The sequence below is a fragment of the Brassica napus genome, chromosome A9 (genome assembly GCF_020379485.1).
Source record: "Brassica napus cultivar Da-Ae chromosome A9, Da-Ae, whole genome shotgun sequence".
NCBI classification, from domain to species: domain Eukaryota; kingdom Viridiplantae; phylum Streptophyta; class Magnoliopsida; order Brassicales; family Brassicaceae; genus Brassica; species Brassica napus.
The window spans coordinates 3,049,868-3,265,329 of record NC_063442.1 but is presented as its reverse complement, the minus strand read 5'-3'; the positions used below and the strand labels follow the sequence as shown (position 1 = coordinate 3,265,329).

General features: G+C 37.5%; 42 protein-coding genes, 3 long non-coding RNA genes, 5 other non-coding genes and 4 pseudogenes across 69 annotated transcripts; 19 read left to right on the top strand and 35 right to left on the bottom strand.

The window, feature by feature from the left end:
- The first annotated feature begins 603 nt into the window (after positions 1–603).
- On the top strand, positions 604–3,861 carry LOC106365862 (F-box/LRR-repeat protein 3-like). The gene is made up of 7 exons (XM_022692253.2): positions 604–1,522; positions 1,590–1,715; positions 1,786–1,890; positions 2,377–2,776; positions 2,852–2,981; positions 3,095–3,389; positions 3,480–3,861. The coding sequence occupies exons 1-7, from the start codon at positions 905–907 to the stop codon at positions 3,723–3,725; spliced, it is 1,920 nt and encodes a 639-aa protein (XP_022547974.2). The 5' UTR covers positions 604–904; the 3' UTR covers positions 3,726–3,861.
- Positions 3,862–4,172: 311 nt separating this feature from the next.
- LOC106393602 (zinc finger protein STAMENLESS 1-like) lies at positions 4,173–6,638 on the top strand. Its single transcript, XM_048739381.1, has one exon. The coding sequence runs from the start codon at positions 5,604–5,606 to the stop codon at positions 6,396–6,398; it is 795 nt and encodes a 264-aa protein (XP_048595338.1). The 5' UTR covers positions 4,173–5,603; the 3' UTR covers positions 6,399–6,638.
- Positions 6,639–25,570: 18,932 nt separating this feature from the next.
- LOC111200444 (zinc finger protein JAGGED-like) lies at positions 25,571–27,107 on the top strand. Its single transcript, XM_022691636.2, has one exon. The coding sequence runs from the start codon at positions 25,571–25,573 to the stop codon at positions 26,411–26,413; it is 843 nt and encodes a 280-aa protein (XP_022547357.2). The 3' UTR covers positions 26,414–27,107.
- Positions 27,108–27,982: 875 nt separating this feature from the next.
- On the bottom strand, positions 27,983–32,839 carry LOC111200445. Its single transcript, XM_048739380.1, has one exon. It carries the CDS (start codon positions 31,665–31,667, stop codon positions 30,462–30,464), a length of 1,206 nt encoding a protein of 401 aa, XP_048595337.1. The 5' UTR covers positions 31,668–32,839; the 3' UTR covers positions 27,983–30,461.
- A 1,799-nt stretch (positions 32,840–34,638) lies between these two features.
- LOC125577709 (putative pectinesterase/pectinesterase inhibitor 28) lies at positions 34,639–37,586 on the top strand. Its single transcript, XM_048739379.1, has 3 exons — positions 34,639–35,210; positions 35,329–35,878; positions 36,327–37,586. The coding sequence occupies exons 1-3, from the start codon at positions 34,764–34,766 to the stop codon at positions 37,445–37,447; spliced, it is 2,118 nt and encodes a 705-aa protein (XP_048595336.1). The 5' UTR covers positions 34,639–34,763; the 3' UTR covers positions 37,448–37,586.
- Positions 37,587–39,417: 1,831 nt separating this feature from the next.
- On the bottom strand, positions 39,418–40,693 carry LOC111200839 (annotated as a pseudogene).
- Positions 40,694–41,358: 665 nt separating this feature from the next.
- On the bottom strand, positions 41,359–43,231 carry LOC111200840. 2 transcript variants are annotated; one of them, XM_022692255.2, is made up of 4 exons: positions 43,013–43,231; positions 42,112–42,482; positions 41,709–42,031; positions 41,359–41,641 (listed from the first exon to the last, which is right to left on the bottom strand). In XM_022692255.2, exons 1-4 carry the CDS (start codon positions 43,092–43,094, stop codon positions 41,515–41,517), a joined length of 903 nt encoding a protein of 300 aa, XP_022547976.2. In that variant the 5' UTR covers positions 43,095–43,231; the 3' UTR covers positions 41,359–41,514. The 2 variants fall into 2 exon arrangements, with proteins under 2 accessions (XP_022547976.2, XP_022547978.2); XM_022692257.2 differs by having other exon boundaries at positions 42,112–42,508; positions 43,013–43,098.
- Positions 43,232–43,329: 98 nt separating this feature from the next.
- Positions 43,330–43,746, bottom strand: LOC125577979 (annotated as a pseudogene).
- Positions 43,747–49,528: 5,782 nt separating this feature from the next.
- On the bottom strand, positions 49,529–49,692 carry LOC125578821. The gene has a single exon (XR_007316903.1). It is a non-coding gene; the product is annotated as a U1 spliceosomal RNA (small nuclear RNA).
- A 692-nt stretch (positions 49,693–50,384) lies between these two features.
- Positions 50,385–50,535, bottom strand: LOC125578887. The gene has a single exon (XR_007316965.1). It is a non-coding gene; the product is annotated as a U4 spliceosomal RNA (small nuclear RNA).
- Positions 50,536–50,802: 267 nt separating this feature from the next.
- LOC125578843 lies at positions 50,803–50,966 on the bottom strand. The gene has a single exon (XR_007316924.1). It is a non-coding gene; the product is annotated as a U1 spliceosomal RNA (small nuclear RNA).
- Positions 50,967–58,604: 7,638 nt separating this feature from the next.
- LOC111200843 (sm-like protein LSM4) lies at positions 58,605–60,480 on the bottom strand. The gene is made up of 7 exons (XM_022692260.2): positions 60,301–60,480; positions 60,149–60,190; positions 59,801–59,899; positions 59,609–59,686; positions 59,165–59,201; positions 58,977–59,084; positions 58,605–58,876 (listed from the first exon to the last, which is right to left on the bottom strand). Exons 1-7 carry the CDS (start codon positions 60,301–60,303, stop codon positions 58,854–58,856), a joined length of 390 nt encoding a protein of 129 aa, XP_022547981.1. The 5' UTR covers positions 60,304–60,480; the 3' UTR covers positions 58,605–58,853.
- Positions 59,413–59,546, bottom strand: LOC125578850. Its single transcript, XR_007316931.1, has one exon. It is a non-coding gene; the product is annotated as a small nucleolar RNA snoR127 (small nucleolar RNA).
- Positions 60,481–60,525: 45 nt separating the features above from the next.
- On the top strand, positions 60,526–60,597 carry TRNAE-UUC. The gene has a single exon. It is a non-coding gene; the product is annotated as a tRNA-Glu (tRNA).
- A 90-nt stretch (positions 60,598–60,687) lies between these two features.
- Positions 60,688–62,860, bottom strand: LOC111200842. The gene is made up of 7 exons (XM_022692259.2): positions 62,364–62,860; positions 62,211–62,294; positions 61,977–62,119; positions 61,567–61,637; positions 61,347–61,442; positions 61,084–61,176; positions 60,688–60,995 (listed from the first exon to the last, which is right to left on the bottom strand). The coding sequence occupies exons 1-7, from the start codon at positions 62,793–62,795 to the stop codon at positions 60,910–60,912; spliced, it is 1,005 nt and encodes a 334-aa protein (XP_022547980.2). The 5' UTR covers positions 62,796–62,860; the 3' UTR covers positions 60,688–60,909.
- An 823-nt stretch (positions 62,861–63,683) lies between these two features.
- Positions 63,684–64,365, bottom strand: LOC111200464 (protein RALF-like 22). Its single transcript, XM_022691663.2, has one exon. It carries the CDS (start codon positions 64,242–64,244, stop codon positions 63,894–63,896), a length of 351 nt encoding a protein of 116 aa, XP_022547384.2. The 5' UTR covers positions 64,245–64,365; the 3' UTR covers positions 63,684–63,893.
- Positions 64,366–67,493: 3,128 nt separating this feature from the next.
- On the top strand, positions 67,494–68,571 carry LOC111200845 (40S ribosomal protein S21-2). Its single transcript, XM_022692263.2, has 4 exons — positions 67,494–67,667; positions 67,896–67,979; positions 68,065–68,197; positions 68,349–68,571. Exons 1-4 carry the CDS (start codon positions 67,528–67,530, stop codon positions 68,412–68,414), a joined length of 423 nt encoding a protein of 140 aa, XP_022547984.2. The 5' UTR covers positions 67,494–67,527; the 3' UTR covers positions 68,415–68,571.
- A 441-nt stretch (positions 68,572–69,012) lies between these two features.
- Positions 69,013–69,815, top strand: LOC111200844 (probable histone H2A.5). The gene is made up of 2 exons (XM_048739378.1): positions 69,013–69,310; positions 69,388–69,815. Exons 1-2 carry the CDS (start codon positions 69,089–69,091, stop codon positions 69,622–69,624), a joined length of 459 nt encoding a protein of 152 aa, XP_048595335.1. The 5' UTR covers positions 69,013–69,088; the 3' UTR covers positions 69,625–69,815.
- A 466-nt stretch (positions 69,816–70,281) lies between these two features.
- LOC111200846 (PWWP domain-containing protein 1-like) lies at positions 70,282–73,893 on the bottom strand. Its single transcript, XM_022692264.2, has 2 exons — positions 72,695–73,893; positions 70,282–72,439 (listed from the first exon to the last, which is right to left on the bottom strand). The coding sequence occupies exons 1-2, from the start codon at positions 73,767–73,769 to the stop codon at positions 70,443–70,445; spliced, it is 3,072 nt and encodes a 1,023-aa protein (XP_022547985.2). The 5' UTR covers positions 73,770–73,893; the 3' UTR covers positions 70,282–70,442.
- A 555-nt stretch (positions 73,894–74,448) lies between these two features.
- On the bottom strand, positions 74,449–77,410 carry LOC111200847 (cyclin-H1-1-like). The gene is made up of 13 exons (XM_022692265.2): positions 77,149–77,410; positions 76,723–76,773; positions 76,570–76,648; positions 76,318–76,430; positions 76,146–76,219; positions 75,931–76,051; positions 75,765–75,833; positions 75,638–75,679; positions 75,493–75,570; positions 75,221–75,279; positions 75,046–75,130; positions 74,881–74,972; positions 74,449–74,772 (listed from the first exon to the last, which is right to left on the bottom strand). Exons 1-13 carry the CDS (start codon positions 77,206–77,208, stop codon positions 74,691–74,693), a joined length of 1,005 nt encoding a protein of 334 aa, XP_022547986.2. The 5' UTR covers positions 77,209–77,410; the 3' UTR covers positions 74,449–74,690.
- Positions 77,411–78,127: 717 nt separating this feature from the next.
- LOC111200848 lies at positions 78,128–80,467 on the bottom strand. The gene is made up of 9 exons (XM_022692266.2): positions 80,154–80,467; positions 79,542–79,629; positions 79,345–79,458; positions 79,169–79,251; positions 78,985–79,099; positions 78,793–78,884; positions 78,655–78,720; positions 78,459–78,552; positions 78,128–78,370 (listed from the first exon to the last, which is right to left on the bottom strand). The coding sequence occupies exons 1-9, from the start codon at positions 80,405–80,407 to the stop codon at positions 78,266–78,268; spliced, it is 1,011 nt and encodes a 336-aa protein (XP_022547987.2). The 5' UTR covers positions 80,408–80,467; the 3' UTR covers positions 78,128–78,265.
- Positions 80,468–80,747: 280 nt separating this feature from the next.
- On the top strand, positions 80,748–84,543 carry LOC111211967 (kinesin-like protein KIN-14S). The gene is made up of 12 exons (XM_022713321.2): positions 80,748–80,931; positions 81,035–81,118; positions 81,302–81,411; positions 81,520–81,619; positions 81,704–81,967; positions 82,043–82,322; positions 82,424–82,585; positions 82,666–82,881; positions 82,988–83,025; positions 83,124–83,287; positions 83,379–83,492; positions 83,570–84,543. Exons 1-12 carry the CDS (start codon positions 80,925–80,927, stop codon positions 84,365–84,367), a joined length of 2,337 nt encoding a protein of 778 aa, XP_022569042.2. The 5' UTR covers positions 80,748–80,924; the 3' UTR covers positions 84,368–84,543.
- Positions 84,544–84,937: 394 nt separating this feature from the next.
- Positions 84,938–89,030, bottom strand: LOC106436595 (mitochondrial Rho GTPase 1). The gene is given in 16 exon segments (XM_013877548.3): positions 84,938–85,219; positions 85,221–85,269; positions 85,381–85,567; positions 85,655–85,805; positions 85,910–86,022; positions 86,260–86,329; positions 86,444–86,655; positions 86,772–86,853; positions 86,942–86,997; positions 87,078–87,146; positions 87,243–87,497; positions 87,585–87,761; positions 87,843–87,992; positions 88,108–88,240; positions 88,427–88,630; positions 88,870–89,030. Coding segments are annotated over 15 exon segments (1,965 nt in total). The 5' UTR covers positions 88,624–88,630; positions 88,870–89,030; the 3' UTR covers positions 84,938–85,155.
- Positions 89,031–89,991: 961 nt separating this feature from the next.
- LOC106436599 (peroxisomal adenine nucleotide carrier 2) lies at positions 89,992–92,333 on the top strand. Its single transcript, XM_048739376.1, has 5 exons — positions 89,992–90,245; positions 91,059–91,290; positions 91,354–91,500; positions 91,588–91,745; positions 91,816–92,333. The coding sequence occupies exons 1-5, from the start codon at positions 90,103–90,105 to the stop codon at positions 92,096–92,098; spliced, it is 963 nt and encodes a 320-aa protein (XP_048595333.1). The 5' UTR covers positions 89,992–90,102; the 3' UTR covers positions 92,099–92,333.
- Positions 92,334–92,385: 52 nt separating this feature from the next.
- On the bottom strand, positions 92,386–94,873 carry LOC125577978 (annotated as a pseudogene).
- Positions 94,874–95,187: 314 nt separating this feature from the next.
- LOC125577708 (uncharacterized protein At4g28440-like) lies at positions 95,188–96,693 on the bottom strand. The gene has a single exon (XM_048739377.1). The coding sequence runs from the start codon at positions 96,076–96,078 to the stop codon at positions 95,662–95,664; it is 417 nt and encodes a 138-aa protein (XP_048595334.1). The 5' UTR covers positions 96,079–96,693; the 3' UTR covers positions 95,188–95,661.
- A 211-nt stretch (positions 96,694–96,904) lies between these two features.
- Positions 96,905–98,043, bottom strand: LOC125577977 (serine--tRNA ligase, cytoplasmic-like). Its single transcript, XM_048740202.1, has 5 exons — positions 97,929–98,043; positions 97,781–97,851; positions 97,536–97,697; positions 97,071–97,149; positions 96,905–96,990 (listed from the first exon to the last, which is right to left on the bottom strand). The coding sequence occupies exons 1-5, from the start codon at positions 98,041–98,043 to the stop codon at positions 96,905–96,907; spliced, it is 513 nt and encodes a 170-aa protein (XP_048596159.1).
- A 307-nt stretch (positions 98,044–98,350) lies between these two features.
- Positions 98,351–106,766, bottom strand: LOC111200881 (mitochondrial Rho GTPase 1-like). 2 transcript variants are annotated; one of them, XM_048739367.1, is made up of 15 exons: positions 106,180–106,766; positions 105,767–105,987; positions 105,042–105,177; positions 104,785–104,928; positions 104,398–104,574; positions 104,033–104,287; positions 103,759–103,827; positions 103,622–103,677; positions 100,126–100,207; positions 99,799–100,010; positions 99,646–99,718; positions 99,236–99,348; positions 99,004–99,154; positions 98,726–98,912; positions 98,351–98,603 (listed from the first exon to the last, which is right to left on the bottom strand). In XM_048739367.1, exons 2-15 carry the CDS (start codon positions 105,979–105,981, stop codon positions 98,479–98,481), a joined length of 1,995 nt encoding a protein of 664 aa, XP_048595324.1. In that variant the 5' UTR covers positions 105,982–105,987; positions 106,180–106,766; the 3' UTR covers positions 98,351–98,478. The 2 variants fall into 2 exon arrangements, with proteins under 2 accessions (XP_048595324.1, XP_048595325.1); XM_048739368.1 differs by lacking the exon at positions 106,180–106,766 and having other exon boundaries at positions 105,767–106,040.
- A 206-nt stretch (positions 106,767–106,972) lies between these two features.
- Positions 106,973–108,651, top strand: LOC106436596 (pentatricopeptide repeat-containing protein At5g27460). The gene is made up of 2 exons (XM_013877549.3): positions 106,973–107,294; positions 107,365–108,651. The coding sequence occupies exons 1-2, from the start codon at positions 107,064–107,066 to the stop codon at positions 108,565–108,567; spliced, it is 1,434 nt and encodes a 477-aa protein (XP_013733003.3). The 5' UTR covers positions 106,973–107,063; the 3' UTR covers positions 108,568–108,651.
- LOC111198056 (mevalonate kinase) lies at positions 108,595–111,234 on the bottom strand. 7 transcript variants are annotated; one of them, XM_048739370.1, is made up of 6 exons: positions 111,135–111,234; positions 110,580–110,735; positions 109,858–110,101; positions 109,527–109,774; positions 109,042–109,449; positions 108,595–108,945 (listed from the first exon to the last, which is right to left on the bottom strand). In XM_048739370.1, exons 2-6 carry the CDS (start codon positions 110,710–110,712, stop codon positions 108,839–108,841), a joined length of 1,140 nt encoding a protein of 379 aa, XP_048595327.1. In that variant the 5' UTR covers positions 110,713–110,735; positions 111,135–111,234; the 3' UTR covers positions 108,595–108,838. The 7 variants fall into 7 exon arrangements, with proteins under 7 accessions (XP_048595327.1, XP_048595330.1, XP_048595328.1 ...); XM_048739373.1 differs by having other exon boundaries at positions 110,580–110,714; positions 111,135–111,196; XM_048739371.1 differs by having other exon boundaries at positions 110,580–110,717; positions 111,135–111,186.
- A 5,689-nt stretch (positions 111,235–116,923) lies between these two features.
- Positions 116,924–119,980, bottom strand: LOC125577707 (ATP-dependent RNA helicase DEAH13-like). Of its 6 annotated transcripts, XM_048739366.1 has the most exons (11): positions 119,770–119,980; positions 119,607–119,689; positions 119,433–119,506; positions 119,290–119,350; positions 118,974–119,206; positions 118,666–118,823; positions 118,359–118,470; positions 117,994–118,212; positions 117,765–117,846; positions 117,269–117,528; positions 116,924–117,176 (listed from the first exon to the last, which is right to left on the bottom strand). In XM_048739366.1, exons 2-7 carry the CDS (start codon positions 119,673–119,675, stop codon positions 118,376–118,378), a joined length of 690 nt encoding a protein of 229 aa, XP_048595323.1. In that variant the 5' UTR covers positions 119,676–119,689; positions 119,770–119,980; the 3' UTR covers positions 116,924–117,176; positions 117,269–117,528; positions 117,765–117,846; positions 117,994–118,212; positions 118,359–118,375. The 6 variants fall into 6 exon arrangements, 2 of the variants coding, with proteins under 2 accessions (XP_048595323.1, XP_048595322.1); XM_048739365.1 differs by lacking the exon at positions 117,765–117,846; XR_007316104.1 differs by lacking the exon at positions 117,765–117,846 and having other exon boundaries at positions 118,592–118,823; positions 119,433–119,689; positions 119,770–119,895.
- A 1,985-nt stretch (positions 119,981–121,965) lies between these two features.
- LOC111200880 lies at positions 121,966–123,354 on the bottom strand (annotated as a pseudogene).
- A 148-nt stretch (positions 123,355–123,502) lies between these two features.
- LOC111200474 (branched-chain-amino-acid aminotransferase-like protein 2) lies at positions 123,503–128,600 on the bottom strand. The gene is made up of 19 exons (XM_022691678.2): positions 128,520–128,600; positions 128,330–128,428; positions 127,928–127,999; positions 127,725–127,817; positions 127,374–127,511; positions 127,190–127,248; positions 126,497–126,599; positions 126,218–126,406; positions 126,032–126,132; positions 125,900–125,954; positions 125,720–125,806; positions 125,592–125,643; positions 125,413–125,498; positions 125,265–125,318; positions 125,096–125,179; positions 124,951–125,022; positions 124,779–124,859; positions 124,656–124,691; positions 123,503–124,338 (listed from the first exon to the last, which is right to left on the bottom strand). Exons 1-19 carry the CDS (start codon positions 128,586–128,588, stop codon positions 124,210–124,212), a joined length of 1,659 nt encoding a protein of 552 aa, XP_022547399.2. The 5' UTR covers positions 128,589–128,600; the 3' UTR covers positions 123,503–124,209.
- Positions 128,601–136,368: 7,768 nt separating this feature from the next.
- On the top strand, positions 136,369–138,467 carry LOC111200450. Its single transcript, XR_007316100.1, has 9 exons — positions 136,369–136,660; positions 136,815–137,073; positions 137,222–137,273; positions 137,354–137,443; positions 137,534–137,605; positions 137,698–137,803; positions 137,895–137,955; positions 138,038–138,094; positions 138,248–138,467. It is a non-coding gene; the product is annotated as an uncharacterized LOC111200450 (long non-coding RNA).
- Positions 138,468–139,378: 911 nt separating this feature from the next.
- LOC111200879 (glutathione synthetase, chloroplastic) lies at positions 139,379–141,915 on the top strand. The gene is made up of 9 exons (XM_022692318.2): positions 139,379–139,757; positions 139,872–140,041; positions 140,118–140,324; positions 140,399–140,521; positions 140,609–140,689; positions 140,785–140,865; positions 140,942–141,011; positions 141,085–141,539; positions 141,637–141,915. Exons 1-9 carry the CDS (start codon positions 139,476–139,478, stop codon positions 141,758–141,760), a joined length of 1,593 nt encoding a protein of 530 aa, XP_022548039.2. The 5' UTR covers positions 139,379–139,475; the 3' UTR covers positions 141,761–141,915.
- Positions 141,916–144,647: 2,732 nt separating this feature from the next.
- LOC111200878 lies at positions 144,648–146,400 on the top strand. Of its 2 annotated transcripts, XM_022692315.2 has the most exons (7): positions 144,648–145,070; positions 145,160–145,378; positions 145,456–145,542; positions 145,613–145,759; positions 145,851–145,877; positions 145,962–146,057; positions 146,133–146,400. In XM_022692315.2, exons 1-7 carry the CDS (start codon positions 144,822–144,824, stop codon positions 146,331–146,333), a joined length of 1,026 nt encoding a protein of 341 aa, XP_022548036.2. In that variant the 5' UTR covers positions 144,648–144,821; the 3' UTR covers positions 146,334–146,400. The 2 variants fall into 2 exon arrangements, with proteins under 2 accessions (XP_022548036.2, XP_022548037.2); XM_022692316.2 differs by lacking the exon at positions 145,851–145,877 and having other exon boundaries at positions 144,697–145,070.
- Positions 146,401–146,417: 17 nt separating this feature from the next.
- Positions 146,418–148,814, top strand: LOC111200877 (probable protein S-acyltransferase 17). Its single transcript, XM_022692314.2, has 10 exons — positions 146,418–146,746; positions 146,827–146,920; positions 147,150–147,244; positions 147,330–147,497; positions 147,577–147,649; positions 147,739–147,791; positions 147,880–147,971; positions 148,064–148,116; positions 148,200–148,325; positions 148,410–148,814. The coding sequence occupies exons 1-10, from the start codon at positions 146,598–146,600 to the stop codon at positions 148,683–148,685; spliced, it is 1,179 nt and encodes a 392-aa protein (XP_022548035.2). The 5' UTR covers positions 146,418–146,597; the 3' UTR covers positions 148,686–148,814.
- A 480-nt stretch (positions 148,815–149,294) lies between these two features.
- Positions 149,295–153,322, bottom strand: LOC125577706. The gene is made up of 3 exons (XM_048739364.1): positions 153,078–153,322; positions 152,715–152,774; positions 149,295–152,619 (listed from the first exon to the last, which is right to left on the bottom strand). Exon 3 carries the CDS (start codon positions 152,563–152,565, stop codon positions 149,434–149,436), a length of 3,132 nt encoding a protein of 1,043 aa, XP_048595321.1. The 5' UTR covers positions 152,566–152,619; positions 152,715–152,774; positions 153,078–153,322; the 3' UTR covers positions 149,295–149,433.
- A 4,239-nt stretch (positions 153,323–157,561) lies between these two features.
- On the top strand, positions 157,562–158,332 carry LOC125577705. Its single transcript, XR_007316099.1, has 2 exons — positions 157,562–157,956; positions 158,041–158,332. It is a non-coding gene; the product is annotated as an uncharacterized LOC125577705 (long non-coding RNA).
- Positions 158,333–158,779: 447 nt separating this feature from the next.
- LOC111200875 (FRIGIDA-like protein 5) lies at positions 158,780–163,600 on the bottom strand. 2 transcript variants are annotated; one of them, XM_048739363.1, is made up of 6 exons: positions 161,602–163,600; positions 161,350–161,531; positions 160,905–161,139; positions 160,273–160,827; positions 159,827–160,005; positions 158,780–159,755 (listed from the first exon to the last, which is right to left on the bottom strand). In XM_048739363.1, the coding sequence occupies exons 1-6, from the start codon at positions 162,497–162,499 to the stop codon at positions 159,261–159,263; spliced, it is 2,544 nt and encodes an 847-aa protein (XP_048595320.1). In that variant the 5' UTR covers positions 162,500–163,600; the 3' UTR covers positions 158,780–159,260. The 2 variants fall into 2 exon arrangements, with proteins under 2 accessions (XP_048595320.1, XP_022548033.2); XM_022692312.2 differs by having other exon boundaries at positions 158,780–159,746.
- Positions 163,220–165,040, bottom strand: LOC125577976 (FRIGIDA-like protein 5). The gene is made up of 4 exons (XM_048740201.1): positions 164,656–165,040; positions 163,974–164,504; positions 163,714–163,874; positions 163,220–163,627 (listed from the first exon to the last, which is right to left on the bottom strand). Exons 1-4 carry the CDS (start codon positions 165,038–165,040, stop codon positions 163,220–163,222), a joined length of 1,485 nt encoding a protein of 494 aa, XP_048596158.1.
- Positions 165,041–165,091: 51 nt separating this feature from the next.
- Positions 165,092–167,101, bottom strand: LOC125577975 (myosin-11-like). Its single transcript, XM_048740200.1, has one exon. It carries the CDS (start codon positions 167,099–167,101, stop codon positions 165,092–165,094), a length of 2,010 nt encoding a protein of 669 aa, XP_048596157.1.
- A 2,056-nt stretch (positions 167,102–169,157) lies between these two features.
- On the bottom strand, positions 169,158–174,270 carry LOC111200872 (restin homolog). Of its 2 annotated transcripts, XM_022692310.2 has the most exons (5): positions 173,458–174,270; positions 170,831–173,195; positions 170,104–170,682; positions 169,840–170,003; positions 169,158–169,752 (listed from the first exon to the last, which is right to left on the bottom strand). In XM_022692310.2, the coding sequence occupies exons 2-5, from the start codon at positions 173,157–173,159 to the stop codon at positions 169,378–169,380; spliced, it is 3,447 nt and encodes a 1,148-aa protein (XP_022548031.2). In that variant the 5' UTR covers positions 173,160–173,195; positions 173,458–174,270; the 3' UTR covers positions 169,158–169,377. The 2 variants fall into 2 exon arrangements, with proteins under 2 accessions (XP_022548031.2, XP_048595319.1); XM_048739362.1 differs by having other exon boundaries at positions 170,831–174,270.
- Positions 174,271–176,168: 1,898 nt separating this feature from the next.
- LOC111200869 (protein CANDIDATE G-PROTEIN COUPLED RECEPTOR 8-like) lies at positions 176,169–179,257 on the top strand. The gene is made up of 7 exons (XM_048739361.1): positions 176,169–176,503; positions 177,337–177,528; positions 177,644–177,717; positions 178,408–178,496; positions 178,606–178,708; positions 178,808–178,889; positions 178,963–179,257. Exons 1-7 carry the CDS (start codon positions 176,222–176,224, stop codon positions 179,038–179,040), a joined length of 900 nt encoding a protein of 299 aa, XP_048595318.1. The 5' UTR covers positions 176,169–176,221; the 3' UTR covers positions 179,041–179,257.
- LOC111200871 (acyl carrier protein 5, chloroplastic) lies at positions 179,166–180,237 on the bottom strand. Its single transcript, XM_022692309.2, has 4 exons — positions 180,101–180,237; positions 179,772–179,888; positions 179,557–179,679; positions 179,166–179,465 (listed from the first exon to the last, which is right to left on the bottom strand). Exons 1-4 carry the CDS (start codon positions 180,146–180,148, stop codon positions 179,337–179,339), a joined length of 417 nt encoding a protein of 138 aa, XP_022548030.1. The 5' UTR covers positions 180,149–180,237; the 3' UTR covers positions 179,166–179,336.
- On the top strand, positions 179,769–180,602 carry LOC125577704. The gene is made up of 2 exons (XR_007316098.1): positions 179,769–179,890; positions 180,093–180,602. It is a non-coding gene; the product is annotated as an uncharacterized LOC125577704 (long non-coding RNA).
- Positions 180,335–184,541, bottom strand: LOC111200868 (sodium/hydrogen exchanger 1). The gene is made up of 14 exons (XM_022692305.2): positions 184,484–184,541; positions 183,744–184,090; positions 183,541–183,659; positions 182,976–183,073; positions 182,790–182,849; positions 182,656–182,702; positions 182,372–182,566; positions 182,235–182,281; positions 182,074–182,140; positions 181,897–181,997; positions 181,575–181,815; positions 181,437–181,499; positions 181,021–181,104; positions 180,335–180,940 (listed from the first exon to the last, which is right to left on the bottom strand). Exons 2-14 carry the CDS (start codon positions 183,915–183,917, stop codon positions 180,608–180,610), a joined length of 1,629 nt encoding a protein of 542 aa, XP_022548026.2. The 5' UTR covers positions 183,918–184,090; positions 184,484–184,541; the 3' UTR covers positions 180,335–180,607.
- Positions 184,542–184,573: 32 nt separating this feature from the next.
- On the top strand, positions 184,574–188,956 carry LOC125575429 (meiosis-specific protein ASY2-like). Its single transcript, XM_048740199.1, has 4 exons — positions 184,574–186,573; positions 186,639–186,773; positions 186,853–187,724; positions 187,796–188,956. Exons 1-4 carry the CDS (start codon positions 185,613–185,615, stop codon positions 188,954–188,956), a joined length of 3,129 nt encoding a protein of 1,042 aa, XP_048596156.1. The 5' UTR covers positions 184,574–185,612.
- A 9,230-nt stretch (positions 188,957–198,186) lies between these two features.
- Positions 198,187–201,063, bottom strand: LOC125577699 (probable nucleolar protein 5-1). The gene is made up of 8 exons (XM_048739353.1): positions 200,912–201,063; positions 200,340–200,439; positions 200,217–200,258; positions 199,951–200,130; positions 199,505–199,870; positions 198,937–199,434; positions 198,728–198,862; positions 198,187–198,645 (listed from the first exon to the last, which is right to left on the bottom strand). Exons 2-8 carry the CDS (start codon positions 200,415–200,417, stop codon positions 198,337–198,339), a joined length of 1,608 nt encoding a protein of 535 aa, XP_048595310.1. The 5' UTR covers positions 200,418–200,439; positions 200,912–201,063; the 3' UTR covers positions 198,187–198,336.
- Positions 201,064–201,727: 664 nt separating this feature from the next.
- On the bottom strand, positions 201,728–202,880 carry LOC125577703 (late embryogenesis abundant protein 47-like). The gene is made up of 3 exons (XM_048739360.1): positions 202,624–202,880; positions 202,273–202,551; positions 201,728–202,003 (listed from the first exon to the last, which is right to left on the bottom strand). Exons 1-3 carry the CDS (start codon positions 202,759–202,761, stop codon positions 201,845–201,847), a joined length of 576 nt encoding a protein of 191 aa, XP_048595317.1. The 5' UTR covers positions 202,762–202,880; the 3' UTR covers positions 201,728–201,844.
- A 114-nt stretch (positions 202,881–202,994) lies between these two features.
- Positions 202,995–204,454, top strand: LOC125577702 (pre-rRNA-processing protein TSR2 homolog). Of its 2 annotated transcripts, none has more exons than XM_048739358.1 (5): positions 202,995–203,147; positions 203,270–203,482; positions 203,595–203,686; positions 203,773–203,880; positions 204,101–204,454. In XM_048739358.1, the coding sequence occupies exons 2-5, from the start codon at positions 203,287–203,289 to the stop codon at positions 204,329–204,331; spliced, it is 627 nt and encodes a 208-aa protein (XP_048595315.1). In that variant the 5' UTR covers positions 202,995–203,147; positions 203,270–203,286; the 3' UTR covers positions 204,332–204,454. The 2 variants fall into 2 exon arrangements, with proteins under 2 accessions (XP_048595315.1, XP_048595316.1); XM_048739359.1 differs by having other exon boundaries at positions 203,009–203,147; positions 203,276–203,482.
- A 133-nt stretch (positions 204,455–204,587) lies between these two features.
- LOC125577700 (bifunctional L-3-cyanoalanine synthase/cysteine synthase D2-like) lies at positions 204,588–206,795 on the bottom strand. The gene is made up of 10 exons (XM_048739354.1): positions 206,665–206,795; positions 206,457–206,517; positions 206,177–206,344; positions 205,795–206,058; positions 205,572–205,709; positions 205,433–205,484; positions 205,274–205,353; positions 205,126–205,185; positions 204,961–205,041; positions 204,588–204,874 (listed from the first exon to the last, which is right to left on the bottom strand). Exons 1-10 carry the CDS (start codon positions 206,778–206,780, stop codon positions 204,785–204,787), a joined length of 1,110 nt encoding a protein of 369 aa, XP_048595311.1. The 5' UTR covers positions 206,781–206,795; the 3' UTR covers positions 204,588–204,784.
- Positions 206,796–207,871: 1,076 nt separating this feature from the next.
- On the bottom strand, positions 207,872–210,500 carry LOC125577701 (bifunctional cystathionine gamma-lyase/cysteine synthase). Of its 3 annotated transcripts, none has more exons than XM_048739357.1 (10): positions 210,364–210,500; positions 209,959–210,018; positions 209,697–209,864; positions 209,263–209,526; positions 209,035–209,172; positions 208,904–208,955; positions 208,608–208,687; positions 208,476–208,535; positions 208,305–208,385; positions 207,872–208,185 (listed from the first exon to the last, which is right to left on the bottom strand). In XM_048739357.1, exons 2-10 carry the CDS (start codon positions 209,995–209,997, stop codon positions 208,096–208,098), a joined length of 972 nt encoding a protein of 323 aa, XP_048595314.1. In that variant the 5' UTR covers positions 209,998–210,018; positions 210,364–210,500; the 3' UTR covers positions 207,872–208,095. The 3 variants fall into 3 exon arrangements, with proteins under 3 accessions (XP_048595314.1, XP_048595313.1, XP_048595312.1); XM_048739356.1 differs by having other exon boundaries at positions 210,288–210,482; XM_048739355.1 differs by lacking the exon at positions 210,364–210,500 and adding an exon at positions 210,126–210,273.
- A 2,173-nt stretch (positions 210,501–212,673) lies between these two features.
- Positions 212,674–214,588, bottom strand: LOC106382224 (probable transcription factor At5g28040). Its single transcript, XM_013822208.3, has one exon. The coding sequence runs from the start codon at positions 214,069–214,071 to the stop codon at positions 212,902–212,904; it is 1,170 nt and encodes a 389-aa protein (XP_013677662.3). The 5' UTR covers positions 214,072–214,588; the 3' UTR covers positions 212,674–212,901.
- Positions 214,589–215,462: the final 874 nt, after the last annotated feature.

Sequence of the window (215,462 nt, the reverse complement as noted above, 5' to 3'; positions counted from 1 at the left end):
GCTGGAATAGTATTTAATTATTTTCTTAGCGCTTATCAATAAGATATACACGAAAAATAGTAAAAAAATGAAAAGCAGATAACTCTGATTATAACCAGCGAAGGTCCCAACGTAAACCGTCATGGGAAATGTGCTAATACATGACGTTGGAAACTTGCAGTAAACTCGGATTATATGTTTCAAAAGCTTATTGTTTAATGCGTAGTCACGTAATCGTTTTAAAATAGCAATCAACTTGTTGAAAATAGCAGTGCATGCGGGTCCCACTCTTATACGGTCCAGATCGTAACTACGATCCGCCACGATGATCCCGCGTATTTCCACGTCAGACAAGGAATAATTTTATATATTTTGTTTATGATATGGTTTAGGTCAAAACAGATAGGTACGGTCGATGCACGTTATCTGGGACCCGCAGAGGGTGCAGACCTAATTTAGGTACAGTTGAGCAGGAATCACCTGCTCCTGATCCTACAATAAAGCAATCAAAACCGCTAAGATGTCGCCACGTGTTTTATTAACAACCGTAAACAACTCTCTGACTCAAAACACCAACACTTGTGTCCGTACTAAACCAAAGTCAGGGGGCGTTTTCGTCATTTTACTTATCTTCTTCCTCGTTTTATATGACACTCTCGAAGGAAACAATTGAAGTAAAGAGAGGTTCGGTTTTGTGTTTCCCACCGGAAAAAAAAACCCGAAGGTTTGACGATGAACCCGAATCTGATAACCCGTAACCCAATTCGGATCCTGGATCAACCGGTTCACCACTCTCTCCTCTATCTCCGAGCTGTCTTTCTCTTCATCCCGACTTAAAAGATCCGTACTTTTTTTTTTTTGAAACTTTCCGACCAAACTAAAAGTAAACACATACTTGTCTTTTTTTTTCTTGTTCTGTCGCGAAATGCCGCTGTCTCCATCCATTCTATCCGTTCTGTCGGAAGATCTTCTAGTTCGTGTCTACGGGTTCCTAGACCCGCCCTGTCGGAAAAAATGGCGACTCGTCAGCAAAGAGTTTCACCGAGTCGACTCACTGAGCCGCACATCGATCCGAATCCTCCGAGTCGAGTTCCTCCCCGCGCTTCTCTCCAACTACCCTCACCTCTCCTCCCTCGACCTCTCCGTCTGCCCCAAACTCGACGACGACGCCGTTCTGCGCCTAGCGTCATACGGCGCCGTTTCGATAAAGTCGCTGAACCTGAGCCGCGCCACCGCGCTCCGAGCCAGGGGGCTGGAGACGCTGGCTCGCTTGTGCCGAGGCCTCGAGCGAGTCGACGTGTCTCACTGCTGGGGGTTCGGAGACAGGGAAGCGGCGGCGCTCTCCGTCGCGGCGGGGCTGAGGGAGGTGAGGATGGACAAGTGCTTGAGCCTAAGCGACGTCGGATTGGCGAGGATCGTCCTCGGGTGTAGTAATCTGAGCAAGATTAGTTTGAAGTGGTGTATGGAGATCTCTGATCTAGGGATCGATCTTCTCTGTAAGAAATGCAAAGACTTGAAGTCTCTCGACGTCTCTTATCTTAAGGTTCGGTCTCAAAGTTTCTATCTTTGTAAGAGATTTTGAAATAATCTGATTTTTGAATTGGGTTCAGATCACGAATGAGTCGATCCGGTCCATAGCTTTACTGCCAAAGCTCGAGGTTTTAGAGATGGTGAACTGTCCGTTGGTAGATGATGATGGGTTACAGTATCTTGAGAATGGTTGTCCTTCGTTACAGGTACTGTTTTGTCTTCACACAGAAAGCTTTTGTTTAAGATTCTTTATTAACTTGTAAAAAGTAAAAACAGGAGATTGATGTCACAAGGTGTGAGCGTGTGAGTTTGTCTGGCGTTGTCTCCATTGTCAGAGGCCATCCTGATCTTCAACACCTGAAAGCCAGTCACTGTGTATCAGTAAGTCTTATTGATCAAACATAGAGATAGATACGGGTTCCGGTACCGGTTGTTTGGTTTTTTTGGGTCGGTTAGTTTGAAATTCGGTTGGTTCGGTTCAGATGAGATAAATTGAACCTAAATCTCGTCGAATTGAACCGAAAATAAATTTAGTTCGGTTTTCCGTTAGTTTGGTTTTAAAAATTTCTACCAAAGATTTTGAATGCGGTTAATTTTCAGCTTAAATTGATTAAAAATTAAAAAACAAAGAGGGTTAAGCTCGGTTATTTTGGGTTATTTTGGTTCGGAATTTTGGTTAAAATTGGTATAATTTCTTAATATTTTTTTATAAAAAACCGAATTAACCGATTTTTTTTTTAATTACTGAATCGAACCGAACCTCCTAACCAAACTTTTGGTTCGGTTAATAACAGCAGGCGTAGATATATTGATGGATGAACTCTCTGTGGAATGTGTAGATACTCATTACTCTTATGTGATTCACAGGAAGTATCTCTGAGCTTCTTACATAACATCAAAGCTTTGAAGCATCTCAAGACTCTATGGATCGATGGAGCTCGTGTCTCTGACTCCTCTCTCTTAACCCTAAGCTCTAGCTGTAGATCCTTAACAGATATCGGAGTGAGCAAATGTGTGGGTGTGACGGATATTGGAGTGGTGGGACTAGCACGCAACTGCATAAACCTGAAAACCCTAAACCTAGCGTGCTGCGGGTTTGTGACTGATGCAGCCATCTCTGCGGTAGCTCAGTCTTGCCGCAATCTGGAGACTCTTAAGTTAGAGTCTTGTCATATGATAACCGAGAAAGGTCTTCAATCACTCGGATGTTACTCCAAGCATCTTCAAGAACTCGATCTTACCGACTGTTATGGCGTCAATGACAGAGGTAAAACAAAGATACATGTCAACTCAAACTCATATTTGTGTGCTTACATCTTATATTGTATCTTACTTACTGCAGGGCTAGAATATATCTCAAAGTGTTCGAATCTTCTAAGGTTGAAACTTGGCCTCTGCACAAATATCTCAGACAAAGGGATGTTTCATATCGGTTCCAAATGTTCCAAGCTTCTAGAACTTGATCTATACCGGTAAAGTTCCTGCTCTTAGACCAGTCTCTCCTTCCTTGTAGAACAAGCTTTGAAGCTAAAAGGAAAGTTGCAACTTCTTGATTTGTTTTCTAATTGATTCTTGTTGAGTGCAGCTGTGGTGGTTTTGGAGATGACGGTTTAGCAGCTATATCCCGAGGTTGCAAGAGCTTGAACCGGCTCATTATATCGTACTGTGGTGAGCTAACAGACACAGGGGTTGAACAAATCCGCCAGCTTGAACATCTAAGCCATCTTGAACTTCGAGGGCTAAAGAATATAACCGGTGCTGGTCTAGCTGCAGTTGCGTGCGGCTGCAAGAAATTGGATTACTTGGACCTCAAGAAGTGCGAGAATATAGATGACTCAGGCTTCTGGGCGCTTGCTTACTTTGCAAGAAACCTAAGACAGGTAAATTTAAAAAACATTGAGAGAATAAACCGACCGGTTTGGTAAATGGAAACATATGTGATGCTTTGTGTCGTGTGTTTGGTTTGGCAGATAAACTTGTGCTATTGCTCGGTTTCTGATACGGCTCTATGCATGTTAATGAGCAATCTAAGTCGGGTTCAAGACGTTGACTTAGTCAACCTGAACCGTGTGACAGTGGAAGGGTCTGAGTTTGCTCTAAGAGCCTGTTGCAATAGGCTCAAGAAGCTTAAACTTTTCGCTCCTCTCAGATTCTTGCTCTCATCTGAATTGCTTGAGATGCTTCATGCTCGTGGTTGCCGCATTAGATGGGACTGAAAGACGAAACTTTCTTCAATGGAACTTTACTAGTAACACTTTAACGTGTTCATATGTCTACTTGTTGTATCTATAAAAAATTCGACTATGTTTTTAAATTCGGTTTACCAATTATATGTCTACCGCTTTGGTATTATCTTCCAACATAAACAATAGTAGTTTTAGAAAACAAAAATATTATTTTGGTATTCTATGCAAAATGATCCCCGTAAATTACATTTTCAAGGTATCTGAAACGTTCTATTGTAAATGCTACATGTTCACTCTAATGTATGTATGTGTTTGTTAGAGTGTAAGAATCTATTCAACAAAACAATTATAAATGCTACATGTTCACTCTAATCGCACATCGTGGTTTGTACGATGTTGTTTTTATTCTTGTAATGGTTTGAATTTCTTAATGAAAACATTGTTGCACAAAAAAAAAAGTCAGTGTTGCTAATTAAAAAATTTAGACCAAGGGTAAGCTTTATTTTCACTAGCTAGCAACAAAGTACTAATAATTAGGGGTGGCACAATTGTTCGTTAATTGTCTCTACTTAACTCGTAAAATCGTGTACTTGGTTAGAGTCTGACCAAATATAGTATCAAGTAATCTATTTAAATTATTTACAAATACAAAACAAATGTAAGTATTAATTGGTGTAGTTTGACTTGTTATTCGCTTTGTTAATGATCAAAAACACATTTTCTAAATCATAATAAAATAATTCATTTATATTTTCAATATTTTCATAAGTGAATCAAACATAGGTGATATATTTATATAAGCATGTTGGAATTTTTTCTCTCTTATATATTCTATTATCCAAATTTACTATAACATAAAAACAATGAAATATTCTTTATCTATAATAAAGTTATTTATCTTTGAACTCTAACAAATTATCAAATAATTTACCAATAATTTTAAGTAACTCACAAGTAATTTATAAGTAACAAATAGTAAAACAAGTAACTTGAAAATCCGTCGTCTTTTAGCAAATAACTAAAATTGTAAATACTCGTTTTTAATAAATCAAATGCAAATCTAAAATTTTACTATTCGTATAAGCCAAACCGAATATTAAATATACCAAAAATAACAAGTACTCGATTTGTACCCACCTCTACTAATAAGATTATCAAATAATTTTAGAAAATCTCTTACAAGCAGACGCAATCTACTCATTAGGACTTTATTTCTCTTAGTTGTTCATAATTTTTACTCCCAAGTAGAAGTGTAGAACATAGAAAGTTAAAGTTGTCTACGACCAAAAAAGCTAATAATCTCACAAGTTTATTTTACCTAATTTTCTCTCATGGCAAAGAAGAAGCAAATCTAGTATGTAGTCAAACAGGTTAAGAATAGCATCATCCTCCTATAACACTGAAAGATGCTACTTTGACTAGCTAGCTTATTGGTTGTTATTTCATTTTAAAATATTTTTGGGCCAATAATTTTTAATACCATTACACAGAAAATACCAAGTTATATAATTATATTGGTACATATTAGTTAATGTTGACCAGTGACATTTAAGAAAATATGACTAGTAAAACAGAGATAACTTCTAAAATGGATTGAAATTTGAAAGTGGTATATATTACGTAAGAATGAGTGTAAATACAGATTGCAAAAATTATTTCCATACATCACAGGAAGACAAAATGAGTAAAATCAACACAAAGAAAGAAATAACCATATCTTCTTGGATATGGATTGAAAATGTAGCTCTGACTTTAATTAATTTTACACAATGGAGATTTTATACCGTAAGTGTTAACGAGAGATGAGGTTGTCTTCTCAATAAATAGCGTCCTCACGTCTCTGAATCTAGCACACAGAGATAAAATATCACTTGTCAGTCTAAACAAACAAAAGAAAAATATATTGATATGGAGAACCAAGTTATGTCTGCTGCAAGCTCTTCCGTGGCTCAACTCGAAAAATGCAATGACATTAACGTGGCTGTGGAGGAGTCCAAGGAGACGGCAACGGAGAACAACAATCCGGGACTAGGGTCTGATTCTCAGGAAGTTGTGTCTGAAAGGAGGAGTGAGAACCCTAGTCTCGGATCTGGTGCTGTCCCAACAGGAAACGGCTACATTTGTCGCTTTTGCAATAAGTGGTGGCCAACCTCTCAAAGCCTAGGTGGTCACATGAACTCGCACACGAGGGAGCTACAGTGGGAAAGGAAGCAGAAGGAGATGGAACAGTTCCATCGTCAGTGGACATTAAGTCAATATTCACAAGGTGCTTTATCAAATGATAATAATCTTGGGAACACTTCTGAACCTTTCAAACGCCTTTATCCATCTTTCAATAGCGGACTCATGGACATGAATATGACCGTAGTTCCTCGCATGGCTCCTACTGGCTTCTTCTCAGGGAACACTTTCACTAACGGTTCTTTTTCAGGGGGACTTGAGCCAATACCCTCCTACAACAACTATCCCCCGATGCTCCCTAGAAACGTTCCTCCTTTTCCTCCACATAGGACTACCAATCTTCCTAGCTATTGGTATCCGCACGAGAATGTATTGAACGAGGAGGATGTCATCTTAAAGCTAGGAAATGACAATATTGTGGAGATTGATGATGATGATGATGATGCTGATGCTGATGCTGATGCTGTTGATCAGCCAGAAGAAGGGACATCTAAGAGCTGGGGCGCTGATCTATCCCTTTAAGTATTGTTTAGTTTTCATTTTGAGGTATCATATCTATTAGAGACCTCTCTTTATCATATCTATCTATGAATGTTGTTTTTCTCATTTTTTTTTTAAATTTTATTGTATTCCCTTTTTCAATATTCCTTTCGAGTAGCATCTCTTCTTCTTTGTTGATTTGCTTTTTAATCAATTTATGATTCCTATTTTCTGCCATCTATATATCAGGAGTCTTTTTATCATTTCGGCAGTTGTCAAAATCCTTGGTTGAATATAGTTAGGGAAGTAATTTCTACCAATGTTATGTCCTTTGATTACAAACCTTTCGATCAGAACTATTGCTTACATATCTCATAATTTTTGAGACCTGATCACAATAATTTTCGAGACCTGATCACCAAAACTATTTATCCACATATTTCTTAGTTAAGTTAGCCGAGTTGATATTTTAATGTTGATTTAAAGAGTGCGTGAAGAAAATTGAGTTTCAGGATACATCTAATATATTAAAGAAATATTTACTCTGAGAGACACAAGTTGAGTTTACAATATCACTAAGAGACATATTGTATATTTAGCACACTTTCTCATGCTAGATTTACTAAGGTAACTCTCAACTAAGTGACATCTTGATCTAGAAATCTCATCCAACTAACCAAACTCTTTACCCAATCCAACTAACCAAAACCGATATCTTATTTTTATCTTTTTACAAAATCGTAAAACTTAAAATTTTTACAAAACAGATGATCTTATCTCTTCCCCTTACTTCAGAAATCTATCACCGGTGAGATGAACCCTAATTTATTTCTCCCCCAACTTCTTCTAGATCCAGAAAGCAAAATCTGAAATTGAACCCAAATCTCGACTTTCCAAACCCACGTCTCTTTCATTGTTCCAGAACTGGACAGCATGAAAATTCAGACAACCACATTTGAACTGACAGTCTCGGAATGGTAGCAGGAGAGAGCAACTGGGACATGACTAAAATCCGAACTCTGCTTCCAGCATATGAAACCACAATTCTGTGTCTGAAGCCAAGTCTAACCGGGGCTCCGGATAAGCTAGTCTGGTTAGGGACAAAAACTGGAGAATATACATCCAAATCAGGGTACTTCACTGCGATTGTGGATACCAATGGAGGAAACCCCACTGAACCAGGCTTTAACTGGAAGAAGAATGTCTGGAACCTTGAATGTGCCCCCAAGGTTAAGCATTGCTCCTGGAGGGTTCTGAAAGGAGCTATTCTGGTGGGAGCCCGCTTAGTGAAGAGACACATCGATGTTGATCCTAGATGCAAGCGGTGTGGAGACAACGAATCTATCACTCATCTTCTATTCCACTGTCAATTCGCACAAAAGGTCTGGCTCCTTTTGTGAATGATTGGGAAGGTAGAGGAATAGTAGATTTAAGGGATAGCTGGTCAGCTCTCGTTTCCGAAAAATGCTTACCACCAGCGGGAATGGCTAACGGCTCCCTCTTTCCATGGATTCTCTGGTCACTGTGGAAAGCAAGGAATAAATTTGTATTCGAAGGTTTTTCAGCCTCCCCGGAAGATACTCTTTCGGCTGCGATCTCGCTAGCTCGTGAATGGAGCAACAACTGCAAACCAGAACAGTCTGCGCACAACACAAGGAAAAGCTCAGCACCTGTAACACCGGATGGTGTCCTGACCGTTAGAACAGATGCGGCATGGGATGAGAACTCTAAGTTCGCCGGAGTTGGATGGACTATCTTCTCGCCACCACAGAATCAAGACTACCAGGAGACTATGGGCTTCGTAGCTTCTCCTCTCATGGCAGAGGGTTTAGCTTTGAGAGAAGTGGTGGTCTCTTGTTACCACCACGGTCTACGGACAGTACGATTTAAATCGGATTCGGCACAACTCATCAAGTGCATCAACTCAGAGCTTGGAATTGCAGAACTCCATAGCGTGACCTCGGACATTTTAGCTTTCGCTGCTAAGTTTGATTTCATCTCCTTTGTTTGGATCTCTAGAGAGAAGAATTTAATAGCTGATAGCTTGGCTAAACATGCTTTGTCTTTGTATGAACATTTGGTGGTTGAGGTAGCTTTTATTGCGCCTCACTAACCGTTTCTATCAAATTAATGTGTTTCAAAAAAAAAATATATCAGGAGTCTTTTTAGGCCTGGGACTTTTTAACCGGAACCGAATACCGAACCGGATCCGACCCGAAATGGACCGGTTCGGATCGGTTTCGGATAAGGCATATTTAACCGATGGGTAATGTTTATGAATATCCACGGGTATCGGGTCGGTTCGGGTTTTTATCCGGATCCGATCGGGTACCCGTTTAAACCGAAATAATGTTTAAAAAACATGGATTTGCGCCTCATGGGTTTCGAACCCGGGTGGGAAAGTTGAAAGTACATCAACTTTTACCACTGCACCACTTCTATTTCGTTGTAGTTACTTTCAAACTATACATATATATCCGATTTGGATTAAACTATTTTAAAAAAAAAATAAAAATAAAAATAGAAAATATAAAATACATAAAAATATTAGTTTTGGTTTAATAATTTAATATCCGGAACCGACCCGGAACCGACCGAAAACCGATCCGAAACCGAACCGAACTGTTCCAAGTACTCATTGGATACAATTTGTAAATAACCGAATATCCGGACCCGAACGGATCTTACCCGGAACCGATCCGAATACCCGAAATCCCAGGCCTAAGTCTTTTTATCATTTCGGCAGTTGTCAAAATCCTTGGTTGAATATAGTTAGGGAAGTAATTTCTACCAATGTTATGTCTTTTGATTACAAACCTTTCGATCAGAACTATTGCTTACATATCTCATAATTTTTGAGACCTGATCACCAAAACTATTTATCCACATATTTCTTAGTTAAGTTAGCCGAGTTGATATTTTAATGTTGATTTAAAGAGTGCGTGAAGAAAATTGAGTTTCAGGATACATCTAATATATTAAGAAATATTTACTTTGAGTGACACAAGTTGAGTTTACAATATCACTAAGAGGCACATTGTATATTTAGCACACTTTTTCATGCTAGATTTACTAAGATAACTCTCAACTAAGTGACATCTTGAATTAACTAGAAATCTCATCCAACTAACCAAACTCTTTACCCAATCCAACTAACCAAAACCGATATCTTATTTTTATCTTTTTACAAAATCGTAAAATTTTAACTTTTTACAAAACAGATGATCTTATCTCTTTCCATTACTTCACAAATCTATCACCGGTGAGATGAACCCTAATTTATTTTTCCCCCAACTTCTTCTAGATCCAGAAAGCAAAATCTGAAATTAAACCCAAATCTCGACTTTCCAAACCCACGTTTCTTTCATTGTTCCAGAACTGGACAGCATGAAAATTCAGACAACCACATTGACGCTACTACATAGAAGATAATGCAACTTGCTAGAAATAGAAGAATTATACAGTAGTGTACCAATTCCTTTGAGATAAATAGGGAGGCAAAGTCGAAAGAATTTGAGAACACATTCAGAAAACTCGAACTGTGCCTGAAGCTGTAGACAAAACAGAAGCAGCCGCCACTTCTTCAACAAAAGAAATCCAGTCCTCGAGACTTCTATAAGTTGAGATTTGGAGGAGAGCAGATCTGAAATCAGCTTTCTTTAGACCCACGACCAATGAATGGTCCGTAACCGCTCGAAAGGCTAACGCCAGTGCCATAAAGGCTGAGCTTAAAACAACTCGTTCCATAAAGGAGGAGCAGAAGACCGGCTTGAACACCAGAGATGATTCACCTCTCGTGAAGAGGGAAGATGCGGGAGTGTCTCTCTCAACCGCAAGATCATCACTAACACCAACAATATTCACCGAAGAGATTATATCAAACAACAGTGAATCGGACAATGAGGCGTAGGTATAGATTTAAACTTCAAAACTACTGCTACTGATGGCAGAAGGGGTAGGAGACCCCGTGAACTAAAAACACTCTTGATAGTGAAAATTGGGCTCATGCCCATAGTAGAGATAGAGTACCAATTAGGGTTTTGCAAGGGGGAGATGAGTCACACTCGACGGAATGCTTGCCAGAATGCTCGCCTGAAATCACTGAAAATGCCCACCAGATGTAGAGAGAGTCGGAGAGGGATGAAACAAGTTTGCCGGTGAGCTCGGCTCTAATCATAGAATATCTAAGATCATCAATATTCCTTATCGTAAATGTAGTTTTATGCAAACTGTAATTATTGCAAAACATTTTGCAAAATTTCTCACTAAATAATTAATACTCAAAAAGCTAAATATTTTACAGCATGTTTCATTTTGGAATAGAAACTAAACACACAACTAATGAATCGTGAAATATTAAAGTTCAACAATATCATCATCCTAAATATATTTTTTCAAAAATGTAAATACTTGCAGATTATTTCTCTTACAAATTTTTTATCTTAAAACTATATATAATATATATTTTATTACATATTTTTGGTGATTTTTAAAAAAAAAGAAGAGATACCTTAAAATTTTAAGATAAAGTATTGTGTACTAGTCCAGGGGCGGAACCAGAAATTAGTTTAACATGTGGCATAATTTTTATATATATATATATATATATATGTGTGTATTTATTAAAATATCAAATATAATTTATTTCATTAAATTATATTTTAAATACATTAATCACTAAAACATTACATTTATAAATTTCAGAAAATAGATCATATTAAAAGAAATAAATAATTTTATAATTTTAATATTCCATTTTAAGTAATATTATAAAATTATAAATAGAGCATAATATATTTATTACAAAAAAATTATTTATTGATTTTAGTTTATTTATTTATTTTATTCTAAGTACTGAAAATATTAGTAAAATAACTTTTAGACTAAAATTTAAATAAATTATATTTTTGTTTTGTAAAAAGTTACATTAGAGAAAGGAAAGAAAAGAAAACAATTGTGAAAGAAAGTAAAATAATTGTAGGTAGCAAAATGAAAGAAAAAGAGAAAGATTATTAAAAGTGTAGAAACAAATTTTGAAAAAATTCTTGGTAGGTTCGAACTGAGAGAGGGTTTGGCACCACTTAATCGTTAGAACCACAAGAAATACACGATAATGTGTTTTTTCACGTAACTAGAGACTTATATTATGTAGCATGTGGCATATGCCACACCCTCTCCACACCTGGATCCGCCCATGTGTACTACAATATACAATATGTAAATAGAGAAATCAAACTCCTTATAATATAAAGTACTAGTGGTTTTCCGGCGCTACGCGCCGGGTTTGTCTGTTTTATTCTTAAATGAATTTACAATTTAGTTTATGGTTTCAGTAAAGAAAATGTGTTTAAAAAATTTGAAGATGAATATATGTAGAAAGAGAATGATATTTTTTTTCTGATCCATTTGATAGTGTTTTGCGACAGTAGTGTATTATTTGGTTTTGAAATTTCTTAGGTCAGTGTAGAATAGCATAAGTGGTTGTGAGTTGTGACTGATTGATTCAATAAAAGTAGTATAAAAAGCTGATAGTCGTAACAAAGTAAATTCAGTTGAAATTTAAACATAAAGTAAAGTTGATGTCTGAAAAGGAAACATGTAAATGCTTGTGTTTGTTTTGTGATTATCTTGTTTGAAGGAAGATAATAAATTGTTTCATCATCTTAAACTATTAACAATATTCGCATACTTTATATATGTCAAAGATATGGCAATTTGTTGGAGGCTTCATTTCATACAATTTATTTTAAATTTTATCATTTTACATTATTTACATATTTTGTATATATTAAAGTTTATTATTAAAATATAAATCATTAGACAGGTTTTGAATTTTTTTAATTTTTTTTTAACTTTTTTGGTCTATTAGATTTGAATGTTTACTACTCAAAATTTGTTATGCTTATTATTGTAAATTATATATCACGTGATGAAAAACATATAAAAATGATTTAAGCTTAGCTTAATCTCAATATTTTTATCGTACTTATTTAAGTTTAGTTAAAATATTTTTAAAATGAAAAATCCGTTCAAAATTTATTTTGGCTTTTGAACCATTAAATTTATAGCTTTTAAAGGTATTAGAACATTTATCCCTTTTTTTCCTCGTCCTCCATCTATGTTGATTTATTTGATATATATATATATATTTAGTTTGAGTAATGTTCATAATCGTATTTGCATAATACTGTTATTTTCTGAGAATGAGTTGGTGATCAAAATAATTATTAATAAAGTATAACAAATTTTGTGTAGTTAAATATTTATATTATAGTTGTCTTTGGATATCACATGCTAATACATGATATGTAACTGAACGTCTTTCTCATATATATATATATATATATGTACACACACAAAATAGGCTTGCATTGTCATTGTATATATATCATCCATCGATTACAAAGCAATAATTTAAATTTGTGTTGCTCGTACTATGCAAATAGTATATTGATTAAATGCTTAGATGGGTGGATTTCTATTGATACAGCGCAGTGATTTCTATTGCTCCATATTTGACTTTTACTTCTTCTTTTATTTTAAGAGATTCGCCAAAGTTCATGCAGATAGATCACAAATGTGTTGTGATGTAAACAAGAAACGAAAACATCGTTTTTTAAAACAAAGATAGATTTGCGGACGAAGTCCCAAAAATCTATAAACATAAATCGGTGTGGAGGATGATAGAAGAGAGTATACCAAAGTTTTGAGTGCTATGTTGGAATATATTGCAATCTTTAAGCCATACATCTAAAATTTGTAACATTAAGATGTAAATGTGTTTAAACGTGCCGTAAATTAGTAGTGAAGGAGGTTTACTTTTTTTTAGCTTAATGAAAATGCACCAAGTATTTTCTACCACTGTGCACTTATGTCGACTTCTTCTCGCTGCACCATTTAGGTAGTTGTAACTAAAAATAATTTAAATCAGGTTGGTTGTTGAAATTTTTTTTTTAATCAGGGACATTTTAATTAATTTATCTTGCTTGAATATACCTTTCTACGATGATAGATCACTGCAGATTTATTAAACAAATTAATAAACTAAAGGTTTTTTAATTCAAAATAATCTTCTATATTATAGTGTATATCCTTAATTTTATTCTTACACCAGTTTACAATAGAAAATCTAATGAAAAGATAAGTGACTGTAATCAAAAACTTATATATAGATAAACCTGAGGGTTGATAAAAAAATATGGTGATAAACCTGAGTAGATCATATTATGGATGGACTGAAGAGGGCATGGAGATAAAAAAGAAAAGATGAATGTCAACAGTCACTTTACTGAAAACTGATAATTCTTCTTGGTGAGCATCCAAAGCTAAAGCACTTGATGTGCCATGCCAAAATCAGCTTTTGGATTATTCGTTGTGGAAACTGCAAGATCCCAAGTCTCTGACAAACTACAAATAGTGATGGACGCCACTGGTGTTGGATCAGCGTGTTGGCTACACCATCATTGTTCACACGTGCTTTGACTGTGGTCAATGGGTTAATAACTTTTCTGACTACTTTCAGCTTCTACTTGGTTAGACTTGAGTGAATTACAATCTTCTCTGTATATATTCATGGCATCAGTAATGCAGCCTTATGATCATTAAACCTTAAAACAGTAGGGTCTGAACTGAGAAAGCAAACCTAGACTGAGGTTGGTAGAATCTTCCATGTAGCCTTCTTAGATTAGCCTGATCTAAGAAAAGAGATAGGTTTGGCTCTTTAAGAAAAGATCGAAATGCTCTCGAAATTTCTTAGTAAGTATATGTAGAAGCTAGAGCTAGAAACTGTGCTCACCATTCCATACATGAAGCTTGCCATTACGTATTTATCATAAGTTTTCAGTGTCTTCAAGCTAGAGAAGGAAGTAACAAATTATAGAGCTAAAAAGAGAAAAGTAAAAAGAATTTTCAGATATGTTTCAGTCGTTTGCTAACCACGTAAGGGATGAAGATATATTTACATGAGACGGGTTTAAGTTTCCTCTGAGCCGCAAAATAACAATTGGAGGGAAACATCGCCACAATATTGTAAGTGAATCCAAAGAGAAAGAGATAAAACATTGTGACATAAACGAAGTCATTGTACGATGTTAGCATTACCTTAAGACTACTGAACAAACACCTTGGCCCAAGTTATATAGATGTTATTCAATAAAGAGAGACTACTGAACAAACATATAACAACTGGGAATTGAGAAACAGTTTGAGTCGATAGAACATGATGAATCTCATAGATTGAAACTAAGAGAGCACTACCAATTAATGAAATTGTTGAGATGAAACATCACTTTAGCTTCGAAGAAAGTATGAACCTGTTCTTGTTTTCAAATCAAACAAACCGGCTCCTAGGTTACGTTTAAGGCAACAATGTTATAAAGCTAAGTAATAGTAAGCAGATTTACTTTTTCAGGTAGCTACAGCTAAGCTTCTTGGAGGATTTTTACCATGAAATATAACACCATCCATTATCAGTTTGAATCCCGATCAGCTTGCTGGTACACAGAACAATCAAACTCAGTTGACTGTGATAAATGAAAGACAATGACAATCAGATGGATCAAGTTACAGTGTTTAGAATTGTACTTGCTTTTGGAACATGGTTTTCCAAAAGATTTAGCTACAGCCTTGGTATGAGCAACTTCACCACTATTATTTCATGCTCCATCCCGTTTTCAACTTCGTCCATGCATGTCACTCAGATAGCAGATGATATCCATGTAACCACAAATCAAAGAGTGATTTATAGAAAATGTACAGTAGAGACAGGAAATAGAAAAGAATTCAACTTTTTTTGAGGGTGCCATTCTCGACAGCTCATTGATCTTTTCCTTAGAATGAGGCTCAGCATCATCATGCATCACCTTTGGAGCCCCTTTTGGTATCCATGAAACTGCAGTTATCATTCTGAAAAATCAACTGAGCAGAGAAAATTTTTTTTGAAATTCACTTTTGCAGTTCAGTCATAAAAGAAAAACCCAACAACAGACTCGAGGAAAATTTCAGGCAAATGCTAACCTAAAAAACACAGTCTAAAACTTTACCATGATGTTTCACTCACAACTTGAGATCATAACACAAGTTTTAAAGAAAGCTTACCATCAGAAACAAAAACTACAACACTCACTGGTCCAAGACGAGAGCAGCGTTGATGAGCGTCCCCTGGGAAAGAATGAACCAGTTAACAAAAACCTAAAACACTCAATTAATAATTGAAATAAGGATCCGACAAACTTCGTATCAATAAGTACTATATCAATGTCCATCAGCTCCCCGCCTTTCTTCACATGACGGCCCTTTTTCCAAAATCAAATTAGTCTGATGTGAACTCCAAGAAATGTACTTGAAAAGTCGCCATGGTTGAACGTTTCACTGAGAATAAACAGAAGCTAGGAATTAGGGAAAGCAAAAGGATTATACTTTGTCTCTCATACGGTTTGTATTTATATGCAACGAAGGTGGTCATGAAGGCTGAATTAATAAAGCATTGAAGCACAGTCTAAAACTTTACCATGATGTTTCACTCACAACGTGAAAAGTGAAGCTAGGGCTCCGCCAAAGACAATATCAAGTGGGCCATAGCTAAACGGTACACTAATTTAGCGAAGCCCAAACAATAAGTGACAAAGCCCTGATCAAAAATGCTTTTGTCGCCCATTACTTTCCGAAAGAATAAAGCAACGGATGACTTGACGCAACACCAGAATGAACTTTATATGAGATGCCACGTGGCAGAAAAAGCCCTATGCTTCCTGATGATGTGGATAGCCTAAGGAGAGAGACAACTCTCCTTTATTGTATAAGATTGTCTGATAAAAATTTTAACATATAAAACTTTTTCAAACAACCATATTTTACTGAAAAAGTTTATATGATATAAGAAATAATTCTATATGTATATTTAAATTATTTTACACAATATGCCAAAAATAAACAGTTTAAAATAGCGCTGTTTGATAACTTATAAACATCTGTTAAATAGCATATATTTTACCAAAACTGTTTATGCATATACTTCAAGAAATCGATCTTACTGACTGTTATGGCGTCAATGACAGAGGTAAAACTAAGATACATGTCGTTTCAAACTCATATTTGCGTGTTTATATCTCATCAGTTATGGTATCTTACTTACTCCAGGTTTAGAACATACTAGTGTTTGGTGGGAAAAAATCTTAAGTTTTTGTATATTTAACATATAATTTGAACATATATTAACAATATACTTTGGGTTAAAATATACTAACACCACATATGCAAAGAAGGTATATGTTGTCTCTACGAAGAATGCTAATTTGTATTTGCGTAATAAAACCATAAAATATGATAATATTGAAAAAATCATAACAATTTACGGCGGTAATTGTTGAGTTAAGCTTAAAGAAAAAGGAAACTTAAGAAACAAGCTATTTGCCTAATCCTATCATGTTGAGGAATTGGAAAGTATAATGTATTTAGGAAGTCTTCTAGATATGTTAACTAATAGGATTAGGAAATAGAAGCTCTCTATATATTGATAAACGATGATAATAATGAATGTGTGCGTTGAGTGATTCTTAGAGAGCTTGATTGAATTGTTGCTTGATTGACTGAATAAGAGAAGGACTTCTTATTATTGCTTTGAGTTTCTATATTGCTTTGTGATTCTATATTTGGTATCAGAGCCAGGTTGAATCAATTCAAAGCTTGAAACAAACAATGGCGGAAGTAAAGGAAGAAACTGCGGCGAGCAAAGAGTCTGGCCGAACCTCCATTAAATTCCCAATGCTAACTACATCAAACTATACTGTCTGGTGTATGAGGATGAAGATAGCACTAAAAGTCAGCGAGGTTTGGGAGGCAATTGAACCTGGAATCAAAGATGAGAAGAAAAATAATATGGCAATAGCGTTTTTGTTCCAATCTATACCAGAGGCACTAATCCTCCAAGTTGGCGACTTGGACACAGCTAAAGGTGTATGGGACGCAATAAAAGCGCGAAATCTTGGAGCTGAGAGGGTCAGAGAAGCGAGACTACAAACTTTAATGGCAGAGTTTGATAGACTTAAGATGAAAGATGGAGATACGATCGATACCTTCGTGGGCAAGTTATCTGAGATTTCCTCAAAATCTACAGCGTTGGGTGAGGTGATAGAAGAATCAAAGATTGTTAAGAAGTTCCTAAAGAGTTTACCAAGAAAGAAATACATCCAGATAGTTGCTTCCATTGAACAACTTCTTGACCTTAACACGACGAGTTTTGAGGACATTGTTGGAAGGTTGAAAGCTTATGAAGAAAGAATCACTGAAGATGAAGAGGAGGAACAAGAGGAGCAAACGAAACTGATGTATGCAGACTCTGGACAAGATAACTCTGGAGGATATGGAAGAGGTCGAGGACGAGGCGGTAGATCATCCTGGAGAGGAAGAGGACGTGGACGTCAAGGAACGTTTCAAAGTCAGAAAGAGGCTTATAAGCGACGACTATCGGGAGATATCTCTCATATCACTTGCTTCTGTTGTGATAAACTTGGTCACTATGCTTCGGATTGTCCGGACAAACACCTCAAGCTCCAGGAAGTTGTAGAAAAGAAGGAGGAAGATACCCATGAAGCTGATGAACTGATGATGAACGAGGTGGTATACCTCAATGAAAGAAAAGTAAATCCAAACGTGTTTGAAGCCGATTCAGATACGATGAACGTATGGTATCTCGACAATGGTGCGAGTAACCACATGAGTGGAAATAGATTATTCTTCTATGAACTCGATGAAACCATCTTAGGAAAGGTAAGATTTGGAGATGACTCACGGATTGATATAAAAGGAAAGGGGTCAGTACGTTTCATCTTCAAAGATGGCGAAATAAAAGTATTGAACAATGTGTATTACATACCTGGCCTAAGAAGCAACATAATCAGCCTAGGACAAGCTACTGAGGTTGGATGCGAAGTGCGAATGAAGGATGAAACATTGACCCTCTATGACCGCAATGGAAAACTAATGGTGAGGACCACACGGTCGAGTAATAGATTATACAAGGTGGTTCTGCAAGCTGATCAAGATCACTGCTTACAAATAGCATCAGCGAGTGGAACGTCAATATGGCACGCCCGTTTAGGTCACATAAACTCCGAGAAGCTAAAGAGGATGATTAACAAAGAGCTTATTGTTGGCGTGCCTAAACTCTCATCTGGAGGAGAGGAAACTTGCGTACCATGTCTACTTGGAAAGCAAACAAGGAGATCGTTCCCTCAAGAGACCCAATATAGAGCATCGAAGCCTCTCGAGCTTGTTCACGGCGATCTCTGCGGACCAATTTCACCACAGACACCTGCACAAAAACGATATATATTTGTGCTCATTGATGACCACACAAGATATATGTGGACAATTTTGTTGAAAGAGAAAAGCGAGGCGTTTGAGAAGTTTATAAAGTTCAAAGCTCATGTGGAAAAGGAAACGCAAAGTAAGGTCGTAACTTTTCGAACTGATAGAGGTGGAGAATTCTTGTCCTTAGAATTTCAAGAGTACTGTGAAAAGCATGGCATTAAGCGACATCTGACAGCTCCTTACACTCCACAACAGAATGGAGTGGTAGAACGACGCAACCGGACCCTCTTGGAGATGACGAGGAGCATCTTAAAGGCCATGCACGTACCAAACATCCTTTGGGGAGAGGCAGTGAGGCACTCCACATACCTCATTAACCGTGTCTCGACTCGAGCACTAGATGAGAGAACACCGTATGAGGTTCTACGAGCAACCAAGCCAAACCTCACTCATCTACGGGTCTTCGGTTGTGTGTGTTACGCACGGACTAAGAGCGATGGAAGAAGGAAACTCGATGACAGATCAAAGGTGCTTGTACATTTAGGTGTGGAACCGGGGTCAAAGGCTTATCGCCTACTTGATCCATCGAGCAAGAGAATCATGGTTAGTCGAGATGTTGTTTTTGATGAAAATAAAGAATGGAACTGGAGTAAAACAGAGGAAACAGAGTTCAACGGCGAAGAAGAACTCATTGTCTCGATAAAACCAGTGAGAACTTATGACGATCGAGAGGTGATTACAGTCGAGGAAGGAGAAGATAATGAAGAGGGCACCGAAGAAGAACAGGTTGGTGAGAAAGATGACGGAGTGCAACCTCGACGATCACAACGAGTTACTACAAAACCCTCATACCTTGATGACTACATTATCTTAGCCGAAGTCGAATGCGAGCGTCTACTGATGATTATAAATGAGGAGCCGTGGGATTTCAAGGAGGCAAAAGATGTGAAAGTGTGGGTAGATGCGTGTAAGGATGAGATTTTCTCGATAGAAAAGAATGATACATGGAACCTTGTTGAACTTCCGGATGGAGTAAAACCAATAGGACTTAAATGGGTGTTTAAAATAAAACGAAACGCTGACGGGAGTATCAGTAAGTATAAAGCACGACTGGTGGCAAAGGGTTATGTTCAGAAACATGGAGTTGATTTTGACGAAGTGTTCGCACCAGTAGCTCGTGTTGAGACCATTCGGTTGATTATTGCACTAGCAGCCTCAAATGGGTGGGAAGTTCACCACCTAGACGTAAAAACAGCGTTTCTCCATGGAGAACTAAAGGAAGACGTGTTTGTAGTACAGCCAGAAGGGTTTATCGTTGAGGGACAAGAACACAAAGTGTATAAACTCAAGAAAGCTCTCTACGGTCTACGTCAAGCACCAAGGGCATGGAACATTAAGTTGAACCAGATCCTTCGACGATTAAAATTTGTAAGATGCTCGAAAGAGCCATCTCTGTACCGAAGGGAAGAGTATGGAGAGCTTCTTGTGGTGGTCGTATACGTAGATGATCTACTTGTCACTGGATCATCACTTGAGCTTATACTAAACTTCAAGCATGGAATGGCAAATCAATTCGAGATGAGTGACCTCGGGTTATTAACATACTATTTGGGCATTGAGGTTCATCAACGATCGGATGGGATTACTCTAGTGCAAGACAGATACGCGCGAAAGATCCTTGAAGAGACCGGTATGAATACATGTAATTTTACGCATGTACCGTTGGAAATAAATGCAAAGATGTCGAAAGCACCGAGTGAAAAACATATCGATGAAACTATGTATCGTCGAAGTGTTGGCTGTCTCCGCTACCTGTTGCATACCCGTCCCGACATGTCGTTCTCGGTTGGCTTGCTCAGTCGTTACATGCAAGAGCCCAAGGAGTCTCACGGAGCTGCATTAAAGCAGGTCTTACGGTATCTACGAGGAACATGCTCTCTTGGCTTATACTTCGCGCGTGGAAAAGGCTTAAAACTTGAAGGATATAGTGATGCTTCTCACAATGTAGACGATGACGATGGAAAGAGCACAACGGGTCATATATTTTATCTTGGTGAGAGTCCTATAACTTGGTGTTCAACTAAGCAAGAGATAGTTGCTTTGTCAAGCTGTGAGGCAGAGTTTATGGCCGCGACCGAGGCTGCGAAACAGGCTATTTGGCTCCAAGAACTACTAGGTGAAGTTCTTGGTGAGGTATGCAAACGTGTGATCATTCGTGTTGACAATAAATCTGCAATTGCTCTTACAAGAAATCCTGTGTTCCATGGCCGAAGTAAGCATATACATCGGAGGTTCCATTTTATTCGAGAATGTGTTGAAAACGAGCAAGTTGAAGTTGAGCATATCCCGGGGAATGAACAGAAGGCAGACATCCTTACAAAATCACTTGGAAGGATTAAATTCAAAGAAATGAGAAGTCTGATTGGAGTACAAGATATGTGTGAAGAGAAGTTTAAGCTTAAGGGGGAGAATGTTGAGTTAAGCTTAAAGAAAAAGGAAACTTAAGAAACAAGCTATTTGCCTAATCCTATCATGTTGAGGAATTGGAAAGTATAATGTATTTAGGAAGTCTTCTAGATATGTTAACTAATAGGATTAGGAAATAGAAGCTCTCTATATATTGATAAACGATGATAATAATGAATGTGTGCGTTGAGTGATTCTTAGAGAGTTTGATTGAATTGTTGCTTGATTGACTGAATAAGAGAAGGACTTCTTATTATTGCTTTGAGTTTCTATATTGCTTTGTGATTCTATAGTAATAAACTAAAATTCTTATACTTCAATCTCGTCCCAACAGCAACACCAATATGTCATCCTTCTCATGTTTCTTTGATGACAACATGAACTGTCTTTCTTTTGCCTTATATAAATCAATGATAAAAAAAAAAAAACTCAATAACAATGAAACAACTGAAAGAAAAGTGGTAAAAGATGGTAGAGTTCATTTTGGTTATAGAAAGTTAATTTATAAGTTTGAAATTTTGTGATTGGCTTAAGTTTTATGTTACGTGCTACTCATATATTAAGTTTTCTTCTTCCAAAATTTGATGATTTCTTAAGGATTTCATCTACTGTTAAACTACACAAACAACAAAAGAAAAATGCATAATATTTTTTTTATTTAAGTAGGATGATAGTAACGCACATACACTTCTTTTTTCTTCTTTTTTTCAAACAATTCAGAACAGATATATGTAGTATGTAATTTGCTGAAAAAAGAATTGGATATACTTTATACCTTAGTTACTGATGAATTTTTATTTTCCGTTCTCTTATAAAAGGCGTAAGCTCAGATTGAAGTGCTGTCTTCAATCCTAGATATACAGAACAAAACAGACTTATTTGTAGAATAAGAGAACACTAAATCAAATAAAGAGTAGTTTTAAATTTGCATAAGTTTTTTTTTCCCGTGACAGTTGAATATCTAAGAAAAACAAAAGAACAAAGGAGATTTTACAATGAAGATGATAGAGAAGGAGAACTGCGAAGTGGATAGAACTTTAAATATGAAAAAATAATAGTTTGAAGCTTTTGAACGTGGGATTGAATTTTTGAGAAAATCTAGGAATTTAGTTATAGGTTGATTGTTTGTGGTTTTTGGTTTAGTTTTTGGTTTTTGTTTTTGCAAAAACTATTTTTTATCCAGGTGATGATTGTTTTCCTAGTTTTTAGATTCTAGTTTTTGGTTTTTGGATTTTGGTTTTTGGATTTTAGATTTTAGTTTTTGACTTTTGGTTTTTGATTTTGCAGTAGATTTTGATTTTTTGAAAAACATGAATGGTTGTTTTAGATTTTGGTTTTTAGTTTTTAGTTTTAGTTTTTATTTTTTAAATTAATAAAATAAAAATATTATGGATAGTAAAATATTTATTCTGAAAATAATAAAATATAAAACACTGTCATTAAAATACACATAAATTATTTAAAAACTTATTTAAAAAATATATAAATACAAAATAAAACTATCGTAAATTCCATATAAACATATATATATATATATATATATATTTAATTTTATCTCAAATGCCTTTTATATTTGACCTCAAATGCTATTATACAAGTAATCGAGCATTATAAAAATATTAATATCATACATTTGATATTTTTCTAAAATAATTTTTGCACATATTTCTATGGTTATTTTTGTTTAATTAATTAAAATATTGACTTTTAAAATAAAATTTCCTTTTGAAATATTTTTGAAATTCTTTTAGTTTGCAAGTAACAGAACTTCTTCTAATCTACAAGTATGATCAAATATTTTTTGAGTGTTGAGAAGAAAAACTCGAAAGTTGTATGTATAATCACTTACCCATTTTATATTAATAAAGCACAAAAAATGTATTGTGATGTGATGGTGAAAAACGGATGATAGTGGGAATGGGGCAAATAGAAAAGAAAGACCAGTTACAAAATAATAAATAAACAAAGACCAATTAAAAGAAAATGATAAATAATAATGCATAATAAAAAAAATCTTCGTAGAAAACTGGCAAAAAACTAAAAAAACACAGATTTTGGTTTTTGGGTAGAATTAGGTAGTTATTTGAAAAACTAGTTTCCCTAGTTTTTAGGGAATCATTTTTAACAAAATCTTGATTGGCAAATAAAGTAGTTTTTCAGAAACAAAAACCAAAAACCATTTTAAAAATTACAAACAATCAACCTCCCAATCAAGTTTTAGTTTTTAGTTTTTGTTTTTGTAGAAACCATTTGATTTGCCAATCAAGATTTCTAATAAATAGATTCCCTAAAATTTAGGAAAACTAATTTTTGAAAAGTTTAACTAATTTGTGAAGAAAAACCAAAAACCAATTTTTGGGAGCTGTTAAAAGGAAAAACGAATTTTGATTTTTTTGGGTAGAAACTACAACATTTAATTAATTAATAATTAATAAATAATATTTTCATAAATATAATAATCATACAATTTTTGGTACATTAGCTATAATTTAAACAATAATGTATATAATTTATTTGTGTTTAATATCTGTAAAATAAATCTATATAGTTTATAAAAAATATTAATTAATTTTAAAGCTTAGTTATTAATTTCACTATATAAAATAATAGAATAATTTTAATAATTACTAGTCACACTAAAAATAACTAAAATTATAAAAACATAATATGTTTTAGTAATACAATATATTGTATTAGTCATGAAAAATAAAAATAGCCATTCAATTTTAAGAAAATATAAATAATTTATATGAGAAATTTTATAATTATTTTAAAAATTTTAAGTATTTTTATTTTTATATAATTTATAATATTTAAGAAAAACTATTGCTATTTAAGTTTATCAAATTAAAAATAATTTATATAAGAAAAATTTCTAAATAGTTTCAAAATTTCTAAATATTTTTAATTTTTTGCAATTTATATAAATTTTATGATAAATATTTTATTATAATATAATTTTTTATAAAACTATAATAATTAAAATATGTTATTTTATTTTATTTTAAAATAATTATCACAATATTTTGATAATTTTAATTGTAAATATAAATATTTATTTCTATTTTGTTGTATTATTTCAAAGTAACACATAATTAATTTTTGAAAAATAAAAAAATACTGCAAAACCAAAAACCAAAATCAAAATCTAAAAACCAAAAACCAAAAGCTAAAAACCAAAAACCAAAATCTAAAAACCAAAAACTAAAATCTAAAAACCAAAAACTAAAACTAAAAACCACTAAAACAATCATCACCTAATTAGTTGCAGTTGTAGAGAAAATTAGAAATCAAATGACATTTTTCCTTTTTAATTTTTTAATATAAATATTACATGTGGCATAATCTGATTGGTAAAGCGACTTGCGCTTTAGTATATAAAAGATCTCAAAGTGTCCGAATCTTCTAAGGTTGAAACTTGGCCTCTGCACAAATATCTCAGACAAAGGGATGTTTCATATCGGTTCCAAATGTTCCAAGCTTCTAGAACTTGATCTAAAAATACCAAGTACTCGGTTTGTACCCACCACTACTAATAAGATCTATCCAATAGTTTTAGAAAATCTCTTATAAGCAGATGCAATCTACTCCTTAGGACTTTTATTTCCCTTAGTTGTTCATAATTATTACTCCCAAGTAGAAGTGTAGAATATATAAAGTAAAAGTTGTCTGCTACCAAAAAAGCTAATAATCTCACAAGTTTAATTACCTATGTTTCTCTCATGGCAAAGAAGAAGCAAATCTGGTGTTGAATTTTCCATATGTAAAATGAAATTTCTTTGTATTTGCAATGACTGAATATCTCCTACAGTGAAAACCCTTTTACAAAAAAAAATATCTCTTATAAAATTAGTGAAGAATAGCATCATCCTCCTATAACACTGAAAGATGCTACTTTGACTAGATAGCTTATTGGTTGTTATTTCATTTTAAAATATTTTTGGGCCAATAATTTTTAATACCATGACACAGAAAATACCAAGTTATATAATTTTTTTTGGTAAAATATATATAATTATATTGGTATATGGAGTATTAGTTAATTTTGACCAATGCCATTTAAGAAAAAGAGGACTAGAGAAACAAAGATAACTTCTAAATGGACTGAAAGTGGTATAAAATATATATTACGTAAGCACACATGAAGTCACCTATTCCACAATGAATGTAAATACAGAGTTATAAAAAATAATTCCATGCATCACAGGAAGACAAAATGAGTAAAGTCAACACAATGAAAGAAATAATTAACCATATCTTCTTGGATATGAGTTGACAGTGTAGCTCTGGTTTTAATTAATTTTACACAATGGAGATTTTATAGCATAAGCGATAAGGTTATCTTCTCAATAAATAGCGTCCTCACTTCTCCGAATCTAGCAAACAGAGATAAAAGATCACTTCTCCGTCTAAAACAAACTAAAGAAAAATATTTTGTTATGGAGAACCAAGTTATGTCTTCTGGAAGCTCTTCCGTGGTCCAACCCGAAAAATGCAATGACATTAATGTGGCTGTGGAGGAGTCCAGGGAGAAGGCAACGGAGAACAACAATTCGGGACTAGGGTCTGATCCTCAGGAAGTTATGTCTGAAAGGAGGATTGAGAACCCTAGTCGCGGATATAGTGCTGTCCGAACAGAAAACGGCATCATGCAGCATTACACATCAGAAACTAATAAGATCTTCACTTGTCGCTTTTGCAATAAACGGTTCTCAGCCTCTCAAAGCCTAGGTGGTCACATGAACGCGCACAAGAGGGAGCTACAATGGGAAAGGAAGCGGAAGGAGATGGAACAGATGGAACAAGAGTTCCATTTTCAGTGGATGTTAAGTCAATATTCACAAGGTGATTTATCAAATGATAATAATCTTGGGAACATTTCTGAACCTTTCAAACGCATATGTACCGGCCTTTACCCATCTTTCAATAGCGGACTCATGGACATGAATATGACCGTGGTTCCTCGCATGGCTCCTACTGGCTTCTTCTCAGGGAACACTTTCACTAACGGTTTCTTTTCAGGGGGACTTGAGCCAATGCCCTCCTACAACAACTATCCCCCGATGCTCCCTAGAAACGTTCCTCCTTTTCCTCCACATAGGACTACCAATCTTCCTAGCTATTGGTATCCGCAAGAGAATGTATTGAACGAGGAGGATGTCATCTTAAAGCTAGGAAATGACAATATTGTGGAGATTGATGATGATGATGATGACGACGATGCTGTTGATCAGCCAGAAGAAGGGACTTCTAAGAGCTGGGGCGCTGATCTATCCCTTTAAGTATTGTTTAGTTTTCATTTTGAGGTATCATATCTATTAGAGACCTATCTATCATATGTATCTATGGATGTTGTTTTTCTCTTTTTAAATTTTATGGTATTCAATTTTATATATTCCTTTGGATGTAACATCTCTTCTTCTTTGTTGAATTGCTTTTTTAAATCAATTTATGATTCCTATTTTCTGCCATCTATATATCAGGAGTCTTTTTATCATTTCGGCTGTTGTCAAAATCCTTGGTTTAAATCAATTTATGATTCCCTTGATTACAAACCTTTCGATCAGAACTATTTATCCACATACTTAAATTTCTTAATTAAGTTAGTCGAGTTGATATTTTAATGTTGATTTAAAGAGAGTGCGTGAAGAAAATTGAGTTTCATGATACATCATCTATCATCTATCTTATAAAAGTAAAAGTATCTTTAGTATTTGTTTGGAAACATGGATAGTGGTAAATAAATAAATATAATGCTGTTTAGAAACATTGATAGCAGTAAATTAGAAAAATAAGTAATGGGCTTATGCTATTAAAAAAATTGAAAGTCCATTACATTATATTAAAAAGTAATGGACTTATATTATTTGATATACATATTCAAATCAAAACAATAATTTAAAATTAATTTATATCAAAAAATTATTCAAAATCTACATATATTCAAAAATTGATTTTTACTAACATATTTTCCAATAACCATTATAAAAATATTTTCAATATATATAAGAAATACAATACAAAGCTCAATTTCAAACACCAACTTAAATTATGGTTTTAAATTTCACATTGAAATTTAAAAATATAATATATGTGATTATTTATATGATTGTATATATAATATTATTAATTATAAGATTACTTATTCGACGGTACGTATAAAATACGATTAATTATATGATAACACATATTTTGTAATCTATGATTACACATATAGGATATTTAACAGTGATTAGGGGTGGGCGTTCGGGTTCATTTTTGGGTCTGTTTGGGATTTCGTGTTTGGTTCAGATCTTTGAGGATTCGGTTCGGATTTGGATAACCAATTTAAATTATTTAAAAAAAATTTAAATTTATTATATGCTTTAATTTTAAAAAAAACTACAAAAATATAATATATTACATATAAATTTGAATAACATATGTTAGAGTACCTAACTTAACATGTAAATTGGTTTGGTTTAAATATTTGGATATATAATTAATAATTATTTAAGTATTTTTGGAGTTTTGAGTATATTTTAACTATTTTAGATATTTATGTTTGATTATTTGTATATATTTTCAAGTATAAACGAACTTAAAAGTATCATATATATTCTGGATATATATATATATATATTAAATCTGAAAATAATTAATATACATAAGTATATAAATCTATTTTGGATACCCAAAATACTTCGGTTCGGATTGGATTAGGTTTAGTTATTCAAATACCAAAATTTTGAATAATTCAGATATTTAATCAATTTCGGCTCAAATTTTGTACTACTTACTCGGATTGGGATCGGTTCGGTGCGGTTCTTCGAATTCGAGTTTTTTGTCCAACCCTAAATAGTGACATAAACACAAATAGCATCACATTTTTTTTTAAATACACCCATATGGACGGACGGATCAAAATCTAGTTTATTCTATTTAAACAGAGTCCTCTTTTATCGACTGTTTTTTGGACTATCAAAAAAGTTATAACGTTTTAACTATTTAGGTTTAATTAAAATCTATTACTTACAATTTTTGATTTAAAATAAACACTAACGGATTATGGTTGATTATAACCATAATCCGTACAATCTATTACATTTCTGAAAAATGAGTATAACAATAAATATATGCAAAGATCGTGTGCATATAGATTTAACTATATGTATATACTATATCAAACCAAACCAATTAATTTCAGAAGACTGGAGTCTAAAACTAACACGGCTCTTTCATTTTCAAATAGTGGTTTTACATTTTAAATAACCTTATGGTATCCCAACACATGTTGATTTCATGTAATATATTTAAGTTATATGTATCATCCAAATTTATAGAACGCAGTTACCATAGGTTAGAACTTATAAAAATCAATGGCTTCTTCCATAACTTATTTTAGTGCACACCATGGCGTACATCATTCATCCAAATGCATTAACATAATCAACTTTGTCATATATCTATAAACTGGTCGGCATTTGACATGTCAAAAAGTCTAAAATTGTCTCTATGTATCTCTATAAACTGGTCGGCATTTGACATGTCAGTTTTTATCTCAGTTTTTTTAGTAGCACTAAAATCTTTTTATTTCAAATACTTTTTCCAATATTCTTTTTTCACTGAATAATATGTTCTATGATGTTCTCAACAATGAGCATATAAGCTATAAAGAAGATAGTATATATTTTACTGGTACACTGAGATTGACATCACTATTAAAATTAACATGGGAATCTCCAAAGGGATATATCAAAGATGGCTTCATGAATGCTTTTCTGACAATAGCCAGCTCGATTGACCTTCAGCCTATGCTTCAATGGATTCCATTTGTTTTATTTTATGTATGAAATCCAACACTAACAGTTATATTTCTGAAATCAGTGAACTACTACTGGTTTATTGTTTTGAAACTTACATTGATGTTTTCAATTAAAATTAAAAAATAGGGATTTTTTGCTAACAGAACTACCGATGAGAATAATGAGCATTGGCTTATATACCCAATTTGTTTTAGGAGCGATGATAAACATATGTTTTCCATTCGCTAAAACAGAATTATATGTTTCATTCGCTAAATTAAATATTATAATTTATTTGTTGAAGTAATGTAGTCATTATTTCCAAACCATCACTTTTCTCTTTGAATCGTTTTGGGCATATCTTATCATAAACAAAAAGGTTGTTATCGATCAGCTCTTCAAATAACTTTTCAAAACCACAAGACATTGGTTTAGTGGTAGGCTGATTTTGGGTTGCTAAACAACCCGGGTTCGAATACACGCTCAATACATTTCACATTATAACTAACTACGCGGATATGGACCTATTTTGCGATCTCATTTGAATATCCGAACTGAAATTTCATCAGTGGGCCGCACCACAATTTTAGGGATTAATCCGGATCTCTCCATAGGCTTAAGGTTAAAAAATTACTTTTCAAAATATTTAAAATGTTTTTTGACCAATAATGTTTAGCGTTTCACTGTAAATGAATATATTTGTGGACTTTGTTAAACGTACTTTTGATTTTAGAATTAACCTTTTCATACCGTCCAAGTGTCCAACGTAACCTTTTATAAATACCCCAAAACAAAGACTAAGTTTGCATGATTTTATGCTCTCTTTTTTATGTATGAATTAATTTGATGCATGCCAAAACGACAGTTTTTAACAATCTTGCTCTGGTGTGTTCTCATGTATTCATCAATATTCAATCTCGAGACTTTAAGTTTATGTTGAGTTTAGACATAAACATTATGCATACAAAACTCTATATCCTCAAGATCCAAAACGAATGTTTAGTTACGTCTTAATAGTTAATAATGCATGTCGAATATAATTCATTTGATGCAAGTCATTTTCTTTTCATAATGAAGAGATTTTTCTATGGCACTATATGGTGCGTAACATGTAATATATATACACTCATCCTGGAACTCATTTTTTTTTACTTGTTCTCCAATACTAATACTGATAACTCGACTGACATAAATACATAATCAAGAAATCTAAGTATATGTAAACCAGATATAGGTAGCCATAGTTCTGAATCGAAAGGTTTGAAAAACAAGACACGTAACTTTGGTAAAAATTACCTCCCTACAACCATGGATTTTTGACCTTTACCAAAATGATTAAAAAACTCATGATATATAGATGGCAAGAAAAGAGAAAAAAAGAGGAACCATTTATTCATAAAAAGAAGCAAATCGTCCAGAAGAAGACATGCTTCGTACAGACAAAGGAACATCTAAACGAAATGCAAGAAAATTAAAATGAAAAAGCAATCTTCAGAGAGAGAGGTCTCTAATAGAAAACTAAACAAGTCATAGGACTAAACAATAGTCAAAGAGATAAATCAGCCCCCCAGCTCTTGGATGTCCCTGCTATAGGCCCATCATCAGCACCAGCATCAGCATCATCATCATCATCATCATCAATCTCAATAATATTTTTACCCTTTCCTATCTCTGAGATGAAATTCACCTCGTTCAATACATTCTCTTGTTGCGGATACAAACCACTAGGAAGATTGTTGGTCTGAGGAGGAGGGAAAGGAGGAAAGTTCCTAGGGAGCATCGGGGGATAGCTGTTGTAAGGGGGCCCAAGTCCTCCTGAAGAAGAACCGTTGGTGGTGGGAGTGTTCCCTGCGAAGAAGCCAGTAGGAGCCACGCGAGGAACCGCGGTAATGTTCATGTCCGAGGATCCGTTGTTGACGGATGGGTGATTACGGGCAAATCTGCGTTTGAAAGCATCGTCAAGAGGGATCCCAAGATGATTCTCGTGTGTTAAAGCATCTTCCGAGTAGCCACCTAAGAAAAACATAAGAGGATTGTCTATATTAGGGTTCAAAAAGGCGAAACCGGGGTACTCTTGTTCCATATTCTTCCTCTTCTTTTCCCACTCTCGCTCCTGCTTGTGCGCGTTCTGGTGGCCGCCTAGGGCTTGACTTGATGGGAACCCTTTTTTGCAAGTGGGACAAGAGAAGATCTTATTAGATCTTGGTGGGTAAAGCTGCAGGATCTGGCTTCCTGTTGGGACAGCACCAGATCCCATGAGACTTGGGTTTTCAGTTCCCGGATTGTTGTTCTCCGTTGCCACGATAACAATGTCAGTGCATTGCTCAGCCTGGGGCGCGGGAGAGCCTGTATAAGGCACAATTTGGTTCTCCGTTGCCACCTCCTTGTCCCCCTCCACAGCCACGATAATGTCATTGGGTTGGGGCGCGGCGGAAGAGCCTGCAGAAGACACAACTTGGTTCTCTGCTGCCATCTCCTTGGCCTCCTCCACGGCCATGGTAACGTCATTGGTTTTTTCTGGCTGGGGCGCCGCGGAAGAGCCGTCAGAAGACACAGCTTGGTTCTCCGTTGCCTTCTCCATGGACTCCTCCACGGCCACGGTGAGGTCATTGCATTTCTCAGGTTGGGTGGCGGAAGAGCTGGCAGAAGACACAACTTGGCTCTCCGCTGCCTTCTCCATGGACTCCTCCACGGCCACGATGATCTCATTGCATGTTTTGGGTTGGAACACGGACGAGCTTGAAGAAGACATAACTTGTTGGTTCTCCTTAACAAAATATTTTTCTATATTTTTTTGTGATTGAGAAGTGATGTTTTATCTCTTTGTGCTATAGATTCGCAGAATGAGGACGCTATTTATCGAGAAGATAACTTTATTGCACGTTAACAATTATGGTATAAAATCTCCTTTGTGTTGAATTTAAAGTAAAACCAGAACTAGACTTTGAATTCATATCCTAGAAGTTATGGTTATTTCTTTCATTATGTTGATTTTACTCATTCTACCTTCCTGTGAAACACGTATGGAAATAATTTTTACAACTCCGTATTTAGTATTTACACTCATTGGAATAGGTGTATACAGTAAAAACTCTATAAATAATAATGTTAGGACTATGATATTTTATTAATTTATAGAGTTATTAATTTACTAAAAAAAATTTTTATAGATTTTTTTTTATTTTGGAATATATTTTTAATAAAATAAACAAAATACATTAATTAAAATTTTGAAATTCGACTTTCAAATTATTTTTATTGTACTATTTGGTGTATATAAAATAAGTTCTTAAATGTTGTTTAGATATAATTTTAAATACTAGAAAAATATATTGAAGTGTCAAAAATATAGAGATAATTCTACTGTGAAAATGAGCAAATAATACAGTTGTTTGTTTGTAATTATATAAAATGCATATGTACAAAAATTATTAATTTATGATTTTAATGAAACTATATATTTACATAGGATTTTCTAAAATATTATTATCTTATTATTTTATCGGATTTGTGTCATATTTTGAACTGGCCTAACTCGAAACTAGAGAAATTTATTAATTTATGTGTTTATTAATTTATCGAGTATTAATTTATAGAGTTTCTACTGTATATACATATGTGCTTACATAATATATACCACATTTAAATCCATTTTAGATGTTATTTTTTGTTTCTCTAGTCATCATCTTTTTTTTCTTAAATGGCAATGGTCTAAATACATAATTGTATACAACTAATATGTAATGCATATATTTGTTTCCGTGTAGAGATATACATATATATTATTTCCCGAAAAATATATTTAAAAAGGAATTACAGCTAATAAGCTTACTAGTTATTATCTTTTACTGTTATGGAAGAAATTGCAATGACTAGACTACAGTTGTTTCTTAACCTGCTTGACTACGAACAGACTACAGTTGCTTCTTTGCCATTAGAAAACATAAGTAAAAAGTTGTGGAATTGTTTTAGTCAAAAAACTTGTGAGTTTATTAGCTTTTTTGGGTCTTAGTCAACTTTGACTTTGCATGTTTTAATTGGGAGAAATAAAACCCAAAAGAAAACAAGATATAAAATGGTGCATGAACTAGTAAGAATAAGAGCTTTATTCTTAGTATACTATTTTCAAATATATATATATATATATAATACACAATATAAAGGTTGAATACCTATACTGTCTTTTTCCTTTAAATCAAACTACAGAACTATTGGTGTAAAATAATATCCAAGATATATTCATGAATACTGACTTATTACTAACATAACATGTTGGTTTGTCGTTATCCCTTTTTCACTAAGAACAGCATTATGAAATCTTGCTTTTCTGGAAACAATGCCTACATTTTATTTTTTGTTTTCAAAATTATATCTGTAAATCCAAGATCATGGACTAAACCCAAAAAAACAAGATGCCAACGTCATTAGAATTTTTAACATCATTATCATTAATCTAATCCTTAAGTATAGTGGCTTGACAGATCTTATTAGTACCTTTATTGATAGCTAGTGAAAGTAAAGCTTACCCTTACGGCTAAATCTTGTAGGCTTTACTTGATAATCCCCATGCATATACGTCCAGTTAGCTTACAAAAAAAAATATATATATATATATATATATATATATATACGTCTAGTTTTATTCACAAATTTATTTGATACTTATACTACTTTTAACATTTTAAAAGCTTTTATATTTATTAGTTTCATAAACCCTTGGGACCTTAAGTCCTTAGTTTCTAACAATTCTGATTCAAAATACAAATTATGTACCAAAAATTTGAAACGAAAACACAAAAACAAGCGCCATACATTTCCAGTAAGCAACCAAAACTTTAGTTAATATTATGTCTAAAGATATCCAGCAAACATTATATAGTCTTCAAATTTTCTCTGTACTTGACTTTGTGATTCTAGTTATCAAATATCCCTAGAACTATGATTTCATTGTTAACAAAATTGGAATTCAAACCCGAAATGATGGTTGAACCAACTTTTTCTGCAAGTGATCTAGACGAATATCTAAGTAAGATCAAACCCTTTCTCAAAAGAAAAAGAATATCTATGTAAGAACATTCATAAATTAGAACAAATCTGGACTTGAACTTTTTACCCTACCATGTGTTGTAGAATTGTTATATTTCTTAAATCTAGACATTAATATTCCTAAATCTATATATGTACTTAGGGCATGTAATATAATATATATACCCATTTAAGATCAATAAGAACGAAAAGAGATTGCCCGTTCTTTTCATAGATTTCTTTGTTTTATTGGTTGTTCTATTCTGGTCTCGTCACACATACCACCTCAAGTTTGAGTAATAGAATAGCCGTTTATTTTGCCAAAAAAATAAAAAGCGAAAAGAGATTGCATTCTTTCTTTTGAAAAAATATTTTAAAACAATGTTCTTAAAAAAGTGAATACCATCTCATTCATTTTGTTTAACTTATTCAAGGCATCATTACATTGTCCACCAATAACGTGAAAAGTCTACTTTACAATTTCAATTCGATTATACCTTAAATTAAGATTATCAATGAATTAATTACTTCTCCATGTTTAGTAAGTCACAGAGAAAAATATGTAAAGGACAAAACCATACCACAACCCTATCTTGTCTCTGTCTCTCACAATCTTAAGCATAACGACTTTCCCGCCAAACCTCATAAAACATAGCAAGCAAAACTACGAACCTCTTTATCTGTCCGAAACAAAACTATCATTGTAAATATTTTTAAAATTATGCAAAATAAACACTCCTAAGGAGGCTACGTAAGCTTCGTAAAAGGAGTCTATACAAAAACAATAAATAAAAATAGAAAAATAGAAAAAAAAAAACAATAAATGGCATTCGGATCATACGACGATGATTCTAAGAGGAAAAGGAGGTACGTAGTTATCTCCATCTCATCTGTTCTTCTTGTTTCTATGGTTGTCGCCGTTACCATCGGCGTTAGCGTCAATAGCGATAACGGAACTAAAGAAGAGATCACGGCTTCCGTTAAAGCCATCAAAGATGTCTGCGCGCCAACGGACTACAAGAAGACTTGTGAAGATACTCTAAGGAAAGATGCAAAGGACACATCGGACCCGTTGGAGCTTGTGAGGACAGCGTTTAACGCAACGATGAAACAGATAAGTAACGTGGCAAAGAAGTCACTAACTATGATTGAGCTACAAAAGGATCCAAGGACGAAGATGGCTTTGGATCAATGCACAGAGCTAATGGATTATGCAATCGGCGAGCTTAGTAAATCTTTTGACGAGTTGGGAAGGTTCGAGCTTCACAAGGTTTGTAAAATTACGGCTTCGTTTGCTTTTAACTTAAACTGATCATATATTTTTATATATTAGTTAATTATTTTTCTGACCATCTATTGATGTGTGACTTAATTCATTTATCAACAAGGTTGACGACGCATTGATTAAGCTAAAGGTTTGGCTCAGCGCGACGATTAGTCATGAGCAAACTTGTCTCGATGGGTTTCAAGGGACACAAGGTGATGCAGGTGAGACGATGAAGAAGGCATTGAAAACCGCGGTTCAGTTAACACATAACGGGCTTGCAATGGTCAGCGAGATGTTGAATTACTTGGGACAAATGGAGTTGCCGGAGATGAATAGTCGCCGGCTGCTGTCTCAAGAGTTTCCTTCGTGGGTGGATGGGCGCGTGCGTAGGCTCTTGAATGCACCCTTGTCTGAGGTCAAACCAGATATGGTTGTGGCTCAGGACGGAAGCGGTCAGTACAAGACGATCAACGAGGCATTGCAAAACGTCCCCAAGAAGAATAATGCAACCTTCGTGGTTCACATTAAGAGTGGAACCTATAAAGAATATGTTCAGGTGAATAGGACCATGCCAAATCTTGTTTTCATTGGTGATGGCCCTACCAAATCTATAATTTCCGGCAACAAAAGTTTCAAGGATGGTATTACCACATACCGTACAGCCACCGTTGGTAATGATTCTTATGTTACAGCATATCTAAGTGAACAGTCTAACATAGTCTAGACGCTTTAAAAAAAAAATACATGTATAAATTAAAACCTAAAAGTTTATTTTTATCAATTTTGGGTTTATAATTTTGAAGATATATAGATGGAACTATTAGGTTTGAAATTTTTTTTAAAAAAAATATATATTACCGTTAATAGATTTCTTTTTTTTTAATGAATGTTAAATTTAATATTCAAGAAAAAAATATTTTTACAATGGATGCAACATGAGGTTGATGGTTTAGAGTTTTCTTAAAAGAAAAGGATAGAAAGAGATCGAGACACAATCTTTTATCTAACTGATTTTTTAACATGGTCTAAAAATAATTTCAAAGGGCACACTGTTTACCTTTTGTGGTTTCTCTTATTTACCAAAATGTATATAACTAATGAATCTTGTCCTTATTGCAGCAATCATTGGAGACAATTTCATTGCCAAGAACATGGGGTTCGAGAACACAGCCGGGGCTTTAAACTATCAAGCGGTTGCCGTTAGGGTTCTGTCAGACGAGTCCATATTCTACAACTGTAGATTTGATGGTTACCAAGACACTCTCTACGCACATTCCCACCGTCAGTTTTACAGGGACTGTACTATAACAGGCACCATCGACTTCCTCTTTGGAGACGCAGCCGCGGTGTTCCAGAACTGTACATTACTAGTAAGGAAACCACTCGCGAACCAGGCATGTCCTATAACCGCCCACGGACGTAAAGACCCGAGGGAGTCCACAGGGTTTGTGCTCCAAGGGTGTACTATTGCTGGTGAAGCGGATTACTTGGCGGTCAAGGAAACTAGCAAAGCTTATCTTGGAAGGCCGTGGAAAGAGTATTCAAAAACTATCATTATGGAGACGTTCATACCGGATTTTATTCCCGGTGAAGGATGGTCGCCGTGGCAAGGGAACTTTGGTCTTGACACGCTCTTTTATTCGGAGGTGAGGAACACTGGACCGGGTGCAGCTGTGGCGAACCGGGTTACTTGGCCAGGAATCAAGAAGTTGAGTGAAGAAGAGATTGTTGAATACACTCCAGCTAAGTATATACAAGGTGACGATTGGATTCCCGGTAAAGGTGTTCCTTACACGCCCGGTTTTTTCGCCGGGAACGGTTCAGCAACTGGTGCCGGTTCCTCCAACTCCACAACTACCGGTTCAAGCGAACCGGGCTCGACAAACTCTACAACAGGGTCAGATTCTCCAGCGGCTGCCCCAGGAGCCTCTGCCATCACTGAAAGTGGCTTAGGGTCTCCTTCGGCTACTCCTTCAGCTTCACCAACAGCTTCTCCTTCAGCTTCACCATCAGCTACTCCTTCAGCTTCACCATCAGCTACTCCTTCAGCTTCACCATCAGCTTCTCCATCGGCTACTCCTTCAGTTTCACCATCAGCTTTTCCATCGGCTACTCCTTCATCTTCACCATCAGTTTCTCCATCGACTGCTCCTTCAGCTTCACCTTCGGCTACTCCTTCAGCTTCTCCATCGGCTTCCCCTTCGGTTTCGCCTTCTATTTCGCCGGAAAGCTCTGTTTAAGATTTGTGTCTAACTAGAGGTCGTGTGTATGTATCTTTTGCTTTTTACTCAAGAAAATGATAAAAAGCTTGAGGATTTTGTAAATGAGTATATATGATTAGCTTTGTAAATTCATTTAAGTCTATCTAATTTAAATTGCGGGTATTCACTAATCCGTATAAAAAAAATCAAAGTAAAAAACAGATTTTTGAAAGACAATGATTTTCTTAAGCATTATAAATATATAACATTTTATTATTTTAGTTATAAAAATGTGAAATTTATATTATTTTACGAAATTAAATACAAAACATAATTTAAATAATTAATTTAACCTTTTAAAAATCATTCCCATTAGTTACCCTCAAATTTCAGATGGGACGGATCAAACCTCTGTTCGATCCATTTCTTAGCACTGTGCATATGAATCATTTAAACTAACTTTTAAACATGTGTCAAGATATCATATTTATTTAGTAATCAATAACAATTTATAAATTTAGTAATTATAGGTTAAGGGAAAATGGTTTTTTCGACCTCAACTACTCGTGTACCTTTTTATATTCAGACAAAAGATAAGTTCTAAATATGATCTAAACTAAAAAATAATTTGAATTGTAGACTTAAACTCTAAATTGTGTGCAACTGTGCATAAACTTATCTTGACTAACATCGCATTAATCAACCGTTATGTTATATAAAACAATTTCGTTTTGTAATGAATTTTTTTTTTTTTTAAGTTGCACTTACTAGAAATTGAACTTTGATCTGCAGATATAATTCAGTCTTACTTACCACTGTGCTACGACACTTCTATTGTCTTTTTATTAGATTTAAAACATATATCTTTTGATTTTTATATTTTAAGGGAAAATTTATTTTTGCTTACCAATTTTGTTAGGGGAGGGTTGTTTACAATTTTACTAATTGCAAATTATAATTGCATCAATAGTTATCTTATTTTAATTTTGTTTTAATTTTGTTTGCAAATTTTAATTAGAACTATTTTAAAATGATATTTCTCAAATAGATATCTAAATATTTAAATTTTAAAAATCTATATATAATAGTGATTATATTTTTTCTTAATATCAAAACCTAACTTTTAAAATAAATAATATACACATGTGTTTCTAAATTAGATAACTATTTGAGAAATGTCATCTTAAAACTAGAATGAATAATTTATGAAATATCATTTTTATTTTTATTACATGTGTAAAAGTGTAAAAACTTAAAATACATAAATAATTGATGCAATTATAATTTGATCTAAATAAATTTTGTAAACAAAAATATTTTTTTTCTTAAAATATACATATCAAAATATAGATGTTTTAAATTTAATAAAGAGATAATAGAATTGTTGTAGCATAGTGGTAAATAAGACTATAGTATGTTCGTGGGACCAATGTTCGATTCCTAACAAGCGAACTCTTTAAAAAAATTATCCGCTACAAAATGGTGTCATTTTTTATTTAATATAGCGGTTGACTAACGCGGTGTTAGTCAATGTAAATTTATGCACACGATCTAGAATTCAAGTATATAATTTAAATTATCTTTTAGTTTAGATCGTATTTAGTATTATCTTTTTCGGGTATAAAAATGCACTGGATATAAAAATGCACGACGAATAGTAGAGGTCGCAAAAGGCATTTTTCCCCGTACTTTTGTCTATATGGCTTCTTTGGGTTCAAATGTTAAAGACAATTTGATTCAGTTAGGCGCTACCAAAGTCTAGAAGACTAGCAATTGAAAATATAGGCCCAAACTCCGTTGACTAGCCCAACCCAGTAATCATGGTCCAGAATTGAAACATTTGAGCCACCTTCTGTTTCAGTGGAGTGTGTTGTAATGTTGTTGGAGTGCATACATTTGTTCTAATAAACGTTAGTGTTCTTATCTTACTTGACAAGCTTCATTAGCTAACCATCCAGTAAGAGATGATTAAACAGTTATCAAGCTAGTTCTGAGATGCTAAAAGACAGTTATCAAGCATTAAGCAAATTCTTAAACAGTTATCAAGCAAAACATTCAATTGTCGATTAAAACAGAAAGACGGAAAACTCAAAACAATGTCTGCAAAAAGCAAATGAGTAACAAGAGTGGTCTACAAAAATTACGATTCTGAAAGCAGCAACCATAAGGAAGCAACAACAACCTCGCAACAACCTTAGACCTTGAAACCACGACTCTTTCGCTTTCCTCTAGCTTTCTCAAACTTCCTTCCCTTGGCCCTAACATAAGGCTTGGTGTGGCTGTGTGGCACACCAGGTGCTTTACCAAAGTGCTTCACCGCTTCACGAGAGTTCTTTGGTCCTCTAAGGAGAACCTGTCACAACAACAACACAACATCCCAATTTCAAATAAACAAACTTCAAAAGGTTGATTCATTAACAAATCATTAAACTCACCGTGTTCTGTCCCAATGGAGCAACGAGAGCAAGCTGGTCAAAGGTCAAGCACTCACCACCAGCTTTCTCAATCCTAGCCCTAGCCCTCTCCGTAAACCTCAAGGCAGTAACCTTCATCGCAGGAATCTCATGCACTCTCAAATCATCAGTGATGGTCCCAACCAACACAGCAATCTTACCATCCTAACGTAAGATAAAGAACAACACCATCAAAATCTAAACAGACAATAGAGTGGGTCACAAGGAAACAAACAAACCTTGCCCTTCATGAACTCAACGAGCTTGGAGAGTGAAAGAGGAGCCTTGTTCACTTTGCTCATAAAAAGCCTCTTAAGGATCACAGCATCGAACTTGCTTCCGGTTCTCCTTACCAAAAACCGGTACAGCTGCAATTAAACCAAACCAGCGTAGCATACGGTTCAGACAACAAATTAAAAGAGATTCCGACAACAAACTAGTCATAGAGATTTGACTACCTTGACGAGAAGCTTGAGGTAGACATCATCGGACTTTGGAGCTGTCCTTTTGGTCTTCTTGCTCTTACCTCCGGCGATAAGATCGATACCCTACAACAACCGAACAAGACCACCACCGAATCAATACAATAATGATAATTACAGAACACAACTCTCTGAATCTATAGAGCTAGAAGAAACACTAAGGAGTAATCAATCATTAGCTATTATAACCAGATCAAAGCTCAGAAATGATTAGACAGTGGAGATCAAGTGAGTACATACCATGGCGTCTGTTACGGAGGAAGACGGAACTGAAGCTAGGGTTTATTAATTTATAGGAGGAAGCTCGTTCGCATTTTTAGGTTTCGTGACTTCATCTTCGCTTTTGGGCTCTTTGGGCCCAAATCATAAGCCCATTTGTAAAATATTTTTATCATGGCACAAATATGTGTTGTTGGACTTGGTTGCGATAACATGATTTTTGATTGCTATTTTCTGGACAATGCCGTCAATGAAAGTTAACAGCTAGTGGAATTTTTACTCTCATTATTCTTACACACGTCATGCCATTTGTATTTTTGTTTATGCTTTGATGCTAAGCCAATTCATTCAACGAGCTAGTGGAGATTTTTGTGAATGTAACAAGCACATTTACTTAAAAGTCAACCAATTGTTAAACGAGAAATTTCATGAGTATTTCCATTTGGTACAAGATATTTGATATTATATACATCGTCTATGCAAAACATTTTTTCTCTATAAATTTATATAACTTTTCTTTTCATGATAGTAGAACATTGTATTTCAGTTGACGTTAGTAAAAAAAAAAACTCAACTAATTATTAAACAAGAATTTCAAAATGTATGTGTAAGATACTTGGGGGTGTATAAATTACTTTCTAAAACTCAATTTCTGAAAATTTTCAAAAGTTTTGGATTTATTTTTCATTTTCTCGTTTATAATCATTTTCTGTGTATAGATGCAGAATGATCTATCTCTCTTCTGCTTCTGGAGAATTGCATCTCCTTCTTTCAACCTTTTTAGTTTAAGTTCGAGTGTACAAACCTTTTTGCATTATCATCAAGGTACCACATTTCAAACACAATACATCTATCATTTGGCAAAAACAGTTAGCTCATGGCTTTTGCAACTAAACATCTTTCCATACGCCAACTCAGCTTGTTCATTGGTAAAAAAAAAAAAAAAAAAAAATCAACTTTGAACTAATCTTCTATTTAAAGCTGCACTGTATGAATCCCCGTTCGCATCCCCTCCTAATCTTCTAGCAGCTCTCTGGATCGCAGCTAGCCTCTGCTTCTGCTTATGGTTATTCCATTGCCTGTAGCAGGTAAAAGCAAGTGTTAGTAAGTGTTACAGCCTTAAGAGAGAAGAGACAAAGGCCAAACCTGATCAAGAACATTCCTGCAACGAGAAACGACACTCCCAAAGAAACCTTCTGAATCGTTGTCATTACACGAACCCATTGCAGAAGATCTTTAAAACATGACAAAGTCTCAGTCTTGAAAGAGGTCTTCTTCTTCGAGTCTCTTGACCATGATTCCACCACCGATTCTAGACTTGCTTTGCTTCCGTAACACGGTTCTTCTCTAGAATCCTCATTTGTCTGAACGGCAAAGCCAGCTGCTTCGCAGAATGATGTGCCGTTAGACTCCCAATTCGAGGCCTTAACGCAGATGATATCGTCGTTTACTCCACAGGGACCAATCGTCTATAAGCACATATATGGAAGCCATTAGAATCCCACAGAAAACAAAGGTCCATGTTGTTTTGTTTATTATAACTCTTTACCTGTGTAAGTGCATTACTAGAGAAGTATGCGTCTTTACAAGCATCAAAAACTCTGTCACAAAAGGAGGCGCAGATGCGAGGAGGACCGGGTTGAGTACCGACGTCCGGGTTACAGATTGAACACTCTAATAACTCGAACAAATGCAGACAATCTTGACTAGCTTCTCCATGAGTAGCCAAGTTTCTGACAGCTACGAAAGCTGGGGTTGTCTGAGCAGGAGAGCAACATGTCCTTTTACGGAACACACGGCACATAGTTAGATCCTTGGATCCTCTACCAACGGAGTTAGGAGGCTTTCCTGCTGATTCATACGGTGGAAAGCGTCCTCCTTTAGAAACACATACTCCTCTCGGATCCGGTTTCACTGCACCTACAACCCCAAAACAGAGCATTTCACTCAAATTGAACAGCTTTATTGCAAAGACTTCAACTTTTATGAATAATTAACAATAACAAGCTGCGGAACAATTGACAAAACGCAAAACTCAGTTTCTAATCAATTTGGTTTGCATCAGACTAAATCAAGATGATCCAAAAACAGAGCATTTCACTCAAAGTGAACTGCTTTGATAACTTTTTTATCGCAAAGACCTTCACTTTCATGAAGCTGATCCAAAAACAGAGCACTACCCTCAAGTTAAACAGCTTTGGTAAGTATTTAGTATGAAAGACTTCAACTTTCATGAATAGACCAATCAAAAAACGAACACTGAACCCACATGAACAAAAAAAAACAAGCTGAGGAACAGAACGCAAAACTCAATTTGGATTGCATCAGACGACAAAAAGATTGAGACTTTGAGTGATAGAATCAGAAATCTACAATACCCATTTCATGAAATCTAAAGAGCAGATCAAATGGAAATGTGAATCACGAGAACCCTAAGGTTTGGGACTAACCGGACGAGAAGGAGATGAGGAGATGAAGAAACAGGATCGGACTCTGAATCAGAAACACCTTCTTCGTTGAACATCTTCCCATCTTTTCTTTGATTGATCTAAATGCTCGAAGCAAAAGTTCAGATGAAAGACGAAGCAGACAAGAGTACTCGTGAGACTTAAGTTCAACAAGTCTGGTCCGCGAGGAAGACACACACGGGTCGACCCGAATACCCGAATGTGTAGACTCCGTCTACTTTGGTTTTATTGCTTTGTATAAAGTCTTATTATTTCAATAGTCTTTTTAACTCATAACATGAACTAAAGCAATGCTTTCATTGTGGCAGCAACCTGTCAGATAAGCCGACAAAACACGACAATGTTCAGAAATAACAACATGAAATTGATGATTTGATTACATGTCTCAAAGCAGCTTGACGCCAGCTTCCCTGACAGAATCAATCACAGCCTTGACTTTATCATGATACCTCTGCTCTTTCTTCATGTGAATAGCAACTGCTGGAATATCTTTGATCAAGAGTCTTTCCCCGAGGATTCTACCAATCTTTGAAAGTAGCAGCCACGTCGCGTATGACCCCCATTGTTTCCCTCAATGCTTTCTCATGCGACCTCGCTGAGCAAGCCACTGTGGCTGTTGGTCAGTGGATGACTTGGGCGTGGACAAACTTGTTCGTGAAGTGCATCTTCAGGACGAAAGGTTTGAGGTAGTCGAAGAGACGTGGAAGAATCACCATCTTTGTCTCTCTCTGTCTTACTCTATAAAAGTCTGCAAGGAGAAACGAAGTGTAACCCTTTAAGAGAGAAAGAGAATTTAATAGTAAACGTAGAAGAATCTACATCCTGTGTTTATAACTCTCCAGCATTTAACTTCTTTCAGACATTTCATCAAACACCTGGTTGGATATCAATCTAGTGAGAAGTTTGTTCCATATTCTCAAGGTTGAATCTCGATAGCCTGGTACTACGAAACTAATCTATTGTAAGAACTGTTAAGAATATTTCGAAAGTTCTAGAAATTCAACCCGGTTGGTACCTGGACTATGGGAAGGGACGGAGTCCGGCGAAGGGGGAGAGAGAGACGGAGAAAAAATGTCAGACGAGGACGAGATATTGGGTTTTGATCAAATACACATACTAAGCCCATTATTGGCCCATATTACTGGAAAGCTTTTGGGTAGTGAGCCCATTTGTTTCACTCTAATTTGAGCTGAAGTCATCTTGCGAGACTTGATATTTCAATTTTTCAAGTAATCTGAATATTTTTCAAGTACCTTTGGTTATTATTTTTATGTAATTTTGATAATTTATGAATAAATTGATAATATACCTTTCTTTTTCGTAACATAGATTAAAAATTAGCTGCTATATGCTTTGAATTTGGGAAATGACACTACAAACTATGGTATATTTACCACTATATTAAAAGTTTAAAACAATATTGCGTTTACAGCTTTTTCTCAAACTAGCCTTAATAAACTTGATATTGGTTTGGCTCACTTTGAGACAGTCTTTTGTAATAAGATGCGTGTGTACTGTGTAATATAACATTGTGGAATTCTTCAGTATTTTAATTAAGTAAACAATTTCTTTGGTTTTTAGTTTGGATGAACAGCTACTTTTCAGTTTCTATTAATTCCACATAACCTTCCCAACAGTTTGTTAACGTCAATATGAGTCATAACTCAATTTGGTACCATATAAAGTACAGCTTAGGGACATAATTGATCTACATTTCCTAATCTAGGATAAAACACCAACCTGACATTGTAGATGTGGAGAAGAATCCTTTTGATATATCTTTCAATACCGATTTGAGAGTCGGCCAATCTTACTCAGCGTTGAGCAACTGTAACGAGTTGTTTGGAATCGGACTCCAAGTCAGAGAAGATGTTCCCATATCCAAAGATAAAAGGGAAATTGCAATTTTGTTTGAAGAATGTGCATTGTTATGTTTGTCTTTCTTTATTTATTATACAAAAATTCGTTAAAAAGTTGTACCCTCCAGTGTTCTTTTTCCTGTCTCCACAAGTACATGACAAGAATATTACTTGCGTAAGTTAACAGTGACTCTAATTTATTTCACAGTTAAATGGCAGTGAGAGTGAAAGAGAGAAAGTCCCCCGCTTTCTCAGGGAACTGAACCTTTCTTCTTTTTACCCTATTTACACGTTTGCATACATATTTATAAAAATGACGTAAGCATTCAGTGTATTTTTTGGGTAACTCGTTTACAAATAAAAATAAAAATAAAAATAAAACAAGGTAATGTTATATAGAGGAATACATAAGAAACAGATTTTTGTCAGAGACTCAGAGTTAACAGAAGTCTTGAAACTTGAATATTCTGATATTAATATTAAGAAGTTAAATATTTTTACTTAGACACTATCAGTAATTCGGGAAGAATATCTTAATTCTTAACTCTCCAAAACCCTTTGTCAAAAAAAAAAATCTCACCTCTCCATGGAAATTATATTTACCAATGATTATAAGAACGAAATTAACCAATATTGTTCCATGTGTCCATGCCCATTTGTGTTCATAAATATCGCGTACCATTGCCAACAAAAGTGACAAACATCTAGAATACCTACCAGTGTTTATTTCAAAGCATTCTTATAGTATAAAGTTGTTCGATAGGGAATCCTTCGGTAAATTTCAACTAAGATCGCTTATGAAAATTATCTTCTCACCGGGGACGATTGCATAGTCGGGAAGGGGGAGAGACACACGTGTTGGAGTAGTAGAACACGTGCAAAAATATGATCAACATGTACAGATCTCTCATTAGTTCGCACGTGCCCTGCTTCTCCAGCAAGTGTTACTCACCCATTACATTTCTCTTGCATCAACTCCAAATAGCTTCCATGGCCACGCACATATATATAGCTACTTACTGTATAGGAAGATAGAGAGAGATGTTTATCTTGAAGAAAATAGTTAAGAACAAGTATATAACTTATAGTGAGGACTGAGGAGGCATGAACTTCCTCTTTCTCGTTTACTTATATATAGTGGGTTTTAATTGTTTGATAAAATGAGGCAGAAGTCTAAAATAAGATAAATCCGAAAATTCAAAAGTATTATAACATAATAATAAAATGGAAGTGGAATCAAAGTGATTGAGTATTGAAGTGGGTTTTCTTTAAATGTGAATAAGAAGTGAGATGGCAATCATATCACCAAGTCTTTCATTACTTTTAATAATGTTTTCTTTTCTTTGTTCAAATTTACTTTGAGGGAGATGTATATACAACATGCATGTCTGCATATATAGATTCGTAAAACAAGACTTGCATTAATAACTACTCCTACTCTTTTTAAAAGATGCATTTTTTGTGTTTCAAGCATATTATAGTTAAAATATTTTGTGATTATTTATTTTTCATAATTTCAAACCAATATTATTTGAAGAAGAACAATATCATTATTAACTAATAATAATCATATATAGAGAATGTCAGATCAGAATTTTAGTTTGAATCATATTTTTATTTCAAAACATTTACCTTTCAGAAACAAAGAGACCTTTTCCCAACATAATAAAACCAACTTTTTTTTGTTGGTGGAGAATTGCAAATTGATTATGCATGAATAAACATAGTTGACCTTTGACGAGGATAAGAGGATCAAATCATCGATTTACAAATGGACAACATTGGGTAGCTTGTAAGAATATCTTAAGCATTGTTAATAAATAATGAAATACATCATTACGCAATGTATGTAATAGAGACAGACGGTAAAGATAGGTGAATAGCTATGTCTACTTAGTACTTCCTGCCACCGAATCCAAGTTCAAGTCTCACTATTTTCCCCAGTTTTTACTTCATCATGACGTCACCACAACTACAGTTTTTTTTTTTGCAACTTGGGTTTGAACACAACTATAGTTATGAGATCACCATATTATTACCAGTTTAAAATCTTATAATTAAGAGCGTTTGGGGTTTGAATTTTCCGTGTATACTTGCCAGCATTAACTACGTGAATACTCACATGCAACGCCGAATAATTAAAGTGATGGTTTACACGGAAAGGAACGCAGTGATAAGAAAGGAACGACGATTAAATCACTTTAAATGTAGTGTAGCCTTTCATTAACGACAATTAAGCGTCCGACTAATCCCGATATTCACAATGACATGGTAGTTCATGCAATCCCATTAATAATAACACATTCAATCAAAACCAAGTGACAAAGTATTTCATGCGACGTGTTTGCTTTAAAATAAAAACCACACCACTACATTTAAGTTTTCCAATAAAGTATAATTAGTAGAATTAGTAATCAAAGTTTTAAGCAACTTTCTCTAATACGCTTGATATTTTTAAGACATCAAAACTTGGTTTGACATGGGGAAGAAATGAAATAATTAAGTTACAAAAAAAAAATGAAATATTGTTGTTGTATAAAAGAAAAAAAGAAGAAAATGATGGTGAAGAGTGAAGATCTGAAGAGAATGCGAGATGATGAAGAAGTGACGCGCGGAGACAGTAACACAGAGAGGAGTGGGTTGCGTGTTCCTCGCGAGTTTCTTTCTCCTTTTTATCTTTCCATTTTCCTTCTTTTTACCATACCCCATAGATAGTGAGACAGAGACTTTCTGTGTCTTGAAGAGTTCCAATGCAATACTTTTTTCTTTACCACTTAGACACTTAGAGCATCAGCATTAGTGAACCCCTTGGAAGGAGTTCACAAAGCATTTTTTTATTATTTTTTTTTTTCTGTTTGATTTTTGTTTTTAAAAAAAAAAAAAAAAAAAAAATTTATAACCGGACCAATCGCGGGCCGCCACGTGTCGTGGGGCCCGCGCTACAGTGATGATCCGGGTTCAGTGCAGTGAACTTCTAAGAGAGAGGTTCATTGCTTTTATTTATTTTAATATTTTTTTTTTTTCGAAAACTGTGTGAACTCCCCATGGAGTTCACTAATGCAGATGCTCTTACTGTTCTTGTCTTCTCCCATTATTAACAAAACTAAAACAAACCTTTATGATCTCTATATTTTATAACATTAATATATTTGTAGCACATAGTCAACGGTAGCCCAAGTTCAATGAGATGCATGCAAATTGTACTAGAGTTTGCCCTATTTGTTTTTTTTTTCCTTAGAAAACATGTTTTTTTTTATGTTTTAACCCATATACATAATTATCTTCATCTTCACGTTCTTATTAGTTATAGAAAATCATATTTGGGATTGTCGAATCTAACAGGGATCAATTCAATCATTGTTACATGTTTTAAAGCATGAACATCGAATCTTAGTCGATAGATCTTGTGATATGTGAAAAAGGGAAAAGAAAAGATATTTGTATAACTAAAAGATTTCATTCTTTATAAAAGAAAAAAAAAAGTGCAGTTCACTGTCACTTAAGTTCTGACGAAAATGAAGTGAATCGTTCCCCCCCATGTTTATGGGTTTGGGTTTTCCCCTCTGACGTCGTTGCTTTCAACACACTGTTTCTCTGTCTCTCATTTCAACAAGCACATTTTATTTGTTTACAGGCTCGCACACTGCTGTTTTCTATATCATTAATAACTAATTAGCAAATTAAAAGGCATTTTAACTGAAGTAGGGTCGTTGGTGACTAAGAATGATTAGAAAAAATATCAAAACCAAAACAGAGATAACCGTAAACAAACTAGAATAATATCAAAGCCAAAACTGATATAACTGTAAAGAGAGGAACTCAAAAATCATTGGGTTAGTCTTCATGCTCAGCTTCGTTCTTGAAGTCCCTCAACTCATAGAGGTTGTTACGGTCTTTGTTGGCTGCAATCACTCTTAGCCAACCCATCCCATTGTGCTTCTTCAAATACTTCTTTGTCAAGTACTTGAGGTATCTACAGTTACACACAAAAAAAAAGTGCTCAAGATAAATCAAAGATTCTACAATTAAAAAAAAAAAACTCTACCAAGATCTTAGCAGCAAGACTCAAACCCCACAAGATGAACAAAAAAAATCATTATCAAATCCATTGCTAAGAGCTATAGCCAAACATCTTACTTAGGCAAAACTAGACGAGATGATTTAGATTTCATCAAACCTTTTGGAGAATTGGCCATCAGAGGTGACGGTAATCTTGCTCTTGTCACGAATATATGATCCATATTACATACGTTTCGGTGTTGTTACTATAACCAGTGAAGAAACAGCGAGAACAAGGGATTTAAATTCACTTTAGAGAATCTCAAGCACACAGAAAAAGATATAGACATCCCAAGAATAGTGTCTTTATGAAAATACATACTAATTTACTTTTGATGCAGCTTTAAAAGGAGATAAGAATCAGGTTTTTCAAACTGGAAAATTATATAACTTTGATGTCTTCTACCATCTAACAATTGGGAGTGAACTTAGTTTTTTTGTCTACCTTAAATCAATAAACAACTTCGTTTTCTGCATATGTTATTGCTCTCGAGACTGTAATAAACATTCGATTTATAGAGGAATAACAAACAATAATGACTTGAATAAATAAACCAAATTCAAAGACTAATAATGTATGGTAGGGACCGCGCGTACGCAGGCCCCCTCTGCCACAAATAATGATGCAGGCTCTTCCACTTGGGGAGACCTTAGGCTAAGCACCCATCCTTAGAGTGCAATGGAGGTCACTAGCCTAGGCCACTCGTCTTCTTGATCACGAGTTGACCCCGTCCAGGTAAGTGATTTGAACGTTCTCTCCTCTTCTCTTCTTATACTCTGCTCGGCGTGTTATTCATTTTATGTTTGAGCGATGTGGGACTTGTTAGTAGCACATGTCACTCGCTCAAAAGCTTCAAACTGTTATACACATGGCGAGATGTTGTAAGCCCTGTTAACTGTTTGACAATTTCTGGTTACATAACTTACATTCCTGGATACTCAAACACAAACTGCATATTTGCTATAACGATTATTGTCTTTCACATGAATATTGAAAAGCAGTTTCTTTCATCAGAAACAGAGCAAAGTTTAATCAATCGGTAACTTCTATATATATATATATCAGAATAAAGAGCTTCGTCATGAAGAGTCAAGCAAGAAAGACATGATAATGAGTACTGTTAACTTACGAACACATTTTGCGCTAATGAAAAGTTGAATTGTTTGTAGACCGAATGTGGCAAAGCATAAACCAACACAAAACTATGTGTTGATCAGTTATTAGCACTGAGTTCTACTCTTAAGATTAGTTTTTTTTTTTTTTGCTTAATATGGTTTAGTGTTTGAATTGAAGTTCTTTTTGTGTATTATGAACATAATTTTCAGTTTTAGAGATCATGTAAAGGCAATGCAATAAACATGTAAAGACAGTGCCTTAACAACGTTTTGACCAAGGCTAAGAATTAAGAATCAAAACTTGAACTTGATAATTGTAGGGCTTTACCCCAAAGGGAGCCCTTCCAGAAATTCTCGAAGGCCAAAGACAAGCTAAGGCCTAAGAGGGGGTTTGGAAATAGTTTTCAACCAGCAATAGACGCGCCTCGGTTAGTACCTCATTAGCTGCGTCATTGCCCCAAGCGCCAAGATGACTTTCAACCAACGACTGCGTCTCTCTTTTATAGTCACCAAATCCATCCTACTTGATATACATCTCCGATGTGGGAGGACAATTAATATAGCTTGACATACCAATTATTATTATTGTCATGCTCTCTGTAACTGTCGTTGAAATTTCAATTCTGCATAAAATACAGCAAAGTTTTGTAATTTGTTAAAACAAGAAATACGATATCAACAAAGTAAGAGGTTAACAGTTACGAAAATACAAAAAGGTTCAAAGACTCGTAATGTATGGTAGGAGCCGCGCGGACGCAGGCTCCCTCTGCCACAAATAATGACGCAGGCTCTTCCACTTGGGAAGACCTTAGGCTAAGCGCCCTTCCTTCATGTGCAATGGAAGTCACTAGCCTAGGCAACTCGTCTTCTTGATCACGAGTTGACCCCGTCCAGGTAAGTGATTTTAACGTCCTCTGCACTTCTCTTCTTATACTCTGCTCCGCGTGGTATTCATTTAATGTGTACGCGATGTGGGACTAAATGCACTACTCAAACAAGCTTGAGACGGCAAAATTCTTTGGTGCGTTTACATATATGGGCCTGACGGCTATAGGCCCAGTTAAGTGTTTGGTAGTTGCTCCTCGTTAAAGCATACATCATAGTTGGGAGAATGTGTTCTCAAGTAACAATCAACCAACACACCAAATGAAAAGATACTAAATATGATATGTGTTTTGTTTCTGACCTAACCTCATCCGATGTTCCTGTTAACAAGGGCCAGCCACATATCATCAAGAGAGCCATCAAACCAACTCAAAAAGACCATTGCTCAGTCTCAAACGAGAACGTACAGATGTTGTGGAGCCAATGAGTGGTATACAAATAATCTTACAAAATATGCGGCCCAGTGGCAGACTTCAAGCTTTAGCTCTACATTATTATTAGACCAGCTACGAGGAGAACCCCAAGACTTCACTGAATTTGGCTTATAGTAATGTTTTCATATAGCTATTATAAGAATCTTTTAGTAAAAAAAATTAGAGAAAGGTTTCTCCCAGACACAGCTACCAAGGTTTCTTTTAACCGCTGGACCGTTTCTGTTCCCCGTTGACAATCCAACGGTCTCTCCTTGCTGATTGGTGCAGAAGTCTGATCCCCTTTCTGAGATTTCAAAAAATTCCTTAGAATAGAATTATCCTGTGGTCCGAAGCGTAATCTGTGGGACAAAATTCCGGGTTCTCCCTGCGACTCCGGTCGACAGGCCGTCTCTCCGCCGGTAAGCACCTCCGACGACAGTTTTCAGATGACAAGTCTATCTGATATTCAAGGAAGAACTCTATTTCAAGCATCTCCCTTCCTCCTCGATGCAAAGAACCAGTTTGGTTTCTAGTTTGCTTGGATCAAAATTTTCACTGGGGTTTCCTAGTACTGATTTCGCGCGTGACATCAAGGTTATCGACTGCAAATACAACCGACTTTCTTTGTGAGTCGGAGAGCGGGGCTCTCTTTGTCCCCATCTATATATTTTGTCTTGGGGGGATTCCTCTGAGCTGTAGGGGACTTTAAATTACTGATTCAAGGAATGGCTCACCGGAGAATCTCGTCGGCGGAGAAAGGGAAAGGAATCGATCTAGGGTCCCAACAACCGGCCCGCTCTGCTCATGTCAAAGCCCCTCTACCAGAAAACGACGAGCTCTTGAGGAAGCATGCTCTGACGCTGATAGGAAGAGTTACTAATAAGACAGCTCAAAAAGTCTGGTCTCTAATACCATTCTTTACGGAGCACTGGAAAACTGAGTTCAAACCAATAGGCTCGGATCTGGGAAATGGCTTGTTTCAATTCCAGTTTGAACTAGAGTCAGATCTGCTAGCAGTGCTGGAACAGCGCCCTTACCATTATGCTAGGTGGATGATCATACTACAGCGTTGGGAGCCCACTGTCTCCCCCAGCTTCCCCTCTCTAATACCATTTTGGGTTAAGGTGCAAGGACTTCCGGTACACCTGTGGACAGAACCCATTATCAGAGTCATCGGCCAAGATATAGGGCTCTATGAAAAAGCAGACATTACGTCCCTCTCAGCGAGAATGAGAGTTCATGTTGATGGGCTACTCCCCCTGCTAACTACATCTGTAGTTGATTTCCCAAATGGTGACTCAGTCACTACAACTCTAGTCTATGAACGTCTCGACAAGCATTGCACAAAATGCAAAAAACTTGATCATGACGTGAAAGAGTGTCTAGTGGCTAGAGCAGAAGCCAAAGCGAAAGAAGCTTCTCGAGATGGAAACAGCAGTAGAATGGATGTGAACCAATCTAATGGGATAGACTCTACAAAAGCTAAATCAAATATGGTGGAATCGGGGAAACGATATGAGCGACCATACCAATCCCCTACTCCACAGTCTCGTCGAGAATATGATCAACGCCCAGTGCACTCATCTAGAGACTCCATGCGTCAAAGAGCTTACAAACCACATTCAATGACCTGGCAGGAGAGAGGCTCTCAACGACGTTCCTCTCAAGCTAGAGACAGGGGCAGAGTGGAAAGAATTCCCCGTGAGCTTTCAACTCAGAGACCCCCTCTAGCTCCTCCCACCCGAAGTTATTACCGGGAAGTCTACAGGGCAATCCCGGAGGTAAAGGATACAGCATCAAGCGCTTCTAAGAGCGCCTCTAAGGCATCTGAACGGGGGTTTCCCCGTCAGGAAAGGCGAGATGCTATCCCTCAGGAAGTATATAATGAAGCGCTTGGAACAGCGAGAGAAGCTATGATGCAGTACACTTTGTGTGCAGATCCCTCAGAAAGAGAAGCTAGAAAAGAAAGAATGAGGAAAGCTGAGGAGAGTGGACAAATAGACAACACTGCCCGAATGATAGCTCGTTCTGCAGCAAAATCAACTGCTGAAGATGATCAACCGGCTTCTCCTCCTCCACGCCCACCAGTGCTGCAAAGACTAGGTCCTAGCCCTAGTGAGAAAGTAACAGAACTAGGGGATTCCCTGTCTGATCACAGTACGCGATCACAGGACAGACTACCTGTTACACTCCGACTCGGACTACCTGAGGCGAGACAATCGATTGGCGAGGAAATGGACTCTCAAGAATTGAGGAGCTCTGAGAGATTACCAGCTTCCCAGAGACTAGGGCCACCCCACCCTCGCGAACCTGCTTCAGTTGTAGTTGCTCCAGCGACCAATCAGAGGAAGCCGGGACGACCTCCAGGAAGCGGGAAAATCAAGGAAAAGAAGACAACCTCTGTCGTAGCTCCAAAGAGAAGGACTGTCTCCCAGAAACCGTCGCCAGTCCGCAGAAAGTCCCCATCAAATGTTACCCCCTCTTCAAAAGTGACAAAAGCCAACAAACCAAAAACAGGAACCTCACGCCGAGGGCCGCAACAGAGTGAGCAAGGGACAACCTCTGAGAATGCGCCGATCATCAACTTGATTCCCAAATCAACTAGACGCAGGATGGATTTTCGGGCTCCATCCCCCCCCGTTCCTTAGCAATAGCAAGTTGGAACTGTCAGGGGTTGGGGAATCCCCGGACAGTTCAAAGATTGGGGGAGATATCTAAGAAGTTTGGCCCTGATATCATCTTCCTAATGGAGACAAAGAACCCCGATGACGTGGTGATCAAGAAACTCGAGCATTTACATTACGACAATCACCACTTAGTCTCGCCGACAGGCCACGGTGCCGGAGGCCTTGCTCTGTACTGGAAGCAAGGATTAAACCTGCATATCTTAAATTCCAATGCTAATGTAATTGAGGCTTTAATAGATTTTGAAGGGAAGAAATTCTATGTCTCTTTTGTCCACGCTAGTACTGATAGAAATGAGAGGAATCTCTTGTGGGATCGGTTGGTTACAAATGCCCTCACCCGCGACGATGCTTGGATGGTCACGGGTGACCTCAATGACATTATAAGTAATGAGGAGAAGGAGGGAGGTATTGTCAGACCCGAAGGTTCCTTCACCGACCTGCGTACGTTCTTCTCCGAAGGAGACCTATTTGACATACCTCACTCGGGAGACCCCCTCTCGTGGCGAGGGCAGAGAGGCGACCATCTGGTCCGATGCAGATTAGATAGAGCGGTCTCTAACACACTTTGGGCTGAGCTCTTCCCCATGGCGAGATGTCAGTACCTTGAAGCCGACTTAACGTCGGACCACAAACCACTTATCACTCTGTTGGATAATGGGGCAAAGAGACGGAAAGGACTCTTCCGATACGACAGGCGATTATGCAAGAATGAAGAGGCAAAGAGAGTTATAGTGGATTCATGGCAGAGCTCTCGAAGCGCGTCGGTTATGGATAAGCTCGCATCTGCGAGAAGCGCTATCTCTGCTTGGAACCGCGAACAACAGAGAAATAGCCAAGTCATTATAGAGCAGAAGAAAAGAGAACTGAATGCAGCATTGGCTAGTCCAATAAACGACACTTCGCTGATCCAGGACATCTCCGCAAAATTGAATGCTGCATACCGTGCGGAGGAAGAGTTTTGGAAGCAAAGGAGTCGACTCTTGTGGCTGAAACTCGGTGATCGCAATACCGGATATTTTCATGCTATTACTAAGAGTAGAAAGAGAGCTAATGCGTTCTCCGTCATTGAAAAAGAGGATGGACAGATGGTTCATAAAGAAGAAGAAATAGTGGACGTCATTGGCTCCTATTTTCAGACTCTATTTACTTCGCTACCGGGGGAGAGGGAAGCAACGATCAGACACGCCCTCAGACCTATGATCACAGAGGAGGAGAATGCAAAACTCACCTCAGTGCCAGCGGCAGAGGAGATTCGCGAGGCAGTCTTCTCGATTAATGCGGAGAAAGCCCCGGGCCCAGACGGATTTTCAGCGGGTTTTTTCCACACTCATTGGACAGAGATCGGCCCAGATATTGTGAAGGAGGTCCAGGGATTCTTTGTCGGGGACACACTGCCGGAGAACATTAATGATACGCACCTCCGACTCATCCCTAAGATCAATAACCCGCAGAAAGTTTCAGACTATCGACCCATCGCATTGTGTAACGTTTACTACAAGATTTATTCCAAGCTAATCACTCGCCGACTCCAACCACTGATGGATAAGCTTATCTCGGAGAATCAATCGGCTTTTGTTCCTGGGCGAGCCATAGGTGATAATGTGCTGATCACCCATGAGGTACTCCACTATCTTAAAACCTCAAAGGCGGAACAAAGGTGTGCGATGGCGGTTAAGACTGATATGAGCAAGGCGTATGATCGCCTTGAGTGGGAATTCATCTCGCTGGTCATGCTTCGGTTGGGATTCCACCAGGCATTTGTTGACTGTATTTTACAGTGTATCTCCTCAGTTACATACTCCTTCCTCATTAACGGCTTGCCTAGAGGGAAGGTAGTACCGAGTAGAGGTATCCGTCAAGGAGACCCCCTTTCTCCCTACATTTTTATCCTATGTAGCGAGGTCCTCTCGGGATTATGTAACAGAGCGCAAGAAGATGGATCTCTCAAGGGATTGCAAGTAGCAAGGGCTAGCCCTCGGATAAACCATCTACTGTTTGCGGATGATACGATGTTCTTCCTCGACGCAAACATTGACAGTTGCACAGCGCTCAAGACCATTTTGGCGGACTATGAAACGGTCTCGGGTCAATTGATCAATAAGGAGAAATCCTCTATCACATTTGCTAAGAAAACCCCGGCGGAGTTTAAACTACAGATTAAAGAGGAGCTTGAAATTCAGAAAGAAGGCGGGACCGGAAAATACCTCGGAATGCCGGAGCACTTTGGCAGAAAGAAAAAGGACCTATTTGCCTCGACCGTTGATCGGGTGAAGCAAAAAGCTCGTAGCTGGTCAAACAAATTCCTCTCGTCTGCGGGAAAATTGGTTATGATCCAGAGTGTGCTAACAGCTGTGCCTACGTATCCCATGACTTGTTTTGAACTTCCGGTATCGCTATGCAAGCGCCTTCAATCAGCAGTCACAAGATATTGGTGGGATAGTAGTGAAGACACTCGAAAGATGGCGTGGATTTCCTGGGATAAAATGGCTCAACCAAAAGCTATGGGAGGTTTGGGCTTCCGTGACTTCCAGAGCTACAATTTAGCTCTCCTTGCCAAGATAGGTTGGCGCTTACTACACAATCCTAATTGCTTACTTGGACGTGTCCTATTTGGCAAATACTGTCAGGAGAATGATATCCTCATCGCTAAGGAAGCATCAGCTATGTCTCATGGTTGGAGGAGCATACTGTTGGGACGAGATCTGCTATTGGAAAACATGGGATGGCTGGTTGGAAATGGGAAATCTATCCAGATTTGGCAAGATCCCTGGTTAAACCCCTGCCGAAAGGAAAGGCCGATGGGACCTGTGCGACAAGATTGTGTAGATCTTAGGGTCTCTTCACTGATGAAAGAGGAATCCTTCGAATGGGACCTGCAGAAATTACGGGTGTTTCTCCCGGATTATGAAGAGGTGATTCAGCGACTAAAACCAAGTCAAGCGGGGGCGCCAGATAAAATGGCTTGGCTAGGAACACGTACGGGAGAGTACTCAGTTAAGTCCGGGTATTATGCAGCTGTAGACAGGAATCATAACAGAGACGCGCTAGTTCCTGGTACAAATTTTGACTGGAAAAAGAACGTTTGGAACCTAGATGTGGCTCCAAAAGTCAAGATGTTTGCTTGGAAGCTACTGAAGAAAGCTTTGCCGGTGGGAGAGCGTTTATTTGAGAGACATGTTCCAGTGGACCCTCTCTGTAAACGGTGTGGAGGAATTGAATCTATCACTCATCTATTTTTGCACTGTCCGTTTGCGCAACAGGCTTGGAATATAGCGCCTTTTGTGACGACACTGGAGAGTAGCGGAATGGTAGATTTAGCTGAGAACTGGACAGCAGTTGTTACCAGATCTTGCCTTCCCCCGTCGGGAGTAACAAGTGAGACCCTTGGCCTCTGGATTCTTTGGAACCTGTGGAAAGCGCGAAACAAATTCGTGTTTGAAGGTCATTCGGGTACGCCGGAGGATACGGTCTCGATAGCAATCGCTTTGGCGCGTGAATGGGGATCGAGCCAACAGGAGGCTCCAGCTCCCTCGATTGCTCGAAGCCAGAGGAACCAGAAGAAACAGAGCCCTCCCGGAACGATGGTCATCAGATCGGACGCTGCCTGGAAGCATGGAGGATCCTCGGCGGGTTTGGGATGGGTCATTCATTTGCCAACAAACATAAAGCTGTTCAAGGCAACCGAGGACTATGTAAGCTCCCCTCTTATGGCTGAAGCCCTTGCGCTATTAGCAGCTATTAAAGAAGGAGCCCACGAAGAGCTGAAGTGTGTAGCTTTTGAGTCGGATTCGACGGAACTGATTAGTGCTGTTAACTCGAACGCCTGTTCGCCAGTTATCTACGGGATTGTCGCAGACATTCTCTCCTTTGCTTCTGTGTTTGATTTTGTTTCTTTTTCTTGGATCTCTCGAGAGAAAAATGGTCAAGCGGATAGTTTAGCTAAGTCTGCTTTGTTGGCAGCTGAAACCGATGTGGTTGATGGGGTTATTCAACTCCCAACTACCAGACTTTAATTTGAATGTTATAAAATATGAGTTCCAAAAAAAAAGTAATGTTTTCATATACTAAAAATTAAAGACAACAAGACTGAAAGATCTCAACAAAAAGAAGAATAGGCCAAGAAAGACCAACAAAAGAAAACAATAGCAAACACAATGCACACCTAGTCGATACCTAGTAAAACCGAATCCTCTTTTGTATCAGAGTCTCAGCGTAGTTCACAACTTCACATTTTACCTTGGATAGTAAAATAACGAATAAACCATTAGGAAGAACAATTTGTAGTTGACCAAAGAAGAGGAGCTTGCAGGTCCTAAACCCCCACCACCTTCTTACAAGCTCTGTGTTCGAAACACACACAAGAAAACAAAGATACGGCGATAGTTGAGGCCACGGAAGATGTGGAAGAAGAACACACTTTCTAGTCTCTTCTTTGGAAGAAAACACTTTCAAGTCTCTTCTTTGGAAGAAAACACTTTCTAGTCTCCACTAAAATCATGTGGACAATTTCTAACATACATAACTGTGCTTTGTGAATTCTTACATCGTAGAGATCATTTGTATTAAGCATGTTATGAATAATTTTATATTATACAGAGATAATTAGTCAGCTCTTTGGATAGCATGAAATATAGCATGAAAATGATACATAAAGGAAAAAACAGTCAAATCATATTGTAAAAGCAATTTTATCCCCTTCTAATATAATCAAACTAGTGCAGCAACAGCAGCAGCAAGAGAAGCTAGCAGCGATAGGAGCCAGCTAGAAAACACAGAGTTTTGTCCTTCATAAGTTGTTGAATCATCAACCACGCCCACGCCCTGCTCCTGTTTTCACAACATATTATAATTTAGCTTAAATGCCATTGTAGCAGACAAAACTATTAAGAATAAGTTAATCAAAGATTATGTGACAGACAGCTTGTACCTCTGTTGCCACTCATCTTAGCCATTGGAGCTCCTCGGCCTCTGCCTCTGGCCCCTCCATCATCCATACCACGTCCTCTTCCACGTCCTACCCCTGGTGGTTTTCTATCTGCACATATTTTAACCACGGTTGGTAAATGATAAGCAACGGTTGAAAAAATGCACCATGTAGATATGAACAAACTATACCTGTGCGGGTCTTCTCCTCCTGTACTTTATCAATCACCTGAGCAGAGAATTCAAGTCAACATCAGTAAAAACATTCTAGGTTGAAGAATCTTGTACAAGATGTAAGAACAACATAAACAGAGACAGCTTATGACTGTCACTTCCAGATATCTAGAGTATTGTTAACTGAATATATTTGATCACAGAGGACACAAAATATCCTATATGGAGCTACTGGCTTCAGAAACACAACACAAGTAAGTCAATAAACTGGTCAGGCAAACACCATTCTCTGTGATATCGTCTAAGACGCGCTACAACAAGAGGCAAAATCCCATTTTCTCAAACAGGGTTAATGCCTCTTGGAGCACATATCTGATTTGGCTAAGCATCATCACTCCAGAGCAAGAAGAGTCAGAAAAAAAAAACAAGATCAGCATATACATACACAAAAGAGTATATTACCTCATCTGGAACACGAAGGTACTTAATAGTGTTACCACGGATATAACATTCCGGCATCCTCCAAAACCTGTCTCCATCCTACAAGCATAATCAAACATATCTTAGTGTCAACCACACAAAAACTTAAAAGACGAAAATAGAAGGAAAAAAAAAATGGAAACTTTGTATGAATATACGAGAGAAGAAGATAACCTTTGATGTGCAGATAACTTCACGCAGATGGATGTTCATCCACGTATCGCAATTTACTAAATGCCCATTGTATGTCTCTCCATTCTTGAGCTCCACAAGCTACCATACCAACAACGATTCCATCATCAAAAAGATGTACACTTTAAGATAATAAGTACACCAACTAGTCCTAACGCAACATTTTAAACTTAAACAGTACCTACTTAACTTCTGCTACCACAAGGATTCCATCATCATAAAGATGTAAACTTTAAGAGAAAAAAAGAAGATCCTATGCACCTAAGTCCTAACGCAGCATCTCAAACTTCTGATCTATATGTTATAATCAAGTGTCGAAGTTTCACTTACCATGGGATGTCCTTGAGCAGTCTTGAGTAGCGAAAGAGGAAGCTACAAAACGCAAAAACATAAGCTAAAGAGTCAACCTTTGAAGTTATACCGAAATCAACACAGTACGAAGAAGAACCGAAGATTCAGTATAAGCCCAGGAAGCGACTTACCATCTTCTCCGGTCAGAAGGTTTAGAGATCGGTAAAGAACCCGTAATAGAGGAAGAGAAACAGAACAAAACCCTAACAAAGAGAGGAGAAACCTTGTTGGATTCAGACAGTTGGATCTCTAACTCGATCGGTGATCTTTTAGGTCAAATAGAAACTTTATAATATTCACATTGTTTTCAATAGTTTATAATTAGTATGTGTTTACGTTATGTAGTGTTCAACAATTCCGATGTCGTCCAGCGGTTAGGATATCTGGCTTTCACCCAGGAGACCCGGGTTCGATTCCCGGCGTCGGAGCTTTTTTACTTTTTAGACTAAAACTCGTCTTTTATCAATTCTTCAGCTAAGCCTATCTGTGGCCGTTGAAACCGTTATTTTAAGGTTACCTTTAAACTGTTAATGATGCTTGAGCAATTAATTATCCTTGAGTATACCTTTATCAATTAAGTTAATAAGTAATTTCACTTGATACATTAACTTGTTCACATTGCTTCTACACCTGCTCTAAATTAGCATCCAGCTCCCACGTTCTTGAACCTCCAACATCTCCAGTAACTAAATCTTGAGCACAGTTTCAATCATGTACAGACTTGTAATGTGTGAATGATTTCAGCAAATGAAAAGCTGATAATCAGGTTCTCCTGCTCCTCCCACATTCAAGTAATTGACATCAACTGTACTAGTTCCTAGATCATCTAGTGAAGGAAGACAAATATAAACCACAAATTTTTAGCAAATACAGGGTAAATGAGATGAGAGAAGGCTTAGAGAGTTGTTTCAAACCTTCGTAGATAGTTCTTACAAACTTGACATAGTTAGGGATGAGATCTCGGTATATGATTCCATCTGGATGCGCATCAAGTACCACAAGTACACCTATGGATCAATCAAAGAACGGTAAAGTTACAATGGCTTCTCGTGATTCAAATGAACATAAGGCAAGGCAAAGTTCTAAAATGAACATGCGTAATCAAAGACATGTTAACATACGTTCGTTAAAGGAAGACTAATTTTCCTACTTTACAACTCTCAGGAAGGATAGATACCTGGAGCAAGCCAACCTGGACCAGATTTGCTTGGTAATGGTGCAAGCCAAAGGATGTTTCTTAAGTTGATGGAATCACCATACTTCACATCAGATCCTAACAAAAAGAAGATACAATCATCTTACTGCAAGAACGAATAAGGGATTATCCGTGCCCACCTTTCAGTTTCAAGAGAATGCAAGAAAAAGTCCAGTCACACACGGACAAGAGAAGAGATTACCTCTCTGGCAATATCCCATGTTGTAAGGAAACAATCTCTTGTCATAAGCCGGATACTCTTTAGCATGAAACCTGCCAATTTCTTTTCATCAGCAAAAGATACTAATCAACAACACTCGCTAAAATCTACTTTAACCTTACACCAATCTATAAATTGATATTGCAACGTCTCAATTCTTTACACGAATACACATAACCAACTCCTAACAGAACAAGACCCTTGTTTACTCCAGTTATAACTCACAAGACTATTACAAGAACCCATAGTGTAAGTCAAGTCAAACACTCGCATACCATACACTCATCTTCTGTTCATACACAAACACACACAGAACATGACCCTTGTTTACTTCAGTCATAAGACCATTTCAAGAACCCATAGTGTATAACAAGGAAGCCAAGGTGACTTACAATATCCCAAGGCGTCCAGATTCTGAAGCAATAAACAGATGACCATGGAACAAATCATATCGACTCAACGAAACATTGAGTCCTACACTCGGTCCCCTAGACTCAATCAGACGAAACAAGAACTCAAAATACGAGTTCACTTCCTGTTCATTGTACATCATCTCACATTAACATAAACTCTGATTAAAAAAAAAACACTAAACAACGTTTAAAAAAAAAAGAAGCTAATAATACTTCAGCTATGAAGTGACGGCCATAAGGAGTTCTCGTGAGTTGACACTTGCTCGTTCTTGATCCTTCCACATTAGTAGGAGGAACCTACACAACAAAGCAACTCAATCAACACTTATCTAATCAACAGTAACTAAGTAAACCGTCGAGACGAACCGGGATCATATTGGGATCGAGTGCTCGGTGAATTGAACCGGGATCACCTCCGGAATCAACAGCGAGACGAGCGAGCTCGAGAACCGCCTCCGGTGGCCGCCAGACGAGAGAATTCTCATCCTCCTCCTCCTCTTCGAACCTCCTCCCTGAGCAGAGTCCAGTGCGAAGCGAGCATCGTCCCGAATCAGGTATAGGTTTACGCGGTTGGAAGGGGACGAGGAATTTGAGGCACGAGCGGAGTTCTCGAGAGACGGCGGGGTTGACGGTGTACGCGGCGGAGGAAGGTGGTGCTAAAACGGCGAGGAGATCGTCGGCGGTGGCTTTCGGAAGCGAGGAGGGAGAGTGGGAGGCGGAGAGTTTGAAGGAAGTGGCGGCTGCGAGGGAGAAGGAGATGAGGATGGTGAAACGGAGAGGTGCATACGAGTTCACCATCGTCGCTTCGCCATCGATGCGAAGAGTTTGTTACGGAAGCAGGTGGAGTAGGCAGGCTTTTGTCACACTTCGGATAAGTGTTGGGCTTTTATGGGCTGATGATAGGCCCATGTTTACTAGATAAAACAGAGATGGCCATCAACAACCAAATACTGTAGAGAGATGTTTTGATTCTGACTTTGTTTTCAATCTTATATTGTTTGAGTCTTGTCTTTTAGCTTGATTTTCGTTTCTGTTGTTGCTTATTCTAATTTGGCTTGGAGTAGTTCATTCATGTCATGTCATTTAGTTTTTAGTTCAATTCCAGGGCCACTTGTTTTTATGGAAAGATTGTGAATAATGATTAGTTCATGAGTTCTAGTTTTAGATTAGTTCTCTCTTTAGATAATAGTATATTTTCTTCAGGTTTTTGCTGGTTTTAAGTCCCCCTTTTTAAACTTTGTTTCTACAGATTTTGTGTGTGTTATTATTACGTCGGCTTTTGTATTCCATCTTGTATGTTTCTATTGAATGCTAAATGAAATTTAGACGAAAAAACTTTTCTTTCGGTAATCATCAGTTATCAACTTTTCTTGCATTAACAAAACCATTCTTATTGTCCTATAAACATGCATTTGGGTGGCAGACGAAGTAATTGTCTAGACGTTATGTTCGTTCGATCCATCTAAGGACACCTCAAGAATTTACTTACAGAAATAGTTCATGAGATAGGTTCACTGTATACATCGAAAAGATTGCCATCTTGGCAAAATTATCTATGTTCATGAATAATTGTGTAATATTTACTAACTTAGTCTGAGGTAAAAGGAAAGCTAGTTGCCATACAACTAGTAGTAGTAAGTAGTTTACCAACGAACAAATCTTCATCACTAGCCTTGTAAACATATATAAGCAAATAACTATTTCAATCAACGAGATTCCAAATTAAATGTGATTACAAAACGAAAAGCATAGATAAACATATGCATACGTTTTGTTTAACAAGTTGACAACGAAACCATCACATCCGTATCCGTCGGTGAAATAACTATAGTTATATTTAAAACAAACACAAACAAACAACACAAGAACGAAAGAGTAAAGCAGGAGATTCAAATTTCAACGTCTGCACCTCGTGATGGTGCTGCAACCGCGGCTGTAAGGGTTAGCCTGAGCGCCACGTTGGCAGTTGTAGTAAGATGCGCCGCGTCTGGAACAAGGAACACTGTTCTTCCTCATTGCACCATAGCTAACGTACTTCTTCGAGGCTAAAATGCGCCTGCTGATCTCAGAGTCGAGTCCAAACTCTTCTTCTTCCGGTATGCAATCTGCGATTGATCCTCTACAGTTAGAGGACGATCCGGTTTGGACCATGAATCCTAACGTGTCTTCGTAACCGCTCGCTTCGACCCCCGCGGTCACGACCACGAGAATCGCGACTACAACGTAGATCACACGAGAGCTCACCATTTTTCTTTCAGACAAGGAGGGCTTAAGGGTTGGTCTATTTAGTCTCTTGAAATTAAATGAAATGACTTAGAATGGACATCTTCTTGGTTTTATTTACTGAAACACCATCGCTTTTGATATTCTCTTTGGAATATTTTTGGTATATACAATTCAGAAATTAACTTGTTGCTTTGTATATACGTGTTGGATTAATAAACATAGGTTAGGGTCATCATGTTACATGTATATCACTACTAGTGCTCAAAAGGGTAATCAACCGGTGACTTTATTTTTGTTTTTGTTAAAAATATATATATAGAACTTCAAAACAAGCCGACAAAATGTACACAATGTGTCAGATTGGTAAGAAGTAGAACCAAGGGCATGGTTTGGCTACGACTGGTTGACTGGTTTGTCAAATTCTTTTATCTCCACCGACGATTTGACCAGTCTCCCTTAAAAATACTCGATCGCGTCGGCTCGTTTAATTTTTAAGAAGTTGAATCCAAATGAAGACGTGTATGTCACTCCTTCTAAACACCACCACCTACACAACTACACGATCAATTCATCCCTAGGGTTGACAAATTACATACCAAACAAGCAAAGTAAACGATTTTCTTAATAACATTAAAATTTTTGCTGTGTTTAAACTCAATTCTTGGTAAAGATCGATTAATCTTTTTTTTATCAAACCACTTAAAGAAAACCTAGCTCTTCCCTAATGGTGTTCCTTTCATATCGTTCCATTTATTAAAGTATACATACATTCATTTGCATACTACACGTAAAAATCTGTGAGAGTAACAATGATTAACTGATGATTTGTAGTTTCAAATATCAATTTTTATTAAATATTCACATTCCGCGCGCCAATACATAGGAACAAGATGATAATCGCTGGTTCTCTCACCAGCTCACAAACCATTAATATTATAGTATGCTAAATATGAGTATACTATCTAAAAGACAAATAATCAAATACTTTTTGCTGGTGACCTTAGTTTTGAGGTGATTGGAATCTAACTTAGAAGCATTATGTTGGCTTGATTAGGTGGGACTCGAGCTGCCGACACAATTATAGGTGTGCAAAGTAAACGATTTTCTTATATAAGCAAAATAACATTAAAATTTTTGCTGTGTTTAAACTCAATTCTTGGTAAAGATCGATTAATCTTTTTTTTATCAAACCACTTAAAGAAAACACAACTCTTCCCTAATGGTGTTCCTTTGATATCGTTCCATCTGTTAAAGTATACATACATTCATTTGCATACTACACGTAAAAATCTGTGAGAGTAACAATGATTAATGATGATTTGTAGTTTCAAATATCAATTTTTATTAAATATTCACATTCCGCGCGCCAATACATAGGGACAATATGATAATCGCTGGTTATCTCACAAGTTCACAAACCAATAATATTATAGTATGCTAAATATGAGTATACTATCTAAAAGACAAATAATCAAATACTTTTTGCTGGTGACCTTAGTTTTAGGTGATTGGAACTAACTTAGAAGCATTATGTTGGCTTGATTAGGTGGGACCAGTGCCGTGCGAAGAGTTTCAGAGGCCTAAGGTAAATTTTAAAAATAAACTTATTTACAACTATAATGAAAACAATTTTGTAATATGATATATCGTTTTCACCAAATACACAAATCTAACCCTGTAAAAGAATAAGTTTATGTATATTAGTCTACTATGTGGAAAGGGTTTTTTAAAAATAAGCCTAAACCATTAGATTATAAATTTATTTTAAATTTTGGGGCCCTAAAAAAATTCATATTAATCGGGGGCCTATGGCGAATGCCTTTTTCAATACACTATAGGCACGCCTCTAGGTGGGACTCGAGCTGCCGACACAATTATAGGTGTGCATAGAACAAAAGTTTAAGAGGTTGTTGTGGTGTGGTTCGTCCACATGCCACTTGATTTGGTATATAAAAAACTAGTATGAAATTAGATTACTGATATTTTACATTAGTGGTATAAACAAATTAAACTTTATGCAAAACTCTTTCTTCTTGGTCTTGTAAAGCGGTAAAAGACACCGGAGATTAGGGGAAACAATAAGATTACCAAAGATATGAAGAATCTTGTTATCCACCTTTTAAAATATAGGAGTGTGAGAAAGGAGATGGATTAGAAGAGACAAGGAGGAGCCCATAATTTTGTCAATATATAAATTATTAAATAATCCTAAAAGTTGTTCATGAATTTTATTTTGCCACAGAACTAGCAAACAAACATATAGATATGCAATTACTTTATGAAGAGACATTAATGGGAGAGTATGATTAAACCCAAGATTAATACTATAAACCAAAGTATTGGTTTGTTATAAGTCACAAGTGTAATAATGATGTTTTATATTGGTGTTAATACACGATTTGGTAGTTTAATGCAAAGAAGCTGAAGGCAATGATTTTGCCGTGGAAGTGAGTATTTTGTTTTAAGCATTGATAAATCAATGATTGTTTGGCTAGAATGTAAGATTGTAAAGCCGTATAGTGTTGTTGTTGTTAGCTCTAGTTGTCTTTCCCTTTTTAGTCCCAGAGTGAAAAGTTTAGTTCTAAAGGAACTAAAAAAAAAAAGAAATGGTATCGAAGCGTAGTATAATTCTCACATGCAGTGCCAAAACTTTTATATTTCATTTAGCTATCGTTCTATTTTTTTTGCTAACCGAGTATCCTGGCCCCATCGAGGTGGTCCAGACTAGAGACCGAAGTGAGCAAGGACGCTGCCAGGGCATCACCATGTGGCTCACCGTGTAACGGTCTTCGGTCTCGGATGCTGCAGCCCATATGTAAATTCCGCAGTGGCCAAGGCTCGAACCCAGGGGCGGGCACTCCAGCTGGAGCTCCTATACCACTAGACCAAAGCAACTTGGTTAGCTATCGTTCTATAACCACTTAATGACTAAAGACAATGCATAACTAGAATATAGTATATAGATTAATTACGGAACCATCCTTAATTTTTCTTTTGCTAATGTTCATTGTATATTTGAAAGCTTAGCTATCAAAACTTCTCTAAAGACATTACTTTATGGAATGCGATGGAGTGGTAAAATCCATTCACGGTGAAACCTTTGATATACTCAAAATTTTCTCTCTTTTTTTGAAATATGTATCTGAAGCAGTTTATGTACCACATTTGACGCGAGAGAGAAATAACCACTAACTGCATGCCATGAACAAGCACATTCCTGATTCCTGAACCACACGGATCATGAAGTTGATCGATACAGATTTGCGAAAAATATGGAGTTAAATATATATAGACATGGGCCATAATGGGCCACAAGTATGGCGATTTTTATGGCAGGCCCGTTTCAGAACTTAGGGTTGTTGGCGAATATAAGCGCTGCGGCTTCTCCGACAGGTCGTTTCTCTTCCGTTGCCGCACGTCCTTGGCTTCCCCTCTCCTCCACAGGTAAAAACTTAGACACACTCTTCACCGTTTCTGTTTGTGCTGTTCGCGTGTTGGTCAATCCTTGAGCTCTCTCGGTTACTATAAGCACAAGAGTTCTGTTAGATTTTGCTGTCTCACTGAGTTTTATCGCCACACGATGTCGTTTAATTTCTTGGATGTGATTCCTTAATGTAGTTAATCGTCATTATTGTTAGTTCTATTCTGATACAGTCGAGTGTTTGGATTTAGATTGGTCTATACACTTGGAGCTAAATCAATCAAGATGCAGAACGAAGAGGGTCAGATCACAGAACTATACGTTCCTAGGAAATGGTTAATACACCTTTTCTTCTTCTTATTATGATCCCCCTACTTGATCAGACACACTGTTACTAACGATTTGGTTCTTGTTCTACAGCTCTGCTACTAACCGGATGATCACTTCAAAGGATCACGCCTCTGTTCAGCTCAACATTGGGCATTTAGATTCTGATGGCATCTACACCGGACAGTTCACTACCTTTGCTCTCTGCGGCTTTGTTCGTGCCCAGGTTAGTCATACACTTGTATTATCTAATTACTAATACACTCTGGATGCTTTGTCCTTATTTCAATCAAAGTTACTAGCTTCCTATTTAAAAGCAGATGACTTGTCTCTTAGTTGATCATTAGTTTTAATTTAAAGGATGAACTATATTGCAGGGAGATGCAGACAGTGGCGTGGACAGGCTGTGGCAGAAGAAGAAGGTCGAAGCCAAACAAATCTAAAGATGCTTTATTAAAGCTGTCGTTCTCTTTTGTTATTTAGTTGAAAGAAGGATCATCGGGTTTACTGAAGTAATCATTTTTGCTTGACCCTTGGTTATAACGCTATTGCTTGTCATACATTTTTCTCTAGTGTGAGATACTATAAACCTTTCTCATTCTCTAGTTCTCGATTTAACCATCGAGGAAAGATCACCTATTATCAAAGTAAATGTAAACCAGACCAAAATGCTATTATATTCTTATTATTATCTGGTTAACCCAGCTCGAGGTTGCTTCAGGTGTTGTTGTGATGAAGAAGCTTTAGAAGATAAGAGCTGAGAATCTTTTAAACTCTCTTCCTTGATCAACTTTTGAAACTTACCGCACGTGTAGTAAAAGATTGTTTAGCTTGTGGTGGTGTGGGGGATGAATCTAACGGCTGAGATTACACGAGTGTTTTTATCATCCTCCTTCCTTTGCGGCTCCCACGTGTAACAACGGTATACGTCGACTCATTGACCGTTGGATCAAAACCAACGAAATACAAATCCGAGCGGGGGTAACTTCATCAACACTCGGATTGCCAGCGTGGCAGTATACGGTATATAATAACTATAAATAGACGCACATTATTGAATCCGACTTAATCCAAAAATCGTAAACCGCCACTAAACCGGAAAAGGAAATAGTTTCCGATGGAGTCACCAGCAGCAGCAGCGAAGCCGGCGGCGAGAGGAGGAGCAGGAGGAAGAAAAGGAGGAGATCGTAAGAAGAGCGTCACCAAATCCGTCAAAGCTGGTCTCCAGTTTCCCGTCGGCCGTATCTCTCGTTACTTGAAGAAAGGCCGTTACGCCGTCAGGTACGGCGCCGGTGCTCCCGTTTACCTCGCCGCCGTTCTCGAGTACCTCGCCGCCGAGGTATAATCAATGGATTCGTTCGAAATGAAATTAAGAGTTTTGAATTTGATTGATTTTGACCTAAATCTCTGGATTAGGTTTTGGAGCTGGCGGGGAACGCGGCGAGGGATAACAAGAAGAACAGGATAAACCCTAGGCATCTTTGCTTGGCGATAAGGAACGATGAGGAGCTGGGGAAGCTTCTTCATGGAGTCACGATCTCAAGCGGAGGTGTTCTTCCTAACATTAACCCGGTTCTGCTTCCCAAGAGAGCTGCTGGTTCTGAGAAAGCTGAGAAGCCTGAGAAAGCTGCTAAATCTCCCAAGAAGGCTTGAAATATTGATCTAGAAGAAGAACATCTTGTTTTCTTTTTGGGTTTAGTGATTATGTAGGTTGCCTTTTGTGTGTTTATCAATGAATCCAATGGAAGATTATGTTATTGAAGCTATTTTGTAATGAAAGAAGTAACTTCTCGGTAACTTCTCAGTTTCAGTCTAATGAAATCTATTAGATGAATTTCTTTCGAGCTTTCATTCTTCTTATCCACTCACTGAAAGAAATTGAAAATTTAATGATCTTTAACTGAAATCGTATTGTAATTTACTTAGACGAAGTCAGTGGCATTAATCATAGTAGTTTAGACTAACTTTTATTGTTTTGTTTGTAAAATATGGTATTTTATGACTTGGGCGGGTGCACTAGACTAGAGACATGTTGTATATGTTTGCTCTTTTTGGGTTTTATTTGGGTCTAAATGAAAAAGCCCATTAAAACTGAACTTGCGTACATGATGTGTCCCTAATGGGTTTGCTTTACTTTATTCAACCAGGACTTCAACGAGATTTATGAAAGTTGAAAACTGTTACGAATCGTGTAGTTAAATTCCATACTATAATGGGGTTCATCATCATACAACGTTAACCAAAGGGTTTTAAATTAAATGGTAAATGGTTCTAAGAAAAACGCCAGTAGCTGTTTTTGTTTGAGCTGAGTGATGAATATGGGAGTTGGTAAAGATCCATTGTAATACATGACTGAAACAAATAATAAAAGTTGACTCAACATCTAACACACAATATATCAACCAAAACCAAACACGGATACTACAAAACAACAATTCTTTTTATCTCTCAAAGGGCTTTGTTTGTTTTTTTCACAATGGGTGGTAAGGAACATAGCCCAACAAGCCCGTCACATTAGCCACAACGTCGTTGCATTTCGACAAAAGGTTGAGCATTTGGTGAGAGATGTCTCCTGCACCAACCGCTGCGCTCGGACCAGGGAAGCTTCTAGAAGGTGGTGGTGGTGGTGGTGGCATAGGTGGTTCGACATGGTCCACTGTTTTAATGGGTTTTGAGTATTGTGGAGGGAGAGGAAGAATTGGTGGCAATGTTGAAGGAGGAAGCTGAACGTTTTGAAACTTCTTACTAACAAATTCCATTCCAAAAGATGATGATGATGAAGAAGAAGGTCCATCGTTTCTATTTGGTGGCTCGTTGGTTGCTTTACTCGAGTTTTCTTCACCGTCTAACATGAATTTGACTCTTGGGCGGTTACTGCTAGTGTCATCTCCCAGTTTCTTTAGGCAGGATTTGAGGTTGCTCTTTAATGGTGGTGGTAATTTCGGTTGGTGACGTGGCGATGCTTGGTCTACCAACTGGCTCTGGGGTTGTTCATCATCTTCCTTTGCGTTTTCTGGTTCTTGAGGCTCGGCTTTAGGAGCATCCACGTCACGGAGGAAGTACCTTACGTTCACGTTTCCAAAGAGAGAGTTGTTACCCGTTGCATATCTAAAAGCAGTCTGTGCATCGGCTTTATACAGGAAGACAACACGGCAGGTCGATGATTTCCAGAAAACCCTGATGGCTGATTGATCCAACAGCCCGAACCGACCAAACCTCGCTTTAAGCAGTGCAGGCGAAGGAAGAGACGTGCCTGGTGGAAACTTCATGACCAGCATTGTGGGTTCCACCACCTTTGCTGATGGAGCCGGTTTCTTCCCGGTTTGAAGTTTTGATGGTCTTGCCTGAACCGCACCGCTTTGCTCTCTTACTGGTTTTACACTGTCCTTTGCTTCTAGTTTGATCTTCTTCTCAGAAGTCATTGGTTTCAACTGATTAGTTTTCTTCAGCTTCTTAACTAATGGGATTTCGTCTTGACGATCAGAAGAGAGGCGTTTTTTGCCAGCTTTTGATGGGTCTTCGGTTCTGTTCACAGACTTGCCAGGTTTTGAGAGGTTTGTGTCCCTGGCATTAGCATCAGAAGAAGGTACAGACAAGCTTTTCTGGTAATTAAGTGAACGGAAACGGAGAAAAAACTTCCTAGCAGCTCCAAAAGAAACAACTGTTGAACCAGAGAAAGGGTCAAGAGAGAGATCTTGCAGATGACCCAGTAGCTTCGGCACATCAGCATCCATATAGGTATGTAAGTGCGCTGAACCAAGCTGGGACAATTTCTTGGCTCCGGGCTCCCCAGAAGATAATGGATGCTTTCTCTTTCTCAGAAGATTAGAGTTAGGCTCTTTCATCTTTTTCTTTTTCTTTACTGGCTCTGAAGGAGGATTCTCAGAAGAGCCCATTTCGCTTGAAGAGCGTTTAGCAACTTTGAGTTTCTTGATTAGAGATCCTGTGGAACTCTTCCCATCAGATGCTGAGGTATGAGAACCTCGAGGAGACTCAATCATAGGCTGGAGTGAGCTTCCAGCTGATCCAGAATCTGGCCCAGTCTCTTGCTTAAGAGGCTCATGCTCTGGATTTACTACACTTCTTTCTTCCTTTTTCTCTGCTGATTCTTCAGCTACATCCTTTTCTTCATCAAGAGAGATCTTTGGAACAGAACTTTCTTTCCCAGGAATAGCAGCACTTGAAGAGTTGGAATCCGTGCTCACAATCCCAGTCTGCTCATCTTTCATTGGACTTTGAAGCGTTGAGGCTCTTCTCAGTAGCACAGAGTCCCCGTCCGAAGATCCACCAACGCCCGTGCTTGAACTTGCTTCAGCTTGGCCAAATGGAACAGTCTTATCACCAGCTTCGTCTCTTCGTTTGAGAAGATACTTGTCTTGTTTCTTCGAATCCTTAACCTTTGTGGGGGTCTTAGAGCTCTTCGGTACACCTAGAGTTTCTGCTATCACCAGCGGGCCACTCAAGGGAGCTGGAAACATGAGAAGTTGGAAGAGCACATCAGCCACCAAGACAATAAACAACAAAGAAAACAAGCTGACCTTTGTGCTTCTTTCAAACATGCTAATGTAAAGTATACACCGAGAAAGATATAAATCATAAAACTAGAGGATCTAACACTCACACAAAACCACCAAGTTATATAATATCTCACATCTCTGCAACACATATGACAAGTTTACACATAAATGGAAAACAAACCATGATTTCTCGAAAGTGACAGTACCTCGAGAGGGTGTTCTATTACTGGATTCATTTGAAGTCACCGAAGTGCGCATAGACTTCGTCCCAAACGCCTGCGAATAAGTTTCATCAAACTCCTCAAACACCGCCTTCCTAAAAGCACAAACCACCGCTTTCTTCTTCAAAAAACTCAAACTCTCTTCAACATCATCACACTCCTGAGGCGCTAAAGCCAACTCCTTCACAAACGAGAGAGCCTCAACAGGCGAAAACTCATCCCTCGCTTTCATAATCTGCTCCCCAGAGTAAACCCCTTGAACCTCGTAATCCGGAACATCAACAGTAAAGTAATCCTGAACACTAGTAGCCCTAAAGTTATAAGGATTCCTGCATTTACAAGTCAGCCCAAGCGCCGACCTTCTACTCGCCTCGTCCACAGCTTCCTCCACCGCTCTCACAAAGTGCTTGGCAGCAGTCTGGTGCGCCTTGTCGGATAAATGAGGCTCAAAGGGGATAAGCTCAGCGGGATCAAACCATCCGTAGCTACTATCACCGAAAAACGCTACTAAGACATGGTCCACTCTCCTCATGCGACGAACGGAGGGAGACGCGAAGGCTTCGTTGAAGATGTGACCAGGCCACCAAGGATGAGACTTTACTTTCCCCCACACCAAGTCTCCCACTTGGAACCCGTAGCTCAACGCTCGCGACACTCCGGAGCCCATCTTCTCGCTCGCCACGTAATCATCGAACTCGGATAAGAGAGATTTGTAATCTGTAACGGCCGGTTTCTCCAAAGCTCCTCGCTTTTCTTCATCGAACGCCACGTCATCAGCTTCGGATTGATCATCGTCAGAAGACTTCTCAATCACATTCTCCGTTTCGCTTACGTCATCTTCTTCTTCCTCCTCGTTAGGCGGAATGAGATCGGTGTTCTCCGATCTTCCGCCGTCGTCGTTAGTAAGCGACGAATCGAGCTCCGTGGGTGAAGAAGAAGCTGCAGCAACATCCAGGGTCGAATCAACATCGTCGTCAGCATCAGCCGAGGGGGGAGGATTCGCCTCGGGAGATTCGATTGGATTGGTTTGTTGGGGAATCTCAGCGTCGTCTTCGTCCATCACGATTGAGCTTCGGAAAACGACGAACCCTAGAAACTTCAATCCTGAGAGAGAGAGAGAGAGAGAGAGAGATTATCCGTATCGGTTAGGAGGAAATGAAAGAGACGGGTTTGAACCTTAAAGAAATGTAAAAAAGAAAAAGGTAAGTCGAGAGAAATATTTATACAGTAAGGGCCAAAAGACAATTAAATAAAAAGTTAGAAAAATGATTATTACGACATAAATACATGATTATTATGTCTGAATCTATTTTTATTTTCTTGTTTTTTAGTCTAAAATTGATACCAATCTGTAATTTATTGAACACCCTAAATTGTTTAAGATAGTTGTTGTCGTCATAATAAATATTTTCTTTAAAATTGAAGTTTCTTTCCATAATAAAATTTGTTTTAGATTTTGATTTATTTATCTTGGTTATTAGACATCTAATTTTAAGAAGAAAACAACACACAACATATATAGATTATGCTTTTTAGCTGTAATCAATAATTAAAAAAAAAAAATTCATCATCATAAGCAAACTGTTATTCCAGGTATCAAATGTTTGGTAGTTACCAAGTTTTAAAAAGTAGAAAAAAACATACACATTGGTTTATGTAGTCTGCAAATCACATCACTTGTAAATGGTAAAACCGCAAATACAGTAACCAATACAAAAACCAATACTAAAGTCTGCAAATCACAGCAAATGTAAACCTCTATATTCTAACAGTTACATAAAGTAACACACAATTCAACTCTGGCCAGCTCTACAACCACAACAAAACAGTCTAAAAAGAGGTATAGACTTTTAAACTTTCAGTTTGTTATGTTTTGGCTGAAATAGAATAAACTTTTAATTCACAATCCAAATTCCATTAACGTTAGTAATACCAATACTGTTGCAGGAAAGAACATGAGGGGAACAAAGTCTCAAGAAAATCAACTTGTCGGTGGCCCGTTTGGTGCATCATTGGAGCTTCTATGTGACTTGTGCTTCGATCTCTTCTCTCGTTTCTTGCTCCTGAGGAACATGTAAAAATATAGAAAATAAGCAAAAAAACTATGAAAGATATTTATATATATATATGAAGTAGTTAGAAGAATCAAAAGCAGAAAGGTTAATTAGTACTCGTCATGTGAAGAACTGTGTCCCAGACAAGACTTTAGCTTCCGGTTGATATGCTTCATGTCCTTTTCACTTGGGTATTTATAGTTCTTTACCTGCAAAAACTGCATTTTAGAAACCAAACTTTCATGGGTTATGTGGATATCTTTTGAAAAGTTAAGTGCATACCAAAGATTCGATGCCATCAAGTAACTTTGAGAGGTCTGAAGCCGTGTGCTCAGAGTTCGGTTGAGAAACAATGTTCTCTAGGTACCTGCAACAACATTCAGTTTAGTTAAGAAACTCCCAATCAGTAAAAGCTTTTGATATAACGAAAACAGAAGCCAAAAGAGATTAAATTAACCTATCAAAGTCAACCACTCCAAGAATCCCATTTGCAATACGCAAAGCAGCCAACGCCAACTGATATAACAATACATCAAATTTGTCATTACTTCTTCTGTTATATATAAAGCAAAATAGAAAAGAAAAATCATGAAAGAAAAGAAAACATGGTGAGTCTATTTTAATATCACAAAGCATGAGTTTAACCAGATTCTTTAACGGGTTTAAGTTATTATCTTCAACCTAATAAAAAAAAACAAAAGGACAGGGAGAGACAAAAGAAACTATCACCTGACCAGGAGGAAATAGGAGTGGAGCATCTGTGAGCATAACTTTGTCAGCTTCTGCTGTTGCCGCTTTGAGCAAACTCTGCAAAGTAAATCAGAATGTTATTATGCCAGTAGTAAGGCCACTAAGTAATTATGAAGAGATCTACCTGCAGTTTTTGGATCTCATCGTCTCTAGCTTGAAGAAACTCCTAGACACGATGAAAAGATAATGACACTTTTGGAGACAACATGAAGTTAACAAGGATGAAAAAGATTTAGAGAGCCAAGAGTTACCTCCATGTTAGCGACAAAGCCTTCCATTGCACGATACGGTGCAAAAACAATCAGATCAAACTCCAGACTCTGCAAATAAAGCTAAATCTTAATAAGAACAGAAGAACAAAGAGAGAGAGGAGGAAAAAATAAAGATATGCAAGTTGCTAAAGATAATAAACCATGCCTGAAGAACAGCCATCTCATACTTGAGGATGACGTGGTGATCTTGTTTAATCCCCTTCCCTATCTCCTCAGCAGATACATGATTCTCCTCTATTTTACATGCTGCATACACGCATGTTAGCCTGTTCAATGAAAGATATAATCAATTAGCTGCGTAATAAACAAACATATTGGTAAAGCCTGTGCGCAATTTTTAAGGATTCGAAAGAGCCTTACATTATTTCTTTTGGGTGATGTTGCATAACAGACCATTGCAGATAAAACCTTTTAAAGTATTGGAGAGCTGTTGCCTGCAAAAAGATTAGAAGGAAAAAGAAAATGAATCCAGCTAATTTTATTTTTAGAGTTCATCATAATGAACTTTCATCTGGAAGAAGAGCAAATGCACCTGGATCTTGTGAGGAAACTCAAAGGCACTGCAGACTTCTTGGACTTTTGCCTCATAAAAAGCTCTCATGAAACGTTCTTCATCAACACTCAAAGGTTTAAGCTTCTTATCAGCTAAGAGAGAGAGAGAGAGAGAGAGAGAGAGAGAGAGAGAGAGAGAGTAAAGTAGCAAAAAAGAGATAACATTCATTCAAAATTCTGACCATAATGATGAAGATATTGGACGAACAATGGTAAATAAATAAAAACTTACAGTGATCTCGTGCGTCACCTTTGTCAGTAGGATAAGTTAATGATCCACTGGCATCTACTTCAACTTGGGTTGTTCCACACTATGGATTAGAAGAAGTTAGAATCTAGCAATGGAGTTACTAATGTTCTACTAATATCAACACTTTCAACAAACCTTCTCCAGAAATTGCACTGCCCTGTGGTTAGCAGCTTTATATCTCTCTGCCTACAATCACAACAAAAAGTAAAACAACAACAATAACACACACATAAGTAAGTAAGCAGCTAAAAGTTAGTTAGAAAAGCTAGCACTAAGTAGCGCCTCTAATTCTAGAATTAATCTCATTCTCTAATTGCATCAAACAAAGCCATCAAAAATGCCGTTCCTTTCTATATACATTAAACATGCCTGAGAAGAAGCAAACAAAATTAAAAAAATCAATTGAACAAATGAACGAATCAATTTAGTTAGCACAGATGAAGGTAGTCTCTGTGAAGCAATCAAAAAGACAATAAAGATGAAAACTTTATAAAGCTCACGAAACAGAGAGACCAAAAAAAGCAATAGCAGAACAGGAGATGAAAAGGGAAGTTAAGATACCAGTTTCTGGGGAGTGAAAACCCACTTGGCACGTTGAGTTGATGTCTGAAAATCCGCCATTACTGGAGCGACTCAACAGTTTCCAAAGATTCGATATTGAAAAAATCTGACTAAGTTAAAGTGTCTTTTCCCTTTATAAAAAGACACCAAAACAGAGAAAATTATCTCTCTTTTATCAAACAGTGAGTGTTCGTCAGTTTTGAACGGCTGCGACGGAGATCGTCGATCAAATTCACGCACGCTGTCGACGGCGATTTTCCGTCTCAGTTTTTTTTTTGTATAATTAAAACAATTTATTTAAAGGGTTTAGTTAGTGTTGGGCCTGTTTGGCTTCAGAGTTTGATTATGTGATTTTAAAGGTTGAGCGAGAGAGATGTCTATTTTAAAGGCTCTTAAAGCCCAATAAAACATGAACAACCTTCCTCTTGCTTTCTCATGTAACGTAATGATTTTGTGTTGGTTAAGGTTTGAAAGCTTCTGCATCCAGGTTTGAAGTTCAAATCCTAAAGAATGTAATTTCTTGCTGATTATAAAATGCAAAACTTATTGGAGGTTCAAGAGTATTGCAGGCAGAACAGTTCGTTGTGGTTGGCTATTGCACAGAGCATGTCAATCGAAAGTGTCATACATGCAAAACCGTCCATCGATCCATTTCGAGTTGCTCATCAATATCACATAACAGTTAGTTGATATGTACTAAGAAAAATGATGATGTAATTGTTATCCAGCGTAAAAAAAAAACTAATGATTGTTTTGGCTTAAGCAGAGTTGCTATCATTAAACCAGAGTCTTATATCAGAGAAGCAACAACCTGAATCTTCAACCCAAACATGCAGACTGTTTATGTTGCTCATGTTCCCATCTATGTTCTCTACTGCACAACTCAGAAGGTTAACTCCAAACACCAGGCAAACGCCAAGATCTCCATGAGGTTTGTCATCATATCGCTATGTAACAGTAGAGACTAGAGAGGTTACTATGCACAGAAGAAGTATGTATTCTATTCGTTATGGTGTAATAGCATACAAAGATATACAAACATTCCCTTTGGTTTACACTTTACATTCATAATACCAGACTAGTAAACAGCACTACACTGTGAGAGAAGAAATCATCTTCACATAGCTTTCATGAACCTGTTAATGGATGAGAAGATTCCAGCAGCTTGAGTCAATAAAGATGGCTCTTCATCCGGTTTCTCTTCCACGTTCCCATATATAATCTGCAAACAGCCACGCAGCAAAATCAGCAATGCATTCAATTCTTTTCAGTGCAAGTAAGAATGTGACAACTCAAATAAACAAAGGAACCTCAAGATCCTCAGCATCAGGTCGACCAATGAGTTCTTTGGCAAGTAGATACCGGCCAGGTCTGTCTTTATTGTCATAGAACACTTTCCATTTACTATAAATGAAATCAAGACCAAAAGATCATCATCTTTGTAATCATTATATAGCATCTACATAGACTTAATCATATAAGAACAACCAAGTCTTAGAGTCTTACCCAGGATAACACCTGAAAACAGCACCAGCAGCCAGAGGTCTCATGGAATAAACCGTAGTAAAAGAACTACAAGAGCCAAAATATTGCTGTTAAGTCAATGACCTTCTCAAGTAGTCTCATTAAGGATCTTTTTGTTACCTTAGGAAGTAACGTCTTAGCTTTCTCACGTTAAACCCAACCCCAACTTCCTCGCTTATAAGACGAGGGTTCCACATAACGAGAGGCCTTGGCTTGAAAGAGAACAAAGAAAAATGTCTTGTTGATGTTAGAAAATAAAAAGGTTCTTGTGTAAAAAAGTTAAAAACTATTTATTTGACAAAGCTTAGTTACCGGGTCATCAGCAAGCCCTTTTGCAATTTTCTCAACATACTCCAGCATTTGGTAGTCAGGAACAACCATGACAATGATCTCATCTTCTTTCTCCACTGGTTTACGGTCACTTAAGCTGCATCACAAACATGGAACATGACTAAAAAAAATAAAAGAACTATCAAAGATGAAGCAAAAAAGTTACCTAGCGAATCCAAAAGCTGCATCCTTCCACTTATATTTTAGCAACGCAGCAGCTCCAGCATCTGGAAACACAGCTTTAACTCTCTGACAATAACATTTCAAAAACAACTATGAGCTATCAAACATCATCCATCAGAGTGTGCATGTAAAAGAAGTTTCATAGAACTGTTAACTCACCTCACAACCAGTTTCTTTGATTAGTGTCTCCAAGAAAACACGAGAAAGCTCCCAGAGTTCAGCTTGCGCACCTTCGTCGTCTAGGAACTGCAGCTGAGGAATCAAGAGCTCCACCTGCGAGATTCAAGAGTCAAGACTCAGGCAGAAAATCTAGTGAATGATGATTACATTTTTTTTTTTAAACCACTTGTTCTTACGATAGCTCTTGTTCCTCCCGAGTTCACAAACGAAGCACTTGCTTCACCTGATTGCCTAACAGCTCCCACCAAATCATTAGGCAAGCAGCTGAAAGATAATAAAAAATCTATAAGTATTATATCCTCTGAAAGTACGGAACTAAAGATCTACATACTTGTTCTAGTCATTCACTTGCAAAAAGACATCATTTTCAAACCATGTGTTCCCTTGTTATTGCAACAGACAAAAAAAAACATTACAGAAACAGAGGAAAGTTACAAACTTTGAATCGAACTCGACGCTTTTCCTTCACAGAAACAGAATAAGACACAATACCCACAACATTTTCAAAACATATGTTCCCTTGTTATTCCGACAGACACACAAAAACATTAAAGAAACAAAGGAAAGTGACAAACTTTGAATCGAACTCGACGCGTTTCCTTCACAAAAACAGAAGAAGACCCAATACCCATAACATTTTCAAACCATACGTTCTCTTGTTATTCCAATAGACACACAGAAACATTAAAGAAACAGAGGAAAGTGACAAACTTTGAATACTTGATGCTTTGCCTTCACAAAAACAGAGAAAGACTCAATTTTTATAACATAAGAGTGTGTTACTGAACCTATCTTCTTCTTCTTCTTGTGGGTCTTCAGCTTCTAATGGTACTACTTCCTGCGAAGCAGAAGCAGATGTGGTCTGTTCAAGAGGAGAATCACCCTGAAACTTATCGAATTTGGCACATGTTCTTAGCTTCGAAACGGGAGAAACAGAGACGCCGCCGCAAGAGAGAGAAGTCGGGAGAAAATGAATGGTGGAGGAGAACGAGGAACTGGTTAGATAGCCATGGAAACAGCTCGGTACTAAAGAGAAAGCCATGACCAGAGGTTCTGGCAATCCTGATATCGAAATCCAATCAAATTGAAGTACAACAACACAGGGGGGCGTCTATGTAAATTAGCAGATATGGGATCTTTATGTAAAATAACTAGAAGTATAGGAGTTTGTTATTAAATAGTAAAAACTTTTATCCTTTTTTTCTGTTCGAAACCCTCTAGTCGAATCAGAGGTTTTAGAAGTTAAACGGGCTTTACGATCCGTATCTGGATACTTTTGGGTAACAAGTATAGGTATCTGACCCGGTAACCCGTATCCGGATCCGTATACTGACGCTCCTCTTGATGAATTAATATATAGAGACGTTACAAAGCTCCTCAAATCTAACGGCTCTTATTCATCTAAATTCAAATTCCCCTTTTGACCTACACTCCTCTCGCTATCTCTCTCTCTCTCTCTCTCTCTCTCTCTCTCTCTCAATCTCTTTCACTCGATTCTCTCAATCTCTCTCTCTTTTGCTCTCGATCTCGTTTCTTTGGGTTCGTAACGCAAATCCGCCATGGAAGGTACGATACTCGTTTCTTGATTGATCTGTGCTGTTCGATCCGTTTTTTTTCTCGATGAGAATCGAAAACGATTCGCTGATTATTTTTTTGCAATTTCTCACAGATCAACATCCACAAATCTGCTACGACGGCGTTTCGCCGTGTGAATCGAAGGGATACTCTGCTGACAATCACGATCCCGACGCTGGTAAGGGTTTTCTCATCGTGGATTTTGAATTTTAGTAAAGAAATCATTAGTATTGATTGTTGAATCACTCATTGATCGTTGCTGAATCATTCGTGACCTTACTTGGTTTAGTAGATTATAGCATGTCTTACTGAGGAGTGAGGATACTAATGTGTGCTTGTATGACTGATTTGGCTGGAACAGTGGAAGAAAGTGAGGATACTGTTACAAGTGGGAGCCAAGAAGTTTCTCCAGAAGGTGGACCAACGCTTCCAATTCTGCAGAAGATTGTTGATTTGAGTAGCAAAATCAAGGTTCTTCCTTTCATTTAACAACATTACAACACTTCCTTATGAGGTTGCAGTAGAAAAGAAAGTAAATTTGTTGTTTTTATGTTAACCCTTTTCCACTTCATTTGATAGGTCTTGAAGGAGGAACATGCGTTGGTGTCCAACCAAGTAAAAGAAATCAAGAATTGTTCCTTTGTAGAACCTGAAATGTCAAAGGCTCTCCAGCTTCTGAGTCAGTACCTTTTAATTTTCTTTATTGCTTTGATTTTACTATTTTAGATTTGTAATTGATGTAAGTTGACGTGTTCCATGGCAGATACTGAGCTTGGAACTCTGAAAAAGCAGTACTTGGAAGAGTCGTCAGAGAGGAAGCGGTTATACAATGAAAATATAGAACTCAAGGGAAATATCAGGGTCTTTTGCAGATGCAGGCCTCTTAACCAAGCTGAAGTAGGAAATGGCTGTGCTTCTGTAGTTGAGTTTGATGCCTCCCATGATAATGAGCTTCAAATACTTTCAACCGATTCCTCCAAGAAGCATTTTAAGTTTGACCATGTGTTTAAGCCTGAGGATAGCCAAGGTAAATTGAGGGGTTACTATGAATCTTCTTATCTGACTGTACTGGGATGGTTTACAATGTCTTCTTTATGCGCAGAGACTGTTTTTGCACAGACGAAACCTATAGTTACTTCCGTGCTGGATGGTTACAATGTCTGCATATTTGCCTATGGCCAAACTGGAACTGGAAAGACTTTTACCATGGAGGGGACACCAGAGAATAGAGGAGTGAACTACAGGACATTAGAAGAATTGTTTTGCTCTTCAGAGAGTAGAAGCCGTCTCATGAAGTTTGAGCTATCTGTTAGCATGTTGGAGGTTTACAATGAGAAGATAAGGGACCTCTTGGTTGATAACTCAAATCATCCTCCTAAAAAGTAAGTTCTTCATTTTGTTGCTTGATAAATAGAATTATATCGCCTCACTGTTTCTCTTTTTGTTAGAAGCCAAAATAACAATATGTGTTCAATTAATGAAGGTTGGAAGTTAAGCAATCAGCAGAAGGAACACAAGAAGTCCCTGGATTAGTCGAAGCACAAGTTTTCAACACAGATGAAGTGTGGGATCTGCTCAAGAGAGGATATTCTGTTAGATCTGTGGGGTCAACAGCTGCAAACGAGCAAAGCAGCCGCTCTCATTGGTAAGCTAAAGAGGGTTTGGAGACTAAAATCATGTGAAACAAAACCTTTTTCACACTACTAAAATTTTCCTTTTGTGCAGCTTGTTGCGAGTGACAGTGAAGGGAGAGAATCTGATCAATGGCCAGAAAACCAGAAGCCATCTTTGGCTGGTGGACTTGGCAGGAAGTGAGCGAGTAGGAAAGGTAGAAACTGAAGGAGAAAGGCTGAAAGAATCTCAGTTTATCAATAAGTCGCTTTCAGCACTCGGTGATGTTATCGCCGCACTTGCATCAAAAACAAGCCACATTCCTTACAGGTTTTCCCCTTACGTCCCCCCCTCTGCCAAAGATATTTTGCATTTGAACTTTTCTGATTTATGTTCTTGACAAACTTTTCTCTCATTGATGTTTGTGTAACGACAGAAACTCAAAGCTCACTCATATGCTACAAAACTCTTTGGGTAAGTAAAATTTGTCATATTTTTTTCCGTTATTTACATGAACCATAAGACATGTTTTTGATCTTCATGTTGTGTCCATTTCACTGTGACTTATACAGGTGGAGATTGCAAAACATTAATGTTTGTTCAGATTAGCCCGAGTTCTGCGGATCAAGGAGAGACACTTTGCTCCTTAAACTTCGCAAGCAGAGTTCGCGGAATCGAAAGTGGACCTGCCCGGAAACAGACGGACGTGTCTGAACTCCTCAAGCTAAAACAAATGGTAACGCAATTCCTCTGAGCTCTTATTCACCTAAGCTTAAACTTAACTTTAAGCTGACTTTCTTTTGCTATCTTTTTGTGATAATTAACAGACTGAGAAGCTGAAACAAGAGGAAAAAGAAACGAAGAAGTTACAGGACAATGTGCAATCACTACAGCTACGCCTCACTGCTAGAGAGCACATATGCAAAGGGCTTCAAGATAAGGTAGCTAACGGATCCCATGTGTTGTGATTGTTCTCTTCTTCTAAGTTCTAATATTTAAAAACCAAATCATTTTGCAGGTTCGTGATCTGGAATTTCAATTAGCAGAAGAAAGGAAAACCAGAATCAAGCAGGAGACACGAGCCCTAGCCACTGCATCATCAACAACAACAACATCTAGACAACCGAGAGAGGCATTACCGACGATCACAGAGAAAAAGCCACCATTGGCTCCTACAAGATCAATGCGAATGCCACTCAGAAGAATCACGAACTTCATGCCCCAACAACCCTCTCAGGGACCTCCTCCTGCCAAGAGATTCTCAGACGCAAGTCACGCAACAAGCAAAGAGAATAATAATGGTAACAATAACAGCCTCAGAAGATCATCATCAGTGGACATCAATGCGCTAATGAAACCAAGAAGAAGCTCCGTGGCATTCAGACCAGCTCCTCCTCCATTAGCCATTGCAACAGGTAATAACAAAACACTCCAGCCGAGAAGGAGAGTCTCTATTGCAACGTTGAGACCAGAACCATCATCATCTTACATGATGAACATGTCCACTCCATCCCGCCCTCCTTCTATTTCGTCATTCCGTGGTGGTAACCCGAGAAAGGCAAGATACTCTAATCTCTTCACTCCAGACCGCAATCTGGTGACTCCTAATGCAATGAAAAGCAGCAGCAGATTCAACAAGAGCCCTGTTGTAGGAGGAGGAGGAGGCAGCGTGTGGAAGCCGACCCATCCCACAGTGGTTGCATTGCAGAAGAAGGCTGTGGTGTGGAGTCCGCTTAAGTTCAGGAACAGAAGACCATCTTTCATACCGAGGCGAGCTTCTTCTGCTGCCACCGATTTGGTCCGGAGGGAACAATAGTGGTCTTCTTGTTCACTGTCTTTGTGAAAGTGTTTGGTCTATTACATTCAGGCTGTCTGTTAAAATAGGATCTCGGTTGATTTTTTTTTTAATTGATTTCATTCGAAGTGTTAACTACAACTCTATTGAGACCTTTTGTGCTATGGCTATATATATATGTGATGAATTTTAAAATCTCGGCTTCAATACATTTGATACAAAGTGCATATTTCAGAAACAAAAGATTATACGACCTCGCAAGGCAAGGTTGATCACTTTTTACTCCTTACTTTTGGATAAACGATATACGACATCCTGCATTTCATGAGACCAATGCCAAGAGAAAACTGTCTTAAAACAACCCCCAAATACTCGCAGAAAGCCTCAAAACCGGAAGCTGAAAGCGTCAGCAGCAATATCAGAGTGGGAAGGAACAAAGAGAAGCAGAACAGACTGAAACAAATGAGAACAGAAGCAGATTCTCTGCCAGAGATCGTTTCTCCACAGAAAATAGCGGAAAGGGTGTGGAGAATGAAACTGGTAATAATAGTTAAATATGGAGAACAGAGCAAATAAAGACAAGATCCCACATGAAGGCGATGAGAAAACTTTTGTTATTGAAGAAACTCAAACACAATCTCTATTGTTGTGACTATATGTTCTCTCTCTTTTTTTTTGTTCCCTAAATGTTTGTGTTCCTACAGATCAACTATTACTTCAAAACCCAGTTCCATTAATCCTCTAAAAAAACAGTACTCTATGGTTGTTAAAACTTGGGAATGTTAAACAAACTCAGAACAAGAGATTAGCTATCTTCTTGAAACACTGAGTTCTTCATTCTCAATCTTCTCAGGCAGAAGCGCTCTTTCTTGCGGCATACACGCGGTATGCAGCCAGCCCAACGACCACAGCAGCAGCTCCAACTGTTCAACAAATTAAAAAAAAAAAAGAAAGAAAATTTCACCAAATATGAGTTTGTTTGCTTGTGAGAAAATTTGTGTCAAAGACTAAAGACTCGATGTAAGAAAACGTACTTGAAACAGACAAAAGAGATCGGTTGATTAGCCTGTTGTAATGTCTGCGGCTCTTTCCTGCTTCGGTCTCTGGAATATTCAGATGAGGATGTTGCGCTGCAGTAACGATTTTGCCGAATAGGTTGTTGAAGTCCCCCAACTTCGAGCTGATGGATACAGGAGGCTCTATTCCCATATCTTGTGTCACCTGCATAAATAAATATGTAAGGTTGTAAGGTGCTTTACAAGTGATCCGAGCTATTTGCATTGACTCAGAGATCAATATGAGCCCTACCCTGGTGGAATCTTGTATGGGAATTTGGGATGATACAATATCGTCTTTCGCTGAAACCATAAGGCAGGGAACCTCATATCCAGTGGCCTCGCCGTGATTTGCAACTTCTACAAGCAACTCACTCGCTCTCTTCCATGACGACTCATCAGAACTGCATGAAAAAAGAAAAAAAAACATCAAACAGCAAACACAAAACCTCCTCAAGGTACGTCAGGCATTTACACCCAATGAGCGCATTTGTTACCCAAAAACTACCTGTCATACACGAAGACAGCTATGTCACATGCAGCCAGCGACTCCTTGGATGAAAGTATTCCATGAGCTCCATCTGCTGGAATTTCCCTCATCACAAGTGTTTTCTTTGCACTCTACACCAATAGAGTTTTGTAATTATCAGATTAATGAGCAAATTACATAAATAAACATACATAGAGAAAAACAGCATCAAAAGATGCCACAAAACTCATCAAAGCTATCTAGCTAGTTCCCGTTTCATACTAACACTCAAAGCTTCCCATTCTTGTTCAGTATTTTGCACAGCAGACACTGTTTGCGAGGACAACACACACAAAAATGAGACAAATTGCAAAAGTACTCCCACTCACCTTAGTTTCATCGACCACATTTACTGCATAACGCTCGTCAGTCGTTGATTCCGTGTTATCAGCATATGACCTAGATCATGAAGAAACATAAATGTAAAAACCACATGGAGAGCATGCGAACATCTCCACGCATAAATACATGGAAAGGGTTATACTCTTTTGGAACGAGCTAATATGAACAAACCTTCCAAGAAAGCAATTCAGCAAAGCAGATTTTCCAGCGCTATTGGGTCCAAAAACAAAGCACTGGACAACTTTTCTTTCACACTGTTTCTTTTTGCGATCTAAAAGCCTTTTCCTGGTAAAACGGATGGCAGAAGATGGATCACCCTGGAATCCAATGTAAATCAAATGTTCCACACTCCGAGCAGGTTCTAACAGTGTCATCAGTGACCACTGCAAGGAATTAATTGCATGACATTTTAGTTTGTCAATCAACAAAAACGAGACGAAGAAGAATATGTATTTGCAATTGTGCATGTATACAAAATGATCCTTAAGTTTTTGATTACCAGTGACAGGAAAGAGTCAGAGGAGAGTCCTCCAAGGGCAGTTTTCTCTGCAGCACCCTCATATGGAGCTTCCTTCCATGGACTGCAATTCATAATTTGGCGTTTTAATGTAATATAGACATGATAATCTAAATTATACGTATTTTGGTTTCTGAAGGTGGAGAATGTACCTTTCAGGAGCAGTTGAAAAAAGATCCTCGATCTCTTGGGGTTTCAGATTATTATCCTGCAAAGTGAAATTCATTATGACAACTATAAAAACTGCAACCTACGCCATGTATAGTTAAAACAAAGAAGCAGACTTACCCCATCCGCATCAAACAACATATACTTTCCTTTCAGGAATTCGATTGCTACATCTGTCAGCTCAACACTCTACAAAAAAACAAAGAACACAACCGTTAACTGTAAACCAGCAATGTAACTTGTGAGCAGTAATGAATTTACAGGGGATTCTGTTTTGCAGTTTACCTGATCAGGTGCTCTCTTGAATAATGAAGGTGGAAGCAGTTCATCAGCGAGTCTTATATCATTGTTATACCCGAACTTCCTAAGCACAGTCCATGTTGTCTCAAGCCTCCCTTTCTCAATGAAAAGTGCATGTAGAAACAGGAAGCCAGTCAATGTCAGTCCTACTTCATTCACACCTTCTGGCAACTTTTCTTGCACAACCCTCTTAACACCATCGACTTCAGAAGGCTGCAGTGGCGCATGGAAGCACTTGACCTATTTGAGACAACTATTAGGTGCGTCATAGGGATAAGAGAATTGTAACTTCTTCTTTAAAGAAAAAGTCTGAAGAGGAAATAAAACCTGAAATGCATTTAACTCAGCCTCGCTTAGCGCACCATCTTTATCATGGTCACAGAGTATAAAGATGCGCTTCAGGGCCCTAACACACCGTGGCTTCAATGTCTGAGTTTCTTGATCAAACAGAGGTGCTGTTGGGTGAATGACAGTTTTTTGTGCATAATAGAAAACTTCTTGTGCCTACAGGAAAGGTTTTTGTCATGTTTGAGAGCTAAGACATATAATAAAATCTCGAAGAGGAATAATAGAAGTCATGATAACCTGGAGTTGCTTCAGGGCAGAACACTCAATACAAGTCTCAATCTCCCGAAACTGGTGCATTATAGGTGCCATCACTTCTTCGAGGACGACCGGGCTGTTGTCGTCTCTGAGGTCAAGCTTACAGCCTGCTACTATTATAGGAACTTTCACCTGTTTAAAAAAAGGTCACAAGCCAATCTTAATAAGGTCATAACAAATCTTTAATACACCTGCTACAACAGAAAGATTGACATGACTAAATTGAAACCAAAGAGGAAAATCAAACCTCTAACAGACGAAGCTCTGGAAGCCAGTATGTACTCAAACGTTCGAGAGTCTCAGGTCGGTCACAGTCATATGTCAAAACCACTGCATCTGCGAGCTTCAACTCCTCAGCAACCATGCCCTTATCTTCCGGTCTGAAACCAAGATAAAGAAACTATCAAAACATACTTATAGAACATCAACAAACCTGTCCAAGCATAAATACCCTAAGCAAACAACAATAGTATTCTTTCAAGTCATAAGGTCACTTTCCTCTCCCATCACCCAAAGCCACATTCTTTATCCTATCTACAGAAGCAAATATAAAGAGAGATGAATACCTTGAGGAAGTGTCAACGATGGTGACGGGTATACCATCAGGGAAGAACTGAAAAGGCAGCTTGGTATCAGGCAAAACAGGAGGGACATTGGGAGGGAAAGAATCAGTAGCTGCAGCGACAATCAAGCTTGACTTTCCAGTGCCCTTGTCACCAATCACAACGATCCGAACAGGGCTATTAGGTGACGCCGCCGCCATCTGGAAACTGCAATCAAAAATTGAATTCAATCCCACAATACACGAATGAACCTAATTCTTACTGACTCTCGAAAAAGGAAGGATCTTTGCGTGTTGGAGACGAAAAAGACTGAAACTTTGCAATTGGGTTTGAAGAATCGAGCAACAAGAGAGAGAAAGATCGTTGAAGAATGTGGCGAGTTTTCAGCAAGTATGCATGATAGAGGAAAGAAAGATTAGATAGAGAAACGAGAAGTAAGGGCTGACCTGAAACTGGAGGATGAGATTGAGAGAGGGAGAGAGACGCTCGAGGTTTGAAAACCCCTTGGAAGAAGATAAACCCTAGAGTTATTAGGAGAGGAGTCGCAACGAAGGAGGAGATGAAACTCTTAAAAGGCTGCTTCTTCGCTTCTATTATAGTGGCGTTTCCGTAAATACACCTTTTTATCCTTTATCACCACGCAAAAGTTCTTTTTTTTAATATATTTTTCAAAAGTAATTTTATTTTGAGACTCAAAAGTACATTTTTAATAATTTATTTCAGTAATTAAGTATTTTTTTTTAAAGTATTCTTTAATGAAAGTGTTCGTTTTACAATTTACTTTTTTTTTTTTGGAGAAAAGGCTTACAATTTACTTATGTTGCATGTCTTTTTAGAGATAGGGGAATTCCTATGGTTAAAATATCTATGTTTTCAATTAAGTGTCATTTAAGGGTTTTCACAAATATTATTTTTTCGTTTTTATAGAACTATGAAACTTTATATACATTAACCAGAACTAAAATAGAGAAATTATTTAAAATTATCTTAAAATTATGAAAAATATTTATGCATAGTGAAATATTTGTTAGCTCTGAAACAGAAAAATAACAAATAAGATTGTGAACCAAGCGCTCGTAGCTTGGTGGTAAAGGAGGTACATCTGTACTGCCCGCCATCCAGGTTCGAGTCTTGACCACAACGGATTTAACATCCCTTCAGTTGGGGCGCTGGACTCCTTTTGGGGGATAGTTGGGAATGTGGCTGCCCAGATACCAGAGTTATCAAAAAAAAAAACAAATAAGATTGTGAAAGAAACAAAAGAATTAGTTCATATGATTATGTAGAGGAGTGAATGTACTTTTGATACATCTTTTATAGGAATCACAAAATAGAACCAGCACAAAAAAGTAGTATTATTTATTCAAAAATAAAATGAGCTGTATTTATATTTTTTCAAACAATTCAGTTAATTATAGAGCTAAGCTAAAGTTCAATTTGATAAATCAATGTTCTTGAGGATGAAACGACTAGTGAATATATATGGATGCAACTTGGTGACTAATGGGCTCAACGAGCCCAGTTTAAATCATTAAAAAACACGTGGCGCCAATTTTTATCTTTAGATTTTTCTCATTTTAAAATAGGAATATCTCATAACCAACCCATACCTTCTTCCTCATCTCCATCATCTCTTCTACGCTTATCCTCTCTCTTCAGTCTCTTCGCGGTGTGAGAAGATGGGCGTTGATCTGGAATCAATCTCGGAGGCCACCTCCGGAGCTATAGGATCCCTTCTGAGCACAACCATCTTATACCCTCTCGACACCTGCAAATCCAAATACCAAGCCGAGATCAGTGTCCCCGGTAACCACAAATACAGGTTAAACGCCAATGATCATCTGAAAAATTCGCAATTGCCTGTTTATTTATATCGATCTGGATAATAACATTGACTTGGGTTAGTTTATATAACGTAATTATCCCATAAAGTTCGATCCTTTTTGACTCTCATGGCTTCTCACTGAGCTCAAAAGCCTCAAGCTAATGAGGTTAAAGCAGCATCCTTTTTACTTTCCAGTTTTACTTGAATCAGTTTTGGTCAAAACTAGCCCTGCGACTTCGGTTTTCCGAAACCTAACCGAACCGTCTGTTTTTGGTTAACCGAAACTTTTAAAACCTATTCTGAAATTAACCGAATTAAATTTTGGTTCGGTTCAATATCGGTTAATTTTGGTTTTCAAAATTATTTCCGAAAATAACCGATTTTTTTTTTGGTTTTCTGGTCTAATTTTCCAAAAAAAAATCGGATATTTTTGGTTTAATTCGGCTATTTTGGTTAAGTTCGGATATTTTCGGTTTTTTAATTTTAGTTTTTTTTTTGAAAATCAAAAACCGAACTGGAAACCGATTTACTTTTCAAAATCGTACCAAACTAAACCGAACTCAAAACTGAAATTGAACCGAAAACCAAAAATTTCAGTTCGGCTCAGTTCGGCCTGTTCGGTTCGGACAAAAGTCGCAGGGCTAGTCAAAACTATGGTGTTTGAGAAGCTATATATCTCAAAAAGTCATGCACTTGTAGCTTTTACAACTTTTAATAAGCTGTGTTCAGGAGAGAGTGTTTTAAGGTAGTGTTAATGGATCCATATGTGGTTGTTGTTAAGAGTTTATTTGTTGTAACCTTTTTTTACAGACGCATATCAGATGTCTTTTGGGAAGCCATTTCTTCAGGGAACGTTCTCTCGTTGTACCAAGGCCTAGGGACTAAGAACGTGCAGTCCTTTGTTTCTTCGTTCATCTACTTTTATAGCTACAGCTACTTCAAGAGGTTGCATAGTGAGAGGATTGGTTCTAAGTCGATTGGCACAACGGCTAACCTCCTCATCGCTGCTGCTTCTGCTGCTTTTACCAATATATTGACCCAAGTACGTCTTTTTTTTAGCAGGGACTTGTCTTCTCTACGTTCTCTATGCTAACCCTCCTCATAGCCTCTTGATACAGCTTCGTCGAGGATGCAAACAAGCGAGTTTGGGAATGCAAAAGGGTTTTGGAAGACGTTAACCGAAGGTACTTGGGGAGATGCTTATGATGGCATGGGGATTACTCTTTTACTCACCCCTAATCCTGCTATTCAGGTTAATAATCATTCACTTCTATATTTACAGTTTTTTTTTTTAATTTTGGTTAGTGTTTTAGCTGAGAGATGAGGTTTTATTTTGTAGTATACAGTGTTTGATCAGCTGAAACAGAACCTCGTTGAGAAAAGAAAGGCAAAAGCTAACAAAGACTCTTCCCCTGTAGTCATCTCTTCCTTTATGGCCTTCTTGTTGGGTGCCATCTCTAAATCTGCTGCTACTGTCATCACTTATCCACTAATCAGGTATTACTATAGCTTCTAGTGATCCTGACTCTTTTGGTGGATATTGATCTATATATACATTCATGGTTAGGTGCAAGGTGATGATTCAAGCAGCAGATGACACAAAGGATAATGAAGCGAAGAAGCGCCGAGAAAGAATCAAGAAAACGATTCCAGGGGTCATCTATGCTATATGGGAAAAAGAAGGGGTCTTAGGGTTCTTCAAAGGCTTGCAGGCTCAGATCTTAAAGACAGTTTTAAGCTCTGCGTTGCTACTTATGATCAAGGAGAAAATCACAGCGACCACATGGTTTCTCATTCTAGCCATAAGAAAAACTCTGTTTGTCACAAAAGGTAGGTTGAAAAGCTCATAAAGATTGCCCTTGCCCCTTCCGCAAGTGTCCCAAGGCCAAGCAATAGCCAAAGACTTTTGGTTTGGCAGTATGTTACTGAAAAACTTTCGAATATGAAAGTGTTGTAGTCTTTCTCATTTCAAGAAACAATTGATTTTTTGAGCAATGATGTTACAAAAGCTTCATATTGTTAGTTATTGTGTAGTTATGTTTGTGTGTTTTCACTTGTAATAAAAGTAAGAAGCATGTCCTATGATTAGATTATAGATAAAAGGATTAAATAAACCACATAATATATATACTGTCAACTAAGCTTTGGACTTTTTGCCCTTGATGTCGGCAACTACAGGCTAAGTCCTGAAGGGCAAATACGTCACTCCGTCCATAAACCGCAGCAAAACCTCAGGGACCTCCACACGATCCTCTCGCTGGTAGTTCTCAAGAATGCAGCAAATGGTCCTCTCAGTAGCGGTAAGAGTCGAATTCAGCATATGCACGTACTTCGTCTCCTCATTGCTCTGCATTAAACCCTCATATAAGAAGTTACACAAGATCAAATATCTTTGCTGATGAAAGGTAAAGAACTGAGAGATATTTACCTTTTTATGACCGTATCTAATCTCAAGCCTTCTAGCTTGGTAGTCTGTACAGTTGGAACACGACACAAGCTCTCTGTAAGTACCAGACGCAGGAAACCAACCTTCCAAATCATATTTTTTCGCAGCTGCATCGTTCAATGCTCCAGACACAATCTCCACCACTCGGTATGGGAGTTTTAGCTGCAAGAGTAGTAATAAATCATCATACAATCGGCTAACTTAAGAATTTTTTTTTTTTTGAAAAATTACCTCTCGGTAAAACTCTTCAGAGTTCTTCATCATCTCCTCGAGCATCTCCCAAGAGTCATTCTCGTCAGGACTGGTGATGCAAAACTGTTCAATTTTCTCAAACTGATGAACACGGAAAAGGCCAAGCTGGTCTCTTCCATGGGAACCAGCTTCTGTCCTAAAGCAGGTCGAGTAACCAGCATATCTAGGACCCCAAAGAAAACGTATGATATGTGTAAATAGATATTTTTTATAATACATAAAAGAAAAAGCTGCGGTTATATATTTACAATGTTTACCTTATGGGAAGCTCTTTGAGAGGGATCCATTCATCCATATGGTATGCACAAAGAGGTTGCTCAGCAGTTGCAATCAAGTATTTGCCATCTCCTTCACCTGTGACGTCTTTGTCTTTTCCTTTACCAGTTACCTGATTAAAACAAAGACCTCTAAACTCAGAATGCAAAGCTCAATACAAGACTATTATAACAACATAATAAAATGTTTTTTTTTTAATTTTGGTAATGTTAATCCAAAGACCTTGTAAAGTTGTTCATCAAACTCTGACAACTGTGCGGACTTGGCCATGACATCCTTCCTCATGAGAAAAGGAGGTTGAAATGGTGTGAACTTTCTCTTCCTCAAAAATTGCAGCCCAAAGTTGATAAGAGCTTGGTTAAGTAGCACACCATGTCCTCTCAGGAAGTACCCTCTTCCTCCAGCAATTTCAGCACCTGAGTTCCAAACACACAATCTTTATCAAAAACCCAACACATAAGGTGACCAAACCAATGCTACCACTGCTAACCTCTCCTATTATCTGCAATGAAGGTCTTCTCAACGAGATCCACATGGTTCATCACCTTCTGACCAGGTGCAAAAACCGGCTTCTCACCCCAAACTTTTATCACAGGATTATCTGCCTGCAGAATAAGAAAACACCACCACACGCTTAGATCCATGTAGGACTGTGCAAAATACTCATGTCCAAGAAACCGAACCTAATACGATCCATAAAAGTAGTACCAAACTCGAACCAAAACTAGTCAAATATCCTAACGGATCCAAAATCTTAATGCCCGAAGAACCCAAACACAATATTTCGGAATCATGATTATATATTTGAATATATTAATTATTTTTAGATCAAATATATAAAAAAATATCTAAAATATTATCAAAAACAGATTAAAAGTAAATATCCAAAAATAGCCAAAACTACTCAAAAGATCTAAAACATTGAAGGAACAAACCTCATCGTTACTAACTGGAACTGAATCAGGGACGAGGTTTCCAACTTTTACCAACTTTTCTTTGAGCTTAGCATAAGCATCACCAACTTCCTTTTCCTTATCAGCAGCGTCTTGTTTGTTCTTCTCCGCTTGCTGAATCACCTCACTCGCATCAGCACCAGACTGCACCCAAAAGAAACAAAGCCTCATTAAAAATCATTCGGATCAAGAACAAAGATTAGTGTAACTTATCAGAATCATATAACAACTAACAATCTTGAGCTTGGCTACTTGCTTGTTCAGCTTGTTGAATTCCGTTCGTAAACCGTCTACTTCAAATTGACCTAAAACACGCCAGAAACGTGGTTAGCAAGCAACCTCAAGGAGAGAAAAACGATCCTCTGAGTTATACTTACGCTGACGCCATTCTTTGTCGAGATTGATGACCTCGTCGACGAGATCAACGTCGGCGAATCTCCGGCGTTGGGATTCACGGATGATCTCTGGATCGTTCCCCTTCTCTTCTCTAAATAGATTTATATCCAACATGGTTCGTGCTCTTTCTCTCTGTGAATTGAAAGCAGATCAGAAGAAGAAACAAAACGTATCGTCAAAATTTTAAAGAGCACAGAGAAGCGCGATAACGTACCTACAAACTGTGAAGAACGAAGAAGATGAAACTCTGATTAGGGTTTTTGGTGTTTTTTGCAAACTGGTATTCTTTAAATAGTGTTTGATAAACCGCCATCCCCAAAACTTTCAGATTATTTAAACTTTTTTTTTTGTTAATAGTTATTTCCAAATTACCTTATTATCAAAAAGGTAATGTATTCATATAAATATGTTAAGCATTTTTATATTTAAAACATGTAATCTAACAAAAATGAATTTTCCATTTTCCTTTTAGGTGAGGTTATTTAACCATGTATTTTAATAGAGTTTAAATCTAAACATAATCAATGTTATTTGAATGATGATTATAAATTGTATTTTAAAATCTAGTGTTATTCATTCAATGAATGATCTAAATTTAGTTTTTTATAATCTAGTGTTATTTAGTTTTCAAAGATTTTAGAATTCTTTACATTTTAGATGGATTTCAAATCATTTTTTATGGAATCTTATGAATAAATAATCGAATTCAAAATTCAATGCATACTGCATATAAAATCCGCCAACTTGAAATATCATAAAATTTTGATAGATTACAAAACATTAATAATTAACTTTAAATCACTAATTGAATAACACCGTTATATATATAAAAAGAAGTTTAAAATAAAAAGGTAATTTAATATAAATATAAATTAATATATTTAAAGTATGTGATTTAATAAAAACGAATTTATCTTTCTTTATCTTTTTGGTTCATTCAAGCCTCACAAAAGGAGAGAGAATAGGTTACAAAAGATAAATGATAATGCAACAAAAACACATAACCTATTAGATAAATAGCAAACCTGCAACATCATAAGATAAAACATTTGGCCAAAACTCATTGACACATAACCTATTAGACACGGGTCTAGAGATAGACGGGCTCATACTCCACAAGGGATAGATTGTTGTCCTCTTTAACAGTTATGTCATCAGCTGGTTCAGTGACGACCTCGATGCGACCAAATTTGTTAACAGCAAGCCCCATGAATCCGTGGAACATATTTATCTTTGTATTCCGGAGATTCACAGTAGTTCCTGGCTTCATCAAGTCCACTTGATCGTTGCGAGCGGTGAAGATGATGGAAGCAGTCTCATCTCCAACGAGGCACTCAGCGATCCGACCAGGTCTAATGAAAGAAGTAACTGAATACTGATCCACGACCTTAAAGGTCAAAGTGTGACCGCTCGTACCTGGTTTAAGCTGATTCACCTTATGTTTCTTCTTTCTCCCCGGCGGAGGTCCGTTTCTTTGCTTGGAATTACGGCTGGTGTTTGACGCCATAGGAGCTGAAGAGATCTCTCAAGAAAGAAAACTAATCTCTCTCTCTCTCTCTCTGTTTGGGGCGATTTATAGACTAGAAGAAAGCCCTAGAAAAAGGTTTTTGAGGGCCAACGAGTTTATCTTATTTAAATAAAAATGAAAAAAAAAATTTATTTGAAATTACGTTTATGTGTGTTGTTTAAAAAAAAAGAATTATTTAGATCAACAATTTTGATTAAAATGATCAATATTCACTTCAGTTGATTGTTTTTAATATATTGTTATATTTTAAATAATGCAATTTTAGACTGGTCTTAAACAATGTTTTTTTCTCCTCAATTTTGGGATTTTGTTAGCTTATAAGTTTTATAAGTGATATATGCATTTTCAAAATTTCATAAACCTCAATAATAAACTAAAACAAAAATACAAAACTATAATTAAAATATCTATATAAACAATAATAAACTAATTAACTACACCAAATTAAAATCAAATTATAATTTAAAAAAACAAATATTAAATCAAAGTTAAATATTTTGTAAAAACATCACAATTTTAGTGACTCATAAAAAAACTGGCTTAACTAAAATATAGAATATAAAACTAACAAAACAGAAATAAATATTGATCCAGACTCTTTTGGTTGATAATGATATTGACCTACTTACATTCATTGTTTTTGTAGGTGCAAGCTGATGGTTCAAGCAGCCGATGACTTGAAGGATAGAGAAGCTAAGAGTATAACCGGTTTGTATTGGTTGAGTTTCCTTTTGCTTAACCGTACAACTATATATACTGAACATATATAGTTGCAATGGGGTGTATCCTCGCTTCATCAAATGGGCTAGCCCCAAGTTGATAACAGCTTATGGTTAAGTAGCACACCATGTCCTCTCAGGAAATAACCTCTTCCTCCAGCAATTTCAGCACCTGAGTTCAATAACATCATCTTTAACAAAAAACGGATTCAGAAGGTGACCAAAACTGTTCAAGCCAATGCTGCTACTAACCTCTCTTAGTATCTGCAATGAAGGTATTCTCAACGAGATCCACATGGTTCATCACCTTCTTACCAGGCGCAAAAACCGGCTTCTCACCCCAAATTTTGATCACAGGATTATCTGCTTGGAAATATGAAAATACCACCACACACTTATATAAATCCATCTAGGACTGTGCAAAATACCTGGTCCGAAAAATCCAACCAAATACGATCTAAAAAGTAGTATGTACCAAACCCGAACTGAAACTAGTCAAATATTCGAAATGATCCAAAAATTTAATGCAGACGAACCCGAACCAAAATATTTTGGAATCATGATAATATATTTGAATAAATTTGTTATTTTTAGATCTAATATAAAAAAATATCCAAAATAGTTGATAATATCTAAAAATTATCAAAAATAGCTAAAAATAAATATCCGAATATAGCCAAAACTACTCAAAAGATCTAAACCATTAAAGGAACAAACCTCATCGTTACTAACTGGAACTGAGTCAGGGACGAGATTTCCAACTTTCACCAAGTCCTCTTTGAGCTTAGCATAAGCATCACCAACTTCCTTTTCCTTCTTAAGAGCGTCTTGTTTGTTCTTCTCCGCTTGCTGAATCAGCTCACTCGCATCACCACCAGACTACTCCAAAAGAAACAAAACCTCATTAAAAATCACTCGGATCAAGAACAAAGATTAGTGTATCTTATTAGAAAGAAACTAACGATTTTGAGCTTGGCTACTTGCTTGTTCAGCTTGTTGAACTCCGTTCGTAAAGCATCTACTTCGAATTGACCTAAAACACGCCAGAAGCGTGGTTAGCAAGCAACCTCAAGGAGAGAAAAACGATCCTCTGAGTAATGAGATACTTACGCTGACGCCATTCTTTGTCGAGCTTGATGATCTCATCGACGAAATCAACGCTGGCTAATCTCCGGCGTTGTGATTCACGGATGATCTCCGTTCCCCTTCTCTTGTATTGTTGCATAAAGCTTCATATTGTTGCCAGAGTGAGTATCTGGTTATGTTTGTATTCTTCATATGTAATAAAAGCAAGGATCTCTTGTGTAGATAAAAAGCATGGCCTATGAATTATGAATAATGAATAATGATCCCATGATATAAATAGGTCCGAGTAACAGAAAGCAAGTCCCCAAAAAAAAAAAAATGTTCAATCAAGACTTATTTTCCTTAGTCTTGAAAGGCAAAAACGTCACTCTGCCCATAAACGGCTACAATACCTCAAGGAACCAAAGTTGCCTTCTAGTGTGAGCACCAAAACTTAAAGACTAGTGTTAGATGCAAACAAGAGACTTTTGAGGTAAATTCCAGTTACAAGAAATTTTTTAAGTCATTGGTTTATTATATTCAAACACACAAAATGATTTGTTACAAATACATTGTTGTAGGAACAAGAATGCTACTAATATAAGATCATAACAAGAGACTTGGGTCCTTCATTCTCAATCTTCTCAGGCAGAAGCACTCTCTCTTGCGACACATACACAAAGTATGCAGCAAGCCCAACGACCACAACAGCAGCTACGACTGTCATACAAATTGAAAAAATAATTTCACCAAGTATGAGTATGAAGCTTTCTTGTTACGGGTTTGTTAGTCAGTGAGAAAATTTGTGTCAAAGACTGAAGACTCGATGGAAGAAAACGTACTTGAAACAACCATTAGAAAGCGGTTGATTTTCCTGTTGTAATGTTTGCGGCTTTTTCCTGCTTCGGTCTCTGGAATACTCAGATGAGGATGTTGCGCTGCAGTTATGATTTTGCGGAATAAGTTGTTGAAATCCTCCAGTTTCGAGCTGATGGATACATGATGCTCTATTCCCACATCTTGTGTCACCTGCATAAATAAATATGTAAGGTTGTAAGGTGCTTTACAAGTGATCCGAGCTATTTGCATTGACTCAGAGATCAATCAATAAGAGCCCTACCCTGGTGGAATCTTGTATGGGAATTTGGGATGATACAATATCGTCTTTCGCTGAAACCATAAGGCAGGGAACCTCATATCCAGTGGCCTCGCCGTGATTTGCAACTTCTACAAGCAACTCACTCGCTCTCTTCCATGACGACTCATCAGAACTGCATGAAAGAAAAAAAAACTATCAAACAGCAACACAAAACCTCCTCAAGGTACGTCAGAAAAAAAAACCATGAAACGACCTGTCATACACGAAGACAGCTATGTCACATGCAGCCAACGACTCCATGGATGAAAATAGCCCTTGAGCCCCATCTTCTGGAATTTCCCTCATAACAAGAGTTTTCTTTGCACTCTACACCCAGAGATTTGCAATCACCATATTAATGAGCAAATTACATACATAAACTTAGAGAAAAAAAAAACAGCCTCAAAGATGCCAAAAAAACTAGCACGTCTGAACAGTTTTGTTCAAAACTCCAACATGCATGCATGTGCCCATAGTAACAACTCATCTAGGATATCTAGCTAGCTCCTGTCTCAAAGTCCCCAAACTAACACTTTTGCCATTCTTTATAAGTATTTTGCAAACAATATCAAAAATATATACGTATATTTTTGAAAGAAATCGCATAAGTGTTCCAAAACTCACCCCAGTTTCATCGACCATATTCACTGCATAACGCTCGTCAGTGGTGGTTGATCCCGGGTTATCAGCATATGACCTAGATCACGAAGAGACATAAGCGTAAACCACATGCGAAAGGGTTATACTCTTTTGGAACGAGCTAATAATATGGCAAACCTTCCAAGAAAGCAATTCAGTAAGGCAGATTTTCTAGCGCTATTGGGTCCAAAAACAAAGCACTGGACAACTTTTCTTTCACATCGTTTCTTTTTGCGATCTAAAAGCCTTCTCCTAGTAATACGGATGGCAGAAGATGGATCACCCTGGAATCCAATGCAAATCAAATGTTCCACACTCCGAGCAGGTTCTAATACTGTCATCAGTGACCACTGCAAGGAATAAATTGCATGAAATTTTGGTTTGTCAATCAACAAAAATGAAATGAAGAAGAATATGTATTTGCAATTGTGCATGTATACAAAATGTTCCTTAAGTTTTGGTTACCAGTGACAGGAAAGAGTCAGAGGAGAGTCCTCCAAGGGCAGTTTTCTCTGCAGCATCCTCATACGGAGCTTCCTTCCAGGGACTGCAGTTCATAGGTGTTTTATGTAATCTAGATATGTGATACGTTTTAGGTATCGGAACTGGTAAATAGAGTAATAACGAGAATAGAAGATCAAGTGATGTTATTTATGATTATAAAAAGAGAACACGTTTGAGAGATTTTACTAGAAGTCTCTCAACCTCCCCATGACATGAATGATCAACAACTTGATAACTCTCTCTTTTGCTCTCGCAGTCTCTTATATACTAAATATGTTTTAGGTTAAATAACTCATTAGATCATCCTAAATCCAGCCCATTAACATCAGGAAATGGGCCCTCGTATCATTACTCCGCCCTTTCAATTTAACCTTGTCCTCAAGGTTGGAGATGATGCAAGTTTTCTCTGAACCACCCACTTGATCGTCCTATTTTCACTTGGTCATAACATTCTCCCTCTCTGCTCCAACCCTCTTCCACTGTCACTTGATGTATCTCAGGTGGTCTTGTATAGTGGAACAATGCCTCAACAGAAACTAGACGTACCTCTGGTGGTCTTGTGAAGTGGAACAACAACTCAACATAAACTAGAGCCACATGAGGATGGAAATGGTCCACTGTGAGTTGCAAAGTTTTCTCCCTAACAAGTGGAAGCTTCATTCCCATTACAGAAGACCTCCCCATCTCAAATTCTTCCACCAGATCAGCTTCAAGGCTTCTTTTCATCCTTGTTACACTCAACTTTAGAAAAATCCTTTGTTCCATCGCAAGTAAGAAACCTGCCATAATTAGTAGTGCTTCATGAACTTTCTCTAAGCTTGTCCCGCCTGGATCCCAATCAAAATCAATCGCAGCAACCTGAGTCCAACTACTTGCCTCCCTCTCGTTTGAACCAAATGCCATAAGAGCTTGACTCGTAACGTCCCATCTTGAGTTCCACGAACTGTCATTATCAGTTACTAGGGAAACTGGAATAAACAGAGTACTACCAGGAGAGTCCTGAGTTTTGTTGTCTTGTTCAAGTTCTTGCCCCTTCCCCTCCTTGAAGATAGAAAACTCAGGTGGTTTCAGAAAGTGGAACATCTCCTTTGTAGCAGCATGACCTGAAGCTAGAGTCAAGGATTCACGCTCTTGAAATTTCCAGCAAACAGCTTCATAGGGCTTCAAAACAGTCCTAATTCCCATCCAGTTAAGCCCATATCCCCTGCCTATTTGTTTTTGCAGCTCTTGGTTCATGTATACCCTTATACAGATCTCCTTCCACTGAATGACTGAGGGAACAGATAACTCTGCAACGAAATGTACAAACTGTGGCACCTGAATTCTTATGTTTTCTTCCTGCTCCTTTCCGTTAGCTTTGATGTAATCCCAAGTCTCAAACCATATGAAGACTTTCCAAATAAGCTCCACATTTTGGCCTTTGTCTACTTCACGCCATGTTACAAAATACCTGGTTACAGTACCTGGCCTACACATAGCACCCTCCACGATCTCTTTTCTATTATAAGTATTACGAACCGATGACAGTAATAATTCAAAGGACAGCTCTTTCTTCATGTGCTTCTTTCGAAACCTAACTTTTCTACTACTGATGAGAGACTTCTTCTCTACTACTGCCAACTCAAATATCATTGTTACCTGAACCATCGCATTGATGCCAAGGTTGGATAACTGTCGCATTTGGTCTGCCTTGTCATGCCTACGCTGCTTTTGCTTATACCTCTTCCATTCCAAGAACTTCATCCATGCTAGCTTAACAAACGAGTTAAGCTTTCCCTCAGGTACACAGTTAACCCTCAAGACTTCCCTCCTCTCAGTAGAAACTAGCCTCAGCCCCCAATACAGCTTCCCAAAACCATTTCGTTTCAGCCATTTTCTGCCCTCCAAGTAGACCATCTTACAGAGCTTTCTCATAAACAAGCCGCTGAACTTCTTTACCCACAGTTCACGTTTTGAGTTCCAAAAAGCAGTGATATAGTTACCAGAAAACCTACTCTTAATCTCTTTCTTTTGCTTCTTGTGATTGTGTTTGAGCTTCTTTCTCATCCCATTGGCTATCTTCATTATCACTTTCCTCCTTTTTTTGAATCTCATCAGCCACTTTTTGTTGGACACAAGACTCGTGTAGAGATTCTGCCATTTTGCTTTTCTTTCCTTCGTGGCAGCTAGCAACTTCCTAATCTTCATCACGACACCATCTAGCTTGATCCATTCCTTGTGACTTTTCTGCTTGAACTTATGTTTCATCCATTTGTTTAGCTTCTTCAGAACTCTCTTAAGTCCCTGCCTCAACTCCTTTTGCTCCATCAGATGCTTATTTCTCTTTATCTCATACTCCTCCATCCTCTGTCTCATACTCTCACAATGACTTTCTTCCTTGTTAGACTTGACACACTTCTTCTCAAGCTGCTCTAACTTCATTCTCTTCTTCCTCTTCCTTGTAAATTTCCACATCCACTTCTTTGCAAGCACTGTCTTTCTTCTCTTCGGCATTGGGTCGAACACTTGGCAGGCACCAACATCCATCTCTGTCTCTAAGCTGTTATCCTCTTCGAACACAAGGGTTTCAGTCTCTGGATCATCCTTCTCTTGCACCAACACTGGACAGTCCAGAATTAACATTTCGTTCTTCACCTCTGGGATCAGCTGATTTGAGTACAGAATCAGGTCATCCTTCTCTCCCGATACTGTCTCAGGCAGAGCCGACTCGAAACTCTTCACAAATCCTTCGACGGAGCTCAGGATCTGATTCGAATCTCCAGCAACCATCATCTCTTCTTCCTGTTGCTTCTTAGCCTCGTCTTCATCCCAACGATCCATATCACGACTTAGCTGCTTCAAACGATCCTGTAGGTTTAGTTCCCCCGCGAATTCAACGCTTTTGCGGAATCTCTGGAACAACCGTTTCTTGAGATCCTCCCAGCTGTTGAACACAGATCGAGCAATCTCATCACAATACCATTCTAGAGCTTCGCCTTCAATGAACCCGTATGCAAACTGTATGGTTTCGAAATCAGAGAAGCTGTGAGCAGAAACGAACGCGTCGACCCACTCAATCCACAACTCTGGATCTTCACCGTAAAAGATTGGAACAATAATCGATCCCATGGCTCGTAACTGAGCTCTGATACCAAGTTGATACGTTTTAGGTATCGGAACTGGTAAATAGAGTAATAACGAGAATAGAAGATCAAGTGATGTTATTTATGATTATAAAAAGAGAACACGTTTGAGAGATTTTACTAGGAGTCTCTCAACCTCCCCATGACATGAATGATCAACAACTTGATAACTCTCTCTCTTGCTCTCGCACTCTCTTATATACTAAATATGTTTTAGGTTAAATAACTCATTAGATCATCCTAAATCCAGCCCATTAACATCAGGAAATGGGCCCTCGTATCAATATGATAATCTAAATTACACGAACTTTGCTTTCTGGAGGTGGAGAAGGTACCTTTCAGGTGCGGTTGAAAAAAGATCCTCAATCTCTTGAGGTCTCAGATTATTATCCTGCAAAGTGAAATTCATATTGACAACTATAAAAAACTGCAACCTAAGCCATAAAATCAAAACAAAAAAAAGGAGACTTACCCCATCCGCATCAAACAACATATACTTTTCTTTCAGGAATTCGATTGCTACATCTGTCAACTCAACACTCTACACAAAAAACAACGAACACAACCATTGCAATTAGCTGCAAAATGCCAAGGAAGGCAAATTAATGTGAGCTGAAATATAATTGTAACCCAGCAATGTAACTTGTGAGCATCCTAATTCTTATTTCTGATAATAATAATAAAATTCCAAACCTTCATCCACTTATAGTAATCAACATACATTGGATTCTGTTTTAGCAATTTACCTGATCAGGTGCTCTCTTGAATAATGAAGGTGGAAGCCATTCATTAGCCAGTCTTACATCATTGTTATATACAAACTTCCTAAGTACAGTCCATGTTGTCTCGATCCTCCCTTTCTCAATAAAGAGTGCATGTAGAAACAGGAAGCCAGCCACTGTCAGTCCTATTTCATTCACACCTTCTGGTAACCTTTCTTGCACAACCCTCTTAATACCTTCGATTTCATTAGGCTGCAATGGCGCATTGAAGCACTTGACCTATTTGAGACAACTATTAGGTGCGTCATTGGGATAAAGAGAATTGTAAAGGATAGTCTAGAGCCATATTGATGATGAAATAGCCAGATCACAAGAAGAGGAAATAAAACCTGAAATTGATCTAACTCAGCCTCGTTAAGAGCACCATCTTTATCATGGTCACATAGTATAAAGATACGCTTCAAGGCCCTTACACACCGTGGCTTCAATGCCTGAGTTTCTTGATCAAACAGAGGTGCTGTTGGGTGAATGACATTTTTTTGTGCATAATAGAAAACTTCTTGTGCCTACAGAAAAAGTTTATTTTATAAGGATGATAGTTCAGCCCTGAAATATAATTTAACAATTCCAATCTAGCATTGTTTGTTTCCTTTAATTTTTTTTTTTAGAAAGGCAATCACATGCCTTAGCTCCCTCGAAAGTCGAACCAACTTGTGTGCCATGTTTGAGCTAAGATGTATAATAAATCCGAAGAGGAAAAAAAGACGTCATAATACCTGGATTTGCTTCAGGGCAGAACATTCGATACAAGTCTCAATCTCCCGAAACTGGTTCATTATAGGTGACATCACTTGTTCGAAGCTGGCCTGGTTCTTGTCGAGGTCAAGCTTACAGCCTGCTACAACTATAGGAACCTTTACCTGTTAAGAAAAGGTCACAAGACAATCTTGATAAGGTAACAGCAAAATCTTTTACACATTTCACCACAAGAACAGTGACATGGCTAAAATGTAAACAAAGAGAAAAATCAAACCTCTAACCGCCGAAGCTCTGGAAGCCAGTATGTACTCAAACGTTGGAGAGTCTCAGGTCGGTCGTCACTGGCATGTGTCAAAACCACTGCATCTGCGTGCTTCAATTCCTCGGCAACCATGCCCCTATCTTCCTGCCTGAACCCAAGATATGAAATATTAAAAGATACTTATGACCAAGGTTCTAAAAATTGGTTTCTGTCCTATCATATACTATTTTCTTAAAATCTGATTTATTCCAATTTATATGATTCAAATTGGTTTAAAATATTCTAAATCGGTTAAAATTGGTTAAAATCGATCTAAAATTGTCTATATATGTTAAATTAAGCAATTATATTATTACAAATTTAAAAATTTGTCTACTTTCTTCTGTTTTGTATATCTAATTTTGATAATTCATCACAATTATTTTATAATTAAACTTAAAAACTAAAATATATCATATAAATGTATAAAATATATAAAATAAATCAATAATTTGTTAATGCCTAAGCCTCGTTTAGATCCCGAATAATCCGCCTAGTCGTTAGTCCTCTATAAAGTGCCTAGTTACCATCTATCGATTTTTAGAACATTGCTTATAACACATCAACAAAGCTGTCCAGGTATGAATACCACCTAAGCCCTTCTTTTCAAACAGTAACTAAACAGGTGGCAAAGTGCTATGCTATCCCCAACAACAAAGCTCTTCTTCGTGTAGAAACCAATATAACTAGATAAATACCTTGAGGAAGTGTCAACGATGGTGACGGGTATACCGTCAGGGAAGAACTGAAGAGGCAACTTGGTATCAGGCAAAACAGGAGGGACATTGGCAGGGAAAGAATTGGTGGCTGCAGCGGCAATCAAGCTGGACTTTCCAGTGCCCTTGTCACCAATCACAACGATTCGTACAGATTTAGAAAAGTCAACAACCGTGCCAGTTGAGTATCTCGCCATCTGAAACTGCAACGAAAACCAAAATAAAAATTAAGTTCATGTCCAGAAACCGAATGTGTGAGGAACACGAGCAGCAAGAATGAGAAAGATGGCGAGTTTTCATAACCACGCATGAATCATGATAGACAATAGAAAGAGTACATCAACAAACAACCTGAAATGAAAGATTAGATACGTAAACGAAGCATAAGCCCTGACCTAAGCTGGTGACTGAGACTGAGAGAGGGAGAGAGACGCCAAAGTTCAAAACTCAAGAATTGTGTGAGGAATGATGCTTCTGTAGTTCTATGTCTTTGCCACCACGCATAAGTAATTTTTCATTTACATAAGTTTTTTTTTTCAAATATATATATATTTTTAAAGTAGATTGACATGGTGGTGTTTATTTATTAGTGAAAGTGGTTGTGTATTTTACCATTTACTTATACTGAAAGTCTTTTTCTATAATATGTGAATTGACATGAGCTCTCACATATGCATAATAACAATTAACAAAGACGGATTAGGTGTTGAATGGAAGATTTAAGTATTTATTATTGAAAGTGACGGTGTATTTTACCATTTACAAAAGACTTCTGCCCTTGGTCTCGGCAACTACGGGGTTTAGTCTACACTAATCCCTATTTTCCGTTTATAAACAATTTTCATTCGTGGAAGTACCGTGGTTTTGGTGGTTAAGGTTTAAAAGTTTTTACATCCAGATCTGGGGTTAAAATCTCAGACAACGCAATTTTTACAGGAGGTCTGGGTTTTAATTCCCGAAAAAAGCGAATTATGCAGAAACTTTGAGAAAATGCTTACAAGAGATCTTCAGCATGATGCAAAAAATATCCTGCAGTCAGACGTAAATCCTTATAAAGCAGCTGCTGTAATATCATCTAAATAATGTTTTTTATAATTTATTACTAATTTATAATAGCATAATTAAACAAGACAAAAAAAACAATCTTCATTTCAGTATAACCATATTTATCATAAAACATAGAAATGCCCCCAAAACTTTCAGATCATCTTAGAAACCCCCTTCTTCCCATCACTTGACTTTCTCCTCTCCGTCCTCACATCCGCAGCATCCAACTACAATGTACAGCAGGATTCGTTTGGCTACGAATACGAGCTTCTCCATCTCCGGCGTAACAAGGCTCCTCTCTTCAGGCGCCGCCACGGCTACGTTGAAGGAGATACTGAGAAATAACTCTGTCCCCTCCCTGCTTCAGCAACGCGTCGACTCGGGTCACCCCGTCACGCTATCGGAGCTCCGGTTCATCTCCAAGCGCCTAATCAGATCGAACCGTCACGATCTCGCACTCCAGGTTTCGAAAGTCTCTCCCTTTATCAAAAACAGAAGTTGAAAAAGTTTGGATTTTTAACCGTTATGTGCAGATGATGGAGTGGATGGAGACTCGAAAAGACGTTAACTTTAGTGCCCACGACGCTTCTCTTAAGCTGGAACTGATCATCAAAGCCCGTGGCTTGAAGCAAGCTGAGGAATACTTCGAGCAGCTTCAAGGCTCTGTTTCAGCAGCTAGATCAGCTTACCTTCCTCTCCTTCGTGGCTATGTTAAAGCTAGATTGGTTCAAGAAGCTGAAGCTCTAATGGAGAAGCTGAATCTCTTGGGGTTTCTTGTAACTCCGCACCCGTTCAACGAGATGATGAAGCTTTACGAAGCGACTCGTCAGTATGAGAAAGTAGTGATGGTGATTGGGTTGATGAAGAGGAACAAGATACCTAGGAATGTTCTTTCTTATAATCTCTGGATGAACGCGTGCTGCGAAGCGTCAGGTGTTGGAGCTGTGGAGAGTGTTTATGGGGAGATGGTTGGGGACAGGAGCGTTGAAGTTGGGTGGAGCTCGTTGTGTAGTCTAGCGAATGTTTATGTTAAGGTTGGTTTTGTTGAGAAGGCTAAGTTGGTGCTTGAGAGTGCAGAGAAGAAGTTGAATAGGAGTAATAGGCTTGGATACTTCTTCCTCATCACTATGTATGCTTCTTTAGGAGATAAGGAAGGAGTTGTTCGTTTGTGGGAAGGTTCCAAGTCTGTTTCTGGGAGGATCACTTGTGCAAACTACATATGTGTATTGTCATCCTTGGTGAAGCTTGGTGATCTTGCTGAGGCTGAGAGGGTGTTTGAGGAGTGGGAGGAGAATTGCTGTAACTATGATGTTAGAGTCTCCAATGTTCTTTTGGGTGCTTACACGCGTAATGGACTGATCCGCGAAGCCGAGTCCTTGCATAACCGTGTGTTGGAGAGAGGAGGTAGTCCTAACTACAAGACTTGGGAGATTTTGATGGAGGGATGGGTGAAATGTCAGAGTATGGAGAAAGCCATTGATGCTATGCACCGAGCATTCGAGCTAATGAAGGGATGTCATTGGAGACCGTCTCAGAGAATCGTCCTGGCTATTGCTGAGTACTTTGAGAAGGAGGAGAAGATAGAGGAAGCTAACATATATGTTAGAGATTTACATCTTCTTGGCCTTGCAAGTTTGCCGTTGTATAGATTGTTACTTAGAATGCATGAACATGTCCGGAGACCAGCTTCTCACATATATGAAATGATGAAGCTGGACAACATTCGAATTGGTTGAGGAGAGTTGAGTGAGAACTCATCAAAGAATGTAACCTTGTATGCAAAGTTTCATACTTACTTTCAACATGTCCATTATAATGCATTCATGTCTACAATTAAACAACAAGAGAAAGAACACTGTAAATAAAATTTTACATTCAATACATCAGTAGTAAAAAAAATAAATGGACTCTTTATATCTGTAACTGCAGCTTTCTTCTAGTAGAGGTGAGCAAGTTTAAGAATGGTGAGAGGCCAAGTATGATTTTGTTAAACCATATAGCATCTGATCAAAAGCAAATCTCAGCTCCGTTACCACCAATTGAGGCAGTGAAGCACTGAAAACCGTAGGACTCAAGCTCCTCCACCGCTTTATCCACCACCGTCCCTGAAACCACTTTGTTTACCAGAGAGAGAGAGAGATTCAATGTCAAGGGACAAACAAGAATCAAGATTCAAGAAAGGATGATTGAATATTTCTAAGAAAGGATACCTGTAGGTAACAGAGTGAGGACGCAGCCACCACCTCCAGCTCCAGTAAGTTTTGAGGTAAGCTTGTGCTTAAGCGTGGTTCTGATCACGGTATCAATAGAGCTGTGGCTAACACCCATTGACTGCAGCAAGCCTTGGTTAATCTCCATGAGTTCTTTGATACTCTCTTCTTTCTCAGTAACCGAGACCTCGTCTTTAGATTGGATGATCGCAGCTAGCTCTTTGCTTATAGAGTCAACGGCATTGAACACTGACTTCATAGCATATGGATGTCTGACAGTTCTCTCTGATACACCAGAGACCAGAGCCTTCGTGTTCCGTCCCACTTTAGTGTTGGTGATTAGCATTCTCAGAGGCATGTTTGACTGTAACCGAGTTATCTCTCCTGAGCAGAACTTGATCATGTTGCCTGCACAAGAAACAGCTAAATAGAAATGGTCTCTCTCTTAACGTATAGAATTTGGATGTTTTACAGTTGAAACTAACCGTATGCACTGACGGTGTTGTCGATCCCAGAAGGCTTCCCATGGATGATCTTTTCACCTTCAAAGGCCCATTTATTCAGCAACTCGAGATTGGTCTCATCTAGAGAACACCAACCTTCACGGTGTGTTTTGTCTGAGATAGAAGATGCAATGAGAGCAGATGTGAGAGCTACACAGAAAGCTGCTGATGAACCGAGGCCAGATCCGTATGGAAGCTCGGTTGTAATGATGACCGTAGCTGGATTGAATCTAAATATAACACACAACAACAAGATTCAAGAACTCTGGAAAATCTCTTTGAGCTTAGATTGTTTTTTGAGTTTTTTCCTTACCCTCTGATACTGGTGTATAGCCAGAGGAAGGTGGAGATCCCAGAGGACAGCCAGATTTTTTCCTCTGGAATATTTTGCTCTTCAACCAAAACAGCAATCGACTTAAGGGTATCGCCTGAACATGAAGCTGGTGTAGAAGTGTTTGAATCAAAAGGAATCACTTCTTTGAGTCTGGCAACGGACCAGGAAAACTCCAAGGAAAGGTCCTTGAGCTGAAGTGTAAGCCTATCATTGTTCTCAGCAGCTGTAAGAAGAAAGGAAATGTAAATGCTTTCAGATTTTTTTTCTACATTGGGAAAAAAAAAACACATCAAATATTACTTCTTCCACATTTGATCTTTAATCCATCAGGTACTAATCCAAAGATATTAAATTCAAGTCCAGCAAGCAGGCACGCTGAGAGTGAATTAAATTCAATACAACCTCAATCCATTTGATACTACTTCTACTTGGAACACGAACAAACATAGTCAAGAACCAAATCAAATTTGGAAACTCATGAACATTCTGCAGATTCCAGGGTTTGTTTAGTTTTGGATCCAGTTAGCTAGAGAAACTAGAGACGCTACATTCCAAAGAAAAAGCTTAGATCTTCAACTAATCAATATCTGATCTGATACACTCTGTGTTTAATTAAGGAACCACAGTTTTGCTGATCTCAAAGGAAGCATTAAGAACCAAAGAAAGAAACCAAAACTCAGAGAATGTGTAAGAAAATGAACCTGATTGAAGAGGAAGGCGTAGAGTGACGTAAGTGTAGAGATCAATGGCAGCTGCTACTGCAGTGGATCCATGGACAACAGCATGTTCCCCTGCGAGTATTATCTTTCCCGGAGCTCTCGCTTTCACCTCCATTTCTTCTGAATCCAAAACACAAACTGAACAAAGTTTTGAACTGAATTACACAAACAGAATGTCAAGAATTCACATTCTAGCAACTACGAATTCAAACACCAAGATGTAATAGTGACACTCTAACGAAAAAATGTGAATCAGACAGATCAAAAGGGCATTTGCATAATTGGGATCTGAATCAAACTAAAGACTGAAACTTTAGAATCTATAACCAAAAGGGTAAATGTGAATCACACCAAAGCTGCTCAGATCGAACTACAGAAGCTAAAGATGTGGAAAACGAAAGTCAAAACTCGTTCCATTTTTCTTAGCTCACGCAATACTACTTGAGCATTAAAAAAAACTCAAATCAAATCAAACAAAACATACAGCAGACATTCGATAGACAGAGAGAGATAGAGAGAGAGAGAGACAGCATGTACCAAGAACTGCCGAGAAAAAGAGATGTAGATTGATGTCTGAAGCCACGCACGATCAGCGTATTTAATTAACCAAGATAAGTACTCTTGTGACGAAAACAAACTGGATCCCGGTTTAACTTTCCGGTTTGAAAATATTTATGCATTTGGCAAGAAGAAAACAACTGGATCCCGGTTTAACTTTCCGATTTAAAAAATCCCTTATATATTAAAAGAGGAGCATTGGAGTTAATGCTTTCACACCAAGTAGGACACGTGTCTATTGGAGAGAGACTCTCACAAATTAGTTTCCTTATTTGATTTTTCTATTAGCGGATTTCTTAAAGAGTTTCCTTAATCTAGAAAATTAAGTAACCAACTCATGATTTGGAGTTCTCACGTAAAGCTCATGCTACGGATTTGTCTCTTCTTCATTCTTACTCACCATTTACTTCAACCGCACTGTTTTTAATGAAAGGTTCGGAGTTCTACGTATCCCCCAACTCAGGAAACGACGACCCAGTTACCTCAAGGCTCGAAACGTTAAACACGTCGTGGTTCAAGACGAGTCCCTCTGTATCATCTTTAAATGAGACATGACCATTCATCTCAATGAAGAACTCATCCTGAACACTTTGAAGAAGAGCACAATATGTATCATATTTCAATGAGACATGACCGTTTATCTGAAAGATGTACTCATCCTGAACACTTTCGAGACCATAGAAGGTTGTGCTCTGTCCGTGCACATCGCTTGGGGGGGGGGGGGGTTTGCATCACGATCCAGTACGTCACCAACATTATAATCCACGGGATTCATATACATTACTGCAAGCCAGGTTGGAATGCCAAGGTGCGAAGCTCCCCACTGCATTACGGTTCTTGAACGTGTATAGAATGTATGAACTATAAATAATATCATTATTTTGTTTAACGTTGTTCTTGAACGTGACTTCTGAGTTCTCAAATATCTTTGTTCTTCAATGTGTCAATCTATGCGCATGCTTGAGATATAAAGAGTATATAGGAGTATAGAGAATCCCAAGAAGATTGATCGAAAGAGAAGATGATGACGTCCCAAGAAGAGAAGCTGAGTTTTCTGTTACTCAAGAGGACATAACAGAGAAGATGAAGACGTCTTTTCCTTTTGTCTTATACGAGATTTGTGGCACTATAATGTATTCAACGTACCATTAGTTTGTGAAGCAAGAACTCCAAAGCATTATAACAACGTTACGTGAGAACTATGTATAAGAGAGAGTTTAACATACGTTATTTGGGTTTACTGAACCGAACCGGTCGGTTCCGAGATAATGAGTCTATTGAAATCTCGCGGGTAAAACCAGTTCGTTGGTTGCTCGCCAAGGCCAGAATATATGAGAATCAACTAAGATAACCAGTTTATGACAATATAATTAAATCTTAGTGTGCTGGCCAATGCAAAAATATATGATAATCAATTCGCTCTTAACGTGGAAACTAAGTTACAAGCCTTAGGGTTTTACTCTTATATAAGACTCACGTCCCCTACGAATTGTACTGATCTCAATCACACAAAAACACAACTACTCTTCCCTCATTCTTCTATAATGGCTGCGATAACTGTTGTGCCTAATTTGAAACCGTTCAAGAGTATGTGGAAGATTAAAGTCAAGATCATACGTTTGGGAGATGAGAAAGTAAGTTATCCTTTAACAATTTATATAATATACCTATTTAGCAATTTTCTTAAGAGGTAAACTGTATTGTCTTTAACTATATCTGCAGGGGTCTACTATGGAAGCAACATTGCCGTTTGAAGTTCTTCTTCCAGAAGGAATCTATCTCAAAGAAGCTGATTGGTTTGAGATATACAATTTCAAATTAATTAGTGTCTTTGAGTTCATAAGAAGAACAAGGAGCATATACTATATTAAGTTCACAGCGACAACATGTTTTTAGGAAGATTCAACCCTTGCGTGATTCTAATTTTCTTGTCCTTGCGAACTTTAATACAATACTGAAAGGGTTGTCACATCCAATGTACTGTATTGGTATGTTATGTATAAGTTTGTTTCGTTTTTGATTAGTTACTTAACTCGGTCGTGTAAGATGGTTCAGCTAACAATTTTCATCTTATTTCCATTATTTGTGTAGACCTTTGTGGAGCTATGGTTGCTGTTGGGGAGTTGCAACAACTTGAAAAACTAGGACCTGGCGAGATATTTTCTTATCAGAATACAAGGATGGAGTTCACTTTGGTTAACACAGAGTTTGAACTTCTGACTTTACTCATATTTTTTTTTAAGAAACAGATCTTAGTTTTCATATATATTAATATGCTAACTCACCAAATGAATGACATGTTACAACACTTAAAGTGTGTTGCCTATGGAAAGGAAGCAGTGACTTTGAGTGAATACAACCTTAACTCACCTGCTCCAGTGAATGTCTGTGTTTTGAGGTCATGGAGAATCCATTGGGGAGAAGGTTAGCTATCTAGTATTGCATATTTTGCAGATTAAAATATCTTATGTATTTTATATATACTTCTTATTTAGGTGGTTTCAGATATATCACTAACCTAGAAAGCTCTTCTTAAGTCTTATTTGATCAGGACATGGCAGAAATACAAAACTTCAAATCGAAGTAAGTATCTTCTAAATTAATACTTGCATGTGTTTCTTGGTTGGCGATAAGAAAATAGAGTATGCTCTAATTTTTATCTTCTTCTGTTTCTATGGTCACAAAATTTCTATGCCAGCAAATTGAAGTTAATGTTGGAGTGTCTATTAAATTGAAGATTTTTTCGTTTTATTAGTATTCTATTTACATTTATATTTTTGTTTTGGCTTTCAACATCTTACTTAAGAACTATTATGATAAATTTTATAATTATGCATCTTAATAATAAATGAGCTTTTTAGTTATAACTTATAAGAGAGTTCTTATATTGTTTAAATATGCTTTTACCATTCTTGAAACTTTCCTCCGTTGATATAAAGTCATACTTCATCAATCATATATTGCAAATACATACTCTATTTTTTATGTCAAACATTAAATCACCGAGCGAATTCACTCCGCGCAGGGCGCGGGTTATCAGCTAGTATATATGCATTTGGCAAGGTTTCAACCTCGATGTATCTAATTACATCTGGCTAGACTAGACCCTGGCCTGAGCGGATATGAACTTTTTGTTTTATTTTGTTTTTATTTTTTATTTGTAATATTTGATTGTTTTACATTCACTTAGTCATGAATTTATTTTAGCGTGTTAAACCATCTATTCGATATTATATAAGCAAATTCAACATATATATGTAATTAGAAAATTGTATACAATATATAAAAACAATGTTTATAAATTTAAAATATGAAAAAAATAAAGAACTATGATTTAGTGTGTCATAGAAAATATTATAAAATAGTTATACATGTTTAAAGAAAATACAATATTATTAAATTTTTATAAAAAAAATTACATATAAAAACTACCGATTAATAAAATCAAGGTGTTTTAAGTTAAAATTTAATTTTGGTAAATACATTAATTGAACTGGAAAAAACATGAATTAAATAAAATAGTTTAATTTAATTCTTATTGGTACTTACTTCTCTTTTAATAATAGAGATGTCTTCAAGAAAAATTTATTCAGTTTTAAATTTTCGGTTTGGTTTTGTTTTTACAAACCGAACCGTGTTTAAAGAAGAACAGGTTCGAATTGAGTTGAAAGACACACAAATCCCATACGCATTTAGCAATGGCTCTATTAGAGTCTTTCGTTCCAAAACAATGTTTCAACTTCATATCAGTTAGATATATATTACTAGGATCGGTCCGCGCTACGCGCGGGATGTGATGTATTGTTTTTATCCAAAATTAAAATTTTGTGTAAAAAGAAATATAATGGGTAATGTTTTTATTTTGTAAATACTTATTATAGTATAAACTCTACAAAGTAATACTTGAAAAATTAATAATCTGTATAAATTATTAAATTTTACCGGTCCCAACTTGGGCCGGTTTAAAATTTGACACAAATCAATAAAATAATAATGTAATATATTTTAAAAAAATTCTGTGTAAATATATTATCCCATTAAAATTTGACACAAATCAATAAAATAATAATGTAATATATTTTAAAAAAATTCTGTGTAAATATATTATCCCATTAAAATTATAAATTAATAATTTATATGTATACATATTTTATATAAGTAAGAACTTACTCTTATATTGTTTGTTTTATATTCACAATTGAATTATCTTTAAATTTTCTTAACATTTAATATATTTTTGATGAGATTTAGTAATATTATATCTAAAATCACATTTAAGGTTCTATGCAATATATATTATATACACCAAATAATATAATAATATTAATATAAATTTCAAATTTCAAAAAATTACAATTCATGTATATACATTAAAATCAAATATGTTTCTTATCTTAGAATAAATAAATTTTAAAATAAGAAATCCAAATAAAAAAACTTTTATAAATTAATATCTCTATAAATTAATAAAATTTCAAAGTCCCAACATTATTAATTTATAGAGGTTCTACTGTATGTAGTAGAATATTATTGGCTAGGTTTTTTTTCCGGTGATACACACCTGTTTTTTGATTATTCTTTGAACTGGTAATTTAAATACATGGTTTTACTGCTAATTTGTTTCTTAAAGAGTTTTCTAAATTTAGGATATTTAAGAATAGATTTATAAATATATTAATTTTATTTCACTCACACATCATTTGCTCTCGGAATTATCAAATATAAGTAAAATTTGAATATACACATGAAAATAAATTAATTTTTTACATAGAAGTATTGTATAACCTTGTATTATTATTTTTTCGTTAGAAAAACTTTGCAATAATATAATTTTAATGTTTTACATTGGAAGAGGATACACATAGAAATTGTATAGTTAACATTTATTATCTTTTGAAAATTTAAATGTGGATTTGTTTTGTTACACAGAATTTTTAGTAGAGACAAACAAAAATATAATTACGTAAATCTAATACATTTTCAAGAGTGACGCCTTATAATTGAGATCATAAGATATCAAGTATATTTGGCTTATTCCATTTGACAGAACATAGTTTTAAAAATATAGGCTTTCTTTCTTCGAGATTAGCCACCTATTTTTCTGTATCATCATCTTTGATCCTTTGCCTCTGCTCCAAATACTGAATCTTATAATGTGACTGTTCGAGTTGCAACCCAAGATGGGATTTACATCTCTGTAACTCTGTCACATCTATTATTGGTACATCTTTAACATTATGCGCCTTCTCTTCAAGCTGTGCTTCTTGTCTCTGCAGCTCAACCACCAGATTTGCTTAGTCATAGTTTACCTGTTGTCTTCTTTTTTTTTTTTTCTGAAACATGAGTCTAGCATTTGTTAGTTTAAGTTGGGCTCAAACTGTGCTTTCTCCTTTAGAAACTCTGTTCCTGATTAACTTTAAGAAAGAGAGTAAGAGAAGTATGTATAAGCAATCAGTAACTCAGGAGCACATCACATAAAAGCTTCGATAGTGTTGCCTTGAAGACTGTTCCAATTATCGAGGGCTCATAAGAAGACAGAAACAGGAAGTCTTGTGTTTTTTTTCAGATTTCGTATTTTAATCACACTCCCGAACGGAATCTTGTTGTATGTAAGATGGAACCAGAATTAGTTTTCAAAAGGAACCTTGCTGTATATAATATGAAATCAGAAATTAGTTTTCAAATATTATTATTCCCTTAGAATTTCGTAATGTAACTCCTTTCTTTATGTCTGTTCTTCTCTCTTTGCTTATTAATATATCCAAAACTTAAGAAAAAGGAAGTAAATGCTTTAGTTCTAGATTTCACATTGATTTTGATCTGAAATAAATTTACAGGAGATAGATCAGAACATAAGGAAAATAAATAAATATAGAAGTAAATTGGAAAACCTATAAAAGGTTATTCACTACGCCTCATGATTTTGTCTGCAAAGATAACAGAATCATTCCAAGCAACTATGTTAAAAGCTAAACCTTGAAGTACTCTTGAACGGCTCTTCAACAACTCTCTCGTAACATCCTGCCAACACAACATCAATAATATTACTATGGTTAGTGTTTAGTAACTATTTCAATCAAACTTATATACTTTACTTTCTTGAGTTTGTTTACCTTATTTTACAGAATCTTGCATATACAATTGAGATAATCCAAGGCAACAATGTTTCAAACAATAGAGCAGAATCTCTGCTCTCTCAGCCGTAACATAGTTACTGAACGTAACATAAACCTTTGGAAGATTTGCCATGTAAGACACTAATGATGCTGCTGTTGATAGCCATTGCAGCTTTGTGTATATGATTACTACTCTCTTTACGTTCATTGCGACGGCTGACTTAATGAGGGAGACATAAACCAAGATTCATATTCACCTGTATAAGAACAGTTGCGAGAAGTCTTAACGACTGATGATTTGGAGCAGCTTATAAAGAAAAATATCCAGAAGTTTCTTCGGAGCATCCTATAACACACTAATAGGATTCTATACAAAACCATATTTAAGTTTATTTTCAAGCAAGCATCATTGATAGAAAAGAAAAGCAATTGTATATGAGAACATTTAGATTTCCATTCAGAATAAAGTGTCTATAAATTGATGGATGCTTACCTCTTTAGGTGTAAATAACTAAATCTGAACTTGCAAAGTATTCTTTAGGACTAAATCTAAATCAGTACATACTGAGAGACACCTAAAAAACATATAGATACACATAGCTGGTTAGTCTTTTCTTCAATCATCTATAATTGTAATGTTAAAAACGTAGTACTTACGACCACTGCTTAAAATTAACTCAGTAAGAGAAAACAGAGATCAAAGGTATGGTGGATGGGTTTACCCTAAGGTTGGAGTTGCGAAGAGGAAGAAAAGAGACTGTTTGAGAGGAACCAGCGCAAGCTTGTACACCACGCGGTTTCTGACTCCCAACACCGATGTAGCTGAAGCAAAATCACCATCTACACAGTATTTGCATGCTGATCACCGTCATTCCGTCAACCACATGGCCACTGCTCCCCTAGATCTTATTACCAGGAGGGATATATTATATCAACTGAACCTGAATAATAAATACACGATTGTTATAATGATTAGAAAATCCAGATTACGTAAATGTTTCAGGGAATTAGGAAGCTAAATAAATTGGAAGATGACCGGCGCATGTATGAAGAAATACTCTGTTTTCACAGATGCGAATGTACGTACATAAATGTTACATGGAATTAGGAAGCCAAATAAGTTGGAGGATGACTGGTGGGTGTATGAAGAATGCCTCTGTAGCTTAAAGATCTTTTAAAATCTATGCTGCCTGCAATCACTGCGATCAATAGGTTCTCGTCAGTACGTGTGAACATAGACAGATTGAACATGATGACTGTTAAAGTGAAACAAATTATCTTACGTACATTTGAGATGGAAAACAGAGTCTACAAAATTACCTTAACTTCACAGATTTATCCCATCGTTTATAAACTTATAGATGAGTTCTCGCCAATCTTTTTGTCGCACCTACCTTTGAAACCGACTCCTTGACTGAGGTGAACACCAAGCTCATGAGCCACCCTCTCGGCAGTGGCGAGGACGGACAGCAACACGACGTGGCTGTGTAATACCAATAACCCCACTTCGAGAATTAACTTGCTTTGAACCAAAACCAGCTTCATAAAGGAACTGAAAGATTCAGAAACAGGATTAGACATGAACAAAACCACTAACCCGAGGAACTTAAGTGGTCTTACAGCAACCGGTTTTCTAGAAATAGTAACCAATCAAACGAAACACACATATCATAGCCGAAATTTTTTTTAAAAATTCACAAACCATTCTTCTTCACGGGACTCTTCAGCAGAGATTATCATTACTTTGGAATCGAGTTCATTGGGATGAATAAGTTGGTGAGAATCAGTATGAAGAGTTGGGATATGGATTTCAGGTGTGGTAGGCTCGTCCATACATGAATCAGAGTTGTCATTTTCCTTGACTGGTTCATCAGACAAAACACCAGCTTTAGATAGTTGCATTGGTCTCATGCGTTTCTCCAGCTTCTTATCAGACTGAAATACACAAAAGGAGATTCAGAACAACACCATTGACTAAACGTTTTTAACAAAGAGAGAAACTGTGGTTGCTTGCTTACTCTACCTATGGCTTTTGAAGATTGGAAAAGCGAAGACACATCCTGAGATATTTTATACTTGCTGCAGAGAAACTCAATATCAAACTCACATAAACAAAAGATGATGAATGAATTGGGAACTGAAGAAAAGAGTGTAAGCATACTCTAACAACTTGGAAGTTTTTGCAGAGAGGAGCTCTTTCTTCCTGTCTTCCTCAAGTTTCTTCAGCTTCCGTTTCTGAGATTTGCTTAAACATTTGTTTACAGGTATTAATCAGGTAGATAGAACTACTTGCAAAAATCTTATTACTATGATTAGGGTTTATCTAACACCTAACCTTGTTGGGTCCTTTATTATGCTTCTTCCTTGGAGGCATTAAATCTAAGATCGAATCGTCTCCCTTCATGCTTTGTCGATAAACTGAAAAAAGAAGAAGAAGAAGGCAAAGATCAATTTAAAGACAAAATTATAGCAGAGAGAGAGAGAGAGCCACATCGTACACCGGGTTGAGCCACTAAATCTCTCCAACCTCCATTCATGGAGTCAGAGAAGTCGTCAGAGATCGAACAATAGGATGAACCCTAAAAGGCTATGGGAGACGGATGAAGACGTAAGGTTTTCTTTTGCCAAAAAACATAAGGTTTCTCTGAATGAATTGAAGCGCTGCCGTTTGGGGTGATTAGGACACGTGTCACAATCACAGAAGTCGACTTTCTGATGTGGCGGATGACGTGGAGGCACCAGGATGGAGAGAACTGTACTTTATATATAAAGATACCCACCCACAGTACACAGATCAGCCATTGAGGCGTCTCAAAGCAGGGCCGGGCCTGAACACAAGCTAATAAAGCATGTGCTTCAGGGCCCGAACAGCTATTATAGTTTATAGGGCCAATCTGTACGTAAAGTTGATGTAGCTCTATTGGTTAAAACATCATGCCTTTATCTCAAGGTGACGGGTTCGACTAACGAGGAAGCAATTTTCAACTTTTTTATATATTTTCTGAAAGTAAAGGGCCAAAAAAATTTTTTTTGCTTCAGGGCCCAACTTTTGCAGGCACGGCCCTGTCTCAAAGTCTAACTGAACACCTGAAACATAACGCTCTTCTTTACTATATGATGCATGAGGTTGCCAGTGCAGTGTCAAGTTAAAGTTTCTCCCTCGAAACATCCCCATTGACAGCAACAATCAGATACCACTTGCCACATAGTATTACACATAAAGGATGAATGTTTTATGAGCACATGGTCTATGAAACGGTCCAAACGGATACTTGTTTGAGATTTGTATCCAGAATTTGGCATGCTCTTTCTCGGGTATTATGGCATCACATATAGAGAAACCTGTGAAAAAATGACAAATGGGTCCTGATCTAATCAAAGGCATGAAGAAGACAGCTACACCTTGATATCTTCCTCTTTTACAACTTCATTAATTGAATGATATATTTGTTTATTTCCATGATTGATATCGTCGCTCTAATGTGATTGGCCAAGCACTAATATAAGTTAACCGGTATTTCCGGTTTAACTAGCACTGGTTCAGTAATTGATTGGTTGGTTATGTCTGATTACTAATGGAAATGTTTCTAGTGAAAACATATGTCTAATGATTTTGATTAAGTATTCATTAATGTGTTTACATTGAATTTTTTGTGGATTTGAACTTAAAAAATGCGATTTGTTATCATTTATGCAGATTAATAGAAACAACCTTTTTAAAAAAAATATCATAAGATTGTGTAGTGCTGATCTTTAATTTGTTTTTTGTTCTAAAATTGTTAACATAACCATTTTTATATGTTATAATAACAATAAATTAGTGTTTTTAATATGTTAAATCTAATGAATATAATCAGTAATCCAGTCTGATAATCTGATTGAGCCTAAAACTAGAATATATGGAACTTGCCGATCCAAGTCAATAATTCAATATGTTCAAGAACAGATGTACATATATGTAGTATGTTCCGGCTCGTATGTTATGTAATGTAGAAACTCTATCCATGTAACTCTCTCTAACCAACCTCCTCTTAGAGCAATCCATCGTTTAGTAAATATAGGCAACAACGATTTTTTAATGTATTATGTTTGTGGTTGCGTTTACGTTTGTGTTTTAAGCTCTGGTTATTAGTTTTAGAATTATCGTATGGTACCTTCCTTTGAACCAAACTTTATCACGACTTTTGGTAATTTACGTATTATATTTCTAGAACGTATTTGACTAATGGCGGCTTTCGTACGTCCACCTAGTCGTGGTCAATATTATTTTCACAACGGTCGTCGTCTATCTAGATGACGTATTGGAATGGTTCTATTTTACATAACTTTGAATGGATACATAATTCATTCCAAGTTGTACTAAAGTTATATTTTATATTTATACAACCTATTTTAGTCTGGGTATGTCGTATTTCAAAGTTCAAATGATTGATTGTCGGAACTGTATGCGTTTATTAACAAATAATCCCGTATAAAAATACTAATATTTCATTCTCTGTATTATATGTATTATTGGTCATGATGTTCTCTTTAAAGAATAGAGAATCCAGTCTAGTCTCCACCCCATGTTCGATTCTTTGTTTGACTTATAAAAATCCATTCAGTTTTTTTTTAAAAAGATCTATTCATTTTGCTTTTATGTCTATGTGCCTAATGTATCATCATGAATCGCAACTATATATGAATAAAGGAGATGTTACAAAAGTCGATTTTTCTTTATGAAGAAAAACACAAAATACAATACTCCTTGTCCATGGGACTGAGTCTATTAACATTTTAATATATTACCAGAAAAGATAAATAAAATTAAAGAATTGCGTAAAATGTATTGTATGAACGATGCACACAAATCTATTGTAGTTCTGATAGAAAAAAAGTTCTAACCAATTAAACCGGCAACCTAACAGTACCGCTAGCTAAACCAACTGTACCGGTATGTTGAACTTAAACCGATGATGTTCCTTCACCATCCTTATTAACTTCAATTCTTGGCGAAGGAACCGGTGTACTCCTCCACAGAAACGACGGGTTTCTAAGAAAATTCCACCGGTCTGTTCGTACCGGGTCACCGGTCGGACTGGTTACTGCTCTAATGCTACATGTACCACCTAGCCTAATTGAACCGTCGTCCCGGCTCCTCCACATAAATGATTGTGTTTTGCGGAACAACCACCGGTCCGACCGAGCCCTTGATCGGTCAACCGGTTTACCACTTCTAGAGCTTCCTCCCCTCGGTAGAACCAATAGACTATTCGACCGGTTCATCTTCCAACTCGCCATGATCTTCTTCCTTAAATCTTCCGGTAACCTTAACGTAAACCGCTCGGTACATTCTCCAGGCGATACCACCGAATGTCCCGTCGTATGCGACCTCGAGAATTTGACACGTGTAGTAGCAACACTCCCGCCGAGCTCCACCGCCGGTTCAGGAACCACCACCGATTGCTGCGACTCGATATCAATTTCGATTACTAAATCCGGTTCGACCGGTTCGGCGAGATTCGTGCGGCAAACCGGACAAGTCACGTGACCCTGGAGCCAAGCTCCGATACAGTGAGGGTGGAACACGTGATCGCATTTAGGAAGCAAACGCAGCGTTTCGTCATCTTCGAACTCGTTCAGACAAATCGCACACTCCAACGCACCTTTCCCTATCTTCTGCGTCTTCACTTCCGAGTACACGAGCGTCGGAAACGTCTCGATCACCGACGCGTCGAGACCACGCGCCACCGTCGCGTGCGCCACTCTCCTCGCTCCTACTCTAGGATTATTAACGCTGCCGTCGACTGCCCCCGTGTAGCGGCGGAGGTAGACGGTGAAGAACCCCATGAAGAAGAGAATAGCGATCACGACAACGATCGCTACAGCCATGGCGGGACTTAGCCCGGTTCCGTAACTATACTGCTCATTTCTGGTGTCGGTTTGACCCGAGGCTAGCTCCGAGCCGGCTAATAGTAGAAATAGGACAAGAGCTTGAAAAGACAGTAAGCTCTTCATGCTTCTGAATCCCAAAGAATAGTTAAGATATTACTATTTTTTTTTTTTAAATGGAGTTTTTATAGAGAGGTGTTTGAAAAGTTGTGAAGGCTTTGGAGAAGAAGCGAGGAAGAAGGACTCAAGAGGGTGGTGGGACCAGTTAGGGGGTAAGCCATCAGCAAATGTGTCACTTCACATGGAGAGAGATTTTTCCAACTAAGGTTATAGTGAAAAGTCATAATAAGAGTTTTGACATGGTCTAACTCATTAACAATATTGTACAAGTCATATTTCCAATATTTGAATAATTATTATTTTAAACAATGTAAAATAATTTACCAAATATATAACATAAATGCAAAGAAGTATGTAAATCATTACCAAGAAAAGTTGAACAAAAAAAAAAACTCAAAACAAATCTTAACTATATAATATTACATTTAAACAGTGTAATTCAATTTTGATATTTTGTAAAAATGATTTGATGATATCATACCAAATATACGTATGGTATCTAGAGAGTTTATGAGTTCATATCAACTTTTCTTTCTAACTTGTATTTTTTTTATAAATATTTCAATAGCTGAGGTACTCTCTCAGAAATTGTCACTGGACGTGGGCTAACGAACACTTTTAGGACTGTATCTAGTAAACTATTTGAATTTGGTAGTTCACAAAATTTTAACACATCTAAATATCGTCAAATGACGGCTATTGCAAAAGAAAAGAAACAATCAAATTCTGAACTTGTCAGTTGCCATATAAGAAGAAGGGAAGACCATCAATTTTAAACATGATAATGAAATAGGCGAGGAGGACGAAACACACTTGACTTGCACGCGACCAACTTTATTACATTGGCCCAAACCATCATGTGCTAAAAACATCATGCACTTATTTATCAAAGTGAAAACGACACAAATGGACTTGCGTAAACACACCCATAGTTCTTTGAAAATGGTTCAAAGTTTTTGGTAAGTAGGTATCGGGACACCCGAATCATCGGTCAGTTTCTTGTAAGCACTTTGCAGTTTTCTTGTAACCGGTCCTACTTCTCCTTCACCGATCACACGACCATCAATTTTCACAACCTGAAAGCAATGAACTCCGATTAGTATATGCGTCACGTAACAAACTAAAAACAATTCTAAAGCTTTTCATATTTATCGTCGAAAGCTTTTCATATTTATCGTCAAACCCGGTTCTTGTTTTAATGGGAAAAGTGGACTCACAATGATCATTGCTCACTAAACCACTAGATTAAAAGTAATTTCTCTGCTTTAATATTTATTAAAATAGCGGCCGGAAGCCCATGCTTTCTATATGCTTCGAGCCGGAGCAGGCATTGTTTATCCCTAAACATAGCCGGCCCAAAGATTAGGTAGTAGAGTAGAGATTGTGTGTGTACCGGGCTGAGTTCTCCCATAGTTCCTGTAGTCCATACCTGAAATAAAAAAAATGATATGGTTGAAGATAGATAATTATTGATCATACAACATTCTTAATCCAAGGAAAAGAACAACGAGGAAACCTCATCAGCTGTATGAAATTCAGACAAGCTGATGTTTCGTTCTTCCAAGATGAAGTTCTCTTTCACCACCAGTCCCATGACCTAGGAGATGATTAGTTTGGTTATGTCATAGTCATTAATTAGTCATAGAGATATGTTAGAAAAAATAATGTAAAATCTTCTTCTCTCTTACAGTAGCTCGGGTAATCCCTGGGAGACAGTAATCTGCATGGGGAGTGAGAACTACGCCCTTCTTCACCATGAACTGCATTAAACACATCTCATTAGGTCTTTTTAGAGAGTAAAAATGTTCAATCCGAGCCTCTTGAAGATCTTACAAGGTTGGTTGCATTGGTTTCAGACACAAAGCCATCCTTGTCAAGCATGATTGCATCATCGACATTAGCGTTGTTGCTTTCAACCTGTGTCATTATCACATAGAAAGAATCTAAAAACAGTATGTCTTAACAACACATGATCACATGATTCTGTGGCAAATGACTGAACCTTTGCGAGTATGTTATTGAGGAGATTGTTGTGATGAATCTTGGAATCTAAATTCTGGAAAAAAACAACGATGGTAAACAACACTTTTGAGTAGATGTGTCTCTCAGCTAAACATAGATGAAATCATGAAACTGTAATGGGACTATACGGTGGGAGAGTTGCGACGTGTAGTTGCAGTCACCAGCACAATTCCATTATCGTTGTCATATACTGGAGGCTTCCACTCAGCAAGGACTATTCATTATTTTGTGAAAAAGATAATACTCAAAAACCATATTCCGTAGACTATAGTTTAATGGTTGCAAGAGACAAATAAAGAACTATTACCGATCAATGTGCATCCATAACGGTTAAACGCAGGGCTCATTCCAGAAGTGACCTTAACAAATCAGTAGCTTGTTTGAGTTTAATATTTACTTTGAAATTGTTAAAAGGTGTAACTAATAGTCTCATACCTTTTTGCCTCGGGTTAGAGACAGTCTTACATGTGTATTGTCAAACATCCCATTGGTTATGAGAGTTTTGAAGATGGCTGCTTTTACCTATGCATTTTCCATTGTGATAACTGATAACTATCATTCAAAACCCAAGAATCCAAACTATGACAATGGTATGATCTTCATCAAAATGTTTACCTCCTCGCGGGTTGGGACATTATTGAAAGCTAGAGCCTTTGCTGAATCAAACAACCTAAAAGCAATACTTTTACATATTTATAAAGAACATTTGGAAGAAGTGCTAGGGTTTTACTCTTGCTTGCTTCTTACCGATCTAGATGTTCTTCAAGCTTGAATACTTTGCCTTTGTAGATTCTAAGACCTTCCCATACAGAGTCACCGCCTTGCACCACGGAGTCAAAAACGGAAACCTTAAACAAGAATATAAGAATATATAAACATCAGTTTTAAATCGGATACATAAACAAAGTAAACATGTATATAAAGTTTAAGCACCTTGGCCATCTCACGTGGCAAAATCTCATCACCAACCCAAGCAAAAAGTTTAGCATTTTCAGGAACTGGAAGACTGGGAGGAGCTAAGGGGCTGGCCAAGAGAGATGACTTGCCCTTCACGTGACGCCTGAGAGTGTTGTATAGTGGTAAACAATGCTCCAGCAAATCGTAATGCCTCATATTGAATGTCTGAAAAAATAATATACAAAATTGTAGTTTAGTTTGAATGATGCTTTGAGTTCCAGAATCATTTAACTAAATTAAATCTTGGGCTCCTACACGAGGGTATTTCCTCGGAGACGAAAAACCAGTTGATTCGTGAACAGTTTTGTACCACCATGAAGCCCATACTCCATCTTCTGGTATGGGACCAGCCTCCCATCTTCAAGAAAACACAATGATACAAGACTATGGTTAGTGGGTTATGATTATTGATTAGAATAAGGGGTTGGTTAGAGAATTTTAATTAGTTAGTGGGGGTTTTTTTATCGTCGATCTTGATATTTTTACATTTTATATTAGGTTTAAGTTCTTTTTGTGCCTTTAAATTATACTCCTATATAAATTGTTCTTATGGTTAGTTATAAATCAACTACCAAAGATTAAGAAACTTCCAAAAGTTATAAGAAGTGTTGTGTCATCTTAAAATGTATTAGAAATATGTGTAGGTACGTAAATATATAGTGTTTGCCTTAAACTCTAGTCTCTTGTAAGATTGTCATTGTACTGTTAATATATTATTAAGCATTTCAGTGTAGAAATTAAGACCATTAGCTTTTTCTTTGTATTTTATATGTCGAATTCTTTTTATAATGCAATGATTTCAAACTAATTTTAATAAAATAAAGTGTTAGGAAAACTTACCCTAATCATTTTTAGTTTTCAAAGTGAACAAAGATTCTTATCACACAAACAATGAATCATTGTTTTGATGTTTACGCTTAAATCCAAGAGAACGCAAATTAGTCTTACTTAAGCATAGAGGCTTGAAACGGGATATCCAAGTCATGACAAAGACCACGTAGCGTAGCCTGAAAATAGATGGATGATACACAAAATATGCATCTTCTTACATAAGATAATCAAGTTTTCTTGTTTTTTTTTTTTTTTGTAATCAAGTTTTCTTGTTACAATATTGATAATACAGCAATGAAACCTCGGGATTTCGCTGAAGGTCGTCTGCATCGATGACTGGTGGTGGTGTTCCCATCTGGCAGAGATCGCTGTATATTGAAACTAAGTCTGCCAATCCCACGTCGAGAAATGATAATGGGATTACCTTATCAAAAGAAGGCTGCATGAAAGTACAAACAAACAATAAGAACGAGAACCCCCAAATTTTTATGAATTAGTATATGGATATATATAGGATCCACAGAATATTTTAACTATCTTTTATTGAATTTTTACTAAATTGTTTATGGCGTCCAACATTTTAACACCAGTCATGTGCAAACCAATTCAGAAGAATTTCATAACCAGAAGTGAGCTTGGGAAGCTTAATTACCAATATGTGAACCGGATTGCGTATCAAGATAAAGTGCTTTCCTTTACTCATTAGTTCACTTGGCAAGCCAAGAATACGATGTTTTGCCAAATTCTGTGCATAGAAGAGCCATAAACACAATAAAAATCACACACTTTATCTCAAAACAGAGGGTGTATAGGACGAAACTGAAATCTTCGGAAAGAGAAGCGAGTATATATAACCTTACAAAACCTATATTTCTTCTTTCCTGGACCATAAATGATGTCTTTCACCACTTTATGTCCATCAATTTCCTATCAGAAAATGCACGGTTAATATTACTTTCTCCACGATGAACAAATTCATCAATGTCTTAAAACATATCTAACTCCACTCCATAATTCATTTCGAAATAATTTGGAATGTAATCTTTTCTAATCCTTTTTAATTTTCTACTACATAACAGAGTAAAATATATACATTTTTGTCTTTTACACATCTCTATTTTTATTCCAAATGGAACAAAATTTGAGAAAATATCAAATTTATTATGAAATACTATATTTTAAAGAAAATAATAAGTAATATATTAGATGTGCTCTTGATACGTCGAAACCTAAATTGATTAGTTATTACTGACATACCATGCTAGCGAAAATCTCATCTCTGTATGGCCTATCAGCACCTGTAGCTTTAAGGAACGAAGCGTTTAATGGCTCGTCCAGCACTTCGATGTCATCTCTCTGAGTGATTTAAAACCAAAATATCTTTTCAAGATATAAATCACACAGACAAACATTTTTCTGTCAGTCAAGATAACTGTTTCCCATGTACCTGGGCAAAGGAGTACATGAGAGCGGTGCTGAGTGATCTTGGACAAGACCATGAGTGAATCACCTCCATTGAAGACGATCGCTTTGAAAATCAAACATGCACTTTGATCTGTTATAAAGTCAACTTCAACTCAAATGATTGTCTTTGTACGTGTTTTGTTTATTCTGTCACTGCTTGTCTTTATATATTACAAGAACTAGACCGAGAATCTTGGAGTTATGTTAAAAGGGATAAAAGATTCCCTTTTCCCTTTTGGATAAAATTGTACATGTTCAAAGGTTTACCAGATTTGGCCTATTGGTCAGAAGATATGTTTTATTTTCATTTTAGGCTGTCATTGTTTTCAGATTTTTGAATCAGGTTTTGGTTTGTTTTTTTTAAACATATTTATCAGCCATCCAGTATTCTGAATAAAATATATATTTTCAAAACTTTTACAAAAGTAGGTTAAGTAATATTTCTAAATACAAAATTCTGTTTTTAATTCAAAATATATCCGTTGCTTTTCATTTTTCTTTATTTCTACTTTTTATAAGTCAATAATTAACTTTAAAAAAAAAAAAAATTGAATTTCTTGCACTAATTTATATTTGTTTATGATAATGCTTAATTACTTTTGATAGCGTTAATTAATATCTTTTCATCGACACAATATTATTTTTTACTCCTCGTACCACTAAGATAAATGTTTTAGGAACAAAAAATGTTTCATAAGGACATATTTTTGTGTGTTTCTATGAATAAGTTGTAAACTTCAAAAAAATTATTGATTGAATCACTATTGGTTAATTACATTTTGGTGGACTGATGGTTTCTATTAGACGAACAGTCGTTATGTTGGTATAGGCCAAAGATTAATTCTCATCTAGTGCGAAATTACTAATTCTACATATGGTCTTGCAGATATAGATACATTGCTTAAGACTCTTTTGAAAACTCAAAGAAAAAATCAATATGTAGGCTACACTTCCGCTTGGAGAATTAGTTTAGAATTTTTCATATACTCGAAATACCCTTCAAGTTAATCAAAAAAAAATTACTTAAAATATTAAAATTTTAAATTATAAAAATAAAGATGACAAAAAAAATATTATAAAAATGATATTTATTATAGTGATCCTAATGATTTTTTTTTTTAATGTGTAAAAATACTAAAAAATTTATTTATTTTTTTGCTGAACGGAGAAAGTATTTTGTAAAAGTAGAAAAGAACGAAAGTATTCCGTAAAAGTAGAAAAGAAATAATGTGTTTTAGGTGTTCAAATAAAAATCACGTGTTTTAGTTTTTAGTCTTTGTTAATTTTAATTTTTACGTTATTTTATATTTGCTTATGGTAGTGCTGATTTGTTTATGGTAACGCTGATTATGAATCCATAGATCCACGATATCTATTGGTTGATTTTTATAAAATAGTGACAAATCTTTCCTCGTGCTTTATAGTAGTGCTGATTACGAGTTCATAGACCCACGATCTTTATTTTGTAATATTTCTGAAAGCGACGAATCTTTTTTAATGTTCTATTTTTTTTTGTCATTGTTAATTTAACTTCTTACAAATTTTATTTGTTTATGGTAGTCTGATCTGTCTATGACTCTATGGCAGCGATAATATTTTGAACTAATAAACCCACGTTCTGTATTTGAAATTTATTTGAAAGTAACAATCGTTTCTAGTGCTTTAAATTTAATCTTTGTTAGTCTAACTACTTTCACTAATTTATATTTGTTTATGGTAGTGCTGATCTGTTTATGACAGCGCTAATTAATCTTGAACCCATTGACCAACGTTTTCTATTTGTTATTTATTTGAGAGTAACAAATCTTATCTAGTGCCTCTAGTTTTTAGTATTTGTTAATTTAATTTCTTACACAAAATTAATTTAATATCTGTTAATAGTAGTGCCGATTTGATCTACTATTTATTTTAATCAATTACTAGATTTTGACCCGCGCAACCGCGCGGGTGTTTGTTTTTACTTTTTTTTATACATAAATTATTATTTTTAAACATTAGTGGTATATTTTTTTAACATTAATCATATACTTAAATGTTTATATAACTATTTCAAATATAATAATATTATATTTTACATGTTATAATCAATCATTTGATTAAAACCGTATGTATTTTTACTTCTTATTATATATTTATCTTATTGTATTTGCATTTAGTTATTAAGCAAATTAATATATTCATGAAAAAACATATTTGAAAATATTTTGTATTTAATTTATGCTAAATTCTGACCCGTGTTTCAAAGCTGTATTTCTTTTTACTAATATTTTTTTAAGTTTATTCAATTTAGATAATATATTATTGTATATACAAAAGTCTAAAATATGTTACTTTTTAGACATGTATTATAAGGTTTGTTAATTTTAAGCCGTTCTATCATCATATTATATTTTTAAAATAAATAATTTATATTTATGAAAATAAAATTTATAAATTTATCAATTGAATATACTTTTATCATATTTATTTAAGTATAATAATTGTATTTTAACATGATCATGACATAAAGTGGATAAAATAGGATATAATTTATTTATTTTTTATTTTATAAACGATAACTTAAAATACATTAAATTATTGTTAAAATACTTTTACACAGATTTATTAGAATTTAAAATGAAAATATATTATGATTAAAGTAGTTACAAAGATTTTATATTATAAAGAAATACATGTTAATTTTTATACATGTATTATATATTTTGCTTAATCCATCTTACCAACATATTAGATTTTATTTTTGAACATAAATTTTTTATACTTATGAAAATAAAATTTATAAATTTAATACAGTTTTATTATACTTAGCTCAATATAATAATTTTCTTTTAATATGATTGATTATTGTTATATAATATATAAAATATTACAGAATTTTTTATTTTTTATTTTATAAACGATTACTGAATTTATTAATGTATAATAATATTTCAAACTAATTTCGAAATTAGTGAAAAATATTTAAATATAATTTCGAAAATGAAGATCCTGTAAAGATCTTTTAAAACAGATTTGTTAGATTTTTAAAATAAATATATTTATATTTAAAATAAAAAGGATATTAAAAGATATTATGATAAAAGTATTTTAAAAATTCTATGTATTATTAGTCTTAATAAAATACATTTAATAAAATTTCTAAGTGATGGTCCAAATTAAAAAAAAAATCACACATGAAAAAAGTCATGACTTCTCTTTTAATATATAAGATTTTAGAGAATATGCCTTCAACAACATGTTTCACGGAAGCACAAAAGAGGCGAAAAGAAAGAAGATGATGGGTTGGTGAAATCACTGCACGGTTTTATTGAGTAAACTAAAACAACAAATGCTTGATAAAAGTAAAATTTATTTTTATTGGTCTATGGTAATTTTTTTTTTATATGTGCCATATGTGATCTAGCAGAGTAGCTAGACAGATATCATTGTCGCATATCATAAGTGTGAATGAGTTTTCTCCAAATAAATTCCAATTCTGCAAAATAAGCTTCAGTTATCAAAAAAGTGATAGCGTTTAGTGGTTGTTTTGTTAAGCCTTAAGCTGATTCTGTCATAACCGCATGAAACAAGCGATTTCTACCGCCATCTATCAGACCTAACCAAACTAAATACCATGTCCCGAAAAAGTTTACATTTTAACTATTCAAGAATCTTTAGTTTCAGTTATAAAGAAACTACACTGTTCTAATAGAAACACATTATATCTGGAGGATACTGAAAAGATTCTGACGCTTAAGCGGCCGTACGAATGCATATACGGCAATAGCTCGAAGTGAAGCCTAATAAGTTTTCTCGACGTTGGAGTTTTCTCTCAGTCTCGTTACTAATCCGAACGAAAAGGTAAGAACTTACAAATTAATAATATTAGAAAGTATTCTGGCATTGGCCTTTAGATTATGCTATGTGATCATTACCGAGAATAAGGAGTAGTGGCCTCGATGCGAGCATTACCGCTCATGCCTGTGGAACAAGAGTAGTAGAGCAACAACTTCTCATTTAGAATTTGAGTGCATGACGTTTGACCAACGATCATGTTATATGTTTCCTTTGGTTCAGTATTGTATGATCCACTGTCCTTTGTCCAGGTAGGTATTCCGTTGCGTTAACTTGTCTCATTTCTTTGTCTTAAGTTCCCAGTGTGATTTTGTCTTCAAATGCTAATGGCAGAACCGATTTGAACATTGACCGTGTTGCAGTTCTTGAATGAGATAATTACAATTATGATGTAGCTATAATTGTACTGAAGGGTTGTCAATGCAAATTCTGTTGTAACTATCTGTGATGATATAACTAAACATATTCAATATTTTCAGCTTTCTTCTTATTCCTCGTACTCAAATTGGTATAGGAACAAAAGTAAACCAATGTGACTATTAGTAAAGCTTATAGCTTCCTTGAATGCTTGAGCTTATTCCAGGATGTCAAATTCAGACTTATACACAAAGCCATGCAGACAAGCTGTAAGAGATGCTTTTTTTGTGATCTCATAAGTGATAACAGCTTAAGATTCACACTGATATGGTGTTCTTTATTTGGATACAGTGGGAAAAAAAAATCAAGGAGGTTCTTGAGATCAAGCAATGAAATCTTCCATCAACAATGAAAATAATTATTGACAAGATGGAAATGTCCCAAATTGATCTGGATGTGTTAACAATTAGTTTGATTTATTAGGGATATATGCAAATACAAATTCACGTTTCAAGAAGTCTTTGCCTGTTTTGTGACTTTTTTTTAATATGTGAAAAAGTCTGGATTATCCATGATATAAGAATACATCAAATGAGTAATCAAAAATTATTATTCATATTCCCTGACAAAATATTTAATGTTTCTGATTTTCTATTTAATTTTTTTATAGACATATGGGTATCATGTTTCTGAAACTAATAATTATATAATTGAGAAATTCACATTATTAACTAAAGATAATGGGGCTGTCAAAAAAAAAAAAAAACTAAAGATAATGGGTAACCAATGTAAATTTGGATTGATTCTACAATAGAACAATGACACTAATGCAAGCACACTAATGAAAACACATGTAAATTTGAGACTTGTTACTTACATATTTGAGGTTTTTTCTTTAAATATCAAAATTTGACATATATTTTCTGTTAGATTCATAACTTTTGTATTCTGAAAATTAATTTTAATTTTATCATCATATTGACTAAAATGATAATTTTTTCTATTTTATAAGCATCCTTGTTCTAGTTTTTATAAACAACTAATAGTTTCTAACTATGTTATCAAACTAGTATTGTTATCATTTTGTTTTTTTTCTTATATTTCACTCGGATATTGCTTATTTCTGCTTATATTGGCTTATTTTATTATTTAGTCTTATGTGAAATTTTTAGCAGAAAATAATGAATAACACTCATAAGTTCTTCCATTAAATATATAATTTTTGTTGAATACTTTATATTTTACATATTATATTGAAATTTGGTTAGGTACTTCATATATACTAGTTCTTCCCTCGAGCTGTTTTCCACCTTAAATGTTAGAGTTTTGAAACTAAGATAGATGATGCTCAAAGAGCTTATTGGCATAAATGGAAATAGCTCGTAAGAAGAGTTTTATTGCGGAAAAGATAAAGAAAATGGAAAAGATTTAAACGTTGTCTCCATGAGCTAAAAGAGTCTATTATATTACATAAGAGTGAAGTAGAGAGGCTGCTCTTAAGGCAGCCAGAGTTCCAGACACTAACCATCTAACAACATATATATATAGTTCTAAGGCCAGCTCCAATGAAACTGTAAAACACTATTTTGGCGTGATTTTTGCATCAAATCTTTTCCAATGGAATTACAAAAATCATATTATTTTAGTGCAACACTAAAATTAAACACCAAATTTGGTGTGACACTATTCACCACACTAAAACACTATTCATTCCACTAAAACACTATTCACTTATTTTATTACTAAAACATACAATTAAATAAATGATAAATAAAAAACTTAATACATATAATATTATAAAATAGTTTTAGTGTGAAGTTTAGTGTTATGGTCGGAGAAGATTTTGGTTTTAATATTGAAATTACACTAAAATAGTATGGTTTTAACACTAAAATAGTGTTTGTGGTTGGAGATGTCCTAAGGAACTCTAGTTCTAAAATAGTGTTTGTGGTTGGAGATACGAACCCTAGTTACATGGTTAACAAACACTTCATATTGGATCATAATATGGGCTTTGATACAGGCTTTAATAGAAAAGACTTGTTAACAAAGAACCATAGTGGCATGACAACTCTGGATAACAAACGTAACATTTGCTGCAGGTTTTACATGCGTTCTTTTCCTATCGATGTGTTCCTGCTACTTAACACGGTGGCAATGCAAACCTCAGTTATAGCAGTGATTCTCTTATATGGGCACAGTTGGGAGATTCTGTTTCGCAGTTCATTGGATGTGACTTTGCCATCACTCTTTATTGCTATAATATGTATGGCATTTGCATTCTTTTTTTGGTTTATAAAGTTGCTCGGAATCCTTCTCCCTCACGTTTACTAATATCTTTTGTGTTTCTGAGTTTTGTGGATGACGACGAAGACGGAAATTGTAAAACCTCTAGTCACATGATTGTGAAGAGGGCGGAGTCAGTTGAGAATGATCTCATGCAATGATCACATCAGACACTAGTTAAAAAGAGATGTTTAATCATAAATATGGTTGCTCTTAGGGGTGGGCATTTTACCCGAAATCCGAAGTGGCACCCGAACCCAATCCGAAAAACCCGAACCGAAATCCGAACCGAAGTAGCAAAATATCCGAACGGGTATTGAATTAGGAGAGATTGGATATCCGAACCCGAACGGGTAATATCCGAACCCGAATGGATATCCGAAAATAACCGAACATATGATAATTAATCTTATATTTATAGTTTACATCTTTCATTTTATATAAAATATTTATATTGATACTACACATACTTTAAATTCATATGATATACATACAATTACGTAGAAGATGATTTGCTATTCGCTTAAAATGCATGTCAAACTTCTTATTTCAGCAATTAACAAAAAGTTACATCCAAAATTTAAAAACAATAACCAAATTAATGTCTTTTTAGTTTGAAAATGTTATGTCCAAATATATTAACCATGCAATCTATTAAAAATAAAAAATAGTTAAGTGAAAAGTTATATATTTAAATACAAGAAATTTGAGAAATGAAAATTTTCATTTTTTTTTCTTCAAAATCTAAATATCCGAACCCGATCCGAAATAACCGAAACCGAACTTAAAATACCCGAACCCGACCCGAAGTACAGAAATACCCGAACGGGTTCTACACCTCTATACCGAAATACCCGAAAATCCGAAATACCCGATCCGAACCCGAACGGGTACCCGAACGCCCACCCCTAGTTGCTCTCATTAGATGAATGGTTAGAATTCTGCATTTTTCGCTAGCTTATATATAATGAGTTGCTCTTATTAGATGAATGCTTTTAATCTTTGTTACTTTCGCTGCTTTCACTAATTTATACTCCCTCCGTTTTTTTATATAAATCGTTTTATAGTTATGCACGTAGATTAAGAAAATCATTAATTTTTTATATTTTTTAAACAAAAACATCATTAATTATTTACCTAACCACAATTTAACCAATAGAAAAATAGAAAATATATTACCATTGGTCATACAACATTAATTATTAATAAATTTTACATAGAAAACCGAAAACGACATAATTTGGAACAAAAAAATTTCTCTAAAACGACTTATATTAAAAAACGGAGGGAATATTTGTTTATGGTAGTGCTGATCTGTTTATGACAGCGCTTATTAAATCTTGAACCCATTGACACACGTTCTCTATGTGTTATTTATGTGAGAGTATAAATTAGTGTAAGAAATTAAAAAAAAAAAAAAGAACCCATTGACACACGTTCTCCCTCACGTTTACAGAAACAGAAGAGCACATTGAGATACGGTGCTCCGCGAAACAGCGAACCCAATCCGCCTTAAACCCTCCCGACCGAAGTCGACGAACAGACAACGATCCTCCGATGGAGTTTGAGATCAATGAAAGCTAGTTTCTTTTTTTTCTCGAGAATGGCGCTCGTGAGGAGGCTTCAAACAGAATCTTCTTCCTTTCCGTGAGATTGGTCTTCCCTTTGATTGCGATTTAGGAAGCTTTATGGTTCCATTTGCCTCGCTTTGACGCAAAAAGATTCAATTTTTAAGCTTATTCCTCTTTGGATTGAGCTAAAAGGAATCAACTTTGATCAGGTTTCATCGTTTGTTTTCTAGTTTTCGAAGTGGAAATGAGTTCTCTTGGATTCAGAGTGGAGATGAGTTGAGATTAGGGTGTTGGAGCCTCCAACTTGGAGGAGGGCTATCATTCTTCGCTTTGTCACCTTCTGTGAATCCTTTCTCCATTGATTTGACTCTAATGTAGTGTGCTTTTGAGTAATGTAATTGGCATGTTTCAGTTCCTGACACTCATGGATTAAGCGTTTATTCACGCTTATATGAGAGCTACAAAACACATTTGCTTCAGACTACAACGGTAATCACCAGACTCATTTCTGCATTTTTTTCAGTGGTAATCACTTTAGGAAGTGTTTTAGTATAATCTAGTATTTAGACATTGGAAGGCAGAGCATAGTTTCTCTTCTAGAGTTGAGTTTGTACTACCACTTTCTTTTGAATTGTAGATGTTTCAAAAGGAGCGGTTGGAAAACAACAAAAGAGGATTTTATACGGGAGGTTGAAACATCTTCATGCATTGTCTAGACCGAGAGATATATGAACATATACAAATAACATGTCAAAACTCTAAATTTCAGCTAAGAAGTGCTTACGCTATCGCAAAGTTAACAAAGACTGGTTACTCAAAGAATAAGTTCTACATTGAAGCACTAAAGTTATACAAAGAGGTATGTACTTGTACTGTTGGTTGTGATTCTTATAGTGATTTTTTTTTTTTTGCAAATTACCTTGAATTAACTACGCATGGTTTTCATCAGACTAACATTATGATGGCCAATGGTGACCAGAAGACAATAATGAAAAACTTAACTGAAAGGATGTTGTTTTCAGTAAGCTTTCCAACGAAATGATCATCAGTTTTTAGTATTATAAGAGACTGTGGTCAAGTATTGTTCAATGTTTGGTTTCTTTTTCAATGTAGGCAAGCATTGAAGAACGAAATTAGACAAAGAGAAGCCATGTGGGGTACTGTTTACGGGAAAATGGTTGAGGCGGTGATCAAAATCAAGACTTTACAAGCTAGATTGGTAAGTGTTTATACAATACAGTTGTTGAATCTGAAGCAACAAGCTAACCATTGTTTTCTTTTTTTTTTCATTCTTTTTGACAACTCCTTAGATACAGGACGGACCTCAATAAAGCTTTCATACAGCTGACACTTGAGTTTCTGACAAAGCAGGTCAGTGTTACTTTTAATTCATCAGTTTGTTTCTATTGCATTTGAAGCTGTGCTGAGTTCTGGAGATTGATTCTGTCTTCAGAAATTTGAAGCATATGATTCTAAAGGCAGTGTAGTAGCCGTAGACAAGAAAAAAGAGGTAAAGCATACTTTGATTCTTTTCTTTCTCTTCACTTTGCAATAGGGGCATTAGTAGGAATCTATGATTGTTTCTAGGCTATAACTAATTGGTATTACATTTAAAAAATTGATTCAACTTAGTGGTAATCTTAAAGTTTGTTGCTTTCTGCAGGTGCTTGTACGTGACATCTGAGTCTTTGAGAAGTCTCTATTCCATACAGGAGCTTGCTGACGACTCTGGCTGGATTGAACTTCCAACAAAGGATAAAATCCAACCTGCCCTCTGATTTTTTGTTTGCTAGTCAGTAATCTCTATACAAATTGGCTTTCTTCTATTTTTCTCTTGCAATGTAAGCCTGAATGTTATCTGATTAGGCCCTAGAGTTGTTAGGCAAATGATTAGTAAGTACAAAGATATCAGAAAGAAACAAACCAGTTTTCTGTTTTGTTTTTGTAGTTCCATTAACAGAGAAAGGTTGTGTTGTTTCTATTGCTTACATTTGATCTCTTCTACTACATTTGATCAGGCAACAAGTGTAACATACTGTCTTTAAGTAGTGGGACCTTTTAAAAGATAAGAGTTGTGTTGTGTTGTGATGTGGAGGAAAACAAAAAGACAGATTTTCTTTTATCCAAAGTGTCCCCATGCACTTTTTTTTTTCCTTGCATCATTGCTTAATGTATATCCCCAAGTTCAATTTGTATACAGCTAAGAATCCTATAGATAAGAAGACAAATTTCAACTAACTACTGACCAGTCTTACCTACCTAACCACTTCATGAAAAAAAGAAGATGTTTTAAATGTTGCCCAAACAATGGTTCTTTAGTAGATGTGGTTGGAGAAGAGAATTTTCTGTGAGATTATTATTTATTTAAAATAAAATGGACAGTGTTGAAAAGGCATCTTAACGCGACAAATTTTATTATATTATTTTTTGGGTCAACATTTTCATTTATTATACTAACACTATATAAAATACTTTTAATACACATAAAAATAATCTTATAAAATATTCAAGTTTCAAAAAAATGTATAATTAAAATTTTCATACGTAGTAAGAAAAATAAATTATCTTTTATGATTAACTATTTTATAACTTTTATTCAATTAAAATTTAGTAAACACAATTAATATTTTCAAAATTCACAATGTCTCACCAGCTAATAAAAATGTATATATACATTTTGAAACTTTTTAAAAATATGGACCATTTTTAAAATGAAGGAAATACTTTATAAAAAAATTAAAACCAATTAGTCAAAGATTTTGTTCTCAAATTGATATTATTAAAAAGAATATATTATTCCTCGAGGAATAATAGAAAAAGAGGAAAAAGTCATAAGTGAGCTTAGTTTGACGGAGATGTGATCTCATCTTCCAAAAAGCTTACGGTTGCAAATGGTCGGTGGCTGCTCTTCCCTGTCTTATTCTTCCTCCTCCACTTTCATTGCCACTACTACTTTGTCTTCTTCCCTTAAACTCAATCCACAAAGCTTCATTTTCCATTTAAATCTGAGAAAGCCTCCACCTTTAAGGTGTCTGAGCTCACTAACGATGGAATCGCCGAAACCCATTCTCGATTTCGGAAAGTTCGACGATGGGTTTGTTCAGAAACTGGTCTACGATGCTCTCGTCTGGTCTTCCCTTCACGGCCTTGTTGTCGGTGACAAAACTCATCAGGTAAAGTTCCTGTCTTTTGATGTTGGGTTCAACGTTTGAGGCAAAAGTCAAAATCTTTGAATCTCGTTTGTACCTGATTGATTGATTGATTGATCATTGTGTTTTGATTTACAGAGATCAGGAACAGTTCCAGGGGTTGGGATGATGCACGCCCCCATTGCATTGCTACCGACTCCATTCCCTGAAAGTTACTGGAACCAAGCTTGCGAAGTTGCTCCCATCTTCAACGAGTTGGTTGATCGTATCAGCTTGGATGGCAAGTTCATACAAGATAGTCTCTCCAGGTTTTAGCATTTGCATTTAAAAGTACAAGACCATGCCTTTTTGAATCTTGATTGATTTCTCTTTATGTTGGTGTAGAACGAGAAAAGCTGATGTCTTTACATCTAGACTTCTTGAGATACACTCCAAGATGCTAGAGAGCAACAAGAGAGAGGAGATTCGTTTGGGTTTGCACCGGTCTGATTATATGCTTGACGAGGAAACTAAGTCACTTCTTCAGATAGAGATGAACACTATCTCGTGTTCCTTTCCAGGCTTTGGTCGTCTTGTTACCGAGCTACACCAGTATGTCCACATCTTCTGATTGCATCAAGTTAGGTAAAAGGTTACATTTTTTTACTTCTTACCTTTGTTTGCAGGTCATTGCTTAGATCTCATGGGGATCATCTTGGGCTAGACTCTAAACGTGTACCTAGAAATGGATCCACGAGTCAGTTCGCTGACGCAATGGCTAAAGCTTGGTTGGAGTACAATAACCCAAGGTTAGACCCTTAACCAAAGAACCAAGAATGAACTGCTTTGTTTCCAATGGTTTTTATGTTTAAAGATTTAATCTTTCTTTGCTTCAGAGCGGTAGTTATGGTCGTTGTGCAGCCGGATGAACGCAACATGTACGATCAACATTGGCTAAGCAGTGTCTTAAGAGAAAAATATCCTCTTTTTAATCAACTTAAGACTTTTTTATACTTATGTTTGTACCGTCAAAAACTGTGTTGTTAGTAGTTCTTCCTTAACTTCAAAACACGCACAATATTGTAACCATCAGGAAGAGTTTAGCAGAAGTTGAAACTGAAGGGCGTGTACATGAGGATGGAACCCTTACTGTGTAAGTAGTTTGTCTGTTTTCAAAAGCATTGATTCTTGAGAAAACTATGTTTACATAGTCTTTTTGTTGTTGGCAGTGGCGGCCAAGCTGTCTCTGTGGTTTACTATAGATCAGGCTATACTCCCAGAGATTATCCGTCTGAATCAGTAAGTGAACTATCTTGTCGCTTGACCTTATTGTTAAGGAAGTTCTGAATTGATATTGTGATTTTTTTTGAAGGAGTGGAATGCTAGGTTGCTTATAGAGCAGTCCTCAGCTGTCAAGTGCCCTTCTATAGCTTATCACTTAGCTGGCACCAAGAAGATCCAGCAAGAACTTGCTAAACCAGGTGTTCTCGAGAGGTTTATGGACAACAAAGATGACATAGCTAAGCTTAGGAAATGCTTTGCTGGGCTATGGAGCTTGGACGATCCAGAAATCATCAAGAAAGCTATTGAGAAACCTGAGTTGTTTGTTATGAAGCCTCAGAGAGAAGGGGGAGGTAACAACATATATGGAGATGATGTGAGGGAGAATCTTCTGAGGTTGCAGAGAGAAGGAGAGGAAGAAAACGCTGCGTATATCTTAATGCAGAGGATATTCCCAAAAGTGTCAAACGTGTTCTTGCTGCGAGACGGTGTTTACCATAAAGATCAAGCTATATCAGAACTTGGAGTCTATGGGGCTTACCTCAGGTACATATTAGAAATAAGAAAGAGTTAGGCATTGCTTTATATTTTAATCGCTACTTGAATCTATGGCATAATCTTTTGAGCAAATGAAACTGTGTAGGAACAAGGAGAGAGTTATAATAAACGAGCACAGTGGTTATCTGATGCGCACAAAGGTCTCTTCATCAGATGAAGGTGGTGTTGCTGCTGGTTACGCAGTCTTGGACAGCATTTATTTGAATTGAGACTTGGATCATCAAATTCAACAATCATCCTGATTAATTCATGTTTATGCTGGTTCATTTCCTTTTTCTTTAGTCTTCTTGCTTGCTTGTTAAAGATTTGTGTATTGATTCATGAAGATCTATAAGACAAGAGTAAACAAAGCTCTTCTAAACAATTTGTTAGATGGTATATGTTTGTAAACTAGTTTACTTTATGTATGTATATCCACTGCATACTAGTTTACAAACATCTACACACAAATACTTTACTTTTAATTGAGAACTAAAATGATATATTTCCAAATTTTCCAAATTTTCCTAGTTATTTTTTTTTAAACGACGTATTCGACCAAATCAGTTAAAAATATTTCATCAAACGTTTGTGAATAGGGTAAAATTTCCAGTTTTTCTGTTAATATTCCTTAATGACACATGCATAATTTAAATTTTTTGCCAAAGACTTCCAAGAGATTTAGAAAATTTCACTTGTTGAAATTTTTAGAACGTATTCATTTTTCATGTCTATTTTTTTTTCCTATTTCTAATAAGGTTAGCCATATATATAGACAAGCTTAGTTCTATCTTGACTTAGAAAAATAAAGTCAGAAAGAACAAGTTTTTGTTTTGTGAAGAAACAATATGAACAATTGCATATATGGTGCCATGGCGTTTGGTATAACGTTTGGTATAGGCAGCTTGATCGTTTTCTTGTATTGTGGAATTAGGACATGTATTCGGCGTCGAGGCAACCGTCTACAACAAGTTACGCGCTATTCAGATGGTGATGCATAACTATTATTTTATTTTTTAAATGATTTTATATTTTTTTTAGATTATTAATCCATTGAATAGCATATCGATAATGCAATGCTGCAATATGTAATCACTGAACAGTGAAGATTTTCAGTTTATTTATTAATTTAATAAAATTATATCTTTGTGTTTACACGTTTGCAGTGTGATACTATATGATTATTACTAGTGTATTTTTTTTTTGAGCAATTACTAGTGTACTAGATATTGACCCGCCCTCGAGAGGGCGGGTATATCTTTTGTTTTAAAAATATTTGTCTAATATAATTTATATGTTTGTGTGTTTGTATAATTATATTTTTGTATGATATGAATTTAATAGAATAGATTATTTTTGTAAATATATTAAATAAATCAAGTTTCATATGTACTTGTGTCTTTTCTTGTATCATATATGTATTTTTTTGTAATCATATTTATGTTTTATCTGTGATCATATTATAGAGTAAGAATTCGGGTTCGATTCCGACTATACAGATATTAGTCTTTAGATGAGAGATTAAAACCTATTTGGATATCTATAAATTTTAGTTCGGATTCAGTTTGGATAATTACGGGTTTAGTTTAAATACGGATACCCATTAAAATTATGTAAAAATATTGAAATACAAATATACCCGCCCTTTAAATTATGTAAAAATATTTTTGTTCTATCTTTTTTGAAAAATTTAAATTTTATAATTGTATTTTTTTGTAATCATATTATATTTTATATTAATTTAATTTAATATATTTTTTGGTAGTTAAATTAATGTTAAACATAATATTATTACAAAAAGCACAAATTTAAAAATTAAATTTAAAAAAAAAAAACTAAAACAAAAAATATACCCGCTAGAATCTAGTGCTTTTTAAAATAACCTGCAAAAAGTTGTTATCACAAATTTTTGCATGTTTGATGTAAGCTTAATAAAATTCTAAGGATATTGTTTATTAGTTTAATTTATGGCAGTTAATTTTCTTTCTAATAAAATGCTAAAATAAAAATAAATATATTTTACTCTTCTTTAGATCACATCGTATTGGGTATCTTCATCGTTTGAAATATTTTTTACTGGGTACTTTTTGTTTAATGAAATGATATGGCATTAGTTGTATTAAAAATGGCGTGGGCTATAGAAAACTATAATATAAGAAACCAAAGCTATGGAATTAAAGTAACTCGGCAGTTTTAGCTATATAAAAAGTGGGTCCCTATTATTTAGGAGTTTATAGTGGAAGTTATTTAACTTACAACGTAGTTAGTGTTAATTATGTTTTAATAAAATTGATATATGAAAATAATTGTTGGACACTACTTTTATTAATGGGTCATACTACCGTTTTAATAGAATAGATATGGTATATTTGGATTTTAATATTTTAACATAGTTGAAATGAGTACCCGTATTTGAAAACCCGTAATGATCCAAACCGAATCCGAACTAAAATTTATAAATATCCAAATAGGTTTTAATCTCTCATCTAAAGACCAGTATCTGAATAGTTGGAATCGAACCCGAACTCTTGCCCCTACATGTAGTCTATAATTTGAATAGAGTAATATATGCTATACCTTCCTCTTTAAACATACTTAATTAATTATTAATAGCATGATTAATTCACAGACTTAATAAATAATAATCAATAATTTGCAAAAAAAAAATCGGTGGCCTAGTGGAACACAGCACGCACATGTTTACATAGCCTGGGTTTGATCTACTCACATCGTCTTTTCATCTTTTTTATATTTTTCTATAATGATGTGGGTTAGAATATTAAATATATTTTAAATGGTCCCGATCAAATAGAAAATAACTTGTAAAAGCGGAAGTTGCATATAAATAGAGGTTTCCTACTATTAAGGAGTGGTGGTTATTTTCGAAAAAAAAAATGATGTGGTGGTTAGTTTTGAAAATTAAAAAAGCATAGTAGTTATCACATTAAAAAGGTATGTATCGTTAAAAATAGTTGTTGGATCCAACTTTTATCAATGGGTCAAACAGGTGTTTTAATAGAATAGATATATTGGTAAATGTCATTAGTTTATGTGTACTGAAAGGAGGGCAAGCATAGCAGTTATTAACGAATTAACTGAAAACTTTACGAACACCCGAATAGTTCCAGTAACCAATGGTTGATATGTTACTCAACCAAAGTTGTTTTATCCAGAACCAATGGTTCATATTCGCCGCTGCTAATAACCCCCAAAAAAAAAGTCCCTAACATTGAGTCCCATTTGATGAATACTTCATCTGAATCAGTATTAGCTTTACAGATTTGTTGCTGAATGGTTATGTTGTTTCATAGTGTGGGACTAGCTCAATGTTCACACCCGCAAAAGTATATAGTCTTCCCTAGGGGTTGTTACAGATGCATAGTTGTTGGTTCATCTGAAACAGCGTTGTCAAGAAGAAGACAAGCGTTGGAGCAAGTGGATTCAGAGTTGTCTAGTGGAAACGAGAGAGCTGCTTTGTCACTTGTCAAAGATCTCCAAGGAAAAGCTGGTGGGCTTCGTTGTTTTGGAGCAGCAAGGCAGGTATATATACTATGTAATATCAATGTGATTCCCCCTTCTATGGCTCTTGGTCCCTTTGGAATGCATCATTTAGTTTCTTAAGCTTCTAGGTGCCTCAGAGACTCTACACATTGGATGAGCTGAAACTGAATGGCATCAACGCAGCTTCACTACTCTCCCCAACAGATGCAACACTTGGTTCCATTGAAAGAAACCTTCAGATAGCTGGTGTCTCAGGAGGGGTAGTTGCATGGAGAGCCTTAGACTTGAGCTCTCAACAGCTTTTCTATATCTCTCTTGGTCTTTTGTTCCTGTGGACTTTGGATTTGGTAACGCTCAACTCAAAACTCACACACACACTTTGTCTCTTCATAGACCATTAATGATGCAAGCCTCTTATCTATAGGTCTCGTTTAATGGTGGAATCGGTAGCTTGGTTCTTGATACAATTGGTCATACGTTCAGCCAAAGATACCATAACAGAGTTGTTCAAGTTAAGACCTACATTTTCACTCCACTTATCAATCACTTTTCATTGAACTGAGAATCTTCTATAATGCCAGCATGAAGCAGGTCATTTCTTGGTGGCCTACTTAGTCGGTATCCTCCCACGCGGATACACGCTCTCAAGTCTTGAAGCTTTACAGAAAGAAGGTTCTCTCAACATTCAAGCTGGCTCAGCCTTTGTAGACTTTGAGTTCCTTGAAGAAGTACACACACAACCTCTCTCTTTCTCTTTCTCATTCTCATTCAAAAATCCAAAGCTTTTAATACTTTGTTTCTCAACTCTGAAACACACAGGTTAATGCTGGCAAAGTCTCAGCCACAGTATGTTTTTTTCTTTTGCTTTTGCTTAGTTATATACACTCTTCTGAACACCACAGCGCTCTAACAAAACGAGTTTGTAACCAGATGCTGAACAGATTCTCATGCATTGCACTTGCCGGTGTAGCAACTGAGTATCTCCTCTATGGTTATGCTGAAGGTGGTCTTGATGACATTAGCAAGGTCCCATTTTTTCTCCCTACCCAACTCTTCTGATCATTGAAGTTTACATGCTAAAATGGTATTTGATGGAAACAGCTAGATGGTTTGGTGAAGAGTTTGGGGTTCACACAGAAGAAAGCAGACTCACAAGTGAGGTGGTCAGTACTCAACACTATACTGCTTCTACGTCGCCATGAGGTGGCTCGATCCAAGCTTGCTGAGGCTATGTCCAAGGGAGAATCTGTTGGCTCTTGTGTCCAAATCATCGAAGATTCTATTGACCCTTCTGATATCTAGAAAACATAATGTAAAGAAAGAATTTTTTTGTTTTTTTTAATACACATTAATAAAGGTTCAGACAACATTTTATTAAGACATAAAAAAGTGTTGCAATAATGTTCTCTACAAAATAAAAAAGTAACCTTTATCCCCAAAACTCAAATCCCTAGATTATTGGAGAAAATTTCTCTAGGGAGAGGGATAAAAAGATTTCGACTTTCTGATTCAAATCGGCAAATAGATCAAAACCCACATCGGAGATTTCTTGTTTTCTCGAATTCGATGGAGGTACAATGGGTTTTGGTGTGTCATGGTATGGTGACGTTAACGGTGGTTGTCTCCTTCCTCTGTGGCCATTCTCCTATCTTCAAAGGCACTCCCATTGGATGGATTCACTACTTCCTCACTTTCGGCGCTTGGGATTACTTACTGTACATCTCCTTTTCACTGCAACTCTGTTTTGTGTTGTGAATAGGGATTGGTGATCGTGTTGTTGTTGTTTTTCATGTAGGAGGTTTGTTGAGTTTGTGTTTGGTTCCAAGGGTACGGACGCGGTTCTGTCGGTTGAGGGTTTCTGCTGTGACCGGCCTAATCCTTTACTGCAAGTTAGTGTACTTCTGAACTTCTTGCTTTGATTTGGTTTGTTAGTGAGCACATTGAAAGCTATTGTTTTTTTGGATTAGGATCAGTTGAGTAATAATCCAAGTATCTAATTTATTGGTGAAAGATTTGATTTTGATTTGAGTTCTGAACTAGTCTAACTGTGAAGGGCATGTTGAGGATCATTATTGGTTATTGTTACTGTGTCTTAAAATGTTGTTTTACATATTGCAGATCATATACCTCGTGATTCTTGGATCAACATACTTTATAACTGTGAAATCTTCCTTTGTCTATATACCTGGATACTACATCGGCGAAGTTCACAAGTAAGTCATGGTTTCTCTTTGTTATCTTCTTTAAAACTTTGTATGATAACACCCATAGACTCATTCAAATTTTATTTCTTTGTAGGTATATGAGCTTTGGGGCTGTTATGATTGGCGTCTTGCTTTTCCTGCTGACAAGCTTTTGTGATCCAGGGACTGTGAACGCTAAGAATGTTTCGCAGTACGTTTCTGCTTACCCTTATGATGATATCATTTACTCGGAGAAAGAATGTCCAACGTGTAAAATACCAAAGTGAGTACATTCAATACCCTGTAGGCTCCCTTGCTTCGAGTTATGTTGTCTCTTCTTGACAGTTTGTTTTCTCATTCAGACCAGCTAGATCCAAGCACTGCAGCATCTGCAACCGTTGTGTGGCGCGGTTTGATCATCATTGTGGGTGGATGGTTTGTACAACAGCCCCAAAGCTTTAAAATGAATTTATCTTTAACTCTACTTGTTGATAGTGTGATTGATACCAAGCTTCATGTTACAGAATAACTGTATCGGCGAAAAGAATACCAAATATTTCATGGCCTTTCTCTTATGGTAAGGTCTCGTTCTAATACTTAAAACCAGCCTTTATTGGATACTACTTGGTAATAGTTTATATAAATGGTTATTTAGTGTTTTGTAGGCACTTCCTTCTTTGTCTCTACGGTGCTGTAGCCATTGGGTTTATTCTTGCTGGGCGAGTAAAAGAACTTCGCATTGTACATATTTTAACCAGTAAGTATCATACCAGACCCTTGTCCTCAACTAGTATCTTAAAGCTTTTGATATCTGAAGCTGCTGAATATGGATTCTCTCTCTCTTTACAGCCTATTACGGGATAAAGAACTCTTTCCGCAGCTTAGCTCCACGTGTTTTACAGGTAAGTAACAACTTAATCTTTGTCTCTTTTGTTGCCTACTTACAGAGTAATCTAATGGCTCATGTGGTTTGTATTCGAAACAGTGGCTAGTTGGTACATACAACACCCAAATACTTTTATTGGTGTTTTTCGCCCTTATTTCTCTTCTCCTTGCTGGCTTTTTCGCCTATCACCTCAATCTTTGCTTAACCAACACAACAACTAATGAGGTAAATAGAAAATTATCATATCTTTAGCACATAGTCACCACTCTGTGATCTCTTCATCAGCGGTTTTCGTTTGTTTGATGATAGAAATTCAAATGGAGAGAGTACACAAGTTTGCAGAAGAAGATAAGCGAAGCAAAGGCAAGTGCTGCTGCTCTCAAGGCAGGCATGAGCAACACCGAGCTGGAACGTCCAGCAATGAGCAAATGGAGGGGACTTTGGAGAAGATCTGAGGCCAAAGCTGAGTCCATCGTTGCCAAGCGGAATATGTATGATAAAGGAAACTTCCGGAACATCTCAGAGATTGTTTTCCCATTATCTTCAAGACAAGCTTTCCTGAAACCATATCATAAATCTGAATAGCTTTAGTCTGTATGTAGTTGAGATAGGTCCCAGTTCAAAACCTTTTATACATCTACTCAACTTCGAGAAAAAAGGTTTATTGAAACTATTGTTGGTTACCTACAGATTTATACAGATCTTTGACAATCATCTTCCACATAGCTTCTTATCATTCTCTCATACAACAATACTCCCTTCTCAATCTGTTTGACATGCTTCTAGTATTGCCTTGATCATAGTATTGTAGCCAACGGTGTCAAAATCCATAGTATCCAACCATAAATTATTTAGTTTCCAATTTATGATTGATTGATTATTTGTTTCAGTTACCTATCTTGATCTCTTTCTCAATTATTAAATCTCACTTGATTTATTCAATTTGATCAAACATTTTTCTCTCGTGATTATATTATATAATTCAGTATGTTCTTCAGGTTTTTAATTTAGCATCATGCTAGAGTGAATCCATGATTATAATATTCCAAGGGGTCCAGAGTTTAATCTGTGATCTTTAGAGTATGATTAGTAGGCATATGCATATAAATCGAGAATCAAAATCAAACAGAAAAAGTCGAATCCAAAATTGAATCGATGTTAACAAGTATCTAAACCGTTGCTATATTTTTGGAATCCGGAAAATATATTTCTTTCTCTCTTATTATAATATATTCAGTCTTTTCTTCATGTTTTAGTTTAGCATCACATTCTACCATCACATTCTAAACTAGACAAGATTAACAAAAAGAAAGAGACTTAAGCTTCTTTTGAGTTAAAGACCAATTAGTGCTTTAGAGTCAAGCTCCCACCATTCGTAGTCTCCACTTCTCTCACGTCTGAACGCTGGAACCTGATGCGAGAATCTTTTCCCTTCCGTCTTTGGAATGTCTACAAACCCAGCCACTGTCTCCACACACCTTCCGTAGAGAAGCTTGTTACACACTTTAGCAGTCAATAGCACCACTTGTACGCTCTGCTCGTTGGTTTCAACTACTTCCACAATCTCAAGTTCTTCTTCTTCAGTCTCGGCACAATCTGTAGTGTTCCAGTTCTTGTACAAAGCCCATATCTCACCCTTTCCTGGATACACTTCGTATCTGTTTATACCTTTCTTCACAGCTTTAATCAGATGTGAGAAGCTGCTAGGTACAAGAACATCTGCTGTACCTGTTTTCAACTTAAAAGTGCCACAGCACAGAGGATGTGTCATGAGATTTGGAGGACGACACAGCTCTAGAGGTGCTACGTGTAGCTTGAATTCAGGACTTGTGTCGATTCTTTTAACCTGAGCGTACTTTCTTGGCATCATCCCTTTGTCATCATTGCTGTAAATAGCCCATATCTGACCAATCTGAAACTTGTCCTTGGATCTCTGGTTCTCAAAGTTATAAGCGTTTGCTAGCCTGGTTGTGCAACTGGATGGCCCATGAGTCTCTGAAACTGAGGATTTTTCAGTACCATTCAACAAACCACTACCTCTGGACTGAGACAATGACTCACCATTTCTCCCACGCTTCTTTGAGTTCCCTGTGGATGTGTGTGTTCTCCTGATTCTTGAGGAATCAGCTGCAGTGACGACCTTTGCAGGTTTCTTCGGTGTAGTCATCGTCTCATCTGAGAAACAAAACACATCTGGCTGTCCGCTGGACACATCATCGTTAGCACTCTTCTTCTCATCTTTCTCTTGGCTTGGGCTTGAAGTTGCTTGGTTGTTTGTTTCACTCAGAACACGAGGGGATTGTCGCAGTTTCAAGCCATCCACTGCTTTGACACTCTTCTTGGACTTCTTCACTGAGTTCATTTCATGATTCAAGCATGTTCCTTCAGATGCTTTGGAGGACGAACTGTGATTGCCATTGAGTTTTTGATGTTTCTTTGCATGCACTTCAACTTTAGGCTTTACAACCTCGAACATGTCTTTTGGTAAAGCAGCAGTGTCTAATTCGAAGCACCCAGGAGGAACACCTTCTCTCTCCCTTCCAGTCAATTTGAATGAGGGGACTTTGTGAGAAAACCTTAGCATCTCGTTTGGCGGAATCTGAAGTTGGAGAAATCCATACTTCACATTTCGGCGAAACAGGGAAACAAACCCTTCCACTTTTCCCAAGTAAGCCACTTCAACGCCATCCACATCATTAAAATCACACAGAACTTCAACAAAGTCATATTCATAAATTCCTTTATGAATACCTGAGCTACCATTCCAACTGCTATCCCAGCCTCTGAAAACTGCCCAAACTTCTCCTGCTCTTGGATAAATAACGGTGTTGCTGTCACCAGGTACATGAAGCATCTGACAAGAGAATATCAAACGGTCGTCTACTTCCTGTGGCTCCCTATCTTGGAAAACTCCACAAGCAATGGGAACAGAGTTATCACTATCATCTTCTAAGGGGTCAAGCCACGTAATACACACCTTGAACTCAGCTTCAGTCACTTTTGTAATACGAGCATAAGACCTAGGCATACCATCAGTCGGATCATACAGAGACCACACCTGGTTGACAGCAAAAGAGCTTGTTGCCAGTTCAAAATTATGAAAGTCTGGATCAGGTGAATCATGCGTAACAGGCTTGTGGTTATTGTCTTCCGTTGACAAGCTTTCTTGATATCCAGAATCCACCCTTTTATTAGCCTTTCCATTAACAACACATGAAGGGGCGGAAGAACCACCAGAAGCAAGACGTTTGGATGATCCAACACCTAACTTTTGTTTTTTGGTAGTTCGCTCAGATTTTAATCCAACTTTTGAGCTTGACCTGTTGGTGTGAGGGCTTAAAGCACCATCACTTCTTCCCTTCTCTCCGCTAGAAACCTGCTGCCTTTTCCTTGGAGATGTCCTCCTACTATTATCCTTTGAATCTGTTCTAACCTCAGTCGTCTCCTCACCAATCTCTCTCCTCTTTCTTTTGCCCTTGTTCACTGAGGCTGCCTGACTAGTCCTTGAAACTGATTCATCAGGGACAGATCTTGATGCAACCTTTTCTGGTTCTGTAACCTCAGGTTGTGGCTTCAAACCATCAGCTTTGGGTAGATCAGCTACATTGTCCACCTTCTCCTCACCTTCCTTGGGTTTATCATTCTTCATCGATCCATCCTCCATTTTGGGTTTTCTTACTTCAGCATTTTTCTCACCTCCTCCACTCTTCTCGTTGAATTTCTCTTTGGCAGATTCTTTCTTATCAACTTCAGCTGCTACACTTCCTGGTTGAACACAAGTAGACTCCACGTTTCTACTCACAGGAGTGCCACAAGGTCCCTGATGTTGAACTTCTTTCTGACTAGTGCTGGGTTTAGGCGGCACTCCATTAAACCCAACGTCGTAGGCCATGAATGACCTTTGACAACGGGAACAATACATTTTGGAGTTCACATACTGTCCCAAGTAATTATACTTATAGCCACAATCACAACACGTCCAAAACGTTTCCTTCTTAACTGTACTGTCACCACCACTCTTTGCAGCTCCAGAGTTTGCATTCCACTGTCTGCTAGCAACCTGTGAATTGATCCTGCGCTTGATATCATACTGACTCCGTTTCTCCTTGTCAGCAAGCAACCTGTTAGCTTCCCCAACCAGCTTGAAAGCAGCCTCAGCGCCAGCAAACTTGTTTTTGTCAGGATGGAGAAGCAAGGCGAGCTTCCTGTACTGCTTCTTGATCGCAGCATCGTCGGAAAAATGCTTAACTTGAAGAATACCGTACCAGTTCTCAAGACCGTTGATTTTCTGGTCGGCGGAGCAATGTACATCACACACGGCTAACATTTGGGGCAAGCTGTCAAGACCTGAGAAGAGCCTCTGAGCCTTCATCACAAGCTTCTGAGCCTTGGGGAAGTCACCTCTCAGCATCATATTCTCTGCCAAGGCCTTTGCCCTGGAGGCCTCTTCCTTGTTACAGTCCATTATAAGCTAAATATCTCAGAGACCAGATCAAACTCAAGGGAACTTTATAGCATTCTGCAAACAAACAAACAAACAAAACCATTGCAATGTCAATTCCTGATCTGCCATTACAAAAAAAATAGAGACTGTGAAGACAGAACTCAGCTTACCAGATAAGAGACAAGAACTGAGAATTTTTCATCCTTCATAAGCTAAACAAGCCTCTGGACCTGCAAACAGAAACTCAGCAAGTAAGAAGAAGAAAGCATAAGTCATGTCTGGTTTAATTGCAATGCTGAGATCTTAAAATAAAGTTTTGATTTTTTTCTTTCTTCAAAGCAGATGAGAGCAGATATCATCAAATAGAATCTAAGCAGAGCAGAGGGTTTCGTTCTCTAAGAAGCCCAGATTGAAAGCTAAAACCTTTTTGCATCACAACAACAATTGTGAAACGAGAATTTGCTATTTTCCAGTGATAGGCAAAGATAAACCCTAATACGACGGGAAGCAAGAAACCCATAAGATTAACATACCTAAAGGCTTGAAGCTCGAAAGGCGGATTGCTCCGGAGAAGATTAAAAGAACCTAAATTTTCAGTGAAGAGGACAAATCGAGATAACCAGAGAGAGAGAGAGGGAACTTGAGATGGAGAAGTTTTAAAGGTCGTCGCTCTCTGTTTTTTCTTTTTCTTAGATGGAAATAAATCATTTTTTACCTTTTTACTCCTAAATTTACTTTGTTTTTTTTTCTTTGGGTGTAAGATCTTTTGTACTCCATCCATTCTGAAAAGATCCATGTTTTAAAAAAAATGTTTCAAAATAATACATTTTTATAGAGATTTTTGTAAAATTAACATACAACTTAAAGTCAAACACAAAACTAACCTCTTTTTTTTTTTAAATTGGTTTTGCCCTATTCACCCCACAAGTTCATATAATTTACGAAAATACCATCAATTTTTTTTTTTTTTTCGAAAATGACATTTTTACTCTCTCACCCTCATCATCTTCAAGTAATTACAAGATTGTCATTGTCATCAATACCACAACCACCATGAACAACCAATTTGAAGCTCTTAATGCTCCCAAAATCGATTTACCATTCTTCTTTTTCCATTCTTGTGAACTAAACACAACATATCTCTCACTTTCTCTCCACAATGAGCTAAAAAAACCCAAGATTTTGATTCTAAAATTTTTATGGTTCATAGAGTCATAGAAGCTAACGATTATGGGTGGGTGACTTCCGTTTGTGATTCTGTGTGCTTGGAGAAGCCTTATGTATGCTAAGGAACTTATCTCACCAATTTAAGGTATGACATCGAGTTTTTTTCCAGATCTGTTCGGAAGTCGTCTGGCTGTAGACGACTTACCTTTCAGTCGTCTGGCTGTAGACGACTTACCTGGAAGTCGTCTGGTCAACGCAGAGGTTATTTTTGCAATTGACTTTGAAATCTGTAACCTGAGACGACTGAAAGTTAAGTCGTCTACTATTGTTTGGTTTCAAAAAAAATTCCAAAGAACCTAGACGACTTACATTTCAGTCGTCATAAGTTAGTTTTGTATTTGACTGGATAATTTCAGAAGTTTGACTTCCCCAGACGACTTACATTTCAGTCTTCTGGCGAAAATTAAAATAATAATATTTTTTTTAAAGTAAACGACTTACAATTAAGTAGTCATAGGTTAGTTTTGCAATTGAAAAAAAAACTTCAAGATTTAATTATACACAGACGACTTATAATTCAGTCGTCCACCAGACGACTTAATTGTAAGTCGTCCAGGATTTTTTTCCGATATTCTGGTCAAACCTCGTAAATCCTGGACGACTTACATTTCAGTCGTCTCGTGGACGACTGAATTATAAGTCGTCTGTATATAATTAAATCTTGAAGTTTTTTTTTTCAATTGCAAAACTAACCTATGACGACTTAACTGTAAGTCGTCTACTTTTAAAAAAATATTATTATTTTAATTTTCACTAGACGACTGAAATGTAAGTCGTCCAAAAAGTCAAACTTCTGAAATAATCCAGTCAAATGCAAAACTAACCTCTGACGACTGAAATGTAAGTCGTCTAGCTTTTTTGGAGTTTTTTTTAACCAAACAATAGTAGACGACTTAACTTTCAGTCGTCCGAAATAACAGATTTCAAAGTCAATTGCAAAAATAACCTCTGTGTTGACCAGACGACATATAGTTTAGTCGTCTAGACAACTTAGATTGAAGTCGTCCGCGTCTTCTCCACTAGTTTTTAAGTCTTCTACGTTAGTTTTTGAATAACTTGTATTTTTAAGAGTGATAAGTAACTTCAAGATATGTAAAACTCATATTTACAAAATATGTTCTCTCCCTTAGTTTTACTAAATTTGACTAAGTTTTTCAATGCAAACTTATAAAAAATATGATATGCTTTGACTAGTTACTATTGTTTGTTTCCATCTCTTACCAACATTCTTGTTTATTAAGATGAGAAAAAGGCCATTGGAGTTTATTATTGCATATGAGAGATCCAAAGATAAGAAAAAGGCTACTGAAGTCTATTATTTCTTTGATTTGTAAATGTGTAAACACATTGTTAGCACATTTAATACATCTTGGAAAACATTATTACAGATTTTACAAAAAAATCACAACTAAAAGAGTATACATGCAATTCATAAAACAGACCACAAACAAAACTATTATAGATCATTCATCTACAAAGACAAGCTTGGATTCCACTTGAGTAGACAAGACCAGACAACTTTTAAGAAATCCAGACGACTTCTAAGAAGTCCAGACGACTTCCAGGAAGTTCAGACGACTTTGCCAGAAGACTTTTAGGAAGTTCATACGACTTCCAGACGACTTTACAGGAAGTCCAGACGACTTTTAGGAAGTCCAGACGACTTCCAGACGACTTCCAGACGACTTCCAGACGACTAACAAGTAAGTCGTCCCATAAGTCTTCCAGATCTGAAAAACCTGCATATTAAATCCAGATCTGAAAAACATGCATATTAAATCCAGATCTGAAAAACCTGCATATTCAAAAACGTTCAAATGGCTTAAAAACAGAAAAAATGAGTGGAAGATTAGATAAATCTACCTTTACAGAACACACAAAAATACATATCTAAAAATAATAGATCTACCTTTAAATTAGTGGAAGATGAGTACCAAATAATTAAAAACCTGCAAAAAAAAAAATAGATTAGTAACAAAGACATGACAAAATTGAAAAATTCATATAAAGTTTAGTGTTTTCAAGTCAAAGAGATTAGAGTGGGTTTGGAGAGTTTTAGTTTGGGAAAAAAGTAAGAACTTTATACAACAAGAAGTTACCAAATGAAGAAAAATCAGACATAAGAACTTACCAAAACGCTCAGAAAAATCCAGACGACTTCCTAGAAGTCCAGACGACTTCCTGGAAGTCCATACGACTTTGTCAGAAGACTTCCAAGAAGTCCAGACGACTTCCAGACGACTTCCAGACGACTTCCAGACGACTAACAGGTAAGTCGTCCCAGAAGTTTTCCAGATCTGAAAAACCTGCACATCAAATCCAGATCTGAAAAACCTGCATATTCAAAACCGTTCAAATGACATAAATATAGAGAAAATGAGTGGAAGATTAGATAAATCTACATTTATAGAACACACAAAAATACATATCTAAAATTAATAGATCTACCTCTAAATTAGTGGAAGATGAGTACCATTTGATTAAAAACCTGCAAAAGAGATAGATTAGTAAGAAATACATGAGACAAAACTGAAAAATTCATATAAAGTTTGGTGTTTTCAAGTCAAAGAGATTAGAGAGAGGTTGGAGAGTTTTAGAATGATGAACATTACATTTTTGTTGCAGCCATTTGAGAGGAGGAGAGAGAATGTGTAAATTTTTCTTTATATAGAGAGACAAAAAATCCAATTAGATTTAATATTTTTGACTCAGACGACTTCCTGGACGACTTACATTTCAGTCGTCTGGTGAAGAAATTAAAACAGACGACTTACATGTAAGTCGTCCAAAAGAGTTTAATATTTTTAGCGGGAAATTAAATATTTTTAGCGGGAAACTAAAATAGAAGACTTTCCAGACGACTTACAAGTAAGTCGTCTGGACGACTGAAATATACGTCGTCCGGGTAAATTATTCAACAGACGACTGAAATATAAGTCGTCCACACCCTAAACATAACCCCTAAACTTAATTATCTAATTAAACACTTTATAAAACCAAATCAAACTTGAAAAGTGTTTACTATACACAGAAATAAACACATATAGGTGAAAACTAATTTTTGAAAAAAAACATTTTAGTTTTCCAAAATCTAACCCTAACAATACATACAATACTACAACATATGTTTGCCAAACTCCTAAACCAAAGTATTTCATGATTCACTACTTCCACTCATCTATCTTCAAAACAAATCAATTTTATCATATCTTAATTTATATCAGTTAAAACTGTTTATAATTACTTGATTTTTATTTTTTACGCATCAAAATATTTTTTTACAAGATTTATAAATTATTTTTAAAATAAACTGGTACCAGACGACTTACACTTCAGTCGTCCAGACGACTTCCAACATCTCAGACGACTCAGACGATTTACTGGGGCTATATTCGTAAAAATGGCTTCTGTTTTTTTATTTGGTCACAAGGGGCTGAGCTGTAATTTCACTAGGTTTTTAGGTTAGTTTTGCATTTGATTCAAGTTTGGGTATATGTTTGGAATTAAAATCAAGTTGTGGGTTAGTTTTGGCAAAAACCTCTTTTTTATATTTGCAATGCTTTATTTAATAGTAAACTGTAAACTTCAAAAAATATTATGTTTACTAAAATTTTATTGGTTAAAATTATGAAAAATATTACAATAACAATACATTAATAGTTAATATTTAATATGTTTTATTAATATGTATGAAAAATCTAAGAGCAAAAAAATTGGATGAGAACTTACACTAAGAGTAGAGATGGCAATTTGAAGGATTGCCCGCGGGCCTGGCCCGTTAAAGCTTGCTGCGGGGCGGGATTGGTCAGGCTGTATTTAGACCCGTTTTTCAGCGGGCCTCGCGGGATGGACTTGTGCGGAATTGGGCCTTTCGCGGGACGGGCTTCTTTGGTCTTGCGGGACATTTGGGTGATCCGTCAAAGTTCTTCACTTTATCTCTTAACCAACCAAAATAAAAGAGAGGCGATTTGATTATTCTTCGATTCAGCCACTTCTTCCCTTACGAGTTTCATCCCTTTTCGATCACTTGTCCGACAGAAAGTTCTTTGATTCTTCACTTCGTCCCTTCCGAGTTTCGATCAACATCTCTTCTTCTAGTCTTCGTTTTGAATCATCTTGGATTCTGCTAAGTTATTCATTATCTTCTTCTCCTCATCTTAGTAGATCTTCCATGGATGAACACTGGTATATTGTTGGCTCCTGTGAGTTGACATGATTTTGGGTTAATACTTGGAACATGCAACTCTGAACTCTTTCTTTCGCCTGCAGGTTGTTTAGAGACAGAAGAAAACTTGAAGAAACAAAACCGATGCCATTAAAGAAGATAAACAAGCTATATGATCATATTATATGTATACGAACTCGAACCCCAAATTGACAGATCGTAGAATCTTGACATTGAAAATATCCTTTTTGGACATGATTTTTTTTTTTCAGTTTGATTGCTCTGTTTTGTATATCAACTAATTGGGCTTTATGTTGTTCTGAAATAATGATGAGCTTGCAAATTTGATATGTGTTATTGAAGTTTTTCGGTATTGTTTTGAGATACCTTTGTTCTTTTCTGTACATTAGTCAAGGACATGGGTTTTTTTAGACAGCTCGAGAGCAGTTGTGATTAAGCTAATTGATGGATAGTTAGCAAGAGTCAAAAGATCATAATACGATGGAATTTATAGTGCTATTGACATGTCCCGCGGGCCGACCGCTAAACCGCATATATTAGGCGGGGCGGGATTGGTCATGTCTTCAAAGGACCGCAGCCCGCTGCGGGCAGACCCGCAATGATCCAAATAAAACGGCGACCGCGGCGGGGCGGGTCATTTGGTCGCGGGACAACCCAATTGCCATCACTAACTAAGAGCAAAAAAATTTGCTTGCAGTGATCTGTGAGTTTAAGATGTGAAAAATTAGTACATGTTACTCTTAAAATAAGTAATGCTAACAATATTTCATAAAAGTATTATTATTGGTGATTTTTTCAATTGAGTTTTAATATTTTAAAATAATTTAATTATGAAACTAAAATGCAGTGGTGTAAATCAGTTATAACAAATAAATGACAAGGAGCCTATCATTTGAAAAAAAATTGTGAAGTTTTCCAACTCTCTTTTTCTTCCATATTTTTGACTCTTTTTTTTTGTGAGACTATTGAGTGATTAGTAATGTGAGAATATTGAGTGATTAGTATGCAGATGTTCTCAGATCACAGATTAATCTTATGAACGTCTTGGAGTTTCTAACCATTGATTCACTGATCTAGCATGAGCTTACTGACTTGAACATCAGAATGTTACTTTATGACCATTTGGTATCTACGCAACATCAATGTTACATTACCATGTCAACTAGAAAGATCTGAAGCAATGATTACAACATAAAATGTCTGATTAGAAAAAATCTGATGCAGTGATTAATACATAAAATGTCTGATAAGAAAAATCTGCTGCAAACAACAAAAAGAAAGCACCCACAAAGCTATAATACACTTAGAAATGATTCCTGTGATAAGGATCATACTGTTGATAATATTGGTGATACTGATACTGAGGAGGTCCCTCCGGTTGTGTCCACTGGTTATGATTGTAGTCAGAGTTGAAACCTCTGCCGTAATGATCCACCGGCCAAGTCAGTCTTTGATTCAGGGAAGAGCCATGTTCAGGAACGTGATTGCTTGTGTAAGAAGCAACGTGTACTGAGCTCTGACTTCGCTTTTGTCCTCTCGAACCCGGTTTGCTAGCAGAGGAGGAAACAACTGTCGCTGAATGTTCCAAACGTGTGTTGTTGCTGCTGACAGAACCAACCTCTCCTAAACTTGGTGGTTCCGCCGTATCAGACACGTTTCTTCTAAGCTTCAAAAGCGACTTGATCCTCTCCTCCAGGTCTTCGAGCTGGAACTCTGACTCAAGTTTGTGACACGTTATGCATTTAATGCCGGCTCTTAAGGACCTGATCTGCCTGTCTATTGCAGCAACCTGTAAAGTCTGCACTGTTGTTACAACATAACTCTCTTTTGAGTTGAAAAAAAAAACAAAGAAAGGACATGAATCTTTACCTGTGATGCAGGTTCATTCTCTGCGTCTCTAAACGCCTTCTCTGCAGACTCCTTTGTAATCCTCAATGAATCGTTTATAATAGCAGAAACAGGATGGAACTTATGTAACATACCAAATGAGTATATGTAGTTAACTGCTTTGAGACGATGCCCAGTCTTTATGAGGTCTTGAATGAAACCTGTTCACAAAGTTCATGCATGTTTAATACTACCTCATGTTCTTTAAAGATAATGCATCATTTTTTTACAATTATCAGTTTTCAATAATTTTTTAACCAATAGTAGTTCAACCAATTCAATTAATTTTCTTAAAGTCTACAATTTCTTCTAGAAAACATAAAACATATATCTTTGTGAAATATTTTTTTTTTAAAACATCTATCTTAATAGAACGGAAAGAGTACTATTTTTTGACAGTTGTGGGAGAGTAAAGAGAAGAGAATCACCTGTAATGGCGTTGTCTAAACCAAGAAACTGGCAAAGATCAGGAGATGCAGTGTGCCAATAAGAGTTGTCCAGTAGAGTTAGAAGGTCACTGGTCTTGAACTCTGACACTATCCCATAGATACCTAGAAACTTTAGGAAACAAACTACTTCTAACTCATCACTCTTATTCTTTGTAATCTTTTCTCTCCAGTAAACAGCAAGTTTCTTTGCATCCCCTTTTACTGGATGTCCTATTTGAACAGGGAGCTTCTTCAGCTGGTCCAACAATAAGTTGCAGCTATCTGAAGTAATCAGCAGCTTGAATTGGTAGCTGCTCCCTTCAAGGTTTGTAGGACATAGAGACATGGATGTGTCTAGAACTAGCTTTGCTGGATTTGATGTGCATCTGAAAGCATTGGAGAGATCACTCTCTAGAGGTTTCTTTTCTAGTATCTCCCTTAACATGTCTGCGTTGATGGAGCCACAGAGATTGTTTGGCTTAGCTTCAGTGCTTGGTGGATGTGTTTCTTTGCCATCTGGCTGATGATTAACTCCTGATTCATCAATCTTCTCACCTGAAGAAACATACACATGTGTTCTGATTAAAGCGAGTGTATTAAAAGTAAGGTTGATAGATGAATCAACAACATACCTGTTGAGTTCTGTGTAGGAGTGGTTGGTTCGGTTAATCTTTGTCGTTTGGTTGTGTCCTGATTCTCAGAACTTTTATGAACTGGTTCCATTGCTCTCTTGGCTGCTGATTCACCGTTCTTTAGTAGACTCAGCTTATTAAGAATCTTAGGAGGGAACATATGCTCAGCTTTCCTCTCTTGGATGCACTCAAGTGCCATGGTTGCATCAGCTTTTATCTTCTCCTTCCTCGCTTTCTACAACAAGTCAACAAAGCTTAATCAACTTACACATCATAAGCCATAGAGAGAGAGAGAGAGAGAGAGAGAGAGAGAGAGAGAGAGAGAGAGAGAGAGAGAGAGAGAGAGAGAGAGAGAGAGAGAGAGAGAGAGAGAGAGAGAGAGAGAGAGAGAGAGAGAGAGAGAGAGAGAGAGAGAGAGAGAGAGAGAGAGAGAGTTTAGCTTTACCTGCGCCTCCATTAAGTTTACAGTTCCAAAAGGAACTCTAGCAGCTCTTTCTGATGAAATCAAGTACGCATGCAAAAGGGCTCCTGGTCTCCCTCTTGGACAAAGCTTGTATAACCTGAACTCACATATGAATCTCAGTACTGCTAAGTACTCTTCCTTGTTCTTTAGAGTTTCAACCACACCTATTCACAAAAACGTTTCAGCTTTTTGGGAAACAACTAAAAAAGTAGTCAAAAGTCAAGTAAGCATTACCATAAACACTATGTTCTAACTCCAGAAGCCGAAACAGTCTCGGCGCTTGATCATACAGAAGGAACCGCTCTAAAAGGGTTAACAGCACTTCACGAGTAGTCACAGAGGCCAAACCATAAGCAGCCAGAAACAACAAGCAACATAACACCAAAGAGTCATTGTTTGTGTTAGCTTTTGCCATACTTATCCAGTTAATACCAATTTGAGTCGCTTCTTGGTTCACCTCCCATGTGATAGGTAGATTCATCTCCATCAGTTTCTCCAACAAAACGGTGCAACTTTTAAGAACAACACTATCATTAAAATCTTTAAGAGACGCTTGTATAGCATCCAAAACAAGCTTTGCCGGGTCCAAACACGGAATCATTCTCGCCAAGGCTTGATTTCTCTTAACCAAATCATCCACAGACGTTGCAACACTTGAGCAGCCTTTGTCTTTACCCAACATTGAAACAAGTGGCTCAAACTCATGTCTGAGATCTCTCTGCTGCTCTAGTTCCTTCTCCATGGACTCGATTCTCTTTGTAAACCCTTCAAACTCTGCCTTCCTTGTCTCCAAAGCTTCCTTGCACTCCGAGTGAAACCTCACCTCCATCTTCTCAAACTCATCCACTTTGGCTTTGAACGAGTCATGAACCGAAGAAAGCTCCTTCTCCTTGTCCTCAAGTTCCATGGCTCGGCCATTGAGTGATTCCTCGCGTGCTTGTAGCTCTTTGGCTCGATCTTCGAGAAGGCCTTTCGTGGAATCGAAGTGCCCTTCGATCTCTTTCCATTGAACGGAAAGGAGAAGAAGAGAATGAGCGCTTTCCTGGAGAGAATCTAGGGTTCGGTGAAAGTTGTGTTTGCTTAGATCAACAAGCGCTAGACTACTCCTTGCCTTCTCCATCAAGTCACCCATAAAAAAAAAACAAATCAAAAGAAACGAAACCTAGAAATTCACAACACGAACGAACTTGATGATATGAATCTTCACGTCTGCTTTTGAGTTTTTAACTGCTGTTTTGTCTTGTGGCTTCTGTGTTGTAGATAATGATGAAAAGAAGCTAGATAATATATATTTGTTTGGATTTCCAAATCAATTTAGTATTATATTTTCCAAAATCAATGATTATTAGTAATTCATTTATTTTGTTGACTTAATTTACCGTAAGAGTTACTAGAGTATCCCGGTTAACTTAGATTAATTATCGGTTAAACTTCCTTTTACTAAACCGTGTGTATGAATACAGATCGTAAACTGTGAAATAATGAGAGTATTTTCAGTTGTATAACAATTTCTTTAATAATTTGTGTTAGCCACTGGTTTGATTTGAATTAATCCAAGTATCCGCACATTGAGATTTATGTTTCAAAAAGTTTACAGATCATAATAATATGAAGGAGACGACATCAATGTATACACAACTTTTCGAAAGAGCTTTTGTTGCATTAATAATTAAAATTCAAGATCATAGCAGCCTCCAAAATTCCATAACAAAATCCATTAAGTGAGAAACCATGGAGCTTACTAAACCACAATAGCTGAGACTTTATCAAACCCAAAGAAACAAAAGATGTTTCTAGTTAGTTACTTCCTACTACTTAGCTAGTTATAGCCTTAAACTTGAGACATAGAGCACTAGAATTTGCCAAAGCCTGGTGGTCGATTGATGCAGGGTCTAATCACCAGTCTAGAACCCTCAGGATCCTCCACCCCCCTTGGACGTTTAAAACCAGCTTGATGTGAAGATTGACCTTGGAACCCAGTTGTACCACCAGCTTCATACGTTTCTACCGGTTGATTTGGCACAGCACTAAAGCTTGTTGGTAGGCTTGGGTTTGAGACATCAGTGGCAATGCATGAGTTTTGAAAAACTGTGTCTGAAGCCTGCATATGCGTTGATTGAATACGTTGGTTCTGAATTTGAAATTCCCGAGGAACCATGAATTTGAAGATAAGATCCACAGGTATGTCCATTTCAAGCTTGAAGTCTTCAATGAGTTCCATCATATCCCTCAGTATAGCAGCATCTCTGTTAGCTTCGGCCTATAAGCCAAACATAGATTGCAAAGTTAACCATCAAAGACAATATACAGTTTGACAAGAAGAGATCGGTTGGAGAAGGCTTTAACCTGTGATTCATATCTTCTACTTTCCTTGGCTGAGCGTCTGAGATTGTTGATCTGTTCTTTCAAGATCTCCAGTGGAGAAAAGTTGTTCTCCACCTTGAAGTAAAACATAAACCGGACTGCAGGAATACACATGGCTTTGTTTAGGAGCTCTGTGACAAAGCCTGTGGAGATTAAAAGAAGAGTTTGATCTTTGTTAGAGCAGAGAGAGTTTAAAAAAAAACACACCAATGCGACATATGTGTTGTAGAAGTAATACTTACCTGGGATGGCATGAGTGAGACCAAGAGACTCAAAGAGCTTTGGCGCATGTTTGAAGTGAGAAACATAAGAGGCAAGCTGTAGAGTTTGATCCGGCTGAGTTTGTTTCACCAATCCAAATGCAAGGATGAACTGCAGAAACGCCCAAGCCTCAAGCTGCGACTTTTCAACACTAGCTCCCATCATCCTAACCCATTCACGTGCCACTTTGGTTGCATCAGACTGTAGACCAGGATCAGTAGAGATACCAACACGTGCCAGCTCCTCCAGAAGGGGAACCAAAGCCATTAGTATAGGCTCTTCTAAACTCAACTCTCCTCTCTCACTAGCGTCCGTCAGTGCCTTTTCGACAGATGTTAGAACAAACCTGCCTGGATCTTTAAACATTTGAAGTTCAGTAGAGACTTCGTTCAGCGATAGAGATGTTGAGTCCTCAATGTCCCTGAGAATAGCATCTTCATTAGGAAAATGAGAAGCCACACTATTGTTGACTGGTTCTTCAGGCTTCACATCCAATGATAGCACATTGTTGACTGCAAAACAAAAAACAATTCAATAAGCATCACAGGACTCAAAATAGACCTCTACTGTTATTATATGGGATCAGGTTATAAAGAATAACTTGAAGACAACACACACAAAACTGAAAATGTTATCTTTATGGTACTAGAGAGACAATTGTACCAGGTGTTAGAGAAGGCGCAATCTCAGCTGAAGCAAGTTGTTCATTGTGTTTCTCAAACAACAACTTTAGTGACTCACATTGTCCACTCCTTTCCTCGATTAGCTTTTGAATGTTCTCCATCCGTTGGCAAGCCTCCTTCATGTCACTATTCAAGGACATGACCGTCTGTTCCCTCAAGTCAATTTTCAGACTAAGCACTTCCAACTCTTTCTCTTTAGAGACAAGCTCAGATGACCGTGTCTCAAACATCTTCTCACATTCCGCAATATTGTCTTGAACCAACGTGAGATCTTTCAACTTCCTCTCAGCTGCCTCCTCCAACTTCCTCAGAGTCTCCATCTCTGCGCTGACCTGAGCATGATATCTCTCAAGATCAGTCTTCATCTGTCTACATGTTTCCACTACCTCACTAAGCTCACTTGCCTTTAATATTTTCTATGCCGCACACTCTTCCACCAATCTCCTAAGCTCAGATAGTCTCACTTCCTCTGCATTGGACTCGGCTAGAGAAACCTCAACCTGGTTCTTGATAAAGTTTAGTTCTTTCCTCTTTGCTTCAACTTTCATCTGAAACCCATCAGACTTCCTCTCTAAATCAACAAGCCGGGCTTCTGCTTCTTCAACCTTTTTAGCTCTTTCCTCAAGTGCAAAGCTTTTATCTTTCAACTCCACCTCTTTAGATTGCAACTCTTTCAAGCTGTCTTGAATCTTTTTCTTGACAGAACTGAGCTCAGCAATAAGATCAGTAAGTGAGCTCTGAACCTGATCACGTTGTTTCATCTTAGCCTTCAACTCACCTGAGCACTCCGTGATGGTCTTGTTGATTGAACAAACCTCTTCTTGTTTCAACTTGAGCTGTCCCATAAGTTCCTCAATGGAGCTATTCAAATCTTGCATCATCTTTTCTCCTTCCTCAACTTGTTTATTTCTCTCAGTGAGTATTGATTCTACAGACTTCAACTCCTTCTCTTTGATATCCAGATCTTCGAGGCAATCTCTGTATCTATCCTTCACAGAGCGAAGCTCTTTTTTCTTTGACTTATGCTTAGCAATGCATCTTTCTAGATGTCTTCTCGTCGAATTCAGCTTTTTCTCTGTCCAATCCACTTTGTTCTCTGCTGAATCTTGTTTCTCCGAGAGCTTTTTAATAAAAGCTTGAGCTCTTCCCAATGTCTTCTCTTGAAAGACAATCTCCAAGGATAACTTACGAATATCATCCGTTATCTCATCATATCGCTTCTCCTTAGAAACAAGTTCTTCACTGTGTTCCTCAATCAACAACTTGAATGACTCACAATGTGCACTCCTTTCCTCAATTAGCTTTTGAACGTTCTCCAACTCCTTGGCTTTTGATTCCATGTCATTATTTAGGGATATGACAGTCTGTTCCCTCAAGTCAATGTCCAGACTAAGTGCTTGCAACTCCTTCTCTTTAGAGACAAGCTCAGATGACTGTGTCTCACGCAGCTTCCGCTGGGAATCTAATTGCTCTTCCACCGATTCTAGATGCCTCTCACATTCCTCAATTTTATCAAGAACCATTGTAAGATCCTTCCTCTTTCTCTCTATCTCCTCTTCCAATTCTCTACTGTGAGTTTGAGTCCTTTCCCAATCATCCTTCTCTGTGATGACCTTAACGCGATGCCTCTGAAAATCAGCTTCCATCTGTCCTAAATCTTCTCGCTTACATTCAAGCTCACCCTGAGTCTTAACCAGCTCTGAGGTGCTTGTTTCAAACAGCTTCTCACATTCCGCAAGCTTTTTCTGAACCAATGTGAGATCTTTTGTCTTCCTCTCAACTTCCTCATCCAACTCTCTCCTGTGAGTTTGAGTTCTACTCAAAACCTCCATCTCTGCGCTAACATCATCACGGCATTTCTCAAGATCAGTCTCCATCTTTGCTAGCTCTTCACCTTTCAAACCAAGCTCAACATGAGTCTTTCTCCAAGATTCCACCATCTCATTAAGCTGACTCTCCTTCAACGTTCTCTCTTCCTCACACTCTTCCACCAATTGCCTAAGCCGAGACAGTCTCGCTTCCTCTGCATTAGACTTGCCTAGAGAAACCTCCACCTGTTCCGTGAGAAAGCTAAGCTCTTTCTTCATTGCTTCAACATCCATCCGAACCCCATCAGATTTCATCTCCAAATCAGCAACCTTAGCTTCAGCTTCTTCAACCACTTTAACCCTCTCTTCAAGTCCAAAATTTTGACCTTTCAACTCAACCTCCTTGGACCTCTCCTCTAATTTTGACCTTTCTAACTCCCTGAACCTCTCCTCTAATTTGCCTTGGACTGATTCCACATACTCATTCAAGTCTTTCCACTGAACATTAAAGACAAGTATGTCGGAAGCATGAGCGTTAACCTTGTCCAACGCCTTACGAAGACCCTCACCCCTCACCCTACACTCGTTCCCCACGTTCTCCACCTTGATCTCCTCCATCGTTTAACCCTTTCTTCAAACCCACGGAAGAGTTTCCAAAAATAGCAAAACAAATCAGACGAGAACATAACAAACCCTACAAGCCAAATCTCAGCCAAAGCTCCAAACTTGAGAAAGGGAGAAGCAGAAGCAACACAAACCCTAAAATGGGTTAGTGAGAATGAGTTAAAAAAGGAAACAACTTTAATCGAGAAAACGAGTTTGAACCAACAATGGGAAGAGAAATTGTATTGTCAGTAAAGCTTCTGAGGAGAGTGAAGAGAAAGGAGAGACCTTTTGTTTAGTTGTGCGAAGACGACGACTAGAATCAACGAACGGTGTTGTGTCTTCTCTTCTTCCTTCGCTTACAGTTTTTGACACAGAAAGAGTAATTATTAATCGGTTCAATTTCTACTTAGCCAAATTGACAAAGAAGCAAACTTTATACATTACCATTTAATCAACAAACTAGATTTTGACCCGCGCTTGAAAGCGCGAGTTTAGTTTTGTTTTGCTTTTCATAATTATGAAATTTAGTGTTTGAATCATATAATCTTGAAGATTATTTCACTAATGAAATTTAGTGTTTGAATCATATAATCTTACACCCAAATCTTGTATAAAGCTTCTATGTAGTGTAGTGTCTTACATGTAACGTGTTTTGTAGTCGATGGTAGTATGTGAGAGAAATGAATATTTCGTTAACGTAACAGTTATAATAGGTTGTGCTTTGGTTTTAGTTCATGTAATGTATTTTGTTTGGGTAGGGTGGTTTAGCAATCGGTTTTAATGGTTATGTATAAATAATAATGTATACAGTTTATATGGTTAGAGTAATAATAAGGGGTGTATAGGGTAAAAAAGGTTGTCAATTATTGTTATAATATACATGGTAAGTCTAAAAAAATTTAAAAGTAATATGTCCAAACAACTTTCATAGGTAGATTTTTTCAAAATCATTCCCTTTTAATAGTATTGATTCAAACAAAATTTATTAATAATCAACGCATTGATTAAATTATGTATAAATTTATTTTGTTTTGACATGTCATATGAGATAAGTAACAAACATGACATGACATGACATGCAGCATTTTCCAATACATCTAAAGTATAAAGCTGCTTAGAATTTAGTAATTTACAAAACAAAACTATTTTGTATACATTTATATCCGTTCATAAGTTTTGAAAATTTTATCGATAATGTTCATTTATAAAACTTTTGTACTTATCATCATATCAGTTTTTCCTACTACATTTATAAATCCACAAAATCAAATTATACAAGAAAATTATGAAAATATATATATACATATTTAAGATGAAAAACTGAACTAATGCAATATGTATAATTCAGTATAATCCAAAAATGATATCATGAACAATCTAAATTAGTATGCCAAAAATCAAAAGCATAAATTCAAAAAAAAAATTCAAAATATTAATTTGTTTCAGCACGAAAATGCTATGGTTAGATTTGGAGAAGTAAATAAAATCCATTATACCTAAGCAATAATAAATCATACATGTAAATTACAAAATAGTTAAAATTAAAGTTACAATATTAATAATTTTATAATATATTTATTCTGGTCGACCATTTCGATCTTTTACTAAAATCAAGTTAATATATCTTTATTAGCTTCAATTCACTTAGCAAGTTTTTTTTGTTTCAAAACCCAAAACTATATCATGTGCATTATGATAACGATATTTAAACTTTTTACATATAAAAGACTTGTATTTCCTATTAAATGTCATAGTGAGCAAGAGAATACTAATGTCCTTAATGTGGTATGTTATGTCATCATGTTCACTTTACACAATGGTGGGAGAGAGAGAGAGAGTAAAGAACAAGGAATCATCACCTGTAATGGCCTTGTCCAACCCTAGAAACTCACAAAGATCAGGACAGAGTTAGCCAATAAGAGGTGTCTAGTAGAGTTAGAAGGTCACTGGTCTTGAACTCTCTTGCAACAAACGACTTCAAGTTCTAATCACCGGTCTAGAAGTCCCTCAGGCCTCAGGTTTGCAGATCATAATAATATGAAGGAGACGACATCAATGTATTCACAACGATTCAAAAGAGCTTTTGTTGCATTAATAATTAAAATTCAAGATCTTAACTGCCTCCCAAATGCCATAACAAAATACAAGTGTATTATACAAGAGAGAAACCATGGAGCTACTAACCACAATAGATGAGACCTATCAAGCCCAAAAAACAAAAGATCTTTCTAGTTAGTTACTTCCTACAAAGCTAGTTATAGCCTTAAACTTGATACAGATAACTAGAATCAGCCAGATCCTGGTGGTCGATTGAAGCAAGGTCTAATCACCGGTCTAGAACCCTCAGGATCCTCCACCACCCTTGGACGTTTAGAACCAGCTTGATGTGAAGATTGACCTTGGAACTCAGTTGAACCACCAGCTTCATATGTTTCCACGTTAACAGGTTGATCTGGTGCCGCATCAAAGATTGTTGGATGGCTCGGGTTTGAGCCATCAGTGGCAATGCATGAGCTTTGAAAGACTGTGTCTGAAGCCTGAACTGGAAGGTTATGAATGTCCCGAGGAACCATGAATCTGAGGATAAGAGCCACAGGAATGTCAATTTCCAGCTGGAAGTCTTCAATGAGTTCCATTATGTCCCTCATTGTAGCAGCGTCAGCCTATAAGCCAACATAGGTTACAAAATTTAACAATTGATGACAAATATAGAGTTTGACAAGAAGAGATGGATCAAAGCAAGCTATAACCTGTGATTCATGTGTTGTTCTCTTTTGCTTGGCTGAGCGTCTGAGACTGATGATCTGTTCCTTCAAGAACTCCAGGGGAGAGAAGTTGTTTGTCACGTTGAAGTAAAGCATAAACCGAATTGCCGGAATATAGATGGCTTTGTCAAGGAGCTGTGTGACAAAATCTGTGGAGATATGAAGAGTACACAGCATAATCATTAGTGGTAAACTCACACACAAACACACACACAAAGGAAACAAATGCATTGTAGAAGTTCAACTTACTTGGGATGGCATCACTGAGACCAAGAGATTGGAAGAGTCTTGGAGCCTGTTTGAAGTGAGTAACACGCGAGGCGAGTTGTAAATTTTGATCTGGTTGAATCCGCAATCCAAACGCCACAATGAATTGCAGAAAAGCCCAAACCTCAAGCTCTGACTTTTCAACACTAGCTCCCATCATCCTCACCCATTCACGTGCCACTTTGGTTGCATCAGACTGTAGACCAGGATCATCAGTAGAGACTACACCACGTGCCAGCTCCTCCAGAAGGGGAACAAAAGTCTTGACTATAGGCTCTGCTAAACTCAATTCCCCTCTCCTACGAGCGCCAATGAGTGCATCATCGAGACAAGTTAGAACAAACCTGCCTGGATATTTAAGCATTCGAAGTTTAGTTGAGACTTCATTCGGTGAAAAAGAAGTTGAGTCCTCAATGTCCCTAAGAGAATCTTCATCAGGCAAATGAGGTGAAGCTATGCTTTGTTGGACATCCAAGGAGCATGGATCACTACTATTGATGACTGGTGCTTCACGGGGCTGCTGCTCAGGCTTATCTTCCAATGATAGCACATTATTGTTGACTGCAAAAAAAAATTCAATAACAATGACAAGATTAAAATAGAGCTTGATAGTGTTTTGCTTGTAGCAGTATCACATATGAGACCAGGTTTGAAGAATAATTTAACGACAACACACATTGATTTTTGAGACATTAGTACGAGAACATACCAGGTGCTAGAGCTGATACTCCAAGAGCTTTGCATAGACTGAGACCATATTTGCAAAGGAAGTCAACATCAAAAAGACTTTGGACTTGGTCAGCATCAAAAGCATATGCGAAACTGAATGCAGCAAGAAAGTTTAGAAACTCCAACACCTCCACTGGATTCTCTGCCTCAACCAGAGTTATGTTCTTCCATTCAGTGGCAAACTTGAAAGCTTCTCCTTGTACTTCAGCTGTGGGGTTTGGTGACATATCCATCAAGCATTCTAGCAAGCAGATGCTACTCCTTTGAACACTCTTTGGATCAAGATTTGTAGCTTCTGTCCTTTGGTGAGCTGCGTAGAGCCCATTTACTGTCTCTAACACAAGCTTTGCCGGGTCAGAAGATCTTTTAATAGAAGACAAGACGTCGAGATGAAGCTGATCACGTTTCTTCAGATGCCCACGTAAGAGTAACTGCAAAGTTTTCTCGTCGCGTACGTTAGCGTCTCGTACAAGGTCAGCTTGTTGAACCGTGTTGCCTTGTTTCTTTGCTTTCAGCTCAGTTTTCTTAGAGGATTTTGGCAACTTCTGTTCTGTTGATATCAGTTGCTGAGCCTTGTGATCAATCCTTGCCTCCCGAGCACTAAGCTCTTTCTCTTTCAGTTCAAGCCCTTGAAAGTCTTTCAAGCTGTCTTGAATCTTTTGTTTGACAGAGCTAAGTTGGCTTTCTGTTGACTTGAGCTCAGCAATAAGATCAGTAAGTGTGCTTTGAACCTTATCACGGTGTTTCCTCTTAGCCTTCAACTCACGGGAGCATTCCTTGATGGTCTTTTTGATTGAACAAACCTCTTCTTGTTTCAACTTGAGCTGTCCCATAAGTTTCTCAATGGAGCTATTCAAATGTTGCATCATCTTCTCTCGTTCCTCAACTTGTTTATTTCTCTCAGTGAGTATTGATTCTACACACTTCAACTCCTTCTCCTTGATCTCCAGATCTTCGAGGCACTCTCTATATATATCCTTCACAGAGATAAGGTCTCTCTCCATTGACTCATGTTCGTCAATGCAACTTGCCAGATCTCTTCTAGTCGAATCCAGTTTTTCCTCTGCCGAATCTTGTTTCTCAGAGAGCTGCTGGATAAAAACTTCAGCTCTTTTCAGTGTCTTCTCTTTAAAGACAATCTCCAAGGATAACTTCCGAATATCATCTGTTATCTCATCATGTTGCTTCACTTTAGAATCAAGTTCTTCACTGCGTTCCTCAATCAACAGCTTGAGTGACTCACAATGCACACTCCTTTCCTTAATTAGCCTTTGAACCTTCTCCAGCTCCTTGCCTTTTGATTCCACTCGTTGGCAAATCTCCTTCATGTCGTTATTTAGGGACATGACCTTCTGCTCACTCAATCCAATGTCCAGACTAAGAGCTTCAAACTCTTTCTCCTTAGAGACAAGTTCAGATGACTGTGTCTCAAGCAGCTTCTGTTTGGAATCTAGTTGTTCTATCACCGATTCAAGCTCTTTCTTCTTTCTTGATATCTCCTCTTCCAGTTCTCTACCGTGATCTCGCGTCCTCTCCCAATGATCCTTCTCTGTGATGACCTTAACGCGATGCCTTTCAAGCTCAGCTTCCAACTGTCCTAAATCTTCTCGCTTACATTCAAGCTCATCCTGAGTCTCAACCAGCTCTGAGGACCTTGTCTCAAACATCTTCTCACATTCCTCAAGCTTGCTCTGAACCAATGCGAGATCTTTCGTCTTCCTCTCAACTTCCTCATCTAACTGTCTCCTGTGAATTTGAGCTCCACGCAATCTCTCCATCTCTGCGCTGACCTCAGCACAACACCTCTCAATATCAGTCTCCAACTTTGCTAGCTCTTCACCTTTCAAACCAAGCTGACTCTCCTTCAACATTCTCTCTTCCTCACACTCTTCCACCAATCTCCTAAGCTGAGACAGTCTCGCTTCCTCCGCGTTAGACTCGCCTACAGAAACTTCAACCTGTTTAGTAAAAAAGTTAAGCTCTTTCTTCATTGCTTCAACATCCATCCGAATCCCATCAGATTTCATCTCCAAATCAGCAACCTTAGCTTCAGCTTCTTCAACCACTTTAGCCCTCTCCTCAAGTGCAAAGCTTTGACCTTTCAACTCAACCTCCTTGGACTCTAACTCCCTGAACCTCTCCTTTAATTTACCTTTGACTGATTCCAGATACTCATTCAAGTCTTTCCACTGAACACTGAAGAGAAGCACGTCGGAAGCATGAGCGTTAACCTTGTCCAACGCGCTATGCAGACACTCACCCCTCACCCTAAACTCGTTCACCACGTTCTCCTCCTTAATCCCCTTCATGGCTTTACCCTTTCTTCAAACCCACGGAAGAGTTTCCTAAAATAGCAAAAAAAAAAAAATCAGACGAGAACCGAACAAACCCTACAAGCCAAATCTCAACCAAAGCTCTGAACTTGATAAAGAGAGAAGCGGAAGCAACACAAATGGCGAAGTATCTGAACAAAACAGAGAAGGGTTAGTGAAAATGAGTTAAAAAGGAAACAACTTTAGTCCAAAAAAACGAGTTTGAACAAACAATGGGAAGAGAAATTGTATCAAACATTCAAGCATCTGAGAAGAGTGAAGAGAAAGGAGAGACCTTTTATTAGTTGAACGAAGAAGACGAGCAGCATCAACGACTGTGTGTCTTTTCTTCTTCTTCTCTTACAACTTTTGACAGAGAGAGAGCGTAATTATACACGTTCAGATTAAATTTTTCCTTTTTTTAATTATTAGAGAAAGTGTATGTGTGAGCTAAACCGAATAATCTCTGCTTTTAATTTATCGGTTCGATTCTACTAAACCATATTGACAAAGAATAAATGAACTTTATTCATCGATTAAACCAGCAGCAGTTAATTATATTTGGGTTTTTTGGCCACCTACACATAACCATTTTCCTTAGATATTTTAAGTTAACCAATATATATTTTTTTAATTTATTAATCATCATATTAATTAAATGTAGGATAAATAATTTTTTTCCTGACACGTCATATTGATAAGTAACAATCATAACATGCATGCTTCTCTAATATCAAATCGGTCGACCATGCTGATCTTCTAGTAAAATCAGATCACGACAAGCTTTCCTTTGTTTCAAAACCCAAAACTAGAGCATGTAGTGAATTATGATAACGATATATAAACTCTTTTACATATAAATGACTTTTATTTCCAATTACTAAGTGAGCAAGAGAATACTAATGTCCCAATTAATAATGTGGTATGTGACTATGTGGTATGTTATGTCATCATGTTCACTTTACACACCTTGGGAACTGTTAAGAGTTTTTATTGAACAAAGTTGGAATGATGAACATTCAATTTTTTTGAGAATGGCTTTTTCCTTGAATTTTTTTCCATATTATCTATGTTTAACACTAAAAGACAAAAAATATACACGTATTTAATATGGCTTTAAGAATAAAATGAGAGTAATCATAGCAATGCAATATTATAAACCTCTTATATACAGAAAACATACCTGACATTTTTAAATCAGTGATTTAGTCATAAAAGTCTACTTAATTAGCCTCAAGTTTAACTAAAAAATTATTAAAGCTCTTCATCATTATAGTTCTTATCATTTGTGAAAATTATTGAAAATTAATTTACAAAAATTGATTTAGTCATGAAAGTACATTTAATTAACCTCAAGTTTGACTATAATCTATTAACGTTCTTCATCATTGTAGGAAATCTGATTTATTATCATTTATGCAAACTATTAAAAATTAATTTACAAAAATTTAGCATATTGCAAATAGAACAATTTCATTTAAAATTTTATAAGAGAGTATAATTTGTTGTTATAAATTCGTTTATATAACGGTTTTTTCATATTACAACATAATTACCAAGTGCTAAAATCAATAATCTATGTTATAATGAAAAATGTATAACTAGCTCTAGATACGAACAAAAAAAATGCTCAACAAGAGGAGCTAATGATTTACCAAAAAACAAACAAACAAGAGGAGCTAATAAGGGTCGACGATATATAGCAGCAAAGAGAATGTTTGGCCGAATAATACAAAGCACATGTTGAAGTGGACATATATTAATGTCACATAATATGTCTATTATTCCCCCACATTATTGTCTAAATGAGTTTTTTTGTACGTGTATGTATGAATTTATCTTTCCTCACGTTTTGACATTTATGTCTTACATCATATGGTTCCAAGCTTCGAATGTTCACATGTCTTAGCAAACATTATAAGGTAGGCTCCATACTCTATTGCTTCCTCCTCCAAAGCCCTTCATAAATTCAAAGCTATCTTTTTAATAAATTACCATGTATAATTTTTTTCTGAAAGTACACTTAATTTCTACAACGGATATATATATATATATATGTTTGAAAAATAAATTACAGAAACAATTAAAAAACTATAAAATGAGAACGAGTGAAACTCTTTGGCACCTGTCAGAAGTGAAAACCATTTATACATGAAAACTGGAAAATTCCAAGACACATCCAGAGCCTGCAGTGAACATATCACTTGCATGTACTTGACTTAGTTGGCTTTTAAGTCAAATTATGTTTTTGTTTGAATTATCGTTTGAATGAGTTCTCTGGTGCAGCATAGCTCATGCATAGTCACATCACATGCATAGTTCAAGCCTCATGTACAGTTTCTATTAAATTATGATCACTATACAAAATTTTCTTTCAAAAGTAGAATAAAAAGCCTTATAATGAATGTGGTGTGTAGACAAAAGAAAAAAAAACATTTACATATAAAATCACTGGCATCACGAGGTAACCTAGTCGTCATTAGTCAATCCTAATTTTCATTGATTTGTGTCTAGGATAAAGTGTACCATCATTGAAGTAGAGTAATGTTGTTAAGTTATCTGATTAGAAAATGCTATTGTATAAAGGGAAGTGGCAAACTGATCATATAGTATACTACCTCTAAACATCCCAAACCATATTAGTGTAGATATGAAAATATACATAGAAGAGAGTTATGGCATCTCGTATCTGCAATCTCAAGCTTTACAAGCTCCTGGGGATGTAGATTGTTACCAAGGTCAAGAAGTGTATTGTATTTTTGAAAATGCTATCCAAAAGAAGAGGAGATTTATATACAAAATAGTATGTAAATCACACTTTTCATGCTACTTGCACCTCACGTCACTTGCTGTGTATTCCTCAATGTCTTATTTGCTACAAAGAGGCTCCCTGTCATATTACTCCTCTATGTTTTCATAATTACGTTAATGCCCAATAACTATCATAATGTTCCAATTTAAACCTCATTGTTTCGCTCTCTGGTCAAAAACCAATTATAAGTTGCAATCACATCCAAGATTCCACCAAATTACCAAAACCACTCACACCCATTGATGAGATGCGATTCCTCGAGGAACTACCGCTGTCTCCTTCTCTGATTACACAGCTAAACCCTAATTCAACCGCCAAAGGCTACGGCGGCGGATGGGTCGATAGGTGCCATGGGTTTCTACACAACACGCTTCTCGTCGCTGCTTCTCTCTTCTTCGTGGGTTACTTAGCTTACGAGGCGAGGAAGAGCTTCTCCAAGCTCTCGAATCGGAGATCTTTCATCATGATCGGTTACTACGCCTCTCTCTGGCTCGTTAGCTTGCTCAATCTTGCTTGGTGCTGCCTCCAGGTTCGAATTCAGTTGTTGGGTAGTGAAAAAGATCGAAACTTTGATTGAATTGGATAAGATTGGTGAAATTCAAATTTAGAAACTTTTTTGGTCTTGAGCTGTTTGTTCATGGGCACTGGTCTTGGGATGAAAGTGTACTACTTTGAAGAATAGCATGTGATCATTTGATAGTATTTGGATTGATGTTTGTTAGGATGATCATAACTGTAAGTAATTGAAAAGACCAGAACTTTGATTGAATTGGACTACCTTGTTTAAAGACTGTTTTAGGTTTGGTGAAACTCAAATTTAGAAACTTTTTGGTCTTGAGCTGTTCATGGGCACTGGTCTTAGCATAAAATGATAGTATTTGGATTGATGTTTGTTAGGAAGATCATAACTGTAATTGAATGAAAAGACCAGACCTTTGATTGAATTGGACTATAACGACTATTTTAAGGTTGGTGAGACACAAATTTAGAAACTTTTTGGTCTTGAGCTGTTCTTGGGCACTGATCATAAGATGAAAAGTGTACTACTTTGAAGGAATATACCTGTAATCATTTGATAGTAATTGGGATGATCATATATGTTCTATGCTGTCATCTTGTGTATCCATTGAGCTTTTGATTTAATTCTACTACTTGGAAGGAATATGCATGTATTCATTTGATAGTAACTGGATTGGTGTTTGTTAGGAAGATCATAAGTGGAGTCATACATGTAATCATTTAATAGTAACTGGATTAGTAACATTTGCTAGTAAATCTTATACGCACAGTTTGTGATTTGGTTATATCATGTGTATGGTGTTTACTCCTGTTTGGTTAATTTGATTATTTTGCATGCTATAGGGTTGGGAATGCTCCCCTGGGAAGGAAGTAGCGTGGAATCTGTTGACTTTGTTCACAACATCTGGAATGCTGTTCTTGGAAGTAAGCTTGGTGGCGTTTCTTTTCCAGGGAAACTATGCAAGCGGAGCAGAAGCGTTAACTAGAACTTTCCTAATCTCGGGGTTTGTTATAGCTCTCGATTTGCTTCTCAAGGTATCACATCTTGTCTACTCTTATACCTTCTGAAATCTTACCAAGTTTAGAGTTGTTATGGCTGAAGTTGGTTGTGTCATTTCGTTAATCCTTCTGGTTATTACACTCATTGCAGGCGATTTACGTCTTTGGATTTGGTGTGTCGTTGTTCATTGACAACAATGAGAATGTACAAAAGTACAAATGGGGATTATGGGCTAGGTTGCACGGGTACTCCAACTTGGTGCCGTCTCACGTATCGGGTTCGTCGGGGGGACGGGGACGTCTCGGGTACGCATAGGAAACGTCCCCAATATGTGTGAGGTGAACCCGGGACGTCAAGAATCGTCGGGTACGGGCTTGGGCAGAGAAGGAGACGTTCCGGAAACGTTTCTGCAAAAAAAAAAGACGTATCCATGAATTTTTGTGTTATAAAAAGTGTAAAAAATTAAACCATATATGTTTTAAATGTTTAATGTGTTTATTCTATTAATTTTGAAAAGATCAAAAGTTGTAATTAAAAAAAGTAATAGTCTATGTCTCTTCGATTCTTCCACTCTCACTCTCTTGCACATCCATCTTCTTCTTTCTCTTTGAAACTAAAGTCCCGACCATTCTCTCTCTGCTGATATATCAGCAACAGAACACATAAGCACTTTCCTTCCCTTCTTGTCTCTTTGTTGTTTATATCACAAGCAACAAAACACGTAAGCATTTTCTTTACCTTCTTCTTGCTTCTGTTAAAATTTATGTTTCAGACTTATGGATATTTTTATATTTTCTTATAATATAGTCGCCGTTTCTATGACGTACCCGTATCTACAAATTTTAAGTTTGACGTTTCCCGTCCCCGCTCCCGTCCCAGTTTCCGGTCCCCGTCCCGGTCCCGGGGCTGCTTAGATTATGGGTCATTCACAAGCTTTTACTCACTGGCGTTTATGGGATGATATTTTTGATGTACAACTCTAGCTGGAGAGAAAGATTACCTGGTAAGTTACTTCATCAGACGCTTACATCTTCACTAGCCCATAAGGCCATAATAGCCTTCACTGGCTTCTTCTTTTATTTCTCATCCTTCTCATCTTCTTATTTTGACAGCAAGGCCTGCCTTTTACAAGTACATAACCATCATGTTCGCCTTGTATGGACTCTACCTAATTGCATCTGCGTTTTCTGCAAACGGCGCTCATTTTGGATTCTGGTAAAACCTATCTATTACCATGCTAACAGAGAACACCGTCTTGCTTTTACCAGCCCTATAACACCAAAGGGGAAACTAAAAACTCAAAAATGAATGCAGGTTGTATGGGGTCATGAGTGTCTGCTACCACGCCTTATACCTTCCTCTTCTTTACATTACTTTTCTCGCAGATTTTTTCCAGGTAAAAAACTCATCATCCCATTCATTCATCTTCTCTATTGCTCTCTTTCTCATGTGAATGGTTTTTGCTGCAGGAAGAAGATCTAAACTTGGAGAATGTATACTACTCAGAGATGAAGGATGCTGGCTTTTTCGATGCTGATTGGGAATAGGACTAGTGTAGCTTCTTCATCTTCCGAAACTGTGAATAGAAGTTTGGTACAATCTCGTAGGAGTCAAGGTATTGCCGCTTTTTTCAAGGCTTTAGTTTTCAGTTGTGCGTTATGAGACTGTAGTATGTGTGCGTTTGTACTCTTGAATAAAACATGTAACATCAAGGTCCTTTGTTTCTCAAACTGAATAATCTAAAAGAAAGCTTTTGTAGTAGTAGTCCAAAGATTGACACAATAAACCACTAGGGCAAAGACATATAAGCATATGATGAGAAAAGACAAGAACAGAGGCACATTTAAGCGGTTTTCTGTTGGATGAGTTCTTCAATGAGTTCAGCAGCGTGTTGGACTGTTGCAATCTCCTTTGCTCTTTCTTCCGCCATTGTTATCCCGAACTCTTCCTCCAAACCCATTACTATCTCCACCTGCAACTCCCAGAGACAAGAGTTTGTTCATGATGGAGCAATGAGTTATGACATAAGACAAAAGGATAGAGCAGTTTGGTTTGGTGGATACCGTGTCAAGAGAATCAGCTCCAAGTTCGGTAAACTTGGTTCTGGCTGTGACTTTTTGATCCTCGGCGAGAGACAATTGCTTCTTCACAATCTCAGACACTTTCTCCACCGTCTCTTGCTTGACCTTGAACCACATAAAGACCTCACGTTACATTATCAAGTCTCTGTAATGCAAAGATCAAAACAGGCTCAAGAACTCAATGAAAGGTGACGTACTGCACAAGAGATTGCCAGGCGAGCAGGGATGGGATGTCTTTGACTGAATGAGAGATTAGTCTTTCCATTATGGAAAATGGAAGCCGGTTTCTGAAGACAGAATCTTGTTGTTGTAGCCTGTTTAGTTCAGCGACCAAGAAGCAACAACGATGGAGTTTCAAGACTATAAGTACAACTCTATAAGCTAGAGATTTGTGATTCAAGTCATTGACAGATTCAAATGCAAGTGTTGTCTGATTGATCATAGTATCAAAAAACGTGACACCATTGTGTGTGTTACAAGTTATAACGTGAAAACGACAAGAGGAGGAAAAAGAAGAGAGACGTACCGAGACACGAGCTTGCATAGAGATTGAGAAGCTGAAACTTGTAGCCATTATCGATCTTCAGGCCTGATCTGATCAAGAGAGAGAGATGGCGGATTGTACAAGGGAGTGTGAATGCAGTGGTAGCTGAGTACTATTGGGACGTATTTATACAAAGTTGGTCCAGCAGAAACGACAACGTATTAATGCAATCATTGATTTGGTTGGGCTCTTGTAGTGCTCGTTATTCAGACAACAAAGAAAAGCCTTCTTCTTTTTATTCCAAATCGAACTAAACCGTTCCAAACCGGTCCGGTCAAGTTCGAAACCGTTCCAAACACACATTAACAAATGTATAGTTTTGTTCCATCTTAACAAGTAAACAAATACATCGAATATATACATTGCAATCATAACCCTTTCAAAGAGTTTGCTTACTGCTCTCAAAACGTAGGGACAGCTCAGCTCTCTGTCCTCACAAACAATATTACAAATAAATAAATTACATACTTACAATCACACACACTTCTCTCAAGCTCTACTGAGATCAGTAGGAGGGTCTCTCTCAGTCGGAGAGCCAGGGACAAAGGGGACAAAGCCACGGCCTCCAAAGACAGGCCTCATGAAGGAGTCATCAAACTGTCTCCAGTAGTAATGCACTGTCCTAGTGGGCCGTGTCAAGAAGCCACGTATACTGTCTGGCCTAGGCACGTTGTGGTTCCCTGCAAACTCAATGAACGAGTCTTGGTCTATCAAAGGGATCTGGATGGACTTTGGGGTGTTGCCATCGGATAAAAAGCTAGTGGTCGCTTTCTGGTGCGGCAACAGGAATCTTATTAGCGGTTTTGTCAACATACCAAACACCTGTAAACAAACAGTTCCAGAGAATCATATTTAAACCAAATGAAATTAAGGATGTATGTTAACATCTAGAGATATCTTACCACGGTGCTAAAGAGACAGACGGTTATAGTACTGGTGATCATGATTGCATTCCCTCGCAAATCCGTTTTCCCAGCCCTTGTAAACTGCAATGTGAAGCAAGCAAGTGTTAGCTCATGATTTGTGTCACTGAAAGCTTCATAGAGTATTAGAGTTGTTGTATTCAAATGTGTAGTCTCCGGTTTACTATAAACCGAGTCTAATTAACATGGCTATGTTTATATAAAAGGAGGTTTATGTAACTGATTCTGTTAAGAGATGAATAACAGACTTTTCTCACATTTGATAAGAGTGATATTCGTCTGTAACATGGTATCAAAGCCAGGTTAATTATACTCGGTTTATAGTAAACCGGGCTATACACATTTGAATACAACAACTCTAATATAGAGAGTAAGTAAATAAATAAAACTTATACCTTGTTGTATGCAAGAGCCATTGATACAGCACCTCTCATGAGACCAGACCACCAAATCACAACCTGGAGGAGATATAAACAAATGAGATTCAGAAGAGTTATTTGAATCCATTAGTATCAAGTAGGAAGGATTCATACTTGCATCTTGAAGTCGATTTTTTCGCTTTGGTTCTTCTTTGCTAAGTTTGAAAGAAACGATAACGGAAAGACGAATGCTGCTCTTCCAAGCATGAGCAAACCTATTAGGATTGAGCTCACTGCCACCGATGTTCCCGGACTGTCACTCACGGATCTCCACTTGTCAATGTCCAAAGCATCCATTCCCACATACAAGAAAATAAACGTCTCCGCAAGAAACGACAGTGTTGCAAAGGCGTGCCTGTGCCATGTAAAACGCAATCAAATAAGCACTGAGAGGGTACACTACGAAGTGTTTTGAACTGAGTGGAGGCTTTCATACTTGGTAGTGATTCTTGAGCTCTCGGTGACGTTGTGCCAGGTGTAATGAGACATCACAATACCACAGAAGAACACAGTGAGAATACCACTCAAGTCGAAAAGCTGCAACCCCAAAACAATAAAAGATGAGTATACTTTTGTCTTTGAATGCAACTCGTGTTTGGAACTAGAATCTAACCTCAGCAAGCATATAAGAAAGATAGGCCATAAGCATCATGAGGGCAACCTCTCGGTCAGTGGAGTGTCTGAGACATGCCATGTGAGGGGACATCTACTTTAGACCAAACATGGAGAAATAAAATAAAATAAACAGTCACATATATTAAGCTGAATGTTTACCTTCCAAAATATAGCTTTTTGATGATATATGCACTTATCAGACCGGTCTGCAAAATGAATCAAGAAGGGTGTGAACACAAGAGCATGCAAATAGCAGCCACAAGAAAGAATGGTAGAGAAGAAGAAAATGGACTTACCGCAACACCAAGCAAGGTGCTGAGGAGAAACAGATAGAAAAAGTTCCCAAGAAGTCGAAAAGCAGCTTCATGGTTAAGGTGAGTGAGGTCAAAGCTCTGAATCGCGTTGAAGACTACAACTGATGTGGCGTCATTCACAACACCTTCTCCGAATACAAGACTGTAAAGCAAAGGTGTCTCATCTTGGTTCAGAACCTATAATCACAAACACAAGAGGAAACAAGAACTAATTGGTCCACTTTGTTTATGTGTTTGTAAGTACTTTCTAGGAGAAAACACATTACCTGAAGTGTGCACACGGAATCTGTTGCAGCAAATATAGCACCGATTGCTGCGAATCAAAACACAAACAAGAAACAAACTTAAGTCCCCTGGAGTGAAAACTGTTAAAGCAAAGCCATTGGTTCAGAGATGTTACCAAGATAATCACCCAAGTCAAAGGTCCCAATATCCAGTTTCTTAAAGAACTGCGTTACACCTGTTTCACACACCACCAAACAATCACTAGATATACAGCAACAAAAGAGACTGATGATCAACAGGATCTAATCCGTAAGCAGCTTTCAACGGCACTTCAGCCTAACGAAATGGGAAGTAAGGTTACCTAGTGTTATGACAGTGCAAGAGACAACAGTTCCAATAGCACCAAAAAGCATAATAGTCACGAAGTTGCGGAAAAACTGTTTCTTTTTCACTTGAAACCTGAAACAGACACAACAATGAGAATAAAGTTATCACTCTGAGAAATATCTGGAAAGGGCTTAGGGAAAATGAAGCTGAAAAGAGTAAATCCATGACATTGACAAGGACAAAGGTAGGACCACCAACGTGCACGTGAATAAAATCTAACTAGTTCACCAAACACATGAAGCTCTCTCCCTTTTCGACAAACACAAGTTCTACAAAAGTTGATGTATGACATGTGTTCATATAGGATCAGAACCTAAACTTTCTAATTAACACCTGTTAAGTTTTCTACTTATACCACCTAAGAATCACATAGTGCCTGTTTCTCTAAAACTAATTTTGTTGTAAAGTATCTTTTTGAGTAATTCTCGTGTTAGTTATTCATATACCAATCAGAAAAATCTTCTTCTATAGCACAAAACCATACCAAAGAAAATTCATATATTATTAAAAAGATTAAAATGGATGCAAAAGAAACTGACCCAGCATTGAATATAATGGGTGGCAAAAGATAAATGAAGAAAAGATCTTCACTGAAGACCAGAAGATGTGAGCTTTTGCCATTACTAATCAACAAAATGACAACACCAGTAGCCAGCCCCTGCAACCAAAACGTCATTCAGCTACCTGAAGTTTTAATGAATCATATATATATATATATATATATACGCAGTGTAACACTTACAATCAATAAGGCGGTGATGGATTCGTTCATCCATCGGTTCTCCTCCAAAAGATGGCCAAGGACAATACAAGCACAAAGAAGTGCAACAAAGAGATTGAGGGAAACCACAGAGGCGTGATCAGAGGCAGACAATGAGGGCATTTTAGATAACAAAGAATCCAAAAGTGGTATCATCTTATAGATATAGATCCACCAACTTCTTTTTGCACTCCCAGATTACTAACGCCGATCAAGTACACAACAAAGGTTATCCACAGACATGAACAGACACAAGTCCAAGATTCAGATATGGATCAGCAAAACCGGAAAATCTTGTGTCTTTTCGTGCTGTCCTTTGAAACAAAGTCCTGTAGTAACAGTAAGAAAGGTGTTAGTGTAATGAAATAGATTATCATCTTCCTCTGTATACTACTCATAATTTATTAAGAAAATAGAAAAGAACAAGCTTGTTTAGACAAGGAAGAAACAGAGGTGAGACCACAAGCAGAGATCAGTGAAGCTGTAATAATGAATCAGCTTTGAGCAGAGCTTCTTTTATACATTAAAATCATTACTAAAAAAAACGTAAAGGGTGTTCAAGAAAGGCTAATCTATTAACGGGTATGCCAAAAGTTTCCATTTTTAGTAAGAACCCATCTAAGCATGACACGAATAAGGTTGAAAGCCCTGATTTTTATTTTTTATTTTTTGTGTTTCCTAGCAACAAACACACAACTTCAAAAATAGTACGAATTGCTTACCTGATTGCGTTTTCGAGATCGAAACTGAATTTTTCGAAGCTCCGAAGCTAAAGCCTTGTTTGTACAGGATTCGGTTGATTAGAACGAAGAACTTAGAAAATGGGGTGACTAAAGACGTTTTTATCAGAATCAAAACAATGAGTTACAAGACTGATCAAAGGTAAGGAGACAAGATCAGAGGTTTAAACGACAAGATCAAAGAGATGATTAGGAAACCCTAAATCTAGCCGCTTAGTGTGTGATTTGTCCAAGAGTCCTCACTCTCGTTGTCTCCTCCTCCTCTCTTATAGTACCCTCGCGCGTGATGCCCTAATCGCGCCTATCCTTTGGGCCTTGTCGCCCAAAGGCCGAGTATGTGGGCCTCGATACTATTTCGTCCGAGCCGAGTATAGCTGATCGGCTCAGCTGACCGGCTTAAAATACTCTAGGGTCGAGCTGACGTTTCTAGCCGCTAAGCCGACTAAGCTCGATCGACCTTGTCGGGCTAGGGCCTGTTATATGATGGGCCTTGTGGAGGGATGTAATCCATCTCCTACAATAAGTCCCCCCCCAGTTCACTTGTGAGCGGCTTGTCGGTCTCAGTGAATTTGTGGGTCGGGTTCGTTCATATAATAGGACCTAATGTTGACGATGGCTCGTTTTATCGGTGTGTGGTTTTAGTCGCGTACCGCATCTGGTCGCTCCGTGTTGTGTCTTCTCACGATGCGTTATGCTTTACTCGGGAGGTAAACTCCTCGAATGAAGAGCCCAAGCGGTCTTTGGATGGTTAACTCTGTTGAGTTGGTTCGGGCCAGAACCGGAGATTAATTTTGGTCCGGTTTCTTGATTGAAAGCCGGTTTGGGCGAGAAACCGAACCGTCGCGAGTAGGTTTTTGGGCATTTAGGCGGCCTTTGAAGCCCATTTAGGCCTTTGTAGACCTAATGATGACGCTTCGAAGGGTGCGCCTCGTTTTTGCTATAAATAGGCGTCTCTCCTTCGCTTTCGTCATTCTTCTCTGCAAGCTCAGGTACTCCACTTTCTCTAACTTCTCTCTACTTTTATTTTCTCTCTCTAGATAAGCCTTCCGTAGCGTAGGGTTTTTTTGCTAGTGGTCTAGCTAGTTTAGTCGTTCCCCCGAGTAGAAAGGATATGGCTCCAGGGAATCGGCTATCGCGCGAAGAAAAAGGGAAAGACATAGCTACCTCGCCAAGCCCGGCTAGGGATGCAGACGGGAGTCCGTTGGAGGATTTCGACATAATCCATCGTGATGCTCTGCGGGATACGGAGAATATGAGCCTTTCCCAGCGTCTTCTGGTCGCTGACGCCCACAGACAATTTCGCGAAGAAGCCGAAGAAAACGTTGTGAACGAGGATAGGGAGGCGAGTGGTTCTGAAGCGCCTAGCCTTGTCGTAAGGCCTAGGAGACGGGCTCATCGAAGGGGTCGCATCGACCAGTCAGACCGTCTTCCCGCCCCGAGAAGTGTTCCGTTCGACGAAGTAGACTGCCGTCCTGTGATTTATCACCCTGGCGGGATTTTCGAAGAACTACCTTCGCTGCCTCCCGAAGCGTTACGCGACCCGCGAGTTCAATCATGGGGAAACGTTTTCGGTTCCTGCTCTTCCCACGAGACCGTGAAGAGATTGCTGAGAGAGTGTGGTGGCGCCGGAGTCACCTTCATTATTCCTTCGGCTGAACAGCGGCCGTGGTCGCCACCGGTTGGTTACCAATGCGTGTATGAATCCTACTTCAAGGATCAGACGAAGCTCTGGTTCCCAATCCCCAGACTAATCACGTCTTACGCGTTTCGTCGGGATATCGCCATTTCCCAGCTGCTGAACGGGTCGCTGCGCATAGCCGTCATGTTGATGGTTATGGCCGCGGAGATGGATGTTTCGATGAGCGTGAGAGTATTTGAGGAGCTAACTTTTACGAAGGCGGAGCCTAACGGGATCTTCTCGGTAAAGATGAGAGCGAGTTACAACGTTTTGACCGGTCATCCCAACAAGACGCAGGATTGGCAACGCGCATATTTCTTCGTTAAGTCCGACGAGCATGCCTTCGAGGAGCCGCCGGGGGACGATTATCGCGTTTTATGGAATCAGCAACTTGGTAGAGATTTGTCTGTTTACTCGTATTCTGATCGACGGTTCTGATGTTCCCTTTTTCTTTCGCAGTTCGTCATCCCAATACGATCGCCTATCCCGAGAAGTTCTTTGAAACCGCTCAACTGATCGCGACGCACAGTCATCTCAGGTGGCCGGATCTTAGTCGGGAGTGGATACGTCGACAACAAGCTAGGATCGCCAGAGGTAAAGTGGCTGTTTACATTAGAGAGATGCTCTTGAATCTTTCTGTAGTCTTCGTATCTGATTTCTCTTTCTTATATAGTTGATTGGGAATCGAGACTTCCTTGTGTACTCGGTCCCCGCCGATCACGTCTTTCCCTATTTACTCGGAAGCAGCAGAAACTTCTTAACCAAGCTAGAAAAATGGAGGGAGTTCCCGACTTGAGTGCTTTGTTAAAAGGGAAACTTCAAATGCTCTCGACGACACCGTCTTCTGCCGGCGCCTCGGAGGCCAGGCCTGTTCCCGTAGACGGAGATGCGAACTCCGAGCCGCCAGCTCAGAGTTCCCCAAAGAAGAAAACCAACAAGGTCAACAAGGCCAAAGCCAAGGACGGGAGTGTCCCTTTGGAAGTGGCGCCATCTTCTGCCAATGTCACTGAAGCCGCGGCTAAGAAGAAGAAGAAAAAAGGGAGCAAGAAAAGGTCTCGCGAGGAGGCTTCTGTTGAGGCTAGGGAAACCTCAGCTGCCGCAAGGGATGATGATGCGGAAAAAGACGATCCAGCCGGTTCTACTCGGGGATCGCCTGAGGAGCGTCCCAAGAAGAAATCGAAGAAGAAAGCCGCGGAAGACGATGGGACTTCAGCTCCCGAGATTCCTTCCAGAAGTGGAGAAACGGCTACCGAAGTCGGAGATGGATCTCGGGGTGAATCTCCGTCGAGTAAGGGAGCCCCTTCGTCTTCTGCGAGGGAGACCGGTGCGGGAAGCGGAGGTTCGCTTCCGCGGAAGACGGGAGGAGGAGTTCGCTTTCCGGACCGCGTAGAGTTCCTTTACGATGAGGCGACTCCGTTGGTCCTGAATCCACTTCGGTGTGCTGAACTGACTCGCCAGATCCGTGGTGGGACCAAGGAGTTGCCGCCGGTCGAGGACTTATACTTCAAAAAGGAGTATATTGACGCGGCTATGGCGGGCAGACGGGTAAACTCGCTTTTCTCCTATTTCCCTTTTTCTTCCCTAAAATTTTTCTAAGTTTTTAATGCTTCACGCAGAGCGACGGGAGCGTGAATTACCTCGTGGAGAAGTACGATAGCACCCTGAAGCAGACGATGGTCCAGCTGGGCGCCTCGGATAAACTCGCACGGACAAGATTGAGCGTAATCGAGAGGTTACGCGCTGAGAACAAAAAGGCCGGCGACAAAGCGGCCAAAGAGAAAGAGGTCCTCCGAGTTAAATTTGAGGAGTTGGAGGACAAGCTGAAGTCTGACCGTCTTGCGAAGAAGGACGCTCTCCGCGAGAAAACCCGCTTAGAGCGATTGGTCGCTTCCCTCGAGAAGGAGAAGGCTGAACTCGAGGAAGAGAGGGACGCTGTCGTCGGGACGCTGGTCAAAGAGAGGCAACGTCTGAGGGATTCTAGGGTTCAGGAGGTCACCCGTGAGAGGATCAAGGTCCAGACGGCTATGGCGGACAAGTCTACTCGCTGTATAGGTAAAGTGAAGGGCTATCTGGATCGCGTCATGGCGCGAGAGAAGGCCAAGAACCTGTACGGGCAGGCTTCAGGAACCAAAAAGTGCCTCGAGATGATTAGAGATAGCGGGGTGGCGATTCCGCCGAGTATGATTAACATCTTCTCGGAGCAGGAGAAGATGTATGAAGCTGAAGTCGCCAATCTTTACCTCGAGCCGTTCTCTGATGATGACTTTGCTCTCTCTCCTCTCAACCTTCCTTCTCGATTTGTGAATGAAGAGCTTATGGGGGTACTTGACCCGTATGGATCTAATGTTGGTCTGATTGGCCACGAGTCTGCCTCCCAGTTGATCACTTCCCGCGAGGCGACTGAAGATCCGATCGATGAGCCGATGGTTGACATTACTTCTGCTTTATCGGAGCGTACCGTCGTTCCCGAAGGAAATACCGTCGAGGAGCGCCTTGACGGGAGCGAACCCGAGGAGACCGGGGACGCGATTCAAACAGACACGGGGGATGTAGCCGCTGAAGATCCGGTCTTAGTTTCTTCATCTGAGGAGCGAGAAGGGGACGAAGTGGGCGAGGAGGAGACCAGGTCATCGCCGGCGCTTGCTGAAGAGGTGGACCCGATCCTGCCAGTTTCCGACCCTCCTGCTCCGGTTGAAGGCCTTGGTGATCAAGTCGTTGAACGGGAAACGACCGAAGCGCTCGACCCGAGTAGAGACGACCAAGATGTTGTGGTCTGATCTTGTTGTATGTTATATTTAGGATGCTTTCATCGGTGGTCTTGATAGACCTTGTTGTTGTACTTTTTAAAACTCTTTCCATTTTGTGTTACTTGTCAGTATTTGCAACTCTTAAGCATTTTCATTAATCTGTTGTGTTTTGAAACATAAGATTTTCATATCCTTAATTGTTGCAAATAGACAAGTGATGAACCGGTAGTTGGTTTTACTCGGCTATCATCATGTTTCGATTTGGAGTTGTCCAAAAGTCGATAACAAAGAATTGAGTATGAGAGTGAAAGGTCCTTCCGTCCGTTTCCTCAGTGACAATTAAGCAATCGGGTAGCTAAGCCGTTACTCGTTAGTCGAGAAAAGGCAGAGATTCACTCTTGTTTAGTCGGTTCAATGCTTGGGCATAGGTGAACCGTGACTGTTAAGGTCCTGGAGCCAAGTGTCTGATCAGGACATAGCTGCGAGAAAGGGAGCGTGAGTGTCCGCGTATCCTCTGCTGGAGGCACGGGAATCATGATGTGAAAGTCATTGTTTGTTCAATTGAGACCTAGGCAAGGTTTCGACTTTGGTTTTGTTACAGCTGGACCTGTTAAGGCTGCCTACGTACCTCGGTGGAGGATCAAGCCATTGGTAGTTCGTTTTTCCCGAGTAAAAGTGACTGTTGATGGCGCATTTACTCGGTCGAGTAGAAGTGACCACGGGGGTGCATCTACTCTGTTTTTTTTGTTACAGCTGGACCTGTTAAGGCTGCCTACGTACCTCGGTTGAGGATCAAGCCATTCGTAGTTCGTTTTTCTCCCGAGTAAAAGTGACTGTTGATGGCGCATTTACTCGGTCGAGTAGAAGTGACCACGGGGGTGCATCTACTCGGTTTTTTTTTTTTTTTTTTTTTTTTTTTTTTTTTTTTTTTTAGGGTGATACTTCTACGAGTAGAAACGTCGAAGATGCATTGAGTTCCATGATCGCGGGACTTCTTCTCCGCGCGAGGTTTGGAGTCGGTATACGCCAGGTTTAACAACTTTGATGATTTTGTATGGTCCTTCCCACCTGGCGCCGAGTTTACCGGCGTTAAGCTCTTTAGTGTTTTCAAACACTTTGCGCATGACGAGATCACCGAGTTCTAAAGGTCGGGCTCGGACCTTTTTGTTATAGTAGCTCTCAATCTGATGTTGGTAATTCTGGATGCGCAGTAGGGCTTGATCTCTCCGTTCTTCTATCTCATCGAGGGCGTCGAGTAGCATCTCCTTGTTTAGCTCGACGTATTGAGGCATTTTGGAACGTCTGAGGCTTGAAACGTTAACTTCTGCAGGAGCCATGGCTTCAACACCGTAAGCGAGAGAGAAGGGTGTCGATTTAGTCGATCCTCGTGGAGTCGTGCGATGGCTCCATAGGACTCCGTCGAGTTCGTCAGCCCAGTGACCTTTTTTGAGGTCTAGACGCTTTTTAATGCCGTCGATGATGAGTTTGTTGGAGGATTCGGCTTGGCCATTACCCTGCGGGTAACGTGGAGTGGATGGGCTTAGCCGAATGTTCCACTTGCTACAGAATTCCTTAAAGTTGCCTGACATGAACTGTGACCCGTTGTCGGTGACGATCTCGTAGGGCAGTCCGTGGCGGCAAATAATGTTTTTCCAGACGAAGCCGCGGACTTCTTTGTCTGTAACTTGAGCGTATGCTTCAGCTTCGATCCATTTGGTGAAGTAGTCGGTGAGGACGAGGATGAAGCGTCTTTGGCGGGAGCAGGGGAGTGGTCCTATGATGTCCATCGCCCATCGCATGAACGGGTAGGGAGCGGTGGTTGTTCGCAACAGTTCGGTTGGACAATGGATGCTGGGTGCGTGCCGTTGGCACTTGTCGCAGCTTCTCGCATAAGACTCGCAATCCGCGTTCATTGTTGGCCAGAAGAAACCTAAGCTCCTTACTTTTATTGCTAACGCACGTCCGCCCGAGTGATTTCCACCGGCGCCTTCATGCGTTTCCGCCATAACCCTTGCTGTCTCGTCGCCATGGATGCATTTTAAGAGCACCTTACTCGCAGTCCATCTATGCAGTTCATCATCGAGAACGACGTAATGGGCGCTGCGGGTTTTTAGCCGGCGAGCCGCCCATTTTTCTGCTGGGAGTTCCCCTTTTGAGAGGTAGTCGATGAATTCATTTCTCCAGTCAGGGCCAAACCCATCGTCGTCTGGAGTGGCGGGTTCAGCGACTTGGGCGATGAGGGTTTGATCGGTTAGGACGTCGATGCTTGGTTTCTCGATACGATGTATCGGGATGGTTCTCTTCACTTGATCACGAAGCTTGCTGCCAAGGGCGGCGAGGGCATCGGCGCAGACGTTCTCGCCTCTCGGAACTTTGATGAGTTCGAAAAATTCGAACTCTGCCGCCAGGCTTTGCACTATTCTAAGATAGGCGTCCATTCGATCGTTGCGGGCGTCGTAGTCGCCACTGAACTGACTGGCGACTAACTGGGAGTCACAGTAAGCGCTTAGACGTTTAGCTTTGACGGCTTTTGCTAAGCGGAGTCCTGCGATGAGAGATTCGTATTCCGCCTCGTTGTTTGAAGCGGGAAAGCCAAAGCTGAAAGACTGTCGGATCAGCTCGCCGGTCGGGGATTGCAATTGGACTCCAGCGCCTGCTCCTTTGTTAGTTGACGAGCCATCGACGTGCAAAGTCCAGTTTGAGCTTGGGAGTGTGAGATCTTGCTCTAATTCTGGGGCCAGTTCGACCAAGAAGTCGGCAAGGACCTGGGATTTTGCCGCCGTGCGATTCTTGTAGATGATATCGAGCTCGCCGAGTTCGATGGCCCACTTCGTGAGTCTGCCAGATCTGTTAGTGTTCTGGAGTATCGTTCGGAGAGGCTGATCGGTCAGTACTTCCACGGAGTGCGACTGGAAATACGGTCGTAGTTTTCTCGCTGCTTCAACAACTGCTAAAGCCATCTTTTCCAGAGTTGGATACCGCGTCTCCGGTCCTGTCATGCGTCGGCTTGTATAGAAGATGGGCTTTTGCTCGCCGCGGTCTTCTTTTATCAGAACACTGCTGACTGCAGCCTGTGATACTGCGACATAGAGAGACAGAACGTCGCCGACGTCAGGCTTAGCGAGTACTGGGGGTGTAGTCAGATACTGTTTGAGTTGAGTGAATGCTTCCTCGCATCTTTCGTCCCAAATGAACTTCTTATTTCCTCGCAAGAGATCATAGAATGGGAGGCACTTGTCAGTGGATCTGGAGATGAATCGATTTAGAGCGGCTATGCGGCCCGTGAGTCGCTGCACTTCCCTGCTGTTCTTCGGACTTGGGAGGTTTAGAACCGCAGAGATTTGCTTTGGGTTCGCCTCGATTCCTCGCTGTGTGACAATGTAACCAAGGAACTCGCCGGAAGAAACCCCGAACGTGCACTTCGCTGGGTTTAGCTTCATGCCGTACTTGTTGAGGGTCTCGAAGCATTCTTGTAGGTGGCGGAGATGATCGGTTGCATGGAGCGACTTAACCAGCATATCGTCGATGTACACTTCCATGGTGGTGCCCAGCTTATCTGCGAACATCTTGTTGACAAGCCTCTGGTAGGTTGCTCCGGCGTTCTTCAGGCCGAATGGCATGACCTTGTAGCAATAGGTTCCCCTATCTGTGATGAAGGCCGTCTTCTCGCGATCGTCCGGGTGCATCATTATCTGGTTGTATCCGGAAAAGGCGTCCATGAAGGTGAGCATCTCGTTCCCAGCCGTGGACTCGACTAGACGGTCGATGCTGGGAAGAGGGTAGCTATCCTTTGGACAGGCTTTATTCAGGTCGGTGAAGTCGACGCAGACGCGCCACTTACCATTTTTCTTTTTGACGACTACCGGGTTTGCCAACCACTCAGGGTAGCGGACTTCAGCAATCGAACCCGCGCCAAGTAGCCTGTCGACTTCTTCGTTTACTGCCTTAGACCTATCAGGGCCGAGCTTGCGTCTCTTCTGTCGGATAGGCTTGAACGTTGGGTCGACGTTTAGTTCGTGAGTGGTTATACTCGGGTCGATGCCTTTCATGTCTGTCATAGACCAGGCGAACGTGGACACGTTCTGTCTGAGGAAATCCAGGATTGACTGCTGCATCTCATCGGAGAGGTATGCTCCAACTCTGACGGTTCGACTCTGGTCGACGTCGTCGACGGGTAACTCGAGGACTTCGCTTTCCTGAGAGTGGACTTTTGGGGTTGGAGGGGACACTGAGTTCACGGGTAGCGACGCTCGTTGGAGTTTGACCGTGGCGACTAGGAGATCCCTAGCGGCCTTTTGGTCCCCACGCAATGTTTTTATCTTCCCGTCCGTGCCCGGAAACTTGACGCATTGATGGTAGGTGGAAGGGACAGCTTGCATAGAGTGTAACCAAGGAGTACCGAGTATAGCGTGATACGGAGCTTTTGTGCTAACGACGGCGAATTTGACCGTTCGAGTAACGCCGCATGCGCGCACCGGGAGACGGATCGTTCCCAATATGGTTTCGGATGACCCGTTGAATCCTGTTAGCGTTCTGGAGGATGCTTTTATATCGTCGAGGTCGACTCCCATCTTCTGCAGAGTTCCTCGGAAGATGAGGTCAACGGAACTCCCGGTGTCAATAAGGATCTTGGTGACATCATACTCTCCAATTCCAAGGACGACGAGGAGGGGATCATTATGGGGCGCGTGAACACCTTCAGCGTCATCTGATGAGAAGGTTATTGGAGGATGACTTGACGGTTTACTCGGCCACTTCTGAGACGTCGCGACTTGTCGGCGATAATCTTTCACGGAACGGACTGAGTCGCCGCTAGGGGAACCCCCCATGATGACGTTCAAAGACTGCCCCGTTTGTACTCGCTTGGAGTTCAGTAAGGCGCGGAGGTCTTTTGGTACGCTAGTATCAGGAGGTGGGAGTTGAGGTTGACCTTTAGCTCGCTCCAACTGTCGTCGTAAGTCTGTGGGTTTTGACTTGTTAAGCTTCACGCGGAGATCGCTTACTCCGGCATTGAGTTTGTCTCGGAGGTCGCCAATTGGCCCTTCGTTATTGTTGCCATCGTTTGTCGAGATGCGCCGAGACTTCCGTGCATCGAGCGTCGTCCGGAGATCTCTGCGTGTGGTATCGCTTACGTTTTCCGGCGCGAGGCGCCGTTTAAGGCTATCTCTCAGGTCTCCGGGTACAGGCGAATCGTCGTTGTCTTCGTCGGACGACAAGGACTGCTGAGAGAGTATAACCTCAATGCGCCTGCGGTTAGCCGGATGCTCTTCGTCGGCTGAGGAGTCTCCCCCGCCGTTATCCCGTGGGGTTTCTTCCTCGTCGTCTCGTTGCGGAGTATCGTTTTGTCGACCTCTGCCAGTGGCTTTGCGCTGGGCTCTTCGTTCTTTGTTCTTGCTCCAGCTCTTACCGTTCTTTGGTTTGGCTTTCAATGGCTCAAACTTAAACTCGCCGCTTGCAAGGGACGAGAGGTAATGCGCGTAGAGGGATTTGCATTCTGAGGTATCGTGTCCTTTAACGTCGTGATACTTGCAATGCTTGGTGAGGTCGACGGTCCGGGAAGGTCCTGCTGCTGATCCGACTCCAGCTGCGGGTTGGGTGGTGCAAACAGAATCGACTTTTTTGTCGGATGACTCGAGTTCTCTTACCCACTTGTTCCACCCCTCCCCGCGAACTACGAGAGTGGAGATTGGTGTGTTATTCTCGTTCACGACATACATGTAACCATCCTTGGGACCGTTTTTGTCGTTTGGAGCGTGCTGGCGCGGTTCTTGTCGCGCATTTGCGTTCTTAGCCGCTGGAGCCTTGGGTGCGCTCATCTTGCTGAGGATTGCGTTGGTGTCCTCCTCCATTCGGATGAAGTTATCGGAGCGTGCGATAGCGTCTTGGAGCGACTTGGTTGGATTCTGGTACAGGTCTTCTCGGAACTTGGAGTGGACCCACAGGGTGTTGCGCAATGCATCGATAGCGATTCCGTCTGGGATCTCAATTTTTGACACTACGGCTTTGAATTTCTCCATGTAGTCGCGCAAGCTCTGATCCTTTTTCTGATTGAGGTTCCATAGGCTGGACGCAGTGGCGCTGCGCTTTGTGAACATGATGTATGTCTTGAGAAAAGCTGCTGATAGGTCGCGAAAACATCCGATTGAGTTCTCCTCCAACTGGGAGAACCAAGTCAGGGCTTGCTCGTGAAGAGTCTCGACGAACAGCTGGCAGTAACCTGCGTCCTTTTCGTCGTCGGGGAGACGAGCTCGCGCCATCGCGATGTTAAAAGCGGTCATATGTTCTACCGGGTCTCCGCCGGGCTTGTACTCAGGTAGGCGCAGCTTTTCTATCTTTCCGAGTTGGACGCTAGTTAGCGCGCGAGTAAAAGGAGTGCGCGAGGTTGCGGCGAGTACGCTCTCTATTTGCGGAGCTGCGCTGGTTACATGGTGGATCTTCTCTCCCATTTGTTGAAGGCTGAGTTTGAGCTCGGCGAGCTCGCGTATTGTCGTGAGATCTGAGCCTACTGGGGGAGCGTCTGCGAGAAAGGCTTCGTTAGGCTCCGAGTCGTCAGAGATATGGTCGACTCCGGCTGCCGTAGGATTTGTGTTGAAGAGGCGGCGGCGTGTTAGCTGGGGACGGCTAGTTTGTCCCTCAGGGGCTGTGAGCGCCGCGACCAAAGCAGCGAGTTGGTCGTTGGTTGTCTTTTGGACTTCGTCTTGGCGGGCGAGTCGAGCCATGACGGAGCTCATGAATTCTGAGGTGATGGGCGGCGCGGCCGCAGGCGTAGGCGTCGGTTCCTCGCCTGGGGCGCCGAAGGCGGCGTCGTCTTGAGCCATGTAGATCTAGAACGTTGCTTTAGTCAGCCCCACGGTGGGCGCCAATTGTTTGTACAGGATTCGGTTGATTAGAACGAAGAACTTAGAAAATGGGGTGACTAAAGACGTTTTTATCAGAATCAAAACAATGAGTTACAAGACTGATCAAAGGTAAGGAGACAAGATCAGAGGTTTAAACGACAAGATCAAAGAGATGATTAGGAAACCCTAAATCTAGCCGCTTAGTGTGTGATTTGTCCAAGAGTCCTCACTCTCGTTGCCTCCTCCTCCTCTCTTATAGTACCCTCGCGCGTGATGCCCTAATCGCGCCTATCCTTTGGGCCTTGTCGCCCAAAGGCCGAGTATGTGGGCCTCGATACTATTTCGTCCGAGCCGAGTATAGCTGATCGGCTCAGCTGACCGGCTTAAAATACTCTAGGGTCGAGCTGACGTTTCTAGCCGCTAAGCCGACTAAGCTCGATCGACCTTGTCGGGCTAGGGCCTGTTATATGATGGGCCTTGTGGAGGGATGTAATCCATCTCCTACAAGCCTGAGGAGATTCTTGAGCGATTCGAAGGAAATAGAGAGTCTCTCTCTCTCTCACGAAATAGAAAAAAGAAATCTAAAGGAATCAGAGCACAAAATTACGTACGCGACTGTGAAGATTTTTATACGAATCAAAATTTCAAATGAGAGAGAGAGAGAGACGTGTACGGTCCTGCTTTGAGCAGCTAGAGAGAGAGAGAGAGAGAGAGAGAGAGAGAGAGAATATAAAGAGAGATCATTGGTCCGCAATTATTGAGTCATTATTTTTACTGTCAAAGAAAAACATATTATAATCAGACCAAGATTCAATCTACGTGAGGATAACATAAAATGGTCTTAATCCAATCATACAACACTCCAAAATCTGTCCACGTCGTAGAAATGGTCTTTTAAAACGTTAAAATATATATTTTCGTTAATATTGGATTTTCATTCCAAGTTTATACAGTTGTTCAATATTTGACGTGCAAATTAGTGCCAAGCAAGAAAGATGATTTATAAATTATAACGTAGGCAAAAATAAGGATATATTAACATACTTAGTTGCAAATTATTGCCAAACAAATTGTTTTAATTATCATGGTTATCATACACAAATGAATTGACTCTTCCAATATTTGAAGGTCATGTGGTTGACAAAAAAAAAAGGTCATGTGAAATTTATGTAAGAAAAATATATGATGTCAAATAAAACAGGGGCAAATTAATAAAATATAAAGTATTCAGTTCTTTTCGGAATTAAAGATCATGAAAATGCATCATCTACACATTCAAATAGACCATCATATTTCTGATTTTACCTATTGATGATAATCTCAGTCTTTCTGTAGTTATACTTATAACTAGGTGTTTTGCCCGCGATGCAGGCTTAAACATTTTCATAATTTTTGAAAAGTTCTTTATACACTATATTCATTATATTAAAATAAATTTTAAAATAATTTAATATCATATTTTTAATTATATAATTAAAAAAAATATTTGATTAATATTTAATTATGTAATTTATGTTTTTAACTTTTTACTAAAATATTTTTTCAGATAACAATATAATATAAATATATATAAAAATTATATTTTTTAATTATATTTTTTCGATTTTGGATAATTCAATATTTTTTATAATTACAAATTTTATTTGATTAATATTTAGTTATATAATTCATGTTTTTAACTTTTTACTAAAAGATTTTTTCAGATAACAATACAATATATACATAAATTATTTCTTTTTTAATTTATATTTTCAGATTTTGGATAATTCTTACTATTATTAATTTTAATCAATTAAATTAAAATTTTGTTTTTATTTTTTAATTTAGTTATATATTTTATTTGATTAATATTTAGTTATACAATTCATGTTTTTAACTTTTTACTAAAAGAATTTTTCAGATAACAATACAATATATACAAAAATTATCTCTTTTTTAAATTATATTTTTAGATTTTAGATAATTCTTATTATTATTAATTTTAATCAATTATCTAATCAAATAAATTAAAATTTCGTTTTATTTTTTAATTTAGTTATACATTTTATTCATTAAGGGTATAAATGTTATTAACCACTCCAACTTTTAACGTGAGAGCTCGATTCCGAAAATTTACTTCGCAAATAATAGTATAGATATGTCCACAATGATGCATAATATAACTATTTAAAACTTGTTGAGGGAAAATAAAAACTAAAAAGGCCACATATACATACTACGTTGTACTGTGTAGATGATGAGTATGATTTTATGAACCCTTCTACCCTCAATTTTGATTCATGTTGGGAACAAAGTTTTGACACATATTGGTAGTTGGGGTCGATGGTGTTCTCACTTGGTCCATGCGAAAACATGTTGAAACTAGGTATACAAACCTAACTCCATGGCATGTCTAACCTATTTTTATTAAACCTTGTTAGATACTTTAATAAAATTCATTAGAAATGCAAGTTTCTGGCAAAATGACTAAGCCTTACAAATAGATGATCAGTTCTTAAAAGTTTTCAAATAACACCTACGGCAGAAACAAAAAGACAATAAACGCACTCAAAAAAAAAAATTAAACTCTCTTCAAGCCTCACTCTTCTTTTTCTTCTTATCCTTCTTCTCTTTCTTCTTGGCAGGCATCTCAGTTTCTTCTTCCTCATGCTTTCTCTTCTTCTTCTTCTTTGAAGGCTCCTCGGTTATAGCCTCTTCGGTCTCAGGCTCTACTTCGGCCTTCTTCTTCTTTGACTTCTTCTTAGACGGCTCCTCAGTCTTGGCTTCTTCTTCCTCCTCTGCATCAGCCTTCTTCTTCTTCTTTTTATCCTTCTTCTCTTTGACACTCTCCTCAGCTTTGGACGTTTGTCCAATAAGAGAATCCGCAGCAGTGTTGTAAGTCTGCAACCAAAAGCACAATCCAACTCAGCTTCACATCCATAGCTTCAGACATTTACATAAACAAAGTTTAAATCAATCTGACCTTAGCAGGAGTGATCAGACCACCAGATCCACTCTTCTTATCCTTGTCATAAACCTCAACCTTTGGCTTGCCTTTAGCTGAGCCAGAGAGACGTCCTAGATCTTTCCCTTCAAGACTTCTCAACCTCGCTTCAAGCTGTGTCCAAAAAACAACATGGTCAATAAGGTTGTTCAGATTGAGATGACAGAAGAAAACTATTGAAGCCTTACCTTCAAACGGTTCTCAACTCCCATACTGTTGTCCTCACCATCACCAAGCGCATCACAACGGATAGCAAGCGCAGCTTTCGCAGCCAGCGACCGCGAGATTTTACCCTTGTGCTTAGGCGCAGCCTGACCAACCACAGACGCATGGTAGATCAAACCATACTTAGGAGTGGCGTGTTTGGTCTTAAGCGCTCTGAACAAAGCCTTCTCAGCTCCAAGAATCTGAATAGTGCTCCCAGGCTGCTTCGAGAGGTTCAACAAACTCCCACCGTGAGAGATTAACCGAGCACCAACAAGCTCACCAACAAGACTAGTCAGGTTCGGAGCAATAGTGTTCATCCTGCTCTTCAAGTAGTCATAAAGCTGAGCTCTGTACTCAGCAAGAGACAGAACCTGATCACAAAGCTCCCTGATGTGCATCAAATCAAGGTCACTGACTTCAGTTCCCATGGAGATCACAGCAGCCTCTTTCAGCTCAGCTTCAACTTCATCAGCCAGTATCTGCCATAAGTGTTAAAAGGCTTAGGATTCATGAAACACCAAAAATAATAAACAAAAGGCTTAAACCAACCTCAGAGAAGTCTAGCTTTGCTGCATTGATTCTGTTTCCCATCAGCTTCACAGACTTGGCGTAGAGGATGTTGTCGCTTATGATCTTGGCGAGCTCGGGGAAATGCCAGCCGTACCATTCACGGACCCTCATAGCGTAAGTGTTGAGCTCCTTGTCAAGGTCATCAAGCAGACCAATCGCTTGGATGATCATGGTATCAACCTTGTCGGAGCTGAACTTAAGCTTGTATCTCGCGAGGCTGTGAGACAGCCCCAAGCTCATCGGAGCCAAGTCTTGGTCTCCCAATCCGGAGATGAGTTCGGTGAGCTGGCTTCTCACTCCTCTTAACAACTCCATGACAGCATTGTTGTGGACACAGTCTATTTTCTATAGAAGTGAGAGCAAATTCGTAAGAAACACAACTCATAAGTCATAACAATGAAAATATACAAATAGAATACACTAACCAGTTTCTCCTTGATGATGTTTCCGAGCTTGGAGTCAGCAACGGCTAAGGTTTCACCTTCGCAGTTGGCTTTCAGAAACTTGCGGAGACCCTTGCTGGGAGTTCCTTCAAGGAGCTTGGCGACGGCTTCAAGAGCTTCGGAGGTGTTGTCAAACTTGTCAAAAGCCTTGAGCTTTACCATCTGTAACCAACAACACCAAAGCGTTAGTTACTACTACACAGAAGATAAAGCCAAAAGAACTATATAGCCAAAAACAGATGAATCACCTTTCGGGCAGACTCTGCAGAGGAGAACACATTACCCAAATCCTACAAAACACGAATAGTTTTAGATAAACAAAGACGGTATAACAAAAAAAAAAGAAACTTGAGAAGGTGAAGATGGGTAACCTCAACGTTAGAGAGCTTTCCTTCATCTAATACTTTAAAAACGGCGAAACCAGCTGGCGTCTCAAACAATAGAAGCATTGTCGCAAGCTGAAGTCAACACCTGATGATTATAAGATTGAAAGCAAACAATCTAATTAGCTAGACGTACACTTATAACTTACATTTTCGGAACTAGAGCTAATGAGCCAATAAGTAACAACTTTTAAAGATAAAACTCTTTTAATCCCTTTTCTTAGTTTACATATTATAAACTTAATGAACAGGAAAAAAACAAGATAAGACAGAACACGAGTTCAGTTAGAGCTACAAAAAAAATGGTTTGCGAGCTAAAGCTAATTAGCTAGTAAGAAAAAAAAAATTAAAGGAGAAAGTCTTTTGATCCATTTTCTTAGTTTACATGTTATAATCTGAAAAATACAGGAACAGCAAGAGAAAGAGACAGAACACGAGTTAAGACCGAGGCTGTGTTTCAAAATCTCTAAAACAGCAAACCATGACCCTAGAACTATACTAAGACCAAGACCAATAACTTGAAGCCATGTAGTACATACAGGGTGAGAAAGATTCAATACCTGGGAGGGTTTAGGAACAGCGGAGAGACAGCGAATGAGAGAGAGAGAAAGTAGGAGCCGCGAGTTAACTAGGGTTTAAGATGTTCTTATAGTGGATGAAGAAAGGGTATGAGTTACTCGGTACGCTGCGTTTTAATGCCAAGTGCCGTTTTTATTTTTGTAACCTAGGGTTTTTATAAAATCCAGCCTTTTTGGGCTCAAACTCGGCCCATTAAGTGGAATCCTGTCGAATTAGTTGATCCGGGAAAGTAATAGAACAAAATAAATTAGTTTAAGAATGAAAAGGCAGGCCCATTTTTATTTTGTTAAAGATTACAGTTTATATAAGTCAAGTCAGGATGAAAACTTTTTTTTTCTTTTTAACTCAACAATGTTTCTTTGGTTCCAAGTTCGATTCTTATCTTAAGTCTCAAGATTTGACATGGTCTACCAGGGATCAATCAAGAAACAGGTCTGGATGTTAGGGTGGTTCTTTAATTGCTACTTTAGGAGCATTTTGCACTTGTGGATGTTGCAGTTCTGGTTTTAAAGGGACACAACAACTCAAAGTTACATTGTTTTTAAAACATCTAAGAACTTGCCTACATGTTTTTGTGTGTGACTATTATTATTACTTGTTTGTTTCAAAGAGTTATATTGTTGTGTTCTGTAATTCTGTTTGTAATGCGAGTTACATTTTGTAATAAGATCTGAATTTAAAGCTTAAGAAAGTTTAATCTTCAACCATTGTAACTTATGCACTTCATTCTGATCTTCTTGGATACTTGTTGGCATTAATGTGGCTTACTTCTAGTTCAGCTAGGTACAATTAAAAAGAAGTTTCAAAATCTTATATTATTATACACATCAACATATATACAAATAAGCTAGTTTACATACTTGACAACTCGATACCATTAGTCACGTGAGTCTCAAGAAAGAAAAGAATGGGTATCACTTGGCTTGATTAATCCGAGCAGCTGCAGCTACAGAGGCGGCCACGCCGGTTGGGTAAGTAGTGAGGTGAGGATCGTTCCTCATCTCTGCACCTGTCACCCCCTCTGCGTCTTTCCTCGTGGCGGGTTTGTCTGATGGTAACTTGCTTCTTGCTCCCTTTCAAAACCATTATCATTGTGCCGCCCATAAAAGGACAAACATGGTTAGAGCTCGGACACAAACTGTAGATACTGTACACAATCTATCAAGACATTGGCAAGATTAGTTCTAAGATTTACGAGACCATAAATATTTTTCTGTTAATCTTAATAATTTTTTTTTTGATAATTTGGGGATATATAATTACTTTTTAACATTTGTAGCCAAGATAAACGTTTCATCCCGTTGTACCGGTCATGAACATTAGATTCTAGTGTTTTACTCACAGTGAGAACAACGGCGAGCGTAGTCTTGTCGTCCTCCGAGTTAGCTCTAGCATTGAGAGTGGCAGCAGATTGAGCCGAAGCGGCAACACCACCGGGCATGATGTTGGTCCTTCCCGTGGCTCTAACCTCAGCCGCTTGTATCGCGGCTGCATCACTCCACTCTACCGGTTTATTCCCTGCTGTGAGAACCGCCGCCTCTAGAGCCTCTCCTATCGTTATGGTTCCTTCCGAAGCCGGAGGATTTGCTACAATCTTTTTCTCGTTTACTTCTCCCTCCGCCTACAAAGTTAAGGTTCTATGTAACATGTTGAAATGTAACACGTATTATAATTCATCGGATAATGTATTGACCTGTCCACCGGAGGCATCGGCGACAACACCCTTCTCTTTGTCCTCCGCCGCTTCACTGCTTTTCTCCGTCGCCGGAATCTTCTCCGCCTCATGTTTTACGTCGTAAGTGATAGGTTTCTCAAGCTGTTCTACGTTCATTTCTTCTTCCTCTATGAGGTCAAACCTAAATTCTCTCTGTTCCTTGTATACCACGCAACACGAATATGTAATGTTTAAAACTTTATATAGTTTTACACGAACTATTCAATTCTGTGATCCTTTTACACAATCAGAACAAAGGGTTCTCCTTGACTTCCTCTCAATTTTTCCCTCCCAACAAGCCAATAAAAAACTGACACGTGTACAGTTTAACAACACTTGGTTCGGTTTAGCCTAAACCGACAATATGCTATTGCCATTCGAACCCGTTAATAACTAGGGTTTCTAAAGGTTCCAGCTTGACGAGAAACAATCACTTCATTTACTCCGCCGTAACGTCGCCGATCACAACCTGCTTTGCTCACCGTCTCGCCGGCGTTTAACAGGTGTTTCTTTTAATTCTCTCTCTATTACATAAAGTTTCCACCTTTACTTGTCTCGTTGAATCTGTTGTCTGAATTTGGAATTTGTTAGCTCAGTAGTTTTTTTTTTTTATTTGATCAAATAGAGAAAGAGGAAGGAGAAATGGATTCAAGACCTAGCGGACCAGTGGTGTTGACGGCGGAGGAGAAGGCCGTTCTGAACGAAGGAATTGGTTTGATACTTTCACGGTGGACAGCCATGAGAGCCGCCGTCGATAACGGCTGGGGCGGCCGAGACTCTCATCTGAAAGCGGAACGCACCGTTTCGAATGTTCTCGATTACTTCATCCGTTTAAAAGGTTTCATCTTTATAGCTTTTTCCATAAAAAGTTTCGATTTTTATATGAGTTTTGCTGTTAAAGATGATAGCTTTCTGATTACTTCACTCTTGTGTGTTCATCTTTCTTGAAGATCCAACGATGGGCTTTGATGGGTTAGCTGATATTCTAGAGAATGGTCTTAATGAGCTTAACACTCTGGCTGATGATGGAAGCCTTGAGGAGGTATAGATTGTTTTTTTTTTTGGATCTTGATGTTAGTTTCTTGTTACTGATGGTGTTTTTTTTTTCTTCTGTGTTGCTACTGATAGGTGACAGAGACGTTGCTAGATTTGTATTATGAATGTCTCGAAGGTAACTACCAAAGGGTTGAGAAGCTGAGGGTGACTAGTTCTCAGACTAGTGCAAAAGTTGTCAAGGTTTGTAACTGTATTTTCTCAGACATTCTCTTCTAGATATTGGCTGTAGTGAAGACACGCTTGAGATTCATTTTATATTCCATTGATGTCCTGATGTCTGTGTGATTTCATTAGTTATAGACGTTTGATGATTGTGAGAGTATTTGATAATGTTATATATTGGTAGTTTGGTTAAGATCATTTTCGAGGTTAAGAAATGAGGCTTTCTTGGGTATTGCAGGTTTCAAACGGTAACGATGAGGATGAGGATGAGGATGATGAGGAGAGCGATGATGAAGATGATGATGATGAGGATACAGAGATGAGCAATGATCAAAGCACAGACATGATGGTGGATGCAGCTGAGAACTGCTCAAACGGGAGACCAGAAGCCATGCCGGTTGATGAACCAAAAGCTGATGATGGCTGGACGGTTGTTCCAAGTAGAAAAAACAAGGGCAAGAGGAATTAAACAGTTTCAATGGTGTTATGTAATGTTAACAGTTTTGGCTTGTTTTGTTTCTAAACTGAAATACATATAATATATTGTTACTTTCTAAACAAAATCACAAGGTTGTGTCATTGTTTTCACATACTGATTTGCTTTAAGATTCTCATCCACTTGGAAGATTTTTCCTCTCTAGGTTCATTGTTGAAGACACTAGAGAAGGTCACTTTATGAGTAACCAATCCATCTCAAATCTTGAAAGCAACAGTTTCTTTCACAATTTGGTATCAAAACGTTGTACCTTCTTTCGTGCTATTTATTCTGTTTTATTGGTGTTCATTTATAGGATGAAGATAAACATAAAGTATGCACATGAATATGCAACTTTATAGATTTTACAAATGATCAGGAATAATCAGACTGTAATCTTGGTACAAACATCTTGTATCACAACCAAACCGAGTCACAGATGGCCACTCATTCAACCGGCAAATTCTCTGCTTCAAATCTAACAGAATCAAACAGTTTGGTTGATAAATAACGTTCTCCTCCACTTGGAAAAAGCACCTGCAAAAACCAGACAAGAACCGCAACATTAAATAATCTAAACTCAAACATTTATGTTTAGTCAGAGACAAAAAAAAAATATTTACCGCAATGAGTTTGCCTGCGTTTTCTGGCCGCTTTGCAACCTTCAACGCAGCAGCTGCTGCTGCTCCAGAGGATATTCCCACCTGCCAGATTATCACACTGATCACATTAAACTCCTATGTTTCATAGTTTTATACACTTAGAAAAAAAGGTTAAACCAGTTGTACCAGCAATCCTTCTTTAAGAGCAAGAAGCTTGGCTGTTTCAATAGCTTCCTCACCAGTCACCTGAATCAACAAAAAAAAAGAGATTGCAAGTCTCAGAAACATTGTTTCAAGATTCAAGAAAGTGTGTAGATAAATCTTGGCTACTTACTTGAATGATTTCATCAACAATGCTTAAATCCAAATTGGCTGGGATGATACCAGCACCAATCCCTTGTATCAAATGTCGACCTGGTTCAAATGCATTATGATTAGAAATGCAAAATCTCTTGGGAAATGAAGACAAAGGAAACAATGTTTCTTGACTCACCTGGTTCTCCTCCACTGAGTACTGGACTCTCTGTAGGTTCCACAGCAATAACCTGTTGCTCAAGAATGTAACAAAAAGTTATATATACTTTTCTTGAAAACCCTAGTATTTAGACTTAGTTTTCAAGAAGTTTTTGCACCTTAATGTCTTTATTCATCTCCTTGAGAAACCTCCCTACTCCAGTAACCGTTCCACCAGTTCCAACACCAGCAATGAAAATATCTACTTTCCCTGCTGAGTCTCTCCATATCTCCGGACCAGTGGTTTGGTAATGAATCTGCAAGAAACAAATCATTAGAGTCAAAAGAAAGAGAGTACTCAAACAACATGGACTTTTTTGATGTATGATATTATATAAAAACCTCAGGGTTTGCAAGATTTTCAAACTGTTGTGGAACAAAACCACCAGGAGTTTTGTTTAGCATCTCTTCAGTTTTCTCCAACAGTCCTTTAATGCCTATGCTCATGTCTGTGAGATGGAGCTCTGCACCTAATGCTTTTAGAATGATTCTCCTCTCTAAGCTCATCGTTGACGGCATCAGGAGAGTTACTTTATAGCCTCTTGCTGCTCCTATGCAGGCTAAACCGATCCCAGTGTTACCAGCCGTTGGCTCTATCAACGTACTCTAAACCAAGAACAAACAATGAAACTATATTAATGAAAATATTGAGAGAGAGAGAGAGAGAGAGAGAGAGAGAGAGAGAGGTTATATTATATTGTTTTTAAGTTGTTTTGTATTAAACCTCTCCAGGCTTAATCAAGCCTTTGTCTTCTGCATCTTTAATCATACTATAAGCGATTCTGTCTTTGACGCTAGAGCAAGGCTGCATCATCTCAAGCTTAGCAGCTATACGGGCTACGCAACCGTCAACAATTCTGTTCAGATACACCATTGGTGTGTAACCAATCAACTGTACAAAATGGAAAGAAACACACAGAAAATGCTTTTAGACATGTTCTTTATTGCAAGAAAGCAGATTGATTCAGAGGAAGAAAAACAAAACAAAACTAGAGAGTTATTACTTCAGTGACATCTTTTTTGATCATGCAACCATCTTCCATGTTGGTCCCTCTTTGATTTGACCTGAGATTCAAAGAAGAAGACACACAATCCCCAAAATACTTAAACTTCTATGTTCTCTAAACATACTAAAAGTAGCAGGAACAGCGCACAGCTACTTCATGTTTCAATGGATTAAACGAAAAACAACCCAAAAATAAAGTGTCATACCTTAAGAAAGAAAAGGAAGTCAACCCTTTTATAGTTTGAAGGATATAATCAGTGATGAAGAGAAAATCAGCCGATGATTCTCTAAATCCACACCAGACACTATATATTATAGACATATTATATAGTATGGAGTAGTTGTACAATCAATATAATTATTAATTATGTGTATATAATATGGTTAAATGATTTGTTAGTATACGTCACATGTGACCTGTGGTGCACACTGCACGATGTGAATGAAGTATTAAGACGAGTTTGGCATGCATAATTTTGAGTGATAAAATAATAACGTCCAAAAGTCTTAACAGTCAACATGTGTTTGTTTAATGTCAAGATAATATCTCACACTATTATTTAAAACTTTATTGGCATTATGGTCTTACTAATACTAATAAAATAAGTTAAATAACTATAAGCAATACTAATCCAGATTGGATTCTAATCAACTCGGATAATAAAAAATAAATTGTCAACTATACCAGCTATAAGCAATCACATAGTCACACATCTACACAATATTAACTACACAAACTATATGGTTAACGTAAAATGTGTGATATAATTATATTTTATTGCTAGAAAAGTGGACCAAATATTTGGAATTCAACAAGATCAATCTGAACCAAATAAAAATGGATTATAGTCAATTTAACCAATTAAAATCAACAAAAAAAAGACATTTTCTATTTGAAAGGGGTCAGTTTTCTGTTTGAAAGTGGCCGAGTTTAGGCTAGATTATCGAATTATAATGTCCAATCTATTTTTCCAACAACGACCAAATATAGTTATGATGTTAAGTACATAACGCGTGGTTACATGTATGTTATTTTAAATATATAATTCATGTAATTATTGATACCAATATGTGTGACTGAACTGTGATGATTTATTACTACTATAAATCTGTAACAATTTTTTTAAAAAAAATTCTTAGCTCAAGATGTGCATATTCTTTTCGTTTGATAAGATTTATGCGATACCAGATGAAGCTACTTAGAGCATGCGCAGTAGAAATTTTAAGGAGAGGATCACACGTTTTACGAAAAAAAAAATATTAAAAAAAGTAAAAGAACTCGGTTCGTCTCGTCTCTCTTAAAGTTCATCACTGTAGCGAGGGTCCACGACACGTGACGGCCTGAGATTGGTCAATTTTTTTTTCTTTTTTTTTTAAAATCAGAAAAAAAGAAAAAAATTTAATAATAAAAAATTAAGAAGATGAACCCCAAAGGGAAGTTCACTGATGCTCTCGCTCTTAGGTAGATTAGGATCATCTTTAAACAGTTTTAGACCGGGGGACTACAGTAATGAAGAACAACTATAATGATTCATCATCTAATACTATTACAGATTTTACAATGATCTGAAACAATCAAACCGTAATCTCGTTACCAACATCTCTCACCAAACCAAACCAAATCACACATTTGGCAATCAATCGATCGACAAATGCTCTGCTTCATATCTGACCGACTCGAACAGTTCTGTTGATAAATAACGCTCTCCTCCACTGGGAAAAATCACCTGCAAACAAATCGATAACCGGGATAGTTAACTCGGTTCAATTTCTGTTAAATCCAGTTTATTAAATGGGCCCTTTAAACTTTGGGCCCATATGGTTGAGGGCCGACAGTTTTGCTTACCACAATAAGTTTGCCTGCGTTTTCTGGCCGTTTAGCAACCTTTAATGCAGCGGCTGCTGCAGCCCCTGACGATATTCCCACCTACAAAATAATTAATCATTGCGTTTAATCATAAACTCCGGTTTGTTGTCAATCTCCGGTTTATACTGACAAACGTTAAACCAATAGTACCAATAATCCTTCTTTAAGAGCAAGAAGCTTGGCTGTTTCAATAGCTTCTTCACTTGTCACCTGAATACAAAAAAATTGCAATTCTCAAAATATTGTTTCATGATTTAGAAGTAGATAACCTCTTCTACTTACCTGAATGACTTCATCAACAATGCTTAAATCCAAATTGGTTGGAATGACACCAGGACCAATCCCCTGGATCAAATGTGGACCTACAAATTACGAAACCAATTCGTATTATTATGTAAGAGATAATCAAGAACTCGAACTTCTAAGTCTCCAAAATTGAAGTAGCTAATATCTATAAATTATTCTGTCTTTAAATATTAATAAATATATATGTATTGATCATTTAGCTTTCATTTTATAATTTTTTTTAAAATTCCTAGAATCTCAGGGCTGGCAGTTATGTTTTCTTGTTTCCTCACCTGGTTCTCCTCCGCTAAGTACTGCACTTTCTGTAGGTTCCACCACACAAACCTATTGTTCAAGAATGTAACAAAGTTAACAAACTGTTTTTACAGTTGTTTCCATTAGATTTAGTAGTGTTTTTTTGTACCTTAATGTTTTTGTTCATCTTCTTAAGAAACCTCCCAGTTCCACTAACCGTTCCACCAGTGCCAGCCCCAGCTACCAAAATATCTACTTCCCCTGCTGAATCTCTCCATATCTCTGGACCCGTTGTTCTGTAATGAATCTGCAAGAAAACAATATTTGGATTCTCAAAACAGAAAGAGATAAAACAAAGAGATTTGAAAGAAGAGAGGATGATATTGTATATAAGAACCTCAGGGTTCTCAGGATTTAGAAACTGGTGTGGTATGTAACCACCAGGAGTTTTGCTTAATATCTCTTCAGCTTTCTCCAACATTCCTTTAATGCCTATGTTCATATCTGTAAGATGAAGCTCTGCACCTAATGCTCTCAAAATGATTCTCCTCTCTAAGCTCATCGTTGAAGGCATCAAAAGTATCACTCTGTAGCCTCTTGCAGCTCCTATGCTGGCTAAACCAATCCCAGTATTACCGCCGGTTGCCTCAATCAATGTACTCTAGAAAATGGAGAGATTATAATGGTTATTTTGACCATACTTTGTAACCACAAGTGTTTAAGTACAGGAGAGCGTGTGAGTAAATTGTACAAAACAAGAAAAGAAATAAGATTAATAGTGTTTATATATATTTTTTTTTGAATAATAAATTAATAGTGTCTATATTAAACCTTTCCGGGAGTAATCAATCCTTTGTCTTCTGCATCTTTGATCATACTATAAGCGATTCTGTCTTTTATGCTAGAGCAAGGCTCCATCATCTCAAGCTTGGCAGCAATACGTGCGACGCAACCGTCAACAATTTTATTTAGGTACACCATTGGTGTGTTACCAATCAACTGCACAAAATGCAAAAACATATACATAGCTGTTTAAATATATTCTTTATTCAAAGAAACAAGAATGATATAGAAGAAACTAGAGACTATTTACTTCAGTGACATCGTTCTTGATCATGTACCGGTCTTCCATCCTGGTCTGTCTTGAGAACTCCTGCAAGAATTGTAAAAATGTCTAAGCGTAAAGCAGAGTAAGTATTGTGTCAAAACTATAAGTTCCAACTTGGAACCCCAAAAGTAGATGAGAGACAAAGAAACTACATAGAGAGACGTTATTTCTTGAGTAACAAAGAACATAACAAGCTCTGAGCTCTTTAAAAGCAACGATGAACATTGAAAACCAGATAATTTGATACCAAATATCAAGAAAATGGAAGTGAGATGTGACTAGTGTGCCTAAAACAAATCAAACATAGCACTTACAGAGCAGAACTAAATGATGCTTTTATGGGTAACGGATAAACCAGAAAGAAGCAAGAAATGTGTAAACAGGTGGAACCTTTCAAAGTTCTAACGAATGTATCAATGAAAGATGAGACAAAAGACCGCTAAGTCTAAGACCACATACATACATATATATAATATATGTAGATTAGTATTGAGTGGTTGTACAATGGAATAGTATTATCTTATGTATGGTTTAAAACTTTGATAATGAAGGGAGAAAAAAAACACAATCAAGTCTCAATCTAAATAATTATTTGAGAAAATTGTTTTTTTAGAGCAAAAAAATGGTAACTATGTCCCTTTATAATAATCTATACTACTTTATGTCCCATTAGACTATTTTTTTTTCAAAATGGCAGTAATGCCCTTAAAATTGTATTTTTTTATTTCTTTTTCGTTTTTTTTTATTATTTTGTTCCTTTTTCGTTTTTTTATTTTTTTAAAAAAAAAATCGATTTTTTTTTCAAAATATAAAAGTGAATATTCTCAAATATTTTGTTTCCATATTTTTAGGAACAGATTTCTTATCCGTAGAATACAACTAATATGTAGAAATCGGTTTCTACCGTTTTTTAGAATTATAGTAATGTTTAGATTTTGATTTCTACATGTTTTAGATTTATAGTAAATCTGTAGAAGTCGGTTTCTACGTGTTTTAGATTTATATTAATGTGTAGATTTTGATTTCTAAAGATTTTAGAACGATAGGTTAAGCGCGGAATGTGTATTCTAAATATTTTTAGAATACTCCTATTTACGTAGATCACGTATTCTAAACATTGTAGATTCAATGAAAAAAGTAGATTTCGTTTTCTACTTCGTAGAATGTCATTTCTACTTTATTTAGAACATAATATGAAATTTATAATTTTAACTTTTTTATAACTGAAAAAAATATCACTAAGTTCATATAGATATTTTATCAAAAATTACTATTTTTCTAAATTTTTTTTGTTTGTAAAACTATTTATTAAATTTATTTTCAAAAATATTAAAGGGTGTTATAGGAAAATATGACACAAAATATAGATTAGTCTAAAGAGACATAGTTACCATTTTTTTGCTCTAAAAAAACAGTTTTCCCTTATTATTTTTGTAATACAATCTTTGAACTAACTCTTGACCTCACATACAAACAGAAAAAAAACATTACCAACAGTATTAGCATATTCTTTTGTAGTTAGCTCCGAAATTTGTTACTTTCTAGTTTTGTTTTATTATAAATGAAATAATCTAAAATTGAAGGAATTTGTTTATAAAGAAAAACTACTCATAATTCTAATTTTGAGATGGACATGAATTGTCATTGAAGATTTCTTTTATTTTGTTCTTTTTCAGTTCAATTATTGAGGAGAACTGAAAAAAAAGTGGAGGTATGTTGTAGTGCTAAGAACCCATGTGGTGAAGACCACTCGTATGTGAATTGTGAAGCATGAAGACAAGTTTGTGCCCATTACGAAGTTCGAAACTGACATCTAAGGCGTAAGTTTGAAACTGACATCTAAGGCTATGCTTCAATGGAGACAACATCTACTTAAGGTTGTCCTTGAATGGAGACAACATATATGACTGTGTTTGAGTGGGTACAAAGCTGCGAGGCAACCGCCTTTATGTCACGAGCCACGCTTTTTTTTCTATTTGTTTTTAGAGAGAAGAAAAACAACAAGAACGAAATCAAAAGTCGTTTCAAACATTCTTTTCTATAATGTCAAGATTGCATCTAAGTTTATCCACCCTTTCTCGTTCTTTAGGAGCTATGCAAACGTAATCTTTCTTCTGGATACTCAAAAAGTGTGAATGTATTTCTATTTACACCCCAAACACAATACATATACAGTCTCTTTAACGTCAACCACTAAAAGAAAATCTAAAGAATCGCTCTATTGACAGAGAGAGGGCATAGGTCCCAAGTTCGAGTGTAAGGCCACACCCGTTCACCAGCATAAGGTGATTATAATTTTGGAGCCTCGGTTCAGAACCTTTTCACATATCTATACACATAAATTTACGGCTGATCATCAAATACATATTAAAAAAGAATACTACTACTAGCAACTGCAACATAGATCAAATCCCAAGAAAGATGTGTCAATTGTCCATTAGATATACTCTCTCACACTAATATTAAAAAAGTTGGTAAAATAATATTTAATTAATTAATTCAATCAATTATGTAAAAAATTAATATTATTTGATTGGTTACACTATATCTAATCAATGTAAAAGTTATCTAGATATTTGGAAACTATTTATATTTTGAAACAAAAGAATTTTCCTTAAACTACTTACAATAACAAACGGAAGGAGTATCATGCATGCATCACACAAACATTATTTGCTTATTTTCTTTAATTTAAATAGCTAAAGAGAATTTTTGTTTTTATTGAACTAGTGACTCTACCAACAAAAAAAACTATAATCTAATAGACTAATACAAAGCTTATGCACAACCCCACCATCATTCACCCCTAATGGACAAAGATCCAATCAAGAAAAAAAAAATCTAAAAAAAAAAGCCTAGAAAGATCTCATCATCATCAGAAATTTACTCAGATTATTACAAGAACCCGTTACAGTCTTCCTTATGCATTCATCTTCCACTGGGCATTGTCTTTAACTCATGCAGTGTAGCTCTAATCTGCTCTTGAACCAATTCTAATCTCCTCGAGTACACTTCCAACTCAAGAATCTGCTGTCTCCTCCACCGTTCGTCCCCTACTCCTCCCTTACCCCCTCCACCACCAAACCCTATCTTCGCCATCAGCATTGGGCTTAACACACCCATACCATGACCACCACCTCCTGGATACCCTCCCGCCGCAGCCATCATCATCTCCTTGATCAACGGCGATACACAATTCTTCACCGTCTCTTCTATCAACCCCCCTAGACTCCTCCCATCACCAAAGGCAGCCACATTCTCATTGGCACCAGCTCCACTCGCCGTCGGCCCATCAGACAGAGAGATGGGCTTGTTGTCTTCATCGATCCTCCCTATCCTTGACCGCGATCGTTTCCTACTCACTGTCCCTTTCTTCTCCAACACGTTATCAGAATCAACGTCCACATTGGTGCTACTAGGTTGTTCCTCTAAATCTATTACATTGTTATCTTCGAACCCTATGATCTTCCCCGTTTGATTCCAAATCTTCCTAGAGATATCAAACGTGGCTTGATCATGAGGGCTCTTAAAGAACATCTCTTTACCCGAACCCATCTTACTCATCACGTTCCTGTACTTCTTCTTCAGCCGACGAAGCTTCTCCACGAACTGGTTCTTGTTGAACTCGAGCCGAAGCTTCGACTTGATCAGCTCGTAAAACGGCGCCGTATCGGGGGGATGCGAGATGGTGCTGCTGCCACGGTGGCACGTGACGTAGTCGAGGAAGCCGCGGAGAAGCTCTATCTCGTCCTCGTCGGTCCACAGCCTCTGGAAGAGGCGCCTGGAGACGTCGATCGGCGGCGGTGGCGGTGGTCTCAGGTGGATTATCTCCGTTGCGCGGCGCCGCTTCGGATCGGAATCGACGGGAATCGCGGCGGCGGGTAGGGAGGATCCGGAGGGGAGAGCGACGGTTACGGTGTCCTCCGCCGTCGCGGAATCTAACGGAGAATTGAGGTCGGCGGCGGCGGCGACGTATGGATCAGGCATGACCTGCTGATCGTCGTCGGAATCAGACTCTCCGGCTACTCCTCCGCCGCCGGCGCTGCCGTTTTCCTCCAGCTCCGGCGATTCAACGGCGTCGCGTTCGTCGGATGTCATCTCCGGAAGATCGCAAACGCTTTGTTTGTAGCTGAGATCGAATCAGGAGAGGGAAGAGAAGAGAATCTACGACACTAGCGAGGGTAGTTTTGGAATTTAGGGAATACTTATGACTGGGCGTTGCAGACAAGTGGACCAGAGACTCGTTCCCGTGCTGTTGTGGTTTAGTTGAACCCCACTTTGATCATGTCCTAAAAGTCAAAAGTTAAAAGTCAAAAACTCAACCGCACACTCAGCTCACAAAAAAAGCGTTCTTCAAACGTGATTCTGTATTTGAATGTTCACAAACAGTCAACGTGGGTGTTTCTGTAACGTCTTTACTTTTTGTTCCATGGTAAACGGTTAAAGAAAATAGTGTTTCCGTTTAATAGTTTTTTTTTGGGTAAAAAACCAGGTCGGTAAGTCAGTCATAACCGCTTTATAACGGTTTGAACTGTTTAAAATCAGTTTAAAATCAATTTAAATTAATCTAAATCTGTCAAATCAATTGTTCATGCTAGTGAATCCACATATTTGTCTAAGTTTTTGATGTTTAGTTTTTATAATTAATCAAAATAATTTTAAAATAAAATATAAATTAAGATAATATAAATATAAAATATATAAAAATAAATATATATTACCTTAGTGCTTAAACTCCAAACAATACGTTTACTCGCTATTTTTAACAATTAGTTACGGTTTATAAACATTTTGACATTGGTTTCACATAAAAAAAATTGATTAAAGAAACGAAAATATTTCGATACAAGAGTAAGAAAGTATTTACCAGTCAATTCAGTTGGAAAAAAGAATTTAAGCTGTTTACTTTCTTTAAAAATTAACAGTTTGAAGCAAAGATTTATTTGGTTAAAGCAAAGTGCAATTCTTCTTGTAATTTTTCAAGAAGAAAATATTTTTGAGAAACGGAAAATATTAAGCAAACTCAATATTTTTGAATTTTTCTCAAATTTTTTTGAATTTTTCACATAGATTTTGAGAAAATTTCAAAAAATATGACAATATTGTTTTAATGCATAGTTGCAACCTGCACTAACATATAATGATGTTCAAAAATGTTTGGAGCCTTTGTTGTCTTTATTTCTCAAGAAAAGAATGAGTTTATAATGGTTATTCCATCGATTTAGGGTGTATTATGAAATTTTACTAAATTAATTGATAAAAAATTATAACGATTCTCATATACCATGAAAAGTGCTTAAAATACATTAATACAAATTTAGAATGTGTTTAGAAATTTTAAAACAATACTCAAGATTATAGGCTCTAGTATGATGAAGTATTTACCAAAAACTCAATAATTTCGTAGGGTTAACACAAAGATTTTGAGAAATTTTTTAAAAATTTGACAATATTGTTTTAATGCATAGTTGCATCCTGCACTAATATTT

Coding starts and splice junctions, on each gene's coding strand:
- LOC106365862 (XM_022692253.2), top strand. CDS start 905: ATGCCGCTGTCTCCATCCATTCTATCCGTTCTGTCGGAAGATCTTCTA. Junction 1,523..1,589: donor TCGACGTCTCTTATCTTAAG/GTTCGGTCTCAA, acceptor AATTGGGTTCAG/ATCACGAATGAGTCGATCCG. Junction 2,982..3,094: donor CTAGAACTTGATCTATACCG/GTAAAGTTCCTG, acceptor TGTTGAGTGCAG/CTGTGGTGGTTTTGGAGATG.
- LOC106393602 (XM_048739381.1), top strand. CDS start 5,604: ATGGAGAACCAAGTTATGTCTGCTGCAAGCTCTTCCGTGGCTCAACTC.
- LOC111200444 (XM_022691636.2), top strand. CDS start 25,571: ATGGAGAACCAAGTTATGTCTTCTGGAAGCTCTTCCGTGGTCCAACCC.
- LOC111200445 (XM_048739380.1), bottom strand. CDS start 31,667: ATGTCTTCTTCAAGCTCGTCCGTGTTCCAACCCAAAACATGCAATGAG.
- LOC125577709 (XM_048739379.1), top strand. CDS start 34,764: ATGGCATTCGGATCATACGACGATGATTCTAAGAGGAAAAGGAGGTAC. Junction 35,211..35,328: donor GAAGGTTCGAGCTTCACAAG/GTTTGTAAAATT, acceptor TTTATCAACAAG/GTTGACGACGCATTGATTAA. Junction 35,879..36,326: donor ATACCGTACAGCCACCGTTG/GTAATGATTCTT, acceptor TCCTTATTGCAG/CAATCATTGGAGACAATTTC.
- LOC111200840 (XM_022692257.2), bottom strand. CDS start 43,086: ATGTTCAACGAAGAAGGTGTTTCTGATTCAGAGTCCGATCCTGTTTCT. Junction 42,032..42,111: donor CTAGTAATGCACTTACACAG/GTAAAGAGTTAT, acceptor ATGTGCTTATAG/ACGATTGGTCCCTGTGGAGT. Junction 41,642..41,708: donor GCAGGAATGTTCTTGATCAG/GTTTGGCCTTTG, acceptor TACCTGCTACAG/GCAATGGAATAACCATAAGC.
- LOC111200843 (XM_022692260.2), bottom strand. Junction 59,085..59,164: donor GGAGGAGAAGACCCGCACAG/GTATAGTTTGTT, acceptor AAATATGTGCAG/ATAGAAAACCACCAGGGGTA. Junction 58,877..58,976: donor TAAGATGAGTGGCAACAGAG/GTACAAGCTGTC, acceptor TTGTGAAAACAG/GAGCAGGGCGTGGGCGTGGT.
- LOC111200842 (XM_022692259.2), bottom strand. CDS start 62,795: ATGGTGAACTCGTATGCACCTCTCCGTTTCACCATCCTCATCTCCTTC. Junction 61,443..61,566: donor CATGGGATATTGCCAGAGAG/GTAATCTCTTCT, acceptor TCTTTTTGTTAG/GATCTGATGTGAAGTATGGT. Junction 61,177..61,346: donor TCCAGGTTGGCTTGCTCCAG/GTATCTATCCTT, acceptor ATTGATCCATAG/GTGTACTTGTGGTACTTGAT.
- LOC111200464 (XM_022691663.2), bottom strand. CDS start 64,244: ATGGTGAGCTCTCGTGTGATCTACGTTGTAGTCGCGATTCTCGTGGTC.
- LOC111200845 (XM_022692263.2), top strand. CDS start 67,528: ATGGGCCACAAGTATGGCGATTTTTATGGCAGGCCCGTTTCAGAACTT. Junction 67,980..68,064: donor CTATACGTTCCTAGGAAATG/GTTAATACACCT, acceptor CTTGTTCTACAG/CTCTGCTACTAACCGGATGA. Junction 68,198..68,348: donor GCGGCTTTGTTCGTGCCCAG/GTTAGTCATACA, acceptor ACTATATTGCAG/GGAGATGCAGACAGTGGCGT.
- LOC111200844 (XM_048739378.1), top strand. CDS start 69,089: ATGGAGTCACCAGCAGCAGCAGCGAAGCCGGCGGCGAGAGGAGGAGCA. Junction 69,311..69,387: donor TCGAGTACCTCGCCGCCGAG/GTATAATCAATG, acceptor TCTCTGGATTAG/GTTTTGGAGCTGGCGGGGAA.
- LOC111200846 (XM_022692264.2), bottom strand. CDS start 73,769: ATGGACGAAGACGACGCTGAGATTCCCCAACAAACCAATCCAATCGAA. Junction 72,440..72,694: donor TAATAGAACACCCTCTCGAG/GTACTGTCACTT, acceptor TCATGTTTCCAG/CTCCCTTGAGTGGCCCGCTG.
- LOC111200847 (XM_022692265.2), bottom strand. CDS start 77,208: ATGGCGGATTTTCAGACATCAACTCAACGTGCCAAGTGGGTTTTCACT. Junction 76,774..77,148: donor TTTTCACTCCCCAGAAACTG/GTATCTTAACTT, acceptor TTGTGATTGTAG/GCAGAGAGATATAAAGCTGC. Junction 74,973..75,045: donor TTGATGGCATCGAATCTTTG/GTATGCACTTAA, acceptor CAGTTTTTGCAG/GTAAAGAACTATAAATACCC.
- LOC111200848 (XM_022692266.2), bottom strand. CDS start 80,407: ATGGCTTTCTCTTTAGTACCGAGCTGTTTCCATGGCTATCTAACCAGT. Junction 79,459..79,541: donor CGGGAGGAACAAGAGCTATC/GTAAGAACAAGT, acceptor TGAATCTCGCAG/GTGGAGCTCTTGATTCCTCA. Junction 78,721..78,792: donor CTAAGACGTTACTTCCTAAG/GTAACAAAAAGA, acceptor TGGCTCTTGTAG/TTCTTTTACTACGGTTTATT.
- LOC111211967 (XM_022713321.2), top strand. Junction 82,323..82,423: donor TCAAATCATCCTCCTAAAAA/GTAAGTTCTTCA, acceptor CAATTAATGAAG/GTTGGAAGTTAAGCAATCAG. Junction 82,882..82,987: donor ACAAGCCACATTCCTTACAG/GTTTTCCCCTTA, acceptor GTGTAACGACAG/AAACTCAAAGCTCACTCATA.
- LOC106436599 (XM_048739376.1), top strand. CDS start 90,103: ATGGGCGTTGATCTGGAATCAATCTCGGAGGCCACCTCCGGAGCTATA. Junction 91,291..91,353: donor TTACCAATATATTGACCCAA/GTACGTCTTTTT, acceptor CCCTCCTCATAG/CCTCTTGATACAGCTTCGTC. Junction 91,501..91,587: donor CCCCTAATCCTGCTATTCAG/GTTAATAATCAT, acceptor TTTATTTTGTAG/TATACAGTGTTTGATCAGCT.
- LOC125577708 (XM_048739377.1), bottom strand. CDS start 96,078: ATGGCGTCAAACACCAGCCGTAATTCCAAGCAAAGAAACGGACCTCCG.
- LOC125577977 (XM_048740202.1), bottom strand. CDS start 98,043: ATGCAACAATACAAGAGAAGGGGAACGGAGATCATCCGTGAATCACAA. Junction 97,852..97,928: donor CGACAAAGAATGGCGTCAGC/GTAAGTATCTCA, acceptor GGCGTGTTTTAG/GTCAATTCGAAGTAGATGCT. Junction 97,150..97,535: donor TTCCAGTTAGTAACGATGAG/GTTTGTTCCTTT, acceptor TGGGGTGAGAAG/CCGGTTTTTGCGCCTGGTAA.
- LOC111200881 (XM_048739367.1), bottom strand. CDS start 105,981: ATGGCGAGATACTCAACTGGCACGGTTGTTGACTTTTCTAAATCTGTA. Junction 104,575..104,784: donor CTGCCCTGAAGCAAATCCAG/GTATTATGACGT, acceptor CTTTTTCTGTAG/GCACAAGAAGTTTTCTATTA. Junction 103,828..104,032: donor TCAAGAGAGCACCTGATCAG/GTAAATTGCTAA, acceptor TTTTTTGTGTAG/AGTGTTGAGTTGACAGATGT.
- LOC106436596 (XM_013877549.3), top strand. CDS start 107,064: ATGTACAGCAGGATTCGTTTGGCTACGAATACGAGCTTCTCCATCTCC. Junction 107,295..107,364: donor GTCACGATCTCGCACTCCAG/GTTTCGAAAGTC, acceptor CGTTATGTGCAG/ATGATGGAGTGGATGGAGAC.
- LOC111198056 (XM_048739370.1), bottom strand. CDS start 110,712: ATGGAGGTGAAAGCGAGAGCTCCGGGAAAGATAATACTCGCAGGGGAA. Junction 110,102..110,579: donor ACGCCTTCCTCTTCAATCAG/GTTCATTTTCTT, acceptor TTCTTCTTACAG/CTGCTGAGAACAATGATAGG. Junction 108,946..109,041: donor CCTCACTCTGTTACCTACAG/GTATCCTTTCTT, acceptor TGGTAAACAAAG/TGGTTTCAGGGACGGTGGTG.
- LOC125577707 (XM_048739366.1), bottom strand. CDS start 119,675: ATGAAGGGAGACGATTCGATCTTAGATTTAATGCCTCCAAGGAAGAAG. Junction 119,351..119,432: donor AAAACTTCCAAGTTGTTAGA/GTATGCTTACAC, acceptor GTTTCTCTGCAG/CAAGTATAAAATATCTCAGG. Junction 119,207..119,289: donor CTTCAAAAGCCATAGGTAGA/GTAAGCAAGCAA, acceptor TGTGTATTTCAG/TCTGATAAGAAGCTGGAGAA.
- LOC111200474 (XM_022691678.2), bottom strand. CDS start 128,588: ATGGAGGTGATTCACTCATGGTCTTGTCCAAGATCACTCAGCACCGCT. Junction 125,807..125,899: donor ATGTCCCAACCCGCGAGGAG/GTAAACATTTTG, acceptor GAAAATGCATAG/GTAAAAGCAGCCATCTTCAA. Junction 125,499..125,591: donor TTATGGATGCACATTGATCG/GTAATAGTTCTT, acceptor AATAATGAATAG/TCCTTGCTGAGTGGAAGCCT.
- LOC111200879 (XM_022692318.2), top strand. CDS start 139,476: ATGGTCGGTGGCTGCTCTTCCCTGTCTTATTCTTCCTCCTCCACTTTC. Junction 140,042..140,117: donor ATACAAGATAGTCTCTCCAG/GTTTTAGCATTT, acceptor ATGTTGGTGTAG/AACGAGAAAAGCTGATGTCT. Junction 140,866..140,941: donor GAGGATGGAACCCTTACTGT/GTAAGTAGTTTG, acceptor TGTTGTTGGCAG/TGGCGGCCAAGCTGTCTCTG.
- LOC111200878 (XM_022692315.2), top strand. CDS start 144,822: ATGGTTATGTTGTTTCATAGTGTGGGACTAGCTCAATGTTCACACCCG. Junction 145,379..145,455: donor TCCTGTGGACTTTGGATTTG/GTAACGCTCAAC, acceptor TCTTATCTATAG/GTCTCGTTTAATGGTGGAAT. Junction 145,543..145,612: donor ACCATAACAGAGTTGTTCAA/GTTAAGACCTAC, acceptor CTATAATGCCAG/CATGAAGCAGGTCATTTCTT.
- LOC111200877 (XM_022692314.2), top strand. CDS start 146,598: ATGGAGGTACAATGGGTTTTGGTGTGTCATGGTATGGTGACGTTAACG. Junction 147,498..147,576: donor CCAACGTGTAAAATACCAAA/GTGAGTACATTC, acceptor TTTCTCATTCAG/ACCAGCTAGATCCAAGCACT. Junction 147,650..147,738: donor ATCATCATTGTGGGTGGATG/GTTTGTACAACA, acceptor TTCATGTTACAG/AATAACTGTATCGGCGAAAA.
- LOC125577706 (XM_048739364.1), bottom strand. CDS start 152,565: ATGGACTGTAACAAGGAAGAGGCCTCCAGGGCAAAGGCCTTGGCAGAG.
- LOC111200875 (XM_048739363.1), bottom strand. CDS start 162,499: ATGGGTGACTTGATGGAGAAGGCAAGGAGTAGTCTAGCGCTTGTTGAT. Junction 161,532..161,601: donor GTTAGAACATAGTGTTTATG/GTAATGCTTACT, acceptor TTTTGTGAATAG/GTGTGGTTGAAACTCTAAAG. Junction 161,140..161,349: donor TAAACTTAATGGAGGCGCAG/GTAAAGCTAAAC, acceptor GACTTGTTGTAG/AAAGCGAGGAAGGAGAAGAT.
- LOC125577976 (XM_048740201.1), bottom strand. CDS start 165,040: ATGAAGACTGATCTTGAGAGATATCATGCTCAGGTCAGCGCAGAGATG. Junction 164,505..164,655: donor TGCGCCTTCTCTAACACCTG/GTACAATTGTCT, acceptor TTTGTTTTGCAG/TCAACAATGTGCTATCATTG. Junction 163,628..163,713: donor GTAGAAGATATGAATCACAG/GTTAAAGCCTTC, acceptor TTTGGCTTATAG/GCCGAAGCTAACAGAGATGC.
- LOC125577975 (XM_048740200.1), bottom strand. CDS start 167,101: ATGGAGGAGATCAAGGTGGAGAACGTGGGGAACGAGTGTAGGGTGAGG.
- LOC111200872 (XM_048739362.1), bottom strand. CDS start 173,159: ATGAAGGGGATTAAGGAGGAGAACGTGGTGAACGAGTTTAGGGTGAGG. Junction 170,004..170,103: donor TCTCAGTGATGCCATCCCAA/GTAAGTTGAACT, acceptor ATATCTCCACAG/ATTTTGTCACACAGCTCCTT. Junction 169,753..169,839: donor GAACAACACATGAATCACAG/GTTATAGCTTGC, acceptor GTTGGCTTATAG/GCTGACGCTGCTACAATGAG.
- LOC111200869 (XM_048739361.1), top strand. CDS start 176,222: ATGCGATTCCTCGAGGAACTACCGCTGTCTCCTTCTCTGATTACACAG. Junction 177,718..178,407: donor GTACAAAAGTACAAATGGGG/ATTATGGGCTAG, acceptor GGGGCTGCTTAG/ATTATGGGTCATTCACAAGC. Junction 178,709..178,807: donor GGCGCTCATTTTGGATTCTG/GTAAAACCTATC, acceptor AAATGAATGCAG/GTTGTATGGGGTCATGAGTG.
- LOC111200871 (XM_022692309.2), bottom strand. CDS start 180,148: ATGGCTACAAGTTTCAGCTTCTCAATCTCTATGCAAGCTCGTGTCTCG. Junction 179,889..180,100: donor CTATGCAAGCTCGTGTCTCG/GTACGTCTCTCT, acceptor TGAACTAAACAG/GCTACAACAACAAGATTCTG. Junction 179,680..179,771: donor GCCTGGCAATCTCTTGTGCA/GTACGTCACCTT, acceptor ATGTGGTTCAAG/GTCAAGCAAGAGACGGTGGA.
- LOC111200868 (XM_022692305.2), bottom strand. CDS start 183,917: ATGATACCACTTTTGGATTCTTTGTTATCTAAAATGCCCTCATTGTCT. Junction 183,074..183,540: donor CCCATTATATTCAATGCTGG/GTCAGTTTCTTT, acceptor TGTCTGTTTCAG/GTTTCAAGTGAAAAAGAAAC. Junction 182,567..182,655: donor ATTCCGTGTGCACACTTCAG/GTAATGTGTTTT, acceptor TTGTGATTATAG/GTTCTGAACCAAGATGAGAC.
- LOC125575429 (XM_048740199.1), top strand. CDS start 185,613: ATGGCTCCAGGGAATCGGCTATCGCGCGAAGAAAAAGGGAAAGACATA. Junction 186,774..186,852: donor ACAAGCTAGGATCGCCAGAG/GTAAAGTGGCTG, acceptor TTTCTTATATAG/TTGATTGGGAATCGAGACTT. Junction 187,725..187,795: donor CGGCTATGGCGGGCAGACGG/GTAAACTCGCTT, acceptor TGCTTCACGCAG/AGCGACGGGAGCGTGAATTA.
- LOC125577699 (XM_048739353.1), bottom strand. CDS start 200,417: ATGCTTCTATTGTTTGAGACGCCAGCTGGTTTCGCCGTTTTTAAAGTA. Junction 199,871..199,950: donor ACATCATCAAGGAGAAACTG/GTTAGTGTATTC, acceptor TCACTTCTATAG/AAAATAGACTGTGTCCACAA. Junction 198,646..198,727: donor GTCTGATCACTCCTGCTAAG/GTCAGATTGATT, acceptor TTTTGGTTGCAG/ACTTACAACACTGCTGCGGA.
- LOC125577703 (XM_048739360.1), bottom strand. CDS start 202,761: ATGAACGTAGAACAGCTTGAGAAACCTATCACTTACGACGTAAAACAT. Junction 202,552..202,623: donor CCGATGCCTCCGGTGGACAG/GTCAATACATTA, acceptor TTAACTTTGTAG/GCGGAGGGAGAAGTAAACGA. Junction 202,004..202,272: donor CGCTCGCCGTTGTTCTCACT/GTGAGTAAAACA, acceptor TGGTTTTGAAAG/GGAGCAAGAAGCAAGTTACC.
- LOC125577702 (XM_048739358.1), top strand. CDS start 203,287: ATGGATTCAAGACCTAGCGGACCAGTGGTGTTGACGGCGGAGGAGAAG. Junction 203,687..203,772: donor ATGATGGAAGCCTTGAGGAG/GTATAGATTGTT, acceptor TGCTACTGATAG/GTGACAGAGACGTTGCTAGA. Junction 203,881..204,100: donor CTAGTGCAAAAGTTGTCAAG/GTTTGTAACTGT, acceptor TGGGTATTGCAG/GTTTCAAACGGTAACGATGA.
- LOC125577700 (XM_048739354.1), bottom strand. CDS start 206,780: ATGTCTATAATATATAGTGTCTGGTGTGGATTTAGAGAATCATCGGCT. Junction 205,710..205,794: donor AAAATCTTGCAAACCCTGAG/GTTTTTATATAA, acceptor TGTTTCTTGCAG/ATTCATTACCAAACCACTGG. Junction 204,875..204,960: donor ACGCAGGCAAACTCATTGCG/GTAAATATTTTT, acceptor TGGTTTTTGCAG/GTGCTTTTTCCAAGTGGAGG.
- LOC125577701 (XM_048739355.1), bottom strand. CDS start 210,161: ATGTTCTTTGTTACTCAAGAAATAACGTCTCTCTAT. Junction 209,173..209,262: donor TAAATCCTGAGAACCCTGAG/GTTCTTATATAC, acceptor GTTTTCTTGCAG/ATTCATTACAGAACAACGGG. Junction 208,386..208,475: donor CTCTTAAAGAAGGATTATTG/GTACTATTGGTT, acceptor ATTATTTTGTAG/GTGGGAATATCGTCAGGGGC.
- LOC106382224 (XM_013822208.3), bottom strand. CDS start 214,071: ATGACATCCGACGAACGCGACGCCGTTGAATCGCCGGAGCTGGAGGAA.